Genomic DNA, 203,604 nt, shown 5'->3' with positions numbered 1-203,604 from the left:
TAGTATTGACAGGGCACCTGTCCAAGGCGTGTGCTTCCGCTCGAGCCGCACTTGGATAGGAAAAAAAAATTCGCTAAATGAAATCAGGTTGGTGCTTAGAGGGCACGCGGTACGGGAATAGGTGACTTGATTTGGCCGACGTGGCGTTCAATTTTGCCCGCCCCAATACCTTAGAGTCAAGGTACGTTACACCACTCGGTCTTACTTATCCTGGCCGAAATAGGAAAACGTACTCCTAGGTATTACCTGATCGGCTGTTCGCTGGACAGCTGAACGTCGTATTCGATGAGGGTTGTTTTTCCTGGCTTGTTTGAAAACCCCGCCTCAAAGTCACGGACGACGTTTTTCATGTCTCCTCGTTGACTTTCCGTCAAACGTGGCTATCTGTCGATTGAATTTAGCAGCTCATTCACTGCTTGCTTGTCCTCATGTGGGACATAAGGTATGTCTGAGATCTCTTCCTCTGGCATGTTCAGCGCCATGCTAACCATGGCCTGAATCTGCACATAAGGCTTCATCAAATTACTGTGGATTATCTGATTGTGTTTGTTCTTAATTTTTACCTTATAGTTGGTGTTCGAAAGCTTGGACACCACCTTAGCTGGCCCTTCCCATTGCACCTCAAGCTTGTTCCTTTTTGACGGACGCAGCAACATCACCTGGTCGCCAGATTGAAAGGTGCGCTTGCGTGCAGATTTGTCGTAGTACACTTATACAGTGACTGCGCTGCTCTGACATTATTGCTTAGAGGTCTTAACGATGGGTCGCTTTTCTGCTCTGCAATGAGTGCTCTCCTATCAACCTTAGTCAACTCCTCCCAACAAGTCGAAGCAGGTGTTAATGTCGAACCTTTCGCGTTGGTTCCTGTTGCCCCATTCTCTACGGAATCGGCAATTCCTTGGATTTCATGAGCTACCGCTGGTTGGGAACACCTTCACGGTCATGCTCATGCGGTTCAGACGGATCAGTTTGCTTACAAGAATCCCCCGGCTGGTCGGGAGAATGGTTCGGTGCCTGCTCATTTATCGGAGCGTAGTCAGGTTTCTTTGTGAGCTCTCGCGCTCGAGAACGTGTTAGCGACATGCAAGCCAAGCCAGAGGTGAAAGAGAGACCTTTCTCTTTGAGCAGCTGCTCGGATTTGTTCGAAAACAAGTAGGGCTAGAGTCACTAAATAAAGACTTAGAGTACCGTCACTGCAGCACGGCGGTAAGCAGGGGCGGCCATTTTTTATCATTGTTGCCAGATTGCCGCTTCGGCGACCTCGCCGCTAACTTTGGCCCGGCAATTTTGTAAACAACGCTGTTAGCCACCCTGCGCTGCGGCGGGGATCGTAGCCGTACGGCATGGAGCCGCTCAGATGCAAACGGTACAGCTGTTGCCTTCAGTTTATGCTTTCGTCGTGCGGAGCTGAAATGCTGCGAGGCGCGGAATCCCTGGTCACTGAGTCGGTCACCGGCAGCACTCGCAGCGTCGCAGCACTAGGACTACCACAGTTGCCCGACTGAAAACGCATAAGCCACAAAATGGCAGCCCCCATGAACCGTCGCAGTGTAAACAAATATCACGTGATGCAAACTGACCAATGATCGTGGCGGCGCACAGAACAATAGGAGAAAAGAGTGCCGGTACTCTAAGTCTTTATTTAGTGACCTCCAGGTAGGGCAAGTGTGTCGGCAAGTTTTCTCTAACTGCCGCTTCTTTGTCTAGCCTGCCAAAAGTCCCCTCTAGAGTCACCTTCGCTATAGGCAAGTATGCACTCTGTTCTTCGGCTACCTGCTTAATCCAGGCGCATCTGCCGGTGTAGTCCATGGAGGAAACACAGGACGGGTGAGCAACATCCATGGTAGCCGCTGAATCCCGCAGTGCCCTGAATTTCTTGTCATTTATAACCACGTCCCGCATGTATGGCTCCAGCAATTTAAGGTTTTCCTCCGACTCTCGCATGCACGCGAACGCCATCTTTTGCTGTTTGCAGTGCAATGAAATGTGACCCTCCTTGTTGCAATTGTAGCAGACAATGGGCTTTCGCGCTTCAAACGCGCGAGCTCCAGGTGCCTGCTGTTTAATAATCATAATTGGCTTTTGGTGGAAAGGAAATGGCGCAGTATCTGTCTCATATATCGTTGGACACCTGAACCGCGCCGTAAGGGAAGGGATAAAGGAGGGAGTGAAAGAAGAGAGGAACAAATAGGTCCGTAGTGGAGGGCTCCGGAATAATTTCGACCACCTGGGATCTTTAACGTGCACTGACATCGCACAGCACACGGGCGCCTTAGCGTTTTTTCCTCCATAAAAACGCAGCCGCCGCGGTCGGGTTCGAACCCGGGAACTCCGGTTCAGTAGTCGAGCGCCCTAACCACTGAGCCACCGCGGCGGGGCGCCTGCTGTTTCGGCGAATCGGCAGATTTGGGTGACTCCATCTTGTTTTCGCTACCTCCTCCATTGATCCCGCTTCCTCTGTTCGGTGATCTCGGCGTGCTGGTGGCACCCTTCGGTCGGGGATTCTCTTAAATAGGTTTCTCCCTTTCCTAACCTGTTATCGTACCCCTGCCTTGCTTTGGAGGTTTCGGCGAACGTAATACTCTCTGCGAGCTGTGCCGCTTTGTCTAGGTCTATATCGGTTAGCCTATCTTGCAGCAATATCCTCAGATCTTCTGGAATCGCGCTATTGTACTGCTCTAGTGCGATGCATTCCAGTACCTTGTCATGACTTCCGTGCACCTCAGCGGTCTTAAGCCACTCGTTTAAGTTGACTTTAAGCCGGTACGCGAAATCAGTATGCGACTCTCCGCCTTTCTTAACCTGCCTGAATCGCTGCCTAAAGGCTTCAGCAGAAAGCCGGTACTTTCTAAGCAGTGCGCTCTTTACTTCTCGTAGTCGTCACACTCTTCCCGCGAGAGGCGAGCCATCACTTCGGCCGCCTTGCACGGAGAGAGAGGAAGTAACTTTCAGACCAAGCGCTCTTGTCGATGTGCACCTTCCCGCATGCGCGTTCGAAATTTACCAAAAGAGCGCAATATCGCCTCCCACGCGGTATGGTGAGACGAGATCCTGCAATCTCTGCCTCCCTTGCTCCTCTACCGAAGCTACAGGGCTAAGACGCGCATATTCCCGCCGTTCGACGCGATTCGAGCTCCTTCATTTTTCGAGCATGTTCTCTCGCTTTTTTCCTCTGCCTCACGGACCTCCCGTCTCTCTTAAGCCAACCTAAGCTCTTCTTTTTCTTTCTTGCGTCCAACAATCGTTTCCAAAGCCTCGTCGACCTCCTCAGTAGTCACCTCCTCCTGCCGCAAACCTCGAGAATTTCTTTTTTTCTTTTCGCAGAACGCAGCGAAATCCCCAGCTCCTGGCAAATTTCGAGCAGGTCCTGCACTTTTAACTTCTCCATCGTGAGTTCCACCATGCGTTAGCAAACCCACTAAAACAAAAGCCCTAGCTTGAAGTGGACAAAGCAGTTTCCCTAAATCAATTTCCCAGACAACAGGAATCCGCACCTAGCATCTGCCTGTGCTAGTACGGTCTGGCGAAATGAACGGGAAACATTGGGCACTCACCCTACCAAGGTATAGCTGACGCCCGTCAGTCCCGTAGCTGCCGAGGCCCGTTGGAGCCGGTAACTTCACGTGGACGTCCCACAGCTGCCATCCAGTTGTTGGAATTCAGGTAGCAGCATCCCACCGCTGGCCGCCAGTTGTTGGGATTCAGGTAGCGTGACTGGGCCGGAGAAGAGAAAAGGACGATCGGAGGAAGAAAACTTGGAACTTTAAACTTTATACAAGGACTAAGTAGAATTTCAAAAGGTCGTTCGTTTCTTCGAGGACGGTTCACAAACCCTTCCTCTAGTGTCGTTCGGCTTGGAAGATGAACAGGAGGCGAGCTTGTAGATGATAACAGCAGATCATATATTTACAACATACATATACAGAGAGTTAAACTGGAAAAAGCAGGACTCAATTTACAAAAGAACAAACTTTGCACTACTTTACTCATCGACCGGGCAGGTTAGAGCCTAAGTAGCATCGCATTACATGCTAAGCATGGAGCCCCAGCTCAGACTGGACTGGACTGCATCCGTTTACATGCGCTTTTAAGCACTTCATTAACAAAGGACTAAGGGCGGTCATTTTCAGTGGCCCGCCCAAAGCATAAATTCTCCAATCAAAAATAACATGCGAGATGGGGACAACCCCTTGGGTTGGGCTTAGCCTCGAACCCAGAGTCTTGTTACAAACTAAATAAAAAACAAATACGCCACCACTCTCTCTCAAGTGAGAGTATCCACACGCTCTCCCTTCGGAGCTAATCCTTGCCTCAGGCATGCATACCGCCACCCACCATCGGTCCGCGTCGCCCGTCAGCAACAGAGGAGGGGGCGAAAGGGCCCACGATGCTGCCGCGCTACCGACGGCGGGACACAGCTAATAAGCATGAAGGGGTTCGTCTGTCGCTCCGGGAAACCAGATTAAGGGTCGCCCCTGTCTTCCCACATTCTTGGCGAGTCTTGCCTGTCCGCCATGACAGGTGTCCGTCACGGCCCTCCTGGGAAAGCGCTTTTGTTCACTAGCGCCTGTCTTCCCACATTCTTGGTGAGTACTGCCTGTCCGCCATGACAGGTGTCCGTCACGGCCCTCCTGGGAATGCGCTTTTGTTCACGAGGCACGGCGGGAAGCTGTGGGTGCCTTCCCGGCGATAGCCCACGTCGTAAGGGGGGGGGGGGGTGGGGGGGGTTCGTGCGTCAAGCGACAACTTTCGTTCCCCGTATGTACTCGGGGGCTCTCGCTTATACTAAGGAGCGGTTTCCGCGTGTGCCGGCGTCCTGCTTTCTGCAAAGGTATGCAGCTGGAAAAGAGGGGCGGCCTTACAGACTATTTACATTATGTACAAGTACGGGCAACTGAGAGTGCTTCTAAGTAAAGAGAGCTACTGAGGAGTCGGGAGTCTCTGATACCTCTCAAGAAGGGGAGGCTCCCTTGGCATCAAACCAGCAGCTCCTTAAATACTCTTCGTATTCCCCAGATCCCTAGCTGGGGAATACAGTTCGAAGAATGATGTCCAATCACACGATGGCACTGATGGTACCACCCACGGCAGGGCGGTCCTGGTGTTTCTTCGCAGCTCGGTCGAGGGAAAGGGAACAGGACCCGGTCACGTTGTCGTCCACGCGGCTTCCAGGTGGCCGCGCACGTGCGTCCGGAGGGCACCTGCATGACACAGGAATGCAGGCGTCGAATGAGCTTGGCTGGTGACCGGAACGCGGAGGCTCTGTCGCAGCTGCGGCACTCAAGCAATTGTTCAAATCCAGCGTGACTGAAGGGGACCACACTGATACCGCACTTCGTCGTGGCGAGGACCGGAACGAATACGCTTATGGTCGTCGCTGGCATTCCTGTTGAACGCTATCGTCGCTATGGGGACGCTATCGTCGCTGCTTCCGGCATTCCTGTTCGAACACGTGGGGACCCTATTGTCGTCGTTGCCTCTGGCAGTCCTGCAATCACGTCTCCCCCAGAGGGCTGACCCCCCTCGCGGTGGTCTTCATGGAATCCTCCCCATGCCCCACTTCGCCGAATTCCACAGCAGGAAGGAAGCGCGAGCACAACACCCGTTTCAAATTCTAAATGGTAACGAGTACGTTACTAAGTTACCGAAAAAGGAACGCGTTGCCGGTAACGCCGTTACTTGTAACAAAATACCGCCAACACTGGACTATAGAGAGCTTTAGCTCCACCGTACGGTAAACACGGTAACTACGGCAATTGCTACCATACAGCAAGTGGCTAGGCAAGTCTGGCAACGGTAGCAACGGCAAGGCGGTACCGTACCTGCCGTACGGCTAACCGGCTACGCTAAAACACTCTTATAGATGTTTCGAAAGGCTATATACAATCACATGATTTTAAAGAAAGATGAGGCCCCTTCTCAACCCAGCAACATCGCTATCGGAAATGAGATGGTTTTCCCTTTTCAATACGGCTATCCTTTACAGCAAAGGTTTTGGCGGAGTCATTTTTCAAGTCTCACGTGACTTGCAGTGTTAGCATCATGCCACTTGGCTTTTGCAACCATAGCTATGATGCTGAATATGAAACGAATCGGTTTTTCCTGCACAAACGATTTCGCTGCATCATAACGAATTGCCGCGGGGCATGGAGCAAGTTTCATTATGACAGGACATTTTTACGACCCTGCAGTGATAGGTATTAAATGAAATGGGGTTTGAAGAGTAATAGCTGCCGTTAGGACCACACGGGGGCGATATGCCACGATGCGCGCAGCATGACAGTGCCGGTGCGTAATGGCTATCAGCTTCGCGCACTCTCACCAAGTGCTGGATGGTATAATTACCCGGCCGACGTGTATTTGACAATGCAGCTCGCATTCGTACGTAGCCCAGAGGATGTCATAAAGCCTGGCAAACTCATGATGTAGAAGCCATTTCGACATTTGTCTTGTTATTATCTGTTTTTCACTTCACTTTCAGAATAGGGTGGCTCTATCAATTAGGCTCACAGGGTGATAGCGGGAAGCCAGTGCGCAGGCGCGTTATTGTCCTGCGCCTGTGCACTAGCTCCGCGCTATTGCCAGTGCTACTACAGTTATTGCCATGCAAACGAATGAAGCACGCTCCAAGAATTTCGCGCTCTTTTCTGACTCTAACCGGTAGCGTCACCCTATTCTAAATACGCTTAGTCTCGAATGGCTCTTTTTCTGCAAAGCCCATTCTGTACATCGGATCACGTATTTCTTTGCGAGAATTCTCAGCAATCTTTAAGCATGGTTAATTTTACCCTGCGTTCAGGACGAAGGAAACAATATGATATCGAATGTTTTGTAGCTGAAGTTAGGCTGCCGAATAGTGCGCTTATGTTTTCGGAAACATGGTTGCACAGCTGGTGGATGAGGCATTTGACATATACTAATTTTCAAGAGCTATTGCTTGAATCGCCAGGTTAAACGAGGTTGTGGCGTATCGCTGTCGGTCAAAAATAAATTACAATGTGAGCTTTTTGACAAATTTTGTGCTGTAAAAGCGCATTATGAGACACGCTCAAATTCCGCTCATATGTGTTTATGCGTGCTCTCGCACCCTCCCTCTGGCAATACGAGTCTTTTCTTTTCTTTTCTGGATTCTCTTCTTGAATTTGTGAATCATTACAAATGCAATATTGTTCTTGGTGGTGACCTAATATTAGGCTCTTGTCAGACAGCTAGCATTGCGACGCGAAAATTAGACACACTGTTCAATGTTCACTGCTGTAGGAATGCTATAAATGCCCCAACGAGAGTAACAAAAACAAACACTGCTAATTATTTTAATTGCAAATTATAGCAACGATCACTTAAATGTGGACTAAAAAAGAATCTGAACTCATCTTTTTACCGCGGGAACTCGATCTACACGTACCGAGCGTTAGATACTCAATTCAATTATCGTCCTGTGTGGCCGATTTTTTTAATTTAAATCGGATTAAATCGGCTCCCGCCTTTTTTTTTAACTCAACGATGAAGCTAGGACGAGTCAACCAACGCGGGGAGTGCCTTTCAGCCAGCCTCGCGGAGGCTTCGCTTACGCTTTTATTGTGTTTTTTTAGGTTTCTGTCAATAAATAGTTTCAGTCGTAGTTAGGCCCGCGGACCTAAAAATACTCGTGGAAACTTTTATTTACGCATCACTCCGCCGATGGCAGAGTATCGCAGAGTATCTTGTTCCCCTCGCCGTGCACCTCTTACAATAAACGTTTATTCCGTCTTTTGCTTATTTTTTTTTTCATTTTTCATTGTGTGCCGTAGAACATAGCCACACATCTTCCTTCCTTTTCCCTTATCTCCACTTTTTTCGATTCTTTGGTTCCATCACTGCCAGACCGACCAGTCTTCTCCTTCTGCGTGGTTACAGCCGCCCTTCTACCCCTTCCCTCCTTTTCCTTCCCTTTGAAGTATATCCTTCTGCGCATCTTCCGCTCTGTTGCTTTTCTTGTTATCGCTGTTAGCTTTCGACCATGTTATTCTTACACCGTGCTTTCGACCTACAGGTTCTTTTCGGCACACACACAGGGGGCGCGCGTGTCTTAGGTTGGACTGGACTGGCTGTGGACGCGGGCCCGCTGAAGAACAGGGCCCGTCACATCGACGCCTCTGAAACGCATGCGAGAGGCTTTTGTTCGGTGACGGTGCGTTTCTGAAGCTTGCCTGGGAGACTGGAGAACATCGTTGCGAATGGAAAGCGGGAGCCGGAATACATAGCATGAAAGTGTACACGGCTCCACTCTCTCTTATAGCCTGTTTCCCCCAATAGTGACACCGCAGAAGAACTTTCTTTGTTCTAGAGAGCAGCTCGGATCCTTAATTGCAAACAGGTTGCAAAGCCCCCCCCCCCCCCCTCCCCCCGCGCAGATATCTCTTCCAAGGAACAGGAATAACTACTCTTGGCAGCACGGGACAGATGCTCCCACTGCTCTTACAGTGGACAACTTGAAATCAAGAGTTGGACGAAAGCTGGTCTGGTCGGGGTGAATCATGAAACGTGACATTGAAGACGCCAGCACAAAAAAGAAAAGAACACACAAAAGTCGTTTCGGCTCCCATACCGGAGCCTTGTTCACAGTAAAAACGAGAAGCGAGTGCGTGCGGGAGCTTATGTATGCTTAAAAAGGGGGGCGCAGAGACAACTTGAGAGAAGAAAGCTCACTCGCCTTCCCACCACCCCTTCTTGAATGAAAAAAAGAAGAAAAAAAGACGCTCTGAGCTCCCAGAACCGGTACGGCAGTTCCTACTCCACAGTTCTCGTCATGTGACTGCGCATCAACCCCTCCCCACTCCCGCACGCAGACAGCTACGTCACCGTCGTCACGTGATTGTGGCTAACATTCTAACTTTGCCGCGTTTTTTCAAGCCATTCTTCGGAAGGTAGAGTTAGAACGGTTTCGTTGTAGTCCAGCCACTCTCGTTGTTGCAAAATGCCACATGTACTTGTGAAATGGCACGAAGAGCAAAAATGGGATGTTTATGCGGTCCGTGCCATAGACGCCGATGTTAAATCGCGGCTGACACGGTTCAAAGCCGCCCGGACCCCACCCCGTGATCGCGTACGCTACCGAGCGCTCGCCGACCACGGCGGGCCTTGCTCTGGGGGAACAAAGGAGCGACACATTGGCTGACACAAACAGGCATTTATTGCTACAGAAACAATAACGCCAGCTAGCAACAAGGTACGCTAATGAATCGAGGACGTCCGACTCACCAGCAAGGTTCCGAGCGAATGTTCGCCCGCGCTAGGGCAAGGGATATATACTCCGAAGGCCGGACGGGACGAGTACGGGAGCCTGTCTCCCCGTCGCTTCCTCGCCCCGCCGGCGAAGAGCGGAGCCGCGAGCGACACGTCCGCCCGTGCCGACGATCCTAGCCGAAGCCCCCTCTCCCGCGCGCGGGCTTTGGCAGTCTCCCCCGCAGCGATGCTGGCGCCCTCTCTGACAAGGGAATGCGTTCATCCTCGGGGTGAGACTGCTGCTGCACGGTGCCTCGCGGGAAAGCAATCACAGGGGGCTGCAGGGCAGGTCCCCACACGACATGTTGGGTGTTCGGGCTGCACTGTCGGGTCTCGGAAAGCTACTGAAGACCACGATCGCTGCGTCTAATTCAGCATCCAATATTGCCCTCAAAGAATGTGCTTCGATGTCAAGGCTCATACCCGCTGATCTCCTTTCTTCTGCGCAACCAACTTCTACTTCAGCTCCAAAGCCTCCCCTGACATCGACTGTGCAAGCAGTGCCGAGGCTGATGGGAGAAAGATTGGTGCTCCAGTGGCTTACTATCGCAATTTTGCCACAGCACCTGCCATCGCTCCAGAACTCGGCTACCGCTTATGTGGGCGGTTACATTGCACGAGTTGTCGGCGAGCATATGGATTGCGAGAACTGCCTTACTTTGCGTACGAAGCCGGTTAGCAACCAGCCACTCCTTCAGTTCACCCGCAGCCAAGACCGAGATGGGCTGCTCTACCCGTTAGATCAACTTCTCTTCGTTCTCGACACAATAAGAGCTTTTGCTGACCACGCCCTGCAGGAAGGTCAGACCTTGCAGAAGCCTCTCACCACATTCGTAGAGCACGCTGTTCCAGCTATTAAATTTGTGCTTCAAAGACCCGCCGCGGTGGCTCAGTGGTTAGGGCGCTTGACTACTGATCCGGAGTTCCCGGGTTCGAACCCGACCGCGGCGACTGCGTTTTTATGGAGGAAAAAACGCTAAGGCGCCCGTGTGCTGTGCGATGTCAGTGCACGTTAAATATCCCCAGGTGGTCGAAATTATTCCGAGGAGCCCTCCACTGCGGCACTTCTTCCTTTTTCTTTTACTCCCTCCTTAATTCCTTCCCATACGGCGCGGTTCAGGTGTCCAAAGATATATGAGACAGATACTGCGCCATTTCCTTTCCCCAAAAACCAATTATTATTATTAAAGTTGCTGAAGTACAAGAGTGATGGCAGCAAGGAGCACATGAAAAAAAAAAAAGCTCATGAACCGGTTCGTTTCCTGAGGCCGCCCCTCTGCTACTACGCATTCAATGTGACTGACAAGCGTGACGCAGTTAGACATTTTGCAAAGTAGCCCCTTTCGCGAAAGTACGCGAAACTGTGAGAGTGGCATACGCTTTACTGCCATGTGGGAGTGGGACTCCACAATAAATGCTTTTTTTTTCGAGTTGGAGTAAGTTTTGAGTCACAACGCACCGATATTGAATGCATGAACCCATATATCTTTTTTTTATTCGAAAAGTGTACCATGAGGCATAAGTTGAAAAAAGGGGAAGGAATGCGGGAGATAGAAAGTTAAAAGAAGGATTAGACCCGTTGCGCTTAGGTAGTCCGCGCAGCGCTATCTTCAAGCAGATGGTGCAGCGCCTCACGTTGCATAACTGATGGCACTGACAGCAGGGCGTATTTTTCGCCCGTACCGCTCAAGTTCAGCGCCAACACGGCGACTCGAGAAACGGTACTAGTGCTGCAGGAAAGTGCGCGGACGATCAAATGGTGAAACCACATGGCACAGCTCCACATTTTCTGGCGCCAACTGTGGCTTCGGTGGCGACAATGATAACTCTCAAAAACTTTAAGAAGGAAACGCGGGATTAGGTATCGCTTTGGAAGCAGTCTAACGGCTTTACGTGCTACTATGCCCTTCCGGCTTGCGTCGTATGTTACATGAGTAAACAGCACGCAACAGAGCTTTTTCAGCGCCCAAACTTTCAGTATTAGCTGCTGCCAAACACTGTTTTCAAATAACGACCCTCAGACAAGCGAACTTAAAGGTGACAGATCAATTTTTCACGAATTGGATTCAAGCAGGCGCGCGCTGTCATATCAGTGCAGCAGACGACGCGCGAGCGCTTTGCAAAGCAATAGCCGCAAACGACACGACTGAAATGGGCCGGTTACCCTTGGCGACAAGAGCTTCCGAGCTCCCTTTTAAAGAAGTTTTGATTGCAGTTGAAACAACATGAACGCAGTAGAAAAGTCCGCGACAGAACAGCTGCGAACGGTCTTCGTTTCTATGAGCGACTGTGATGCGAAGGGCATACTACTCCGGTGGCGGCGCAAGGCCGTACTAGCCCCGACGGCCGGCTCCCATACGCCTCTCCTTTTCCCCACGCACAGAATGTAAACAAATGAGGTGGCGCTGCAGTAGCTAGCGAGCTCGTGGTAGGCAAAAGGTCGGGGAGTGGCGTCGCGGATAGGTGTTGAGCGCGGGTTTTCAAGGCTTGTAGGCGCGTTTCCAGTTTCTGCGAATCATAGCAATGGTCGATGCTTCCAACTTAGTAATTTGTTGAAGTACACGAGCTCCGTTGGCCACGTGCGGCCTATAAAGAGAAATAGTTTGCCACTGTATTGTATATATGGTTAGTAGTAAACATGTAGAAAGCGTTCCTGCCGTTTATTTATCCGCTAGGCATTGAATAAAACAAGTTTTGACACTCTGCACTAGCCGGAATGATTTTACTTCGGGACAATAGTGAGGGGAAGTGCTGGCCTTGTTTCGTCGGAGCAGACATGCGCTCATCGTCTGCTGACATACGTACGTGTCGCGCTGTGCGAAAAGTGGGGACAGCGTAGTGTCCCTGATCTCTTGTCTAGCTTAGCGCTCTGTTTAGCCGCATGACCACGCACCAGCCAGGCCGACTTGTCCTCTTGTTAAGCTCTTCGATTTGGTGAAAATTTTTGATTTCTAGAATTATTTTCTTTCCTAGCCCTGAAGTCTAGTTTCGTGACGAAAAATTATAGCAAAATTTGAGTACAAATTTATAAATTACGCTTTTTAGAAGTGTGGTCGTCAAAAATTGTGAAGTAATTTCTTTGGTTTCAGTGCCGCATTTCTTTGACCAAAGCGAAAGCGAAGATGCCATAAACGAGGGAATAAACTTTAAGGTTCGTTTTGTGACCTCTCACATTTTCTGCGACTGGATCACTCACCTTCGTAATTCGCATGAAAATCAAATGATTTCATTTGTCGCAAACTGTTCCTGAGACATTGTGGAGCGTAATAAATCTCGATTTTTTTCCCTACACGTGCAGTACTGTGTTAGTTATTTCTTGTAAGAAACGTTTTCATGTAACTATGCATGCATAAGTACTGATCATATAGAAAAAGAACTAATCGCGTCATCGTACAGAACAGGGCTTTATGTATATGCTGGCATAAAAAAACTGCGCACTATCTACTCTATTATTTAGACCTTGGGGGGACTTGACGGTGTTAATTATAATTACCCAGAACTGCACCAGGTATAGCTATAAATAAAAGGAATTACTGAAACTAGCGTAGGAATTCCATATTTGCACCAAGTTTAGTTACATATCGCATGCATGAATAACGAAAACACTTTTCATTGCCTCGTCCCCTCTCAATCTCGTCACGTGTCTGTTAGCAGCACGCCTGCGGCTGCTTCTTTCCAAACAAGCTTCGCGATCATGTACTACCTCATGAAACATGACACATGCATGATGCAGTGAAAAAGCATATGGCGTTTAGCACACTTAAGGTACGCTATTCTAAGCACACCAATTAACACGACCGCGCAAGATTGACACAACTTACCAGACTTCTTTCTACTCGAATGAAATAATTACGTCGTCATATCAAGAAACAGTTTCAAGTAAATATTAAATGTAATAAAACGCGCCATTAAAACATGGTGTGCTATTAACAAAAAACGCATTCCTTGGGGGCGAGTGAACCTGTCGGCGCCCCGTGCACTCCGGCTCAAGGTGATAAGTACGTGTGTAGCTGCATATGTCTTTTTTTCCCTTGAGCAATTATCAGCCTACTATCCTGAAGTTCTGGTGAATGAACGCAGTAACTTGCATGCTATAAGTGCATTGAGTGGCAGTGCCTATCGACTCCCAGACTTCGCGCTTTACTACAGTGGCCCAATGCCTGTTAGCCAGTTTCCGAATGCGCCATTTATGCGCGAGAAACCTATCGAGGCTAATTTAATATTTTTTATGCTACTACGCGGATCAAGCAGTGACGCAGCTGGTCAATACATGCTGCTTCTGCAGTGCACAGGCTTGAAGCAGCCGCCGGTAGCTGCGGCAGCTGCGGTAGACACGGGCAAGCGTAACCTGTTTTGCCTACCATGCGAAAGTCGCTGCTAACATCAGCGCCACCGCATCTTCGTGACGTCGCGGTGTGAAGGAGGTCCATAAAGGAGCGGCTGTATGTGGTATTGTTTGCAGTTGATTCTGTGCTGTTTTCGGGTGGGAGCCAATACGTTTACGCGTGTCGGCTGTCCCCCCTGACGTTTGACAATGGTTAGTACTTTCTCTGCCCATTTAGTGCCAGAAATGTTATTGAAACTGCAGGATTAATATTTGAAGCCGCTGTCGCTTGCGTGCTCGTTTTGATCGTTCGAAGCTCGCGCAACTCTGACGCAAGTTTCCCAGCGCCCGAGCTGCCCAACTTTAATACATTATAAGAATAAGAATCGTGCTAGACAAATTAAATAGCGCTAGAGTAAAATCAATAACTAAAGGCTGTAATGGGGTACTGATTTAGCGCCTGTGAAAGAACAAATGGAGCTAGTGAGCGTGAAAAGTAAGCACTTGATCACACTTATTCTTGCGTTTTCTTCGGTTTAAATTGCCGTGTAAAGTGTGCAGTGCTGCCAGAGTGTCCAGCCATGTGCGTATGAAAAGCGGCTTTGCTGTGCTGTTCTTTTATAGTTTGATTACGTGTTCCGACTCGCACGTGTTGGCGGGTGTCACGCCCATTTTGTTTGGCTGGCCAGAGTTATTGGATTGTGACAGCGGTATTTATGGTCTAATCGCGCTTTCTCAACTTAATTTCAGAGTTTGCAGAGTAGGCAGGCGAGCCTCCTGGCGTGCACGAGCAGGCAGCAAGAGTTGCAAAGACGCCTGGAAAAAATTCATGAAGAAAAGGACACTATCGTGAACACACTGGAGCAGATGGTAAAAGGGGTAAGTCCTTGCTGTAATACAACCGCGCATGGTTGGATGCAAATACTGTCAACCAGGTACTTCGAATGAAAACTTTGGCATTGTTTTGGAATGCGTGAGATGACATTTAACGTGGTGTTCGATAAGTGGGGCTAACAGGCTTCGTTCTGAAGTGCAGTGGTGTGTTGCTTATCCATTTGGGTCTGTATTTCACAGTAAGGCTTTGAAACAATTGCAGCATGGAACTACTTCACGTGGGAGGCCTGAAAACATGTGGCCTTGGAGCAGGCTCATCTGATTTGTACTTTTGGTACAGTGCCAAAAGGGATAGCCACATTTATTTTAACTTCTTTTTTTCTGCTGCATTGAGACCAAGGGTGCACATGCGCGTTTCATTTTTACATGGCCATTGGAAATGAAGCTTTTGCACCATTTCTATGGCAAGAATTTAGGGCAAGTTCTGCATTTCAGGCAGTGTAACATTAGTGCAGGTGCCAGTTTCCTGCTTTCGATATAAACTTTTTTGATGGCAGAGAATCTAAACCATGTCTTCATGAGAAATGTCAAAAATACTGCTGCTCAAAACAAAAAGTGCTGCAGGTAATTGACCATTATTGGCTTTATTCTAGTTATGCAAGACCTTTGTTTTCTATATTCTGGAAGCTTTCTCAACTTTTTTGCTTTGATCAGCCACATCAGTGTAGGAAGCATGTGGTGAAGGTTCTGAGGAATAACTGCTAATCACTGCATAATAATCCACTCCTTGCACCATGAAAATTGTTCTCAATTTGTAATAGGCATATGTTATTGCAGCTTTTTTCTTTTCTTGGGCCTCTTATGTATCTTCATGGTCATTCTCAGAAAATTCACCTAGCAAAAGAATAGTTCACTAAATTTTATCATCTGTAATTAAGGGTTGGACTTTCCGGTTTTTATTTTTTGAAAATCTGGCATACTTTAGTCTTTATTGGAGCACGTAATTTCCTAGTTTTTTTTTAGACAAATATCATTTCCCATAGATGAATTATTTTTCTTTTGATGATTATGTGGCATGCCTGCCTGGTCAGAACTCTGGTATAGCTTCTCTTGGCTTGTTTGCTAGTAGGAGAAGTCTATGTACCAGTGATAATGCACAAGTGTACGTTGTTGCCATAAGAAAAACGGGTCGTGTAAAAGCTAAATTATCAAGCCTTAAAATAGAAAAGTAAAAAGTTTATCTAAAAGCTAGGTTGTGCATAAGTTAAATAATCAAGAAAAATTATTAGATCTAAGCTTACTGGCGTAGCGCTTATCAGTGAAAGCTGGTTGGCATTAGCGACCAAGAGGTCTGGAGTGGCAGGCCCATTTTCACATTTCATGTCTATATGCTCATGTGCATACTTGACGTTCTTCCTTTTATGGTCTACGGTTTGATCATGTTCCCGGCACACTCCATGGACTTCAAAGCCTGCTTGCATGAAACAAATACAAGGTGTGCTATCGGGCGCTGCTATCGGTCCTACCACGCTTAGATTGGTTGGGTTAGCGAGGGACTCAGCTTTTCATCACGGCCTAGCACAGTCTGCTCCAAGATCTGGGAGCATCAGGATTGCTGTTTCTGTGTACTTACTGATAGTACTTGTGTCATGACGTGCAATGGCATCTGCACGTGAACAACAGCACACGATTCAAGTTCTGTGCTAAACTCGATAAGTCTTTCCACACCTACCAATTGATTCAGCAAGCCTACGTAAAATCTGCTTTGTCATATTCTCAAGTTTCAAGGAGGTTGAAGGCATTTTAAGGTGGGTCAGGAAAACATCGATGATGAATCCCGCTTTGGATGGCCATCAAAGAGCAAAAGTGGTGAAAATGTGTCTTGTGTTCGTGATCTTTTGAACACTGACCGTCAAATGAGTGTGCAGATGATAGTAGACGCAGTATTCCAAAAGCCACCATGCATGACATCGTAAATATGTGGATGTGCTCAAGAGATTGAGAAAAAGGGTCCTCCGAACGTGAAAAGAGATCACTGATATCTGGCAGTTGCATCATGACAACGCTCCCAGCTGCACTTCTTTGCGTGTGCTAGAGTTCCTGGCCAAGCACAACTTGGCGACGCTGCCCCAGCCCCCCATAGTGCTGACCTGGCTACGGCAGACTTTTTCCTGTTCCTGAGAATCAAGAGCGCCCTGAAAGGAGTCTGTTTTGGCAGCATCAAAGCGATCCAAACCGCCGTGACAAAGGATTTAAACGAGTTTCCTGTACGCATGCGTACAGTGCATGGCAGAGTCACTGGCAAAAATGTGTAGATGCCAGAAGGCTTCGAAGAATTTTAAACGTTTGTAATGATATCTTGAAAAAATTTGTCTACGAATAAAATTGCATTACTTTCTGGACACATCCTGTAGTCTAGTTCCCAGTGTTGTCTTATTCGCAGTCTAAACCCTCTGTTGGTTTTGAGGAAACGAAAGGTGCATAACTGGCTCACTGGGTCAGTGGACATCTCATTCAGGCTGTGAGGTGGTGGTGGTGTCCACCTTCAAAGTGAGGCAGTTATGTGTCTTTCCTTTTCTCAAAAACAACAGAGGGTTTAGACTCTATTGGTTTTGATGAAAGGAAAGAAGGATAACTGGCCCCTTCGGTCGGTGGACAACTCAATAACTTTTTGAGATACGTGGAGGTGGTGTCCACCTAATGTATTGCACGTAATCCATTATATTGTTGCTGTTAAACCCCGTTAATTGCTTCTACTAAATGGTTTGTACAAAGCTTCTACAACTCTCGCTGTGAAAGTGAAAGCAAAGCAGGAAGAGCTACGGACACATACACTTGTGAAATGGAACTAGGCCTTTCTGTCTATTCACCTTCATATAGGAATAAATTCATCTGGCTTGGAGCTGCCACAGTGGCTCAGTGTTTATGGCGCTTGGCTGCTGACCCGAAAGACGCAGGTTTGATCCCAGCCGTGGCGGTTGCATTTTGATGGAGGAGAAATTCTAGAGGCCCATGTACTTGTGATGTCGGTGTACGTTGAAGGACCGCAGGTGGTCGAAATTTCCAGAGTCCCTCATTGCCTGAGTCGCCTTGGGATGTTAAATGCCCTTAAACCATAAACCATCATCTGGCTTGGGGGTCAGGGGGTGGTAAATGAAGATAAACTGCTCATTCTATCACTCACGGAATGAACTGTGAAAAGAACAGATGCTTCACAAGAAAAAGCTTCGGATTGGAAAAAAAAGAAAAGGTGACTGCAGCAGAAACCGAGGAGGAGCCAGGGGGACTGTGAGCGTGCAGTACACATGATGACTGCAGTGATGGAAGTCCCGTCCAGCACTGACGGAAGCCATCACGTGACATTTGTTGGGGACGCTTGTGCATGGCTATGTGTTGTCAAGGCACAACTAAAAATGTTGTTGATTACTTTTGATATCAAGTAATGGGTCTAATAAGGTGATGGCAGTCAGTGAGTAGACGAAGCTTGACGTGGCAGTGAAACATTGCAGTGTGTGCTCGGCATGTGTCTAAAGTTACGGAGCAGTGCCTCAGAATGCACAACTGCGGCACTTAATGCAACGATCCTGTTGTCTCATTGCGCTCCTGGCTTTCGTACTTTGTCTATTGTGGTCATTTGTAACTTGTGCTCAATAGCCTGGCTGTAGAATATATCTCTGGCTGTAGAATAAATGGCTGTAGTATATATCTCAAGGATACTGACCTTTCTTATTTAAAATATAATTTCAGGAGATCAATTTCGAGTATGTTTATCTTTTTTTTTAACCAAAAAATCCAACCCCTATTTTGAGGTCATATTATTTTGTTTGCGGTAAAAATTCCAAATCGTGGTTCAATAACAATTTCCTGAAGAAATGAAGGATGGCTTTATTCTTTGTGTCAACTTGAATTCAGTTGCCAATGGCTGCAAGTACCATCACTGTTAATAATGAAATATGACACATGGGCCGCGTGTAGCTCCTGAGCAACATTTAAAGGGAAGCTGAAGCACTTTTCGAAAAAAATTAGTTCTCTACGTCATTTTATAGCTTTTAGTCCGCTGAAAAAGAATGTCTCATTCAAAAAGAGTGGAAATAAACGCAATAAGCTGTTTTTTAGAAGAAAACGCGTCCCATCGCCTCAGGGCACCGAGCGAACGCCGCTCTTGCCCGCGATTGGTCGGGACCGTCGTGACGTCATCCACGGGGATCTCCGGCTGGCACCGACGGCGTTGCTGCGTAGCGCGTTGCTTCAGTTGGCTTTTAAGTACTACGTTTTAGAAATTATGGATAATTCAAGCAGTGTTGAACAGTTTGGACTTTCACCATGCATGTTCGAGCCATCAGCAGCTTCAGAAAACGGCGGAACCAACAACACCGCAGAGTGCGCTGGCAGCGAATGTCAAGTCGCGTCATGTTCACGTGTTGGAAATCTCGACTGGATGGATGGGTGGATGACAGCTTTTATTTCCACTGGAAATGGAGGCCCCTTACTACTCGCCGTTCTCAGCACGCAGGCCTGGAGGGCGGGGGCCGGAGCCTGTGACTAAAGGCTAACAAAGAGATTTTATCGCTTCGCAGCATCAGCCGCCAGGCGCATTGGCTTGTTTCTGCCGAGTGGGTTTTTTGCTGCGCAGCAGGGTTTCCCAGCTTTCTCTGCTATCAATATCTTCGTCGACTCCGGGGTAGTCGGCGCATTCCCATATTCTTTGCTTCCGGGTAACCGTGAAACCGCCAGACTGTCGGAACCTGGACGAGCGCGCGCAAACCTATTCCAAAATCGTTGAGAACTACAGACTAAACAGAAAACTGGTGCCACCGCCTGATAAGAAGCTAAGTAATAGAGAAACGACTGTATTGCGGCGCCTGCAAGGCGGAAATTCCGTTAACCCAGTATGGGCCTTTCACGTTCTACCAGGGTAACACGAAAACCAAATCTCGACTGATACGTAAGTTTTGCGTAGGTGCATGCGCGTGCATATCTTTTGTGTAGGTGCAAGTGGCAATAAAAAAAAAAAGTAAATTGCACCAAAGCGTTTTTTTGTACCGCTGCTGCATAAAAGCCTGACCACCAACTTCTTGTAACGCCTGTAAACATGATCTAAATCAGATCACCAGCACGCTTACACGAGTCGCGCGAGGTAAAGCTTTTGTTTGTTCATTTATTTATAGTTACTTGCTTAATCACTCCCGAAGGCCTTTTAGAACTACAAAAGAATGCCAAACTGGATGAGTTGAAGTGGGTTCACTGCTGTACTGCAGCGCGAAGAGACAAGGCGACCGGGAGGAAGCTACCGTGTGCGCTTTCCTCCTGTCGCATGTTCGGGCTACTGTTCAACCATGAAACTTCTCCACTTACCCCCGTACGTTGTTTTTTTTTTTGCATGCTGAACACGCTTTTGAACAATAATTATGGCTGCGTTTCGGAGCTCGCAGTGCTGCTCATCAAAACCAGTGTGCTGCGAGATATAGTTGCTGCTGTTGCGTATCGAGATAACCAACAGAATTACTTGTGGCTGATATATGCGTACCGCTGCTCGACGACTTTGCCGTTCTAACTCAAGGACAAATTTGCATGAATTCTGGTGCCATTGTCGATCGTCAGCCATGACCAAGCTCTCATGAATGCAAATGTTTGCTTTGCTCAAGTATACTAGGCTTATATAATTGGTTTTTTGTTCAGTTAGGTGCAGCTGCATGTGTTGCGCGCTGATTAAAGATTAAGAGAATTGCTTGTGCTGCCATGAGGTGCAAGCAATCAGGAAAAAGCAAAAAGGCACACAGTGCGTATAGAGCTCAAAAAAGTTCGACTGTGTGCCTGAAGGACAGTGCTGGAAGTGGCCTTAGCTCAGCGTGAATGTGAACCAGCTGGAAAAGGCAAAGAGTTTACAAACAGGTAAGAAAGTAGTATAACGAAAAGAGAAATATTCATGCACATATTTTGTGCAGGCAGTTTCGGCATGCTGCGTGCCACCAGATTTTATGGTTAACGCGGAAGAGGCTGGGGAAAAACAACCGACGGATTCTACCCAGCTGTGTGCTGAGCGCTGGTCAAAGGAAGTACCATGCCAAAACTGGTTTAAATACAGGCTTCAAGCATTACACGTTACGTCTGAACGAGAGAAGGTAAACGGCACTGGCAGAAGATTACGTTGATCTGTGTTTCGCCAAAGCGCGGGCCGCAGCGAAGCAAGCGCAGCCGGACGGCCGGCCAACTCCCCGTGAATGGCGTCACTTCCGCCAGTTATCCCTCTCTGCCGTACCCTCCCCCCGGTGCTTCCGGAAGCGACGAGGGCGTGCCGGCGGCGGATTTTTAAGAAGCGATTGCAGCTCTGTTTGCGGATAGAATGGGGAAAAAATTTACACACATGATTTTCAAGGCCCTTTCTTCCCAATCACAGCGTTTCATGCGATTTCAAAACCATTTCAGCTTCCCTTTAATTCTGCTAGTCCATCAGGTGTTCACAAAGCACTGCTACAGTATTCAGCATTTTTGGGGCTGATTTCCTGGCCCTTTCAGAGTTGACTTCAATGACATGTTTGTTGCTATTCAGTTTGCACTGCTGTCATTGTAGTCGCCACGTTTGAGACCTAGAGCAGTCAATTGTTCATCTGCTTATCACCACCTTTACTGGTGTACAATGTGCAAGTTATGCTCTGCGCTCTTTCATGGTGCCCGTGGTGTGATAAAAACAGGCCTTTAGTTTTTGGTGGCTGCCAAAAACTCCTGAAAGGCACTCTTTGGGCTTCTGTGCAGGATAATGAACTGGTGGGCAGCAGTTTAAAAGCATTGTTCACATATGCAAATGATGTATTGGTGCTGCAGAAGGTTTTTCATCACCTCAGTTACATGTCGCTTTTTGACTGCCTGGATTGGCCCAAATTTGTCGATAAACCAGTCAGCATACTACGAATTTTTTATATTTTTATCAGTTCAGCATTTAACACTTATAGTGAATTTGTTGCTCAAGATGTGTAAATTATGATTATGGTATGATCTAAGGGTGTGCTTTCAAGGGCTAGGAATTTTGGCCACTAGAGTAATGTGTGCAGGCTTAAAGAAGAAGTTCTTGCCACTTAGCACTGTGAAAATTGCACTGATATTATTTTGTCTTGCACTAAAAGGAAGATTATGCATGCATGTTGCTCAAAGGGCTATGTTCTGGCAAAAGTAGGACTAAAAATTTGCAGTTGAGTTTAAAAGTTGTTTACGTAGTCAGCTGGAATCGGGGGAAATATATAAAATCATACGTTGCGAAATTTCAGTGCTGTCTGATGTTTATCTGCACCTTTCGAAAAACACCAGTTTTTCGCTGTATTGGATCTATCTCGCTGAAAATGACCTATACTCCATTTCATACATAACAGGCATCGCTGCAGAGGCTGTGGAAGTAGTAGTGTTTGGGCCCTCTTTCTATAATTATTCCCGATTGTGAACTGTTTTTTAGGCACTGAGTTCTACCAGCCGCATATCATACCACCTGGCACTGAACCCTCTATCACATTTGGTGGAGGTCTCTCCTGGTCCCCGTCCTCATCCTGGAACTTCGCAGCCATACATTACCATCACCGGCCACGATGCAAGACAGTGCCAGCCAGGCATCGCCGCCTGTCCCTCCCACCATTCTGTGCGCAACGGCAGCGCGACCCGGCTAACTTCAGTCAGTAGTACAGGTGACCGTGACGTTGACGACGGGCTGGCCTCCTATGAGTGCGTCAGCACTTACAACAGATGGGTCGATTCTGTGAAGTGCCAATCTTTGGTTTCGTAACCACGAAGCTGATATCCCAATGTGGTCCTCCTTCAAAACGAGCTTTGTGGATGATTTTGCCTGCCCCGCAGTGCGAAAGTGCCGCTCCGAACAACGTCTCGGTTCCCGCACTCAACAAACTGGTCAATCTTTCACAAGCTGTATCGAGGACATTGTTGACTTGTGCAAGCGTGTAAACTGTCCATGCCAGAGGGCGACAAGGTAAGTAACATCATTAAGGGAATCGCCGATGATGCTTTTCAAGTGCTCTTGGCTAAGAATCCCACATCCGTCGCCGATGTCATTAGGCTTTGCCAAAGCTGTGATGAATTATGGAAGCAACGTGGTTCTATGCGCTGATCTGAGGTGCCTGGTGAGGAACTTGCTGGTTTGGCCCTTGGCGCTCCGCTTTCTGACCAGTCACAGTTCTTGCAGCAGGTCAAAGCCTTCATCCGGGAAGAAGTCACTCGTCAGCTTTCTCTTATGCCTCACGTTCGGGGCCCCGCCTGGTCTGCTCCCAATCCTGTGCCATCTATCGTGCTGACCATCTGCCAAGTCATTCAAGACCAGGTCGCTGAAGTTCTACTACCGATTCATCAACCTCCTCCTGTTACTGTGCTACTCACCTATGCTGAAGCCCTGACTCAGTCGCGTCAACCGTTCGCTCCGGTCGCATATCCCACCAGCCCTCCTATTTTTTCTCCGCCACTGCCCATGCCTCCGCCATCTTCGTCGTTTCTATGGTGTCGATGACACCCTGCCAACGTGTTGTGCACCGCCAATAATGGCCCCATCTGCTATGCTTGTGGGCTTCTAGGCCATGTCGCCTGCCTCTGCCATCAGCGTGTGCTTCGTTCTGACGCTGCTATGCCTCCCTACTGATACAAGACCGAGCCTCCCTTGCCCAATGTCTCTTCTGGCTCGTCTGCGGCTCGCCCACCACACCTCCCTCGTTGCTCGCCTTCTCCTCGATGCCAGACCATATCTCCTATGCTCTGCCTCTGTCTGCGAGGAAAACTAACATCCCGCAATTTCAGAGGCAAGAACTGCGTCTTTTGTGAACTACTCAAATCCTCCGTCTTCTCCCGCTAATGTGATTCAAGTGTCTATTGAAGGCGTCCACGTTTTAGCACTCGTCAATATGGGTGCTGCTATGTACGTCATTAGTGACGCCCTGCGCCGCAAGATTCGAAAGGTGGCCATGCCGCTTCCTGACTTTTCTCTCCGAACGGCCAGTTCCCAGCGCGTCCAGCCTGTGGCAGCGTGCACGGTACATGTTTGCATCAACGATGTTTTATACACCATCGAGTTTGTTGTGTTGTGCCAGTGTTCTCACGACGTCATCCTCGGCTGCGGCTTTCTTTCGACCCACAGTGCCGTGATTGATTGTGCCCGTGCCAAAATTGCGCTCTCCCCCTTTTGTGACACTTCTTTGTGCACCTTGCCTATCCCTCCTGCTAAACTCGTGGCTGAAGACATGGACATTCCTCCTTTTTCTTCTGCCATTGTTCCCCTCACTTGTGACTCTGCCTTTCACTGCTCTGTCCTATTTACTCCTGCCACAGCCTCTACGCAATGCCTTGTTCTCTTTTTCGCCGTTCTCACGATTTGTGATGGAAGCTGCGCAGTCTATATTTGCAAACAATTTTCATGCCCATTCTCTGTCCTCCGCGGCGTATGTCGGGGCTGTGTCGAAGCCTTCGAAAATGCAGTCACTTGTGTTGTCTCCTGTGACCGTGCTGTTCCTCAGGTTGATGCCATGACTTGTGCTACTGCCACCGCTTCGCTCCTCGTCGACATATTGGAGCGTGCTATCGCTCCCGACCTTCCGCCTGCTCTGCGTGCCCAATTAGTCGCCGTTCTTCAACGCTTTAATACGTCTTTTGACTTTTCCCAGCCATCCTTGGGCCGCGCGTTGGCCGTTGCTCTTGTATTGACACCTGCACGCACACCCCCTTGCGCCAGTGTCTGTATCGTGTCTCGTCCACTGAGTGCCGCGTCAACTGTGAGAACGTCGACGACATGCTTCACTGCGGCATCGTGCAGCCCTCGCACAGACCTTGGGCCTCTCCAGTCGTCCTGGTGAGGAAAAAGGATGGCTCCATTCCCTTATATGTTGACTACTGCCTGCTCAACAAGATCACCCACAAGGATGTTTATCCTTTGCCACGCATAGGCAATGCGCTGGATTGCTTGCAGGGCGCTGAGCTTTTCTCCTTCTTGGATTTACGTTCTGGCTACTGGCAAGTGCCAATGGCTGCCGCCGACCAATCTAAAACCGCCTTCGTCACTCGTGACGGCTTGTGCGAGATTAAAGTGATGCCGTTCGGCTTGTGCAATGCCCCAGCAACATTTGAGCGAGTGCTGGATACTATTCTGAGCAGGCTCAAATTGGAGACTTGTCTCTGTTATCTAGATGACATTGTCATTTTTTTTCGAAAGATTTTCCTTTCCATCTAAACCGTCTTGAGCATGTTCTAATGTACCTTGCCAACGCAGGGCTCCAACTGAATGTGAAAAAAATGTTACTTTGCTCCAAAGAAGCTCATTGTCTTAGATGTCATGTGGTCTCCAATGATGGCGTTCTTCCTGATCTTGCAAAACTTCGTGCTCTCACTGGTTTCCCCAAACCGACTATCTTGAAAGGACTCTGAAGTTTTGTCGGCTTCTCGTCCTATTTCCCCCGGTTCATACGCAATTTCGCCTGCATCATTCCACCTTTAACCCAGCTTCTCTCCAGCAGCCAGAACTTATCATCCTGGTTGCCCGCTGGTGACGCCGCATTCAATACCTTACCGTCTCCTTGTCTCTCCACTTATCCTTCGCCATTTTGACCCTTGACGCACTGACAGAAAATTATACTGAAAATCATATTTCCAGAATATGTTGTTGCTTATGCCAGCTGTATGCTAACTAAAGCGGAATCTAACTATTCTGTGACTGAGAAGGAATGTCTGGCCATAATTTGAGCATAACCCAAACTTCATAAACCCAACCCAACAGCATAAACAACCCAAACATCTTTACCGCCACCATTAAAGAGTTTAAGTTATGTTTTATCAATACCGCACTCAATGCAACTTTCTATTCTTTGCCTAGGTGAGCTTTGTCAGGAGTACCCACTATATTTTAGGTTCAGCCACGTTGCTGCCGTTAATTACGGTCTTCATTCTAGTTTGTTTCATGAGCACTAGTATTTCTCCTGTTCTTGCTGTTTTCCATACTACATAATTTCATTCTCTATATGTATGTTTGCCTTGAATGTGCTCATGTGCTGCTGCTCTGCCTCCACCGGGCCTCGAGCATCTCTCCCTTGTAGCTTTTCGCCCGGGGCCCATTTCCTGTATGTCTGGAAATAAACTTTCTTCAATTCAGTTCAGTTGGCAAATTTTGCCCTTACGTATACGGCCGGCCGTTTTCCGTCGTCAGGACCATCACGCCCTATGCTGGTTGTCTTCTCTCAGGGATCCCTCTGGCCATCTCGCCTGTTCAGCTTTACGTCTCCAGGAGTGCGACATCCACATCATTTATCACTCTGGACGCAAGCATCATGATGGGGACGCCTTCTCCTGTTCACCGCTTCTATGTGCTGCCCGCTCGGACGTCGTCTGTGCCTCTGATTTATCTTCACTTGGCATCGCTGATATGCCCATCGAGCAGCAGAAGTATCCTTGGATTGCCTCTGTCCTCGCATTCATGTCTACTCCCTCTCGGCGTCCTCCATCCCGGGTGCTTCACTGCTAAGCTCACCACTTTGCTGTCCGCAATGGACTCCTATACTGCCGCATTTACCTCCTCAACGGGCGAAAGTGGCTGCTGATCATTTCTCGACACCTCCATGCTGACGTTTGCGCCTCATTTCACTCCGATACCCACTGCGCCCAAGCCGGTATGTTGAAGACGTATGCTTGCCTGTGCCTACGGTACTATTGGTGCGGTATGTACCGCTTTGTTTGTCACTTCATCCACTCATGTCCTGTGTGCCAACACCGTAAGACCCCACCCAACGGCCCCACTGCAGCCATTGCCTTGGCCTGGCCAACCATTCGACCGTGTCGGAATTGATCTCTATGACACCCTTCTGATCAATGTAGCTAACAATCGCTGGGTGATCGTTGCCGTAGACCATCTGACGCATTGCGAGGAAACGTCACCTCTGCCTCCGCCGACGATGTTGCGTCTTTCATCCTTCACCATTTGGTTCTGTGCCCTTATGAATTGCTAAGTGACCGTGGGCGTGTTTTCCTTTCAAATGCCGTTGAAGCCCTGCTTCAGAAATGCAACATCGTTCATCGATCCACTACAGTGTGCCACCCTCAAACTAACGGCATTACCGAGCGTTTCGATCATACTCTCAGCGACATGCTCACCAATTATGTTGACTCTGCTCGCTCAAACTGGGACAAAGTCCTTCCCTTTGTCACGTATGCCTATAATATGGCTACGCAGACTACGACAGGCTTCTCTCCTTTTTTCCTCCTTTATGGCCGCGAGCCCACGTCTACTGTGGACGCCATTCTCCGCTACAACCCTGACTTCTCTGAAACTACTCCCCTTTCCGCAGCCCATATATTACGCCGAAGAGTGCCGCCAGCTTGCCCGCTCGTTCACCACTCTGCACCGGTGGCACCAAAAACACAGCCGGCAACCCATTGACCCTGCCCCATTGTATCCACCTGACTCTCTCGTTTGGCTCTGGGTCCCTCCACCACTCCTGGTTTATCCACGAAGCTTCTTTCCCGCTACCACGGCCCTTACCATTTTGTTCAACAGACCTCCCCAGTGAATTATATTGTTGAGCCCATTGCATCTTCTTTGGGCCACTGTCACCGCGGCCTCATAACTGTCCACGTTGAACGCCTGAAACCGTACTATGACCCGCTTGTTCTTTCCTCCCCATAAGTCGACAAGATGGCTCTTTTTTCGGCGGTGAGGTTTTGTAACGGACTAGACCGCATCTGTGAACACGACCCCAGTCAGAAGACGACGAAGTGGAAGCAGAAGCAATGCCTCAGAGGATCGCACAGTGCTTACAGTCTTTCATCAAGAAAGCCCTGGGACTGAACCCCGCATCACACAGTATATATTATTGTTTGGTACTCGCCTATGGGGCAGAAATGTGGAGGGTAATGAAAAAAGTTCAATTTGAATTGAGGACTGTGCAGTATGCAATGGAAAGGAAAATGATACGTGCAACAGTAAGAGACAGGAAGAGGGCGGAGAGTGTCAGGGAGCAAGTGTGGATTAACTGCATCCTAGTTGAAATGAAGAAGAAATAGGCTTGGGCAGGGCACGTAATGTGAAGGCAAAATAACGGATGGTTGTGAGGGGCAATTGACTGGATTCCAAGAGAAAGCAGGCGTAGCAGAAGGCAGCAGGAAGTTAACTAGGCGGATGAGAGTAAGAAGTTTGCGGGAATAGGGTGACTGCAGCTGGCACACGTCGGGGTTAATATGGGAGACTCCTTTGTCCTGCAGTGGGCGCAGTCGGGTTGCTGCTGTTGCTGCTGATGATGATGATTGTTCACAAGATTACCAGTACTTCACACAGCTATGTAGTGTGCTGAGACAAATGGGCTCGTTGGGTGTAGGTTACTTCACAAGATTACGAGTACTTCACACAGCTATGTAGTGTGCTGAGACAAATGGGCTCGTTGGGTATAGGTTGCTCTTGTCACTTCTTAAATGCAGTAACTTATATATGTCCTGTCCTCACAGAAACCATCCCCCAGGAAATTAGTGTGTGCTGCGAATGGATTATGCTATTTGTTAAAGCATATAGTTGGGCAAGTTGGTACTGGCTTCCTGAATCCATGGTTGCTACCGAAATAACACAGAGAGGACACAGAACCACAGGACAATTCCTTGGTTTCAGTTAAACCTTTATTTGCAAGGCCACGTGACATATTTGCATTCCACTGAGCTTACAGGTACATTGTCATTCAACACAATTGCCAGGCGGGTGAGTTGGTGATACATATTTAAAAAACAAAAGCGCGGAAAACGGGGACTTCAAGGGTAGAAAACACAGGACAAGTGCTGACTCTCAACTAAAGTTTAATCGCAGCAAATGGGCAAATATGAGCGAACAGGCAACAACCAAACAATAAAACCACAAGACACGTGCGCTATGTTGGGCCAAGATAGGCAACCTCACTGTCGCACAGGAGCAGGGATGGTTTGCTGATGCACAATCTTGGTTTCTTTCTCATTTTGTAGGCTTCTACGATTTCCTTGGTCAATTGATCGGTGTTTATAGTGACATATTATATAAACACCCCGATCAGTTGATCAGGGTGATTAGTTGATAGTCAGCGCTTGTCCTGTGTTGTCTACCCTTAAAGTCCCCGTTTTCCGTGCTGTTATTTTTTAAACATTGTCATTGAAAACAAATCTGTCTTCAGTTGCCACCCCCTTATGAACTTGGAAAGCCATAGGAATTTAGGGAGTATGCCCCGTTCTAAGCACCCTCATGGCATTGCCGCTAAGTGATAACAGAAATTTTTGAAGCGAAAAGCTTCACTACGCTGGTCAACACCACGCTTCGCGAGAGCCGGCGTGTGTCTGAGCACGAGTGACTTCATGCACGGCGCAGGTGGCTGCCGCCGACTCCGTCGCCTGACCTTTCGTTTCTCATTCTCTCGCTCCCTAGTCACTACTGCGCATGCGCCACTAGTAGCACCGAGCCACTGGTGTTCCGCCGCCACGGCGCAGCGCTGCGCCTTTCCTCGAAAATCCAACTTTCAGTTTTCTCTTTCTTCTTTCCCTCCCTCCTTTACCCCTTCCTTTACGGCGCGGTTCGGGTGTCAACCAAGATATGTGATACTGTTACTGTGCCATTTCCTTTCCTCAAAAACCAAACAAAACAAGTGAGCCGACGGCATTCATAGAGTTCATTGGCGTTGGCAACTTTGCAAAGGCCGTTCATTTTCACGAAAGGAAAAGCGCCCAGCTGGCTCTGTGGGTTAGTGGAGACCTCAATCTCGCTTTCGCCTTGTATATCCTGGATTAGCTGAGCTAATGCACATTTTTTTTCCCTCTTCTTTGCATATTGCTTTAAAATTTAAATGCACATCCAGAGGCAAGCAGCAGTTAAAAACATGCTGGACATGCGGACACAAGCCGTGGGGCAACATTTTGCATTGCACACTGAACGGTTGCCCAGAAGGCAGAGATGGTGGTGCTAGTAGCAGCATCTATTGTGCACAGCATGAACTGGTGCCTGTTAAAGGAGTATCGACACCACATATTTTGTTGCGTGTTTTTGTAATTATGCACGAGACATTAGTATACATTGATCAACATGTGGTATTCGCCTGCAAACACTAAATAATTTATAATCGAATTTTTTCTGTCACCTGTTTTGAATTCGGTTTCAACAGCCGAGCGATGGATATGATGGTCAAAGCTCCGTATAGGTCACGTGTAGAAACTGCGATATAATTGCTGCTGCTGCACTTGTTGTGTTCCGGCTCTTCAGGCAGGCTGGCTTGAGCGCTGTAGTGAATTTTTTAAAACGATGAAGCAGCGATCATATTGCAGTTTTTCTCATGCTTCATGAGACATACTGTATGGACCTTTGATATCATAGCCATCGTTTGGCTGTTGAAACTAAAACCAGAATAGGTGAGAAAAGAAATTTGGTTGTAAATTATTTAGTGGTTGTAAGTGAATATCGTGTGGTGATTCATGTATAGAAATGTCTTTTGTATCATTACAAAGAACACATGCAACTAAAATTTGGTGTCCGTACTCCTTTAATGGTCTGTATGCACAGTTCCCTGCTGCCATGCTCGGCACTAAATAGCTTGCCTATGTTGACTTGTGACTGCTGCTTGACATGCCTGACGAAAAGTAAAAAGTGTCTTTTGAGCAAAAAGTGTGGCTACTGCTCTCTTGATTGTATATGATGTTCAAGGTGCCTTGCGTTATCAGGAGTTGTTGCTAAGCATGTAAACTGCACATGCAGCAAGAAAATGAAGTGCTCTTTTAGCTGTTGTCGCTGCTGAGTGATGCTGGTCATCATGGGGTAAGTGGCAGACTAGCCAACTTGTCCTGGTTGACTTAGCCTAATCTGTGCGTGCACCCCACTTCATTGTGAATTCGATTTCGTTTTGTTAAAAGCAGAAGAGCTGATAAATAATACTGTGCTGTAGTGTAATGCACATATTGCATAAAATTAGTGGTTGGAGGTATGCATACTGCTCTCTTGATAACAGTGACTTTACATCAGGAGGCATGTGTGTAATGCACTGCCATTTAGGCTCTGCAACTGTTTGTCATGCAGGTATGTGTCTAATGCATTGTCATTTAGGCTGTGCAACTATTTGTCATGCAGGTGGACCTGCTTGTGGCTCACGTGTGTTCCTTGACAAACGTCGACCGTCTTTTCTATGGTGTCGTGGACGCCAGTGCAGCAATGGAACAGCTTTACCTCAAGTTGTTCAGAATTCATCTTTTGCTAACCACAGAAAATAATTATGTTGATGCTGCACAGCAGAGAGCACCTCAAGTAGCCATCACATTCCCCGGCAGCACTGATGCCAATGAAGATGGAGACTCTCAGGTGGCTGTAATTGATGGAAATGAAAGTCAGCGCTCCTTTCAGTCCAGCGTAAGTAGGACCTTATTGTTGCTTAAAGGGGCTCTGAAAGGGCCTCTCAATAAAGGTGCGTTATTCCTGTGATGAATAAGGACACCACTTCACAAATATCCGCCAGCGAAAATTTTTTAGTGCGTTTTGTACTGAGTTCTCTGCAGTCAAAATTTGAATCTCAGCGTCTTCTTCGTGCCTTTCCCTCTCTTGTCGCATTCTGCACACTCAAAAAGGTCGACGCTGCACTGCTGGCCCCATCGCAGGAATTCCACGGGGTGGTGGGGGAGGGTGGAGCTCCCTGACCCACTGGAGTGATGCTGCTGACTGACCGTGGCTATGGTAGCTGTGTAAAGCCTGAATGAATCTAACCAGTAGCCATCTCTTAACAGAGTTACGCAGCAGTGTGCGACGGAGGAGGGCACGAGCATGAAGAAGTCGCTGGAAAGGACTCTCCAACTTTCGTGTGTGATTGTGGGTTCTCTGCTGCGTGTAGAAGTGTATTATTTGGCTCGGGTGTTCATGACGAAAGAATCTAGTGATTCGGCGCATTTATGTACTCCCTCAGGAGGTGTTTCAAAGCCCCATTAAGCTTCGTGTTTCATTTTAATGTTTAGTGGAACGTAGCTAATGTTACCTGCATTCCTACCCCAGAATTCGCAGAATCTGACAGCCATAATTTCATGAGGTGTAGGAGCAAGTGAAATGGAAGAGAAAGGAAGGAGAGTATATTACAGCTGCTTGTGTAGGATGTGGGCAGCAGCAGGAGGAAAAAATGATTGAGCAAGAGTGAACGTGTTTAGTGTGCTCTAATATAGCCATGTATGCATATGTGCTTTCGCTCACTGATAGGTACAGAGATCAGAGATAGGTACAGAGAGAGGTACAGTGTGTAGTATGTCGAGAAGCATTTGTTGAGCCAGGAGGAGGAATGGGAGCAGAAAACCAGCTGCGCTTAATGAAGCACAGCATCTGTGATGAGCTGCTCACACAAAACAGAATGGCAGGCTGAGTTCGAAGCCCAGTGGTTGTGATTAGCCTCGCAAGCCAAAGTAGTGGATATTGGGGATCAATGAGAAGTGTCAAGGCTGTGCTTCAGGCGGAGTGATATGGTGTTGCAAGCAGCCCTTTATCATCCCTTTAGTCATACAAATGCACATGAGTTCTTTTCTATCTAGTGAAAAAAAATATGGCTGCCAGTGCTGTGTTTGTTTGCATATAGAGCAAAGCAGGCTGTTAATTTTCTTAGGCGAGGTAATCATTTCTGCCGTAAAATTTTTGTCTAGACATTTGCGACGGAAGAGCGTGTGGGGTCCACAACACAGTGTATCATATAGGTTAAAAATAGCCTTTGCCACAATGTCATGATGCATTGAAAGGCCTGTTGTCTGCCGGTATAGCTTGCCAGGCCAGTTCTAGAAGTATGGATACAGTCATGGACTTTTCAGTTGAGCATTTTCAGCATACAAAACCTCCCATGTAACAGAGTGGTTGTGCTGTGATGGAACATGGCAAATAATGGCTGTAAGGGTTTCCGAGGAGTACGGGCAAGCACTGCTTCTACCATCACAACATAAGCACTGCATATCTTCCCATGGTAATTCTGTGCCATTATGCATTGTTTGTTCATTTGTCGGCGATAAATGTTTTTAATATTTTGGTGTTATATTAATGGTTGGTGTCAGTGGCATTTGACTTGTCTGCACTATTAGTTATGATACCTTAAAGGGGCTTCGAAACACCGCTTGAACGGATGCCGGTTACACTTCGGATGGATTCTTTGTCTCACAGATGCTGACTCAAAAAGAATTACGAGAATCGATGCATAGGAACGGGGGTTATTCAATGAAGAAATTTCAAAATACAAGCAAACAAAATGCTGCCCTCAACTCTATTTTCGCGCAGCTTCCCATTCTCATTTTACTCTCCCAATGACGACACACTGTGCGACCAATCAAAACAGCCTATCTTAGCACGTGGCGGAAGTTTACACTCCATGGTTGCCTGTTCTCTGTAATTTGTTCATGCCAAGACTGGCGGCGCCGTTTGCATGGTTACAACAACCATGTGAACGCCCAGCTGATCCAGCGATGTTTCATCGTCACCACGACGGCGCAGAAGGGAACACTGATCAGTGACATTCCCTTACTTGTAGATCCCATCTTGAGCGCGAGATACTGCGACGGTGTGACAGCCTGCGCAAGATATCAGACACATTTAGCATAGCGCGTACCGCTACTGCTTACCGCCAATCATCGCCCCTAGCGCGCTGGTTGATCACGGCGAGCAAGGAGTGTGCGCTGTTGACGGGAACGTTGGCGCCGCCGCCCGGTGATCCTCCACAAGCTGACGAGGCGCACTGTCTGCTAAATGTGAACTGAACGCATCGTTCCTTGGGATTGAAACGAATGCATATAGAGTGCAATGGCTCGATTGGATCAACTCTGCAAAGCCGCTCTCTCTCAGATACATAGAGAGTACCCATAAGTGTTAGTGCTAGGTCGTAGGATGTTTAGAGAGGCGCAAAGTCCGTCGATGCGAAAAGTAGCCTGAGCCTCTGGTGGTGTATTTTTGTTTTACTTGCTTTACAGTGCTTTTATCTAGGGCAAACAAGTTGGTTTTGTTAATGTAATATAGAACACAAAAACTTGACAAAACGTATCTCTAGTTATTAACACAATTTGCAGTATATTCACTCTTTACCCAATCATAAAGCTCGCCCTCCGTGATGTCATATCCGATGCTAAAAACCGCCACTGTATGGTGACACCGTCAGTGCCATGAATTTGTTTTTGCGAGCTAATTAAAATATTAAAAACAGGAGTATACGTGGTACGACCGATGCTAATTGCATCACTATAACTTCTTCTATGCAACTAACGGGCAAAACAATGCACTGAAAATGTGTTTCGGGGCCTCTTTAAAATCAAAACATTCATCATTTATCAGTTTACTTGCGGAAAGGTGCCTAGGTGCAGTAGGGACGCGTGCTTGCTTCGTCCAAAATACTTTTGTCTGTGTACCGTTTTAGGCCTATAAGGCTTTTGCCTTACTTGAGAGTGTTGAGCTGGGTAGTAGTATTTTATACTTCAGCTTACTATAAAGGGGAAGCGTATTTTTGAAACAGTCATGCCTACACCCCCTTCCTTTCCTATCAGAAAAGGTCTGACAAGGTTAATTCTTTTTTCAGCCACAACGCACTTCAGAGGCATCACCGCCGCATCTGTCTTTGTGTGACGAGCTGCTTGGATACGCATCGGCTCCAAGTCTTCTCCATCTGAAGCATCAAAATTTGCCAGATGTGTTGGCAACAGATCGTGCAGTCTGCAGAACTGTGTCCTCGCTAAAAACACTACCTATTGTATATGCTAGAAAGACACCTGCTTTGCCTGAAAGCGAACATTTGATTCCGGGCATTGAAGCATGTGCTACCGGGGTGTCTGCTACGCTCAAGCAGCAGCCTTCAGCTGAACCAACCAGCATCACTGGCTTTGATCACGGTGATGGATGCTTTTATAAGCAAGAAAATGATCTGGACAAATCGGCCGAAGTTGGATCATGCGCAGTACAACCAAACATTCCTTTTACTGCACCACATTCTGTACAAAGCCAAGATAGCCAAACTGGAGCAGCCGGTTGTGGCACTTCTGTCTCCTCTCCACCACCACCAGAGAGAGTGTATTACAGTAGCACATTAGTTCCCAGCACAAGTGGTGCTGGGCAAGATTCAAGCAAACTGGTGCATCATGAAATTCCTACATTTAGCCCAGATATTATGAACTCTACGCAGAATGTTGTTCTTTCATTCTACAAGAATCCTGCAGAGTTTTGGCTTCAGCTGGATACATCTGCTAAAGAACTGGAGGTCTTCCTGAGAAAACTGCAGTAAGTCTCAAGCTCACTTCATCAGCAGTAGATCCTATGGGTACTTGGGTTTTGGTGGGTGAAGCCACTGAATTCTTTTATTTCTGCAAAAAGAAATGCTCTACTGTTTGCCTTAGCATAAAATTTAAATATTTTTTTTCAAGAGCATCTACCTGGTAGTGGTACACAAAATTTCTATACGCAAGCATTTCAAACAATTAAAGATATGGTGGCATGCTCCAGTTGATAACCTTATTATTGTTGCTAGACAGCTGTTTCATTTATGTCTTTGTTGTTTGAATCCTTGTTCCTGAAACATTTTGCTTTGATTTATCAGTTTTGTGTGAAGAGGAATTAATCTGCCCTTATTTTGTGGATGTGTAGGGGCCCCAGGTTCCTACACTAGCACTAGTGAAGGTGTAAAAAGTTATAAAATTGAGTAGTGATATGCAGTTGTGGATGAGTTTTTTTTTCTCGATATTTTATTTTTTCACCTCGCATTATGTGTACCCACAGTGAACACTACAGCTGCAGCGCTCGACGACAAGGATTCACAGCTAGACCAGGAATGAGCTGTGCAGCATTTTACGCAGAAGATGGCCACTGGTATCGTGCTAAGATTGTGCGGGTGTTTCCAGGTATGTCCGCTGCTCTTACTGTTCTGTCATGGTGGTCCTCATTACTGCATTACATCCCCTTGTTTCAGGTTGTCTTCTCACAGTTGGGCAGATAGCCAGGGTGGAGCGTAGTGACCAGCCCTTGTAGTGATATTCATGAACTCATCTTTTATTGTTTTTCATGCAAGCTTACAACCTGATGGGTAACCCCTCTGTCCAGATAAAAATTTCATTTAGTCGGAGCACTCTCCCTTCTCTGCATAGTAAATTGTCCTGGGACTGAATTGGGTGTTGGTCTTTGCCAGGTATATGTCTGGCATGTAAAATGTGTGAAGTGGTTTTGTGGCCAATGTCTGCTTATGTGTAAAGATGGCGCAGTGCAGGTAATGGTGCTTTCTTGCATGTGCATTCATGCATGCTTAAATTGTGGGGTACAGGGGTGTAAATAGAAAGCTGTATGCTTTGAATTTAGAAATGTATCACCTGTGCTTTTTGGACACTGATGATCATCTAAGCATTCGGTGGTGCAAGTGATCATGCAAATATGTTGGGCTGTACTGCAGATGGTCCAGTTATTGCTTCACAGTTTCAAGTTCTCATAACTATAGTTATAGTAATTTAGCAAAACACCACGATGCCATTGATTTGCCCTTTGTGGTTCATCAGAACTTCTGCTTTTTGCCTTACCTTGTCTTGTCAACATTGCGTAGCTTTATTTTGTTCTACGAGATGGAAGTAGCAACGCATATTTTAAACCTTCACTGAGTGCTGAAATTCATGTGCCTAGGATACACTAATATTATATACTGACAGGCATGTGTGTTGACGGTTTTCAGTTGTTAATGAGAAGTTGCAAAAAATGTCCAGCCAATTCCTGTGTTCTGGCCTCTCACTTCTTTTAAAACATACTTTTCAAACTGTGCTCAAGTTAAAGGTGCACTAAAGAGGAATATGAACTCGTCTTGTTACCGCGGGAAATCAATTTACACGCTCCGAGAATTCTTAGAAACTTCCTGTGCGGCCGATTTCCCCAATTTAAATCGCATTAAATGTCCCGGCTCCCGCCTTTTTTTGAAGGTAGGAGGAGTGACCCGATGCGGGGAGTGCCTTTCAGCCAGTCGCGTGGCAGCTTGCCACTCTGCCATCGCCGGAGTGATACGTAAATGAGAGTCCACGGGCATTTTTATTTCCATGGGCCTCATTTGTGGCTATGTTGTCTGCAACAAGCTGTTTATTCACAGAAACCTAAAAAACAAAATAAAAGTGAGAGTGAAGCCACCACAGGACTGGCTGAAAGGCACTCCATGCGTTGGTTGACTCCTCCTACCTTCAGCGTGGAGTTAAAAAAAAAAGGCGGGAGCCAGGGTGTTTAATTCGATTTAAGTTAGGGAATGCAGCCGCATAGGACAGTGAAGTGTCTAAGATTGCTCGGATTATGTAGATAAAGTGCCCACGGTAAAAGGCGAGTTCAGATTTCTCTTTAGTGCACCTTTAAGCCATTCCATGCATATCTGGTATTAAAAAAAGCTTTGAATTATCTGCATATTGTTCAAACAAACCTGCTGCGGTGGCTCAAGTGGTTAAGGCGCTCAGCTACCGACCCAAAAGATGTGGGCTCGATCCCAGCCACGGCAGTCGAATGTCGATGGAGGTGAAATTCTAGAGGCCTGTGTACTGTGCGATGCCAGTGCACGTAAAAGAACCCCAAGTGGTCAAAATTTACGAAGCCGTTCACTACGGTGTCCCTCATAGCCCGAGTTGATTTGGGACATTAAACCCACATAAACCATAATAAACCTCTCTTCCTGGCAGGAGGTAGAAGTTGACGAAATGGACAGAAATTAGCAGGCGTCAAAATATCTTTCACTAGCGCTTTTTTTTTCTTTGCTTCTGAGCTATCTACTTTTTGCATTGTCATTTCGGTGAAAGCAACTTTTTGTGAGGACTTTATCTCTCATTTTGTTGCAGGAAAGTAATGTATCTGAGGAATAACCCTTTTTTAACGGAGTGTAGACACCACACTTTTGGTAGCATATTTTTTCTTTGTAGTGATGCTTAAGACGTTAGTATACATTGATCACCATGTGATATTTGCCTACAACCGGTAAATGACTATGCCAGAATGATAATGAAGCAGCAGCCGTATCATCAGTTTTTAGATGCCTTATGTGATCTATAACCTTGATGTTACAGCCATTGCTCAGCTGTTGAAAATGAAACTGAAATATAGTGACATAGATTATATTGGGACCAAAAAAAAAAAAAGAAATAAGAAAAATGTGTCCCGGCCCGCACATTATAGAATGACATATATTAATGTGGGCTGACATATATTAGAGTGGGCAGAGAAAAAGGAAGAAAAATAATGTTGCCCAGCCCGCACCTCTTATCGCACAACAGGCTAATGTAGGCTGACATATATTAGTGTGGGCTGAGAAAAAAAGAAAGAAATAATGTGGGCTGACATATATTAGTGTGGGCAGAGAAAAATAAAGAAAAATAATGAAATTGCATTATAAATTACCATATATTGGCACTTGCTAGTTGACTCTGAATAGAAGTCGACTCCCCAACTCGCAGCCCTCGATGGCCTAAAAAAGTTCACTCCAAATATATAAGTCGACGCATACACCGCCAACCTGCTACCACACTACTTTGTAGTTTCCCAGGGGTATGGAATCGTAGTGCATGTAGCCCCAAGCAATAAACGCGTAACAATGCAATTGCAATGCCAGCTGTCGGAGGTGATAAAACGATGCCGTCTTACCTTCCATACTCGCGTGTGGCTTGAGGCTAACTGAACTGCCTGCAGTGTCTCTGTTGGTCACCGCGTGTACAGGGACGCGATCATCAGTGCGAGCCAGTCGGATAAATGGTGTGCAATTCCAACTTTCAATAGTAGAATGGACTTGTTTTTTTTTTTTTGTACACGTGAAGCTCCATGCCTCATTCGGTAACTTGCACTGGGAGGGGTACGTACTATCCGCAGCTAGGCCAAAACTACCTTATACCCCGCAGATAGGTCAGCTGCAAGTATAGGTCTGCACTCCTAATTTTAGATGATCGTTTTCGTAGAAAAGTTCGACTTATACAGTGAAAGCTCAGTAGTTCAACCCCCGTTAATTTGGAAAATCGGATACTTCGACGTGCGAGCCTAGTCCCTACAAAAATATACGAGTCTATGGGGCGAAACTCTTGTTAATTCAAACAAATTTTAGTGAGCATCAGTTAATTCGACATAGCTCCATAAAAGAAAATGCAGCGTAGGCGATCCGTACGGTCATCGCCATCAGCAGTATGAGGGAAGGCGAGGGTAGAAGAGGCGATGGCAGCGGGGTCAGCGGCGTCCGAATATTTTGTTGCCTTTGTTAGCCCTACCTTTGCGTAGTCGTGTCGTAATTGTATTTATCCTATCTTCAACAAGTCTCGCTTTGGCATGTGTCGTCGCCACATGCGTTTTGCTGCTACAGTCATGGTTACTTAACCCCCCTAAGTAACCTTTCTTGCTCATTGCACTTCACCAGCGTGTTTACTGTGCTGCTTTTGAGTGTGTAGCGTGCTGTGCCTGCGCGCCTTGCCATCGCATCGTGTGCTGCTGCAATGGCGACACCGCCAAAGCGGCCGAAGTACCAGGTGAAAGACCTAGCCACTAAAGCGGAACTATTAAATGCACTCAAGAACAGCGTTTCACGCCTCGACGTGGTGGAGGAATAAAAAGTGAAAAGAGCTACCTTGGCCACATACGTCAAAAATGAAAAAAGTCACTTGGAGGTGTTCGACAGTAGAACCTTCAATGCCAAAAGAAAACAACTGCGGGCAGCGGTCCACCCGGAATTCCAAGAAGCAGTACTGTGATGGGTCGCAAACGCACGTGAGGCACATCTCCCTGTGAGTAGGCCACTAATTTGTCCCCAGGCTGTACAGCTCGCCACAAAAAATGAACATTCAAGATTTTAAAGCTTCTGAAGGTTGGCTCGCCCGTTTCAGAAGCTGGCACAGTCTGACTATTGTGTGCGGAGAAAGAGCCTCCGTCAACGAAGTGATCGAGGAGTGGCGGACCATCGGGCTTCGTTAACACCTGGCTGCTTATGACGCCTAGGAACATATTCAGCGCCTATGATCACATGCAAAGGTGACTCTTGCAAAGCAGGAAAATGCAGCAAGGAAAGAGCCTTGCTACTTGCTGCCAACTTGGCGGGAACAGAGCGCTTGCTGCTCTTATTGATTGAAAGGTGCAGAAGCCGAGGTGCTTCAAGATTGTGAGGCACCTTCCTGTTGATTACCAAGCTAACAGGAAAGCTTGGATGACTTGAACCTTTTTCAGTCCTGGCTACATCAACTTGACTGGTATTTTGGAGTCAAGAAACACAAGGTGCTCATGATTGTTGACAACTGTAATGTTCACTGAAAGGTGTCTGGCCTTGAGTGTATCAAGCTGGTGTTTCTCCCTCTGAATTAAACCGCAGTCCTACAGCCCATAGATCAGGGCATAATTCAATACATCAGATGTAAATACAGAAAGCACGTGTAAGGCGCATGCTTTTGTGTATGGAAGCTGGGAAGAAGTACGACCGTAGGCTCCTCATCGCTTCGAACATTCTGGCACATGAATGGGTCAACACACCTGCAGCAATTATAGCAAACTGCTTCTGGCACAGTGGTTATGTGCCACCAGACTGCTGCACGGAGGAAATGTCATCTGAAACAGCTGACACAACCTTAACCACAGAAGACGACGGCTGTTTCAACGTCTTACCTTCTTCCGCGCAGCTTGCGGATTACATGACCATTGATAAAGGAGTCGCAGTCGCAGGGCAGCTGACTAAGGACGAAATAATTCAGGAGATCACAGGTGCCAGCAATGATTGTTCATCGGAAGAAGACTGCCTCAATCGCCGAAGCGCACGGTAAAAGATGTCGCAGAAGCCCCGTCCGTGCGGGAGGACTTCTGTGAGCAGATTTCTAATGGTGCGCGTGCCACGGAGCATCTGTTAGCAATAAGCGTTATTGTTGTCGTTCAAATTTGCCCCAAAAAACAGATGATGATTACAAACTTCATTGGTAAATAAAGGTACGCCATGCTGGGGCATATTTCGTGTTTTTTTTTGTGCATTCGATATTTTAACACTGATAATTCGAAAACTTTCCGTGGTCCCGTCAGGGTCGAATTAACGTGCTTTTACTGCACGCTGAAAAATATGGTATTCCACCGTTCATACGTGAATAGCATGTGGTGATTCATGCAGGCGGTCTTATGCATCATTACCGAGAAGAAAATGTGGTGCTGTAGCGCCCACGTACGCCGCACCGATGAGGCGCTGACACTAGCTCATTCAGCTGGTGCCTTGGTGCCTGCTGTGAAGGAGAGCAAAATAAAGTTGACTCCGGTGTAAGAGATAACAAACCCCAGCAGCCTAAAGCCCTCGGGTGACCTTCCGTCTGGCGCTGCCTCGTGCCCACGGGATGTTGCAGCCATCAAGCTCCTCCTGTCCTTGTTCTGGCGCAAGAACCCACAGGTGTGGTTCGCCCAAGTGGCAGCCACCTTCCATCTCCACCATGTCACCTCGGAGAACTCTCAGTTCCACCACATCATTTCCAACCTGTCTCCTGACATGAGGTGGTGGATGTCATCGCTGGTTCCTTGGGCAATACCCCATATGAACGCCTTAAGCAGAGCATTCTGGACTGCACCACAGCGTACGAGTGTGTGTACCTCCAGCACCTGCTCACTAGCAAAGAGCTGGGCGATTGCTGACCCTTCCCAGCTGCTCATAAGCATGCGGCAACTTCCAGGCGATAGCAACGTCAACGCTAACGGTGTGTTGTCGAAGGACCTGCTCCTGCAGTGTTGCCGCAGTTGGTTCTCCTCACCTTGGTTGCTGCAGGGGACATGGCTCTTGACCACCTGGCCAACCTAGCCGATAGTGTTCACGACACAACTTCCCCCTTCAGTTACCACCCTCTCCTCAAGGCCAGAGCCATCCGCCATATCTCGGTTAGAGGCTCGGATCAACCAGCTCGCCACCTTATTCAACGCCCTTCGGACGTCCTTTCATGGCCAGCGTGGACCCTCCCCATATCCTAGCTGCCATTCCTGCTCCCCAATCGGCACCTGCACGTGCATTCCTCCCAGCTCTCCTCTGCTGGCATCACTGCACCTTCCAGCGCCACGCCCGCAAATGCACTTCACCATGCATCTGGTCAGGAAACCCGACAAAAGGTCATTGACGGCAGCATGTTGCCTCGTTCCTCAACAAGGCTGCCTTTTCTTGGTCAAGGACCGGATGTCCCTCTTGCGCTTCCTCGTCGACACTGGTGCCGAGGTTCAGCATGCTGCCATCTACCAAGGCTGACTGCAGTTCCAAGTTACCAAACATATGCTCCGTATGGCAAATTCAACCATCATTGCCACATATGGTCTTTGTTCCGTCACTCTTGACCTTGGACTGTGGTCCATGTTCCAGTGGATTTTCCTCTTCGCCGACATCCATCAGCCAATCCTCGGCTCCGACATCCTGACCCACTTCGACCTGGACGTCGGCACGTGGCAACATCGCCTCGTCAACAGCACAGTGCGCCTTTCCATCACAGCCATGGTGTCGGCCGTCGCTCGTACTGGGATCCACACACTGATTCCACCGTGCCTGTACGCCAAGGTCCTAAGGGATTTTCCAGGGGTCACCAAGCCTTGCAACCTCAACCAGCCACCCAAGCACAGCGTCACACCCCACATTGTCATGCGTGGTTCACCCATTGCAGCTTGTCTGCACCGCCTTTTCATTTAGCGCCTGGCAATTGCAGAGCGCAAGTTTGACCACATGCTTCAGATGGGTATCATATGCCCTTCCTCCACCACATGGGCCTCACCTCTACATCTTGTGTCCAAGGAAGAGCCGGGCGACTGGCGGCCATGTGGCGACTACCAGGCACTCAACGTTCACATGCTCCATGACAGCTGTCCTCTTCCATGCATCCAAGATTTTACCACAAACTTGGAAGGCTGCAAGATCTTAGTAAAGTGAATCTTGTGAAAACGTACCACCAGATCCTCGTTGAGCCTGCCGATATCCCGAAGACTGCCATCACTACACCGTTCGGACTGTTTGAGTATGTGCGAATGCCTTTTGGGCTACGCAACGCAGCTGACTTTCCAACGATTTATCGCAGAGGTGATGCGCAGACTCCCAGCTGCGTTTGCCTACGTCAACGACATATTGGTCGCAAGTCCTACTATGCGAGATCACAAGTGTCACCTTTGGAAATTCTTCCAATGCCTCCAACAATGCAGCCTGGTCGTCAATGCCCAGCATTGCATCTTCGGGTCTTGCAAGCTCGAGTTACTAGGCCACCACATCTCGGTGGGTCGGTGGGTGGAATTCGTCCTTTGTCTTCACATGTCCGTGCCGTAAAGGACTTCCTAGCACCCGCTACCCTCCACAAGCTACATGAGTTCCTGGGTCTTGTGAATTTCTCTCGGCAATTTATTCCGCACTGTGCTGAGCTCTTGCACCCACTGACCGACCTTATCCGCACGGCAAGGAACTTGTCATCCGCCATTGCCCGGTCTTCTGAAGCCCAAGTCGCCTTCTTGGCCACAAAGCAAGCCGTTGCTCACGCAGGGACATGGGTGGGCCCACCCATATCACTGCGTGTGCGCAGGAGGCGTAGTCCTGATCCATATGAGGAAAGGTGTGCCCATTCGCATCATGGTGGGTACTTCCAGCGTGGCCATTGGCATGGTTTTCCAGGAGCAAATTGACTTCGAGTGTCACCCACCGGGTCTTTTCTCTCTGAAAACTCCAGCCTGCCAAGACCTGCTGCTGTGTTTTTGGCCGTAAGCTCCTTGCCATCTACTCCACTATCCAGCACTTCCGGCAATTCTTGGATGGCCAGCAATTTTATGTCCTGGCGGATGTCAGAGTTCACCACAGATATCTTCCACGTCAAAGGCACTGACAACGAGGCTGCTGATGCCCTTTCTCGAATTGCCACCGCAAGCACTTATCTATCTGCAGTAGACTGGGAACGTCTGGTCCGCATGCAGCTTGAAGACCCTGAGCTGCAAGCGCTGCGTAACCATCCCCGTTCTCTCTGTCTGCAGCTCGTGCCTCACCCGTTTGTGTCTGGATCGCTCTAGTGTGACTTATCAAAGATTCTACCTTGCCGCCTCATTCCGGATGCCTTTCGTTGTGCTATTTTCCACTTCCTTCACGACATCTACCATCCCAGCGTCTGAGCCACCGTTTCGTCACGCAGTGGTACGTCTGGCCAAGCATTAACAGCGATGTTTGTCAGTGGACCTGCTCGTGCCTTGTTTGCCAGTCCGCCAAAGTGACCTGCCACCAGACTCCTGCACAGCCTTTCCTGCCACTTGGCTGTCAGTTTGACCACATCGATCTCGACCTGGCTGGGCCGCTTCCTTTGTCCCATGACTGCCGGTATGTCCTCACTATGATTGACCGCTTCCCTTGTTGGCCCGAAGCTGTGCCCATTCCGGACATCACTGCAGAAACAGTTGCACAGCCCTTTGTCTCAACATAGGTTTCATGCTTTGGCTGCCTTGGCATAGTCACAACGGACTGTGGCTGGCTGTTCGAATTTGCCCTGTTCGGTTCCCTCAGCCATCTACTTACCACCACATACCATCCCTGTGTCAACGGAATGTTCGAGGGGCTCCATCACCAGTTCAAAGCTGCCCTCACTGCATGCCTGGACAGAGAGCACTGGGTCGACCACCTTCTTGTGGTGCTTCTCTATCTACAAGCTGTCCTGCATAGAGACCTTGGCTGTTCTGTGGCTGAGCTCTGTTTTGGCTCACTCCTACGGCTTTCCGGAGACTTGTTTCTTCGACTCCATCACCCCAGCCCCAGAAATACCTCCAGCGCCTACAGGACTGCATACAGCACCTCTCAATCTACTGACCAGCGCATTTTCATAAATCCTGACCTTGAGTCTTCAACGCACGCTTTTCTAAGGTGAGACGATGTAAAGGCGCCTCATACAACAGACTATGACGGCCAGTATTGTGTACTCCGCAAGCCGACCAAGTCTGCGGCCATACTTCTTGGTGGTCGTGAAGAGGTTGTCACGAGAGCTGGACTGCCTCAAACCGGTGTACCCTGAGACGCCTCCCAAGGAGCTTCCTATGGATGTCACTGGCGTACCCACCAATCTATCTACTGCCAAGACAAGCCCCATCTTTGCCTCTTTGGCATGTCCATTTCGCCATTCCTTCTGGGTGTGGGGGCCCTGTAGCACCCACCTACGCTGCACTGCGCTGACGCTAGCACTCGCAGCAGAAGAGAAAAATAAGTTAGAGCGGCGCATGCTGTGCGCAAGCACAGCTTGCGCACAGCATGGGCAGTTCAGTTCTTAATGCCTGCTATGGCGGTTCTCTTTTCCTGACGTTTTGCTGCGACCTCTCAATTCATGACAGTACCAAAATTTGATGTCTACTCCTTTAAGAGCAGCGTTCAAAACTTCTGACATAAAATGTGCAAGGAACAACGGCGACAAGAAAAATTTATTATAAATAACAGTGAGCCTAGACATGGCACTTGTTTTAATAGCTTTATTCGATCCAGAGCTGGTTAACGGCACCAGTCCTGAAAAAGTGTCGCTGGTGCCAGCGCAGTGCAGGACCAGTTCTGTGGTGCAGGTGCAGCGCGTCAGCAGCACCGTACCTTATGTGCGACAATTTTCAATCAAGCGCGTGCAGGCAACTCTTGTTGTCTACTCACCGTGGAGGTGTTCAGTGGTGCAGTTCCCGCGTGTGTTTTTTGTGTGCGGTCGCTTTCGTGCATAACGAGACTTGCGTCGTCCATGGAGTTGGTCATGGTCGAGGACGGGGACGTCACATAGTCCCTTGTTATGGAGTAGTTCTACTCTTATGACAGTGAATACCAGGAAACCGACTCCGTGCTGTCCTTTGCCGCAACTCACTTGTTTGGACCGATTGCAGCCGAATTCCGAAGTACTGTAAAAGCGTGTTTGCAATTGCTACTTCAATTTCGAATTCGTGAGGCTCTTCAGACTGTCTAGAGAGTCGTTTGAACTTTCGGCGCGCTTCAAGGCCCTGCATATTTTCCGACGCCTATAGTGGGACGCCCACAAATTACCGTCGAGAGCCCGCCTCGCTCATTTAGCTCTTTATAAGCAGTTTAAAAGCTACCTCGCTGCTTTTCGTGAGCCCCGGCATCCCTGTAGCCGCAGCAGAATCAATGTCCAGGCAGCGGCGAATCAGCAGCATCTGCCTGCATGCCAGCGCAGCAGGCAGAGGTACCAGCGCCGGCAAAACACGCCTGCGATTCGCCCTGCCCGTATTTTTCCAACAGCCCACACACCATTGTTGCGCCGTCTGAAAAAAAAAAAAAAAGTTTTGTGTGAACTCGCAAGCACACTGACGGCTTAGCTATCTGTTACAAGTAGCAGGTACAACAAAAAACACAGAAAGTTACCTGCTGTCGTGTATATTTCAGCGTCATTTTCTCGTAAAATGACATAGGACCCGTCAACGACAGCGAACATCTCCCTCAATTCACCTTCAATACTTACGAGCATGTTAGCGTCGCCTGCGCGTCGTCTACTCAAAGCTGTGTGCATGTGCACAACTTTCCTGCACCTCCTTCACGGACGGTGCCAAGGTTCCTTGCACCACAGCGACACCACGGCTGCACCCAAATCAATCGCAGACAGTGGTGCAGGGGGCGCTGTGAATCGAGGGCTTTGGTGCAGCGCACCGTGAACCGGTGCCGGCGGTGCAGAGAACCACGGCTGAATCGAACAAACCTAATGAGGCAGAGTGCTTAAACATGGTGGTGAGCTGACGAAAACTGCAGGCATCGTGGCTGCTACAGGAATAGTCTATGTGCACAGTGAGCGTGATGGGATTGGTATGTTATACTGTATCAAGCTACAACTTGTCATTTTTTGTGAGGAACCCGTGAATGCTCTCACCTGTCCTTCCAGGAAGCTGATCAGATGTGGCATCCTATTTTCAGTGATGAAAGTGCGATGAGTGCTAGGACATGGGAAAGAGAGATGCTGTTTTGGCTCCTTCAAATGCTTGGCATGCCTTTGGCTGTTTTGCTGCTATGCAGCTTAGTGTTTTATAGTAGCAGTCGGGCAAGTCGGTCTGAACAAGGCCGTGTATAGTTTTGATTATCCATGAATCTTTGTGGAGTGAGGTGGCTATGGGAGAGGCCTTTGTCCCGCAGTAGACGTAGTTAGGTTGATGATGATGATGATGCTTAATTTCTTGGTCTGTATGCTGTTCTCTTGCAGATCATGTCACAGTCTACTATGTGGACTTTGGTAACACTGACAGCGTGGACCTCAACAGTCTGTGTATCCTTGATCAGCAGTTTGCAACACTCCCTGCACAGGCTCTTTACTGTGGTATTAAGGGCGTAAGTGTGCTTTTACTATGTGTATTATCATATTTACAAATAGATACTTTTGTGTTTACTTGAAGTTGAAAGTTGAAAAATTCCAATATATTTTGAAAATCAAACATGCAGTAATCAGCTACATTTGCCAGGTGTGAACTTGGTGGCATTGTAGAGTTCTCATTCAACCAAGATTGGCATGAATTAATCCTTTATATTTGTTGGCACTGTACAGTTCTGGTAATCCATTCGAAATTTGTATGAATTAACCCTTTGCTGGATGGGATGAGTACTCAGGATGCACACGGCTCGGAATGCTCCTTGATTCTGTTGGCAGTGTTGTATTTGCAGAAAAAAGTAAACGGTGATGAAGAAATACTTTGGAATAAAAAAATGTTGAGGGGAGTTGATGAGACACATTAGTCCCACAACCATTTTGGTCAATTTCACAATGGAACTCTTACATCCCACTGTTCAGTTTGGGTCCCGTCCGTGTTAATGGCTGTGATTGGGGCAAATGTACTTTAGTCATAGTGGCACAGCCAGGTTCTGCATGCAAACATTAGTCTCAATATCCTTCATCAACTATCACAAGCACTATCAAAGTGTTCGCTGAAACAGCGTGGCTGGCCTTTTGTGCTATGTGTCGTGAAGCTTATTTTCCTTTTAAAGGGACCCAGAAAGGGGCTCTAATTAAGTTGTGATATGTCTGGGATGTTAAAAGATGCCACTTCATAATTATCCTTTAGCAAGAATTATTTTAATGCGTTTTGTGGAAGCTTAGCTATATGCAGACAAAATTTAAACTTCCGCATCCTCGCACCTTTCTCTCTCCTCTCTCACGCCAAAACGGCAGCGCTCCTCTGCCGGCCCCACCTACTCAGCCCTCCTCTACCTCCACCGGCTGCGGCACGCGCAGAGTGGCCGTGACCATGGTAGCATGTGACGTCTGAAAGAATTTGGTGCTGTGAACCAATGATAACCTGCGGCTGCTGACGTCATTTGCACGGCGCGACGTCGTACGCCAGGTTTCACGCGACAGCCCGGCATCGCACGTCGCCGTGAGGTGCAAAAGCGGGAGTTTTAAAAAATGTATTGTAAATTTCCCGCTCGGTTTTGAGGTCTCGTACTTGGCATGGTCGCTCGGTGGCCTGTACTCTACACAGTGCAAGCATTTTAAAGCCAAGCTCAAACACCCCTTTTTGTGGCCCTTTAAGAGCCACATTGAACATGTGAGGGAATTACTGCAGCACATTGACAGGGCTTGCCTTACGATTAACCCAGATAAAATGCAGGTTTGCCGTCAGTCGCTCAAGTTCTTGGGCCACATCATCTCCCCTGGGCAGTGCAGACCGGATGGAGAGCAAGTGCTTGCAGTGCTAGATTACCTAAGACCCAGCACAGTAAAGCAGGCCTTCCTGGGACTTGCTGGTTATTACCGCAGTTTCATACCACACTTCACTGACAGCACGTCCACTCACTGGCTTTTGAAGAAAAACGAGCCATGCCGTCCTTGGCCGGGGATGCGGTTATAAGCCTCCCAGACCTAAATCGACCCATCATTGTCGAAACGGATGCAAGCGGCTTTGTCATTGCAGTGGTTCGACTGTAGGCTAACCCTGATGGACTGCAGCCTGTTTCCTTCATTAGCAGTGTTCTAACAGAGGCTGAAAGCCATTATACTGTCGAGGAGTGGGAAAATGCCTTGCAGTAATGTGGGCAGTGGACAAATTTAGGGCGTGTCTTGGAGTTTACAGAGTTCGAGGTACACATTGACCATTCATCCCTACCGTGGATGTTTAGCACCGACCAAGCTTCACCTAGGGTCAGGTGTTGGATCCTCCGGCTGCAGGGCTTCAATTGCCGAATCAAGCACAGGCGAGGACTAGCAAATATACCTGCATATGCCTTGAGTAGAGCGCCCCTCCAGTATGAAGACCACTCAAGTGACGGCCTGTGTTAAGGATTGTTTCCTGTCGCTGCACCAGAACCTGAAGGGAAAATTACATTAGAACAACTCGCGGCTGCCTTGGAGGAGGATACTGCACTCTTAAGTGACACATTACAACTCGTGCAAGAGCAGGCTTATACCATGTGCTGCAAAAACAATTGTCTTTGAAGATTCCAAGGAGCTGTACTCCTGACACATTGATTGAATAGTCAATTTCGAGGCGCATGTGATCCCTAGTTATCATGCGATGATGCGAGTGCATGCACGTCTTGTCAATGCTAAAATGCCTCCCGGCAGCGCGCTGAATAATATTTCTCTCAAGGCAAAACCGTGAGCAACGAAAAAATTTATTATGAAAACCAGGTTACTTGGCGCATCTGTTACTCAAATGCCCGCTGTTGTACAAGATTTCTTATTATACGATGCATGGATTATACAATGGTTTTGTGGGGTCCCATGAAAGTTATATAATCAGGATTCTACTGTAATATGTTACGTCATCTCCGTGTTGTCAGTTTCACTACCCATGCATTACATTCTTTGGCAGTAATATGCTCCCTAAGTGTGGCTGAACTAAGACTGAATACTATAAATGGGACCAATGTATCCCACTATGGAAAAAAGGGATAAACCCGCATTTTCTCAGATGTAGTGTAATGGCAGCCTGTACTGGTGTTTGGAACTGGCCTCAGTTGCAAACAGCTCTGAAATAGCATTGTACACTGTAAAGCCTGATCAGCATTATTTTTGCTTGCAAAGGACTGTTCTGTAAATCGAAAGTGCAACTTCCATTTAGCCAGTAGTTGGTTGCAGTTGCCAGAAGACTTCGTTTTTACCATCACTGGTGAGCTGCTGTCACTAAAATCATGCAATGCTTTGCATCCTAAAGTTTGTATCAACTGATAAAGCGCCCGAGATCACAAGGCTGTTTGCATGCAAGAGCAGTACGTGGCTCGTCAGAGCTATGCACTGGCCAGCTTCCATAGCCAACCATGAAGGACAGAGCAAAAGCTTATAAAAAAAACTTTTCTATGCGGGTAGCTTTGTGAATGTGGGTGGCCACTAGCCCCTGGCCAGTTAGAGTGTACGTGTTTTTTTTTCTCTTCGAAAGTATGCTGTCCTAGTAAAGTTAGAGGTTGCATGCACATCTTTACTTTTTTTTCTTCTAAGCAACACCCTTTGTCAGTCCGAGTTTTCCTACATTCTGCTGGTTGAACTTTTTACTGTGTGTGTGCATAACATGCGACATGCTAACAGCGTGTGAGGTCAAATTAACCGTGTTTTTGGTGCAGGCCCAAAAAATACTTTGTACGCTTTGTAACCTACTTTCTGGTGATCCTCAGTAGTTGGATTGATGCAATGTTTGACAATTGAAAATGGGAATTATGAGCTTTTTTCTCATTAGTAAAGCGTGGGTGCTTGAAACTTTTTGAAAGGAAACAAGGGAAATGTACAGTGCTAAATTAGTGGAAGAGAAAGTGCAGAATTCTTGGGGTCATAACCACATGATTCAAGTGACAATCTGTGGCTGTTGTTGCAGGTGTTGGCTGCTGTTGATTAACTGTCGCATAATGGCTTTAGGCAACAGGGCTATATGGTAATGCTTGAGTAACATCGTGCTTCTTTTTTGCAGCTGAGTGTACCATGTGGCACAGGCGCCTTTTCTCTGGAGGCTGTGCGCTCATTTCGAGAAAGGATCTCTGCACAGAACGTAAAGCTGCAAGCCTTTTTTCACACGCGTGATTTCTCTACCCGCTACCATGTGGACATCATGGCTAGACCACTGGAAGATACTGTAATGAACTTGTCTCAAGAATTCCTCGCTTCCTGCGTAAAGGAAAGATCACCACTTCTCTGTGTGAGTCCCTAATCTGCTTTACATGCCAATGCTGCATTGCAGCTTGTGGTCTCTAGTTCTTATTACAGTAAAACCTCGTTAATTTGAAGCTGATTAGGCCATGTGAAATGTTAGGATTAAGTAAGTTTTCGATTTATTAGAAAGCATGGCAAAACTAAAAAAGTAAGTGTAAAATGTTCAATTGGGCATGGCACTTAGGATGCATCACTGTTGCTTTTTGTTGTCTTGAGAACATGTTATTTGTTTGTACTTTACATGCCTACAAGTGCATTGAGTAAAGCAGTCACAGGTTAAAAATAAGCATGAAATTGCAGAATTGCCTTAATATCTATCTCCAGTATCTTAGTGATGTGAAAAGCTTGTGGCTACTCAGCGGTGGTTTTATACTACAGTGTTCTCGTGAAGTGTGGGAGCAGCGGCCGAGGTAGGATACATCAGATTAGCAGTGCCACGTCTATGAAAATTTAACCCTTTCCATTATCTATGACGCGGTGCAGCTCCAGATCCACAGCATAAGCAAAACATCCTGTGTTTAGCTGGCCAGCTGTCGAAAAATTTGCAAAGCAGCCCACCACAGCAGATAGAGGTCAGCCTGAGCAGCTGTTGGGAGCATGCATGCAGTCTTTCTGGATATCCCCAGGCTGGCACAGTGCAGAAAGTTGATGTGTTTCACGTGGCAGATACAGCCAACAGATTTTTTTAATACAACAATTTGCACTTGCGCAATATTTTGGACTTTTGTGAGGAACAATTGTTCTCCTCATCGGAAGATATATGTATATCCAAGACCAATATTTCATACTCTGTGGAGCCTGAAAGTTTGATTTCCTGGACTGAAATAGATGCCAGCTAGGGCCCGAGGGGTCCAGAGTTTGATTTTTCTATTTAACATAGACGCGATAGAGTGCTGTTGCCACAACCGACTCTTTGCTGTTATGGAAGGTGCAATTTTGGGTTCAAATAAATGCAGTCGGACAGTGATTGGTTTCGACAGGCTTGGCCCTTCGAAGCAGCCTACTTGAAAAAGAGTGTGGGGGGACTCGCCAATTCCTGCAAGTCCTCTGTCTACACCTTCATGACCGTCGTTGTCCAGGGAAGCAACTCTGTTATCGCTTTGAGTGATGAGAGTCTTCAGCGCGCTAGTGCAGAATTCGGGGCATTTGAGGAAACTGGAGTTCATATGGGAGCTTGTGTGGAACTCATGTGGAGTTTGCGGTTTGCGGTACGACCCGTGGCTGCATTGCACTTTTTGGTATCAGTGACATGAGGTGTGGTACAGACATGGTGAAAGCATGACTTGCATGCAGAACATGGAAAATGGCAAAATTCGGAACTTTCTAGCCTGTTTTCTGAGCAAAGCGATTTTTTAAAATTAGGATGCATTTTTTGGACTGTTTGATTGTTCGGGCCATTGATTGGGTCTCGCTGAGTCTGAAAAATTGGTCAGAAACTGCCGACAGGCTCCAGGTCTTCACTAAATTTAAATGTGCTGGATGCCGCCAGACATGTTGGAAGCTAAGGGAGGATACCGGTCTTAGACAAATTTTTCTTATTTTTAGTCTAATCCGAATGAAACTATATGATCTTGACTTGCTCAGTTTTTTATGCAGATTTCTGATCTGAAATTGCTTTTTCCATAAATTAGCTGGTTCCTAAGACAATTTTAATTAGTTACTAATATCTTGGTGCAAAAAATTGGCTTAATAAAATTAATTTTTAATGCATGGCTGCATCGTCTAATGAGTAAAGAGTACAATGATCAATACAGTTTTTCTATTTTACTCTTATAGTAATTTTACAGGACTTGCAGGGCAGTAGCAACATTCAAGGTGTGAATATATCATGCGTCAATAAACTTTGCAAAAATCATAAATTTTTGAAGTGTGGTTGATCAGTTGTTCTTTGATTATTGCGAACACTACACCTTCAGCTTCTCTCAGCAAACAAAATGACATCTCTTTTGTCCTCCTAGATGCCGAAATATCGACGTATTAAGGCAGTCAGGTATCCAACATTTTCATGCCGTGAAATCGTCTGCTCCTGTGCAAATTTAGCCCACATGATAAGCTGAATTTAATATTATGGTCAAAATACTGATTTCTGGAAGGAAAAAATTGGTAGAGTTAGAGAATAATAGCTGCAAATACCAAAAATGTAATTTTTAGAAAATGATTTTTGGGTCATTTTCGGTCCCAAAGACCAATGTCCTCCCTAAAATCAGTGAACTGTTGTGGGACCTGTTTTGTTGACATCTCAGTGCCATATGCAGGTGCACTCTTTGTCATGTATCGCTCTCTTCTATGTGTTTGTGCGTGCATTGTCACAGAGTTTGGTGAAGGATGTGTAGCTTGAAGTGCTGTATTTTTAAACATGTTGGCTTCTTATTAGCCTTAGACCTTAGAAGCGGAGTAAGGGTTTTCTTAAGCAGCATTTTATATAAACTGTGTACATCTATTGAAACCTTAATAAAAATTGTTCTGTGCTCTCGAGTGCTTTTGCTGCAGCTCTGCATGGAGAAAAAGGCATGCTAAGCGTGATCAAACAAACCAGAAATCTTAGTGGATGGAGCGTTATTCAGATAAAAGTGACCATGCAGAACCGGTGCATTGTTGTCCTGTGTCAGTAGTCTGAAGCTATTACCAAGTTCTACAAATTATCTGGTCAGTGGTGCATTGGCTGCTCGAATTACCTACCTGACAAATTTCACAAGGTAAATGTGGAACCACTAAAAATACCATATTTACTCGCGTAATGAACCCACTTTTTTTCCAGAAAAGTTGACATCAGTTGGGGGGGAGGGTTCATTACGCAGGAAAAAGAAAGCTGACAGATTTTTTTGCAAGGGTCGATATTTCATATCATCCCTGGGTCCGTCCTCCTGTCATCTACAAACGTGCACCGTCAGACGGGTTCGTGTTCGTGCCGCTTGTTCACTTTGACGTGATCCGGCAATTTTGCAGTAGCCTGTGGCGGCGCTGGCCATTCGCGTCGAAATAACGCAACGCGAACATGCTGAACACTGGCCCTGAAGGTCAGGCACATTCTTTTACGCAAGGTTAAAAAAAATGCACAGGACAATGACGAGTGCCTAATGCAAATGACTATGCCTTAGCTTACAGCATACGTCTTGGCACTATGCCAAGTTCGCCCAGCGCTCATCCCCTCCCCTCCCCCCACAACTCTGGCAGGAACTCTCCTCAAAAAAATAAACAAGTGGTGGTGTTATCAGGGCGCCCCCCCCCCCCCCCCCCCTTCCTTCTGCCCCCTTCCTTCTGGCAGGAGCTCTCCTGAAAAGATAAACAAGTGATGTTATCGGTGGCTGGCAGCATCTTGGCGCGCTGCGAAGGTTGCGCTGAGGTCTGCTCTGCGGACTGCTCAAAAACTGAGGAACCAGCAACAAAAATCTAAAGGATGAAAAAAAAGTAAATTCTTCCCGACAAAAGGGGGTTAGGTGGGTGGATGAGATTAAGAAGTTTGCAGGCAAAGGGTGGATGCAGCTGGCAAAGGACAGGGTTAATTGGAGAGACATGGGACAGGCCTTTGCCCTGCAGTGGGTGTAGTAAGACTGATGATGGTGATGATGATGATATGGTAATGGCAGCCTTCTGCTGTCAGCAGCATCACCATGCACCGTTGCTGTTCTGCACCGATTGTACGCACATAGATTCTTTTAAGAGCGTTAGCTCTTACTCATTACGTTTCGAGATTTCGTGCAGTCTGCTACCGCCCTGAGATCACAGTGCCAGCTGTGGCAGCAACTACTCATCACGTTTCGAGATTTTGTGGGGTCTCCTACCACCCTGAGATCACAGCGCCATATGTGGCAGCAACTAGAAAACTGCACATCTCACATTGAGACTCATAGCGGCATCTACAATAGTATTGCAGAAACAACCACCTGCTGCGTGCCAATGATGACGTCACAGTCCAATATGGTGGATAGAAGTGGAACTATGTGAGCATGACGTCAGGGAACGAAATAGTGGCGTAGTTTCGGTTTCTCGAATATAAGATGGCGGCCATGGGACCACTATACATGTATATATTCGTTCCGCTATATATACTTCGACAACAACGGGCACCCGTCCGGGCACAGTTGTATACCGAATTTGGTTGGCAAATAAAATCCTATGGGTTGTGGCATAGAAATAAAATTACAATTAAATAATAGTTAAGCATTGCATACGTGCAATTACCAATTGAAGCGTTACCATATCGCACCGCAAGCAGAATTCTAGGCCCAACTTGACCCCCCAAATGAAGCAAATTCCGTTTGGGGCTTATCTTGAGGGGTGCCACTCAACAATGGGTAGACGTGCATCGTAATTTCTGCAATAGATGGCGCTAGGCGGTGATCGTTTTGCCAGGTGTGCATGGTGGCAGCATGGTGGCAATCCACCCCGTTTCAAAGGGTATTAACATTCCATTTTGCGAGGTGAGCGGCACGCTCTTCTTCGCTTTCTTCGTCTAGTAAACCAAACAGCCAACGCTCGTTACTTCGTCTTCCAGGCGGTGGCGGCCTTTTTTTTTGCTCCTTTAAAATCAGCTGTGCTATTTTCTGGTGTACCGAACCAGGCAGGCATCTGATTCGCGTTCCCTATCTGAGACAGATCATAGCCATGCTTTCGAAGGCTGTTAATGAAATGATGGAACGTCAAAAGTTCGACCTCGTACTCAATGGGCAGCTTTTGGCACAATGTCGTTTTGCGCCGAATAGAGAGCGCGTTCCAGTTCATAAAGGGTTGAAGCCATCCCCTACTTGCTTTAAAATTTGCAATCGTAATGCCCATTCATGATTTGAACAGCGCGAACTACAAGGGACAAGAAAAGAAGGGAAACAGGACAAGCGCTGACTCGCAACTAAAAGGTTTATTCAATGAAACCTTCTTATATGAAGAAACAATCAAAGGGAAAAAACAACACAAAAAACTAAAAACCATGAAACGCAACATTCGTCAGGTGCTCCCGAGATAATTCATCTCCCTATCGCAAAGGAACACAGAAGGTTTGCTGACGCAGTTCAGTTGATCCCCTGCGATGTGAAAAGCCTCGACAACTTCTCGTGTCGTCTGATCACCAACTGAATATCTACCAACTCGCCCAAATGAACGTTTTGCTAAACCGTAATGCCCATGTGGCTAGCAATGGCAGCGGCTTTCACACGGATCATCTCCGTCGAAACTACATAGCCATTTTTTTCTTGTCGTTGCAATGTACTCCAAAAGTTTTTTTTCAACCTCCGGAAACTTGCACTGCTTCCCACGGAATGCTTTCCGGTTGCAGTTCATACCAGCGAGCTGTTCTTTCCGATTGCATCACCGATGCACACACTTCTCATTGACACCAAACTTGCGTCCAGCCGCCCGCTTGCCATGTTCTTCAGCGTAAGTGACGACTTTGCAGCTTGAAGGCCGCTGTGTACGTAATCAAATCTCTGCCCATCGTCACTAAGCAGTAAACATAGGCACCGATCCACTGAACAATGCTGCACACAGAAACCACAACTACTCCAACAAACTGCCCAAGACTGCAGCGCCACACAAAGAAAAAATGGCTCCCGGATCGAAACAGTTCCAAAAACAAGACCGCGTCCCCATGTGATATCTCAAAGCACTGATGGTGATAGCGGGTTGAAAGCAGCTAGTGCCACCTAATAGCAACTTTTGAAACTTGACTTTTGCTGGTGCACAAATTTTCGCGTTTGGCTACGAAAAGAATTTTTTTTTTTCAAAATTTTGGCTCCAAAGTTGGGGGTGTGGCCCTTACACGGGGGCGGCCCTTACACAAGTATATACGGTAGTTTGGCCTGTAGCTGGTGCATGGAGAAGCGTTTTACCGTGGCTGTATTTTCAAAAATTTTATTTACTTAAGGGGGGGGAGGCTACCCTTGAACACCAACTTTTTTGTTTCTTTTCATATCTGAATGAAATTTTCAGGGTAGGCTCACAGCACAACCATCTGAAGAACTACCAAGTTTCATGGAGCTGTGGGCACTGGTTCTCAAGTTACAGGAGTATATCAAAGTCGTTCACATAGGTCGCTTATTCCAGGCCTGGAGAATTTGAAAATAGTGTTGGCGCTGTGAACCTCATTATGGTCATTTCTGGATAGGTGCCCCAGGGCAAGACAGAGCCCTTTTTCTAAATTTCCTTGCTGGAGAAGTTTAGCACAGCACTGAATTTAGTGTCAATAAATTAGACCTTCATTAAGCAAATTTAAATTGCTTATGACAAATTTCAGAAACAATAACTTTAAAAAGCAGGCTTGTCTTGCCCTAAAAAATTTAATCAGCAAAATGAGTGCAACAGTCATGACCAGGGGATGGCAAATTATGTACCACAAAACCCTTGGGTTCTGCAGAGTACTTTTTGGAATTTTTGAGCTGCTGAAGCCATGCATGTTAAGTTTCACTACTTTATTTTTTCACTAATCACGCTACAACTGCTTATAGAGACTGATTTCAGCATACAGCTAATTATTATTTGAATTCTGGCATTTCTCGAGTGGCTGTATGGCTATGTGCTTGTTGAACAAGAGACGAAAGGAGCCATATAAGTACTTTTGTAAGCTTTTAGTATGCGTCAGTAATAAGTATATTCAAAACCCCTGGTCATAACAATGCTCAGACTAACATGGCACACAACAGTTCCAGGAAGCAACCTTACATTTCATAAAAGAAGTAACGCAAGAAGAGCAAAAGCAAGTACAGTATATGTGCAACCAGAGCAGAATTACAAACTATCATAGCAGCCATGTCACTTGCTGTGGTGAACTGTGTGTGTGAAAGACGCTTAGTACAAGGCTGTTGTGGCTCAGAAGAAGAGCCACAACCCCCCTTACATAACAAATACATTTGATTTGATTTGCGAGGGTTTAATGTCCCAAAGCGGCTCAGGCTATGAGGGACGCCGTAGTGGAGGGCTCCGGAAATTTCGACCACCTGGGGTTCTTTAACAAGCACTGACAACGCACAGTCCACGGGCCTCTAGAATTTCGCCTGCATCGAAATTCGACCGCTGCGGCCCAAATACAAAACACTTATGAACATGACAAATAAATACTTCAACAAAGAGAGAACACATAAGCAGTAGGCAGCAATCAAGAACTAAATATTTTAATCATTTAGTAACACGATGCGTCATGACTCATGAATATAAACAGTATATTTACGCTTCTTTCTGGTGGGAGCATCTGCTTCGACTTTGTATCTGTGCTTCTGTTGACAAATGAGGTGTACCCATGTAGCCTTGTGTGGCACATTAACTTAAGAAACTTCAAACTTCAGCCTACTGAACAGAACATACATTGCCGGTTTGGCCTCCTTTCAACCAGATTCTTACACACATTCGATATGTGGGCACTGGGCACACTACGTGATTTCTAGTCCGAAGGCGGTATCTAATTCCGCTAATATACACATTCTTAAGAGGTTGCGGCAGCAAATATGAAAACGCTCTTTGGGTTTTGGAAAAGAGCAGAGCCTCATCTGGAAAAAGGTCTAGTAGCAAATGTGGCTCACGCTTTTTTAGAGCCTCATGATGTGTTACTCGCCTTCTCTGATGCCTTTTTCTAATCCGGCCCAGTACTTTCTTGTATCTGTCGCTTTGAGAATGCAGTTTCTCAATCCGCTTGAGGATTTGAGCGGTGTACACACATGTGCGTCTCTTTTGCCTTCTTTTTGGTGCTTCTCGTGCAGATGTCATCGTTACCTGTCCAACGCTGGCCTGTCTGGCACCACTGAAGCCACTGGGCCAGCTTCACCTGAAAAAAAAAAAATGAAAGAAAACAAAGAGACATCTTTTTGTAAACCTCACAGAGCAGCCTAGATCCCATACAAATTACTGTTAGGGTGCAATCACAGGGAAACTAATTGCCTACCATGCAATGCTATGTCATGTTTTGTGAAGTCATGAATATAATCGTGCAGAAATGAGCATTCATAGGTGAAGTTTATCATGTAGTGGTCGGAAGGTTTTCCCATCTGAGGACCACATATTCATAACCACAGAAATTGAATGTGGCAAGAAAGCAGTTCATTAGAGAATTTGCTAAATTTTATGAAACATTGACAGAAAGCAACAACCCTTGCAAAGTAAAGGTTTTTGTATTAGTTTATACTCGGTTACATAAGCGAAGTTTACAAAAATGTGACTGCGGCACATTGTATTTCCTCATGTATCTCATTCGGCTGCTGGGTCATCGTTTACATGCACCACACCAAGATTCGTGGTGCCATGCCCAGTGTAGGCTGTGGAACGGCAAGCTGCAGCTGGTAACAAGTGCAGGTGGCCGGGGACGGGTGCGCATTTCCCACATCTGATATGCTAGAAAGTCTAGACTGGTCACATTCATGTAAACGTGGCTGCAAGACAACTGGTATCTCGAGTGCTCTATATATGTTGCATTATCAGCAATTTAAATACTTTGTGAACAAAGTGACTGAACGCATGCCTATGACAATTCGTTTTGTTCTGAAAACAAGAAACAGCTTAAGTATTTACACAGCGGTGTCTGAACAATGTGTACATTTTCATGACATATACGAGTTATGCAAATGGGAGAATCAAGAAGTAATTTTTTGCATTAAAGTAAAATTGATGCACTATTACAGACCTCTCGATATCCATCACGAAAATATCAAGACTATCGGTCCACAGTTCTTAATGCAAATGAAAAAATGAGCATTTTGCAAAAAATTCTCATGTTTTCTTTGTGCACTTATCATCATAGGTAAAGTTCTATGGTGCTGTTATGGGCACTCTGATGGGCGTCTTTGGGCCAGCACCTATTGAAAAAGAACAAATGCACTGTAGGAGGCTCGAAACCAGGTGCTTTAGTGCTCAGGTGTAACTAGCTTTGCACTGCGTATGTGAAAAAAAAAGGAGAGAATGAAGATGGGTACAGAAAAAGTAAAAAAAGGCGTCCCACGCAAGAGCCGCTGCCCCGCTTATAAAGACCCTGAAGCGCCCTCGTCCTCCCATTCCCCCAACCGGCGGAAGCGACGCGAAACCGCGAAAAAAGCCATAACGAACTGGGTGAAACTGTTTCTGGGATCTTCACGAAAGCAGACACAACAGAAAGGAACGAGATAAGAGATGCGTCACGACATAGGAAAACTGTGGGGAGTTCGGTGCCCTCCAGTGTATGGTCGATCGTGCGCGCTTAGAGCGAGGAATGTCAGGGACAGCCGGGGTGGAGGGCTGAGGAATGCTTAGAGCAGGCGGCAGGTTGTACCACGTAAAAGTTGTGTCTGGAGCGGCAGCACTCCGGTAGACAATAGCTTCGAGCAACGCTTCCGCGAGGCACACTGGGGAGTTCAGCACGAATATCGCCAATCAAAGCTGCCTGTGCATCTAAAAAACAACTCCGACGGCTTTTCTGTATGCAGCTCACCGTGCGCTTTCGACTTTCAGCGCGCTGCCCTAACCTACTGGTGTTAGCGAGGCCTGCGCGATAATGCGATGCTCGCATCACGGTTGCAGAAAACATGCACGAACAACACGCAGATAATATATATGCAAGCGCAAAATTCCATAAAGCCTAAACCAAACTATAAGAGCGAGACACTTCAGATTAAGCCAGACAGTGACGCACACACACACGCATGCACGCGCACACACACGCACGCACACACACGCACACACACACGCACCTAAGCAAGCAAACCAAAGTAGCGAGCGGTACCACGCTTAAGAAAGGCAATGCCGCATCAGGCCATCTAGAACTGCAGCACAGCCCCTTATTTTTGCTGTAATGAGTCTAAAAGTACTTCTTAAACGCATCTCGCAAAAGCAAAGCCGCTGCAGTAAACGGCACCAGGCGAAATCCGTTGTATTCCTTGAGCAATTTCAAATCGCAACGGTCAGCGGTGACCAAATCCAATACCTACTGAACTAGAGACCTGCACACTTGGCACTGCTCCAGCGCGCACCTTCTAGTTCATGCCTTTTGCCGCTAGGGAAGGGCACCTACGGGCGGCGTGGCGCTACAATTAACCTGTTGAGCAAGATGGCGTCAGTTGTTTTACTTCAAGGATGTAATACTTTTGTCATTTGTCTACGTTTTGAGTGTTCATCATTCGTCCATTGTCTTAGCAAAGATGCCAGAAAGTCTCGCGCATGCATGCGCGCAAACAGAATATTCACCGCAAGCATTTAAAGAAATGTCATATTTGCATCGTTCATTTCTAGGGTTTAAAAATAATAAGACAGGACAAATGCACAGGGAGGCAGTGAGAGGAGAAAAATCATTTGTAAAAAGCAGATGATGATGATGAGAAGCAAACAGGTTAACCGCACGCCCTCAACGGCCAAAAAATTAACGAAAGTTGGCGCATGCAGTCCCATAGGACCCCCGCCAAGTGTTCAGGTCTCTAGTTCCGTAGGTCCTGACCAAAACAAAGGCACGGAGGACGCAATGGTTTTGTGAAATTGTTACGTCAAGACGGATATAATGTATAGTGAATTCATAAATATCTGAGGTGGGTAGTAACACTGAAGAAGCGTTGTTTACTCTTGTCGGATGTGCTGTACCACTCTGCGCTGCTCCCGTGCATACGTCGTGTCTGCAGCGTCGGACAGGAAAGTTTTGTTTCTCCTACTTTCGCCCACGCTGCCCGCGCGGGCGTCTGCAGCTGCACCGGCGGCGCGGACGCGATGCGTCATCTTCGCAAGTCGTTTCTTTGGTATTTTATTTTTAATACTTATGGCTGGTTATAATGTAGTTCACAAGCATGTTTTTCTCATCTATTGTGGTCCAGAAATACTACTTTTATTAGGCTTAACTTCAGCCGCGTTTACTGCCGATACCAGGATCGCTGCAATCGTTTCGACCGTGGTGGCACCAACAGCGTGGATGCGCAACTTACAACGTGCTACAGCCTTGCAATGCATTCTTGCACCGATGAAGCTGCTGGTACGTTGCTGGATGCGGCGACGCAATCACTGTCTAGTAGCAATGTAGCAGAAGCTACATGGCTGGAAGCATCAACAGCCCTTGTTGGCGGCACGCCTTGCCGAACGAACAAATTTCATAGCACGCTTCTGCGCACCTAATGCGTGTAGCGTCTTTAGCTTTGTTTGACGTATCGTGACTGACCGCACAACAGTCAACAGTCTGCAGGAAGCTGTTCGGACGGCACGGCGAGAGATCGTAAAGACGGCGTCAACGTCTATTGCGAGTAAAGGAGAGAGCTAAGGAGGCTGGGGCGGACGACGCGCCGGCCGCCGCCGGAGGGGACTGCCGCGTCAGCGCGCACAGCAGCCAATAGCGGCCGCGCGATCCCCCGCAAACTCGGGGAAACTCGAAAGGCGCTTTGAGGGCCCCAATCACAAGCGAGCTACGCTCCCACCATGCCGCCGCTGTTGTCGTCGAAGGCGGCAAAAAAAAAAAAGAGCAAGAATTCACAAACAAAACAAGACCAAGATGGTGGCGCTTGGTTCGCTGGCAAGGAACAGCGTCTGCGCGAAGTTGGGGTATTTTAGGCACTTTCTCGCAGCTCAGCAGCCGCTGTGGCTTGTTAGGTATTTAATTTGAAGTACTTTCACGACTAATTAGTTATTCATATTTACAGAAAAGGTAGTTTATGACACATACTGCCGGAATATGCACTTTTCCAAAAATCGACCGTTTCGCGATTATTCGGTTTTCAAGGGCCGCGTCCCCCCTTAATATATGTATACAATAGGAGCTTCCAAGGTTAAAAACCGTCGGGGTTTTTTTTACCTGCTTTATCTGTCATTCTGCTGGGTTATTGATGGAAACCTTTATCTTTCTGTTCCAGACATCGGAGGATACTGAAAATCTTTTCAATCAAGAGGCTTCCAGATCTAAAGCCGCTTCATCTTCAGCTGCTCCATCTTCAGCTGCTCCACCTCCAGCTGGTATGCATAGTAAGCCACCTGGTGCACCTCCAGCTGGTGCGCCAGCTGCCAGCATGACTGGGCCAGGCATGGCTTCTGCTGGCATGGCTCCTGCTGCCATGGCTCCTGCTGGCATGACTACACCTGTCTCGGCTCCAACCATCACAGCTTCAGCTGGCAGGGCTGAGGCCGTCATGACTGTACCTGTATTCACTGCAGCACTCATGGCTCCACCTGGCATGGCAGCACCTGGCTTTATTCCAGCTGGCATGGCTGCACCTTGCTTGACTCCAGCTGTCATGACAGCACCTGGCTTTACACCAGCTGGCATGGCGGTACCTGGCTTGACTGGAGCAGGCTTGGCTCCGCCTGGCTTGACTGGAGCATGCGTGGCTCCGCCTGGCTTGACTGCAGCTGGCATGGCGCCACCTGGATTGAATCCAGCTGGCATGGTCGCACCTGGTTTGACTGCAGCTGGCATGGTGGCGCATGGCTTGACTGCAGCCGGCATGGCACCGCCTCGTCCAGCCGGCATGGCAACGCCTGGCATGAATCCAGCTGGCATGGTGGCACCTGGCTTGACTGCAGCCGGCATGATGGCGCCTGGCTTGACTGCAGCCGGCATGGCGGCGCCTGGCTTGACTGCAGCCGGCATGGCGGCGCCTGGCTTGACTCCAGCCGGCATGGCGGTGCCTTGCTTGACTCCAGCCGGCATGGCAGTGCCTGGCTTGACTCCAGCCGGCATGGCGGTGCCTGGCTTGACTCCAGCCGGCATGGCGGTGCCTGGCTTGACTCCAGCCGGCATGGCGGTGCCTGGCTTGACTCCAGCCGGCTTGGCGGTGCCTGGCTGGACTCCAGCCGGCATGGTTGCGCCTGTTTCGACTACAGCTGGCAGGGCTGTGCCAAATCTGACTCCAGCCGGCACTGCTGCGCCTGGCTCGACTCCAGTCGGCACGGCTGCGCCTGGCTCGACTCCAGTCGGCACGGCTGCGCCTGGCTCAACTCCAGTCGGCACGGCTGAACTTGGCTCGACTCCAGTCGGCACGGCTGAGCCTGGCTCGACTCCAGTCGGCACGGCTGAGCCTGGCTCGACTCCAGTCGGCACGGCTGAGCCTGGCTCGACTCCAGTCGGCACGGCTGAGCCTGGCTCGACTCCAGTCGGCACGGCTGAGCCTGGCTCGAGTCCATTCGGCACGGCTGAGCCTGGCTCGACTCCATTCCGCACGGCTGAGCCTGGCTCGACTCCATTCGGCACGGCTGAGCCTGGCTCGACTCCATTCGGCACGGCTGAGCCTGGCTCGACTCCATTCGGCACGGCTGAGCCTGGCTCGACTCCATTCGGCACGGCTGAGCCTGGCACGACTCCAGCTGGCATGGCTGTACTCAACACGAATACCTCTGGCATGGCGCCACCAGGCTTGACTGTACCCAACAATACAATACCTGGATTGGCTGTATATGGCTTGGCTACACCCAGCTTGACTGCTGCCTTGGCTGCATGTGGCACGCCTTCACCAAGCAGCCTTGGTCAAGAAATATCTGCACAACAAATGGCTTTATCCCAGATTACCCAAATTGAGATGGGGTCATCCGGAATTAAAGCACCTGTGGCTTCATTTCCATTTCCTGTAGGTCTCCTACCCCCAGTTATTGTGCCTCCAGCCATTCTTCCTGAGGGCGACAGTTTTTCTGTGATCTTATCTGTGGTATTCAACCCAACAGACTTCTATGGCCAGGTCGTTGATAACGTGAACACTACTTCCAAGGTCAGTATCTTATTTGCTTTCTATTGTTTTCTTATGGGTTGATGCATGTAGCGTGTACTATGCAGTGAAACCCTGTTAAAGCGTACTCGCTTAAGGGGGGACGCGGGTCTTTGGGACCAAAAAATCTAAAAAATCTACTTTTCAATTTGGCCATAGTTCTATATGTCTCATCATTTTCCATCTTAATTTAAAGTTTCATGGCTGAATACCGTGTAGTTTACGAGAAATCGACACGAAAAGGTGCAATTTTGACAAGAGAGCTCGTGAAAATCGGTTAGAAAATGCCCGTTATGCGTTGCGTCAAACGTAGCCGGTGCAGCTAGGCGACTTTGGTCTCGTTTGAAAGAGCAACACCTCAGCTTTCTTTCCCGTCAGAACGAAAGGTCTACTGTGACTGGTCGCCGAAAAAGACAGAAAACAAAATATAATATCCGGCAATGCTATTGGCTGTTGGACACCACGTGGCGAAATTCAAGCGCCTCATTGGCTGGCGCCATTTTTTTTAACGCTCCGCACTCGTCCTGCGACGCCAATTTTGAAAAAGACCACTGTGGCATGAAACCGTAGCGGAAGTTCGCAGTGCGGATAAGTTTGCGAAAAAACGTAAAAATGGCCGCAGAAAGCAAGCGGAAGACACAAGTTCGTTAGCAGTGATGTCAACCAGCAGCAGCGGAGTGCTTGAGCACCTGGGTGTCGACCAGCGGATGACACGACCTTGGCAGCCGTTCCGTCATTCGTTCCGAGCGCGGTGCATATCGCGGCTGCAGCGGATGGCGAAGAGCCGGAGGATGGTTTTACTTCACAAGCAGTGATTGGAAGAGGGAATAACGAGGCAAAGGAGTGCAGTTCAGCGGTCGTGATAAGCGCTTCTTTACCAGCTACGGCGTCCGCCTATGACACGGAGCAAATCGCGGGCTCGGGCGAGATCGGCAGCAGCAGGTCAGAGTAGACACATTTCTGCCCAGCGCTGATCACGAGGATTGCGAAGCACGCCGATGATAATATCGCCAGTTTGGCAGCAATTTCTGCAACCTAGCGCAAGATGTGGACGCTAGCGAACGAGCATGTAGACGCCAACCCGCCATTGCCTGCGGCGCTACCGATGTGGCCGTAGGTTTGGTGCCGATCGACAGGCTGCTTCACAATGCAGTGTACACCCTCGAAAACATGTTTGGAGCTTCCTAAGCGGCGGCAACGGCACAAATGTGATTCACACTGTTCACTATGCGCTTTGTAAGCTGTTTGTTTTGGAAAATTAAGCACTGTAATGTGCTTACACAGCTTCAAAATGTTTGATTTCATTTTTTGCGTTTTGCTCAGTTTCATTTTCTGCACCACCCTACACACTGCTGACAAGCTTTTCGCGGCTTTGGTTTGCGCAATTTTCACCATTCTTGTTTGATTTGAAAGCTGAATGATTGGAGCTTGCAATAAAACCATGAACAGCACTCTTAACAAAATGTGAAAATATTAAACAGCATAAAGAAAAATCTCCATTTTCCTCGGCACTTTTACGTGAACTTCAAAACATTGTAACTATGGTTACAAGAGGGCCAGAACACCGAAAGTACCCTTATTGCAAGCATTAATAATAGTACAATCCGCTGGGATAAAAATTATTTGAATCTGAGTAGCCAATTGTTTCAAAAAGTTGTCTGAATAATTTTACCGAAATTCTTGAATTAATAACAAACGACATAATATACACAAAAATGGACACCATATTTGAAATCAGCACACTAAAATACATAGTAGCTGAAGTTTTCATTTTGCTAAGTCCAATATTAAAAAAGTTTTCTCTAAGACCCTCTTCCCCCCTTAAGTGGTAGTTCCACTTACAAAATCATGAATTTGCTGTCCACTTCAGACTTGCTGGCTTATCGCAAACATTTTGGTTAATGCTTACCTGTTATTGCACACAAGGCTGAAAGGTACGCTCATATAGCAGCCATTAACTACGCTGCACATTGCAAGGAAACTTCATATGTAGGTTGTGGTGGTGCATTAAGAGAGAGGCACGCTCGCTTGCGACGTACACATGACGTGCATGCTTCCAGCTGCTGATGTGCCCAGGAAGCATTGTCCTCTCCCGTTGTTGGGGTGCTAGCATACCTCTGCAACATCCAATACCCCGCCACCATCCAGTTTGCAAGCACCGGTGTCGGAGTGGTCATGACCTGAGCCATGCGGTTGTGTCCATCGTTGAAGCTACCTCTTATTGTCACATGAGTCGTCTTCTCTGCAGCACGGTGGCTCTTCAGTTTTGGTTGGCCGGGTCAAACATTCATTTTCCTCACATGCCTCAGCCACCATAGCTGCATTGCAGGCTAACCAGCATCACTGCATGGCTGTGGGTTGCCTCCATCTCATTGCTTTGTCGCGTCATTGGCATTCTCATAGATTGCACATTTCTTACGTCTAGTGCTTCCCAAGTGACATCACTTCCTAGCGTGTGTGTCGGGGCGAAGCTCAGAGGGTTGGCACTACTGGTGATGATTCCTGTGAATGGTTCTTTTCAAAAATTTTGCAGCAGTGTGGAAACAGTCACCTTTTGTATGTTTAGCATACTTCGGCAAGATTACAAACGCTTACTCAGGCTCACTCACAAAAGTTTGGTCAGTCTTTGGGCTCACTAATACTCGCACTCACAGAGGCTTAGGCTCACTCGAACATTTAGGCTCACAACTCACTTGGGCTCACTCAGACTCACCAGTCATACGGGATCAACCACTCATAGCAAATCTCATCTCGCTCAGACTCACGACTCATCTAGGCTGACTCACTTATTTCTACTCGCAACTGATTTGGACTCTCACTCACATCGACTCACGACTCTTCTGCACTCACTCATTCGTGCCCACTGGCACATTTCAAGTCATGAATAACTCAAGCTCACCTTGACTCAGAACTCCTATATGCACCAGACAGCTGATTTGTTTTCACTCCCAACGGTGATTGTTAACACGCTTAAAGCGCAAAAAAAATTGTAAAAAACACGGTGATATGATGGGCTTTAAACTGCAGCTAGCATGCACACAGGCCTGGCTGAGAGGTAGTTCAATAAAACACTTTGCAAGGAAAGTTGGTGCAGAGCTTCCAGAGTTTCAAGCGCAACGAAGACAGCACATAGAAAGGAGAACAACGGGACACGCACTACTTTCAACACTTTTCTGAAGTGAATAAAAGTGTTGCAAGTAGCGCATGTCGTTCTCCTTTCTGAGTGCTTCCTGTCTTTGTTGCGCTTGAATTGCGGAAACCTGGCTGAGAGGCCTAGAGGCCTGTAGCTGCCGCTTACAGGACTTACAAAGATCTGAGGCCACTGCATGTGTTCGCCAACCAGTGAAAAAACAGGGAATACTAGAACAACCGAGATACAGTAAGCCACAGCTAATATCCAACGTGACTAAGCGCGGCAACTACAGTGAAAGCTCATTAATTCGAACTCGAAGGGAACCTGAAAATTGTTTGAATTAAGCAAAGTTCAAAGTATCAAATGGTTGCTACAATGAGTGGTTATCGTGCCCCACTGCACGGGCAAAACCCGAAGCAGACATCTAGACTCGTTATCGCGAGCTAGGCGCTACTACACGTTTGGTGGTCATATTCTGAGAATTAAATTCATCCAGTACTAGTGCCAAATGAAATAAATTGATCGGCCAGTTATGCGCCAGAATTTAGTACTGAAAAACATTCGCGCGATCAGCGAGCTTTAGTGCTGAAATATATGACGCTATTTATGCTCCAAAACATGCTTATTTACGGGGAAGGGTTGTAAAAATTAAATGTAATCGGCAAAATGCATTTGCATGCGTTTCTTCTGCCGAGACTCCATCATCATCATCTGCAGCTTGCCCAAAGCTTCTGTGCAATGTAGAGTTCTCATTGACAGAGAAGTGGCGTGCTGCAACATCGAGCGCCGACGCCACTTCATGTGCACTTGGCGGTGGCATAGTCTCGTTGGCACCGTTGGGCTCATCACTTTCAGCTGTTCTCACCGCATGTGAGCCCTGCGATGTCTGCTGGGAGTATGCAGCCTCAATTATATTGGCGTCACTCAATGGCTCCGTCTCCACGCTGCTGCCATGTAGCTTGAGCTCGCGGCACCAACAAAATCCGGCAACGCCAGAACCGCAGTACTACGTTGTTTACACCACGTGATCACTACCGCAGCACAACGAAAATCTGAAATGGCTCGCGCCGAAGCATCAGCGTCAGGGCATCGAGGAAGGTAAAATTTTCTTCCTCCATGTGCGCGGGCAAGTGCTCCAGCAACGAAACCTGCTACGGCATGCACTGGAACAGGGGCTCCGTGGGCCTCGTGCATTCGGCTTTTTTTTTTTCTTTTTCATTGTTTTAAATCTTTGATAAATTTAGAGCTTGTTTTACTCGCTGTGAGTCAACTTCTATCTACGACGAGCGGCGTCAGCCAGTGGCTCCTGGTTTGAATTAACCATACCGAATGTAGACTTGTTTGAGTTATCGGCAGTTTTCCCCCATTGAAATACACAGGGCTGTGTCGGGACACGGGCATCGGTTTGAATTAACCGTAAGTTCGAATTAACGAGCTTTTACTGTATTCAACTTTTCTCGCCTTTTAGTAATGTTTTAGAGTGCAGAAGCCACAAAAGTTACAGGCCAAAAAACAATAAAATTGGTTTGATCATCGCGACTAAAATTGTGTTCAGAATTGCGAGTGCGCAGGAAACTCGTGTTTACGAATGGTGCAAACTTGCGACCAATCGGCATCATGGATTCATTTAGGATCACGGGATTGTACAACCTCATATCATAAACTTATTTGACAGGCCCACACTCTACCGGACTGACCAGGAGGACTGAGATCACGATCAGAATATGAGCCCACTCTCACCATTACTCAGATCATGATCTGAATATGAGTCCGTACTCACAACTCGTATCATGATCTGAATGTGAGTCCGAACTCACTCACAACTCGGATCATTATCTGAACGTGAGTCCGGACTCACTCATGACTCTGATCATGATCCGAATATGAGCCCGAATGACTCCGCCGGCCTATGTTGTTTAGAGACGCAGAGTATGCAGCTCAGACATCTCCAGTGTTGTCCAAAAGTGACAGATGTTGCCTCTGTCACTGGTTAAACATCGTCCAGTGCAGGCGATTCAGACAAGGAAGCTGAAGTGAAGACAGCCTAGGCCTTACTGTTAGAGAAACTGCCCGTGCGCTAGACGTGCTTCGCCTGCTTGCCCCAACAGGCGGCTTAATAGAGTAGTTGGGAGCTGGTTTAATAGCCTTCGCGGCTGCACTAGCAGCTGTGATGCCATCATGGTGGCAAAGATATGTATGTCATAACTTTCGGTGGCCCTCTGTGGATAGAACCTTCCGTGTGTGCCTCTCTTCATTGAAAACCTCGGATATCATCCTACCTAATCCAGATACCTCATGTATCTGAAGTCCAGACACCTCAACAAGGTGTCACCACTTCAATGGATACATTTCACCTGTTTACGGTTGGGCGTTCTGCTGCTTTGCTCGTAGTTTTTCTGTGGTCCCATGAGGTATGCCTTAACGAGGTTTCAGTGTACAGTAGGCCTCGATTGTACGACTTTCAGGGGACCGCATGAAACAGTCTTATAATCCGGGTGTCATATAATCGAAAATATCGCACAACTGACACATTCGCTTAATAAACGTGTTCGTTACTTTGGCTTTCAAAAACTAAGTCGTACCTTTGTCCACGTGCAGCCAGGCTTCTCGGCGTCAAAGAGGCAGCTTTAGACGAGGCGTGCATGCACTTCCGTTCCTGCACAGGAAGTAAACGTTACACGGTGCGTTACGCACCAGAAGTATGGATGCTCCAACTCTTTTTGCAGATGTTTTGCAGCGCATAGTATGACCATGCCAGTGCCATGTCTTTCTGTTCAGACTTTAGAACCAATGTTACTCCATGGTAGCAGGCAGCAGTATCTGTACTAGGAAGTCACATCGCAAAGAAAAAAATAAAACTATTATCGTCGGCGACGCGGATGCGTTGGCGATAAACGGTTTCGGTTTCATCAACCTAACGATGGCTATGACGTGTAGTTGACCTTGACATCACGTAAGAGACAAAAAACTGTTGATACTGCTGATAAAACTGAAATCGAAACAGCACCAGAGTAGAAATTCAATTATAAATTATCTAGCGATCGTAGGTGAATACCACGCAGTGATCCATGTAACGTGACATTGAAGACTCCAACCACAACAAAGAAAAGAACACAAAAGAAGTTTCGGCTCCGATACTGGAGCCTTGTTCACAGTAAAAAATGAGAAGCGGGTGCGCGAGCTTATGTATGCTTGAAAAGGGGGCGCAGGGAGCGTGCGTAAGCAGTTGTCAGATTTCCGCAGTTTCGGTTCAAGGTGTGACAGGTCGTTTGTATCATCAAAGATTCCAGGTGAAAGCAGGGGAATTTCCTCTTTTCTGCTGCAAGAACTTGTGCCTTGCCCCAGTCGATAATGTGCTGTTTTGATATGCAGTGCTCGGCAATAGCACTGGAATCCATTTTCCTGTTTTTAACGTCATTTTTGTAATCTTTTAGGCGCCTTTGGAAGTTGCCAGCTTCGCCAATGTAGACGCAGTCGCAGTGTGAGCAGGGAATGCTGTAAACCACGCCGGGATATTTTTCTTTTCGAAGAACGCCCTTTACGTTGACCAAAGCATGTCGCAGTTTTCTGGTCGGAACGTGAGCAATGTCAGCATTGAAGGTGCGCAGAATTCGTGCCAACGCCTCGCTGATCCCAGGGGTGTAGGGAACAGCGGCACATTTCAGGGGGGAAGGCACAGCAGTTTCATGTTCGACACGGCTGTTTTTCGACCGATGCCACGAAAGATGTTGGGTAGTCATTATGTGAAAGTTCTTGCCGCACCATATCAAAGTCGTTTGCCTTGTCTTTGGGAGAACTGCAAATGCGTTGGCTTCTTTTTTTAATAAGGTGGCAGCAACCGATCTCTTATGTGAGGCTGGATGGACGGATCTAAAGTTGAGATAACATCCCGTGTGGGTAGGTTTCCTAAAAACGCTGAATGATGATAGTTTGCCACTATCGTGTTTTACCAAGACGTCTAGAAAGGGCAATGCACCGTTCGCCTCGACCTCGGTGATGAAAAAGCAGGCAAAGCGTCTTTTTGAATCATGCAGAAACAGTCGTCAACATATCTGAGGAAAACTTTTGGCGGGTGAGCAAATGTTGCAAGGGCCCGGTGTTCGACAGACTCCATGGTGAGGTTCGCGACGGTAACGGAGATAGAGGCACCCATAGGAGTATCTTGAAGTTAATGGTAAAACAGGCCTTGGAATACAAAATACGTCTAGATAATGTCATGACGGCATGAAAAGGACAAGGACAAAAGAGGCACAAGAACACAACAGGACAGGCGCCTGTCCTGTTGTGTTCTTGTGCCTCTTTTGTCCTTGTTCTTTTTGCGCCGTCCTGACATCATCTAGAAGCTATGCATCAAGTAGCCCAAACCAAAATACTTCTTGAACAAAATACGTGTTCCTGAGGCAGAACTGTAGGAGTCTGCAAAGGTCAGGAACGTCAATAGGGGTCCTTTCAGGTAATTACCTGTCAGACTCTAGGGCAGAAGAGCAGGCTTGTGCGGCAACGTCAACATGGACGCACGGGAAAAGCGACTTGATGTCAAATGAGACTAGCAGCTCGTTGTCATCCGGTGATATGTTGCTTACCTTCTCGATGAAGTGAGTTGAATTTCGTACGTGTGTTGAGCCACAACCCGCAAGAGGCGAGATGATGCGATGAAGGTAACCAGATGAGCTGTGGAGTGAGAAATGACTGTAGTCCACAATCGGACGCATCGGCATCCCAGTCTTGTGCACTTTGGGAAGGCCGTAGAGGACTGGGGCCGAACCGTTGGTGCCTAGGAGTTGGAGGTAAAGTGGTTTTTGGGTCGGAGGGATGAAACTGGAGACGTTGGTGAGAATTTTCTGTAAATCGCGCTGCACCTTAGCGGTTGGGTCCCTGTCCAGTCGGCAGTAGGTGGTGTCATCTTCAAGCGGGTTCTGCATCCGGCTTACATAGTCTGTCCGGTCCAAAAGGACAGTGGTGTTGCCTTTGTCGGCGGGAAGTATGACTAGTTACTTATTGTTGCGAAGGCTCTTAACAGCTTGGCGCTGTCCCGTAGTAAGAGGGGGCAGGAATCGCCCCGGGCAGTACTTGGAGCTGCTGATAGCACGAGTCCTTGCTTCATCTCGACGTGCCGCATCCACTTGATTAACAGTGTTCTCCACAGCACAAACCAGCTTTTTAGCGTCTAGGGTGGGTCCACAGTTGAAATTGAGTCCTGAGGTACTCAGTCGTTCCCCACTCCACAGCTTATCTGGTTACCTTCATCGCATCATCTCGCCCCTTGTGGGTTGTGGCTCAACACACGTACGAAATTCGACTCACTTCATTGAGAAGGTAAGCGACATATCACCGGACGACAACGAGCTGCTAGTCTCGTTTGACATCAAGTCGCTTTTCACGTGCGTCCCTGTTGACCTTGCCGTACAAGCGTGCTCTTCTGCCCTCGAGTCTGACAGATCCTTACTTGAAAGGACCCCTATTGACATTCTTGACCTCTGCAGACTCCTACAGTTCTGCCTCAGTAAAGCGTATTTTGTATTCCAAGGCCTGTTTTACCGTCAACTTCAAGGTGCTCCTATGGGTGCCACTATCTCCGTTACCGTCGCGAACCTCACCATGGAGTCTGTCGAATGCCGAGCCCTTGCAACATTTGCTCACCCACCTAAAGTTTTCCTCAGATATGTTGACGACTTTCTGCATGATTCAAAAAGACTCTTTGCCTGCTTTTTCATCACATTTGAACTCCATAGAGGACGCCATTGAGTTCACCACCGAGGTCGAGGCGAACAGTGCATTGCCCTTTCTAGATGTCTTCGTAAAATGCGATAGTGGCAAACTATCTATCATTCAGCGTTTTTAGGAAACCTACCCACACAGGACGTTATCTCACCTTTAGATCCGTCCACCCAGCCTCACATAAGAGATCGGTTGCTGCCACCTTATTAAAAAGGAGCCAACGCATTTGTAGTTCTCCCGAAGACAGGGCAAAAGACTTTGATATGGTGCGGCAAGAACTTTCACGCAATGACTACCCAACATCTTTCGTGGCATCGGTCGAAAAACAGCTGTGTCGAACGTGAAACTGCTGTGTCTTCCCACCTGAAACGTGCCGCTGTTCCCTACACCCCTGGAATCAGCGAGGCGTTAGCATGCATTCTGCGCACCTTCAATGTTGACATTGCCCACGTTCCAACCGGAAAACTGCGACATCCTTTGGTTAACGTAAAGGACGCTCTTCCAAAAGAAAAATATCCCGGCGTGGTTTACAGCATTCCCTGCTCCGACTGCGACTGCGTCTACATTGGCGAAGCTGGCAATATTGAAAGGCGCGTAAAAGATCACAAAAATGACATTAAAAGCAGGAAAGTGGATTCCAGTGCTATCGCCAAACACTGCATATCAAAACAGCACATTATCGACTGGGGCAAGGCACGAGTGCTTGCGGCAGAAAAGAGGAAATTCTCTCGCCTTCACCTGGAATCTTTGATTATACAAACGATCTGTCACACCTTGAACCGAAACTGCGGAAATCTGACAACTGCTTGCGCACGGTCCCTGCGCCCCCTTTTCAAGCATGCACAAGCTCGCGCACCCGCTTCTCGTTTTTTACTGTGAACAAGGCTCCTGTATGGGTGCCGAAACGTCTTTTGTGTGTTTTTTCTTTGTTGTGGTCGACGTCTTCAATGTCACGTTTTATGATTCAACTCGACCAGACAAGTTTTCGTCCAACTCTTGATTTCATTTTCAGTGATCCATGTGTTGTAATGTCTAGCGCTTAATGTCTAGCGCATAATTTTAAAGAAGAGAGCATGCAATAAAATTAGGTGTCTATAGTCCTTTAAGGGTGTGGAATTGGTCATTCTCCACTTTACATTCATAGATCAGATCGCTGGGAGCCCTTGTACCATTATGATGCAGTAGTGCAGTGGTTAAGCAATGCGCCACTGCCCTGTGATGGCCGTTTGTGCCACTGGTGGGGCTTGAGGCCAAGGTTGCTCTTTGGCAACCGTGACCAGTCATTATGCCACGGTGAGCAGAGTATACAGGGTGTTTCACATAACTTGAATCAAGGATTTTTAAAAAGTGGCATACCGGAGCTGAGTAAAACCAACATGTTTCCCCATTGTGTGGAGCTCCTCAGAGTTTTTTTTTTTAAATTCCACTTAATTAGTTAAGATTAATAATGCAAATTTTGTAATATTCACTTTAGGGTCATGTGTGTTTTTATTAAGTTGTAGAGGGGATGAAGAAAGAACCAATCCAGTTTTTTTTGTAGAAACGTTTTTTTTTCTGGAGAACCGCTGCAGTGGCTTATTGGTTATGGCACTCGGCTGCTTACCCGAAAGACGCGGGTTCAGGCCCAGCCACGGCAGTCCAATTTCGATGCAGGTGATATTCTAGAGGCCCGGGTACTGTGCGATGTCGGGGCATGTTAAAGAACCTCAGGCGATTGAAATTTCCGGAGCCCTTCTCTATGGCGTCCCTCATAGCCCGAGTCGCTTTGGGGCATTAAACCCCCATAAACCGTAAACCATTTTTTCTGGCTTTTAAAGAAAGCCTGTGAAATATGAAAAAAACCACATGACTGCGCTCATGTGCTAATGTATTCCGGTGCTCCCATCCGCATTTTGAACGAACGAAATGTGTGCTGACTGTGCCCAGGTGAGTGGCCGCCACTCACGACAGGCTGCAAAATGAGAAAAAAAAAACAGGCTACCTTGAATTACGCGACTTAATTGCTTTTCTTTCCTTTTCTGTTTTGCCTATGCAATGGCTCAATAGAAGCTTCGTCTCATTTGGCTGTGGATGGCCTGCCTAGCACTTATCACAGATCACGGCGCGCGCTTTCCTTGTTCAGGAAGAATGTGCTGATGCACATTCAGGACTATGCTAGTCAGCCGCTTACTTCGAGACAGTGAGTGCATACACTTCATTCACTCAGAATATGCTTGGAAATGCTAATACGGTAGCGCAATCATGCGGTTTTTGCCATATTTCGCGGGCTTTCTGTTAACGCTAGAAAAAAGGACCACGTAGAAGACATTTTGCTACAAAAAAAACTAGATCGGTTGCTTCGTGACCCCCTATACAACTTAACAAATCTAGATGACCCTGAAGTGAAAATTAAATTTTTGCATAATTAATCTAGACTAATAAACTAATTAAGCCTAATTTAAAAAATACTCTGAGGAGCACCACATGACTGGAAACATAATGCCATTGGTTTCACCCAGCTGCCCTCAACCTGGTGGGCAGCCTTCCAGAAAGCAGGCTTCAGACATCGAGTTTTTGCGAGAATGCAGGTAGTAGTGCTACTGCACATAAAGGATAAAGTGACATAAGCTGGCAAGGAAGGGAAAGCAGTGAAAAAGCTATATAGAGTAGCAAAAAGAAAAAAATAAGGGCTAACTTGCAGGAGGAAACATGTGCAGTGCATGTAGGTTTAGTGGGTTGATAGTGCAGTGGCAGTTTTTTCAGGCAGTTATAGGAGCTACCATTGTCTGGAAAGCTGTGGGAATAAAAGTATGGGAGGCTTTGTCCCGCTAACTTAAGTTACAAGTCTATGAAGCGTTGCCTCTCATGTGACATCTATGGCATGGAAGATGACACTGCAGTCACACACAGTCATATGGAGCAGAGCAGCCGTGATGACTATTTATGGATCAGATGACTCATAGGTACCCATTGCTTTCACATTATTCTGTGTTATCTCCATTAAATTTAACATTTCACTATATTTGCCCTGAATAGTTATGTCCTGCATTGTAATCATATCTTGTAATTTTTTTTTTTAATTTTCTAGAAGGCTCACCTTTCCCCTCGCCTTGTATTCATGGTCGTGTATATTTATGCAAATCCGGCATACGAAAAATGTGACATGGGTCTAGAATGAAAATCAGTCAATTTGTATGAACTGAAACTGTCTTGGTTCCTTTCTTTGTTCACCAATGTAAGAACATGTGAGTGCGTTACTTTGTTATCACCATCCCAAGTGGTAATGTGTAAAGTGTAGGGGTGTTTGCATTTAATTTCCACCATCTGGGTTTCATTCCAGCCCTGTAGTATAACTTCAGTGACTTCAGTCTTCAGGTTCTAGAGACACCACATAAGATATGCAGTTGACTGAATAATTCGAACTTCAAGGGACTGGAGATATTTGTTTGAATTATGTGGAGTGCATGCTTGTGTGATTCATGAATAAATGCAATTTGCTTCGTGGATACCTATGCGTACAGAGTATTTCGGAACCTTTTTCTTAATCAAACATAGCCATAAGTGTTAGGATAACCTAAAAATAGATGAAAGGCACAACCAGCAGTCTCCACACAACCAGTCGGAGACTGCTGGCCAAATAAGCCAGCAGTCTCCAACTGGTTGTGTGGTTTCAAAAAAAAAAAAGCCAATCGTGCTGGTTTTCTAAACCAGTAAAACTGCATTAATTTGCATATGAAGGGACTGGAAAAGGCATCTGAATTATTCAAAAGTCGAATTATCAAATGCTCCCAAAAATACTGCCAAAAATCATCTCTCATGGTAAACTTGATTGGTGAAAAAAATGGGCCATCTGCTTCTCTGCAAAAATGCTGAGACAATGATTTTTCTCAGTTTTGTCAATGTTTTAATCATGTGTACACTGTTGGAAGTGGCTGAAGTAGAAAATAGTAAGGGCTTCCATGGCAGCGGTTTAGCCTCCTCACAAGTGGCAACATCTATGTTTGGAGGCTTCGCAGAAAAACAGTGATCACCTCGTGATTGGGATTCAGTTTCAGCGTAGTGAAAGAACCACATGGATGGAAGCAAGGGGAATGCACTTTGGCGTTAGAATGGCTAGACACCTATGAAAAAAGGACCAGTGGCGTGCCAATCAGCTTCCAAAATAGCATGCAGCTAGGCTTGGCTGTCTGGTATGTTGCCAATAGCTGTTATCGGGAGGGGGAGGGTGGCTGGTAGTGAAGCTCAGAAAATGAAACTCGCAGCAACAGGGGCCCTCTAATGGTCGTTTCATGTACCATTGTGCACACATCCGAACTTGCAGGACCAACAGTGTACCTCTCAATTCAGGCTTGACGACCGATATATTTTAATGATTGCTTGCGTTATTGAGGTATAGCAAGTGAATTTTCAGATGACATGGCAGTGCTGACCTGATGTATCCAACCTTGGCTGTGCCGCCCTTGACAACACGCGCTGGGACCATTGGGTTCAGTAAGACAAAACATTTGAATTAAGCAAAGCTGCGGTACGAATTAGGCGCCTTTAAAATGCATTGAAAATGTAGCCAACCAACCAAAATTTTGAAAGTTGTTTGAGTAGCCGAAATTGCAAATTATCTGAGTTGGAATTATTGCAAGTCTACAGTAGTTGGCATTACATAGGGTTGTCTAAGTGCTGACAGCTGATGCTTTTCGTGAGCAAAGGTCTTCACTTGAGTCGCCGCGGTGGCTCAGTGGTTATAGTGATCGGCTGCTGACCCAAAAGACGCAGGTTTGATCCTGGTCGCGGTGGTCACATTTTGACAGAGGTGAATTGCTAGAGGACCGCGTGCTGTGTGATGTCAGTGCACATTAAAGAGCCCCAGGTTGTCGAAATTATCCAGAGACCTCTACTATGGCGTTCCTCACCTGAGTTGCTTTGGGACTTTAAACCCCATTAACTCCTAAATGTGTGTTATGCTGAACCACACAGTGCATCTAGGTTTTTTTTATGTAGAAAGGCGCTTGTAATGTGTGTTTGACTGAAGCAACAAAATTGTTGCTGCAAACAAAAGGTAGTGAACTGGAAATAGTTCTAATCGCAGTATAGTGCCTCTGTACTTTTTTCTGTGTTATTGAAACATTTGGCCTTGTTACTTTTTGGGCAGCAACACACTGCTATGATGCAGTGGGTGTTGTTTTGAGACGCCCTTGCATTTGCCAAACGCATTTCTTGTCCTGGGGATGATGAACCAGAGTGAAAGGAGTTCTCAAGAAGTGTTCACAAGTGGCCTTGAATGAGGTGGGAATAAAGCTACAGGGAAAATAAACTGGTCCATATTCAGCCTGCTGCTTGTGCCATGAACTGTCATGCGAGCCGTGTAGCATGGGATGCACAGCGCCTTTAGTATAGTCTGGCCTTTATACTTTGATGTGCCAAGCCAACATAAATCCACTCAGTACAAACTTGGGCAGCTCAGAGCTACCAAGCTTTGATGTACTTAGGGACAGAGTGCTGGAAGATTTTTTTGTGATTTTGTCATTAGCAGCTTAAATTGCATTTAGTCTGAAAAGCATAGCGACGGAAAGAAGACAGTGAAGTACAGCCATCACTTTGCTGGAGCTTCTTCTGAGAGCTGTATTCCAAACTGTTGGGTGAGGTTCTTTGTTTAGCAAAGGTTGACAAGCTTGATAAATTTTTGCAGCAAATTGTCAAGGGATACTATTATTATTGTAGTATTAAATTTGTTTCAGAGGGATGAAGATTGCATCATCATAAGTCGTTTAATTACGTGTTGTAGGTGCATAATAAGTGCAGCATTATTATTGCTTGAAATAAGCTGTGTTGGTTTTATCCCCAGTACCTTAATTTATGAAATGCTCAAAACAAGCTTTCTTGCTGGTTACTTACCTCAGAACTTCTACAAGATGGGTTACCTTGGTACTCTGCCCTGCAATTGTTCTGTCTCTCTCTGTCTTTCCCTCTACAGGTCTGTATGTGTGGGAAGGGAAATAGGCAAATTGTTAACTACTAAGTTAGCTAAATTCTGCAGTAATTTTATAACTGTTACAAATGCCTGCTTGTAATCAAAGGTTTGTCACTGGCTGGCCATTGCTAGATGTCAGAAAAGCAGCAATATGCTTACTGGGTAGGCCCTCTCTTGAGCCTCTCTTTCTACCTCAACCCAAAGGTACTGGAACAGCTACAGCAGCACCTGAATATGCATGGTATCCAGACACAGGCTCCAGCAGAAGAGTCGGTGGCCAAAGGCTCTTTCTGGATGTGCTTATTTGAAGGTGACAAGAACTGGTACAGGGTCCAAGTCCTCGATATCATCCGGACAGCTGGCGGTGTAAGTATGACTGATGCCATCTGGAGATGGCATATTGATCCCTGTTTACTGGAAGTTCCACTTATTTTGCAGTATCAATATATTCTAGGTTCTTGTAGTCAAGAAATTAGTGTATTATACTATCATTCAGCACACCCATTGCTGCAGCTACTGTTTAACCCGAATATAATCTGACATCGACTTTACAGGCAGGAAGCATGGAAAAAAAAACATGAATGTAACATGAGGGCTACTTTAGTGGGTGAAGAGGGGAAAAAAAAAATTTATGCTTAGGTAATGTGAGGAACAAGGTTCTTTTTCAGGAGTAGATTTATGGGAGGGGTGGTCGCTCCTCCCCACTTCACCCGAAGGTGTGAGAAATTTTGCATAAGGAAACCATGCTGAACCCCATTTACCGGCCAAATGAGTTGTAAGAAATACACGTCTCAAATGCTATGTTTGTCGCATTACTTGAATATTGGCTGCTCAGAGCTTCTGTTGATGGGCCTTTACGACATTCCAGCTTCATTCTTTCTTTTCTTTTTGCATTTCCCCGAAGTTCATAATATTCGATTATAAAGGCAGACTTTTTACTAGGGGTGTACGAATACCGAATAGTAACTCTCGAATTGAATATCGTATCGAATCAAGAAAAAACCTGAATATTGAATAGTAATAAATTTATTCAAACTTATGGAATGATCACATCCTGCTATCAATGCATCTGCCGTTTCACCTACCCTTCCACCTCAAGGATGTCTCCTCAACACCTCAGCTCCTCCTGCACCCAGTATTTCATCGCTGCTCAAGTCGCCTTCTTCACTTGCAGAGGACGAACCATCGTTAACCCCTACTGCCTTGTCTATTCCTGTGCCTACCCCTATACCACTCCTGACCACTCCTGTTCGGACTGTTTCTGATGACAGCATTGAACCGGCTGCAAAAAAGGTAAAGGCCACTCCAACCGATCCTACCCCTTCAAAGACGTCGAAATATTCACTCCCTGGACTCGATCGCTCTTTCTGAGTGCACATTAAGCCTACCTTGCGTTACGACGTAACGTCAGTTCCTTCAAGATCGGTGCTGCAGCTCATTGACCATGCACTGGGCATCTCAGGGTACTGCGGTTTTATTTACCACCGTCCCTCTAATTCCATCACTGTCCACGTAGCGTCACTTGCCGATGCTGAAAAGGTCAGTGACATTGACAAATTATATATCAGTGAGTCACAGTATGTACCTGTGCAAACCTATCTAGCATCTGGACCTGGCTTGCAAAGATTTGTCGTTTATGACCTGGAACCTAATGCGCCTCTGAAGGAAGTGATGATGGACCTCTACTCCGACACCCACTCAGTGCTTAATGCCCGCTGACTTGGCAACTGAGGCATATTTCTTCTCCTGCTTGTGGGGCCGTTAGAACTTCCTACCCGATTATTCTACAATGGACAAATCGTTCGTCCGAAGCCTTTCCGTCCTGCACCAGTCTTCTGCTATCGGTGCCTGTGACAAGGTCACATCAAAAAGTTGTGCCCTGCATCCTAGGACACTCTGCCCAAACCACCAGCAGACGGTCTTCCCTCTTTCAGGTGCCCATTTTGTAAGACAAACGACCATGACATCACTTATTCTAAATGCCATCGAAAGAAACATCATCCGGTGGCTGCGTCTACTCTGGCTGGAGTCAAGATCTCTAACTGTTTTGCTGCTCTGTCGACAGACACAGATGAGGATGACACTGAAAAACTGCACCATCTTTGCCTTCACCTTCTAGTATCCGCTTTTCCTATGCCTCTGTTTTAAAGCCAGGTTCCCGTACCCAACGGAAAAAAGGTGAATTTCCTCTGATAATCTCCTCTATGCCTGATGAGAGCTCTGCAATCGATGACGCGATTGCCAACGTTCGCCAACAACTTGGTCACCTTTGCCGACGTCACTCTCTCTTACTCCAACGTCCACATCTACCGCCAGTTCAGCCTGTTTGCCAAGCGCCTCCTTTATCCAATGTATACAATCGTTCAGGCTCAAAATATGAACAATACAAGCAATCTGTAACTACATCTTCAATGTCATCCCTAATTGTCCTGCTGCAGCAACTCCCTCAGATGATTGCATCTGTTTTGCAAGCGAATGGCCACTAACGCTACTTCCCATGTCGTACAGTGGAACTGTCGGGGGTCTTACTAATAAGCTACCTGAATTGAAGCTGCGTATTCATGAATGCAAACTCTCTGCCTGGGCTTTCCTTCTCCAGGAGCATAATGCCATCCTTCCTCACTCTAGTTATTGTGCATCTCACAATCCATCAATACCCGACCGCCGCAGTGGTCTTGCTCCTGGTAAAGCAGCTATATATGTTCATTGTTCGACACCACATTTTCCCGTCGACCTATCTCGTTGATGCAATACCCGTCAAGAAGTAATTGCCATTCTCACTAAGCCACAATGCACTCCAGTAATATTGGTCTCTTTTTATGGTCGGCCCCAAAACTCTGTACTGTGCAAAATTTTCCGCAAGATCCATGTCACTTCTTGGGACAGTCTTCGCACTTTGGATGGCTTACACATCTGCGCACCTCTTATTCAGGTGTACCCATACTAGTTGGAGGAGATTTTAATGGGCCACAGACAGCCTGGGGATACACTCATAACTCTAAACATGGAGATCAGATTTACGACACGTTTTTCGACCAGTCGTTTACACTTCTGAACAGCTCTAATTATGCCCGCCCGCGTGCTCCTCCATCAACTCCGGACCTTACGTGGTGGCTGGGTCCCGTCAATCCTCACCGGTCTCGCGAAGCAGACACCTGGGGCAGTGATCACTCCCCCATTCTAATTGACTTTGCCTCAAGTACATTACGTTAAATTTTCCGCAAGATCCATGTCACTTCTTGGGACAGTCTTCGCACGGATTGTCGTCTCGTCTCAATAACTCCTACCTCAGCCCTTTCTACATTCATGCTTGTCTTAACTTGGAAAACAATTTCTTCCACTGTCAACGAAGACCAACCAAATCCTGACTTTCACCTCCGTAATCTTTGGGCAAGGCGCAAGCAGCTAGGCGTATACATCACTCAGCATCCAGTGAAATGCCACCCAATTGGAAACATTCAGTGGTAGTTCCGATACCAAAGCCCGGAAAATCACCCACAACCCTTGGGGCCCTATGACAGATTTCTCTTACCCCAACTATTTGTAAGCTGTATGAAAAACTGCTTGGCACTCGACTCTCCTGGTGGCTCGACCATCATCAGAAATCTTCGTCTTCTTAAATTAGTTTCCGACCAGGATACGGAGCTGAGGATGGTCTTGACTGCTTTGCCAATGACGTGATACGTCGCTCACCTTACAGCCGTCTCGTTCGCACAGTCGTAGCAACAGATATCATGAAGGCCTACGACAACATTCTCCACGAAGCCATTCTCAACACTATCAAATCAAATCAAACCTTTATTTTCTCTCTCAAAGAGAAAGAGCGGGTGGCGGGTAAAAGCCGCATGATTGCGACTTGATGAAGCCCGACCCCCTCATGTACATTTCGGGAGCAGTTTGAAAAAAACACATTTAGCTTCAAAAAGTTAGTTAGAAACAGATTTCGTTAAATACACCTCAGCTTAAACACAATGCCTATAAAAGAACCTTTTAACACCATTCAGAAAAAAAAACTGCAGCAGTACAGAGCACTTCATGGCAGTCAAAAACACAGGATACAATAAAATAAGCAACAAGTAACAAACATCAAGAACACCAAAAGTACAAACACAAGCATACAAATTTATCAGGTGTTAGCTGCAAGAAAATGTGCATAAACTGCTCGTTTGGACATCTTTTCCGGGCAGACATCGATGGTCGTAAGGTTATTTAAAAGAACAGCTGCGTGATAAGAAATGGACTGGCGACCATAATCTGTACGACAGGAAGGCACAACCCATGAGTCATTTCAACGAGTATTGTAGAAGGAAATGTGGGGTCGAAGATATATTATGTCCGGGAAGCTGCGATTACGCGTCAAAACGGACAAGCGATATGTAGACGTGAGACGAAAAAGATAGATGAATTCTATGGGAAGAAGTTTAAAGTGATGAAAGTAATCAGAAGTATGCGCATGACATGGAATATTAGCAATTGCACGCAAGGCACGTTTCTGACAGATTTTAAAGTTTCCCTATGTTTTCCTTAGATGTAGATGACCAGATTAGATGGCAGTAGTTTAGTGTAGACAGAAATAGTGCGTTATAAATTACGTGTTTAACTGCGGTTGATAGGAAGTGGCGGTGTCTGTTTAGTATCCCGCAAACCTTGTTAAGTTTATTGCAGAGTACTTCAACATGCTTATTCCACGTAAGGGTCTCAGAAAATGTTATGCCAAGGGTCTTAATTTCGTTAACAATACTTACTTCCACACTGTCTAAAGTATCTTACCTTAGGGGTTAACATTTGTGTTCTTAGTGCGGAAAAAAATAGCCTGTGTCTTTTTAGCGTTCAACCGTAAATGATTTCTTTGCGACCATTCGCTAACAAATGACAGTGCATGGTTTGCAGAGTAAATTAAATCATCAATATTTGCCCCTCTGAAAAACATAGCAGTATCATCCGCGTAACCAGCCCATGATATGGCGTCATGCAGGGAAAAAATATCATTAATATAAACAACAAATAACAAAGGCCCAAGGATACTTCCTTGCGGTACGCCGGAAGGGATGCTTTTTATGTTAGAATTAGGATTATTGTGATTTACGTATTGGCACCTGTTAAGAAGATATGAAGAAAGAAGATTTGTGCTGCCGCGCACTCCGTAGTCCTCCAGCTTAGACAATAAGGTTTTATGATGGACACAGTCAAACGCTTTTGAAAAATCAATGTACAGACCTAGCACAAGTTCTTTACGTTCAAAGGCATCAATGACGAGTTCCTTTTCGGCTAATAGTGCTGATTCTGTGGATTTTCCTTTCACGAAGCCATACTGATACGGCGAGATCAGAGAATTTGTTTAGGAAACTGTAAAGATGCGTGTGCATTATCTTTTCCAAACCTTTTGAAAATATAGGCAGTACGGAGATAGGATGGAACTTATTTATGTTATTTTTATCATTTCCTTTGTATAGGGCCACCACTTTTGCAATCTTCATTTTCCTGGGAAAACAGCTGCATTCTAGAACCAGGTTATATAGTTGGCATAAAACAGGCGCAATCAGATCAAGGACATACTTAACTGGAGAAATCTGCATGTCATTGACATCTAGTGATTTAGAATTTTTCATTGCCTGAAATGCAGATGTAATTTCTGTCGCAGTTGTGGGGAAAAATACCATGCTATTACTGACTGAAATTCGTCCGGCAAGTGGGACCGAACTTATTGCCGGCAGTCTGCTTGAGGCACTCAAATCAATAAAGTGGTCATTCAGCATATCAGAGCGCCTTGCCAGTCACATCTGTACTACCCACCCTCATTCTTGTAAGTACAGTTTGTCTTTTGCATCGTAGAAGACTGTTTAAACGCTTCCACAGCAAATCAGTATTTTTAATTGCATCATTGAAATGTGCCATCAAATACTGATGCTTGGCATGCTTAAGTTTGGCATTTAAATGATTCCTGAATGATTTAAACGTTTGAAGCTCTGACACATCCTTTGATTTGGGCCGCCGCGGTGGCTGAGTGGTTATGGTGCTCGGCTGCTGGCCCGAAAGACGCGGGTTCAATCCCGGCCGCGGTGGTAGAATTTCGATGGAGGCGAAATTCTAGAGGCCCGTGTACTGTGTGATGTCAGTGCACGTTAAAGAACCCCAGGTGGTCGAAATTTCCGGAGCCCTTCACTACGGTGTCCCTCATAGCCAGAGTCGCTTTGGGACATTAAGCCTTCATAAACCAAACATCCTTTGATTTTACGAAGTTCCAGTATAGCTTATTTATTTTAATTTGAGCTAGAAGATAGCTTGTCCTGTCATCACTTGTCATCATGTCATCACTTGGCATACCCTTGCAGCTATGTCGTCGAGCAGTTCATGCTTTTCTTTCACAATGGACATTTGCTATCCGCGTTAATAGTAAACCCACAGGCCGCTTCATTTCTAATCGCGGAGTACCACAGGGCTCAGTTTTAGCCCAAACTCTATTTAAAATAGCATTCATTTCTCTGAAACAGTCTTTCCATCCTCCCTAATGTTCAAGTTCTAGCATATGCAGATGACATCACTCTCTGGTCCACAAACCGCTCGGCTCAGGAGCAGCAAGACTCCCTGCAAAATGCCCTCAATCTTCTTCACAACTTTCTTGCCAACACTGGCCTCTCCCTCAACCTCTCCAAATCCTGCTATGTCCATTTGGGCAGTAAAGCTGGCCGCCGTATTTTCAAAGTCACTCCGTTTGTGCTCACTATTGGCAATGCATCACTTCCTGGAGTGGAACATACCAATGTTTTGGGCCTGCACATTCATGGTGCAGGCAAAGGCACAGCTTGGTTGTCAGCTATGCGCAAGAGTGCTATAAACACACTTGGCCTCATCCGCAGAATAGCCAATCGCTCTGTGGGTGCCCACTCAGATACAGCTCGTCCACTACTTGTTCGTGCTGTCTTTCAACCTCGGCTCCTATACCAGGCTCAGTTTCAACAACTTACGAAACGACAGTGGTCTACTTTTGAGGCACTCAACCACGAAGCCATGCGAGTCATTACTGGCCTACCCCGAGCAGCTCCTATTTGTTTGCTGCAGGAGTTTGCGCAGCTCAACACACTGGAATATTTAATTACCCAGCGACAAATCAATAGAGCATGGAAAGTCACATTACATCAAACAAGCCTGCTCGTCATAAAAAGTCGGAGTTCTCCTCTCCACCGTTACCACCAGCTTTTTCTGCGCAACATGATGCCTGTATCCTTTACACAGATGTCGCCATAACCCCAACGGGGGGGATCAACTGCTTTTATAAGCCAGACACACCCTCAACTCTGCAGCTGCCAAACCTACTGTACTGACACTTCATCATCTCTTCCCTTGGAGCTGCAAGCGATTTTAAATGCCATAGCAGCTTTACCAGACGACCCTTCTTATAACCAGGTGCACCTATTTACTCATTCACAAGAAGCTCTGAAGCATCTAAAGAAAGTCCGTGGTACGTCCCCGCCGGGCCATACATGCTGCTTGTAAATCTTACCCGGTGCCTATACTCATCCACTGGGTTCAAGAGTGCACAGATGTCGATAGATTGCACCTGACATGATATCTCGTTTAATGGACGTTCCACAAACTCCCCCTGCCTCTTTGCTACCAGATCCACTTCTGACACATTCAACATCTTCAGCCTCCCTCAGGCAGTGTACACGTGCTCTTATTCCCCCTTGTACGTACCCCCTTCCCCCAACCTATCACGGGTGGAGGAGGTCTCTCTTGAGACGGCTGTGGGTTGGAGTCGCCCTTACGCCTGCAGTTCGCAAGCAGTGTCAAAGTGAGAAGATTCCTGCACCGGAAAAATGCCCTCACTGCGAAACACCTGCTTCTGACATTACTGTCCACCACCTATTGTGGACATGCCCAGGAACTTCGCTGGTGCGCGCTCACGTTCTTCAAGAGGCAGGCCTGTCCTCAAACAATGATTCCGATTTCCACTTGTGGCTAACAAAAAACATTTACGCCCAAAGATTATGTGACTTATTATACATAACCGGACTTCATGCCTTTTTGTAGCGTATTATAACGTTCATTAATGACATCACGTTTTATGCCATGCGGCACGGCACATTTAGCATCCCAAATAAATAAATAATATTCAAACTTGTGCTGAGGTGCTTATAATTTATACGTTCTCATGTAAAAAAAGCAGCTGTTGCACGTGATCCGGCAACAGCTTTTCTCGCCTGGATGTGACAACGTTGGCAGCTGTAGAAAGTTTTTCATTTGGAACTTGCGTTGCTGGTATAGCCAGGTATTTCATGGCCAATCTGTGCAGACCAGGAAAGTTCTGCTTGCCTGTTTTCCACCAGTATGCAAAAGGGTCTTCATTCCTGCTGCAAACTGGCTCTCTCGAAGGTACCGTTGTGAAATTCACCAATGTTACGTGGTTCACAGTTGTGTCTCTTCCCAGGTGACATTGCAAGTTTGTCGATATTGTCCCATATGCTGGCACTACACTGCTTTTGTGCTGTAGATGTTGAGGGCTCAGCAGAGTCACTGGGTGGTGGGGTTGACGAGCTCTGCAGCTCAATCCATGCAAGTTCCTGAGGCCTTGTTTCTTGTATAGTTTCAGTACAGAAGATGTTTTTGAATCGTGGCTCATATGCCGTTGCCATGATGGTACTCTTGTTTTTGCTCACTGTGGCTAGGAAATTTTGCCTTCACACCTTTTTTGTAAATTTTTTGCGAACAGTGACGTGTCGTTATCCGCTGCAGCACAGTCCTTCAGCATCATGTGTGTTTTTAAAGGAATGGTAGCACCGAAGTCAAGGTTGCATACTTCTGCCCACTCAGGTCTTTTGTTGCAGATGCAATTGGTTCAAACGCCTTGACCAGTCCAACCACCGTTCTCTATTCCTATGGTGTTAGGTTGCATACCACTGTCTCAGAGGTAGCGAGTTCAAGGCAAACTGCCTCTAAGCTGAAGGAGACGTGACAGCATGTCATGCTTGCTATTCCACCTGGTGTCGACAATCTGGACGAACTCCAGGAGGGGTAGCTCCATCCGCCGCTGGCAGTCCTTTAGTCTTGCTGCAGCTTAGGCACTGTGCTTGTAATGGCCCACTATTGCATGGCATTTCTTAAGAATGGTGGGCACTCCTGCACTTTCTTCCTTGGCATCCTTGATGGCCAATGCAACGTATGGCTCAAACACTGTATGGGGGTACACTGAAAGTCCCGAAGAGCTGTGCGGAAATTTCATGCATTGTCCGTCACAACAAAAATAGGTACCTCTTGCAGTGGAAGATCCCATTCACTCGTCATTGCTTCCAGGTGTGCTAAGATGTTGCATACAGTGTGACTGTCAATCACGTGCTGGTTGCCCAATGTGAATGCCCGGATTTCAAAGTTCAAGGTCAAGTAATAGCACGTGAGACTAATGTAGCGCTGGTTTGACCTCAACGCCCACATGTCACTGGTGAACAACAGACTGTATGCCTTCCTGCAGGTCGGTGTGAATTCGTCGTTTGACAGTGCTCACAGTGTCCCTGTACAGCTCGGGGATGATTGTTCTTGAAAAAGTTGTCCGAGAGGGGACGTTGTACAATAGCTCCGTGCCATGCATTAACTCCTTGAACCCTCGGCTTTCAACAAAGTCGTATGGCTGCAGGTCGAGTGCCAGCATCCGCACAATCCGTGTTGTGATTTCTTGTCTTCGGCACTGCGACAACTCTTTAGCTGTGTCGAACTTACATTTGATAAAAGGTGGTGGTGCGCTGCCGAAACTTGTTTGCTTCGCGCTTTCCACCAAAAACGCGCTGTGCAAAGCGTAATGTTTGTTCCTTGGGTGGTTCGCCAGCGGTGTTGTTCCGGACGGCGTCCGAAGTTTGGAGTTGCACGTCTTGCATGTTGAAATGTTTCCAGATCGCACTTTTCATGCTATTAGCCATGTTGCTGAGACAGGCACTGCACACAAACCGATACAATTCTTTTGCGCCTTTGGTCTGCAGAGTTGAACTAAACAGCGGGGAAACTCGGAAAACAGAACTATAGAGACACGGAACTGTGAAGCGCAGACAGCGCGGCGGTGTGGGCGCGCGTACAACCAGGAATGGGAAACTTCTTGCACTCGACAGGTGGTGCTGCGTGCATTCATCGTGGGTCAGTAGACTAAGTGGGTAGAAGTAACCAAGCGGAGGTTATCTGATTGGTGGCTGAAATCAAGATGAGTCAAATTTCACAAGTCATGGTTTGGTGGCTTGAACCACCGCCCGATTTCAAGAAAGGGTTCAGCCTTATCCGTCCGTCCATCCATCCATCCAGTGTTTTGTTTAGTTCAGTGCTGTTGTTTTCTAGTTGTGGCATGCTTCTGTTTCTTCTGAAAATTAAACATTTCTACATAATTGCCTGCCTTATGAATGAATGAATCTATTGGAGTAGGATAGCCCGAAATGGTGAATAGTAGGACGCTGCTCTTTTCATAGTCACTAATAGTGACCTTGCAGGCCGGTGTACCGGCGTTCACCACAAAATTTCACAGGAAAATTAGTTTCACGCGTGTCGACAGTGGGATAGATAGTCTTTTAAGGCGCACAGTTACAGTGGCTTGTGTTGTGCTGTGGTTCCTGTTGCTCGTGGCCTGTGCCGCTAGCGGTGTTTCGGCCGCATGAAGTGGTGGATTTTTCTTCGGCTGCTCATGATTCGGTTGCGTCATGAATGCTTTAAGGTTCGTGCTATTGAGAATTTATTTCCGCCTGCTGTGCGGCGGTTGTAGATTAAAAATGTGCATCGCACGATCAGAAAACCATGGACTGCACTGGAGAATTGGGAGAAAGAGGAGGAATGGCAGATCTCACATCAGTGCGGCCACCCGTATATTGAATATTCGGTCACCCGAATACTAAGTATTCGATTCGCAAATCGAATAATTAAAAAATTTGCTGTTCGATTCGTATTCGAGTATTCGTACACCCCTACTTTTTACCTCTGTTTTTGGTTTTAAAAACTCTTGTTACATTTGAGTTAATACAGTAATTGATGACTGCTGCATTCTGTTGAGTTAGATGCTGTGGTGTGAAGATAATTTTTTTGTATTGTTTTCAATTGCAGTAAACTGGTTTGTTTGTTTTTTTTGTTAGGGGAGGGTGTTTTAAGTTCACTGTCAGTGCTGAATTACTACCTTAAGTAAGGACCTAGGCATGAATCAATGAACAACAACCACATTGTTTAGTGGGAGGCCAGTTGCAAAACCTATGGATGGATTTACTGAGGAATGTTGCGGAATGTTAGCGATTTAAAAAAAACGGATTATTGAGTTAAAAGAGCATTTTTTTAACGTTATGGTCATTATTCGCGGACATCAGAAAATAGCTACATGTGCTCGCTGCCCACTTCTCTCCTGCCTGGGCGCTGCGAAAAGAGGTACATGACACATGTGTTCCTGTGTGATGCTGCTTGTAGGCATGGCTGTGTGTGCTCCTCAGCTCTGCAGTTTTGGCTTGGCATGTTTGCAAGCACAAAATTTATTTTCTGCAGCACTGGCAGGAATTGCATTTTTGAAAATCCAACTTCTATGAAATAAGCACCTAACTGTAATTAGTTAGAAAGTTAACTACAGTCAAACCTTGTCATAAGGAAGTAAAATTTGAGCAAAAATAAGTTTGTTAAATCTGTATGGGTCATTCCGCACCAAGTGACCCAGAATTTGCACTCGACCATCTTCGATTTATTTGAAAAAAAGAAACAGTTTATTGCACTACTACAGCAAACATTCCAGCTTGTCTTTGGCGAAAAAAATTTTTTCGTGCCATGGCTGCCATCTCAACTTTGCAAGCGGCAGCAAAACCTGTAGTAGTCTTAAAAAAAAAACAATTTGCTCTATCAATGTTCATTATATCTAAGTTTGAGTGTGTTATATTTCGGTTTACTATGTTGCTGAAGTCAAACCCAGTTATAACGAGCATAAAATTATGATTATGCTTAAAAGAAAAAATTAAATTTGCCTCAGCCTGCACCACAAAGGCTCAGTTATAATGAACAGCAAGTGTCACCAGAATTCGTTTGATATACACAGGGGTTCGACTGTTTGGGAAAAAGAAATGAAATAATAAATGTACGCTGAATTGAATTATCGAAATTCGGTTTAACCGAAAACTGTCAGTATTCTTTAATATACATGCATCGACTTTTTGGCTATTGATAGGAGTTACACTAAGACAAATAAGAAAACTAACAGATTACGAAAGACTAGTACGGGGAGCCGGTAGTAAGGTCGGATTAAGTAGTGCAGTTGTACATTTTTGGGTAATAATAAAAACATCTTTATTGGGGAAAAATAAAGCCCCCCCCCGCCCCCTCGGGTGGTGCCCATTAGTCTTGCACCCCATATGGCGCAGTCACTGCCACCACACGCTCCACCAGCCATTGCTGGCTGGCCAGTGGCCGTCCGGTCGATCAGCCATTCCTCCCAAGAGGTACTGGTGGTATGAGGAATGTATGAGAGATAGGAATGGCCAGGCATTGCCAGACCATATGATCAAAAAAAACATGTTTAATCCGGTGGTTTGTGCATGACTGCCAAAGTTGTTTCTGCGCCATAAAACCCTATGTCTATATAAATAAAACAGAACCTTATTGGTACAGTTCTTTATAAAATTTCCTTATAAAACAAGACTGCTTGCCACAAGTTCAGAATAGGTGGTGTAAATATGGAGGCATCTTGGATATATGAGCAGTTGGATTCAAGCTACACCGACTTTTGCACGCTGCAGTCATTACCGTAATTACACGATTGTAAGTTGACCTATTTTTCGAAATTTGAAAATCCGAAGTGCGGGGGTTGACTTAAAATCGAAACCAAAGCATCGCATCATAAATAAAGGCGAGACAAATGAGATATCAGGGATGCTACAGTGTGGTTGCATTTTTGCTGCACTGCTCCTTCACATCGCTCTTTGTGCTGGCCTTGAGCAGCTGCTATGTCAACGCGCAGAACTGGCGCCCCCACTCTGCGCGGCGGCCATTAGTGGCTGTCGATAAGCAGCAAACTGGCACCCCCCCCCCCCCTCCCCAGTCCCCACACATGGGCGCAGATTGCGTCTACTGATAAGTGGGGGCGGCGGCCCGATAACACATTCGTGTTCTACTCTTAATAGGCTTCGTCCAAGTTTTTTTTGTTTACTTTCAACCGTGCACTTGACGCTCAAGGGAGCATTGATAGTTGATGGAAGGGCCGCTGTTCCAATCGCGGCGGCACCGCCACTCGGAACCGCAGCGGCGTCAGGGAGTGTCGGTAGCCAACAGAAGAGCCGACACCGCTCACGTGTAGTTTCTCTTTGGTTCTGACGTATTTGACTACTTCCGGCCGCATTTCACAAGTTTTTAATGTAGTGCTTCATCTTTCGTCATTTGTGCTCCGGGTCCGGTAAGCGACCGGCACACGTTCACAGCTACATTCAAGATGGCTGTCGATCTTTACGCCGAAGAAACGAACTACGCTCCGGGCAGCTAGTTCGACGTTCACAACGGGTGATACAGGCGTGGCAGCTGCAGCGAGGCAAAATTTTCAGCTGTTCCACTCGATGTTGTGATGTGGCTATTTGCAAAGTGCGGGATTTCGCAGCACGACGGTGTTGGAACGACGAGCTGTGACCGCAGCAGCGATCACGACGGCAGTGCTAGTGAGGACGATGGTGTAAGTGTGGACGAGTATTCCAGTGACTAATACATTTTCGTTTTGGAATGTGCCCATGGGCTCTCCCAAGCGTGGCTGGCGATAAGCGGAGGCCACAGGATAGTGCTATCGCGTTCTGTTATTAAAGGCCAAGTGTAAACGACCTTAAAGTCTTTTTTTTTTTCAGAAATGTGATGGGGGGGGGGGGGGGAGGGGGGGGGTCGACTTACATTCGAGTCGACTTACAGTCGTGTAAATACGGTATATGGCAAGGAATTTTAAGATCAGCATGTTTCCCTTTTTGTACTCCGAATTGCCACCTAGATTTTTGGGACATGTGAAACCTTTAAAAATGCTTACAAGCATTGTGCTCTTCTGTGTCCTCACACACAACCTCACGCATGTGCATTTCTTTGCAGCGACGTTTCCGGCTCCTCTATGTGGACTATGGCAATCGAACCACAGTGACCTCCACCTGTCTACGACCGCTGCCTTATAGCCTTTCAGGCCTTCCTGCCTGCGCCTATCGCATGGCACTCGCTCTTATTGCTCCGAAGAATGGCCGTAAGTGGGATCCAGTTGCTACAGGGATTTTTGTCCAGGAGACTGGCTTCAAGGCTATGCTTATTGCTGAGAAAAAGGGCTTTCGGCATTGTGGGTAAGTGGCATTTGCACCTCTTGGCATGTTTATCTCCATGCTTATCTCAAGTAAAGCTGCCCGAGACTCATTGTTTCGTGTCTTTGCTGTTTAACTCTTTCCTTACCACACCATAGGCAATCGGTCATAATGACCGATGTTTTGAATATGCCACCGAAAATTCCAGTTAGCGCTCATGGACAAGCTTGCTTCTACAGTTGAGATTCGATATAACGAAGTAGTACTTTTCGGGAAAAACTTGTTATATCGCAAAATTCGTTCCATTGAGGTCTTTGTCTTTCAGTGGCACAAATGATGTCACGCATTCCTAAAACCTTCCTGTTCTGCTTTATTTCGCTCGCGTGTGTTTGTGAAGATATTACAGTAAAAGCTCGTTAATCCGAACTTGAAGGGGACCGGAAAATTGTTGGAATTAAGCGCAGTTAAAATTATCAAATGGGCGCTGGAATGAGTGGTCATTGCACCCTGCCACGCGGACAGAACCCGAAGCAGGCACATCTAGACTCGTTATCGTGGGCTAGGTGATATTACACGTTTGCAGCAGGCAATTCTGAGAATTAAATTCATGGGGTCCTAATGGCGTATGAAATAAATTTATTGCCCAGTTATGCACCAGAAACAAGTACTTGAATGCATTCGCGTCAGCAGCAAGCTTTAGTGCTGGAATATAGAACGCTATTTATGCTTGAAAACATGTTTATTTATGGGAAGGGTTGTCAAAATTAAAAGTAATCAGTGGTGTACATTTGCTTATGTTTCTTCTGCCGAGACTCAATCAGCATAATCTGGAGCTTGCCCAAGGGCACCAGCGCAGCATCCAGGTTCTCAATGGCAGCGAACAAGCGTGCTGTAATATCGAGCGCCGACATCGAGCGAGCGACTTCACATGCACTTGGCGGTGGCATAGGCTCGTTGCCGCCGTCGAACTCGCCACTGTCAGCTGTGTTCACCGCACGTGAGCCCTGTCGCATCTGCTGACAGCATGCAGTCACTGAAGGGCTCCAACGTCTCCACACTGCTGTCCACATAGCTCGCGGCGCCGCCCGAACCGCCGAAGTGTGTTGTGTACACCACGTGACCGCGACCCAGCGACCGCAGCATAACGAAAACCTGGAACGGCTTGCGCCAAAGAATCGGTGGCGCGGGCAAGTTCTCCGGCAGCGGCAACCTTCTACGACATGCACTGGAGTGCGGGCTCTGCCAGCGTCGTGCGCTCAGCTTTTTTTCTTTTCCATTGTTCTGCATCTCTCGTGAATTTTCAGCGCATTGTGCTTGCTATGGGTGAACTTTTATCTACGAGGAACGGTGTCACGTAGGGGCTCCTAGTTCAAATTAACCGTAGCGGATGCTGACTTGTTCGAATTATCAGGAGTTTTCCCTCATTGAAATACACAGGGTTGTGCCGGTACCCGGGCGTCAGTTCGAAATAAACCGTAAGTTCAAATTAAGAGTTCGAATTAATGAGCTTTTACTGTATAAGTGGTCTTATATGAAACACCAAGCGAATCAAACGGCGATAATAGTTCAGTAAAGCTTCATTACCTTGGAATTGCATATCTCAAAATATCAGTTTAATCAGAATTTTCCTTGGAGCCGAGCCGCTCCCCATGGCACGTGCATTTATATTACCCTTTACCTCGAAACATTTTCTCAACGAATTGCAGATATCTCGAAATCTTGACTGGTAGCTGGAGGTAAATGCCGCCACTGAAAAAATTATGAGCTTCGCACATTGCTGCAGCGACTGCCACGAAGCGGGGGCCTTCACCGAATACGAAACCAAGTGGTGCTTCAGTAGTCTGTTAAAGGGGCTCTGAAAGGGGCACTAATAAAGTTGCGGTATGCCTGGGATATTGAAGCACGCTGCTGCGTGAATATTGTCCAGCAAGAATTTTTTTAATGCCCTTTCTAGAAGCTGAGTTATCTGTAGTCAAATTTTGAATTTCGGCGCCTTCGCGCCTTTCCCTCTCCTCTCGTCACTTTTTACATGCTGGAAGGACGGAGGTCCTCCGTCAGCCCCACCTCTGGGAGTGGAGCCTCCTCACCCGCCAGAGCTACGCGCCTTATTGGCCGTGGGCATCTAACCAATAGCCACCTCTCAACTTGTATACGCAGATGCGAGTGACGGAGAAGGGTGCAAGCTTGAAAAAGTCGCTGGGAAGGGCTCGCCAACTTTAGCGCTTGATTGTGGGTCCTCTGCTGCATGTAGAAGTGTATTATTTGGCTCAGGTTTTCATGAATGACAACACAGTGGAGTGATTGAGCGAGTTGATGTGCTCTCCTCGGAAGGTGTTTCAGAGCCCCTTTAATGGCATCAAGCAACCCTGCAACCTGTCATGTGCTCTCACAGGCTGATGGGAACAGCATGTGCAAGCAGAAGGTCTTCACAAAATAGCGCAGCTGGTTTGGCTTTTTTTGTGCTCAGAGACATCCACTGTGTGCATGCGCGTTGAACGCGATTTACTGACCATCGACTCTGTCGGCACTTAACATGACCGAGCATGATGGTGTGGTTCGGTTTGAAGGGTTTAACCTCTCAAAGCGACATGGGCAATGAGAGATGACATAGTGGAGGGCTCCGGAAATTTCGACCACCTGGGGATTTTTAGCATGCACTGACATCACACAGTAGGCGCCTTGCGTTTTGCCTCCGTCGAAACACGGCTGCCGCGTCCTCGAGATAAGCAGTCGAGCGAGCGCCCTAACCACTGAGCCATTGTGGTGGGACGATGTGGGCATGAGTTGTTTAACCATGTTTCAGAAACGAGAAATCTTTATTGTATAAGCTCTGCACAAGGCAACCCACTTTATGGTGCGGTCATAAGGTTGGTTAATTTTGCCTGACATTTGCTCAAGAGCATCAGCGTGATGCTTAAGTTTGCTCCTGGCACCAACACTTAATTGTTGGTAGCATTAGCAACCTTCACATTTTTGCAAGTAAAAGTTTTTAACTTTACGAAGTGGTGGAATTTGCCCAATTTTCTTTTTGTGATCGAAAAACTTCATTGTATCGAAACAGTGGCACGAAACTACTTTGTTAAATCGAGGGAAAAGATATGTGCATTTCAATGGAAGCAAGAAACTGAAACGAAAAAAGTTCGTTACATCGTATCTAAGTTCATTATATCGAGGTTTAGCTGTATAGCACTAACACTGGTTTCAGTTCGGTTTCAGTTGTTTTTTTTTTTCTAATGCGAGGAGTCCGCCACTCGGCGATCACGGCATCCGTTTCACCACGCACTTCACAAAGGTGAAAGGCTACACTGAGCACTTCAGTTGATTTTGATGCAGTCTCTTTTTTTTAGAGCAGCAGTGGTGAGTTGGGCAACATTGTGAAATGATCGGATTTTAGTAGGCATCTGCAAATATTCGATAATTTTGAATATTCAGTTGAATAGTGAAGTATTCGATATTCAATTCGATCTGTATGTTTGGTATTTGAAATCTTGAAGCATTCGTCTCGAGTGAATGACGTTTCTGGAACTCTTGCTGCGGATGGTTTCGTTTCAGCGGGTACCGTATTTGCACGAATGTAAGTTGACTCGAATGTAAGTAAGTTGACCCCCCACATCAAATTTCAGGAAAAAAAAAACAAACTTGCAGGTCGTTTAAACTTGGCTTTTAATAATAGAACGCAATAGCATTATCCTGCGACTGCCGCTTACCACCAGCTGCTATCGGCTGTTGCGCACGGGCATGCCCTTGGGCGCATTCCAAAACGAAAATGTATTAATCACTGGACTACTCGTCCACACTTGCACCGTCGTCCTCACTAGCGCTGCTATTGTGATCGCTGCTGTGGTCCCACAGCATGTCGTTCTGACGTCGCTGTGCAGCGAAATCCCACTCTTTGCAAACAGCCAGATCACGACATCACGTGGAACGGCTGAAAATTTTGCCTCGCTGCAGCTGCTACTCCTCTATCGCTCGTTGCAAACGTCAAACTTGCGGCCCGGCGTGCAGTTGTTTGTTCCTTCGGCGTAAAGAATGACAGCCATCTTGAATATAGCCATGAATGAGCTCCGGTTGCAGACCAAACCCGGAGCACAAATGACAACTGACAAAGCACTACATTAAAGCTTGTGAAACGCGGCTGACAGTAGTCAAATGCATCAGAGACAAATAGAAACTACGCGTGAGCGGCGTCGGCTCTTCGTCGGCGATGCTACCAACACTCCCCGGCTCTTCTGCTGTTCCGAGTGGCGGTGCTGCCGCGATTGGAAAGCGACCCTTATATCAACTATGAATGCTCCTTTGAGCGCAGAGTGCGTGGAGGAAAATAAAAAGAAAGAATAGAAAGCGAATGCGTTATCGGGCTGCCGCCGCTTGTCAGCAGCTGCAGTCTGCAGCCACATGTGGGGAGTGGAGTGCGGGGGTGCCGGTTTGCTGCTTATCGACGGCCACCATCGGCCACCACGCACGGGGAGGGGATGCAGGTTCTGTGCGTTGACATAGCAGGTGCTCAAGGCCAGCACCAAGAGCGATTCAACAGAGCCGCACAGCAGAAATGCAACCGTGAGGTAGCATGCCGGATATCTCGTTTGTCTCGCCTTTATTTATGGCGCCATGCTTTGGTTTTGATTGTAAGTCGACCCGCTCACATCAGATTTTCAAATTTTGAAAAATGGGTTGACTTACAGTCATGTAAATACGATACCTCCTCTGGTATGGAACCGTGCCACGTGCACAGCCAAAGCCCAGACTGCACCACATGCCTGCACTCCAGCGTGTATGCCGAAGCCGGTGGTGCATGCCTCCAGCAACAGCAACTAGCGGGCGGAAGTGCGGCGCCCAGATTCCTATCTGCCAGGTGTCTGCTGCAGCGCTACTCATACTGCACACGCGCTGTAACCGGCTCGGCCGCGTGCATCTGTAGAGAGGTTTAGCATAGCTAGCACGATCCGCTTCCGTGCGCCACCAGTGTGCACACGCCGATTGGCCCCGACGGGGCAAACGTGCAAACAGCTAGCCAGCACCTGATACCTTGTGGCATCCTCAAGACAACGTGCAGATCGCACTGTGTTAAATCTCTCCAATTTGAGGAACAAGTCTGAACTGATTGCAGCTGCCGGAGCCGCTCTTTTCCACGTGATATTCGCTAAACAGGCGCGACGGCACAAGCACGCAGGGGAGCTAGCATGAGACATGTGGAAATGGGTGCCTCTTCCAGACGCCTGACGTGGGGTAGCACTGGGCACGCAGTACTTATGCCTAGCAGGTGTCATGGAGTCACTGCTTAAAAGAAATGGCTGTGAAATGATGCAGTTGAAATTAAAAACAGCAGTTGGAAGCCCCACATATAGGTCTCACCCCCCACAGGTACGTCTGCACCCGCAATTTCTGATGGCTGTTTTTGCACAATGTCAACATGGCTTCAATGAGTGTGGCAAAGCTTCAATTCCACTGCTAGTTTTTTTCACCTAATGGCCTTGTGTGTTCACAAAATACATGGTTTTAAAAATGCCTGTTGTACCATTCAACCTTTTTTGTTTTGGACTTGAAATATTCGCTTCGAAATTATTCGAAGAAAATTACTTTTAACTTCGAATCGCTTTGATCCAAAAAAACCACTATTTATGCATGCCTAGATTTCAGTTCTGATAGCGAGACTTCGTCTCAGAGGCCCGGGACATCAGCGCATGCTTGCATGTGTTTTGTTTCACCACTTACATTGTATATTACGTAGTGAGGAGTGGAAGAAGTGCTGTGCCAATTGCACCATCCTTTACTATTATGACCTGCTGCACCTAAACAGCAATTTACGCGATAATTGCCTATTGCAGGTATACAACACCAAATTTAGCGAAGTGTTATCGTCGGCTGTCAACACTGGGCACTCATTGCAAAAAAAGACTCAATGTAGACGCAGCCACATCCACGACAGTTTGGGTTACTCGTGGTGGTGCACCGACTGTCTTCTCTCGAAGCTCTGCTTGTAAGTGCACAAGAGCAAAGGCCTGGCCGCCAGGAACATGGACAAGGTAGAGAGTGGCAATATTTTGCTGGGTGACTGCCGTCTGTGCTAGAGCGAATCAGAACAGTTTACTCAGCTCTTCAATCTATGAAGGCCAACTGAATCTTCATTAAGGTGCTGCTTGTGTGCACACCTCTCATTACGCGATTCTATTCAGGTTTTAATGTTTAGTGGCAAGGTCTGTAGTTTGTATGCCAGTAGCTAGAAGAAAATTGAAGATTGGTTTTTGAAGAAAGGAAATGGTGCTGTATCTGTCTCTCATCTCAGTGGACACCTGAACCGCACCATAAGGGAAGGGATAAAGAACGGAGTGAGAGAAGAAAGGAAGAAAGAGGTGCCGTAGTGGAGAGGTCCAGAATAATTGCGACCACCTGAGGATCTTTAACGTGCATTGACATCACACAGCACACTGGTGCTTTTTGCGTTTTGCCTCCATAGAAACGCTGCCGCCATGGCCAGGTTTGAACCTGGGAACTCAAGCTTAGTACCCTAGCGCCCTAACCGCTGAGGCACAGCGGCAGGTGGTTCTAATACACTTTGCTTCTAGTCATTTGCTTCTAGACTGTTTACTCTTATACATCCAGTAGTAAAGCGGCCGTGGTGGCTGAGTGGTTACGGCGCTCGGCTGCTGGCCCGAAAGACGCGGGTTCGATCCCGGCCGCGGCGGTCGAATTTCGAGGGAGGCAAAATTCTAGAGGCCCGTGTACAGTGCGATGTCAGTGCACGTTAAAGAACCCCAGGTGGTCGAAATTTCCGGAGACCTTCACTACGGCGTCCCTCTTAGCCTGAGTCACTTTGGGACGTTAAACCCCCATAAAAAAAAAAAACATCCAGTAGTAATCCAGTTCAAATGAACTTACCTTAGTTGCCTCGGCAAATAGTTTACCAGTACTGTCATAGTAATCTATGTGGAGTTTTTGCAGTGAAGTGCAATGGCCTTATTCAATACACATAAAACTCTGGCCCCCTCATGTTGTTGTGCTTTCTTTTTATTCTGAACTGAAATTAATAGCAACTACTGCTTTATTAGCTGCAATTTGTCTGTTTTTCTTTCATGAACTTGCACAAAATTCTTTAGAAACATTGCGCTCCTTCTAAATAATTCTGGCAAATAGGATACAGAAGCAACCTTCATGCAGTTTTTGGACTAGTTGTGAACAAAAAAAATGTGCTCAGTCACATTTAATGCCATCATCCTGCTACAAAAGTGCTCCAAAATAGCCCATGAATTGGTCTAAACCTGCTTAAAAATCTGACTTTCGCTGCTCCGGAGCTGCTCCAAAATAAGACTTTTGCCACTCCCGTTCCTGCTCCAAAAAGCTAGAGCCTGCTTGCACTCCTGTGTAGTGCACTTGATTTGTAAATGATGATTTATTTTACCAAATTTTCCAGCAGAATTTTTGTAATGATGATGTCAAGGAAGGCTCACCCCCTTTCAACCATAGAACCCTTTCACTACCAACCTAAAAAAAAAAAAGGAGCAACTGCAAGCTCTGCTATAAAAAGACAAGAAGAGAACTCTGAACAAGTGTAATGTACAGCAATCTCCACTTCACGTCCTCATGCGACTGCTTTGTCAAGTGGTACAACAGTCATATCCCCCATCTTGAAAGGCCACGGAGAGCGCAGTGTGTTATGTATGCAGCTGAAAATGAAAATAAAGGTACCTAGCTAAGAACATGTACAACATTTTGTATATTTCAATTTTTTTGTAATCAGTTTCTAGCTTGGCTTATTTTTGTTTTACTTGTATTGTTTTTTGTTACCAGCATATTTAACCACTAATTTTTCTAAAAGCTTTGCACACACAACTCTGGCATTTTTTTTGTTCAGAATTATAACCAAAAAGCTGCAGTTAGGTGTCTTACAATGCACAGTGCATTTGCACTGAAGAAATTTTTAATTGAAAACACTCAAAATCAGTCATTTTTTTCGTGGTAAGGAAAGAGTTAAGGGTTGGCAACACCAAATTTTTAATTGCTCTTCTTATTTTTTTGGAATGATGCATAAGACATTAATAGACATGAGTCACTATGTGAAATCAGTAATGCCAGTAAATACTGTGTTTACCCAAACATAATGCAAGTTCTTCTGCTGTTACTAGAAGGGAAATGTCGCCCCTTGTGTTATAATTCAATCTTTTTCAGAGGCAGTTGTGAAGACGACAATATTTACCTTAATGTAACATGACCATGATTGTAACTCAAGGGTCAACTTTACGGGTGTGAAATGGGGAAGAAAAAAAACATGATTGTAATGCGATGATTGACTTTGTGGCCGTGTAAAGGGACAGAAACGTAAGAACAGGAATGTAACATGAGAAATGATGCCACAGTATGTCTGTGGCCGCTCTTGGAAACATGTAAATTACTCTTCGTCTTACTGGGGCCATCGGAAAATTGGATGAGTTCAGTGTCGCTGAAAAGTGCGTCAGATAGCAATGCTGAGGAAAGTAATGGGAGAGTCATTCCATGTGAAATAGCGACGCCAAGCTCTCCGTACAGTCGAAGCGGATTACTGCCATTAGCATGCATCATCAGCGGAACTGACCGTATAAGGGGTTTGCCAAGCTTTCAGAGAATGAAACAAAGGCCTTTTCGATGCCTTCAAGTCGCACGTATTCCATCGCATTTCCTTGGGACAATGTATTGAATTCACATTCGGTACGCAAGTGTGCAGTCTCCGGCAAGGAATTTGACTGCTCGGCCGCTGCTCTGATGTGTGCTGATCACCATTTGTGGCTCAGAGCTTCTGTTGGTCGACCAATGTGGCATTCTTTTTTTTTTGGTTTGTTTCTGAAGTAATGGCGGTAGCAACTGCCATACTTTGTGAAGCCTCAAAGATGGCCAAGGCGTTTATATGCCTCTGCTACCTTCCTTTGAAAGCGCGGGATAGGAATGGAATGCCAATCTTTGAGGTACTTCTGTTCAAAAACTTCTTCCCAGCTTTTGATACAGTATGGTCTCGTGCCTGGCATTACATTCTTGTACATTTTTTTGTGTGTGTGTGCTTCATGCCCACAAAAGTTCCCCTCATATTACAATTGTGGTCACGCTGTGTTCAGGCAAATACGGTAGTTCGCAACCTAATTTTATCTCCTGTGTAGTTTTGGTCGTACCAAAACTGCAAAATAATCGTTTCTTTATCATTTTAATATGCTCCAACTCTTTTGATGGCTTGTCCTAGGAGCCAATAAGAGCTATCGTATTTGTTTTTTCTTTGTGCCTCACATGATCTCAAGCCTACTTGTAATATCATAGCCAACATTTGGTAGCTGAAACTGGAGTATGTCTGAGAAAAAATTCACTTATCAACTTTAAATTGTAGTTGAGCTCGGATATATCGAATTATTGTTTATATCAAGTAGTCGCACATCCTCTTGAAAATCCCATGCGAAAGTATAGCACTTCTGTTTGCTTTTATCGAACTCCAGTTCACTGAAACATTCTATTATATCAAATGGCGCACCGCATTCCTGAAAAACATTTCTTCTAACCGCGTTGTCGCAATCACTTTCGTGCACGGAGGTGGGTCTGCAGCGCGGCATTTGGAACTTTCTGGTAGTGCTAGTGTTGTGAAACCACTTGAGGAGTTGAACTTTGGGTATACTTGAGGGTCAGTCTCTTGTACTCATTTTCCTGTCGTGTAGTGAATCCAACCAAACTAAAGCCTATTGGTGGCCCTTGCCCAGCGTGTTTTTGTCGCTTCACTGCCAAATGTGTTGCGGAAGCCAACTATGCTTTAATTGTAATGAGATTATGCTATATATAGTGTACTGGTGACAAGATTAGACACCTTATGATGGACAGTGGCTAGTTCCAACACACTGTCCGCTGCAGCTTCAATGCGAAGCAGGTTTGGCTTAGCAGCACATCGCTGCAAGAAGCGCATCACTAGCATGGATGCAATGTATTCTTGCTTCTAGGTTAAAGATAAGCTTATCTATTGCTAATTTTTTGTATATCAAACCACCACCACGGTGGGTCATTTGTTATGGTACTCGGCTGCTGACCCAAAAGACGCGGGTTCCGTCCCAGCCGCGGCAGTCAAATTTCGATGGAAGCCAAATTCTAGAGGCCTGTGTACCGTGCGATGTCATCGCATGTTAAAGAACCCCAGGTGGTCGAAATTTCCAGAGACCTTCACTACGGCGTCCCTCATAGCCTGAGTCACTTTGGGACGTTAAATCCCATAAACCAAACCAAAACTATTTTTGATTCGCACATAGGTTGATTTTAGAATTCCGTGTATTGGTGGACTTGACATGTTCGTTTATAGGTCAACTCTGATTATAAGTTGACCACCCACCTGTGGAAGGCCATTTTTCGAAGAAAAAAAAAGTCTGTTTATCGGCAATATACAGTAGCTTGCACAAATAGGTACGTTAGCTTTGGCAGCATTGACTGCCATGTATGAAATGAGTATAGGGTGCTGTTCTCAGTGCCAGTGTGTGTCATGGCCTCTGCAAACTCATTTCTTTTGCTTCATTGCATGCACAGCATTCGTGGAAAGTTTAAAGGCTACTGCATCTGTAGTTCTGTGTGGGTTCTGCATGATGGCTTGTATAACGTTTGAGGGCTCAATCTCTGGGGTGAACAGAACTGTCTTCCCCACCCCTTAGGAGATTTTTTATATGGCATAGCAGCAAACTTGATGACCTCGGGACTTTTGACAAAGGCTGTACTTGCCTGACTTTGGGACCTGCAGACTGCCCAAGGTCTGTTTTCTCTCGGCCAGTAACAGAGCACATTCAAAAAGTTGCAGGCGCTGATGTTTCACCAAAGGCATCAGAGACACAAGAGGTTTTACAGTGTTCTGCCTCTCACGATTTAAGGGCTACAGGGTCTATCAACGGAGGACTGATGCACTAGTTGTTTGTGACAGCAATATTATTTAGGAAAAATGACCTTGGGTATGAAACAAACCTTTCCATATTGTGGATTTAACCTTTTGTTGAATGGTGGGCTTTGCTGGTCCCACTTTTCTGACCAATCAGATGGCGCCTGCCCCGTCTCGCTTGCTATGTGTGGTCCTTTTCGGCGCTACAACCCTTTTCTGGAAACATGCACCAACTGGCCCCCCAACAAGTATTACCAAGTGATCAGTTTACATCTGTACTCTTCCTGGGAGCATTTTTCATTGCACTGTTATTGCACCTGACATCGCATGTCTTATCGACAATTTTCATTTCCTTCTTGTTCAGTTTCAAACCTCTAATGCTTCTTTTACCTTTTCTTATTTTAAACCCTTGACAGAGCTGAAAGAAATGTCTTGTAACATTTTTTGCTCTTGCTCTAGAGTAAACACACAGTAGACTCCTGTGAAGGCAAATTCAGTTAAGACGAATTCTCAGGTGTAACGAACAGTGTGAAAACATCCAATTTGTTTCCATAGACTCATTGCAAAAAAAAAGCCATTTTACTAGTTCAGGCGGACTTTTGCAGTGATCGCAAACCACAGTGGTGCTCTGCACAGTGTTACCCGCTGAGTGTCTGCATGGCACTCTTGAGGAAAGCAAAAAAGAAAAAATCAAAACTTTCTTGGGCCTTTTCATTGCCAATGTGGCATGTGATGCACACAACATGCATAGCTCTGGCATGGCCAGGATTCACCGTTGTGCTCATATCACCTGCCACACATGCCACCAGCAGACGCACAGGTGTGTATGTGCGGGATGCATCTGTTCATGGAGTTGGGGCTTTAGTGTTTGGAGTGTAAATGAAAGGGAAAATATCACCTGGTGCAGCATTGCAGCATGTGCTATAGCATGTGCCTGAGGTGAGCATGTTGGGTGACGCTAGCGTGGCGCAGATATCCAATGTGACCAGATCTCTACACCACACGTAACTTGCCATGCATTGCCTGCAATGGACTGAATGGCATGTGGTGCATCTGTTTGTGGAGTTGGTAATGAGCAGAATGAGCGACATGAGAGAGAAAAAAATATTTTGTCGGTTTGGAGTCTGTATTGTGGGCTATCCAATGAGGCACCTTCAGTGCTTGTAGTCAGAGAGAAAGCAGAAAAGCATAAAAGTGGCCCCTTTTGAAGTGAGAGTGAAAGATGGAGACTGCAAAAAAACTATGCCAATGCCATCTCTGAGAGAGGATGGGCTTGTCATCTCTTTTCAGCTCGCTTCATGCGGGGTGTCACTGCAGGTCGATTTTTATTTTATATTTTTATGCACCTTGCACGCTCACACATCCTTTTTGAGCACCCCATATGGGACAAACAAATTCTGATGGTCCCGTGAAGTTTGTCTTAAAGGGAGTCTGCTGTGCTTGAAAAGCTTAAACCTATCTTTTACTTTTGCTTGTGACAGAGCATGTGCTTGTGACCATGTAGCTTAGTACTGTTTGCATAAATATAACAAACTTTTTTCTCGCTGCTTCTCAAGATAGCTAGTGGCCTTCACCACCAGACTCTTGAGCTGCTAAGGGAAAGCCAACTATTGGATTACCTTGGGGCCACACGGCACTGACAGGGAAAGTAGAGGGTGGCTATGAATGTGGAAAGAAGCCGGCGTGGGCCACTGAGAAAGAGAAGGCATTGAAAGAGTTGATTGGAGTAGGGAACAGGAAGAAGGGCAAATGGGCACAAGACTGGGCAGCATGAAAACCGTAGCAGTGATGTCACGGCTATGACAGTGGCCGTTGCTGCATGGAAGACTGCATGCGTTAACACGTCGAAGGCTTTGCTGTGGTTGATGATGTCATGTGCCTTCCTGAAGTGTTGCCTCTCAAATAACATAGACTTATCGGTTGCTTCGATATTTATGTGAGCCGTTGCAGTTTCCCAGCCCTTGGTGTCTTGGCTGTAGTTGGCTTGAACAACCTGTGGTCGCTTTATAATCATAACAATTTTTTTCTTTTTTCATGAGGTCTCAGATTCCCCCTTATGTTATAAGAGGAAGAAATGGGTTTGGGCAGGGCATGTTATGCGAAGGCAAGATAACTGCTGGTCCTTAAGGGTAACTGAATAGATTCCAAGAGAAGGCAAGCATAGCAGGGGCCAGCAGAAGGTTAGGTGGGCGGATGAGATTAGGAAGTTTGCAGGCATAGGGCGGGCGCAGCTGGAAAAGGAGAGGGTTAATTGGAGAGACATGGGAGAAGCCTTTGCCCTGCAGTGGGTGTATAGTCAGGCTGATGATGATGATGATAATATCCAACCTCAACTGCCACTCTTAGCCGCGCTAAGAGCATTCGAGCAATATAGCCAGCCAACAAAAGTTTTGAAATTTGTTTCAATTAACCAAAAGCTTGAATTATCATAAGTCTACTGCTTGATGAAAAATACTGCCTGTGGCATGCTTTCTGGACTATGCCTTTGATAGCGTTATGCTGTGAGCATGCTTTTTTGCATGAGATGAAAGGCTCCTAGGTCGTGTGGATGTAAGCAAAACAAGTCTAGAGATCCAGAATATGTGGGAATTATCTTTTGGTGCATATGGACTTGGCAACATTTTGCAAACTATCTAGTAACATTGATTCATCACAGCTTCTGCTTGTTTGGCATACTCTGTCAGTAGTTCTTTGATAATTTATTATTATTTATGTTTATTTGCATTATTTTTGATCCTTTGATACAATCATAGTTCCATACTGTATATTTTAATTACTTTATCGACTTTCAAGACATAACAAGAAAGCATTCACTATTAAAGCAACTCTGGTTGTGAGAAAAGAAAAAGAAAAAATGCTGTTTTGACACAGTTGTGGTCTTAACAAAGATTTGTTGTTGTGGAAGTGTTCCTTTAGTAGTCATCACATTTTGTCTGGTGAGCAAAGGTGCAGGCTGCTTTAATTAAAATATTTTGAACTGCTCGGAGGAAGGGTGCGCAAATTTTATATGCGCTTATGTTACAATAGTCGGTTTGTCTTGGTAGGAACACTTATAGGCGGTTATCGTTTTCTGACCTTTATGAAAATTGGTTTTTGGGGAAACAAAATGGTGCAGTATCTGTCTCGCATATCAGCGGACACCTGAACTCACCTGAACCTGCCGTAAGGGAAGGGATAAAGGAGGGAGTGAAAGAAGAAAGGAAGAAAGAGGGGCTGTAGTGGAGGGCTCCGGAATAATTTCGACCACCTGGGGATCTTTTAACGTGCACTGACATTGCACAGCACACGGGTGGTACCTTAGCGTTTCGCCTCCATCAAAGCGCAGCCTCCGTGGTCAGGTTCGAACCCGGGAACTCTGGATCAGTAGCTGAGTGCCCTAACCACTGAGGCACTGTGGCGGGGTCCTGACCTTTATTGGTTGTCTTTTTCTTAGCAAATCTATCGCACATAATACAGGGATGTATATTTGTTTCAGCTGACAAATGCCAGTAACATTTTTGCAGTGTTCGATGCATGTTTCGTTTCACATTCACGGTCTGCAGCTTCAAGAGTAGTACAAGCATGTGTTTTGGAACTTTGTAAGCAAATGGTTTTAATGATCGTACCTCACACAGTGATCTAGTTCATGTCATCATTTCCTTGTCCAATTTTTTTTTTGTTTTACAGCCTCGAAAACATCATCGATGTCGTGCTGTGGAACAAAAACGGGGAGCCAGCAGTGAACCTCAACGCTTATCTGGTTGAGCAGGATGTAGCAGTTCTGAAGCCTCTCCTATGAGTGACTTGTGAGCAAGAAAATGTTTTTGTCCATGTTTTTTTTTCTCAACATTATTAAATTGTGAGCATCGTAGAAAACTGGCTTACTCAAGTTGAGCACTTCTGTGTTTCAGTTGTGGGTTGTTTAGGTGTACTGCAGTTATTTAGCACAGAAGCAAATCTGCACATCATTTTTTCTGCTTGTGTGTGTTTGTGTGTAAGGCTCATTTTTCTTCTCAAGACATGTCTCACTTGAGCAACCATCTATGAGACACATGAACAGCCTTTTGTGTGCCAGCTTTTGTTAAAGAAGTATAGACACCTAACTTACAACATTGTATTTTCCTACGACCACTAAATAATTTGTCATCGAATTTCTTTCTAGTGCTGTTTCAATTTCTTTTTCAACAGCCGAGCGATGGCTGTGACATCAAAGTGTGGTTATAGGTCACATTAGGCATAAAAAACTGCAATATAATCTCTGCCTCTACATTTGTTATCATTCTGGCTCTTGAGGAAGGCTGGCTTCAGCACTGTAGTGAATTAGAACAATGAAGCAGCGATTGCAATTTTTCAGTGCCTCATGTGACATATAACCACACTTTGACATCATAGCCATCATCAGGCTGTTGAAACTGAAACCGAAACAGCATGACAGAAAAATTCGATTATAAATTATTTAGCGGTTGTAGGCGAATACTACATGGGTATTCATGCATAGTTGTGTCTTCTGCATCATTGCAGAGAACAAAACATTCCTTCAAAATTAGGTGTCTATACTCCTTTAACAAAGCCTCTATGCCATGTTTTCTGATGAAGACTCATTGTTTCTGAGATGAAGACTCGTTGTTTGTTGTTTCATTGTTCCGAGTACTGAAATAGAGAGCAACAACACATTTCTTTTATTATTTTTTGTACAACCATTGGAAATTAAATTTTATTGCAGAAAACGTTCATTTCTGCTTCCCTTTGAGGATGTAGTGGACAAGTGCAAGTGCTTCAAGATGTGCTCTAGTAGTTTAAATTCAGTCATCTCTTCCAATGGCAGCAGGCTGAAAACCTCAGAATGCTAGTTATGGAATATCCACTCTTTAATTTGGTTGTATTTTTCAAGCAGCATGTTGGCACATGCTCTGTTGGGTCTGCAATCAAAAGACAGGAATCCACATTATCTTCTCACTTATGCATGCAAGATGTCCAGGCAGCCAACGAAGTCATGTAGAATGGTTGTATTCATTCAGAATGCTGCATGTTCACTAAGGTGCCTCAGATGTGTACATACTGTTGTCTGCCTGATGTGACTTACATTTGCAGTTCCTGGAGTATTTGCACACACTAAGTATACCTGTGATATTTTGTACCTGACTGTGTTTTGAGCATGTTACTAAGTCTTTGTGTTTTCTTTTGCTGTCATGTAGTTTGTTTTATTTAGTTATGCATACATTTGAAAACTTCTGCTGTGCAAGTAATTGGTCATTTTTTTCTCTGTGTATCAATACATACTGAAACACTCATGACACTCTACTTACCCCTTATTCCGATTGGCTTCACCCTGAAGAGGCATTCTCTTGACAAATCCTTGAGGTGTGCTAAATGTAACATCTTCATGCTTCAAACTGCTGTTGAGGGGAGATAAAAAGATTTGATGCAATTGGTCCCACCCAAGGGAGCCTCGAGAACTGCCAGTGCTTACCTGCCTCGTTCCTTCTCTAAGGTCTGTAGGGCAGCACATATTTCTTGCCATGCATAATGCACGTCTTCATTTTCAGTCATACGACTGCAGACTGCAAATCTAAGAACAAACACACCCCTGAGCTTTGTTGGGGTCAGATGAATGGTCCTGCGTTTGTGAAGTGTCTGAAGCAAGTCTTCGTTGTCAGCATTGGAGCCCTGTGAAGAAAGCATTAACTGTGACCCAAAAACACCTTTCCTTTGTTATGAAAACACCAAAGTGCACAGGTCGTTTTTAACTGTTTCATGTCTGTTGCATCCTTTTCACACTGCAGCACCTCTTTTCCATGCAAATAAAACGTCTTTGTGAAGTTTGACATGAAAAATATTGTAAAAACCTTTATGCTTAAACTTTTCATTGCTGACAGCACTGCATTTCGGATAAAACATCTGTGCTCTCTATAGTCATATACAATATAAGTCTGCACTGAAGCTGTGCCCATATTCAGGACTTCCGCGCAGAATTCTGCGACAAACAAGCAGTCCATTGTTAGAGCTTTTCTTGTGACCGAAAAAAGAAGCTAACCACGAGACGTGATTATAAGCTCAAGAGTTTTGATTCCTTTTGCTTGTCTGCTATAGTCAAATATTGAAAAGCTGATTTATTTTACTGTTGTGATTAGAATGCGGAGTAATACAGGACCCCGCATACCATAGCCCATTGTTACCAACTTGTGTTCAAGTTGTATACTACTATAGGCTGTCTGATGCCATGGGCACCCAACAGAGCATGGTTATTTCGCCACAAGGCCTTAAAGTTCTTGTAAACATACCAGTAATGTTTGGCAAGAAACGCACTATGATCAACAGAAATCTCGCCGTTCCTGTTGAGCATTTTTGTGTGCTTCATGTGCATACTGAAAATTTCTGCTCTAAGCAGGTTCTGCTTTGTTGGCAGTTATGGCAGTGATTGCGTTTCTTGGCAAACTATATGCAGTTTCGGTGTGGCTCTGAAGCCGAGAGAGCAGCATTTCACGGGAGGGAGGAAAAGGTAGCATGGGCAGGAACACTAATGCTAGAGGCATGGATGAGGCTAGCATCTGAAAAGCAGTTATAGAAATAAGGGGGGGGGGGGGGGGGTGTATGGGTGTATGCATATGTTGGGGCTGGGCAGCAAGTTGTGGAACTTAGTCTGAAATGTGAGTGGTGCTTCCTTACCAAGTCTTTGGGCCTCCTGAATAGATAGCGCAGGCTTGTGCAGTAACAACCACTTTCTCAGTGAGCCATAGCAAGTTCCATGGTAAGCCCTAGCACCGTAGCTTAACATGCATAGGGAGCGCCTTGAAAATAAAGCACACACTGGTTCTGCGACGCTGCCTGCCATCGCATAAGTCTCAATAAAAAGGCCGATTTCTTGTTTATTTCATGCGTAATGTGCTGTGCAGCACTGGACAACACAATGTGCCACAATGATTGCTGTATGAACTAGAAAAGCAGTCGATGTTACATGAACTATGCATTGAATACTTTTTGTCTGTGCATGTCTATGTATGTAAATAGCAGCAAAGTGCTGTTTCTATGTTCACAGAATTTAATAAGGATATTCAAAAATTGAATATTTACTTTTATGCTTTACCTGGCAGTAAAGACAGAATTTACTAACTATAGAAATGCCATATTAGAAAGCTAAGCTTTGAAAGTGCCAATTTAATGGCTATAGTAATGGCTGAAGTACCGGGTACTTCATTTACTTTTTGCAATAAAAGTTTTGCAGCATGTGTCTGCAGATCCAGATACCATTACTATTTGATTCTGTGAAATATTGAGTTGACCGAAAGGGCAAGAGTGGATGCGGAATCCAACACTACTGGTTTAGGGGGACTGACCAATTTTAGGTCCAATTAAAGTTTTCATTATCGTAAGTGAAATATTGGAAGAAAAATTATTCACACTTCGTTGTGCCTGGAGTCAGTGTGGGTTCGCTTGCAATGTGGCCCTTCTGTTATCATTATCGGTGTAGTCTACTGGCCTCCTGACATGAGCACTTCATTCTTAAGTGAATTTTATCGAATATTAAGCGAACTTGCTTTTCGGTTTCCGAAGTCAAGCTTCCTGTTGCTAGGTGATTTAACTTTCCGACAATTAACTGGTCCTCACTATTTGCTCCAACTAATGATCCGGAAGCTCGGGCTTTCTCCAGTTTTGCCTGGACTTCTCATTGCAGCAACTAATCTGCGAACCCACACATTGTTCCGCCACTTCTGCAAATGTTCTGGATCTTGTCTTAACCAATAGTCCTTATCTTTGTTCTAATAATACGCTCTTAAAAGGACTTTCGGATCATTCCATAATCACCGGAAAGATTAATTTCACGTTCCATAAAAAAATAACTCAAGAAACAAATCAGGTGCTACAACCGAGCAAACTTTGACGAAATTAACGCTGAGATGACCGTTTTTGCCAAGGACTTCCTTCTCGATTTTTTAACACGTTCAGTGGAGGACAACTGGAACCTTTTCAGCAACAAACTTGCTGCACTTATCGACAGATATATACTTGTTATCAGTATACCACACACTAACACCGTGCTCTGGTTTAATAGACACCTGCGTCGCCTGAATAATAAGAAAAGCGTCTTTATAGACAGACTGACAAAAACAGGCACTGATTCCTGGCAACGATACAAAAAAGTGTGATAAAGATTATCAGGTGGCACTTAAATCTGCTCGTTGCCGTTTCTTCATCCACGATTTACCATCAACATTAAAGAATAACCCTCGTAAGTTCTGGCAGACGACCAACCCTTCGAATCATCTTGATATAACTCTTACAATGCCGAAGGAGGCAGCGTTCCTGTGGCTGAATGCGCACAATTTCTTGATGACGCATTCACATCAGTCTTTACCCGAGAAGAGGTTTATTCAGGCCCTGCTACTATGAATCATTCTAATATCTCAATGTCCGAAATAGTTATTAGCGAGACTGGTATCTTATCTTTACTAAGGAAACTTAAAACGACATCAGCGTCTGATCACCTTGGTTTTCGAGAACTGATGTGAAGGTATCCATCGCATCTTTTCCGCTATTTTTTAGGAATCCCTTTCATCTGGTTTTGTTCCACGTGACTGGCGCCTAGCTAAGGTTGTGCCTATTTTCAAGTCCGGTAATCGTTCTTTACCACTCAATTATCGACCAATTTCATAAACTCATTGAGCATGTGATTCATTCGCAGGTTTTTAACTTTTTAGAACAACACATCATCTTTAAATACCAACATAAAGGGTACTCGTGTGAAACGCAACTTGCTAGTTTCATCCACGAACTTATTCATCTGTTGATGCTGGAATTCAAGTCGACTCCATATTTCTTGATTTTTCCAAAGCTTTCGACAGGATACCTCATAACCAGTTATTAACCAAATTAACACTTCTTAATATTCACCCTCTTGTTATTGCATGGGTTAAAGATTTTCTCTGTTCCAGGTTTCAGTTTACCTGTGCCAATAACCATAATTCGTCTCTCAGCCAAGTACATTCTGGCATCCCACAAGGAAGCATGCTTGGCCCCTTTTTTATATTTATTAACGATTTACCTAACTCCATTTCTTCCGAATCAGACTTTTTGCCGACGATTGTGTAATTTATCGCAAAATTTATACTAACGAAGATCGCCTAGTCTTACAATCCGACCTCGAGACAGTAACAGCATGGTGCTCTACTTGGCTAATGCAACTTAACCTTTCCAAACCTAAATTTGTCTTTTACTAACCGAATGTCTCGATTTCAAACAGCATATTCTTTAAATAACACTCCAGTCGAGTTGGTAACCACGTATAAATACCTCGGTTTTCACATTCATTCAGACCTAACATGGAACCACCACATTAACCTTATTCTTGCATCTGCTAATCGGTCATTAGGCCTTTTAAAACATAACTTAAAGCATGCTCCCTCTCACCTCCGATTACGTGCTTACACTGCTATTATTCGACCTAAAATTGAATATGCTTCGGCTATTTGGGACCCTCATCAAGCATATTTAATAAATGAATCATTGCAGAATCGCGCAGCTCGTTTCATCTACTCTGATTATTCACGTCATACCAGCATCACAGCCTTGAAGAAACGTGCTGATCTGCAAGATCTATATCTCCGGTGTAAAGTTGCACACTTATCACTTTTTAATAAACTGTATCATCACTCAACGCTTCATAATGACTTTTTTCTTTGCCTTCCTCCATTTTTGACTGCCACGACCATCCGTATGAAGTTGAGCGCTTGTCATGCCATTCATTCATTCCATGCACTGTAACCAACTGGAATGCTCTCCCTTCAGTTGTTGCTACCACCACTGATCCGGAGAAATTTTCGAAAACTTATATCTGGCACTACTTCTGCGTAACATCTTTTAGTACATTGTTAACTTACCAGTGCATTAAGTTTGTCTTTTATTTCTGTTATTGATTCTCGTTTTATTTCCATGCCGTTGTGGATAGACATTGTGTAACTTGTATTAACTTTACTCTGTTATGTTTGTTTCGTGCCATTTATGCTACAATGTTTAATTATGTCTGTTTTGTATTTTTATTCCAAGGACCTATATGCTTTTATGTTTTTTGTTTGTAGTTTGAATTTTTGGCTTGTTTATTTTTTATTACTTGCCTGTACCACCCCCCCTATGTAATACCCTCAAATTGAGGGCCTTTAGGGGTATTTTGTATAAATAAATAAAAAATAGATGTCGCATCCGTATGGCTTCGCACGTGTCGGGCATTGTTCTTGCTCAAAATGGCTCCGCCTGCGAGGTGGAGAAGCTATGGTACAAAATTAAGCTGCGTGCCGTTGAATATGGGCTGGAGACGAAGCGGGCAGCAGGAAGACAGCATAACGTGAGTGAGAAAATGATCCCAGACTGGCGCAAACCCACAAGATCATTCCGGTTTACGAAGCCCCCCCCCCCCCAAAAAAAAGAAAAAATCTGGAGGGGACAAAGGTCGACTCGAGGTACTTTGAATGTTTTTAGTTGATATTAAAATAACATTATTTTGAGTCCCCTCTATCCTGTAGAAAAAACTTTTCAAAGTACCGTGACAATATGTGACACGTGATTAAGTGATAAAAACATTCTGTGAGCAAACAAAAAAAACTGAGGGGGGACACAAGCTCTGCCCTAAGGGTATGACGCGATAGAATTAGTGAGTTGATGCCTGTATATGTGGAATTGCTCATTCTCGACTTCATAGATCATAGTTTGCTGGGAGTCCTACCGCTCCTGGCTCACCGGCAGGTGGCTTTATCAAGCACGTCCACCGGTGGGGCTTGGGTTGCTCTCCCCAAGCTACCTTTCGCGACCAATAATTCAACTGCCACGATGGGCAGGTTGTATTGACGTCACAGTCGCGTGACCTGGGTGGCCCACTTAGGTTGCTTCTCTGAGGGTTTTTCGCTCATACCAACGACGACGATGCCAGGTTTTCTGCTGAATGGGATCCTTAACATGCTTTTCAGAGCTCGAGGATCGTCTGCGCACGTCAGCTGCTGCGTGTATTTTTGTCGCTCTCTCCCACGAAGTGATCGATCGTAGCACGTTTTTACTGTGCTTATTGAATGAACAGGTGCGTCATACGCTGCCAAGATGTGTGTGAGATTTTTTTTTTTGAAAAACGCGTTTGCAAGGGGGTGCGACTAATTATAGACTGGAAAATTCTATGCTTGAATTATTAAAATGTCAGGATGCAAAATATTGTCTACTGTACATGACGAAGAAAAAGAAAACGTTATTAGGTAGCATCGTTAGTTCTTGTTGCACGAGTCATCCAAACTTGAGAGAATAGAAATACTTTGAGGAGGCTAAACTATCCAACATTGTAGACATGCCTATAGGTATTCCTCTGCCAGGAGTACCATTGCTAACAGATTGGCGAGCGCCGCCGACGTCAACCACACCCTCTGGGCAATGAGGAGTTGTATATAAAGAGGGCACTGTAGAGCTGCAGTACAGGAGAAAATGATGTGCACCTCATTGGCATAGGGAGTGGGCCACTTGTGACAAAAGGGGTTAGAACGATAGTGGTGGAGGCATAGACGTGCTGGAATGATGGTGTTCAACTGGATGGCCCGGAGGGTGTACTTATGCTGTGGTAAGGGAATACGGGGGGGGGGGGGGGGAGTATGTGTTTGTAGTGAGTGCTGGAGTTTGTAGTATTCCTTTGAGGGTCTTGAGAAATGCACTTTGCCCACCATTTCAGCCGAAAAAGATAATTGGAACTGGCCAAAACGAATTGAAACGTATCGGATTCCACTTAGTCCCAAATGTGGTTAGGGCAGTTCAAAGTGGTATTTTTCCACTTGGATGGGTGTGAAAGGCTAGGAGGCCACCGGCACCCAGCTACTAATTCTGCGGGCATGCTGATGGACCAACTGATCGCCGGTAATTCCCCTGCACGACCAGTTGCCCACGGCACAGTGACTAAGGCCAGGAAGAACCTCGGAAAAAAAAAATGCGACGATCAGACATGGCAACAATTCTGCAAAAGCAGTTGGATTTACCCTCAATGATTACTTCGGAAGCTTCAGATACGCGACAATTTTTCTGGAAAGTGAAGGTGGGCGGATGTGAGTGGGTGGGTGGTGAGTGGCGCTTCCGAAGGGTGGAAATTGGGTGCGCAGGTGTGTCGAGGGTGGCGGTGGATGGATGGGCAGCCCCCTCCTTCCTAGGGGTGTGGTGGTGGGCAGCTCTTCTGGAGGGTGAACTCTGGGGTAGAGGTGGATTAAGGGTGATGGTGGGTGGCCAGGCAGCCTCCTAGAGAGAGGGGGAGGTGGTTGGTGGTGCTTCTAGGGTGGAGGCCTCACCCTCAGAGGCTACAGACAGGTGCCGCCATTTACACAGTGTGACACGTAATACTGCTTCCGCAATAATAATAAATAAATAATTGGTTGTCATGACAGGAAAGGTGCAGTATCTACCAATCTTGATGTGCACCTGAACCGTGCCGTTGGGGAAGGGAAGCGAGAAAGGTGCCTTGACAGCCCACAAACGTCAATTTTGCATTTCGCCTCTATCTTAACTGGCCGCCGCGGCTGGGATTAAAGGAACACGAAAGAGAAATATCGAACTAGGCCATAGCTGGATACAACTTTAAAAAAAAGTAGTTGGTAGCAATGGGTCATAGTCCACGGCATCCTGTGTCCGCTGACCAATCACAACAGTAAAAGAAATCAGCTTTTTGAGGTTCGACAATGTAAAACAGACCAGAAGCTGCAAAATTCTTAATGCTTATAATTTCGTCCTGTTATTAGCTTCTAGTTTATGTAACAAGAAAAGATTTGACGAGTGATTACATTTTTGTCGTGGAGGCATTCTGTGCGGTGGTTCTGAATGTGGGCGGAGCCTCACTGCAGACTTAAGCTGCATTGGACTGATGTAAAGATTGGTGTGAAGGGACAACCAGCTGCCCACTGCAAAAAATGCAGCTTCATCCACATTTTGAGAGCTAGTTATGCTGATCAGCTCACTAGAGAAGTGATTGAGACTTACAACATATCAAAGACACGTGTCAGTGCGCCATCAGTCCTTTCATCAAAGAAAGGATGTTACTTTTTGTAGTTTTTGGCACTGGCTGCTTCCAAAACGAATGGTCGAGTGCAGGCCTGGTTGTCTGCGAGCCTTGCGGTCACCAGCAGATTACAGCCAGCTGTGTGCCTGCCACCTGAATGGCGGCCAACATCCCAAACCACGTGAAAATTTTCAAACAGCACATCGCAGCGAAGTGTTGTCATGAGACAGCCTCGCCGCATACGTCGCAGCAGCTGGCGCGAAACGCACGTGCATCATGCTGCATGCACGTGTTTGCTTTTTAGTTAACATATTCGGTATCGAGTATTGTTAAACTTTAATGGTCTAAAGAAAAGACAACGGTGATGGGCCCGTCGAGAGGTGCGAAGTGCCGGCAAGCGCTGCTGTCCCTCCGTCGCCGCCTTTTCGGGGGGGGGGGGGGGGGCGCTCGGTACGAGTCGGGCCCGAATGGAGCACCGTTCTCGCTGACGAGTGGAAAAACTTCGCTGTTTAGTCATTGCCTGTTTCCATGGCGGCCACACGATCCGCACTATTTCGGCAGTGACCACCGAGGAGGTGCACAGTTTTCCTGAACTTATCCTGTTGCTTAACTTAGACTGTTGCAACGCTAAACGCGCACCATATATAAAATGCTTCTCTCGGTTAAAGCGCGCGTTTATTTGCACTGGTATTTCACGCCGAGATGGCATACGACAGTCTTGCGATTTCAGTACCAAGTTTGGATGTGATGTAATTACGTGATTTGATCAGAATCAATTACAAATCCGCGTCACCTGCAGCATTGACGCCCCCCCCCCCCCCCCCCCCCATAACAAACAGGATATCGCTTCAGAACAGATATTGGGCTTTAACTGGCCAGTAAAAAAAACAAAACATTGCAACCAATTGGATTTCAAACTGGCTCCAATTGGACATATTCAGTTTCCAATTCGTTCCAAGTGGTCCCTATGGGCCGCAGCTTTGCAGGGGGGCTCTGCAGGCGCCAGTGAAAAGCGCCCTCTCCGGTCGACTCCGCACAATTGACCGGGCAGGCCAGTCAACCCCTCCCATTGAGTAGCGCGCTTTCTCTCTAAAAAGGCGAGTTTTGCATATGATTTGCACGTGTTTGCCTGCCTACAAATCTGTTTACGCAGTCGCGTGTGTAATTTCTTCCTCGTGCTTTAACGCTGAAGAGCTTCAGAGGATTAGTAAAATGTACAGGGGCGATAGGAAGAAATGTGAACAGCGCGGCGCCCGCGCGCAGCACAGTTGGAATTTATCTTCAATACACTTGATCTGGGTGGTAACAAAAATATGTTAGAGTGGTACGTTAATTAGTGTATCATGGATGTATCATGGAAAAGAACTAGTCGATCAGGTCCACCCCGTGAAGCAGATTGTTGACGAAAACGCCATTACCGTAACGGCGAAATGTGTGTGGCAAGTAAATGACAATATCATTTAAGAGGCGGAATTCGAGGCAAATACTTTTTTTGGCATGGTCATTTTTGCAAAATACTTTATTTTGTTGGGTGGCTGAGCAGTGCGGTGCACGCAACTCTGTTGGCAGAATAGTTGGGATTTCGTTACGTTTTTCGCTGCATAATGAAAATAATTTTTATTTGAACATAAAATGAAGTGCCCAGAAGGCGATACTCGGGGCTGAAGAGGAAAACGAAAACACGAAATGCACTTACCAGCTGCTCGCTTATGGCTAAATGAAAAAAATGCTCTAGTTTGCATGGTAAATCACTACTGAGATAAACGGCTGGTATATTTAATTTAATGCCGGTCACAGCGCACGCGCAACCCAAAAACAATTTATTTGTAGAGCCACCGTTCATATGGAAATGATCATTCATGTGCAAGCATACATTTTGACTACTTTTATTTTTAGAATTTCTTTAAGTTAGTAAAGTAACTTCGAAAATTGAGCCAGGCGTCACACGTCAGAAGAATGAGGCGATCACTGACCTTACCTCACACGCGTCTGCATAACGCAGCTGTTGATGTCAGTCTCCAAAATAATTTGTTTTGCATTACCTCACCGGCTGAGGGCATTACCGGCAAAAAAATGAGTTCCGTTAGCGCGAGCTCGCCTACTAAACATTCCGTGCGTGAATTAAACCAAAAACTGGTCAAAGATAATATTACACGAGCAACATACCAAACATGTTTAGCAAAAGAAAAAACTTACTTCAACCTGCGCACAGCAGTTATCCAGGCTTGCCGTCTGTTGTTGTCAACCATTTGATACCAAACAATACCGCACAAAAGCGTTTCTGAACCGGAAAGAGCGCATGAACGCATTTTTTCATATATTGGAAGATTTGAATATAACAATCTCCCATCTGCAGGCTTCCATTTTTTTTTTTGTAATCGTCAACTACTCAATGCGAGCGATGGAAAAAATTTTAGGATTTTTCCACACATTGAAAGGATGGACTATTACCTTCAATATTTCCATTAAACTACCTTACAATTTAAAAATATTCAACAATTTTTTAGAAGAATGTAGGACATGTCCCGGAAACCTGTAGAATTCCACTGGCAGCTCTTGGCCCTTGGTGTTCAGAGAAATATTGTAACAAGCCCCCCCCCCCCCCCCCTCCGTCACTCACAACGAGCGGCAACCCCTCTTTTGTGCACTTGCGAGCAGGACCGCACGTGCTCACAATGAAAGAGAGAGTGCCAGCGGTGCGAGTAACACGCGTACCAGCCGAGACGTTGCTGACTCAATGCGCTCCGCCAGCGACGTGCCCGGACAGAAGTTCGGAAATGACCGCCAGGGGAGAGGCGGCGCTGGTGCAGTGGGGGCAAACATTAGGTGCGCTTCCCTATTGGAATGGTGTTTCAAATGGACTAACCAATTGGACCAACTGGGATTCCAGTTGGTGAGCCCAATTGGTCTTACCCATTGCAGTCAATTGGTCTGCCCAGCTGCACGCACTGTATCCATATGAACGTTTTCATATTTGACATACAAGGCAAAGCTAATCTGGCTCTTACAATAGGAGCTATCAGCAGCTTAACCTACTAAATTGTATTCATCATCACCACCACTGCAGTCAAAATTAAATAACTTCGCTCAGTGGACAAGCGCAACTGGCCCCAGCATGAGAGCCTCATAAATGGGTTATATAAGTTGGAGCAGAAGTGTGTTACTAGAATATGCTACTAGAATCTGAATGTGTATTGTTTCTCGTGTGTGATGTATACGTGTCTACTGGCCTTGATTTCTATAAAAGTATGCTAATTTCAATTTCGCAGTAAAAATGTTGATTGGCACCAGACGCAGTGTCTCCCTGCAGTCCTCGCAAATCAGTTTTCCTTTTGCAAATTATTAATATGTTAAATTGTAGAAATATTTCTCACACTGCTTATTTTGCGAAACTTAATTGTGAGTTATATTTTGTGAATATACCTGGGTGCAGTAACTGCCTGGCTTAGTGGGTCCAATTGGTTGGTCCAGTTGGGTCCAATTGGTGGGGTGGCTAAAAGCACAACTGGAACCAATTGGTTCCAACTGGAAAGCCCAGTTGGAACCAATTGGAAAATACAATTGGAACCAGTTGGAATGTCTAATTGGATGTTGTTGTTTTTTTACTCGGTGAGGACGACGTCATTAATGTTCAAGAAATGAACGATAATCTTAAAGCTATCATGCGGAGTGCGAGGTAGAAGTATAGGGGGTAGGATGGTTAGACAGGATACTGGCAAGCTCTCTCGGGAGACGAAGGGTCCGATTAACAAACTCCAAAGCATGAAAGCATCAAACCCCACAAACAGAACTAGCAGAGCGATCAAAGTTAATAAGCACAAGGTAGCGACATAAGGAAGTTTAATATGGGGAGAATCGATCATAGCCTAAAGAACGGAGGTAGCCTAAAAGCGATGAAGAGGAAACTGGGCATAGGCAAAACCTAGATGAATGCTTTAAGAGACAAAGGGGGCAATCTCAGTAGAATTATGTATAAGATAGCTAAAGTCGCCAAAGAGATCTGCACAAACCTATAGAGTAGCCAATATAATTAGGACGTAAATGAGATTGGCAGCATAATACAGCGATGGGGCACCATGCCAGTAACGAAAGAAGTAAAGGAAGCTTCGGGAGCAATTCAAAGGAGAAAAGCAGCTGGTGAGGATCATGCAACACCGGATCTGTTGAGGAACGGAGAGGATATCGTGCTAGAAAAACTAGCCACCCTGTACACGCAATGGCTTTTGACCTCGGAACGCACCAGAAGCTTGGAAGAACGCTAACATCATCTTAATCCATGAGAAAGGAGACGTCAAGGACGTGAAAAATTACAGACCGATTAGCTTATTGGTCGTTGCCTATAAGGTACTTATTAAGGTAATCGCGGTTATGTTAAGTACAGCCATAGAATTCAGTAATCCAAATGATCAGGCAGACTTTCGTAAAGGATACTCGACAGTAGACCATATTCACACTATCAATCAGGCGATAGAGAAATTGGCAGAATATAACCAGCGCCTATATCCAGTAAAACACGTTGTTGGGCTATCTGGTGCATTGCATTATAAAATTAAACCAGCCAAAAAGACGCACAGAGGAAAACTGAGACAAAGAAGGGGAAGGAGATTGTTCTGTTGCCCTTCGAAGTGAGGAAATCGACTTCATAGATTCCTTTTCATAATCACCAGGCCTTGATAGTGAATGTGTGTTCTAAGAATGAAAAATTACGTTCTGCATGCTTCGCTTTTATTTGATACGTATGCGCTGAAAGTGTTTCAATTTTTTGCTCTTTATTGTTTAATTGCGTATGACTGCTTTTTGCTATGGTTGTCTTACGCTGATTTTGCAAAGATGTTTTTTGTACTGGAAGTAGGCAACGGTAACTGTGAGATCAATTGTAGGATAGAAGATGTTGCGGTCATTGTAAATTTCGTTTCCACGATGGAAGTCTGATGTGATAGCGACTTTGAGAGGGTCATGTGGCTGAGTGCCCTGTATATATCTGAGCCCGAACTTTCGAATAAACAGTTGGCAGTCCAGCCTCCTTCCTATCTTCCCTTCTTCGTCTCAGTTTTCCTGTGTGCGTCTTTTTGGCTGGTTTATATTTCTTAAAACAGCCCCTATATACTTATAGCCTTCATAGATTACGAGAAGGCATTTGACTCAGTCGAAACCTCAGCAGTCATGCAAGCATTGCAGATACAGGGTGTAGAACAGCCTTATGTAAAAGGACTGGAAGGTATCTATAACGGCAGCACAGCTACCATTGTCCTCCATAAAGTCAGCAATAAAATTCCAAGAAGGAAGGGTGTCAGGCAGGGAGACACAATCTTGCCAATTCTATTTGCCGCCTGTTTACGGGAGGTATTCAGAGGCATGGATTGGGAACAGTTGGAGATAAGAGTTAATAGAGGGTACCTTAGTAATCTGCGATTCGCTGATGACATTGTCTTGCTTAGTCTCCCAGGGGATGAATTGCAAAGCATGAAATGAGTTAGACAGGCAAAGCAGAACGTTAGGCTTAAAAATTAATATGCAGAAAACCAAAGTAATGTTCAACCATCTCGTAAGGGCACAACAGTTTACAACTGGTAGAGAGATGCTGGAAGTGGTAAGGGAATACGTCTACTTAGGGCAGGCAGTAACCGCAGTTCCGGATCACGAGAGTGAAATAACTAAGAAAAATCGGAGGGGGCACTTAAGCTCCGCCTTAAGGGTATGACGCGATAGGAAGGTCATTCTCTACTTTACATTCATAGATCCCTGGGAGTCCTCATACCCCTCCTGGCTCAGCGGTGCAGCTGTTAAGCGATGCGCCACTGCCCTGCGATGGCAGGTGCTCCCAGCGGTGGGCCTTGTGCGACCCAGGTTGCTCTTGCTGAGCGAAAAATCATTAATTGCCACCTGCCACGGTGGGCAGTTTGCTCACTATCTGGTGGGTAGGGTGCGATGACGCCGCAAGGTCACATGACCTAGGTGGCCCACCTGCCTCCTACGTTGCTTTCTGGGAACGACCTGCCAGGGTCATGCTCGTGATTATTCGCTCACAACACCGACGCCGGATTTTCTGGTGAAACAGGCCTTTAACGCTATCGCGTTGATAAAAATAGGGTGGAGCGTACTTGGCAGGTTTTCTCAGATCATGAATGGCAGTTTACCAATATCTGTCACGAGGAAAGCGTACAACAGCTTTACATTACTGGTATTCACCTGTGGCACATCGAGTTATGGAAAGGAAAATGATAGGTGCAACATTAAGAGACAGGAAGAGGGCGGAGTAGATGACGTAACAAACGCGGGTTAATGACATCCAAATCGAAATCAAGAGGAATAAATGTTCTTGGGCAGGGAATGTAATTTGAAGGCAAGATAACCGGTAGTCCTTAAGGATAACGGACTGGATTCCAAGCGAATGTAAGCGTAGCAGGTGGCAGCAGAAAGTTGGGTGGGCGGATGAAAATTAAGAAGTTTGCAGGGGTAGGGTGGCCACAGCTGGCACAGGACATGATTAATTTTAGAGATATGGGAGAGGCCTTTGCACTGCAGTGGGAGTAGTCAGACTGATGATGATGAAAAGGCGCAAGCTCCGTGCTCTTGGAAAAGCCGAAGAAAGATTTCTCCCAGAAGAGTGCGATGCGAGGCTAGTTGGAGCGACATTCTTTAAACATAAAAACTGTGCAACGGACGGGACACAGAAAAGAATCACACGGGACGAGCGCAGGCTAACAACTGGTTTAATTGCGACAGCGCCTCCTTTTTTTCCTTCAAAAACAAAGCGCATGAGCACCAAACGCATGCCATCAAACGCGCAATCACCTTCTCAAGCCAAGAAAGTGTACAAGTGGGTGGTAGCCTCACTTGCACATTTCTCAGGGCCAAATCTCGCTGCCTGCAAGGCTTCAAGAATCTAGCTTTCCTTTCGTTCTTTCGCACCACCGATAATATTTGTTTGGCCTGAAAATGGCGTGCATGCTTCGTCGTCGCGCATGCAGTACTTGAAGTGTTCAGGTACACATTGTCCATGTGTTGCATCTAAGGTGTTGGCGTACTCTAGTAATCATTTCTTAATGCAGTGGCCCGTTTGGCGTATAAACGCTTTGCTATTTGTCAGCGGAATCTCATAGATGACGTTCGTTCTGCAAGGCACAAACTTGTTTCTGTGGTTGGTGCCATACCCAGCCTTCTTTTGTCCATATTTCTTGGTTAATGAGCACAAGCGGGACAGTTTGCAGGGCGCGGAAAAATGAGCTTCAACACCCAATTTTCTGGCAGCCCTCTTTAGGGCTTGCGGGACCGTGTGAACATAAGATATCACCTCAAACTTCAGCCTCTTGTATGTATCCAACCTTAGAGCCTTTGATTTGGGGCATAAGGACTTCAACAAGACCTAAGCGACAGCCTGCAGAAGAACATTCAGTAAACCAGCACACCGAAGGAGACCGACTTGAGCAGCAAAAAAAAAAGTGGTAGGGTGTTAAGGTAATTAAACCGAGTAGACGGGCGAAAACATATGCTTAGCCTCGTTGGCTCATGGTTTCGCTTTGATGGGTCGTCGTCACGTCTGGCGACGATTTTAGACTCAGATTAAGCTCTGATCGAGGTTAAGCTCATCTGATCTGTTCGCGCCGCAGATGGAAGTTGAAGACGAGAATATGCACAGCAGCACTGCACAGCGCGAGAGAGTGTTGTAGTTCAACATGAGGCGTATTCAGCTGCGGAGATAGCCTAGTGCTCTCGTGCAGTGGCGGAGCTGATCTGTTCGCGCTGCCACAAGATTCTTGGTTGGGTTTGACCCCGAGAAGTGCTTTCGCACTAAAATCATAACGTTATGCGAACAGGATCTTACAAATGAAGACCTAAATAAGAAGTCTTCCATTTCTGCTGGCAACCGCCGCAACTTGAAATAGGGGTGAAGGGTGTTGTTGCTACCACAGTGGTGAGCCTGTCTCCTTCTGTCAACAAGTGTGCACAAGCACGACATATATGTAGTCTCTCTGCTAAATAACGAACGTAGAAAGAAAGACAACTGTCTGGGCCGACGTCATTGGCATCATTTCTTCCTAATTCTTCCCTTTTTTCTACCGGCTGAGCGAGCGCCGCCGGCCTAAAGTTTGATTCACAACAGCCTCAAAATCAGCGGCACGCTTCCTTTTCTTTTTAGTGTCGAGTATTTTTAAAATACATGATACTCTAAAGATATGTTTTCGACGCCGATACTCCCATACTTTCATTTTTGTCAAGCAATATCTAATGCTTATATACACAAAATGTATCTAAACATACGTTTGTCCATAAAGTTACGAGACTGAGTCTATTAAAAAATGCGTTTAACACTGAAATCATTTGTGCAGAACCCCTTCGAAATAGTCTCCCTTGCAGTCTATTCACAGCTTCCAACGCTTCTTGAGGTCTTGTAAACAGCTGGAAAACGCTTCTTTTGGCAGGGCTGTCAGCTCCTTTGTCGTGGCGTCTTGAATGGCCTCCACGCTCCCCATCAAACGACCTTTTAGGGTTCTCTTCACACGACGAAACAGGAAAAAAAAATCGCATGGGGAGGGGTCAGGCGAGTATGGCAGATGAGGAAGTACAGTAATGCTGTGCATGGCGAGAAATTTTGTCACGCTGAGAGCAGTGTGTTGCCTTGCGTTATCGTGAAGAAGGCTCCATTGTCCAGATGCCCATAAGTCAGGGCGACGGCGTCGCAGCACTGTGCATCACGCATGTGTTGGAGCAGGCGGATATAAAACTCCTGATTCACCGTCTGCCCTTGTTGGACGAACTTGCGGCGTATGACACCTCTGGAATCGAAAAAAACTATCAGCATCGTCTTTGTTTTGGTCTTCTGTCGTCGCACCTTTCTCAACGCCGGAGAGCTTGCGGACCGCCATTCGGCGCTCTGCCTCTTTGTTTGAGGATAGTATTCAAAACACCGTCTTCAGCAGTGATGCTGTCGACGAATGCAGCATCCTTCTCTGCCTCGCAGAGCAAATCAGCGCTCACTGATACCCGCGTGTCCTTCTAGTCCTGTGTGAGGGAGTGCGGCGCAAGTCTGGCATTCAGCTTTCTGTTTCCCCAAGTTCTCGCGCAAAATTTGGTGGCATGTTGTCTTACTAATGTTTAGAACATCTGATAGCACGTGGAATTTAATGGTGCAGTCTTGCTGTACGATTTCTATGATCCGAGCCACGTTGTTTTCATTCCGTGAGGTTGAAGGCCGCCCCTGCCTTGTGTTGTCTTCCCCCGACGTTCTCCCCGAAACGAACCTCTTGTGCCACTGGAAAACTCGCGCCCGCGATAATGTCTCGTTGCCGTAAGCATCACGAAGGAGCTCATACGTCTGTCTGGCTGTCTTGCGAAGCTTCACACAGAATTTTATGTTTACAGGCTGTTCGAGGTGAACGTACATCTCTCCGCATTCACTGACAGTAGAATGCGCAGACGACTTGTGACAGCGTATTTTTTACATGTAGTGCCATCTAGCGGCTGCCACAGCAAGTAATATAAATAGCTCAGGTTAGCCCGAAAAGATAGCGCTACACATACGCACCAACATTTGTTTTGGGGAATCACTTCTAGAGAAGAAAATAAACCAGTCTCGAAGCTTTACGGACAGAGGTTGCAGTATCAAAAGTGCATGCATACTGCCCATGCCCGGACTGTACTGGGAAGGCAGGAAGGAGGGTGAGCTCTTGTGCCCCATGAACGATTGCCGCCGGTTCGAGTTCTCACGGGGAAGATATGGAGTAACGTCCAGCAGCGGAAGTGATGGGGGAATCAAAGGGGAGAGAGGGGGAGCGGTAGAGCCACGAATGAGATAGTAACGTTGCGTCAATGTAGCATGTGGAAGGTCTCGGAGGGAAGGGATCGTGGTGATGAGGATGAGCGCGGGCTTGGCTTCGGCCTTAGTGGGAACGTGTGAGAGGGAATGGGGCAGCATGGATGTTGCAGCGAAAGGGTCATTGGGGCGGCATGCTGGGGAAAGTCAGTAGGCCAGATATGTTGGCTCGTTGTGGTAACCAATGGTCTTGTGCTGAGTCGGACATGTTCTCACTTTAACGGTCCGTTGATAAAAACCAGGGACCACTGCCATTATTTATTGTGTGAACACATTCCTTAATAAACTGCATCATTTTGTTGATTCTGTTGGTGCAATGCTCCCAGTTAAGTGCTCTATGTAGTGATTAACAAATGAAAGCAAGTGATGCTTTAGGTAATAGTGTCTGGACTTTACACTGTAAGCATTATTCTTTTTTAGTTATAATATGCAAATGCATGGATGTCGATCATGCACAAAAAATTATTTTACATACCTTGAACCTGAAACACACCAGGGCCATTGTGACAGGAACTACAACTTCGAAGTTCTTGTTCTCATTCACCAGGGCCTCGAATTCTCTTGCGAGATTAATTTGCTGCGAAGAAACATTGAGCACAATTATGCGAGCGGCGTTGTCAGATAAGATTTGAAAATCTTGCGCATGCTGTGTTGGCACAATAAGCTCAAATGGACAGCTTCAATTTATTATACGGGTTCTTTCGCCTAAGACTGTCAGCAATTTTTGGCCTTTTGTAGAGTGAACTACACTAGCCGAGGTTGAGTAGTTTCGTGTGGCTCCTGGAGAGCCGTGCTGCGCATGCGCGAGGAGCAGTGACGTCACACGGCGCACAGCTGTCGCGCCGGAGCCGCCGCCGCCGCGCGGGCGTCGCCGGTCTGCGCATTCCAGAGGAGTGACTTCATAGCCGCGACAGACGCACTGGCGCCGGCGCGTGCCCAGCTGTGTGCCTCCGTTGCGCAGTAGCCAAGTCTGACGCTGCGCCGGAGCCGCTTGATAGCGCCTCTCATTTTGTGCGCATGCGCAGAGGTATCAGGGGGTATACATATAGCGGGGCGTTTGCCAGTGTGGTATAGCCATGGAGAAGGAGAGCGAAGTTGCTGCTCAGCGGCACAGCGTAGCTCACGCTACGTATATCCTGGCATAGCCGAGCTAAGCCACTGCTATTTTTTTTTAATTAGGAGATCGCTTTTTTTGGCAAAGCGTTGTCAAAATACAGCTAAGACGTGCTGGCTAGCAGGCTGTTTAACTAATATTAAATAGTTTAGTTTTGAACTATTAGTGCTACGCTCCTTATTTATTGATAGCTGTGTAGCCCGTCGTAAGTAATATGCATATCAGTTTTTAGAAGTTAGAAAACGCTTTTACTCTCGCCACAGTGGTTTAACAAATTTGAGCCGTTTCTCGCGCCATTCGAAAGCTGCTCGCCTGTGGAATGCGAACAACGACGCCCATAAAAACGCGTCACTCCGTAGCGCACGTGCCACCTGACAATCTCTGTCCCGCCTGCGCTGCGATGCTCTCCGCTCCTCGCTGCAGGGGAGAAGTGGTCACGTACGTGCGCCATAGAGTGACGCGCTTTGATGGACGTCGTCGTTCGCATTCCACAGGCGAGCAGCTTTCGAATGGCGCGAGAAATGGCTCAAATTTGTTGGGCGACAGCGACTAGGGTAATCGCGCTTTCGAAATTCTATAAAAATATATAGATATTACTAATTGCCAGCTAAAAATCTTTAATTGCAACCTGGCGCTTCTCTGTAAAAAGCTAACTATTAGAATTTAGTTAAGTAGTTTACTATAGTTACCTGATTCGCCTCTTTTGTAGTGTCCGCCAACTCTAGTATGCCACAGAAATCTCTCGTTTTTAAGCTACTTGTAATATTATTGGCGGACTTCCCCGAAACACCTGGTGTATAAAACGTGTAAAAGAGGAGGGCCCGGTTGTAGAAATACATTTCGAAAAAGGTCCGATCGGTGAGGAAGCTATTTATTTCACGTTTAGGCCTTGCGTCCGGCCTTCATCACATAGAAACGAAGGTACACGCAGTGCCCTATTTAGAGGCTAATAATATCGGTATCCCATCTTAATGACGGTGAAAATTAAGAGCAGCATAAATTCAAACCTAGGTGATGATGTTACAGCGATGCGTTCAGAAGTGAACAGAACGAAAGGTAAAAAAATTAGTATAAAGACAAAGGCAGGTGGCAAAATGGCAACGGTGTGCAGTGATTACAAATTGTATTGAAACCAGAAATAAAATCTATGCCAGAATAATTCGCTCTGAAACGTGTGCAGTACTGAGCATCAAAAAAAGAGTGTGAAGACAAGGAGATGTGGCGAAAAGCCAACTCATATCGAAACGATGTGGAACATGCAGTGATTTCAGAACATATCAAACCATCAGCAAAATGGTCGGAGCTTCTTGTGTCAGTGAGCAGTGTCACGTGATCATTTGATATGACAAACTTTCCTCCTATAGGGAGTGATGGACTTCCGTATAGGCGTCGTGAAAGCGTATGAAAGCGCGTGTTGTGTCCAGCATAGGGAGCTCCCATTTTTTATTTCTGCAATGAGAAAAGTTTTTGTCTGCCTTGGCCACCACCTCCCGATGTCCGAGCGCCAAAGGCCCTACGCCTCGCTACCCCTTCGGTCGGCAGTGGGCTCAAGGCAACAAATGAGTACCAGCTGTGGGTTCCCACAACAACTGGTTGGTAGATGTGGGAGCCACGCAACACTAGCGATCGCTTTGGGGAGGAGCGCGCACCATCCCGATGTGCGTGCGTGCTCACCGGTAAGTTCTTGAGCGCAATTAAACATTTCACGCAGTTTTGTTATAACTAGCGTGAACCAGTTTTTCGCCTATGACAGTTTTTCGACATGAGCACTCGGCGAGTTTCACGCAGACCCCATACCAAAGGAACTGCCAGCTGTCGAGGCAGTGGACAGCGACGTAGACTTTGCAAGCCGGCTCAACCAAGTGACGTCTCACCTAGCTTCCAGGGAGGGAACTGGAGGGCCGGCACATACGGCGGGAACTAAAACTTATGATCGAAGAACGCGCTCAAGCGCAAGAGGAGATACTTTGCTTCTCGCGGTTCGTTTGAGGCACGCGCAAAGGGCGGGCAGCGTTCACCATAGAGAACCCCTCTCCCCTTTCCATCCGTGCCACGAGGCACAGGCTCCAGGCAGTGACCGCGAAACGTGTGTGGGCAACATTGCCTGTGAGTATCCAGGCAGCGTTGGTATGAGCCAATGTAATGTTGCGCTCATGTGGCCGACTTTCTTTTCGTTTTACTGCGTCTTTTTCACGCTGCACCGCAGTGGGAAGTGAAAGATGCAAGCTATGATGCTCACGTGCCTCGGCGGCAAAAGGCCACAGCCTGCGCGTCCTCGCACGCAAGTTCGTCGTGCCCGCGTGTTCACTGTAACCGAGTTCCGCGTCTGCGGACGTTAGTTCTGTCTGAGGCTGAGTTCGTACTAAGCGAGTTTTCGTTATAAATATGACCGTTATAGAGAGGGCTCTACCCATTGGCTTTTTTCTGTACCCTTCGGAAGACAAGGTTGAGGAGATGAGGGGCTGGCTATGGATACGCAGTAGCAGCCAGAATAATGCGGACGGAGCACGCATCGGCGATCAAATTTCCCTCGAGCTAAAATTGAGCGTTGCTCGACACATATGCAAATAAGTGCTGCCGGTGTGCTTGTACATTAGCGCAGAAAACCTTCCTGTTTCCTTTACGCATCACGAAACAATGATTGGAACGCCGAAGCGCGCTCCGTATCATTCTGGCTGTGACTGTTCTATCGGGCACAGAAGTGCCTATAGGACCAGCGATCGCGCAAAAAAAAAAAAAACATCACTCGCAGCGATATTTTTTTTTCTATCTCCGTGTCCATTCCTGCTTGAGGGTCGGTCGTTCGAAAATGTCCCCGGAACAGTGTTCCTACCCTTTGTCTCGATACAGGAAACAACGCCACGGCAGAAAGATGAAGCTTGACGGCGGTCGCCTTATCAAAATGGCGCGCCAGCTTGTAAACTCATCGTGTGGGCTCCTTCTCGCACCAAGCACAAGGGAAGCAAAGCCAATGCTTCCAGAGCATCTCTTGGCGCGCTAAATGGATTCGCTATTTCCGCACCAGTATATGATGCTGGGGACGCGGCGATGGATTTGAGTCAGCGGCGATGCCTCCTGGGCTCTTCTGACCCCAATAATATACATACGAACGAAACCAACACTCACTGATATCAAGAGAAAACAAGGAGTGTAACTAAACGTGGCGCTTATTAAGGTGGGAAATACGTTTAGATAGAGTATACTTTTATGGAAAGTGGAAGCCAGCCACGTCGCCGGTGGGATCCAAGCCATGGCCTCCGCCAGCGCCGCCCATAACCATAGCGGCGGACACGGACCGCCCTGTTATACCCATGTGCCAGGGAGAAGGTGATCAAATGGGGAGGACACGGCATTAAGGCTGGCTTTCAGTGAGTGTTGTCTTCTTTCGTTTGCCTACCCTTATCACCCACTTATCACCCAGGAAGTTGTAAGTTCAGGGGAACCATCGTTAAGACTAATGAATGCGGCAAAATCAATAACTGTTTGAGGCACTGCAGCAGAGGCGCTTACCAAGTGAAAATATGACGCTGACAACAATATTCTCATGAAGACACAAGCGACGGATTGAAACGCTTTTCTGTAAGTGAAGCAGAAAATTAGGAATTTCGTGCAGGCGTGTTTAAAAGGGAGACGCTGAAAAAAGAAAAACGAGATCTACGTGCTGCACAACAACCACATAAGCTGAAGCAGAATAATTGCGAGATTTACAGGTCCCCCCAATATGAATTGGAACAAAGCTTGAGCATTCAACCGATTGCTCCATAATTACGTGCGACGAGCATGCTTTATCTCTTTCCGAACTAATTTTCCTCTTGACGTGTAATATCCAAAAGTCATTTTCAACTTCAGTAGAGAACCCGAAGATTCGTATCTTTGTGCAAGCTGGTTGCTTCCGTTCATATCGGAGGGACCTTACTCGCCTTATCGCCTGAGCGGTCCCCTTCAATGGCTTGGCCAGCATTCGTTAATACCGCAGTGACTTACGCGTCGGATGTGGGCCTGCAGACCGCTGATCCCGTAGCACCGGAACACGAACCAGAGTTTGAGGGAGCGGAACCGCCTACCGAGTGGAATGGTCCAGTGCTGAAACGATATCGTGGAACCTGTGAGAAGCGACAGATAACCTGGACGGCAAGAAAGCACCAGAGACCGTGCAGTACACGCACCCTGTAATCGGGAACCTTGCCCCCTTCGTTGTCGTGCCTGAGATAAATGGGGTTGACTTTGAACGCTTCCTCGATGTCGCTCCTTTTTCTGAACCTGTTTGGGGTCAAAATACGGGAAAATGAGCGTGTTTATGTGCGATGGAGAGAGATAGTGAGCGCGAGACAGCACACCCATTGCGCATCCGAGAAATACTATAGCGAACTGTATACAGCTTCAGAAGAAAGCTGCTACCAGAGTTTCATTAATAGCGATACGTCAGTCATTAATAATTCTCCTTTGTAGATAAGGAACAAACAGAGATAACAATTCTAGACTCTAAAACGCGCGCTAAACTCAGAGGTGAGATCGTATATCGCGCCAGGTCTTGCAGCGCAGAAGAAAAAAAACTCACAGGACGGAATTACGAATATGTAACGCGAGATTCAGTGATAGCTGTTTAAGCGTTTAGAGGATATTTTGAGGTAGAAAAGGTACAGTGACCTCATATCGCAATGGTATAGTGGTCGAGTGATGCACCCCTGCAATGGCAGGCGGCTGCTCCAAACAGATCCACCCGTTGGCTTATGCGACCAAGATTGACCGTGACATAAGGTGAGTGCGTTAATGACCGGTCGTTAATGACATCCACCAGGTGGTGGGCGGATGTCATTAACGCGCCCACCGGTTACGGCGACGATGCCGGACGACTACGACGCGCAAGCCAGGGACGGGCGCCTAACAGCTATCGCTGTAAAATAACGCGTTTTTTTTAACCGAAAATAGAAGTGAAAAGTCGCCCCTCGGGTTAAAATGGAATATTATGCGGAAACTAAACCGCACTATGCCGTATTTACTTGCATACTGGTTGATACGTCGTGGAGGTCAGCCCCCAACTTCAGGAAACGAAAAAAAAAGAATGCCGCATTGGTCGACCAACAGAAGCTCCGAGCCACAAATACCGATCAACGCCTATCGGAGCAGCGGCCGAGCTGTCAGGAACTCCTCGCCGGAGACGGCGCACTTGCGCGCCGAGCTCGGATTCGACGCATTCTCCTGAGGAAATGCGATAGAATATGCGCGCCTCGAAGGAATCGTAGAGGCCTTCGTTTTGTTCTCGGAAAGTTCGGCAGACTTCCTCTATGTTCGCACCGCCGTCGATGCCTCACGCTAATGGCAGTAATCCGCTTCGGGTCTTCCCAGTGGACCGCAAATATCCGCCGGACATTCCGTTTAGGTCCGGGCGTTTGTGGCCCAGAATGGATATCAGCGTTAGGACATCCGCCGGCAGCGGGCCAGTGGATGCCCCGCGGAAATTCACTCTTTCTGGACTATGAATTTGTCCCGCATGGGCGCGGTCATTCGCTGCACTTTTTTTTCTCTGATAATTAGTATGAGCGCACGTGCAATGTTCAGTTTCCTAAACGTATGGACATGTTTTGCAAAGATAAATATTTGTTATCTCAGTAAAAACTTATGAACTGAAATGTGCCACGTTGTTTCCGCCGCAATACTTCGGGTTGCAAGGGACATAACTTCCAATCCTGTCAAAGCCAGAAGGCAGTGGCTGTGTCGGATGCCTATACTCTGCCTCTGTGTGTGCTGAGCAATACGCTTTACTGCGTGGTTGTCAGTTTCACTGGGCTGTTTGCCGCGAAGGCAGCAGACGTACATCCGGCCAATGCTTTAACCGTACCGCGCGAGCGTCGATCAAACTAGGGTACGTGTCTCGATGCGCGCGCCCCCCTCGCCGCTCTGTGGAGGGTGGGGACTAGAGGCACGGCCAGGCTCGAGAAGCGGCGGCGGCGCGCGCTTTCTACAGCCACGGCCGGTCTCGAGGCGGGCGCGGGCGCGAAGAAAAGAGCGCGCTCCCCTAGAGACCGGCCGTGGTACGGCGCCTGCGCGCTGGGGGTGTTTCTTGTATGCCTCCGCTGCGCGATCGTGGCGCTGCGACCCTACCGCTCCTCGAAGGTAAAAATAGGATAGATTCAATGGAAAAGAAACATAGTGTAGAACTATATCGATACTGGAAAAGGCAGATCAGGAAGCAAACGTTTTATGATAACTCAAGAGGCAGTGCCCTCCTCTTTGAAGCTAGGTCAGGGTGTCTTAGAACACGCAGCTACAGAAAAAAATTTAACGAAGAAGATGACGCATGTGCTGTGTGTAGTAAATCTGTAGAAAAAATAGAACACCTCATTCTAAAATGTGATGGCATCCATCCCGACGTCAATGCAGGCACAGTCACCCTTCCTGAGGCCCTGGGGTTTAGAGATAACAATAGTCATGTAAATAAATCTGCGATGGAAATTAGCAAAAAGCGATTGGAGGATTGGTGGATCAAAAGCAGAGAGGTGACACAAGTTTAAAAGTGTAGGAAGGCGTATTTTAAAGAAAATGGCGAATTTTATTAGCAACTTACAACAGAGTTAAACAAAAATAAAGGAAAAAAACTGAGCATGGTGGCAACTACCACTGCCCCGTTTCAAAGGGGACGCTCCTTCCTTACATCCATCCATCCATCCACCCACCCACCCACCCATCCATCCATCCGGCATATATATATATATATATATATATATATATATATATATATATATATATATATATATATATATATATATATATATATATATACTCTCGCACAGTTTCCGCCCTCGCCGTTATATGACGTTCTACGACACATTCGCGGTAATACAGGACGTGCTACGTTCACCGCTATGGACGAGGGTGGCACTGGTGAACACTCAAGGTTCGCTTACACGCAATAAACATAAATACCCACGACAACAGCAGTTTGGACAGCCGTCGCCGTAGCTCAGTTGGTAGAGCACCGGACGCGATATTCGCAGGTCATGGGTTCGGATCCCACCGGTGGCATGGTTGTTTTTTATGCTGGTTTATAATTAATTTTCTTTAAGCAACAGATTAATCGTAGCATTAAAAAAATTAAAGAGAACAATAGAAACATTCCCCTGTGCACCATGGTTTCGGTAACTGTTGGCTTCCTTCATATGTTTGTCAAACGAGCCCCTCATTTCGTTTAATAATAATAATAATTGGTTTTTGGGAAAAGAAATGGCGCAGTATCTCTCATATATCGTTGGACACCTGAACCGCGCCGTAAGGGAAGGGACAAGGGAGTGAAGGAAGAAGGAGGTGCCGTAGTGGAGGGCTCCGGAATAATTTCGACTACCGGGGGATCTTTAACGTGCACTGACATCGCACAGCACACGGGCGCCTTAGCGTTCTTCCTCCATAAAACGCAGTCGCCGTTTACCTTGTCTATATATATATATATATATATATATATATATATATATATATATATATATATATATATATATATATATATATATATATATATATATATATATATATATACCCCCGGGAGGTGACGCCTCCTCTCCCTCTACCCCAGCGGAGCACATCTGGTGGAGTGAGCGGCGATGGCAGCAGCGTCGATGGCGGCGCCATCTGTAGGAGCGCGGCTGCGGTGTTGCTAGGCAACGGCGGCTCAAGGTCGTTCGTGGGACCGCGCATACGGCTAAAGTGCGCGACGAGCCGGAATGGCTCGCTGGCTGGAGTAGTAAAGCTTTCGCTTTAAAACAGGTATCAATCCAAGAATCACATAGCAGGGATCTCCGACACGCGAGCCATGTCACTCGAGAAATCAGTGACCTTCACAAGTTTCAAATGGGAGGCAATAACTGCAGCTATTGCCATTGCCCGCGAAATTATACGGCCAGCGATGCCCGACGGACGCCCGACTAAGATCCGTATTTCCGTACCGAATCCTGACATCCACGGAAGAGCGAAATACGGCCGGAAACGGCCGGCCGAATCGAGACGCCTGCGGGAATCACACCTCTAGGACTTCTCTCCGTAGACATTTTGAAATGCGGTCAGAAAAGCGAAATTCATTAAAAAATCACTGCCTGACAGCAATGAGTCGGTAGATAGTGTTCCATCGATGGGACGAGATGTTAAGGATCAGAGAGAGGGGGAACCTCTACTGGAAGCTGATGGTGTCAACTACAACAGTAGAAGTATGTTTCTAGCGTTGCGTCCCAGTTTTTGTCCACTGTTTATACAGTAATGATGCTCTTCAACTTAACAAAATTTTGCATTTGAGCGTCTTAAAATTGCGCCTGCCTTAGCTTGCATAAATGGCGCAAAAATTTTATTAAAAATGTCACTTATTAACCACCCACCACTAGCACATAATGGACACCCTTCACACATGGGCATATAAGAAGATGAGCTCATATCACTTAAACATTATGGTGTGAGGTGCGTACTTGTTGCGCTGCGTTGTAGGGCTCGATTGTCGCCCTCTTTGTACCTTGCAGAGTTGTCAGATTAATTAGAGCTGTTAATATTTAAGAGTATCCTGCTGTCAAGATTTCCGGGATTGCCTGCCTCCAGGATTGCATCACAGTTTTGAGGGAGATACAGGCACATTAATTGTTCCTTGGGTGTCCGGATAATGCCAAGGAATTACTACTTTCAACGTTATTTATGTTTTGGCAGCTGGCACAAAATGTTCCCAGAAGTGTTCGTTTCCGGACGCCCGGGGGGTGACGGTAGAAATTGGTTGTTCGACGGAGGTCTGAGCATCCGAACTATGGTCACTAGTGGATGCCATACGTACGTCAAATGCGGTGTTGGACGCTTCATGGGCATCACTGGGAAACTTGCATCTGAATTTTGGTATCCAAAGGATGTCGGAATGTGCGGTGTAGACGTAACTATACGTGAGATGTTCATTCGGCCGATTTTTCTTTTTTTGCACGGGAGGGTCCCAGGGTTGTCCGAAGTTTGTATGCAGCATTAAACTCAACGTCCATCGGACATCCGAGCATCCAGTAGCGGCAGTCCTTTGTACTACATTCGTCGGACACCGGTGGTCCATTACGTTCACGTGTACGTAAAGCTTGGCGTTGGTATTGCACGCGAAAAGGCGTTGTCGCTACTTTCCTCAGTATTGCTGTCTGACGCACTTTTCGATGACGTCGAGCTCGTGCAATTTTCGGAGTGCTCCGCGAAATATGACGACTCTTTTAAATGTCGTCAAGAACGGCCACCGGCGTTCGGGAGGCATGACTCGCAGCTCGGTTTGGTGACTGGGGGAAGTTTCGTCGTTTAGGGTCGCCTAGAGCGCGCAGTCGACGCAGTGACAGTGCGGCTGCAGGGCTCTGTAGTGATCTTCGTATTAGCCTTACCTGGTAATCTTTTGTGCGACTCTCTTGAAACGAAACAGAAAGGGCGCATGAAAGCCATTTGTTCAGGTACTTTTACGCGACCTTGTTAAGGGTGCCGTTCAGAAGAGAAACCGCCGTAGTAGTTGGCGTGTCCAAAAAATGAGGATTGGTCGAGAGGGTTGTGACGTCATAACCACATGACCTCGCGCGAGTACTTCAACACCCCGCAAGGTCACACAGTACATTACTAATGACGTCAATACAAAATTTCTTATGAGTGTGCAGGGTCGTGACGTTATTCCATCACCATTACGAAGTGCCTCTGGAGAAAGAAAAGCAATTGCGCTGAAGAGTGTTCGAGCTGGGACAAGAACCGCCGCCCCTTGGTTCGAGAGCCGGGCGCGCCACCCCTCGACCACTGAGGAACGTTCGTTCGACTTTGTGAACAAAGGGGGGGGGGGGGGGCCCTTGTGTGTGTTGTGGTAAATAAAAAAAAAACAACAGTGTCGTTGTCTGTAAAGTGATATTCAAGAGGACTCCAGCCCGCTGAAGGGTCCCTTAGGGCGGAGCTTAAGTGTTCCTAAACTTTTGTTCGCGAACTTCTGCTCATATTTTTGTATACTCAGCAACATCTTTCATTTTATTTCTTCTATTATTATTATTATTATTATTATTATTATTATTATTATTATTATTATTATTATTATTATTATTATTATTATTATTATTATTATTATTATTATTATTATTATTATTATTATTATTATTATTATTATTATTACTCGACGATGCCGCCCGTGGGCGCTCTTATCCTCTTGTGCAAGGCCAGGGGATCATTTAACTTCTCCAACACTCAACCATTGAAGGCCACCTTCGTGCGAGATTAGCAGGAAAACGGTCGTTATTGAGAGATCGAAACAGGAACGAACTGGCATGCAAAGTGTGGCGAGACCTTTGGTTGGAGTGAACTTGCCGTCACATGTGGCACATGCTGCGACATTTGCGACAAGCAATGATTTATATAGAACAAAGCTCCACCGGTGCCATATACAGCACCTTATATCAGAGGGCAAGTGACAGCTTCTGATTTTACGCTTTAGCCTCAAACTAATGTGTAAGGTGTGTTTCATAAGTCGGCTCAAAGAATCACGGGAATATTGTCTGCCAGCAACTCCTGGTTACACCTCTCTCCCCCTACTTCACCGCTTCATTGCAGTCGCTGTGGTGGTATCACTTGTTCTACAAATTTATTTCCGTTTCGACATCGTTGAGTGTACTGCGTCATCGCAAGACCAGCGCGTGATGCGTGCATGCATCACGTGAGCGCAGAAATCGACAGTCTCGGAATGTATAAGCACTGTTATTGTTAATATACCGGTGCATGTTGGCTGTTGTGCGTATGTACTGCAGCCAGTTCAATGTGCATTTGAACAAGTTCAACGGTTAACATTAGTCATTACATATTCGCTTCTTGCCGGCGTAGTGCCGGAACCTGTAAAGTTCAGTTGACGATAGATGCATTTTCCTCACTGCAGGTGGGGTAGTAAAGACCCATATATGCCACTGCTCGCGCGGCACCTCTCAGTACAGCACGTATAACCTCGTCCCATTTTTACTAACTTGGTTTGCACTCCAGGTCGTATTTCCTACGAACGTCACGAAGCAAAGTTGAGACGATGCATTTACCTTGCGATGAAGTAGTACAGTCAGCGATGTTGAAGCTCAAATAAATTTGTCGAATAAGCGATATAAACACCGCGACTGCACTGAAGCGATGGATTTCAGACATAACTTCACCAGCGAAATCACGAGACACCTTGAGACACCAGGCGAAATTATGTCTGAAATAAACCAACTAGCCCACATGGTTTCCTTGTTACAGTTGAATCAATGGAACACGGAGAGGAAGTTGTAACTGAAAGTAGCGGTAGCAGACGACTTTCCCATGATTCTTTGCGTTGACTCTGGCAACATGCTGGAAATGCACATAACCCATTCCTGGTCTCGCTCGATTTCAAGGGCGTCACTTCCTCAACGCAACTCTACAGTCAAGGTCAAGCCGGTCAAGCCCCGACGCTGAGCGAAGCTTGCTGACCATTACTTAGTATGATTCCGCGAAGTCTTTCCTTTTTGCACACGTGGAATTAGCGACATGTTTTTTCTGATTCAGCTAATTTGAAGGGTGAGAGTTTTTTGTCGTTGTTTTTATTAACTGTTTGCCAACCTGCTACCTCTCACATACTGGGGACGCTGCTCCTTCAGCCTTGCCTCTTTCGCTACTCACTGTTCCGTGAGCCTGAGATGAGCAACTAGTAAACTTTTTCTTACCACATCGCTGAGCAGTCCACGTTGACAAGAAGCCATTTGTGAGGGTTCATGCTGAAGGACGACACGTGCTGAAATGGAATAGAAAGAAGGCTCATGCGGCAACGTGGTAGCTCAAGCAAGCCCATTATTCAGGTAGCCAAAATTCAGCAAATCTAACCTCGACTCCCTTCATGTAGTGCCTGAACTCCGGGCATATGAAAGCGGATCCGGCATACGCTGCGTCAACGTGAAGCCACAGGCTTTCCGCTTCGCCTGCGGATGAGGAAATAGCAATTAGGCGCCAGCTCTCAGCGATTATTTGCAACGGCTGCGCGCGTTTTCTGCTGCCTGCTGCGAGAGTTGAAAGCATTCTGCTTTTTTTGCCTATATCCCTGCATTGTCAAGGAGGGACGACAGCTTCTGGCAGTGCTTTAACAAAGAAAGCAGTGTGCAGGAAACTTGCAGACAGCTCCAATTTCAGCGAGGTTGTCGAACGCGCAGGAATTGGTCGTCCCCAGGGTGGCAACCATCTGAAAAAGAAAATAAGAGGAGGAAGCTAGGAAAGGCAAATCAAACTGTCCTTTGGGAAAGAAGCAGATGCAGAAAATTAGGAAACGCTCATGTAGTTTGGTAGCTGATCAGCCGTGACCCATATCTGGCTGTCAAAACCGCGTTCAAAAGATATGAGCCAGAGTCTTTTTTTTATTCCTTCATCCTGCTTTCGTAAAAGTACTCAGAGATGTATGAAAAACCTAGGTAAGTTTCCAGCGCTATTCACTGCGTTCACGCGCCAACCGCGTTAATTTTTCGCATCGAAAAGTGAGTACGTATACGAGTACTACACAAAGCTTCAATACGCTTCTTCCAGAAACAATTTTTAACAGTCAACGTTGCGGCCGAAGCTCGGCCTTTCGCAATATATGTAGGGCCCTTCGTTTTCGGGGTTTATTTTTTCTGAAATGCAGCAATGGGGGGGGGGGGGGGTAAAATTGGGAAATATTTTTTTAGCTCAAATTCGGGTACAAATCGGGTTGTTCAACAAAAACTTCCACTGTTCAAGTTTTCTCCGGTCATTTTTTTTTTTTAGCAAAGGATGATCTACTGCAAGCGCTCGTTTTCGTGCTGGAGATAAAATGCCACATCTTTTGCTCGTTATCTTGACAATAACGTGGAAATGGCAGGTTTCATTAATAATAATTAATAATTGGTTTTTTGGGGAAAGGAAATGGCGCAGTATCTGTCTCATATATTGTTGGACACCTGAACCGCGCCGTAAGGGAAGGGATAAAGGAGGGAGTGAAAGAAAGGAAGAATAGGTGCCGTAGTCGAGGGCTCCGAAATAATTTCGACCACCTGGGGATCTTTAACGTGCACTGACATCGCACAGCACACGGGCGCCTTAGCGTTTTTCCTCCATAAAAACGCAGCCGCCGCGGTCGGGTTCGAACCCGGGAACTCCGGATCAGTAGTCGAGTGCCCTAACCACTGAGCCACCGCGGCGGGTGCAGGTTTCATTGCAAAAACAGTTTTCCAAATCAGTTTTTTTTCCTCATACATTACAATTATTTCGTACAGTACATTATCCATTTCATACACAGCACCTCTGTGTCCGTGCAATATCACGCCTACCGTTGTACGCTGAGAAAACAGTGCTTCAAAAATCACAACGGCCATTTTAAACGTGTAAGATCATTAGAGCTAGGCGTTACTAGCGTGAATAGAGCGTGATACGATGATGCCAGTAAAAGGTGTGGTCAGTATACACGGCCGTGTTTTAGCCTCTCGCTTCTAAAACATACTTTTCCAGCTTATCCCCTACTTCAGCCGCGTCATGAATAACCAGCGTTAAAAGAGATTCAAGATTAAGTCGACCAAGAACACCCCTCTGGAATGAACACAATATATATTGGCTAACTTTTAAGCGGTGTCTTCAGCGTTGTGCACTGGAAAACGTATGCTCTCTTGAAGGCGCATGTTCTGGTCGGAAATCGGGTTTAACTCGATTTCTGTTTAGAGTGCAAGGATCGGGTGAGATCGGGTGCCACTCGAAAACGAAAGACCCTAAATATGGGGAAGGGGGGGGGGATGCTGAACGCAGGCAGTATTCGATAAGCCGGTCCCTTTCCAATTAATTTCTGACAGCACTTCCCGAGGTGCGTTTCAGGTTTTGGAGTGTCAGCTTTCTGTATCAACAGTTTGGCGAGGCCTGTATAAGTAAGCTTGCTGTCATGCTCATAAGAGAGAGGAAGAGTTTGCAATTGTTGTTGTGATTAGCAAAAATGGAAGCGTATCTTAATTGCATCGGTCTGTGGGACATGCACGCAAAAAAAAAGGAGAAAAAAAATCTGTATGCCCAACGGCTTTTCTTTAGCCAGTGCGTAGTTTTATTTTCTTCTTCTAAGAGGATACTAAAACATCAAGGAACTAAGTTAGGGTGCGTTGCGAAAGACTGCAAAAAATAGAGAAGGGTGTGTTTGCCGCGAAGTGGCATAAAGCTAACGGGGGAACTGATTTTAGAGAGGTATTTACTGCGCCCATCAATAAAGACGCGCCTTAGAGGTGGAGAGTTGGCGTACCGGACTCATCTCAGCTAAAGAAACTGCCGGCATTGCTCAGGGTATACGAGATAGAGAATGGGTGACAGGCTGTTTCCTCTACTGCGAGCGGAATAGCACAAAGGGGTGGGGGGCGGGGGGGGGGGGGGGGCAGGGGGGCGTATGCAGGCTGCGCGATCGGCGACGTTAATTACCGCCATCGGTATGAATCCCATGCGGCGGTCCTCGTGGACGACAGCGCGCAGCGTCTCACCCCGCACGGCCAGCTGGCCGTCCGTGTTGAGCACGTGGAAGCGCACGCTGGCCAGCAGGGCTGCGCGCTCCACCGACGAGTGGGCCTGCGAACCGATAACCAAAGACACGGCCGCCTCCTGGTGGCAGCAATGTTGCTTTGCACGTCCTGGCATGGATATACTAGTTATGATGGTCGCCGTGCACGATCGCGTTGCTGTTTGACCTACCCAGCGTTTCGTGCACTGACTACGTGTCTACCAGCCGCCGCCCAGCAAGTGTTCGACGTGTGGTCCAGAGTCCGGCAGAGGCAGCAGGCAGGTGGATGAAGTTCGTTGGGGATAGAGAGACAATCCAGCAAGAGCCGACGATATATGGTCGCGGCGGGAAATGGTGTAGCGTTTAAGAGATGCGTGCGCAGCCCTAGAGGCTTTAAGAACGAGTGCGGATTACAGTGGGGGATTTCAGCTGTCCAGACAAGCCGCGTGATTCATGGTGAGTGGTGTTACGAGAGGCTTAGTTTGCATACGACCGGCGCGCTACCGAATTAAATGAGGCAGCTTTAGCCTACAAAGTGCGGTCTTACATGTTCTCTGCAGGTTTCAAGAGGCGCGCATGAGAGACCCGGAAACAGGTGCACGGTTGTGGCCACGACTCCATTGAGCTGTTAATTTGATTGAATGGCTGCAGAGTCGATATAGGTTTGCAGAATGATGCGGACGTGTCTGGATGCGCCATTTTAGCGCTGAGTCCCAACATGACTATAACTGAGCTTGCGCGCGCACTAAACACCTGCTCCGGCATTGCGAAGTGCCGAGTGCTACTTGTTGGCACTCGGCACTAAATATTTTGCTCCCGAGAAAGCGTGAACACTGTGCTTAATCGCAACAATATGCTTAATCGTAATGTGTGCGCGAAATCTGAGGCGGTAATCTGGGGCAGGAGGTACAACGGAAAGCCTGTGCTACTCCATTAGCACCAGGCCACCATCGACTGTTGCGTCAATATTTCAACTTTGTAGGACGAATCCAACGCCTTTTCATTTGCCTCACATTCGAACAAAGAAAGGAGAAACGCGATTACTCCGGACCACAGACAACATCCAAAGCGGCGAGCACTTGAAAGCGGTACCATGCTTTTTTTTAAATCCTAAACGTAGCTCAGTGCATGACGCTCTTCTTGTCCGTTTTGTACGGTGTTCTTCGCGAATTATGTGAAAGAAAATGAACTACAACCATTAAAGTGATCGGCCTCCCTCATAGCTGAGTTGATTTGGGACGTTAAACCTCATAAACCAAACCATTAAAGTCATCACGACTCTTAGCGAATGTGTGCTCATTTTTTGCCGCTCCAGGTAGTCTTTTATTTATTTATTTATTTTTTATCTCAATACCCTAAAGGCCCGATGCGGGCATTACATAGGGGGGGGGGGATTCATCAAAGGAAACTTGACAAATATACAACATGGCATATAAACGGCTGAAGACAGAGATAAACAAGCCAAGAAGCCAGGTAAAAGTTAATGGGGGGGGGGGGGGGGGATGGCTAGGAACAGGTACTGAAAAAATGAACATGTAGCAAATCCCACAAAACAAAACAAAAACGCACCTTCAGGAGTTGCAAAACATGGCATCTAACATTTCATGGGCCGTTAATTAAGGCCGACACGCACACCCTGAAGCAAACGAAAAAAAAAACGCACATTATTCTACATTGGAATTTTCCAAGTATGACCAAAGAGCTGTTCGAAATGATGATGTTCCAGCGATAGCCGCAATGCTAGAAGGAAGCGAATTCCACTCTTCAATAGCTAGTACCAAAGGTGAGTATTTGAGTCGTTCTGTCCGAGCGAAAATGGGTTTAGTCTTCTTCATATGATCTACACGAGCCGATGTGTGTGGTGCCGGGAGAAGATGTGAACTTGCAAATGGTGTGTTGCTGTGGTAAAGATTATGGAAAAAGATAAACGGCAGGTCACATGGGAAAATATCACAAGAAATAAAAAGGCGAGAACCCCTATAATATCGTGCACTGTACGAATTAAAACTTCCTTGTTGAGTGCAAAATATTAATGAGGCTGCTGCAGAATTAATGCAAACGGCAGCTTGTCTCCCATAGGAGTTAAATTTGCTTGCACTCTTCTGAGAGGCAAGCCAATCCACAACATAGCATGCGAGACTACAGATTTCGTCTCGAGATCTCCCGCCTTGATTGCGGTGTGTTGCGGCTAAACACAACGCACAGCGAAGGGACAATTTGCTTCGCTTACCTCAAGTTTGATTTGTGCACCATACTGAATATTGATGAAATACAACCGTCTAGTGATCGTAATGACCGCACTCTTGACGTCTGGCTGTTTGGCTGCGCGCTGAGACTGCAGCGGAGCAGTTCGTGTCACGTTTAATAATAATAATAATAATAATTGGTTTTTGGGGAAAGGAAATGGCGCAGTATCTGTCTCATATATCTTTGGACACCTGAACCGCGCCGTATAAGAAGGGATAAAGGAGGGATTGAAAGAAGAAAGGAAGAATAGGTGCCGTAGTGGAGGGCTCCGGAATAATTTCGACCACCTGGGGATCTTTAACGTGCACTGACATCGCACAGCACACGGGCGCCTTAGCGTTTTTCCTCCATAAAAACGCAGCCGCCGTGGTCGGGTTCGAACCCGGGAACTCCGTATCAGTGGTCGAGCGCCCTAACCACTGAGCCACCGCGGCGGGGTCACGTTTAACCTCTATTTTGATTTTCAGTATACGTTGCCATGTCGCTGTCAAGAGCATGTAGAACTTCTCTGCGACCTTCGATCTGACTGCTTTCGGGAAGGGGTTTGTAGCAGTCACCGTCGCAACAAGTGAACAGTAATTGGTGCGCTCCCTCGTTGAACTTTCATCGCGTCACTCGAAGTCAGTGCGATCCAGCGCCGCATCGGACATCGAGCTTGACGGCAACGACGGTTGTTCGTTTCTGCGGTTGCTGTGCGCACCAAATCGCGGAGCGGATTCGCAAAAGCGGGAGTAAGAACCGAAAATGGGGCACTGCCACTGCGGCGCTCCCCCTTGTGCTGAAACACGGCCGGCGCAGACAAAATCGCAGCAGTTGCGCATTGAACCACGTGACGTCGACGATTTGCCTCTGGTGTGCACAACGGCAATCGCGTCACGAACCACCACTTACGATAGTGGGACAAGTAGCGCTGGGCGAAGCTACTCGGCTACGCTGTGCTCTCTTATCTCTTGTTAGGCTACCACGACCATGCTTAGTGTATTGGCGATTTTCACGACCTACAGGGGGCGCCACAGTTTATCCAATATGGAGGCGCCACGGAGGGCTGCTCCTTGGCCATGTCCTTGGCGCAGCCTAGGCAGAATTGTGCTTGTTTTAACATTTAACGATGACCTCGCGCTTGTTTCTTGATGTTGGCGACCTCGTGTGAGTCAGCCTTTCGTTACTCGACGGTGTAAAAGGAATAAACGCGATGCGAGGAAGAAATTGCTGTCTGGCGCAACGTTCATAGAAAAACGTTCAGCATGGTGTGTGAAAACGGCTAGCGTGAATGAGAAGTGGCGGACGCGCACTTTGCAGAGAATTTCAAATCAGTAACATTTACGCTGGAGACGTGTACAACGGGTGAAGAACAGAATTAGGAGCGTAATTTTTGCGTTTAGCACTACAGGTAAGCAAGACTCGGCGACTGTCGTGCGGTTTGTGCAAAAAACAAGGTAGAAAAGTTCTCACTGTCGCATGGGTTTCAACTGCTAAAGAAGCCCCCGTTTTGCGTTTTTTTCCTGCTCATAAATTTCAATGACCACGTGCTACTAGATACGGATATAGATTTTAATCATGTGTACAGATGGTACAGGTGGAAAGCGCGAACAATATGAGATCGCCTTCCCCGCGCTCCATTTTCTCGGAGAAGCAGCGCCTTGCGCTCTCTCTTCGTAGGCAGTGGATGTAAAGCTACTGTGATACAATCTTTTCGTTCGGTTCTTACCGTCCACCCGTCTGATTGCATGTTTCCAGTTACAGCGAAGTCATGTGGCGATAACGAAGTACGAAAAGAACTATAACGACCTGGACTTTGAGTAAACCATTATGTTACCTGCCGATCCTTTCCATGGACAACAAATCGTACACACACGCCGTAATAAGGCCTACCGTTACACAAAACTCCTCGCGCTTCCGTTAGTTGTGTGTGCTCAGCGAATTATTTCCACAGGTGCGCGTAAATCATCTCTTTAGAAATAGAGGCTCGGTGCCTGATAAAAACAGCGCTAGCATGGTTGCTGCAAGCGCTCTACCAGAAAGCGTGCAAACTTCCTGTCCCCATGCTCTCTCTGTATTGCTGGCGCCAGAAAACTTGCCACCTTTTTTCTGCCTCGTCAGCATGCAGACACCCACGTAACGGGGCCCCTAAGACACATTTTTACAACAAAACTGACAACTACGTCTTAGTGTGCCAGCGCAACCGAGCAAACGGCGTGGTTCCGCGCGCGAATCCTTTCCCCGCGCTGCGTCGCGTCGATATCGTGAAAGCCGCCAATTCCACTTCCAGGGACTCAGTTTCCGTTGTAGAAAAAGAGAGGGAAATAGATGGAAGATGAAGGAAATGACGGGTAATTAATGAGACGGCAATATAACTGGAATGAAGGAAGTCGGTGTTTCTAGGTTTTGGGGAAGAGGGTCAGGGGTCGGTGTCTAAATCACTGCCTCTGTTATTCTCAGAACTTTGTTGCGCCGAGTGTATTCCAAGGCCACTGTTTCCTTCTGAAGGAGGCGTTTTTCAAGTACCCCGCTTTGCACATGCAGTTTCTTTTCTTTCTCGCGCGGACTTTATGTTCTTCTCGTCTGTAAACATCGGCAGGTTTCCAGGCTGCGCTATCTCTGAACCTGCTCCATATCATAAGCGAGAGCTGGGCAAGCGTCATCTTGTACACTTCCCTTTGTGAAAGGCCTTGCGTGCTTTCAGGGCAGTAGAAGCAGTTGTATGCATTGTTTCTTGGAATTGGTGCTTTCTTTTGACATCACGCAAATCCGTGGCATTGTAGGCCGGTTTTTGGAACATTCGCTCTCGGATTCGCGCGTGGAAATTTTAGTACTATACACCCAACGGTACGCTTGTCGATCACTATCGCTCTGAGCCAAGCCCCAGGGCTTCCTACATGCAATCAGTTTTCCACACATGCATTCTGCACCACCACTTTGCGAAGTTTCGGACTCGCAAAAATCAAAATGGAAGCGCACCTGACAGGAGGCGTAGACAACTAGCTTGTCCCAGACTTGGCAGGGCGTCAGCGACGGATTCTGTTGCAGCAGGTGCGTGGTGAGCTTGGTCTTGGCAGCGAGCACCGCAGTCAGGGTGCACTCGCTGGCAGTGCTCTGGGGAATAAGGAAAGCCAGCGTGGCGTTCGCATGCAGAGCCTCTCAGAAATCGACACGCAAAGTCTGCACAGCAGAAATGCGAGCTCCCGTGTCGACGAGGAGCTTCACGACGCGGTTGACATGTCTGACGAGCTTTTCCGGCCCTAAATGAGTCTCGGCAAAGAAGCTGTACGGTGCATGGTGCCTGCGACACGGCCTGATTGGATGAGGCGGCGTCACGTCCAAAACGGCCGTTCCTGTGATTGGTTTTTTTTTTTAATCCTCATTTTGTTACTTTCACCTTCATGGCCAAACTAAAGGTTAAAATTTTAATACGGCCCCAGGATAGCCAGCAGATGGCTGAGCGAGGCCAAATCGACCAACAACTCGCAGCGCGAACGACTGCGTCTGTGGTAGCCCCCATGGCAGAATAAATTTCAGTCTGGAGAGTGATTCCTCATCTGGATCCACTCAAGCGCAGTAATATATCAGGCTACAAATAAGTCACAAAGTGTGCTCAAATTCACGCAGTTTAAGAACAAAAAAAAAATTATCCTCTGTAGCCATTTCGGACTGTACTGGGGTGGTTGTTGACAAGCAATTCCTCCCCTAAACCAGCGGCTTAGTGTATGCAAGGCACCGCTGCACAGCACAGCCACCTCGTGTTATCACTGTCAAGCAAGTTATTTCATACACAGCCACGCCCAGACTTCGAGCAGGCACTGAAAATTTGTGGCGTTCTACTACATTGGCGTAAATATACGACGCGGCATATTTTTCGTTCTCAGCTCACACCTCGCCACTGGAAACGAAATTTTTCTTTTATTGCTCACATCTTAAGCTCACACTGGTGACTGTGGGCGGAGAAACGCCCCAGAAAGCAACATTACTGCGACTATGAACACTGCGTTTCGCCAAGGTCACGCGCTCCGTGTGCACCGAAGACTGTCTTTTCCCAAACAGCTTCTGCACACCGGATGCGGGATAAAGACAGCGCACCTTGCTCTTTCGCGCCGTCCGCCGATTTTGCGGGCCAATTTTCGCGATACCTCCACTTCGGCAGCCGCCTGCAGTGCGAACGAGACCTCGCAGATCATGGAGCGAATGTGTAAGACATGCAGGTGCATTACTTGTATGACGCCGCCGCCGTTGATGCCAGGCGTGGAGAACAGGAAGTGTTCCGGCAGCCCGATAGCCTTTCCCAGCCAGTCCATGACCACCATTTCGAGCTCGGTGTTCGCAGGACTCGCAATCTGAAGCGTTGCACACACGCTCAATCTGACAATGCTATTCGTGTACACAGAGTAATAGTACACGCTTTCGCCACGTTTCTACGCATCCACATGCACTGCACAGTTCTTGACACTGGTAGCTTTTATTCTTTTGAGCATGACAGCTGTACAGTCTGCGCCACCCCTGTGTAGAACGCTCGAGCAGCCTGCACCGCGCAGTCAAAAGTGAAATTAGGAAGGAGTCCACGGTTTGCGGGCAAATTACTTGTGCCCGCCTTGCTTGTAGGTTCGTGTGGCTCTACTTCCGCGCAAGCGCAGTATTTAAAAGCTAAACGCTACGACAAGGTGTCGACTTGTATTCAGGGGAGGGCACCGCTCCAGTGCTCTACAGAAGGGGGACGCAGAGTGTAGACTGTTGTCACTGTTTGGACCAGCATAGCTGACTCGAACGACGCAGGAAAATGACCAGAACATTCTCTTTCGCCTTCAGTTGGACGTACGCCACAAGCAAAGTGCTAGTCCTCTATCTATTCGCTGTGAAATACTTGAAACTTGGAACGAGTGGTATGTACGTACCTGCATTCGCTTGAAATATCATCTGATAGGGGTATGTACCACTTCACGTCCGAAGCAGGCGATACGCAAACACGTGCAGCAGTACTGATCTGCAGCTTAAAGCCTGGCTGTGCCCGGCATTTGCCTGTGGGCACGAAAAACCGCTCTGTTAAGTGCGGCTGCTAGTACAGCAGCAGGAGTAGCATCTGTTGCTGCTGCTTCTTTGAAAACGTGGCGCATATCCACGAGCCGAATCGGCCACATTACACTGTAAAGAATTTAAATTCCCAACGTTACGGATAGGCTGTAAATGTAAAGTGAAAATAACAAAAAAAATTGTAGCTCACAAGTTGAGACATGAATTAGTAAAAAATACTCCTTCCAAACAACGACCCAGGGGGCAGTGCAGATCCGCCATCGTCACAACCATGCGGCATTGTGGAGGCCAGAGGCTGTGTCAGCCAATCAGCTGGTTGAACTCGCCGGCTTTTATATATATTTTTTTCTTCTTCACAGAGCCACGCGCGACTTAAAAGGCCCTGTAGTCTAGCTAGTCTGTTAGGATAATTAATGATGCCACAATTGCAAAGCAGGCTGCCACAAGCCGTCAATTCTTACATTTTGCCGGCTGTGTGAATTCGATTCCTGGCTAGTTAGAGAGAGGCGTACAATCCAGTGACTTTTTTTTTTTCCTCTCGTCAACAGCATGCCTCAGTACAGTACCCCTGCATCACCTTTCAGGGTTTTCCGCATCTCTGTGCTTATGTGCTCCGCTGGTGTCAGCTTTTCTTTTTGTTTGCCTACTAGTGAGGCACGTGGAGTGCTTGGAACTGACCTAATTCGAATGGACTTCTCTGTCCGTTCGAATGCACTAAGAACGGAAAGCTGCTCTGGAACGCAAAACTTCAAACGAACAGGAACGGAAAACTCGAACGGAAAACTTCTCTGTCATGCCAATTTGGCACAACCGGTACCATTCGTAACTCGTCAGTGATTCTCTGTAGTTCGAGGCAGCCGACATTTCATACACAAGTTGGCAATAGGATCGTTCCAGGCGAAACGTCCGAGACCCCAAACCCCACCATGAGCTTGTTTGTTGAGGTGTTATTAGGCTCGTGCCAAAATATTTTTCTCGCAAAAATTGTTGCCAAAGATAGACGTCTTTCTGAAATTGAGTCCCAACTAGGCATTAAGACCCTCCCGATGCAAATGCACGATGTGCATGACTGGATGCATCTGCGTCCTATCTTGGAATTTTGAAATTTTAGGCGGACGAAATTTATTTTGGCTTTTTTTTTAAACTAGAATCTACCTGTTCGTTAAGTTGTACCGTACGGTACCTTGAATGCACAACACATGTCCCGCAGCTGACCTGTCTGCGCTTGTGCAGAAGTGAGCAGGCTTGTCTACAGTGCCGAAACGGTGGGCTAAGGAACAAATAAAGTGAAATACCATTAGAGCAGCTGCCCTTACGGGCACGGTGATCGTGCCCTTTTCGCTTGTATACCTATGGCTTCACTCGGCCGACAGAGAGAGAGGGGGGTTTATTGACGGGAAAGGCAGAGAGGTTGGCCTGAAAAATATCTGGCCTGCTACTCTGCACTGGGGAACGGGAAGAGGAGAAAAAAGAGGGTCACGATGGAGGATGATAACGATGGGAGGAGGCAGAAGAGGCAGCATTGTTTATGACCGTTACCTGTTCTATAATTTCGCTTCGCTTGCACCGCAGAGGATCACTCCAGTGGTCAGACGAGCCGGCTCATCTTTGTACTCGGGACACAAAGCCAAGCGACCGTGCCTTGAATTTAAACACTATGCTGACTTGCTAGAAAGTGAATAATTGTACGAGCTGCCTTTTTTTTTTTGCACTTTGCCACAGTTTCTTGTTAATGTGGGTGCTTCATGCGGTCAGAGAGGACGGCTCATAATCGAAGTTCCGCCAGATATTTTGCACTGTAAGCGTCAGAAATATTCATTTTGGTTCGTGCTTTCTCGTCACACGTGACCACCACTTCTGCTAGCCAAAAATCTGCATATAGTGAGCACAAGACTTGCAGCCTGAAAACTATGGACATGTCCTCATATTGCCTTCGTCGCTATTTTTTTTTTCCGTTTTGTGATGCAGTTAACCTTTAACGTGCGTTTCTCAGTCTGGAAGTAAAGCGGCTGAAGTATTCAACTATGTTTCATTATTCGAATCATAAGAAATTGAAATGACAACATTGCGATTACATTGGACCGAACACAGAAGAAAATGGATGTTGATTGCGTTTGGGCATGACGACATGGAGCACTCAGAGCTTCGGGTAATCAATAAAAAAAAGAGCTTTTCACGATTACAGAAATATAGCGCTAGAACGCCTGTCTTCTAGCCTAAGTACACAAGGGCACCGAAAATTCACCAGTGGCACGTGCGCGCTGTGCAATTAAGAAGAGTATAAACGATTTAACGAGAACGTTAGTTCTAGTTTTCAGAGTTTTCTTAATTTACCTCAGACTACGGATATAATAGATATAATGAGTTGCCTCGCCTGTTTTTCTAAGGAGAGCCTTAACGCTAACGTTGGGGTTTAATTCACGTAATGAGTCAATTTGTAAGCAAACTAGGAAGTTACTTCTTTAATGAGCCTTTGCTTCACCAGCCTCAAATTATATTTAATCAAGACTGCAGTGACAGCCCGAGCGGAATAAATGTCATTGATGTAACGTCAACAACGGTTTTTTTTTTCTTTGGAAACGTACCATTTGTGCTTTTCCTCGGATAAAAATCGCAAACAAAATTTCAACCCAGGATGGTTGCTAGCTTTATAAGAGATATCAGTGGAATAGCCAATCAGGAGTGCCGTCTTGACCAGTTAAAATATTTTCGCTTTAGTGCAGAAACTTTAAAGAACGGTCAAGTCACGTAACATTTTTTTGCTAGAAAAAAAATGTTGACAGAAGTGCAATAACACTACCACAAATCATCACGAAGTCCTTCATGGAAATAGGCGGTGGTCGGTTTTGGGGTCGGGCATGTCTGTCGTGCAGTGATCCGAATGCGAGTACATAGGAAACACGGATACCTGTCGCAATGTGTGGCCGCAGTAATGAATAAAAAGGGTGAGTTGAGGGATTGGAGGTCGACAGACACCGACAGCATTATATTCATAGGCAATGGCGTACGAGCGATGCTATTTTTTTTTTTCGCCGCTTTGATTACCGCGTTGAAAGTGTCACCGCAGTGTCACAGACTGTTAAACTCTTCCAATGGACAAACCCAAGTCGCACAACTCACCGATCGTGGCATGCACGGTTATTCGCTCTCTGTTTCGCTGAGACGTAGGGAAGCGTCATGTGAATTGAAATGCGGAAACTTGGCGACAAGAAAGCAGACCCAGAAAGAAGCTATACGTTGGTGCCCGCAAAGTGAAACTTCATTTTGTTTTCTTGCCTAACAAAGCCTAACAAAACAAAGGTTTGCCTACCCAAGTGAAGCCAACTATGGCGAACGTTGAACTTAATATGTCTGCGAGCAGCGATGGCGGGCTTTGTCCAGTCGGAAAGTATGCATGAAAATGCGGAGAGTGCCAGTGCGTCATCTGTAAGACAAAGAGAAAATGAGAGCAGGGGCCGCATTCTATAAGCTGTCCATTTTCCGCTTTCCATTTCGCGTCCGTTAGGTCCTCTGTCAATGGTCACTCAGCCAATGGTAATGTCCGGTCGCCAACCACCCAATGGCCGGGTCGCTTGCCACAGACGCTTGAAAGCCGCGGGTATATCTGACTGACCATTGACAGAGGACCTAACGGACGCGAAATGGACAACGGAAAATGGACAGCTTATAGAATACTACGGCAACCAGGTGTCGCGTCACACATACAAATGCTGTCTTGGGGCACTTTCGAAGAAAGCTCATGACAACAGTTTGGCCTTAATGTGGGCAGAACGAGTATTACAGCACCTTAGAGCAACAGCTACCTGTATTTAGGGGAGACTACTCGGTGTAAGCGCAGTGGGCTCTGCCGCGAAGATGAGAACAGGTATGTCGCGATCACTTCTCCCCTGGCAGGCATGAAAAGTCTCGGAGCTTTGTGCAAGCGCTCTGCGCTTATTTTTCTTGTCAGCTGAGCAATTTTCACACTTTACATCTGACCCCGTAACGTCCAGGCAACGAAAATGTCAGGAAAAGGAATTAAGGTTCCGGAATTTCGTCGTCATTAGCCCGTGCATTCTAGAATGTAAAAGACTGATGTTTATTAAGGAAATGTTATCATTAATTGTGCCATTAAAATTCGCCTATTAGGTTATTTCTGAACATCTGAAACAAATTAAATTTGCGCGGGCCTAATAAGGTTTATGCAATAAGTCAGTAGAAAATTTTGAAATAATTCTGTCACCTACTTTATAGTACGACAGTTGAAATTGTGCACCATTTTTTTTTTCAAGAGGAGTAGTTTTTCCTCTGAGTGAACTTACAGCCCGCTTTCAGCATATCTGGAAGCCGGCACTTTGACATTACTTCGAAAGATATGTTTGGAAGTGGCCACTGTGTATTACTGTGACCTTATATACTTTTTTCCAGCACAAACAAAAGCTTTTGAGATTTGCGTAGTTTATGTTGTACATGATACGCTCGGCAGTATAGAGCTTAAGTACAACATGTTTTTAAAACCCCAAGTGAATTACAATCCCTTGCTGATACTGAAAACCTCTGTCAGTGGTTTCGCGGGATAGTAACTTATTTTACTGTAGTCGTATAGAACACAAGAACGCAGCTGCAAATTCCTCTCAGAGGAGGCCAATGGCAAAGGCATCGACCGATTTTCCATTAACTGTAGAATGGCTGCAGTTAATCAGAACGTCGCACCATGTTAGCGTGATCACAAAGTGGGCACTACTCAAACGAATCTTCATAATTATGTTAATAATTCCGTCCACGTGCTCTATATAAAGAAGCAAAATTAAGTAAATGAATAAAACGCGCGAAACCGCGGACGTTCCTCATTTTGCTCAAATTATTATCCTTGGGCGTACTTCAGTCTGCTTATCGAAAACTGTATTAGACCTCCTAGCCGGAAGTATTTGTTTTCTTTTCGACCGTAAACGAAGGGAGGCGGTTACAATCGCACATGAAAAAAGGCGTTCAGTAACCAGGTTTAGCATGGATTCGGCCTAATGACGATATTACAGCGGACATGCTTGTACTGTGACGCGTGGGGCAATGACGCACGATAAAAGTAAAAGCACCGTAGGATTACAAGATTACCACAGGTGAATCGCCTAGTTACCTAGTTAAGCTGGGACGACTGGGACGAACTGATTGGCGCACTCGGTACCGCCAAAACGTGGAGAATCAAGGCCCTGCTCGACCCGACCAAAACCAGGTCGGAGGGCAAAAAGGCAATCCAGAGGATCATCCACACCTTCGAGGGTGACGACAACGAGCTCCTTAAAAGGATAGAGGAAAATGTATACGACACCGAAAAGCCGGACGCCTACGGCAAGGAATACCGAGGCGAAGACAACCCGCACCTGGACAGACACATAACAAGAGAAGAGGTCTATGCAGCGGCCAAGGCGGCGACGCGCAACACCGCGGCCGGTGCAGACAGAATGAGAAACTCCATAATAAGAAATCTCAGCGATGAAGCGGTCGACCAACTGACCCAATTCATCAACGAGCACTGGGAGAAAGGAACGGTGCCAGAGGAGTGGAAACACGCCACGGTGGTGATGGTTTCCAAACCCGGAAAGAAACTCCAAATAGAAAACCTCAGGCCGATATCGCTAACGTCGTGCCTGGGAAAACTTTTTGAGCGAATAGTCACCCGTCGACTACAGCAACACCTAGAAGAGAAGGGGCACTACCCGGACAGCATGTTCGGTTTCCGGGCAAAGCTGTCCACGCAGGACGTCCTCCTTCAGCCAAAGAAGAAGTCCTAACGCAAGTCCCGTACAATGGCGAAAACGTTATCATGGCCCTAGACGTCAAAGGCGCTTTTGATAATGTAGGCCACGCCGCCATCATGGAGGGACTCAACAACGCCAACTGCGGAAAGAATATCCACGATTACACCAGGGTCTTCCTAAGCACCAGGACAGCCACGGTGGGAATAGGCGAGCTCAGAGGAGAAAAAATCAACACTCCAAACTAGGGCATGCCGCAAGGCTCAGCCATATCACCGGTACTCTTCAACGTAGCGATGATAGAACTAGCAAGAAGACTCGAAAATATCAAGGACATCGGCTTCGCAATCTATGCGGACGGCATCGCGATATGGGCCAACCAGGGAACGCTAGGACAAAAAGAGAGAAGTTTACAAGAAGCGGCGACGTGCGTGGAAGAGTATGTGAAAGAAAGAGGACTGGCGTGCTCCACTGAAAAATCGGAGATCCTCAGAATCCAGAAAGGGAAGAAAAACCCGGACAAGGTAGAAATCCTGCTCGAAGGAAGCCACACTCCGGAGAGGGAACAGGTCAGAATCCTTGGAATGTGGATCCAAACAAACAGGAGATGCGGATTCGCAATCAACCGGCTTAAGCTGACTGCGACGCAAGTGGCAAGAATGATAACCAGAGTATCGCAGAGAAGACGTGGAATAAAAGAAAGTGATACTCTGAAACTCGTAAGAAGATTGGTCATAAGTAGGGTGACGTACTCCCTCCCATACTTCCAAACAACCCAGGGAGAAAGAGACCAAATCAACGCAATCATTCGGAAGGTGTATAAAACGGCCCTTCACCTGCCGATGCGTACAGCAAACGAGAAGTTACTAGCACTCAGCATTGACAATACATTTGAAGAGCTGGAAGAGGCACAGCTAGAAACGCAAAAGGAAAGGCTGGTGCAAACAAGAAACGGCTGAAGAATCCTAGAAAAGTTCAGATACAGCTTAGAAAAAATACTAGAAAAGGAAGCAGACATCCCCGACAACATCAGAGCCACTATCAAAGTCTGCTCGCTACCCAAAAACATAGACCCAAACCTCCACCCGGCTAGGAGAAAGGCGAGAGCAAAATACATAGAAGAGAAACTGGCAGTCAAAGAAAATACGGTATATGTGGACGCGTCCAAATAGAGGAAGGGACGTGAGAATGGCAGCGGTAGCACTCAACTGGGAGGGCGCAGAATTTGCTAGCGCGTCCATTAAAAACAGTACGATTGATGAGGGCGAGGAACTCGCACTTGCTCTAGCGATCGCCGGAGGCAACCGGATCGGCAAACGGACTCGAAAGAGGCATGTAGGAACTATATAAAAGGAAGGATAGGTATATGTGCAAGACAGGTCCTAGCACAAGTGGCTCCAAAAAAGGACCAGGCGAAGCATGTTATTTTCTGGGTACCCGGACATGCGGAAGTATGGGACAACCTCAGGGCCGATGAGACCGCTCGAGCTTACACGAACCGAGCCTCTCATCCACTCAGGCCGGAGTGGGCCTCAGAAAACGTAATGCCCACCTTCTCAGAAATCACCAATTACTACAGGGGGGTAAGGAAAAGATATCCGGAACCGCACTCTAGCCTGGCTCAGGAACAGGCGGTCATATAAAGGAGGCTCTAAACAGAAACCCTAGCTAATATTTTCATATTAAATAAGTAGTATCCAACGCAGTACAGGGACACTTGCCCCAAATGCGGAGGCAGACCCACTGTGTAACACACAACGTGGGAGTGCAAGGATATATATATTTTCCATAATCAGGAAGAACCGTGTCGAGAGAAGTGGGAGGAAGCGCTTTCCAGCCACAATCCAGCCTTCCAACGAAGGCTGGTACAACATGCTGTGAAAGCTGCCAGATCCAACGGGGCCCTGGAATAGGAGCTCCACTCGCTGAAAAGGGCGAAGACATCGCAAGATGAAGACGACCTCTGCACTCTCAAGTGTATTGAAACTAGAGCAGTAAAGTTTATCCTATCCTATCCTAACACAGATTTCATAGTGACGCCGGCATACCATCGTAATCCGGCCACTCGCAGTCGCAAATTGCACTTTATGGCGCACAGTGCCGCAGAATGCTGGCGACGCTTCTGTAGTCCCGGCAGAGAACAGCCCAACGGCCGTGCAGCTGAGGTCGTTTCGCATACGCAAAACACAAGTTTCAGAATGGTCTCGTCGCACTCACGGCGGTACACAGGAACTACGATCGATATCGGTTATGACTACGCCGCAGCATAGCGACTTGTACCCGCGATCACTGCAACCTGTGCAACGAATGCGACTGGCTGCAGAGCACGAAGTTCATTTCGTCACTTCGCACTCACGGCAGCTCCCAAACTCAGTACACACGCGTGCACCCGAACCAGGATCTGCTGTAGCCTGCACAGTACTAAGTTCATTTCAGCCCTCCGAAAACAAGGCTTGCGTAGTAAGCTTTTCAAACGTAATTATACTTGCAGGCGATATCACTGACTGACGCAAAAGCACTCGTTCCGACTGCAATCAATTTCACTACTCTGACACTTGTCACAGCGCTGTGAAGCTCGCTGTATGCACAGGAAATTCACCCTGGGGAGCTTCTTCTCGCTGCTGTTCGTGAAGATCCCAGTGCGAATAAGAACACTTGTAACTATCACATACGGTTCCAAATAAACACTCCGCGACACCGGCACTGCTGTCTTGCGAAGACAGCGTAGGCGTAGGTTTTAAATCCGCTCGGTAAACTCGGTGTAGACGGCGACAAAACAACTTGGGGATGGAGGCAAAACGCTAAGGCGCCCGTGTGTTGTGCGATGCCGTTAAAGATCCCCAGGTGGTCGAAATTATTTCGGAGGCCTCCACTACGGCACATCTTTCTTCCTTTCTTCTTTCACTCCCTCCTTTATCCCATCCCCTCACGGCGCGGTTCAGGCGTCCAACGATATATGAGACAGATACTGCGCCATTTCCTTTCCCCAAAAAACAATTATTGTTATTATTATTATTAAATTGTCGCTTACTCATATTGCACATGGTGAAGATCGAAGTCACTGTCAACACTCGTAATAGTTACATGCGGCCAATATTATGTGCTTATCGGCACAGCTACCGCCTACTAGGCTTGGTTTCTCACTCCGCTTCGCGGGCGGCCATCTAGCTGAGGAGGCGCGGCCTGGCACCGCTGCGTCGACACGTCACGGGACAGCAGCCAATAGTGTGATGCGACCATCCGCTCGTGCGGCCAAAAGTTGAAGTTGACCAATTTCATGCGCACTGGAGGATGCGTTCATGTGCCCCATTGTTCGGCCCTTGCGCACTGTCGCAACGATGCGTGCGCATGCGGAAAAAAAGCGATCGTACAGCGGCCTTTAAGCGGAGAAAAGCGGCCGCCCCCGGCCAAGCTCAGAAAAAGCAGCTGCTCACGCGAAGCGAGCTATCAGACAGGCAAGCGGACGAATATAGGACGCGCATGCGCCTGCTCATCGGCCAGCGCAGCCTCGACGCGGCCACTGCGCCGCCTAGTGGCGCAAAGGCGGCTTCAAAACGCCGCTCCGGCATCTCGCAAAATTTTGTCGATGGCTGTACAGTCAGGCCAAAACGAAACGTGAAGAGCAGCTGTGGACAAATCAAAATATTCTGCCTGTGTACTTGCAGCTCCGGTGTACAACTAGCCTGAATAATGTTTCTGGGTAAAGGATCTACCGAAGTACATACATATTCATAGACCGGTTGTAAAGTAGTATATCGCTGCAAAGTACAGAAGTACGGTATATGCATGTTCGCGTTTCATTCAAGGCTGACTGTACATTCTTTCTTTCAGTAATGTTTTATATTTTTGCAACCACACATGCGTACAAGTGCCCTCAAAATTTCGGAACACGAAAGAGATGAAAATTACGAATTGTTTGGAGTATAAGCATGTTGATAGGAACTGAAGTGTGTGGTGTTCACTTCCCTGCGCGACCTTCGTGCTAATCGAAGAAATCCAGTTCTGTCCTGGACCCCTGTGTTCCGGAAACTTGTGTGGGAGACTATACATGCAGCTATAACCATTGCAACTCTTTATTTTCACCTTAACCGAGGACAATACGTCCTCGATCAGCGCTCACGCTCCGTATGCACCGAGACACATTCGTGCGGGCTACATTTTGGCACTGTCACGTTTGTTAGAACCCGTGACGACAACCAGGCCACATTATTTGCATGTGCCTGGGATCGTGACAAACGTGAGAAGCGCATGACAAAGAATTGTGGCTTGCGAACAAGCGGCTTGCCCCTGGAAGGATGACTCTCTCGATGTCTTTGAAGATGTCCTCCCACTTGTCTGGCTCCTGCGGCGCCTCGGGGGGCACCAGGGCGGCCAGGTATCCGGGTGCCACGTCGGGTATCACGGGCCGGTTCCTCAGCCCGTTCCAGTACGAGAGCGCGAATTCCAGGAGCTGGCGGCCCGCCTCCAGGAATTGTTCATCGTCCATACTGCATTGGAAGGTAAGGCGGTGAATGCGCGTCGTGCATTAGCTCCTGCAGCGAAGACTTTGGTCGAAGACACGAAAACACAAAGGTATGACCTCCAAAAGGGAATTGAGCCTTTGGCGCGGACATATGACGTGTCTTGACGAATAATGGCAAACCACTGCGCACTGAAACTTAAACGTCACAGTTGGATCGCCATGCGGCTCTTTTCTCGCAACAGTGCACAGTTCAGAGAGGGGGCAAAATGCCTTCATTTTCGCCTTTCCCCCTCACCCTTACCAATAAATCCTTGGCCGTCCCTCACATCGTAAAATTTGCTCGTTCTCTCCCACCCTTACTTCTTCAGCCGTACCTCACCTTCATCCTCCGAATTGGTAGTTTAAACAATCGAGTTTTATTTTATTGCGGATAAATGCCGATGTTACCCAGCCGCACCAGGTGCAAATTATTAATGCGAAAGCATTACTAGCCAAATCAGACGCAATTCCGTCGGTGACCGTCGTTGTTGTTGAGGCCGAGAGATGGTCCCAAAAAGATGACGTCATCACATTGTCTCCGAGCGAGGCGCGCTGCATAGATCAGAGGCTGCGGCGAGAGAGTGCCTTGCGCGCGGGAGATCCCATATTGGTTCCAACTCAGGGGGATCTGTCAGATGACGTCACTACGAACGCACCTCTTTTCCTTCTCACCTGACGGCTTCCCCCACGAGTCGGTGCCCGAGTGGGATCGCCCGCGCGCCGAGTCGGTTCCGTGACGTCATCTTATATACACGCGCCATCTAGCGGCGCACATGTACAGCTCGAAGTCCCGAAGTCCGGTCTTCGTGCGCGTCAAACCACTCAGACGACCCATTAAAACTTTCTGTTGGGCGAGTTGGTAGTTCACCTTGATGTTTAGGGGTTCATAGCGCAAGCAAAGGCAAGGACAAGAGGGGCGGCACACTGTGTGTCTCCTGTCTTGTTCTTATCTTTGCTTGCGCTGAACAATCTCGCAGAAAGAACTTTAATGAAAGAAAGTCTATCGAGCAAAAACTAAGGATTTGCCATTCCCACCACTAAGCAGTCATAAGTGTCTCTACCGAATTTTATTGTTCATTGCGCCCGCTTTCAGCTGTATCCGCCGCATGGATCCTTTAAGCATAGCACTCTGAAGTTCTCAGTAGCGCGGCCGGTTGAAAGTTTTGCATCAAGCGGCCGTGTCACTAGCAAGAAATGGACGCAAGAAATAACAGAGGTACTGCGCTCATGTTGTACCGATCTCTGGCAAGAGCCGCCTCAGTTTGGTACTTCTTCCGGCGGCAGCTAAAATAAACTGTGCCAAAGAATCGGGGCCGTGAAAGGCGCGCAATACTTTACACGCCGCCCTAAGTATCGAATCAGGAGTGAGTGTCGGAAGAACTCCAGCCTGAAAATTCTGCCTGTTGCCATTAGAAGAGACCCGAAATTAATCGGGATAACCTGCCCATCGATGCACACTCGATAAGTTTCGAATGTGCACTAAACAAGCCCCGCCGCGGAGGCTCATTGGTTAGGGCGCTCGACTACTGATCCGGAGCTCCCAGGTTCGAACCCGACCGCGGCGGCTGCGTTTTTATGGAATAATAATAATAATAATAATTGGTTTTTTAGGAAAGGAAATGGCGCAGTATCTGTCTCATATATCGTTGGACACCTGAACCGCGCCGTAAGGGAGGGGATAAAGGAGGGAGTGAAAGAAGAAAGGAAGAAAGTGTGCCGTAGTGGAGGGCTCCGGAATAATTTCGACCAACTGGGGATCTTGAACGTGCACTGACATCGCACAGCACAGGGGCGAATTACCGTTTTTCGGAAAAACGGTAATTCGCCCGTGTGCTGTGCGATGTCAGTGCACGTTCAAGATCCCCAGGGGGTCGAAAGTATTCCGGAGCCCTCCACTACGGCACATTTTCTTCCTTTCTTCTTTCACTCCCTCCTTTATCCCCTCCCTTACGGTGCGGTTCAGGTGTCCAACGATATATATGAGACAGATAATGCGCCATTTCCTTTCCCTAAAAAACAATTATTATTATTATGCACTAAACAAGAAAAACAAGCAACCAAAGCACCAGGAAAAACCCCACACGAGTGGCGCTTCTTCTAAAAGGCCAACCGCGAAAAGCAAGCATCCATCAGGCATCATCAAAAACGCGGAAAAACGTGTGAGCACAGTGGAGTGACGCCATAAACGAACGCGCGCCGAGCATAGCGAAATCAAAGTCGAAAAGCAGAGGTGCGGGGGAGGTTCAGAAGCAGGGAGAAAACCGTGGCTAAGGTAGGATTGCTGCAAATCCACCCGGGAAGGGCGGGCTGATGAAGCGGGGGGAAAATGAAAAGGAAACTTTTAAAAATATGGGAAGGGGGAAGAACAACTCCTCAAGAACGAAACACTGGATAGGCAAGAACGCCGATGTCTGAGGTCGTCGAAAGGAAAGAAAAAGCAAACGGATGACAGGAAACAAGAAAGGAAAGCCTATGTTCGATGACCATTGCCGTTAGCAAAAGGTACGCTTTTTCTCTTTCAGTAACTATTATTGGCGGAGCGCTCACGCAGTGGTCTTTGGAGCTGTTAATTTTGAAGGCTTTTATAATTTCTTAATCAGTCGATTACCGCCTTTTCTGATTATGGAGCAGCTTCCGAAGTACCGAGGTGCCCAGAAATTACCTTTTGCACTTCACAAAGGAGTTCACGTAGGCGGTCATTGACGCACGTACCGGTTTGGCCAATGTAGACGGCGCTTAACTTAAGGGAATGGAGTCAACTCTGACACTATGGCACGAACTGCAATATATTGTTCATGGTGCATGCGCTTTCCTCTCTGTTAGGCAGGTTGACGAGTTTCAAAATATAGAAAGAATTGTTATGGGCGGAGAACACCGCGTCCACGTTGGCACGTGCCCGATTCTTTTTAGGTGGCGGCAGGAAACGTAGCAATAAGGAATGGTGGTGCGCATTCTTTTTCCTCTCTCTTTTTAGGGAGGAGCGGCCTGCAACGGGTCCTTGCAAGCGGGCTGCTTCTTTAATTGATATTTCAGGCTCCCTGCCACCCGGCGGCGATCAGTCGCTCAACCTGTTGGCTGAAGCGGGACTAAACGAAGTGGATGCATGATCAGCTAGCGGGGATTCAGAAATCGCATTTTGACAATGTTTCGTTTCCCTAGTTTCGAGTGAGATATCCGGATGGTACAATAGAACAGGTTTCATCTGTTTTGATCAGTAGGCCCAGAAATCATGGTCCGAATGAAAAACCAGTCTTCGGTCAAGAAATTTGATAGAGTGTCTTAAAGGGAATTCATGGGTCACCTCGAGGGGATGAAGGGTGTTTTAAAGGGAATTCATAAGTCACCTCGAGGGGATGAAGGGTGTTTTAAAGGGAATTCATGGGTCACCTCGAGGGGGTGAAGGGTGTTTTAAAGGGAATTCATGGGTCACCTCGAGGGGATGAAGGGCGCCACGTAAATCCTCTTGAATATCAGATATGCAAGTCTGGAAAGATTCACGGGTATGATCCAAAAGGACAACGTAGTCATCGGCTCACCTGAAATTCTTGACGGCTGCTGGCAAAGGCTTAGAGCAGGGAAACACGAAGGTCCTTAGACACGAGGAGCAGATCGCTCAGGACACCGGAAATGCAGGAATATTCCATTCTTTCAATAATAATAATAATAATAATAATAATAATAATAATAATAATAATAATAATAATAATAATAATAATAATAATAATAATAATAATAATAATAATAATAATAATAATTGGTTTTTGGGAAAAATATCTGTCTCATATATATCGCTGTACACCTGAACCGCGCCGTAAGGGAAGGGATAAAGGAGGGAGTGAAAGAAGAAAGGGGCGCCGTAGTGGAGGGCTCCGGAATAATTTCGACCACCTGGGGATCTTTAACGTGCACTGACATCGCACAGCACACGGGCGCCTCAGCGTTTTTCCTTCATAAAAACGCAGCCGCCGCGGTCGGGTTCGAACCCGGGGACTCCGGATCAGTAGTCGAGCGCCCTAACCATTGAGCCACCGCGGCGGGGCCCCATTCTTTCAACGAATATGCTCCCTTGCCAAACGGATAATGTAGAACGAAGGTAAAAGTTTAGAAATTCAAGGAACCCGCTGACCGAAACACCGGCGTTGTCCTGAAAAGGCAGTAAACCGCGGGCTTCAGTTGCCTCTTAAACGCCAGAAGCTATTCCTCCTGAGGGAAGTAAAGCTATTCTTTGACGTCGTTCGAAAACACGCGCTGAGTCTCATCCTCAAGAATATATATCACGTCCAAGGCGCCCTTTATTAAAAAAGCAGGGTAACGTGAAGCAGACAATCAGATTTGAGTTTTAGCTCTAAAGAACATTTTCACCCCATAGAATGTTATAAAGCTCGGAGAACAGCTCCTTTGCCCTTTCCTTGAATAACACAAAACGAAATGTTGAAGAAATGGGAGCCCCAATTAACATGACAGCGCGTCTGCACTCTTGGCGAAGAAACGCGAAAGTCCTGGTCCTCTTATGAGCAGAGAATCAGCAGAGTGTCGTGGGGTCCTACATCAAGCTCCCAAGCACCTGTGCTTTGAAACAGACGCCACCATGCAGATGTGTGTGCAGCCGCTGTCGACCGCGTGTGTTGCAGGACCCGCGACCGGGCTCCCGTGCGGCCTCTATAGTGAACGTACTGCAGCATAGAGGACCGTTGGGTGGGGCGTACAGAACGGTCGTCCAAAAAAGGCTCTCGTATCTCTTACAATCGCACCTAAGTATTTCGCGTCTAACTCTGCGTTCAAGATGGCTGGACGTTGGGTGAGTTGGTACTGCGTATTAAAAAAAGTTCCCAAGGCGCCTGTCCTGCTCCTTTTCAGTGTGTCGCTCTCTCTCTCTCTCTCTCTCACACACACACACACACACACACACACACACACACACACACACACACACACACACACACACACACACACACACACACACACACACACACACACACACACACACACACACACACACACACACACACACACACACACACACACACACACACACACACACACACACACACACACACACACACACAGACACACACACACACACACACACACACACACTCACTCACTCACTCACTCACTCACTCACCCACTCACTCACTCTGTGTGTGTATGTGTCTCGCACACCCTCAAATGCTGTGATCGTTGCGCGCTGCAAGCCCGCTTTCCTCCTCGCAGTGGTTGCGTTGATCGGCCGGAGATCCCGCAGAGGAGCTACAGGTCCGCGCCGAGGGGAGTCGAGTGAGCCGCGGCGGCCGCACTGCTCAAGTCGATACGCACATGTGGATGAGATGAAATCCAACTGAGGTGATGGATCATCCAGAGACAACTGATTCTGAGGGTGTTCCACATTTTTGAGACTGCATAGTTGTGCCAAAGACACCAGTGAGTACAAACAGTTACGGAAACGAAGTTGGCTCTGCGCCCGCTCCTCACGGACGCGCAAACACTGTTCACATCAAGCGCATCGGCCACCATGGAGTCGGATGTCAGGTCACATGGCACGAGGAATCTCCTCCCCTGTGAATTTTCTGCTCACTGTTTGAAAACAAGGCTACCCCCTCAACGCGCTCACTGAATACAGGGCAGTTGACTCCACGAAAACGATAAGTAGAAGGGAACATTCACTCACTTAAAACAGTTGAAATGCCGGCACTCTGCCCACCCACTCTGCTCACGCACTCCAGGAGACAGGAGCGACTCGCACACGTCTCAGGTGCACGCTGGCCACTCGACTAATCGTAGGCGTAGTTCGGTCTGATAACTCCATTCCCTTTACCTAGCGTAGCCCAGTTGCGGTGAGCCCTACAAAAAGGAGGCAGGTACTGCATTTCGCTTTTATTAATTATTAACGCGACAGCGTTAAAGGTGCACCATTCAGCGATCTGAACTCGTCTTTTACCGCGGGAACTCGATCTACACGTTCCCGGCGTTTTTAGAAACTTCGAATTATTGTCCTGTAAGACCGACTGCCCTAATTAAATGGGATTAAACGTCCCGGCTCCAGCCCTTTTTTTGAACTCAACGCGATAGGTATGAGAATTCAACCAACGCGTCAGCCAGTACCGCGGTGGCTTGCCGCTCTGCCATCGGCGGAGTGATACGTAAATCAAAAAGTCCACGCGTATTTTTATTTCCGTGGGCATAATTAGTGGCAATATTGTCTGTGCCTGAAACTGCTTATTCACAGAAACCCAAAAACTAAATAAAAGCAAAAGCGAAGCCGCCACGGGACTGGCTGACGCGTTGGTTGACTCTGCCTACCTACCCTCTTGAGTTAAAAAAAAAAGGCGGGAGCCGGGACGTTTAATTCGATTTAATTAGGGCAATCGGCCGCACAGGACAATAATTCGAAGCTTCTAAGAATGCCAGGAGCGTGCAGATCGACTTACCGCGGTAAAAAAGACGAGTTCAGATTCCTCTTTAGTGCACCTTCGCAGAAAAGCCGGCGTCATCGGCATCTTTGGCCGTGAGCGAAAAATGGCGCATCTCGGTGGACACCTGAACCGCGCCGTAAGGGAAGAAATTTTCCTTACCTTATGGCGAGGTACGGGTGTCCAGCGAGAATTGTGAGACAGGCGTCATTTCCTTTCCTTAAAACCAATTTTCATTTCAATTTCCTTCCCTTAGGTCCCGGTTCGGGTGTCCACCGAGATATGAGACAGGCGTCCTTTTCTTTCATTAAAAATTTTCATTTTCATTTTCCTTGCCTTACGGCACGGTTCGGGTGTCCACCAAGGTATGTTTCCTTTCCTTAAATTGCCCTGGCAAGGGGTCGCACCGAAGGACGATGGCGTTCCGTGGATTCTTTGGAAATGCTGCAACACGCTGTCGCGTCCTGGCCTTAAAAGCAAAGCTTAAATAAAGCCTGGACTCCATGTACGCGAAAACTCACGCGAACGCGAAGGCGACGGCGGCAAGCGACGAGCGACGCCGTCGCGCGAAGCAAAATGCATGCGTCGCTTGCCGTGTCGCTCGGATCTGCACCCACAGAAAATTTCGCTCGTCGTCCGGAAGTCCCCCACGCGACTGGCCAACCAGAGCCTCCCCAAAGTCGTTTCCGGTTTGTCTACTGTTTCTCACGGGTACATCTCACGAAACCCGCCCGTCGTCTTGGTCACCGCCACCGTCTATAAAATATTTGGTTTTGTAGCTGAGAGGCAGACCCGCATGATTTAAATAATTAAAACAATCTACTTGTTGGGTGCGGAGGACTAACAGCATTTGGAGCGGGCTACGCGAGCGGGCGTACTGCAGGGGGAGATGCGTGTCGAGCCGCGGGTACCGGCACTCGATCCACCGTGCCGCTGCGCTCCAACTGTGCAGAAACACTCGCGGCGCGCATTCTCACTGGTAAATTATAGTTTGCTCACTTACAATCAAACTGCGGTGACAGTTTATGGGAGTGTTTTTACTAAGCCGGAGTGCACAGGCACCGAACGAAAGCACACCTCCCCCGTGAACCCGTGATGTGACTTCGTCTCCGCAAGCACGCCTTTGGCTATCTCCACTGCAGCTACACCGCTGCCGTAGAGGAAATATTCCTTTGGCCCTGACTATGAGGCACACTCACAAAATTTTAAGGGAGAGAACAGGTTACGGGCGTGTTTCTAAGCTTGAGTGCGCAAAGCACGGAGTCCGCTGCGCTCGTCGCGGGTTCGCGTCGCCTGCCGCCTTCGCTTGCATGGAGGTTGCCCAGAAGCGACGGAGCGAACGCCAGCCGTCGCCGCCGCCGTCGCCTTCGCGTTCGCGTGAGTTTTCGCGTACATGGAGTCCAGGTGTAAGCGTCCTCCGAATTTTTTCAATCCTACTGCGCGTCCTGCACAAACTGCTAAAGTGACGCCATCTAATCAATATTAGTTCTACTAATGTTTACTTAGCGCCACCTGCATTGTTGTTTCCACTTTTACCGCCAATTGCGGCAACATGCATAGCAACAGAAGAACACATCCTATGAGACTGTAAGGAAAATCCACCTTCAAAAGACCTTCTACCGGCTCCCTCCCGGAAGTCCTGGCTTAGGCTTCGGAGGGAGCCGGACAAGAACACGCAAGCCAAGCTTGCGGACTTGGTGGGCAAGGTTGCCCTCCGTTAGAGGGTCATTAAGAATAATAATAATCCCACCACATTGACATTTTAGATCAATAAAGCTTCTCCGATCCAATCCAATCCAATCCGATCTCGCTTGACTGCACCAGAGTCTTTAGTCCATCTATAGTTTTACTCTCATGAAATTCCCACTGAAGTTTGGTTTGGGGACAAAAGTGGCCACAAGAGGCGCCACCGCCGAAAAGGATCAGCGATCGGTAGACAGGCCCGGCGGGGTATGGTGTGGTTATACCAGAAAATCTACCTTCTAAGCCCGTGCTGTTATTTGGTCTTTTAATTATTCGTGAGTGATAGAAGCGGACGTCCTGTATCCGTTACAGTTGCGTAATCGCAGCTCACTTGACACTTGTATAGAGGAAGAGCGCCACGTCCGGCTCCGTATCCGTAATCGTCTGGCTGCTGCGTAGAGACTTTTCATGCTTAATGTGACATTAAAACATTGCCGAAAAGTGCAATGTGCTCGCTCATTAACCTACAACATACACGTGAACGCAACGAAGTGCGCGGTAAGGCAAAGACCTCGTTAGCAGACGGCGCTCATTGGATTCGGGCTCCGCTTGGGTTGCTCACCGGGTTCAGTGGTCACGACTTTAGGTTTAACAGTAGGCCGCGTTATACTACGCTACGCTAAGCTCTAGCTGGCATGGGATTCTATTGGATGGCTTAAGCATTGCCCGGCTAAGCGTCTGCGACTGCAGCGGAAGAGCGCGTCAAAACGTCGTGCTGGCTGTTGCTATGCGCGGCATTACGACGTTTCTCTCCCGGAAGCACAGTGCATTCCACTTCGCTGACGAAAGTTGCGCCGAATAGGGCATTTTCACTTTTTCATCTTTTTAGCTTATAAATGGCGCATTTCGGCCGGGGTAGCTTTACTATTCTGCCAGCAGGTGTATCGTTAGTTGCATCGGCAGAGTGACAGTCGGGACCAGTTCCGCACAAGAGCGCCGACGTGGAGTTTATTCGTGCTCATTTTATACCCGCAAGGGGAAGGGCACACAAGTTCCGAGCATGCGCGCCCTCAGACAGAGAACGCGAGCACGCGTCGCACTCGGCTTACATAGAACGCCGGACCGCTTCGCACTCGGCTTGCATATATGATACCGCAGGGTGCCGCTATTCGTAAAGTGACAACGCTACGGCACAGCGCCGCTAATTACCCCGATTCCCATCGAATAATGCCGTTCTATGATTTAGTGCTTATAACAGCACTGTACAGTGGCCTGCTTTAACATGTCAAATATTTTCGCAACTTACCCGTCACCGTCTGCAGCGGTATACATGCGCGAAATGAGGAAGCGAATGCATTAGCGGAATGAACACTTTGGTCATATAAACTACAGAAAGCATAAAGTGTAAACGCATAGGAGCTGGGCTCGACTTTTTGCCTGCCCTAGCTGGGCATTTCGCACATACAGCTGCTCAGCTCGTTTGCACGTTCTGTGACTTTACCAAGCTTCTGAAGACACTCGTGGAGCAGATACTTCGTCTTGCGAAGCTGCAGTTTTAGTTAATGTAGCCCAGGATTGCGGGTGGGCTTTGCGCGGTTTGACAGGCTGTGTCCAAACTTTGTACAACATCTAAAACAAACAAACGAACAAATAAACAAATGAAAAGGTGTCATTCCAGCCAGTGCCTTTATTTAGTATTTCAAGCTCTGACATAATGACACCAGGGAACGATCTGTGTTGACATTGAGGCTCACCATGATTTGCTGCGTCTAGCGTTGTCGATGGGCCCCGCCGCGGTGGCTCAGTGGTTAGGGCGCTCGACTACTGATCCGGAGCTCCCGGGTTCGAACCCGACCGCGGCGGCTGCGTTTTTATGGAGGAAAAACGCTAAGGCGCCCGTGTGCTGTGCGATGTCAGTGCACGTTAAAGATCCCCAGGTGGTCGAAATTAATCCGAAGCCCTCCACTACGGCACCTCTCTATTCCTTTCTTCTTTCACTCCCTCCCTTGTCCCTTCCCTTACGGCGCGGTTCAGGTGTCCAATGATATATGAGACAGATACTGCGCCATTTCCTCTCCCCCCCCCCAAAAAAAAACAATTATTATTATTAGCGTTGTCGATGGCCGGGTAGTTCGTGCACGAGATATCCGGAGCGTCTGCTGCTGCGCAGGCATCCGATGCGATACGGCGTCGCTTGCTGATAACCGGGAACGCGGCTTGTTCTTGGTTACGTATCGTGGAAGCCCTTCGAATACCTTCGGAACAGCGTCAGGTGCGTCAGACTTCAGCTTGGGCAGCCCACGTCGCAGCGAAACAGCCGTGGTATCGAAATGTTTCTCACGAACGCGCACGCACGGCGAATCAAAGCAGAAGCCACCAATTTGTTTTCAGGGGTGGGGCACCTCCACTCCTCTCGCAGTTCGGCGTCGGACGGGAAACGCAAAAGTTGACACATTTCCGTCGTTGCCCATGTAGCCGCAGCGGCAGCCCGTCACGCAACAAGGAGGTGAGGGCATCATTCACAGCACGCGCTCGTTTCACAACAAAGGCACTCGCATACTTGGAAACTGCACCTGATAAAATGCCGCAACAAGAAAACGACACAACCGCATATCGCAAAACGTAGCTTTCTAAACGTTAAGGCGCCCGTGTGCTGTGCGATGTCACTGCACGTTAAAGATCCCCAGGTGGTCGAAATTATTCCGGAGCCCTCCACTACGGCACCTTTTTCTTCCTGTCTTCTTTCACTCCCTCCTTTATTCCTTCCCTTACGGCGCGGTTCAGGTCTCAAATGATATATGAGACAGATACTGCGCCATTTCCTTTCCCCCAAAACCAATTATTCAATTATTATTAATTATTAATAATTATTACTAATATTATTATTACACAGTAGTAGTAGTTGAAAACATTTATTCCAAAAAGGTAGGATAGAGACACCCGCCCGCCACGCCGCTCGCCAAAACATGACCCTTTGTTGACGCCAGCGCCGCCGCGCGGCCGCTTTGGGCAGTGTACCAAGCTCTCCATAGAGTTACGGAGAAGTTTCATTACCATAATGCTATGGAGTCTATATAGACAAAGAAGTGTCCAGTTTGATGCACGACTTCGCATAAAGGCGCAGAAACGCTTCGACACAGAAGTGGTGCTTCGTTACAAACCTCGGCGGAGTTCAACCTTCTGCAGAAAGGCTGTGCCCCGGTGTAGTTGCAGCGTTTCTTCCGCTCCACCTGCGAAGAAAGCAGCATGAGCTACGGCTACTTTGACGACAGTGAGTTCTTCGGGGGTGGCCATGGCTCCAACGCCTTTCGATACTTCGGTGACAGCAAGCAGTCACATGGTTATAGCCCGATCTCCTCGACCTCGATGGGGTTTCAGCATTACATCAGCTACACGTTTGACGAAAGAGGAAGGCGCGACGACTCCTTCAGTGGCAGTAGCCTCTTCGAGCATGGCAATGGCACCAGCGGCTTCCAGAACTTCGATCCACCAACGACACCTTGTCGCGGGAGGCGCCCATTCGGAGGTGTCTGGGATCCGCCCTTCGGTTTCAGGCCATCGAACCTACTGCCAAGGCAACCGTGCGCAAGTGCCGGCCGGTCACACCTGAGGTCTGAATTCATGAGCGAGCCCTCTGCGCCGCCACAGCAGCCGTTCAGTTTCGAACCGGGACGGAGCTATCCGATGAGTTTCCCTGGTGAGTCATCCTCGAATTTGGCTGGCTGGCGCTCGAGTTACGTACCATTTAACCGATGCATGCCGCTGTGTGTCCCGGGTGGTCCCCCGACGAATTCGCAGGTTAGGCTCCATTGGTGTTCGTACGAGGGCCGCGCATGCTCCGTCTCTCCACCGCACGTGTACGAGAGTCAGCGCGGTCGGTACGGTGAGTCAGCGTGCTGTCAGGACCAGCAACGCCAGCAATGGCTCCAGCGGCAAGAAGAATGCATCACTCCACGGCCCGCGAACAAAGCTCGCTCTGTCGAAAGGGCAGTTTCCTCGGGGAATGAAGGCTACAGCGGGCCGCGCAGGTTACGCCGGACGCACGACTCAGCCAGGTCTTCCGCCGATTATCTTGAGGATTCCAAAAGACGGCTCAATCTACACCGAAGAGAAATCGAAGCCAGCCGTCGGCGACGCAGTGGATCTGATACTAGACGGCGCAGTTATTCCGAGATTAGAAGGCGCAAGCAGTCTGGAAAGAAACGACGCAGTGAATCCAGGTCTAGACGGAGCGGCCATTGTGGGAACAGACGACGCAATAAATCCGCTACCAGACGGCGCAGTGATTCCGGAACGAGTAGGCGCAGTCGGTCACGAAGGAGACGATGCAACGAATCCAGTATCAGATGGCGCAGTCAGTATGAGACCAGAAATTGCTCTGAATCGACTACGCTGGCCTCCGAACCTTTCCCAGTAAATGCCAAGTACAGAGACAGAGTAGTAAGCAAGATCGACTCGCTCGCCAGTTCAAAACAACTCTCAAGGAAGCAACAGCCCATGGATAGCCGGTTCCTTTCAGAGGGGAGACCACAAGTCGCCGTATCCCTTGATTATTCACGACATTTTCCCCTAGCTGCCACCAAAAGAGGCCAATACCTTACATCGAATCGTGAGGTTACACCAGAACAAGTTTTGCAATCTTACCTGCCTCGTGACGCAACGCAAGAATTGGGACATGCCATTCCCGCCACAACGAATCGATTTCAAAAGTATCCTGCCGACTCCATTGCTCTCAATACTCTAGTTCTCAGCCCTGATAGCAACTGTTTGCGACCTGAGGGCACCTCCTCCCAACTAGATCAAGAAGCAGGTACTCGCGGAATAGTGCGTCCAGAGACTGCTGTCATCATGGAAGCAGTACATGCTGGGAATGACTTTGCCGCGAGAGATTTCGGAGATTACCGCAGTGATACTCCTTTCCAGCCCTTCTCATATGACTCTGATGCTCATGTAGAGGTGCAGCAAACCTGTTTTGAAGGTGAACATATATCAACGGTCCCTTACTGCTCTGCTGATGACGAGATGAGAGCAGCTCAGCAGACCAGTCAGCCAGGACAAAAGGCTCCACCTGAAAACCCACTGGCCGCGTTTGCTAGACCAGCAAGAAACAGTAGTGAGGCGGTTAGTCAGTGGATCCTAGATTCCATTCCTCGTGAAAACGATAGGAGAATCATCCGAGAAGGTGACCTGGGGCAAAAAGTGTATACATCTGACCCCAACGCAGAGACCAGCGATAGAGGTCCGGGCAGCTGTGCTCCCACCACAGCTCCCAACACAAAATTAGACTTTTGGGAGCGAGAGACAGAGCCCATGCCACCCACACCGTCTGGGGGCGATGATGACGGGGTTAGTCAGGGGCCTGATTTTTCCACCAATGGAAGAGCTCCGGACATTTATGCTCTCAATAGAGAATTAGAGTCTTGGGAACGAGAGACAGAGTCTATGCCATCCACACGATCTGAAGACGATGATGACGAGGTTGGCCAGTGGCCTCATTCTTCCTTTCATGGGGAAACAAGCGGGCGCATAGTCAAAGAAGGCGACCTCGAACAAAGAGTGTATACCTCTGACCACAAGGCAGAAAACAGCGATAAACACCCGGGCAGTTATGCCGCTGCTGTAGAGACCACGTCTGTGGCACCCAAAGCAAATGAGGACGATGACGACGTGATAGTTGTGTCCGAGTACTTTCCTTCTCGACAGCCTGCGCCCCAGTAACGCAAGGACGCACGTGTGCCTAGTTTCTGAGCTGTTAAGAGCGTAACACATCGCGCAGTCCAAGACGTGGGGTTAGTACCAGGCGATGAACAGTATGCACTCGCCTTCAACGATGCTGCAAGTAAGCAGCAGACACGATGCTCAGCTTCAACTGGTGCACTCCGCAGTTTAGTGTGACTTGTTTTTTTCTTCTTGTGTGCAATGCCTCCTGTATTTCTGTTTCTGTTTCCCAATATTTTTGGAATTTGGACTGTGCTAACTTCGGGGAAATGTATCTAAGATGATACATACCATGACGTAATAAATATTTTATGTTAGAGCTGCTCAGGGTGAAGCTAAAAAGAAGCTGCATTTCCTTTCAGTAGCTAAACCCGCCCTACTTTTGTGAAAGGGCTGGGACGAAACCCTATCTCATGATACCGACTTGCGTATTACTCATTACAAAGTAATGGCTCATTATACTTCGCCACAGTTCTCACCTCAGCATCTGACGCTGATTTCTACGCAAACACCCGTTACGTCGTTTCCGAATATAACGCGCTTGGGCTAATATTGTGGAGTACGAATCAAGCACCCGCTTGATGTTCGTGGGGTTTTAAGGGGAAACTAAGTAGGTTTTAGAATTAGACGAGTTTAAAGTATCGAATGTGTGGAACTTGCAGGTAAATCATACTATGTATTTTTCCCCAGAGTTTGTAATGGGGACTTAATCGCCGATTAAAATCACGACGCCGTCCGCGCTTCTTCGCACGGCACAAGGTCTCGGGGAAGGGGAGCGGGGTGATGGCGTCATTTACGGGTGCGGTATATGTTAAACTCCAAAACGATTGCTCACAAGAAGAAATTAAACGTCATCCAAAGGAATGTCCGCACTGCATTGCTTGACGGCACAACGATGTACAACAGTGCTCGGGCGGAAGCAGAAATTTAAAATCTGACCGCAGTTGATGCCACCATCGGGCTTCTCCGCACACCTTCTCTCAGTGCGGAGAAGCCTGAACGTTGTCGTGTCTTTAACGGCGACTGCGTTCCCATTTTATACCCCTGTCACACGGCCAGTTTCAATCACCCTCGAGTCGAGGGTCTTCGAGATTCTCAATCGCCATCGAACTCGTCGCTGCTACACGGCAAATCTCAATGGCCATTGAAATGGTTCTCGTGTCTTACGCCACGGATGTGTGGCGCCACAATCGCTACATTGGATTTTGCAAAAATAACGAAAATATTTGATAAATGTATACTAAATGCTGAAATACACGCATACGCGAAAGTCGTTCAAAACCATTTTAATTGCACTTACGCGACGGACATGTGCAGACACTGCTGTAGCCACTCTAATACAAGGCGAGCCAAAACCAAGCCAGTCCAACTGCGTCGGAGCGCTGCTTCGTCAGGCTTAAGACCTGGGAAATCGCTATAATATCTGAAAAACAAGAGCTATTTGTCTCTTGAAACTTTATGCGAGGGTAAGAATGGGCAAATCGAAGGCGAATACAACAGCTTAGAACACGATATTGCTTTGAGGGATTGGCGACGAAGCTGTTATCGCTGTGAAGCGGGCGGGCGGGGCGCCGCCATGTTGTCAACGTTAATACGCAAGCAACGCAAAGACTGCAAAGCAAAATTAATGCCCTTAAAATCAGTCTAATATAATTTTAGAACAATTTTACAGACTGCTTGCATTAAATTTTATGCGAATAATGTATGTTCATGTTTTTGTACGTGAATGTGTCGTGTACAAAAGTGCGCTTGGCGCCGCTCGAAGCAACGCTAGCAGCCTTGGGCAGCGCTCGAAGCCCCTCGAAATCTCGATGGAGTTCCGTGCTGCTCCGTTGACTCGATAGGCTATTGACTCGATCGCCATTGAAACTGCCCGTGTAGCAGCGCTCGATCGCCTTTGAGTCGATAGACTATCGGTTCGAGGGCCCTCGAAATGCCCGTGTGACAGGGGTATAAGGGCGTTCCGTATTTATCTGTCTGGGTTGTGAAAAATTCTCCTGCGCAAACTGCTTGCCTGTTTGGGCTCAAGCACAGACCGTGGGGTAGCTTATGGATCACAAGTTGAGGCACACACAAGCTTTGGAAAAGACACCTAGGACCGCCAGTGCATTTCTTAAGTCTCTAGGTATGCCTGAGGTTTTGAGTCTGCCTCTGTTGAGCTTGCTAGTTTATTTGACAGTTTGGCAGGTCAGAAGGTTCTTAAGTCATCAATTCCTATTTGTTGTATTTGTTGGAGTAATCACTGACACATTTCCAACAACTGTGAAATGCTGGCAGTACTTTTTAACTGAACTCTTAGTTACAAAACTGCATTTGTGCTGTTTAACGCTGATCCTTCACTTGTCTTCCAGAAATCACCTGGAAGGAAAACTGAGGGTCTACAATCAATTCTATGAGGAGGAAAAGTGGCATTGTTCAAAGCTTGCGAGTGGCATTATACCCCTTGTTCTTCAGTACTCCTCTTTTGTCAGTGTGAATTCCCTGGCGAGGTTTACGTTTTTACACGTGCACTGAGCAGCTTGTAGAGCACACTTTGCTTTATGCACAGGTTACTACAAAGAAAGCTGTTCTACCTTGCAGGCAGGCTGAATGGCACGCACGCACTCACGCACGCACGCACACACACGCACACGCACACAGAAATGTTTAATAATAACATAGGAGTGCAGTAAGTTCGGAACAGACGTCACAAAGAATGCACCACGAGATACGACGAGACGCATAGCGTTGTCAGCGGTGTAGTTGGCTTCTTTTATAGTATAATACAAGAAGCCAACAATCATCGAAACCAAGAATATAGCATAGGGGAAGGTTTCTCTGTTTCTATACCGTATAATTGGTGGGCTTAATCAATGGGGTATTAGTGTACTTGTTTTTTCGCGAATGATGAGGTTACACGCAACATAAATACCCCCGAATGTTGAAGATTCGACAGCCACCGCCATAGCTCAGTTTGTAGAAATTCGGAGGTCGTGTGTTCGGTTCCCAACGGTGGCATGTGGTTGTTTGCTCTCGAATCAATGGTCTTTAAGCGATAAAAAAATTGCAGCATTAATATACCCTTGATAAAGCTCACAAATTATATAAAAAACAAACATTCACCTGTGCTATTTGGCTTCGGTGATTGTCGGCTTCGTTCATATATAGGGGTTGGACTTTTCGGCTTTTATTTTTTAATTCGGCGGACTTTTTTCGGTTTTTATTTCAGAGCACAAGATTCGGATTTTTTGGCGACTATTATTTTCGACGAATAAAAAACATACTTTTTTCGGCGATTTAATGTTGCAGTTCTGTGCCGTCAAAAGTTGCCTAAAGTCTGTTTCGGTGTATTAGTCATCCTGACCCGTTTATTTACCAGTTATTAACGTGCAAATGGTGATAGTTGGAACTGCGCTTGAAGAAGAAATTGCTATCGGTATTAAAAGAGTAACTCGAGTTAAATGAGACAGCCGGCAGACAAAAATGGAAGTGGAAGTTAGAACTAGGTTCACATGTTATCGTTGGGTTGTCGCACTGGGTTGTGCGCGAGGGCGGGGCATCACGTGGTCTGCATGTTGATGGCAGCGATAGAATTGCCGCTCAATCCAATATTTTTCGTGAGGCCCATGGGCGGTTTCGAGTCAGTGTCCTACATGCAGTTGATAAAGCTACTTACCGACTAACTGCTCTAATCAGGTGATGATAGGAAACAAAGAGTGCTTAACTAGAAGGCGGCGAGGAGATGATGCTTCCCGGTCTGTAGAGGCGTGTAATCTAGCGGAGCAATACCTCAAATCGCACAACTGCGCTGCTTATCCGACAATGCAACCGTCGCATCATGCCCCTAGCTTCCCTGCTTAGTTCATTTCAACTCTGACTTTCAACAGCCAGCCAGCTATGCCTTGCATTGCAAGAATACTGACCTTTTTCGGCTAAAACCGGATTCCGAAAACTGAATTCAACGTACCTTTATCGTTTTATTTTTCGATTTTAACTGATAAGTCCAACCCCTATTCATATATTTTGTCATAACGAGCCTCTCATTTCTCTTCTCTTGTCTGCTGAAGAAGAGAGCAGAAGACAAGAGTAAAAACATCACTGCTGTGTTGTGTCCGTTTCTACTCTTCCTTCCGCTCTCTTCTTGGTCCCTGTGCCGTTGCGCTGTTTCACGTTCATTATGCGAAAGAAACGTTTTCCAGCTCGTGTGTTATATGATTTTTCAACAAAAAAATCTACAGCGTTTCTAGCAAAACTAAGTACTATTCCCTTGTGTGGACGCGTTCTCCCAACACATAAAATTTTCATTCAAAACAAAAAATTTTCACGGGACCTCGATTACCGTTCTTATCCGCACACACCCATATATACATGGTGTTTCATCTAACTTGAACCAAGGATCGGAAAAAAAACCTGGCGTACCGCGGCTAGGTGAAACCAAGAACATACTGTTTCCGGTCGTGTGGTACTCTTTCAGAGTATTTTTAAAATTCCGCTTCATTAGTTATTTACGTGCTACGTCCGCCGCTATGGACGAGGGTGGCGCTGGTGAACACTCTCAAGGTTAGCTTACACGCAAAACGTAAATACCCACCAGAGCAGCAGATTGGACAGCCGTCGCCGTAGCTCAGTTGGTAGAGCATCGGACGCGATATTCGGAGGTCGTGGGTTCGGATCCCCCCCGGCGGCATGGTTGTTTTTTCTTCTGCTTTATAAGTAATTTTCTTTAAGCGATAGATTAATCGACGTTTAATTATCCCACTGATAAGCACAACAAATAATAAAAAATTACACATTCCCCTATGCACCTTGGTTTCGGTGACTGTTGGCTGCCTTCATAAGTTTGTAAAACGAGCCCCTCATTTCCTTTGCGTTGTCTGCTGATATACAACCTTTGTCCGTAAATTTCAGAGACTGGGTCCATTAAAAAAAATGCGTTTAACATTTAAATCATTTGTGCAGCACCTCTTCGAAATAGTCTCCCTTGCAGTCTATACACAGCTTCCAACGCTTTTTGAGATCTTGGAAATAGTTGGAAAACGTTTCTTTTGGCAGGGCTGTCAGCTCCTTTGTCGTGGCGGATTGAATGGCCTCCACGCTCTCCATTCAGCGACCTTTAGGGCTCTCTTCACACGAGGAAACAGGAAAAGATCGCATGGGGAGAGGTCAGGCGAGTATGGCGAATGGGGAAGTACAGTAATGCTGTGCTTGGCGAGAAATTTTGTCACGCTGAGAGCCGTATGCGGCCTTGCGTTATTGTGGAGAAAGCTCCATTGTCCAGGTGCCCGTAAGTCAGGGAGACGGCGTCGCAGTGCAGCACGCATGTGTTGGAGCAGGCGGATATAAAACTCCTGATTCACCGCCTGCCCTTGTGGGACGAACTCATGGTGTATGACACCTCTGGCATCGAAAAAAAAACTATCAGTATCGTCTTTGTTTTGATAATCTGTCGCCACACCTTTCTCGACGCCGGAAAGCTTGTAGACCGCCATTCGGTGCTCTGTATATTTGTTTGAGGATTGTATTGAAAACACCATGTTTCGTCTTCAGCAATAATGATGTCGACGAATGCAGCATCCTTCTCTGCTTCGGAGATCAAATCAGCGCTCACTGATGCCCGCGTGTCCTTCTGTTCCTGTGTGAGGGAGTGCGGCACAAGTCTGGCAATCAGCTTTCGTTTCCCCAAGTTTTCCCGCAAAACTTGGTGGCATGTTGTCTTACTAATGCCGAGAGCATCTGATAGCATGCGGACTCTAATTCTGCGGTCGTGCTGTACGATTTCCTTGATCCGAGCCACGTTGTTTTCATTCCGTGAGGTTGAAGGGCGCCCCTGCCTTGTGTCGTCTTCCACCGACGTTCTCACCGAAACGAAACTCTTGTGCCACTCGAAAACTCGCGCCCGCGATAATGTCTGGTTGGCGTAAGCGTCACGAAGGAGCTCATACGTCTGTGTGGCTGTCTTGCCAAGATTTACACAGAATGTTATGTTTACACGCTGTTCGAGGTGGTCGTCCATCTCTCCATATTCACTCACACTGGAATACGCAGAAGACTAGTGACAACGTATTTTTCTACATCTATGCATAAACATTCGTTTTTGGGAATCATTTCTAGAGAAGAAAATAAATAAGTCTCAAAACTTTACGGAAAAAGGTTGTATATATATATATATATATATATATATATATATATATATATATATATATATATATATATATATATATATATATATATATATATATATATATATATATATATATATATATATATATATATATATATATATATATATGTCCAACAAAGACAATCACTGTTGAAAAAGAATGGGAGATTAATAGCGTAATTATTTCATCGCTTCAGATAATTGATTACAAACCAGAAGAAATACAATCACATCTCGCCGGTGGGATCCGAACCTACAACCTCCGATTTTCGCGTCCGGTGTTCTATCCCCTGAGCTACGACGACGGCTCTCCAGTCTTCTGCTTTCGGTGGTATTTATGTTATATACAACCTAACCTTGAGAGTGTTGACAAGCGCGACCCTCGTTTCTGACAGCGGACGTAGTACATCCTGTATTACAGCGAGTGTGACGTGAAAGATCATCGAACGGTGAGGGCGAAAGCTTTGCGAGGACCCTGTTATGCTACATATGGCATCAAGACTGCCAGAACCGAGGCCCTCGTTAAGGTACTCAGTAGACTAGGGAAAGGGAACGAGGGTCTCGTTATGACTTACATATGTAGGAAGCCAACATCCACCGAAATCAAAGAGCATAGGGGAGTGTTCCTTTTTATTTAATTTTTGTTTTTAATTGTAGCATTACACACGCTTAATAACAAAACAAGGGTTTACTGACGTTTCGACTAGGGACCCGTCTTCATCAGAGCGGTAGATGGTTGTTCCAAACCAGTATTTATAGGGGTTAGAAAAAGGCTACCAAAATGTGCTTGAGTTAGAACCCCGAAGAAAAGCGCAAAAACAAAAATAAAGGAAAGGCGCCACAAAAACGGCACGTATGCGGAACTTTACTTCTTGGAGAGAAAGACTCGCCTTTCATACCCACTTTCTTAGATACTAATTCGCCATATCTGTTTGACACAAGCAGAAGATGTGCTTTGACAATGAATTTACCAGAAATTCTACTGGGATGGCAAGTGTGTTTGTGCGCATTCTCCAGTGCATGTGTGGGTTACAGCGTTTTGTACTGTGTCCCGAATGCGGCCACTGGACATCCTTCTGGTCTGTGACTCGCTGCGTGCCCAGCACGCGTACGTACGTGTTATTTTTGTAACACCTTTTCTTTCTTTTTTGTTTTTGCTATGTTCTTTTCTTTGCTGGGTTCTAACTCAGGTAATGGTACCAACATCTTTCTAACCCTTATAAATACTGGTCTGTAACAATCTTGTACATTGCTGATGAAGATTTGTCCCCTGTCGAAACGTCAGTGAACTCTTATGGTTTTAAGCATGTGTCAGTCTACTTTATAAGCACAGTAACGCCTCAATAATACGACCTCCGTTAATATGGACGACTCGATTTATGCACAGTTTATCTGGGCACCAAATTCTTTCAATGTATTTACGCCTCGTTAATATGAAAACTCGCTGTCCGGACAGTGGAAAGGGGAAAATGCACAGTGCCCAATAGGACCCATGTATTTTTGTCTCGGTAATATGGACAGAGATGAGAACAAAATCTTTACTGCCCCGATGAGGTGTACTGATTTCTGCATTTTGGGCGCAGAACATCAGTGGAATGCAATGAAAAAGGGCAAATGGCTCACTGATGGCCATTTTCTTTAGTGGTTTCACACTTTACAGTAAAAAGCTGCCGAATTGACGCGCCTCACTATTTTCTATATTGCATGAATGATTGCGACGAAAATTCTCTCTCCGGCTTGTGCCACGTAGAAAGCTGCATTCAGCAGTCGTCGGCCGGCTGTGTGCTGATATTGCATAGTAGCGGTTCGTGAGATGTGATCAGTCGTAGTAGTAGTTAGGTCAAGTAGCCACGAGACGTCTTCAAGCATATCATAGACCAGTAGGCACGTAAAGCTGCACGATATTATTTCAAGCACAATGGTGGCCAGGATAATGGGTCTGTCGTTTTGGAAATCATGTCTAAGTTCAAATTCACTGGGCACCAGTATGCACAGAACCAGGCCATAATCACACCATGTTTTTTTCCTTCGTGATTCGTTATTACGGACGACTCGCTTTATGGACAAATTTGCTCGTGAACCAATATATATATATATATATATATATATATATATATATATATATATATATATATATATATATATATATATATATATATATATATATATATATATATATATATATATAAGTAATTTTCTTTAAGCAATTTATTAATCTAAGTAATATTAATCCCACTGATAAGCACAACACATTAAAAAAATAACGTTCCCCTATGCACCTTGGTTTCTGTGACTGTTGGCTCCCTTCATATATATATATATATATATATATATATATATATATATATATATATATATATATATATATATATATATATATATATATATATATATATATATATATATATATATATACATATATATATATATATATATATATATATATATATATATATATATATATATATATATATATATATACATACACCCGCCGTACTTTATGAAGGGAGCGAACAGTCACCAAAACCAAGGTGTATAGGGGAATGTGTAACTTTTTTTATGTGTTGTGCTTATCAGTGGGATAATAATACCTAGATTAATCTATCGCTTAAAGAAAATAACTTATAAAGCAGCAAAAAAACCATGCCGCTGGTGGTATTCGAACCCACGACCTCCGGATATATATATATATATATATATATATATATATATATATATATATATATTAGTAGAATTGTATATGTGATGTCAGTGTACGTGCAAGACCCCAGGAGGTCGAAATTAGCCACAGTCACTTTGGGACGTTATACTCCCGAAAGCTAAACTACACGCACACGCACACACACACACACACACACACACACACACACGCGCACACACACACACGCACGCACACACACACACACACACACACACACACACACACACACACACACACACATATATATATATATATATATATATATATATATATATATATATATATATATATATATATATATATATATATATATATATTAACGTCCCAAAGTTTAACTTCCCAAAGTGACTCTAGCTAATTACGACGTCGTGGGGTTCTTTAACGTGCACTGATATCGCATATATATATAATTCTACTTTGTATATCTGAGGCGGGCAATTTAGCGTTCGTGATGGATTAAGCCGAAACAAGCAAGTTTTTAGCTGTGCTTTGTTCTCGCGATGTACTGTACTAAAGTATTCAAGCTATCTAAAGAAGATTGCTGTATGAATTTAACAGAAGCCGTCAGCGGTATGTAGAAGACATGGGACTCATTGCATTCGGAGTCAATAAGCTCCTGGCCTTTGCAAGGGAAGCATTTTTTTTTTCATACAACCCGTACAGCATCCTCATGCTCATTCTGTAAAAGGTCATTCTGTCGTAAAATTTTGGTGACAATTATTTTCATGTCCAGCGTTCACTTGTGAGCCTTCTGCTTTATTATGAGATTTCCGCGGAAAAGTACGTACCTCACATTCAGATTCATCTCTGCATGCCTCTTTCAACGCGATTCTACTCACAGCAACGGCGCACGCATTTCTTAGCTAATGCGATGGAGGAACTACATTTACCTTAAAGTTTCACGCACTCAAGAAAAGCGGTGCGCTAGGAAATGTGTGTCGTGTATGATGTACGGTGTTCTCGGGAAAAATATTACATACAGGGCAAATTCAGCAGTGCGCGTGGTCACAAGCATGCTCATTTATCAATCTCACACACCCTCAAAACCCAGCGCCGCCTCTCCCTTTTACCTGGGTCTTTCACGTGGTTTCCTCGACTGGAGTCCCCCAAGCTCGGCGCTGTGATCGTTGCGCGCTGCAAGCCCGTTTCCCTCCTCGCAGTGGTTGCGTTGATCTGCCGGAGATCCCGCAGAGGAGCAACAGGTCCGCGTCCCGCGCCGAGGGGAGTCGAGTGAGCCGCGGCGGCCGCACTGCTCCCCAAAAGGTTGCGGCGGATGTCGGTGGTCCCTCCGCGCTTCCCCTTTTCTCTTCCGCCGGGGAAAGAGTCGCAGCACCGCTTGGCTACACTTGCGCCGGAGCTTCGCCATTGGACACCCGGGGCCTTCGCGTCATCAAGAGGCGTGACGTTGGCCACTCTGACTTTCCCTCGCTGCTTTATGTCGCCTGTTGTGAATAAAAGTGACGACCCGAGCGGAAGGCGGCCAAGGTTTGAAGGGGAAGGCGGTTCCTTGCCTTCGTCTTGCTTTTTCTTTGCCGTGTTATTTTTCTTCCACTTCCGTTTACCCCACTCTCTTTGCAGAGTAAGCTCCGAGATACGCAACGACTCTTCTCCTGTGCATGAGGCCTTTTTCTGGTCGCTCGCGGCTCGGCCCTTGTATGTATGTTTTCTTTTTCGCCACCGTCATTGTGCCGTTATGCGCATAAGTCCATTGTCTCGCTCGGTCTACTCATACGCTAATACGCCGAGCTCTTTGATATTCTCCTCTCTGGACGGTGTCTGGCCCGTGATATTGGGCCATACAAGAACGAAGAAAGAGCGAGATTTGGGAAGCATTTTTTTTACTTAATTTCCCTCTTGCTCTTCGAAAATAGTGGCCGCACAATCACAACGTAGGTCCGCATACGTGGCCCATACAATGTTTTAATTTCTCGTCTATGGAGTAAAATTTCTACGACTCGTTTTTAATGCTTTGTATATGCTGCACCTCACATACAAGGGACATTGTGGTTAAGAACATGAAGTGAAGAAACAGCGCACGCAGTACAAATAACAGGAGCCAAGTATAATGAACGCTCATCAAAACCGACAATTTCACTTGCCGAAAATACCTATACAGGAGATACATTCAGAGGCAGCGCTGAAAAGCAGCACGAACAGAGAGAGGAGAACTTTAATGGGACAGGAGAGGTCCACCACGAGCAGAACACTAAGCTCATTAAGGACAGTTGCCGGGCCAGTTGGTACATGATCGCACCGAAAAACAGCGCGCTTACACGGGACACGAGAAAGGAGACACGCACACACACAGCGCTGACTTACAACTGCAGGTTTTATTGCATTGCTCACAATGAATACTAGAAAGGAAGAAAAAAACAAAAACAGTGGAAGGCGAGGAAGAATTCCTTCTGTCGCATCATGTCGTCATAGTTATTCAAGATATTGAATCTCTTTTCTTGTCAATGCCATCGATGGTGTGCTAACGCATGACGCGGCTTTCCTATTTATGATGAAAGCTTCATACAGCTCGCGCTTGTGCTGGTGATTATATCGCCTCAAAATCTGGCTTCGTCCAAAGCTAAGTGTGCAGTGACAGCCAGACACGTGTTTTGCCAGCGTGCTGCCGTATCCCGTGCAGATGTTAGTGGCGTGCTCTCGTAAACGGTCGTTAGAATGAGATCCACTCCAGCACGCCCTACTATCTTCTTCAACGAGTGGCTGATCCCGTGTAGATACGGCATAACAGCCCTCTTCTCTTTTTCATTCCGTGGCTTCTTCGGGTAGCCAGATTGGCGGAGATCTTTCAGGAGCTTGAATCCGATCCCTGAAATGAGGGCATCCGGGAAGCCCGCTGCGCGTAGACGTTTCAGCTGGGACGCTGTGCTAGCTTGCTGACGGTGATGGCACGATCCTTTGAGGGCATTCTTCAAGGCGCCCAAGGCTATTGCTCGTTTGACGAGCTTCGTATGCGAGGAAGAGTAAGGCAAAAAGCTTTTCTTTGACCTCGGAGCATAGCACCAGCACAGATGGTCCTCACTTGGAAACAACCGCAGGTCAAGGTACTGAAGTTGGCCTTCATCAGGCCGTTCTTTTGTCAATTCAAATTCTCCTAAGTTTTCAGAAAATACCTTGAAAAGTGCCTCCACGTCCTTGCCTGGGTCCTGATCAGACGTTTTGTAGACGATGAGGAAGTCGTCGACAAAGCGAAAAACCCTTATTACGTTGGTGTTGAGCAACGCTTCTTTTAGCCGACGATCCGCCTTTGCAAGCAGAAGATCGCTGAGTAGAGGTGCGACACAGGAGCCGATGCACACGCCCTGCCTCTGTACGAACAGTTCATTATTGAAGCTGATAAACGTCGACCTTAGGTAAAAGGCCATAGCTTCGTGGAACTTCTCTGTGCTGATTCCGCAGGCGTTCTGAAACCGTACGGTACCCGTTGCTTCAATGGCTTCTCTAACCGCATCAAACAGAGAGGGGTGCGGTAGTGAGTAGTAAAGAACCTTTACATCGATGGAAAAAACACTCACACCTTTCGGGCATGAGCCATGAAGGAAAGCAGAGACTTCTTCAGGCTTCTTAACCTGGAACGGATCTTCCACGGCTAACAAAGACAGTGAGTCTTGTAGAAACTTGCCCATGGAGTGCTGCCAGGTGCCTTTTTCCGACACGATCACCCTGAAAGGCCAGTTTTCCTTATGTGTCTTCACCGTGAAGAACGCACTTAGGCACACTCCTTTGCTTTTTCTCACTGCTGTACCCAGCTTTGTCAGGTTGAAGGCATCACAAAGATGCTGGGCTTCTTTCTTCACAGCTTGCGGCTTGACCTTATTGAGCTTACGTAGCTCATGTTACGACCATGACAACGCGGTACTTCAGCCATCCGAGCATCCTTCTATCTGAAGAAAAACTGCAGTTGGCTATCAGTCCTCGACATCACTGACGGCCAGCTGCAGTTTTTCATTATCTACGGATTTTAAGCTACGCTTTCTCACTGCCGCTGCTGCTGTATTAAGAATATACCGCAGGCCAGCAAGTTAACCTGTCATGAAGTTTCCTCAAACAAACAGAACTAAACAAAAATAAACAGAAGAAACAGTTTTGTTTGTTAATGCAGCATTAGCAGGCGAGATGGCGAGCAAATGTAGAACGCTAGAGGCCGTACAGAGAGTGTAATCCGGAAAACACCACCCCCAACTGAGGTTTATTAATGATGGGCTTTGATGTGTAAACTGTGAAAACCGGCTATAAATGCTTCATACAAGTTTAGGTTTGACTGGTTATTCAGCTCTCGAGGTCAAGAGTGCGAATAATGAAATACATTTCCAAAGAGCTCTCTGGATGTTCAGTACATGGCCTCCGTCGTCTGCTTTGTAAAGTCGACGGTAAAGTAGACGATCGTCCTGCTTCCAAGCAGGATGGAATGCCAAACTAGTTCGTACATTCTTGACAAGCCGCTCGAAAAGGACAGGTCACGAAAACACAAAAGTCATCGATAAAATATTCTTTTACACGCCAGACACCTTCGCCACACTATTCCCTCGAACATCTCGGCTTAGACACCGCCTTGTGTACTCAGAATGAAGCACGTCCTCCCGGTACGCAGCTGCTTTCAGGTGAACAAGCACAATGAACTGGCGGCAGGCAGTCGTCACTTGGTCAGTTCTAAAGGAGTCCTTGCAATTATTCCCCGGTTTGATAAAACCATCTAAGATGCATGGTGTGAAAAGGCACCAGCTGGCGTGTTTTCATTCGAGTTAGGCGAGGTAACTTGTTGGGGGAGTTGGTTTCTGTACTCTATGGCTATAGCGCAACATTTGGGACACAGCAAGGAAGACACAACAGAGCGCCGACTTGCAACTGAAATCTTACTGGCTGGCCATCCGGTATATACACCCCACAGAAGACGGAAAACAACGCATACATATCATTCGTAAAGAAAAACTAAAATGACAACAGACAACTTACACGTGCCGGCATTCAGCTTCAAGGTAATCCTCTATTTTTATTTCTTTTTTGCTGCGACGCTACAGAGGGTGCGTTGATACGTTCTTCCTGAGTACTCGCTGTCATGTGTGCTTCTGCTATATCTCTTGTAACCCAGTATCGATTTGTGCCTATCACGATGCATTATTCATACTGTGGTTGGCAGGCGTTGGCGTCATCTTTACAGTTTGCTTGAATAGGCACGGCGATCGTTTTGTTCCTTCCCAAGAAGGAGCCGTGTGTGTGTGTATATATATATATATATATATATATATATATATATATATATATATTGTCAGCATCATATCGAAAGAAATACATCGGGCAAACGGCCGATGTCTCAGTGAAAGATTAAAGGGGTATTACTACAACCTGATGGGCGACTTCAATGCGAAGGTGGGCAAGAAGCAGGCTGACGACCACGTGGTAGGTGACTATGGGATAGGCTCTAGAAATAGCAGGGGCGAGTTATTAGTCGAATTCGCGGATAGAAATAATTTACGGATCATGAATACCTTCTACCGCAAACGAGAAAACAGGAAGTGGACCTGGAAGAGCCCCAATGGTGAGATCAAAAATGAAATCGACTTCATACTATGCACTAAACCTGGCATCATTCAGGATGTGGCCGTCCTCGGAAAGGTGCGTTGTAGCGACCACAGAATGGTAAGGTCTAGAATTAGCTTAGACTTGAAGAGGGATCGGAAGAAGCTAGTGAAGAAGAAGACCATTAACGAGTTAGCCGTAAGAGGGAAAGCACAGGAGTTTAGGATAGCGCTGCAAAACAGATATTCGGCTTTAATTGAGGAAGATGATCTTGATGTTCATTCAATGCACGATAATCTGACAACAATAATTACGGAGTGCGCAGTAGAAGTAGGCGGTAGGACAGTTCGACAGGATACCGGGAAGCTATCTCAGGTGACGGAAGATCTGATTAAGAAGCGCCAAAACATGAGGGCATGTAACCCTACAGATAGAATAGAACTAACGGAGCTATCAAAGTTAATAAATAAGCGCAAGGTAGCCGACATAAGGAAGTTTAATATGGAGAAAATCGAGCATGCTATAAAGAACGGAGGTAGCCTAAAAACAGTGAAGAGGAAACTAGGCATAGGTAAAAACCAGATGTATGCATTAAGAGACAAGCAGGGCAATGTCATTAGCAATATGGATAAGATAGCTAACGTAGCCGAAGAGTTCTACACAGACCTGTACAGTAGCCAATGTAATCTGAGCGTTAATGAGACAGCAGTGCACAGCAATGCGTCATCCCGCCAGTAACGAAAGATGAAGTAAAGAAAGCCTTAGAAGCAATGAAAAGAGGAAAAGCAGCTGGGGAGGATCAGGTAACAGCAGATCTGTTGAAGGATGGAGGGGACATCGTGCTAGAAAAACTAGCCACCCTGTATACGCAATGCCTTATGACCTCGACTGTACCAGAAGCTTGGAAGAATGCAAACATTATCTTAATTCATAAGAAGGGAGACGCCAAGGACTTGAAAAATTACAGGCCGATCAGCTTACTATCCGTTGCCTACAAAGTATTTACTAAGGTAATCGCTAATAGAGTGAGGGCAACGTTAGACTTTAATCAACCAAATGATCAGGCAGGCTTTCGTAAAGGATATTCCACAATAGATCATATTCACACTATCAATCAGGTGATAGAGAAATGCGCAGAATATAATCAACCTCTATATATAGCTTTCATTGATTACGAGAAAGCATTCGACTCATTGGAAACCTCAGCAGTCATACAGGCATTGCGTAATCAGGGGGTAGAAGAGCCTTATGTCAAAATACTGGAAGATATATATAGCAACTGCACAGCTACTATAGTCCTCCATAAAGTTAGCAATAAAATTCCAATAAGGAAGGGCGTCAGGCAAGGAGACACGATCTCGCCAATGCTATTCACCGCATGCTTACAGGAGGTATTTCGAGGCCTGAATTGGGAACAGTTGGGAATAAGAATAAATGGAGAATACCTAAATAATCTGCGATTTGCTGATGACATTGCCTTGCTGAGTCACTCAGAAGGCGAACTGCAAATCATGATCAATGAGTTAGACAGGCAGAGCAAATCGATGGGTCTAAAAATTAACATGCAGAAAACCAAGGTAATGTTCAACAGCCTAGCAAGGGAACAACAGTTCACAATCGGCAGCGAGAGCCTAGAAATTGTGACGGAATACGTCTACTTAGGGCAGGTAGTGACAGCTGATCCGGATCATGAGAGGGAGATAACTAGAAGGATAAGAATGGGGTGGAGCGCATATGGCAAATTCTCGCAGATCATGAGTGGCAGTTTACCAATTTCCCTCAAGAGGAAAGTGTACAACCGCATAATCTTACCGGTACTCACCTACGGGGCAGAAACGTGGAGGCTAACGAAAAGAGTTCAGCTTAAGTTAAGGACAACGCAGCGAGCCATGGAAAGAAAAATGATAGGTGTAACGTTAAGAGATCGGAAGCGGGCAGAGTGGGTGAGGGAACAAACACGGGTTAATGACATCCTAGTCGAAATCAAGAGAAAGAAATGGGTTTGGGCAGGGCATGTAATGCGAAGGCAAGATAACCGCTGGTCCTTAAGGGTAACGGAGTGGATTCCAAGAGAAAGTAAGCGGAGCAGGGGGCGGCAGAAGGTTAGGTGGGCGGATGAGCTTAAGAAGTTTGCAGGCAAAGGGTGGATGCAGCTGGCAAAGGATAGGGTTAATTGGAGAGACATGGGAGGGGCCTTTGCCCTGCAATGGGTGTAGTAAGGCTGAAGATGATGATGATGATGATTACAACGTGACACGTGTACCAATCTCAGATCACGCAGCAAAACACCGCAGGGACTGCAGAGATGACACCAACGCCAGCGAAACAAATTATAAAGAATGCATCGTGAGAGGCAGAAACCGAGACTGGGTGATGGGAGGAAGAATAGAAGCACACATGACAGCAAGGGTTCAGGATGATTGTATCAGCACACCCTCTGTAGCGTTGTCGCAAAAAAGGAAGAGATTACCTTGAAGCTGAATGTTGGCGCGTGTCAATTATCTGTTGGAGTTTTAGTTGTTTTCTGCGCATGATATGTGCGCGCCGTTCTTCCTCTTCTGGCTGCCAGTGGGGTGTACAGTCGAGCCGACTTATGATGGCCGCAGTTATAACGAGCGCTCGCTTATTACGAACGAGGGTCATGTTACCGTCAAAATATGCACTAGGGCTATGGCATCGCATCTCGGATACAGCGATTTCCTATTTCGGAAGTTGCACTCGTTGAGTTGAATTCCGAAATAGGAAATCCAAATATGCCGACAGGCACCACCTTCCAGAAGAGGACGAATAAGGACCATGGCACATAGGGGACAGGAAACAATAATTTGGCAATGGAATTGTCGGGGATTTAAAAAGAAAAAAGCAAGCCTTCAATTTTTCATCGACACGTCGGAGACGCCACCTGCTGTAATAGTACTTCAAGAAGCAAATACGGTCATCAGCATGAAGGGGTACAAAACTTTCCAAGACGAGCATAGCCTAGGAATACTTGTTCACAAGGAGTTTACCGCAACGCTGCAAGAACCGCTAGCCGAAAATATCGAACATGCTTACATTGAAATTCTTCCCAAACACAGGGGAAAACGCAATTTGCACATACTGAACGTGTACAGTCGGCCCAGGGACTCATGTCGTCAGATAGCCACGCTATTTAATAATTTTATCAAGAGGGCAGGTAAGGACCCCCTCGTCATAGCCGGGGATTTCAGTGAGCCCCATCAAGCATGGGGATATCACTTTAACAGCCCGAAAGGTAGGAGGATCCTTAAGATCGCTAACAGAGAAGGGCTCGCAATCTTAACGGATCCCCTGCAACCCACGAGAGCGGGTAATAGCGTCAGCAGAGACACCTGTCCAGATCTCACGCTTGTGAAAAACTGCCTGCAGGCCACCTGGTCTAACACTGGCGAGCCCCTGGGCAGTGATCACTTCATCGTCTCCTGCACTGTTCAGGGAGCTAAATGCCGGAAACCATTTGGCAAGGCTCAGATTGTGAACTGGGACAAGTGGAGAGAGGAAATCGCACATCTCCCGGACGAAGATATCACAGATATTGAGGCATGGACAGCGCTGCAGATGAAAACCGTCGCCAGGCACTCTACGACAGCGAACACCACGGAGGAAACACCGGCAGTGGACCCGCACCTGTTACATCTGTGGGAAGCCAGGAGATTTCTGACAAGGAGGTGGAAAAGGCAAGAGTTAAATCTCAAGCTGAAGACCAAGATTGCAGAACTCACCGAAGAAGCGGATGACTGCGCACATAACCTCGCTAACCAAAACTGGCTTAAGCTGTGTGATGAGCTCAACGGTAGAATGGGCACGGCTAAAGCATGGGGACTCCTCAGATCCCTTATCGAGCCGAACTCAAACCGGAAAGAGCAAACAGACACGCTCTGTAACGCCTTGCACAGCTATAAAGGGGACAATGAAGCCCTCATTGCAGAACTTGCACGGAAATTCCTCGATCTGGGATCCTCGCACCCTCTCCCTGCGTACACCGGTGCACCCAATGAAGAGATGGACCAAGATGTAACAGTTGAGGAACTGAGGGCGGAGCTTGACGTCATGCGTAAGAACACCGCTCCTGGACCGGACCAGATATACACCAAGATGCTCTTTAATATGGATGACATCTCCTTAAGAAAATTAGTGAAATACTTCAACACGCAGTGCTGGAACAAGGGCCAGATCCCCGACTCCTGGAAATTGGCTTTAGTGCGATTTATTCCCATGCCCAAAAAGCCATGCCATATTGATCATTTACGACCGATCTCCCTGACGTCGTGTCTGGGTAAACTGTTCGAGAGGGTCGTGAACGCCCGACTGAAACGACTCCTGAGGAAGACTGATATCCTGGCTGACACGCTGCACGGGTTTAGAGAAAAGCTGTCTACACAGGATATTCTACTCCGTATCAGAGAGGATATTCTGGACAACCCCGGCAGATGTCAGGTCAAGGCCATCCTTGCGCTCGATTTAAAAGGGGCATTTGACAATGTCAACCACCAGGGAATACTGGATGAGCTTAACAGCATCAACTGTGGTGACCGCGCATTTAATTACGTGAGGGACTTTCTCTCCAATAGAAAAGCGTCAATAAGTATTGGTGATCGGACCTCCTCTCCGTTCAATCTAGGTTCCAAGGGCACCCCGCAGGGAGTGGTCTTGTCTCCGCTTCTCTTCAACCTGACCATGCGTGGGCTACCAGAGAAGCTAGACCGCATCCAAGGCATTGAGCACGCTATATACGCCGACGACATTACGATCTGGTATTGCAGAGGTAATGAAGGGGAAATTCAAGACTGGCTTCAGGAAGCAGCGAATGTCGTGTGCCAGCATGCGGCGAGGCATGGGTTAACGTGCTCTCCCAAGAAATCAGAGTTACTCCTGATCGACCGTGGCAAGAAGCAGAATACGGGGCTTTTGCCGTCCACTCCCTTTGTCGCCATTACGGTCCAGGGTATGAGCATTCCGATCAAGAAAGAGATCAAGATCCTGGGAGCCATCATAACCAGCGGCAACACTAACACCACTACAATCAGACAGCTCCAAGCCTATTGCGAACAAGTCTCTAGAATGCTACGCCGAGTAATCAAGAAAAGAAATGGGCTAAGAGAAAAGGAGGCCCTAAGATTAGTTCAGGCTTTCATTCTCTCTGAACTAACATACGCCACCCCGTACTTACGGCTTAGCAAAAAGGAGAAAGACCAACTAGATGTTATTATTCGAAAGGCAGTTAAGACGGCGCTGGGACTCCCTTTATGCACATCCACTAAGCGCTTATTACAGCTGGGGATCCATAACACCATCGACGAACTAATAGAGGCCCACCGTGTAAATCAAATTGTCATGCTCTCAATATCTAAGCCCGGCAGGAAAATATTACAGAAGCTGAGAATCAGTTCACCTCGGGAAGTCGCTGACAAGACCGACATGTCCATGCAGATGAGATCACACATCACGACTCACCCCATACCAAAACGCATGGATGAGGAATACAACAGAGGACGGAGATTAGCCAGAGCTAGACACCTCTCTAAGCGCTGGGATGAAAACAAGGACACGATCTACGTAGATGCGGCTGGACCCGTTAACGGAGTCGCGGCAATTGCTCAGTTTCACCCCGGGGGGATATCATTGCAAGCAGCCTTATCCAAGCGGTGGATACCACACCGGCTGAAGAAGCAGCTATCGCACTAGCGATATCAAAGAACAGCGAGGCAACGGTTATGTCCGACTCACAAGCAGCGGTACGCAATTACCTCAGAGGCCGCGTTGGCGCTCCGTGTTGGGAAATTTTGGAAAAGCCTAATCCTTCCAACATCCAAATCTTCTGGACGCCAGGGCACCTCTCAACGACGGGCAATGAGGCGGTTAACACAGCTGCTCGAGCTCTCCTCCTCCGAGCATCTGGCACGCAGCCTCTCTCTGACACAGTTGACAACCCCTCACCCTTACTAAGCTACGCAGAAATTACGGAGTACTATAAGATCACAAGAAGGAAATATCCTCTTCCTCACAAAACCCTAAGTAAATATGAAGAGCACATAATCAGGCGACTACAAACTAATACTCACCCAATCCTTATCTAATGAGTAAATGGTACCCAGACACCTACGATTCGTCCTGCCCCTTCTGTGGAGCAGTTGGCACACTCTTTCACGCGGTTTGGGAATGTCAAGAAAACCCAGACTTGGACTGCAATCCCGATCCGACTTGTGAGCGCTGGGAGGCAACCCTTCATAGCCACAGCCCCCTCGACCAGAAATCGCTGGTTGAGAGGGGCCGGATTATGATGGCGACCATTGGGTTCTCGTACTGAACCCACCCAGTTTTTATGCTCTGAATAAATGTTTTTCCTCCTCCCCCTCCTCCTCGGATACAGCGAACAAATGCGGCCGCACAACTCAGTTACAGCGAACGAGGCAGCTCTGTAAAATCATCCCCAAAGTCGCAAACCCGCGTTTCTTTCAGGAGCGGAAAGCGACGAATGCCTCCAGGCCTCTGTGACACCCCCTCCCCTCCTTTCCAAGTAAACAACAACGCGACCTACTAAAGAAAAAAAATGGGATGCATAGAGTGGCGACGAAACTTTTTGACAGATGAACGCATGCCTTGATAGGCGGCGCCAAGCGCTGGTGAAATGTGCAGCAAGCTTCGCGTTACCCTCCTTCTATGCACGAGGCGGGCGCCTTGCGCCCTCGGGAAGACTAGCGAGCGAAGCGCAATGTTGTGAAAGCTACGCCCTTATGCGCACGACACGAGGCGCTGGCCGATGCGCGACTTTTGTTTTTGACAGGTGTGCTACTATTTAAATGGGGTATGGGGATGAGAGGCGACTTGTTCGCCGAGTGGCTTGAAAAAAACAAGGCAAGAAGGGCCTGTCCGGGCTCCGACAACCGTGCGGAGCACCACATGCTGCCTTCTCCGACTGCGGTGACCATGCTCTCCTGCCACCGAACGCGACGAGCCAGACCTGCCGCTTCGCATTGGCATATGTGCTCAAAGTGCCCTATCGGCGCCGCGTCACCAGTGCATACTGACAGCAATTGACTGACCAGGTGCTGACGTCCCAGTTCGGGTAACTCTGTTCCCCGCCGTGGAATAAATTCGCTTGAGTGGAAGTGACCGCGTAGTGACCAAGAATTGCTTCCGAAAGACAGTTTATAATCCCATTAACGATAGAGCATGCTGTCGAGCACCCACATTATCGGAAGCATGTATAGATTTGTGGCAACGCGTCGTCGATGCGCAGCTAGGCCGGCCTGATGTTGCCGGTAATGACGCCGATACCGGAGAGCCATTCACTGACGAAAAATGATATTGCTGCGTTATAACTACGAGCACTGTCCGATTGCCAGGAAAATGATGAAGGCGACGACGAGGAGGCCAGCCTACCACCGGCTACCATAGAGGCTTCCGCCACGATTAGTTATAGCGCCTCCCTAAAGCAGCTTGTGGGTAGCATATCGGCGAGGGTATACGCGATGGCTCTGAAGAGCTTGGAAAGCGCCGTAATAAGGTCTAGTTGGAATAAACAGACGCTCATAACGGACTTACACGGTCTGGGTTTGTACTTTTGGCTCTAAGATGGGAAGTATACTTACTAAGAACTTCGAATATAACGAACTCAATCCGCGCGACCGTCAAGTCCGTTATAAGTGGGCTCGATTTGTGCCGGTGTTTCACCTAAGACTTTAAACGATTACATTTTAAAAATAGGGTTTTTGAGGTAGATGAGGGCTTTTTTCGGCATAGCATTGTGAGCAGTGTAGTACATTAGAATACAGCTTAGACATGCTAACTGGCATGCTGGTTAACTAATATTGAATAGTTAACTTTTTAACTATTACTGTTGGTCCTCTTAGTTAATGGGAGGCGTGTAGCCCACGATAAGTAATATACAGATCAGTTTTTAGAATTTTGATAACGCAGTTACGCTCGGAGCTGTGGCCCGACAAGTTTTGGCTACACCACGCCAAAATACATGCGCTTTCGAGAAGCTTGCAGGCAAAGCAACCTCTCCAGTGCACTTAACTGGTCGAAATAGCCAAAACTTATTGGGCCACAGCGCCTAGGGCAACCGCGTTTTTGAAGTTCTAAAAACTGATATGGATATTAATTACTGTGGGCTACACGCCTCTCAATAATTAAGAAGCCTAACTGTAACAGTTAAAAAGTCAATTATTCAATATTACTTAACCAGCCTGCTATAGTTAGCACATCTTAGCTGATTTCTGATGTACCACACCGCTGACAATGCTGTGCCGAAAAAAGCGCTCTCCTAACTCGAAAAGCCTATTTTTAAAAATTGTGTAAACTCCTTAAGTGAAACACCCTATGTGTATACCGGCTGGCCAGTCAGTAGCGATTTCAGTTGCGTCCGTCCGTCCGTCCATAACGACGGGCGTCCGGCATGACAGACGTAGCGAAAACGAAAGAGGTGGAAGGAGGGAGAGGGGAACTCGTGAAGTTATGGCTACCGTGAGAGTGTGCGGACCAATCAGTGACTGACCTTCAGGACAGTCAGCATGGCGCGTTGTCATGGCGTCATGTGCTCCGACAACGGCGCCGCTTAAAACTGAAACGTGGATTCAACAGCTGTCCCAAAAAACAAAGCTGGGAGAGGGGGAGGGAGGAAGGGTGCTGCTGAGAACACACACACTGTTTGGTTCCTTGCAGTTTTCTTGTTTGGAACAGACAATAGTCCTCAACCAAAAAAGCTCTTGCGTATAGTAAAGCGAACTTCCACTGCGTCTTGCTGAAACCATGCTGCGTTGCGGAAGCTATATCACCGCTGTCAGTTAAACCCCATATCAAAAAGCTGTTTGCGTGCGAAATTCATGACTGGCCGGTTGTGATCGACAATCACGGATATCCCGATTGTCGGCAATCCGACAGACAATGCGGCGACGAACCATAGACAATTCTCAAGCGCATACAGCGCTGTTGGGCCCGCGGTTAGCAGACCCAGACTTCAGCCAGCGCGACACTGCCACCGATGAACGCGTCGTCCTGTGTCAAACACGAAGAACAAGAGCAATTATCAATGTAATTGTGCGCATCGCAGCTCGTGGTAATACCTGAACGCTTTCACAGACGCAACAGAATAAGGCAGACAAGGTGCATGCTCTTCTGTTCGTTGAGAAGTCCATCCATAGCTTTATGGAATCACAGTTACCTGTAAATAATGATGGGTCCACCGCCAGGGAGACGTCGCTTTTGTATGGGTCCACGCGTCTCCCGGCCACTACTAGGTTTTCCCATGGTGAAAAGCTTGGAAATGGTGCCACCTGATCTATGATTAAGCTGTTGCACATTCAGCAATATTTATTTGCTCTATCCTTTATCGAACACCCACAGATGCATGATACGCGTAAGAAGTGCACTACTTGGATTCAACTGAACACTGAATTTATCGAGAGTCTGAGAACGTAAACCGATTCCAAAATGGTTCCTTTCAGGCTACCGGTTTCCTGGAGGTTGACACAGAATGAAAGGAAGCTTTGTTGTGTGGCTCGTACTATGCTTCAGGAGAGGAGAACATTCTCTGATCTTGGCTTAAAACCCCCTTATTAGCACTTTCCCTGGCGTCGTCCTCATTTCAAGAGCAAGCCATATGTGATCCTGCAAGAGAGCAGTAGCTTGGTAAACGAGCAGAGCCTTATTACTGGAGTCAAAAGGAGGTTCTCCGTACTTTAATGTTGCTCACTATTATTTCTATTGTTTATTCTACTATTATTTCTATTGCCACTACCGATACCATCACTATCGCTGCCACCGCTGCTACCGCCACTGCTACCACCAATGCCACTCCTACTATAATAATAATTACTACTACTACTACTGTTGTTGCTGCTGCTGCTTCTGTTACTACAACTACTACTATCAATAATTTTTAACTCTAAGGGGACCATAAATTTGTTAAAATGTGCGGAGTCTGAACTACTTCTGTAACAGACTATATTGACGAGACCTAAGCCGTCAGTTCAGATTACCTGAAAGTTCGATTAAGTCAGTTCGAAATAAAGATATTTCATTGCACTACTGCGATGACGCTGTAATCTCCGCAAAACCTTTCTAACACGTCTATCACCGTGAAAGTTAAACTGGGCACAGCGGCACACCATCACCTGTCGCAAACGACAATGGGCACAGAAAAAAAAGGGAGGGGGGGAGACAAAAAGAACGATAGCGCACAAAAAGACTCCGTATACCACTCGCACAGTTTTATGACCACGACAGTTTAGCCACCTTCTCCATTGGTTCGCATGTCATTCGCTCTGAAGCCACGCTTGAGCCGTGAGTCGACCAACTGCAAAACTTGACCCTCGATACCCTTGCGAAGAGCGCCCCTGTATGGCGTCGTCCTTGCTGGCAAGACGGATCGTTGCACGTCCGCTGCAGCCGGGCCCCCTCTCTTTTTTTCTTCCTTTCCCCAGTTGCAACTCGGGGCTCCTGAAATCGATGGGGCCCGTATCGGCCTGCCGGGGGCCCCCACGACAAAGGCGCCATCCTCCGCGCCTCCTCTCCCGCCGGTGCCAGCCCGGTGTTCCGGTGGTGCCATGGCAACAGGCTGCTGGAGCACGAAGCCTGCCGTCGCCCAGGCGTTCGCTCGGCAGCCCCCAGACCCCCGTCTCTCGCGCTCCGCGCTTCCTGTCCCTGCGCGTCATTTATCCATTTGCCCCCTCGCCAATCGGAAAGGACCATCTCTCTCAGCCGCCCCACTTCTGCGGGGTATGGCTACGCGCGGATGCCTGCGAAATATATCATACTCATTTTTTGAGCGCCACAACGCATCAACCGTCGACACTTCCTGTCGGCCTGATTCAAGCATCTTATTGGAGTGGTTGTTCAGTACACCCAGCTGTAATGGTCGCTCTAGTTTCCGTACCTTTCGACAATAATCACATGGCACAAGTACCGCATGCCCACTGAACGCGTTACCAGGCGTGGCATGCCGCTGCGACACTGCTTCGTAGCACGGGCGGAGGCGGCGGCAGCAAAAACAATTTCAGCGGAAAAAAAAAAACTTCCCGCACAAAAGGAGCTATGTGAGTCGATCTACAACAAGAGGGACTCTCGCGCAATTCGTCCACAAGTAGCTACTTAACAATGTAACACACAATTCGAGAGTCATATGAGGTGTGCTCCGCACTCCTACGTGTGTCGCATTAACGCGATAGCGTTAAGCAGATCGTGTCGCAGAAAATCCGACGTCGTCGTTTACCGTGAGCGAAAAATCCCCTGAGATGCAACCTAGGAGGCAGGTGGGCCACCTGTAGGTCGCATGACCTTGCGTCGTCCTCATAACCAGCCCACCGGATTGTGAGCAAACTAACCACCCTGGCAGGTGGGAGTTAAATTAATGATCGGTCGCTCGGGAAGAGCAACCTGGTTCGCACAAGCCCCACCAGTGGCAGCACCTGCCATCGCAGGGCAGTGGCGCATCGCTTAACCGCTGCACCACTGTACCGGGAGTGGTATGAGGGCCCCCAGGGATCTATGAATGTAGAGAATGATCAATTATGAATATATGGGAACTGACCCTTTACGCTATCGCGTCATACCCTTAAGGCAAAGCCTAAGTGTCCCCTACAATTTTTTTTCGTTGCGAAGCTGATGCCAAGCGCTCTAAATTCATTATTCACTCATTAAAAGCTCAATTTATTTATTATTCATGCTCACAGCGAGCTTCAGTGCGAGACAGAAAAATCATCTTCAACTACACCAAGTCCGGTGTCAGACAATCCGCCGTGCACTCTTGGTCCAGCGCGTTCTTGACGGGACGGCTGCAAGGAGGACCGACACACTTCTACCATCTCCATGGTCGGTGCGTCTTTGGTTTGGCGTGCATTGCGTGTTCGTTGTCCGGGCACTTCCACCTGCTACGCTGCCCTGTCACCTCCCCGTGGCCGTGGGTTCTGTACTTAGCGGTAAAAAAACCCGGGGCCGTATAGCGCGCGACTAAAACCTTCATGCGCGCTCTTTACGCATAGTTGTGCGACCCGGCTGACGCTTAGAGGCAGTATCGATTGCCCCTTGTCATCGTTCAACGCGGAACGTCACCAGTGTACACTTTGTCTGAAGCAGCGTGCTTCGAAGAGATTAACGATGACCACCCGAGTCCTTTCCCACTACCTGCGCATATTCCTCAACTATTTGTGAAATGCGCGTACACACTGCATAGCTTTCACGAGAGTTAGCGAAAGTCATGCACCTGCATATACTTCCGAAACCACATAAACATGAAATGCTTACAGGCCGTACCACATTGGCTCTAGCGTAACACGCGCCAGGAAGAACAGTGGACAACTCTTTCTCCTATCATGAAATCCATTACTCTAGGCTATATCACTCAGCTTCGTTGCGTAGTGCCTTTTATAGACCGTTTACAGCGCGCAGTTATTCCCTTTGATGCCAGATGGCGCCACAGATGCGTTTGGAACACGGCGCCATTACGGGCCTCGTAAGTTGCCAGCGTGCGCGCCTCGACGCAATAACACAAATATCGCGGCTGGCTGCCGAAGTTTTCTTTCTGCGATGATGGGGAAAGGCCGACGAAATACACGCTGTGTTGTGGAATGCAAGAATTGCGACAGAGAGTTAAAGGGGCGGGATGCGATCGTTTGAGAGCTTAAAGGAACCGAGCTGCACAAGGACATACTTCCCCTGCGCGCGCGTTCGCCATGCGCCCTTTCCGAACGGGCGAACGCAACAAACATGTTCGCCAGCGCTAGATAGCCAATACAGAAAGAAAGGCTTCGATCTTAGAAACTCTGCGAGGGTAAGTGCAAAACATTACCGCACGAACAGGCTGTTCCGCCACCGAAACCCCCACTTCGTGCTTTCAGTTGCTGTGCAGTTGCGTCTGCGTGTGTAGCGAGACCCCCGTGACCGTAAGTTAAGGCGTGCGGCCATTATAACAAGAGCGCCCGAGGCCGAAATAGGAACAGAAAAAAAGGAAGACTTACGCTATACCGCTACTGCGTACAGATTGTGCAGAGTACAGCCGTGCGCTTACCGTGCATTGCATGCCTTCTTGTGTGCTACTGATGAACTTCGCGCCGAGTAGCGCGGTTCTCGTGGACCATATTCGGAATAAAGCGTTTGCGTTACGGCTGCTGTGCCGGGTGGTTGTCACTTCCTCGTGGTCCATGCAGCACAGTCACTAAAAGTAACTCCGCAGGCCAGAGCTCAGAGTGAAGCTGATTACTTATCACCAACGAGACCTGGAGCATCACGTCCGCATATCGAGCGTGGAGCATACCACAATTTTATATATGAGGCTGACATAATTGTGAACTTCGTGAAGTGTGAACGCGTTGCCATGCGCACGTTATAACAATTATAGCGCTGAATACCTAGAAACGATTGCACGCCAGGTCGTGCAGGCCGCTTGATGCACGGTACTGCTACCATGGTAGTTAACATTTTGTGCCCATCTTTTTTGTCGCCTTTCTGTGTTTAACAAACCTGCAGAAAGTATTCTAGGCTTCCTACGCGCCGTTAACAGGTTGTAAACAAATGCGTACGATGTGCATATGTGAGCATTTTAGAGCGGTGTCTGCATGCAAGTACGAAATAGGACAACGACCTGCGCTGCCGCTGTGGCATTAAACCTTAGCGTTTTAGATAATAACAAAAGAAACATTCAGCAAAGCTTCCCGCGGATGCAAATACAAGCATTCAGACGATCCATTCGTTGGCTCGAAGAAGCGGAGAGCCCAGCGGCTGTCCGCGACATGAAGCCCGATCATGATTTCACGCCTGTGATCAAATTAGGGTTCTCACATGTCCTTCGAATCTCTGGGCAAACGATAGTGTCGTCTTCCCAGTCGTTTACAACCGTATCAGCCGAAACACAGCCGGCCATAACCGAACCATCAGGCGCAGAAGCCGTCGCGGCGAGGCGCGCGCCGAGCAGTCAGGAGGCGTGTAATGGCGGCGGGATCACGTGATCAAAGATGGCAGCCCCCATGATACGCCGCTGTAAAGCGTCTATATTGCAGCTTGTTCGACGATTGCTGTTGAGAGCCTCTGTAATGCTGATGAAACAATTACATCATATATCAAGGATATACGCACTGTCCTTGCGAAGAAGTAACGTGGGTGAATCTTGCACGCACATCAGTTTAAGTTCGCAACAGCGTAACAATTAAGTCTGTATTTTTAAACACAATTGAATCTCGCTATAACGAAGTCGAAGGGGCCTCGCGATTTCTTCGCTATAGCCGTTGCTTCGTTATAGCGATGCGCGGCCATGGTTGCAAATGTCATATGCCAACGGGCTTCCCTACCACCGTGTATACCGAGGACAACGTAGCTGGCATTGGTGCGCCGTCGATACGTACGCCAAACGAATGTCAGCCATGTCAATACGCGCCCGTTTCTTCCGCGGCCCGCGTAGGCTTCAGCACCTAGAAAATGTGTTTTAGATTAATAATGTTGTAAAGGACAGGGAGAGACCTATTCAGAACATTTAGTTCCTGCTAGCCGCTGGAGCCGATACGCGCCGCTGTAGAAGCGGGCGCGCGGCGAGAATTTCTGTCGCGAGTGCCCGTTTTGTGCTCGTGTGCTGCGTGGCGCAGCACACGAGCTACAACACTTCACCGCATGACAGAAATGTCTTGTGAGGAATGCGTACGCCAAAACGAAAACTGATGATGGCCGCCTTCTAGTCAACGGAAAATGCTTTGTGGTTTCGTTTTCCGCCGCTTGGTCCTGTGAAACCAGGGGACATCGATAGCGTGTGTCAACGTGATGCCGCATACAGAAAGGAAGGTGTACCAATGTGGCAGTGGGTTGAGACTCCGGGCACTATCAGGTAGTGTGTTCAGGATACCTAACTCAGCATTTTTCTTCAAAACGGAGGAGGAGAGGTTTGATTCCTTGCGGTTTCTTACTGAACAGTTATTTGGATGTGCACTTCGTAACGATGGGGTAACAGAGGTGTTTCGGTATTGAACGCGTTTTTATGGCGTATGTGCATGTTAGCATGGATCTTCTATCTACAAGAGGTGGTTCGTTGCATTCCACATTAAGACCGTTTATGGGTGACGTCCTGTATGCCCCACTTGAGAGATGCAGACCTGAGTTATGAACTGGGTCCAACTTCTTTAGGTAGGGCGGCCTACCAGAACCATACTCTATGCACCCGTAATCTAGGCAAGAGCGTGCTCATCATCATTATCAGCCTGACTGCACCCACTGCAGGGCAAATTTCTCTCCAATTAACCCTGTCTTAGCAAAGTGCGATAAATGGGCAAAAGGCACGTCCTATCGGACCCCCATAGTTTTCGTGAAATAGCCTTAGCACATTTAAGGATCGAGAAGCTTTGTTCTTCTGGTTGTATATGTTTGGAAGGAATGTGAGTTCTTTGTCGAAAGTTATAGCTAGAAATTCGTGCTCTTTTTGCTGGTAAATCGGTTTCAATTAGATGTAGGATGGAATCAGATGATGAAGATGAATTGTTATGCCGCAAGGGCAGCTTTGGCCAAAGAGCGCCATGGCACAAGGTAGTTTTTCATTTCACAAGGTGGGGTCAAAGACCCATTTTCCAAGCATTTCACCC

At 46.9% G+C, this 203,604-nt stretch overlaps 2 protein-coding genes across 4 annotated transcripts; one reads left to right on the top strand and one right to left on the bottom strand.

Annotated features, from left to right (window-relative positions):
- The first annotated feature begins 13,668 nt into the window (after nucleotides 1-13,668).
- LOC144114920 (uncharacterized) lies at nucleotides 13,669-114,134 on the top strand. 3 transcript variants are annotated; one of them, XM_077648947.1, is made up of 12 exons: nucleotides 13,669-13,801; nucleotides 14,339-14,467; nucleotides 30,507-30,782; nucleotides 33,952-34,646; nucleotides 35,142-35,263; nucleotides 46,526-46,650; nucleotides 50,214-50,438; nucleotides 62,221-64,065; nucleotides 79,062-79,223; nucleotides 92,907-93,145; nucleotides 98,929-99,126; nucleotides 107,625-107,877. In XM_077648947.1, exons 1-12 carry the CDS (start codon nucleotides 13,799-13,801, stop codon nucleotides 107,734-107,736), a joined length of 4,131 nt encoding a protein of 1,376 aa, XP_077505073.1. In that variant the 5' UTR covers nucleotides 13,669-13,798; the 3' UTR covers nucleotides 107,737-107,877. The 3 variants fall into 3 exon arrangements, with proteins under 3 accessions (XP_077505073.1, XP_077505075.1, XP_077505076.1); XM_077648949.1 differs by having other exon boundaries at nucleotides 98,929-99,080; nucleotides 107,625-107,831; XM_077648950.1 differs by lacking the exon at nucleotides 98,929-99,126 and having other exon boundaries at nucleotides 107,625-114,134.
- On the bottom strand, nucleotides 108,719-183,710 carry LOC144114921 (aromatic-L-amino-acid decarboxylase-like). The gene is made up of 15 exons (XM_077648951.1): nucleotides 183,568-183,710; nucleotides 159,631-159,832; nucleotides 152,924-153,037; nucleotides 148,800-148,922; nucleotides 147,553-147,687; nucleotides 142,272-142,415; nucleotides 139,986-140,052; nucleotides 139,701-139,795; nucleotides 139,544-139,611; nucleotides 132,035-132,128; nucleotides 131,853-131,951; nucleotides 127,230-127,331; nucleotides 109,408-109,604; nucleotides 109,244-109,333; nucleotides 108,719-108,856 (listed from the first exon to the last, which is right to left on the bottom strand). Exons 2-15 carry the CDS (start codon nucleotides 159,829-159,831, stop codon nucleotides 108,784-108,786), a joined length of 1,602 nt encoding a protein of 533 aa, XP_077505077.1. The 5' UTR covers nucleotide 159,832; nucleotides 183,568-183,710; the 3' UTR covers nucleotides 108,719-108,783.
- Between the last annotated feature and the right edge of the window lie 19,894 nt (nucleotides 183,711-203,604).

This window comes from Amblyomma americanum, chromosome 1, assembly GCF_052857255.1.
Source record: "Amblyomma americanum isolate KBUSLIRL-KWMA chromosome 1, ASM5285725v1, whole genome shotgun sequence".
NCBI lineage: Eukaryota > Metazoa > Arthropoda > Arachnida > Ixodida > Ixodidae > Amblyomma > Amblyomma americanum.
The sequence above is the reverse complement of the archived record's forward strand: the minus strand, read 5'-3'. Positions and strand labels throughout refer to the sequence as shown.

Excerpts from the sequence above, each read along its gene's own strand:
- LOC144114920 (XM_077648947.1), top strand. Across the intron at positions 35,264-46,525 it reads GATTGTGCGGGTGTTTCCAG|ATCATGTCACAGTCTACTAT; the intron begins GTATGTCCGCTG and ends GTTCTCTTGCAG. Across the intron at positions 50,439-62,220 it reads AAAGATCACCACTTCTCTGT|ACATCGGAGGATACTGAAAA; the intron begins GTGAGTCCCTAA and ends TTTCTGTTCCAG.
- LOC144114921 (XM_077648951.1), bottom strand. The coding sequence starts at position 159,831 with ATGGACGATGAACAATTCCTGGAGGCGGGCCGCCAGCTCCTGGAATTC. Across the intron at positions 142,416-147,552 it reads TTGTCTACGCCTCCTGTCAG|GCCCACTCGTCGGTGGAGCG; the intron begins GTGCGCTTCCAT and ends ATCGGTTCGCAG. Across the intron at positions 127,332-131,852 it reads TGCAGGCCCACATCCGACGC|CAAATTAATCTCGCAAGAGA; the intron begins GTAAGTCACTGC and ends GTTTCTTCGCAG.